We start from the raw sequence: 241,479 nt of genomic DNA, 5'->3' as shown, positions 1-241,479 counted from the left end.
TCTATATATATATATATATAAGCCTACTGACTGACAGCTGCAGCTAACAGAAGGAGAAACTGACATGTCTTAAAATTCCAGGACTCAATTTGAGCCAAGATAACAGTTAAAATTAGATACCAGTTGCCTCATGGTTAATTTATGATTTTGTAGAACAGTAAAACCTCCAGTGTTGGGGAAGCCTACATGTGATACGAAAAATCACATTTCAGCATAAAATGCCACTTAACTGAGTTTACTGCAAAACGTGCCCTCTTGTTCACAGGTCATAAACCAAATAAATAAATAAATAAAATACCCCACTGTTGATGGGAAAGTATAGGAATGAATTTCAGCTTTGGTTTTGTATAAAATGTCCATCACTCAGACACCTGCCTTCCAGAAACTACAGTCCAGACGGGAGATTGCACCAAGCAGAGTTAGCCAGGTAATTTCTAAAATAGTATGCAACAACTTCTCTTGATATTTAAATAACAATGATTGAAGAGGATTTAATTACAGTAGAGAAGAAGTCCTTTACTTAAATGGTCCCAAATTGGTTGTAGTTTCTGTGACTACCTACACAACAAAGAAGATTAAAGTAATTCAACTAATAGAATCACTATGAACGTGTGAATATAGCTGAACTACCAACAGGATGCTGCAAAATGTAGTTAATCCACTAGTTTGATTCCGTTTAAATACACGTAGTTCTCTGCTCCCTAACACTGAAACCTCCAGATTTGACCTGGCAGGGTAATCAGGGCATATGGTCGACTCTTTATTCAAGAGTCTTACATGATACAGCCTCAAACAAAACAATAAGAATGTTACCTTTTCATAAAAAAAAATGTTGTTTTTATTTCTGCCCTATGTGCTACTATTTTATAAGAATTGTCAAGGTCTATTGGGAGCAGACAGAGAAATACATCAGTCCAGACTAGAGAAGTCAGTGAGCTAACGTTAGCATCATGTAAAATGTCACTGTTGGCAGTATCTGGCAACCTTGGTGTTACTGTATGGGATGTGGGGTAAGATGGGGTAAGGCGCCACCCATCAAGAACAAAGTCAAGTTACTGTAAAATTAAATATATATATATATATATATATATATATATATATGTGTATGGATATTATTTTAGCATGTGCAGGATGATGATACATGTATCAACTCACTGTTAAGAGAAATACATTGGTAGAGTAGCACTTGAGCCCCTGAGCTCAAAACTAGCTAACTAAATAATAATAATAATAATAATAATAATAATAAATCCTAATTCTGACCCTCTAATGTATTATATTGAAGCCTTTTAGCCTTTCCTTCAGGCTAACTATTTTTCATTTCAGGATGTCTTCCTCCAGCAAGCTTGCTAAATATGTTGGCTAATTCTACCTAGCTAGTAATGCTAATGATCGTGGGCTAGCTAGCTAATGACGCTAGCAAGCTGTTGTAACTACATTACTATTACTATGTGTAATAATGAACTACAGAAAGTCACATATGACTATACACTAGCTATCTAACTAAATAATATTTGGAGGCAAGATGTCCCGGGGGGAGTTTTGCCCCACAGTGTCTGACTATAACTTTTAACTGACTTTAAATGAGGTTTTTCTTTAAAATTAATTGTATGACTCCCCCAACAAATCCGTCATCATTTCAGAAATAAATCAAATAGCCATTCAATTTATGTGTTTGGGTAGACTTACATTGATAAGGACAGGAATTAAGGAGGTGGGGGCATCTTCCCCCGTTTTACCCTACTACTACTACAAACAAGTGCCGCAGCGCTGCACTGAACTAAATGCTAACATTAGCATTTAACCATGTTAGCCGCTAAGTTTAGCGTGTATACAGCACAGGCTAATGGGCGTGTCATTGCATTCACGTGCGCTTCGGTGTGTCCATGAACTTAAGTAGTAATGTGAAAACACAGACTGTTTAAGCTCCACGTTCATAGCTTTGTTTCCAGGATTGGCGTGGCAATTCATATATCTTCATGCATTCCTTAAACCCACTTAAATATATCTTTAGTTGACTCGTTATCAGCGTCAATGCTAATAAACAGGCTAACTCTCAAGCTAATCTCCGACACTCTACTGTTGACAACAACTGACGGTTACAACTGAGCTAATTTGATACCACATTACAAATTACGCGAGTAAAAACCGACATACTATACGTTAGTTAATTAGAGGTTTCTTACCAACAACCAAACATTTACTTTTGTCTGCCATTTCGCTGACTTTCCTAGTTGTACCGACTTGACTTCCAAGTCTGGAACTAATTTTTCCGATTATTTCAACATCGCCTGAATGCGCTTCATGACCAAATGCCTGCAAAACCAAGGAAACTAGCATCTGAACCTTTTTATTTCAAGTCATCCTGAGGGGAGCATGAATGTAAGAACCAAATTACATGACAATGCATTCAGTAGCTGAGAAATGTCACTCAAAAGACACATATGTGCTCCTGCTAGTGGTGCCAGAGGAAACGATGGGGGATTACCACAGTCAGTAGAATTCAGAACATGAATGTCTGTGCAAAATTCCATGGCAGTCTATCCAGTAGCTGTTGCTGCAGGCAAGGCTAAAAAGAATGAACAGTTATAACATCAAAAAAATGAGACACTGCAATTTTATTTCCACATTAAAAGACATAAAATCATCACTGCATTAAAACTCAGGTGAAACAAAAATTGCCTCTGAATGTCAAACCATTTCTCCAGCTACAAAGGGTTGAGTGAGTCAGGCAGCAGTAACCTGGTAGCCAATCTTGATCTGACAGACTCTGTAATTGTAATACAAATGACACTCAAGTCTCAAAAGGAAAAGTTAGTTATTTAAAGCTCTGAGCAGGCTGACGGGCTTCTGTAGGTTTTGGTTACAGTGACAGCAGCAGCAGGGCTGGGACAGCCTGGAGGTGCGAGATGTTTCTGTGGGGTGCAAAATCATTAAGAGAAGCGGAGGAAAGTGGGATGATTGATGACAAAAGCTCAAGGTCTAGGGAGGTGACCAGTTGCAGGAAACAAACAGCAGATAAAAGCGAGGCTGCAGACGACGGCATGAATCTCAATGTCACCGACAACAGCCAGTCTGAGAGGAATCTCTCGTTTTTTTCATCTCACTTCTGAGGATTTGCCACACAGGCGTCCTTCACACTCTAAACTCCCTCCTCATGTCTATGCCTCCCATCCACACAAACACTCACTCACCTCCCACCATGCAGACTGGCAGACTCCAGTCATCATAAATGATGAGGGGAACCTCGACTTGTAACTTGCAAGGTCCTGTTACTGCAGTAAAACGCACTTACTGTACTTGTTTGCTGCATGCTGACATGTACAAAATGTTTGCATGTGCAGAAAGACACCAGAGACATTGTAATGTTTAAATATAAATTTGTATTTACATCGATATTAACATCAAGAAACAAGGTAAGAAAAAAAATGCAATAGTATTTTACATCCTGTAATAATGACGGTATGCTTCCCAGATGTGTTTTCTCTTTTCTCTAGTGCCAACGATGCACTGAGAGGAGTTTCTTTCCTTTAAAGCAAAACACAGACATTTTTTGTTTATATTTGTAGATTCATATTCTTCATTGAGACTGGGGTTTAAAAAAAAACAAAAAAGAAAACTCCAAGCTGAGACATAATGACATCAATCATGAAACCTCCTTTCTGGCTTAGAAAACCTCGACATTCTCTTGAAAAATAACTGTTTGCAGCACCACAATTCAACTGGCCATAAGTTCTACAGAAAGGAAGAAACAATCACAAACAAAAACTCAAACCACCTCAGCAGAACCAGACTCATCTCTACTCTATGTCATACGGATGGGGATATAATATATGCAATTAAACATATTTAGTTCAATGTATATTATAGGTTATGTGCGACGGTAAAAGCACACATGAGTACTTGCACGATCTACGTCAGGAACTGTTTCTACGCACTGCAGAATGACAAACAAAAATCTTTGGATTGAGCGTGTTTTCAAAGGTAGATTTCTCCACGACAGGAAATACAACGAAAATAAAGGCAATCTTAAATGGAGAAGAGATTGACGGGTAATCAGGGATTCATACTTCCTCATGTGTTGCTTCCATCAGGGTTTAACATCTGCGAATGAACCAAAAGGACTTAAGGACAGTTACACGGCGGGACCGGTTTCCAAAGTCTGAGGCCGAACGATCATATCTGCAAAATTCAAAGCACATAAAATCTCAGGAGTGAAACTTTAAGTCACACATGGAAGCATGAGGTTCGGTTCAGGAACCATCAGCCTCACATACTGGTAAGACATCCGGGCCTCTAGAAGCCTAACACAATCATGTGTCAACTCTTTTCATATAGGCATATTTTGTGTTTTTTTGTTGTTTTTTTAGTCAAAAGAAAAATAATTTATTTAGAAAAAAAATTACACACTAGCACCTCTTTAGCTAAGACTGTACCCAGAAAACAAAGGCTGCTCTCCGAGAGAAAGAAAGTGGCAGTATGAAAGAAAATCTACACGGACTGCTTACAAAAAAAAGGAGGCCCTTCCTCTTCCAACCGATGGTTAACGTACGGAAAATAAAAGCTGACCTATGACAGATTAAGAAAATTACACTTTTAAATATCAAGCCTTACAATCTGTGCAAAAACAGTATGTGACCTACAAAAGCATATATATATTTATATATCGTACATTTGAAGCGTATTTACAATTCATATTCACAGACAAAAGAAGGGTGGGGAAAGCTCCAAACAAGACATCATGTCTAATACTGCAGTGCCGTCGCCTTGAGTCAGTGATACTTTAGCTTTGTCCTCAGAGGAAAACCAGGAGGAAGGATTATTGCTAGAAATCTAACATACACTTTTCTCTTACAGTGGGAGCTAATATAGACATAATTTCTCAATTGGCAATTTCTCATTTCTGCACTTGTAACACTGTAAATTGGCGTGAGGTAACCAAAATATCTGGATTTAAAAATCACCTCTGGAATGATGAATGAATCTGTATAAATATAAGTGGAGTTTTGAGCATTAATAGAAGTGTGTATGCGTCAAGAGTGATTTTAAAATGACTTAAAAATTTCTCGTTGTAATAAAATCGGTACCACTGCAGATGTGTTGGATAAAATCTGTGCTTGCCGCCTTTCTACTGGTTCCCACTATAGAACAAAGACCCATTTCCAATCAACAGCCCCCGTTACCCAGAGAGGAAAAGTTGGAGAACACACATACACACAAATAAACTAAAATAAACAACTGCTGCTATGCATTAATTCTTGGGTAAAGGCCTCTATATTGCCACAATCCTTTTGATGTTGGCCTTTCCTTAAAGTGCAATCAGCCAACAAGTAATTCACTCGTACTTTAGCCCAGCGGCGTCCTGGAGGGACAAAACAATGTGCTACTGCTTTAACGACATTCATCTGAGTGTCACAATCTGATGGCTCGTCGTCTAGAACCGCGTTCACTCTACGTACGCAGAGATCCTCCAGGAGCAGCAGAGAGACGGCGGGTAAAAAAACAAATCCCACGAAGTTCAGAGACAAAAAGAGGAGTCCCATGTTTCAAATCTGAACACAGCTTCATGGTACATTCGACAGAGGAGAGGATGTCTTTAAACACGGTCGTCCAAGTGTCTGTCCACCTTCACTGTTTGGTCCAGCGAGCGGCGTGTGTTCACTGAGGCACGCACACGCCACTCATAAAGAGAGGAATATTAAACTACAGTCTACGAGAGGAACCACCGAGCTGTCTTTAGGATTTGTGTGTGTAAATGTGTCACAGTGTTTCTGATTTTTATGAACGCTGTGTGGTCTCATGTATGTGTGTGACAGTCTGTCTGTTTTCCTCCACAGTTGCCAGACTGCCGTTACTGGCCGAGAGTCCAAAGGAAGTTCACTCCCCCGTCTGGTGGGAGTGCAGCACTACACACAGACACACACACATTGCCAGGTCCTCCACACACACTCCAGTGCTGCAGCCGTGTCCTATCTCTGAATGGAGATCACAGTGAGACAAATGCTGCTGTCACGATGCTCAGCAGTATTTCTAGATTGAGAGGAGACAAAGAGAAAAAAGTGAGGAAGAGGAAGTGCACAATTAAAGTGTAATGAAATGTGTTGGCCGAAAGCTTTGCCTGTTCTCACAGTAGCTAACAGAGTCAGACAGGATATGCTCACTATCTTAAAACGATACTGACAAGTTGATATATTCATTGAGATGGTTAGGAGTTATTTTCATTGTTGCTCTTGTCCATAGAGGCCAGAAAAATATCTTCTGAAAGCAATTTAAATTCAAAGGAATACCTCACCCCCAAAATGGCCATTTGAATATAGATTTACCATGTTACATTGAATCTGTGAAGAAAACTTTGTTCATCTCGCATGCCTCCAGTGAACGCAGAATCCAAAAATGGAGAAAACTCTTGATTATATGAAGTCACACAACTCGAGCCGTGTAATTCATTCATTCATTTTCATTTTAGGGGTCGTGAGGGGCCTGGAGCCTATCCCAGCTGACATTGGGTGAGAGGCTAGGTACACCCTGGACAGGTCACCAGGCTATCGCAGGGCTGACACATAGAGACAGACAACCATTCACACTCACATTCACACCTACGGACAGTTTAGAGTCACCAATTAACCTGCATGTCTTTGGACTGTGGGAGGAAGCCGGAGTACCTGGAGAAAACCCACAATGACACGGGGAGAACATGCAAACTCTGCACAGAAGGGCTCCCCCACACTCAGGTTCGAACTAGGAACCCTCTTGCTGTGAGATGACAATGCTAACCACTGCACCACTGTGCCAACGTGCAGTATAATCCTCATTTATAAGTCTATATGTCACATGTCTCATTTATCCATTCACATGCTCTGTACTCTCTAAACAGACAGCCCTTTCTGACGAGGAACTGAATTGAAAGTGAAACATAACAATGCTCTCTTCAAAGCCAGACTCCACTGACAAAAGCAGTAATTTTACCTCACTGAGCACGCTAGGTGCTGGTCGACCACTGCCTCGATCAGTTAATTAGTTAGTGTTAATGTGTGATTTTGTTGTTTAAAAAGGGTTAGTTTAGATTCACCAAAGTCACATAATAACACACACCAACTACCATTTGAGACAGTAGTAGACCAGCAGCTCCTGTGTTCAGCTAGGTAAAATTACTGTTTTTGTCAATGGGGTCTGGCTTTGAGGAGAGCATTGATAAATTTAACTTTTAGTTCATTTCCCTGTCAGAAAGGTCTGTCTGTTTGGGAAATATTGAGCATACAAATTGGTAAATGAGACTTGGATTATACTGCATGACTCGTGTGAGAGTTTGTCAACAAATGTTTTGATATAACTATAACTTCAATTAATCTCCACTTTTGGATTCTTTGTTCACTGCAGAGGCATGTGAGAAAAACAAAGCTTTGTTCACAATTTCAATGTAACACAGGGTGAGTAAAGGATGTTAAAATGGTCATTTGGAGATGAAATATTCCTTTAAGTCACATGCTTCATTTACATCAGGATAATGTTTGTTTCCATCGCATTTTGCCACATTTTACTTTTATCGATACACCAACTTTTCCACCTCACCCAACATTGAAAAGCTACATTACAACAAGTGGATGGACACATTCAGTGTTTCCTTGCTGAGCAGCAGCAGAGGGATGGTAACAAAAAGCAGAAATTTGGTACTTAGTAGACTGTAAATTTGGTTAGAGAGAAAAAAGTGAGAAAGAGGAAGTGCACATTTTATCTAGAGATTCAGGATCAAAGATTTCTTTGTGTCCACTACAGACAGGAGAAACCCTTTCAATGTGGGCATGTCAGTATCGTTTCAAGATAACCTTGAATAAAAGTGAACCTGTCCTTTAAACATTCAGACTCTCCTCCCCTCTGCACCTACCTGATCAGGCCCCATCGGCATGCGCCCCATCACCATGGGGTTCATACCCATCTGCCCGCCCATCTGGCCCATGTGACCTCCTCCTCCACTGGCTGGCATGCCCCCGTTCATCATCATGCCCCCATATTGGCCTGGATTCCCCTGCTGCCCGAACTGCTGCTGCCCTGGAGGTCCCTGCTGCCCAAACTGCTGCTGAGGGTACGAACTGGTGAAAGACAGTGACAGGAGGGAAGACAGGTTTATGACTGTGCACATTCAAGACAAGAAGCCTACATTTATTCCTTATCTTAGTGCAGTGTTGTGGTACCTGTCGTATATGTGTTTGATTTCATACCTGTTGCGCCCCATGCCTCCCTGCGACCAGCCTTTCATCTCTGCCCCCTGGTACATGGGACCGCCCTGCGGGTGTTGTTGCATCATGGGGTTTTGAGGCCCCAGGCGGCCGGGCATCATGGCATTAGGAGGACTGCCACCTGATGGGCCGAACGAGGGGTCTCCCTGCTGGCCCATCCCTGTGGAGATAAATCACCAGCCTCAGCTCACTCCCCGCTCCACAGGAAACAGATAATTGATACATGGTGTTGAATAAAGCAAGATGATGACCTGTTGCCTGGAGTGTGTTCTCATATTTACTATCCCTTCAAATCCAATATATGTCTGATATAAAAAAAAAACATACAGACATACATGCAGTCTCTTCTGACATTTTCTTTTACATAAATCTGCCTCTTAAAAGGACAAATGCAAGAGCAGAACGCTGCAGCGCACCGACTCACCACCAGGGAGCAGCAGTATTCTGCTGGGCACCTGGCTCAGTGTACTCACCATAGTTCCCGCCATAGCCAAACTGCTGGGGGCCCGGTTGGCCCATGTTTGGCCCTCCCATAGGGTTCTCCATGCCACCAGGAGCGGTGACATTTGGAGGGGGACTGAACCCTCCCGCGGCTGCAGCTGCTGCGGCTGCCGCCTGCTGCTGCTGTTGCTGCTGCATTAGCATCATCATGCGCTGCCTCCTCATCTGCATGGTGACCATCTCCCTGCTGCGCTGAGCCATCATCTGAGCATTGAGGAAGCCAGGCTGCACAAAACAAACACAAACAGAGAGTTTGAGGAAAGTTTGGCACATGGTATAAATATCTCTGGAGCTTTAATAAAATATATACAATATAGACTATGCAGTATGTAATGTTAAAAATGGGTGGGTGATAATGTCTCTTGGACGATAATTTGTTAATGTAGACAGTCAAATAATTTCAGGAAGTTTTATTACTAAAAGGATGAATCAAATATTTCTTTAAGATAACGACAAAATAGCAATTAAGCTCAATTTTAGACCAATTACATTATATTTACACCAAGCTTCTCTCCAACAAATCACGGTCAACAGATAACACGTCGGCCATCATCATCACCTGATATGAAGGTGACTCCACACACAGACAAGAGGTCATAATAACTTGGAGCTGATCACTTTAGCTCCCGTCTGCCTCTTGACTATATACTATTCACTGAGGGCTAGAAAATGCCCCCCAAAAATAATATCTATATACATATAAGAAAAGAAAAATACAAATTTCAATGGGACTATGGTAGCCATGGCAACCTTGAGATGTCTGGGATCTATAATCTCCCAGGACCTGAAGTACGACTGCAAAATAGTCTCCTAAAAAGGCTCAGCAGGTGATGTATAGTTCCTGCAATCGCTGAGGAAGTTCAACCTGCCAAGGGATCTGATGAGAACAGTTCTCCACGGCAATCAGTCCGCTCCTGTACGTCAATCACTGTCTGGTTTAAACTGACTAGCAAACAGGACAAGAGGACAATCAGGTCTGCAGACAGGACCAGAGCCACATTCTTTGTATGTGTGGACATACTTAACAAACATGATTCTGATATTAAAGCAAAATCTGTGACATTAATCTCATACAACAAAATCAGTATTACAGTGATTAATCTAGAAGATATGCTCTAACCAAAGGAGTTTTGGTCATCTACCTGTCCGCCCATGCCGGGCTGCATGCCGGGCCTCATGCCAGGGTTTCCTCCAGGGTTCTCCATCTTCATGCCCATGCCCTGTCGCGTCTGATTCATGAACTGAGGAAGGAAAAAAAACATTCAAGATAAGACGGAGGAGAAAATGTTACTCTGACCTTGTCCAACTTGAATACCGTACACTTACGGCACTCTTTGGCAGTTAGCAAAATAAGAAATAGGTTTAAAGGAGTTGTTAACAACATTTCAGAGCATATCTATCTATGTCTGCAGAGGATTCCACATGAAGGTGGCGGAGCCGGCAGCTAACGGTGCTAACTCTATAAACAACGCCAACAGTGCTGACAAAGTGAACTGTGTTAATTGGAGGGGAACCGGATGGACTGGATGATGCTGTGGGTCGGGATGTTGTTATCAGAGGTATTGCCATATGAGCACAGTGCAGCTTTGGGCAGCTGTTGCTCAGAGGAAGAGCAGGTCATCCACTAATTGGAAGATCAGCAGTTCAATCCCTGGCTCCTCCAGTCCGCACATCAAAGTATCCTTGTGCATAGTGAACCCCAAACTGCTCCTGATGGCTGTTTCATTGGTGTGTGAGAGCTTATGAATGGTTATTGAGTAGCAGGTGGCACCATGTATGATAGACTCAGCCACCAGTGTGAGAATGTGACGTAGTGTGAAAGTACTTTGAGTGGTTGGAAGACTAGAAAGGCGCTACACAAGTGCAGTCCATTCACTATTTACCATTTGCAGAGTGGTGGCGATTAGCTAGCCAGTGGGATACACACACAGGGACTGATCAACTGTCTACCACAACAACAAACAGTGAAGCTCAGATTACACACACAGAATACACACAGAGGGAGCGTGACTTCATTCTCTGCTCAGGACGCCATTAATCCATTAAATCTTTTCGTAGCAAGTGGTTTGCTGCTGTATTAAAGCTCTGAATGTTTCATACAGCTGTTAAGTGAATAACATTTTTGTAATAATAGAATATTATGAATCTCCAGAATAATGTCATCAATTTCAAAGTTAATAAGCATCAATAGCAGGTAAAAAATGTTCTTGTTAATTTATTTTTAGTTTCTCCCAGATGTGAAATATTCCATCAATTTTGATGTGCAAAATTGCATTTATAAGTACATCTACGTTTGTAATTCTTCCACATACTAACATGGTTAGATCAGAATATGTAACATACTGGGACAACTGGGAAACAAGCTGAATGTCTGCATGTAAGCTGATGATTTAGTGAGCTTCCTGTGTCCATACCTGCTGTCCCTGCAGCCTCTGTTGCAGCTGGAGCCTCATGGGCTTGTTTGCAGTCATCATCCTGGGTCTCATCATGTTGGCGCGAGGGTGACCCATGCCGCCCATTCCACCCATCCCAGGGAAGCTGCCACCTTGGCCCATCTGAGAGAGCATGGGCCCAAACCCGCCCTGCTGGGCCTGTCCTTGCATGGGGTTCCCTCCGTAGCCAGACTGCATAGGCATGGCGGGAGGTCCGGGATAGCCCTGTCCATACAGAGGCTTCTGGTCCAGCACCATGGCTGGGTCCTGCCCAGGGAAAGGCTCCATCTGCTGCTCGCTTCCTTGGTTCTGGAGCAGACAGGACAAGAGGACAAAAAGAGAACTTTGTCAAACCTCTCCATCTAATTGATTAATTTCCAATTGGTTGGCTCTGTAATTGTCTTTTTCTAAGCAGCACAGACAGATCCCTCCGGGCTCATCTATCTCCCTTCAGTGAGAGAACAGTCTGAACACGGTGAGTCATGACTGAAATATCTAATGCAAAGATGAACGTACGGCTCACTTATGAGTCATGACATGCAGACTGATTATTTCTCCTTTCACTTTACTTCTAGAGGGATCGAGAGGAGCACAGAGATGAGAGCGATGTTTTCCTGATGGCCTACCTGGCTGACGAGGTCTGGGATGCCCAGGGCTCGATCTATCTCCTCCAGAGCGATGCCATCCGTGTTATTCAGCAGGGAGTCCAGCTGGTCCAGAAGTGCCCGTTCGTCGCTCTGACCCTCACTGGTGGTGGGAGGCACCAGCAGATCATCTAAGGTGTTGCCAAACTGGCGTCTACAAGGCAAAGACACACACACACACTCACTATGAGGGTCAGTATAAACTGCCTCCTGAACTCAATGCAGTTTATCAGGAATAAATACAGACAATAATGGATGTTGCACTGACCTGTTACCCTCCATGCCCATTATAGTGTCTGGCCAGGAGGGGGACTGGTTGGGCTGGCCCTGCTGGCTGAAGGGGCTCATACCCATGCCCATGTCAGCGGAGCCTCCTAAACCACAAATACATTCATTTAATTTCTACACATACAAAATAAGATAAATAAACTATATACAGCTTTCGCTAACAATCAGCCACAACATTAAGACAACATTAACCATCTTGCTACAATGCAATGTTCTGCTGGGAAACCTTAGGTACTGGCATCCATGTGAATGCCACCTGACACACTCCACGCACCCAAACAACATTGCAGAGCAAGTACTCCTTCTCTCATGGCAACATCACTCCCCGATGGTAGTGCCCCCCAGCAGAACAAGGAACCATGCCACACCACAAAAACTTCACAGGAGTGTTGCACAGTGTAATTAAAAAAGCATGCATTCAGATCTATACAGGTTGGTACTTAAACATTAATATTAAATACATATAATGATGGAATAAGGATAAGATACAGAGTGTCAGGGCAGCTGGAAGCTATAGGTTACACAAGTAGGTAGGTAAAAGTCAAAAACGGTGGTTGGGATAATTTGGATGAGTGTCCACAGATTTTTGGCTGGCTAACAGCCTGAATCAAAGGCTTTCAATATTGGTCTGTCAGCAAAGACTGAAACATCTCAACAACTATTAGATGGATTGCCACAAAATCTAGTTCAGACATTTGTGTTTCCCTCTGGATGAACTGTTGCAGCTTTGGCGATCCCTAAACTTTTTACTCTGCACTGTCAGGTCAGAATTTTTATTTGATTTATAACCACATACCTGTGCATCAGCTTCAACTGTACTTTATTCTTTACACTTCTCCCTGATCTTTGGTACATATCTTCCCATTAAACCATCTATGATATTTTTTCCAGCACCATCAACACCTGGCAACAGTAAGACGTACCCATATCCATGAGCTGTTGCTGCAGCATAGACCTGGTGCCCGGTACGCTGTTGGAGCGGCCGACCATCGGTCCTGACATCATGCCCTTGCTGTTGTTATACTCCATGCCTGGGCGCATCATGGAGGGGTGTCCTGCTGAGCCCACTGGGCTGCCACTGGAGCGGGACATGCCCCAGTCTGCTGACCCCCCCATGGGAGACCTCTGGGGAACCATGCCCCTGTTCATTGGTCCTGGTGATACATAAACAACAGATGTGCACATGTCAGTATCATGTTTAAGGAGAGCAGTGTGGCACCTTTATAGTCCTCAACATTTACCATCTTAAATATGTGTTTTTAAAAAGACAGTTCATCCCATAATCATCTCCCTTACCTGTCCCTTAAAAGTTTAAAGGCTATCTCATAATTGGGTACCCTAATTTGGGCACTGCATACTCTTATGATAATGAGAGGGGCACACAGAGAGGTGTGAGATAAAAATGTGCTGAACACTTTTACACTTAACACACAAACTCACCCATGTTTCCTGGGTAGCCATCCGGACTGCCCATCATGTTCTCCTGCTTGATGAGCATGGGGCGCCGACCTGCTCCTCCAGGCCCCCCAGGAGGCTTCCCCTCCATGGACATGGCCCTCTGGAAGGGTGCCCGAGGCCCTGGACCCATTCCTGGACTCCCTGTCAACAGAAAGTATAAACTCATTGGTCACATACGTAGTCCTCAGAAATAAGGAGAATTATGTCTGTGTTGTGTGAAACTGTGGGTGGGTGATATGGGGTAAAGTAATATCTTAGTATCCTCTGGCGTTCTGAAAATATTGATATCTTATGAGATTTTCAGTGTTTATAAACTTCACATATGAGTCACAACCACAAATAATAAACAATACTTTTCATAAAACACTGCATCATGTACACTCACATTCATCTCTTGATGCTGTGAGGTAGAAACACATTTTCAAATAGCCTTCCCTATCAAGCATTTGCAAACAGATCTTTTAATTTTACACATTAAATTAAATTAAAAAGTGTTATTCCAAAAAAAAAGGGTCAGAAAATAATGTGGCATGTATTTGTGAGCTGTAGGAGTTAAACAAAACTCAGCACACGATGATGCCAGATGTCGTTTCACTGGCATTTTATACTGATGTCATCGGATATGATGTCATGACGCCCACCCTGCATGTGACTGTCACTTCTCATAGGCTTTGACCCTTGAATCACTTACCCTGCAGGCTGTCGTCAAGGCAACCCTGTGGTTTGCTTCCTGTGTCGTTTGCTCCTCCACCTCCAGCCTGATCCGGGTAAAAGTCAGAGCTTGAACCCCTCAGATCTCCGAGAATAGACTCCAGGTTGTGCAACTGAACATTAAAAAAAGGCCAGATTTAGTTATTACGTAAATGTTAAGATTCAAACTCAAAGGACAGAGTGCGGTTGGTGTCAGCTAAATGTCAATAACAATATTATAGTTGCATCATATCATGACAGAGAGGAAGTCTTACGTCATCAGGTGGCTCTGACTTGATCTTGCTCTCAGGATGTTCAGGTGCAGGGCCGGGTCCAGATCCAGGTCCGCCCCGTGCAGGGCCGCCAGCAGCCCCCGGAGCTCCCTTTCCATCCAGCTCTTCGAGTTTAGGCTTGACATCCACTGGCTCTTTGGGATCATCCTTATTGAGGAGGTAGTGGAGGAGGGCGTGGGTCTTCTCCTTCTTCGGGCTGTGCTGCTCCTGCTTGGGCTCGGTGACCATCCCTGGCCCGGCCCCGGCCCCTGATCCTCCTGTTCCAGCCTCACCGCTCTCCTGGCCTCCCAGCGTCACCTTTCCTGTAGCCTCGGCTGTGATCTTAGCTACTTCATCAGGGGTGTTTCCGTTTTGAAGAAGCTTGTGGAGGATCTTGTGCTTTTCTTGCAGCGTGCCTGTGTAGTGGGCTGACGATATTGATGTTGACACGCCCCCTGGCCCTGTCACCTGGCCGGCATTGGCACCGGCTGAAGAAGAGGAGGAGACTCCAGTAGATGAAGGGCTAGTCATGCCTCCAGTGGGGTCCTTGCTGTCTGAGCCTGCAGGAGTGCCACTGTTGGTTGATGGGGGTGGCACTGGGGGGCCTGTTGGCCCACTTCCACCTATTCCCAGCTCCTCAGTCGGGGAAGTCAGCAACTGCAGCAACTTCTTATGCCCCTTACTGTCTGGCACCCTCCGAGGGGGTTCAGAGCTCGCCACCCCCGCCTCATTGCTCCCCTCTCCCGACTCTTTAGTCGCTGCAGTTGCCTGGCTGTCTGGTCTGTCTCCAGAACTCTCAGCCGGAGGATGCTGATGATGGTGGTGATGGTGCATGGGGTGGTGATGGTCGCTGGGCCCCGGCCCTAAGCCTCCCGCTGGGCTTTTGGAGCCATCTTGGCCTGGTTTGACCGGCTGACTGGGCTGAGAGGAAGCGGAGGAGGAGTGCACGCTGGGAGAGCTGTCAGGTTTGTGGGCTGGCGAGGGCGATGTTAGGGTTGAGGGGAGGGAGCTCCCTACTCCTTCACTGATCGCTTGTAGGGCGTTTAGGGAGCTGCTGGAGAAGGTGGTGGTGCTCCCTCCACTTCCGCCACCACTGACAATGCCACTCATAGGAGAGTGTATGCCTGAGAAAAAAAAAAAACTCACATCAAACAAACAAGTCAATCAATTCGTAAATAACTGATGTTGAATTAGACATCAATTGACTAACCTCCAGGTGAGAACTGGTTGGCCCCCATCTTTGGGCTCCCTCGATTACGGGGTGACATCAGGAGTCCCTGCTGGGGGCCGCCCATTCTGGGGCTTCCCGAAGGACTGTTCATGCCACTCAGCCCAAACCCTCCGCTGCTCTGAAACGGGGGCTGTTGTGGGTGCTGCTGCATGCCTTGGCCTGGGTGATTCATGGGACCCATCTGATTCATCTGATTCATGTGCCCCACCTGATTCATCTGCCCCATCTGATTCATCTGCATCATGCGGTTGCCCATGCCTCCACCTCCACTTCCCCCTCCACTGCTCCCTCCATACATGGAGCCACCTCCCATCGGACCCATGTGACCCATGTGGCCCTGCTCGTTCATGCCGAAGCCCCTGTTCATGCCGCCCATGCCCCCCATGCCCATCCCTCCACCGGTGTTCATGTTCATTTGGGCATTGGGGTTGGGGCCTCCCATGCCCTGCTGTCTCATAGTGTTTGGCATCATGTTCCCACCCTGAGCTGAGCGGTAGCCGTTTGGTTCTCTGTGTGGAAAGAGATGGAAAACAAGCGCAAGGTTTGAAAAGATGCAGGAACCTTGAACATAATGTATCACCCACAATAACCACTCTCTGACTGTAGATGCTCAGTATGAATGCAACTAAAATACTAGCTCATGTATGGTGTCTTCTCACTGTTCACACTGTGTCAGTGTATAAAAGCTACTTCAGCTGCTACTTGCTGCGCATAGATATAACTGAAGTGCTTTTTTTTGTCCCAACAATAAAATGAAAAAATCCTTTATCTGTGTCTGAATGGAGTGTTTGTATTGTCGGGTTCTGACCTCTGCAGGAGGTGAGTTGAGATGAAACCTTGTGGCTCGTTGCTCATGGGGTGACGGTACAGTTTGCTCTTGGTCTGGGCTGTGACTGGAGTGCCGTCGGACAGGGAGAAGCGGTACAAGGGTGTCTCAGCGTGACCCTGCAGGAAGGCTGCGCACACGGAATAAAGGACAAATTGACACCCTGAAACACTGATCTGTTAACAGACGTCATCAATCACTGCCGTCATGTTAAAACCAACTCTGTGATTACAGTGAGGATCAATGTTGTAGCGCTCACACATTTGTATTCATGAGATCAATATTGATACACTGACGCATGAGGTGTGTATGCATGTTTATATATCCAACCAGTAGGTCTCATTGATATTCCTTTCTGAAGTGAGGCCTGGCCAAGATAGGTAGCAACAACAAATTAAAAACAAAAAATTTAATTTAACTACAGCACTGTAAGAGAGGAGATTAAATACACAACTAAGCAAACAGTTAATTAAACACAGCAACATCCTGATGAATTTGCCTCCAGCTCTTTCATTGTGGATTTAAAGGAATACTTCAACTCTTGAACAACCATTTGCACATCAGTTACTCACCCCGTGTTACATTGAATTGTTTTGGTACTAAGAATATTTATATTCAATTTTAACAAGATTTCACAACAGGTTTCAAACTTACAGCTCCTATATGATGAGGAAAAAAGCATAAAATCCAATCACAATCCTCCCTATTCCACTGACCCCAAATAACAGCCGGAATATCGTCAATAGGACGGTCCCCCATCTCCCGAACCATACAAAAAATGACAAATGAGCTGAAAGTCAGGCTCAATATTAAAAGAGAGGGGGAGAGATGCCTGTGTAAAAGGCAGGGTCAGAATGATGGGGTACTTTATTAGAGAGCAACAAGAACGAGAAACAAACACAAAATCTTCAGTTTACATGTAAGTGTAAGCTCTGGAAGTATTCTAGAGAAAGGACCCCAAACCTTTTGGATTCTTTTCATCTGAGTTACAAATTGAGTAGTGTATCCTTCCAAGATTAAGGCAGGAAATAATGACCCTCAGTCTACATTGAATGTTTGAAGGAAGCGTTTCTCTCACATGCCCCCACAGTGAACGAAGAATCCAAAAACGGAAAAAAAAGTTAGTTTTATCAAACCATTCCTGTTACAGACTCTCACACAACTCCTGCAGTATAATCCAAGTATAATTTATCCAGTCATATGCTCAGTACATCCCAAACACACAGCCCTTTCCAATGAGGAACTGAACCAAAAGTGTATCTATTCTCTCCTCAAAGCCAAACTCCATTGACAAAAACAGTAATTTTACACTGCTGAACACAGGACCTGCTGGTCTACCACTACCACAATCTGTAGTTTGTTTGTGTTGTTGTGTGACTTTGGCGTTTTAAAGGGTGAGTTCAGATTCAACGACGTCACAAAAATAGCACAAACAAACTAACCAATTGCGGCAGAGGTAGACCAGCAACTCCCATTTAAAGCAAGGTAAAATCACTACTTTTGTCAATGGAGTCTGGCTTTGAGGAGAGAATAGGTACAGCTTTGTCTGTTTGGGAGATACTGAGCATATGATTGGATAAATGAGACTTTATACTGCACAAGCTGTGTGAGAGTGTGTAAACAGATGTTTTGATGTAGTTTTGCTGTTGGTAAATGTGGACCCCAATGACTTCAATTCATTAAAAATGTACTTGATTTTGGATTCTTTGGTCAATGTGGAGGCATGCGAGAAAAGCAATGTTTTTTTTTTCCACAAATTCAACGTAACACGGAGTGAGTAACCGGTATTCAAATGGTCATCTAAAAGCGCTTTACAAATTGAATTCTCTACGTTTAAAGTACGTCAGCAGTGTGTGACCCACCCTCATGGTAGTGGCGTTTGTGCGACCATGGCTGCCCGTCACTGTGCTGAAGGAACATCTGAATGCAACGCCTCAACAAATCCTCCCAGCCTGGACGCATCGACGCTCGCAGAGAATTCTGGTCGATTTGGATCAGTTTGCCTGCCGGGGAGGACAGAAGGAGGACGAGTGTGGAGGGAAGGAAACAGGGAGATGCATGAGGAGATGAGTCAAACCTGTTCATGTATAACAAAGTTACGTCACGGCCTGTTAGAGCCTTCTGTGTTTTTTCAGTGAGCATTTAGGGTGACGCAGCTCCTCACCTGAGAGCTCATGTCGGGTGTTGAAGCACTCTGTTCTCTCCATGGCTGTCACCCGACGGGCCACACAGATCATACATGACTGGAGGTCTGCAGGTGAAAGGAGAGAGGAGTCAGTAATGTTTCATTAAAGTACTCAAGACTCATCGTTTTGGGTTTTTAATGACTTTCACTGAAAAAATGCTTCTCTAGCTCTCTCCTGCAGATTAATTAAAATGAGAGAAGAGATTTGCACTCTTTACTGACCCCAGGACTTTCTTGAAGTAGAATCAGGTGTGTGTAGCACACTCAGCAAACATATATGTACTGGGCATATAGCTAAAAAACATAATTGTTAGTTCAAAACAACTGACTTTAACTGACTTTGGACTCTAGCAGACCAAGAGAAAAATGGATGTACCTTCAATACATGTATGGGTGAAGGAGGTGGCATCATGTGTTGTATTGGAAAGACTCAGTAACATAACAAGAGGAAGGGCAGAAGAACTTGAAAAAGTGCGGAAATCTTTTTTGAAATATCTCCAACGTCAAGGTACACAGTGCATGTGTTGTTGAGTGTTTCTAAACTTTTGCTGTTTTATTTTGTTGTTCTTTTGTTTTTCTCGTATGGCATGTCTTTTATTCTATTTTATTTTTTATTCTAATTTTTTGTTAAAAATATGAAATACATGAATTTGTATGTGTGAATGTGAAATTCAATTAAAATATAGTTGAAAAATTTAATTAATTAAATAGATGTGCAACTTTTTTTTTCCTAGTGAGCTGACATATTTTTTATTGATTTATTTAATATTAAACCAATTTAACTCCGATTTTACATCATTTTATTTTATTTTTTTTTATTTCATCTGCGTTCAAAACATCCCTTTTGTGGAGGGAAACATGGTTAACATTTGAGGCGCACATGGCTAAAAAAGCTCCAGTAATAGAAAGTGGAGAGAAAAATGGGGGCTCAAATAAGCTTCTTATTATGTAACCAAGTCCTTCTGAGTGAGACACAAATATTTTTTAACTACAATGCATCTGCCTTGTGAATTTATTTATTTATTTTTAAATGAGATTGTCAACCAAAGTTTTGTGTTTTAAATGTGATTTTTACTTTCTTTTAAAGATCCCCTCCAGACAATTTTAAAGTGGTCTGCTTGACATAATAATATATCTAAACACCCGTAGTTTCAAAAGTTCACTGAAAAGTCCAGTCTTACTGTATATGTGCACTGGAGGTTTTTAATTTCAATCTCACCCTAGTGTTGTCAGAAATATTGATTTATCGATACATACTGATTTTGAATATTTGAAATGGCTTTAATAGTCTTTTTCCGCAGTAGTGATGCACCTGTACCAGCTGTGCTTTCTCACTCTGTCTTATTGTTAGTGTTTACTAGTCAATCTGTTGTTCTCTACCCAAGAAAAGAAGTTGGCATTGTCATGTTATAGCCTTGTTATATCAATCTTTTGATACACTTTTTTACTGAGTGCCCTCAATGTCAAATTTTCCCTGTGGTATCAAAAATTATATCGAATATCGATATATCTCTAGCTGTGATGTCACAAAAAACTTTTTAGATTTGAGGTAACCGCTAAGAAACTTTCCACCAAAAGCATTTTTAAGTGGAGAGGAACTGCAGATTAACACAGATGAATCCCAACACAGTAAAATCCTTAAATACAACTCTACAAAGTGTGTAAACTTGTGACTGTCCCAGCGTACCTTCGCCCTCCTCGATCATGGCTTTGGGCTGAGTGAGAGCAAAACACTGCATGGTCTCGTAGCGTGGCCCTCCTGGCCCTTCTTCCATGGGGCCGTGGCCAAACTTGACCAGCATCCGGCAAGTGAAGGTGTGACTCTTCTGTCGGGCTGCCTCGCTTCCCCACGACACTCCATTTACTAAAAAAAGGAAACACAAACACAAAGAAATTTACATTCATGACTAAAATTGGACGGAGAAATTCCTGGGACTGAAAACTAAATGTAGCTATGAATGGATCGCCTGTAATCAGATGTCACAGCAACTCACACCCTTTTCCTGCCTCACACAAACACAGAAAAAACAAACAAACCACAATGCAACATGTATTTTTCCCTCTTAAATTGAGTAGCAGAAGACTCTCCTGCTGTCCGGATGCCTGGCTAAATGGACCATGGGATTAATGTAGCCAAGGTGTCGATTTCCAATATCTCTCCCTCTCAGTCTGCTCTGCAGCGGGCAGAGGCCAGGGACACTCAGCCATCTATCCTCATTTAGGCCCTGACTTCTCATCACAGCACGCACACACACACACACACACACACACACACACACACACACACACACACATTTGGACGGGGTCACCTTCACATGGGAGAGGGAGGAAAAGAGACAGAAAGGGGAGGCAAACTTCAGAGAGACATCTAACTGTCCTCCAAGGTCTGCGTGAAGCCTTAACAGGGGCCTTGAGTTGGCCGGAGGTTTCTGTCTGGCAGGTGCGGGGAGGATACAAGAGAAGACCCAGGAGAGCGAGACATGTCGGAGGGGGGCGGGGAAGGGCTAACTGATAGTGAGAGGTGATTTAACAAGGCCTTGGGACAGAGAACGCAGCACAGGCGCTGGGGCCGACATCTCTCCCCTCAGACACAATTAGCCGACAGCGAGGCAAGACAGAGGGGTCAAAAAAACACACTCAAACAAAAGCTCAAACATGTTTTGTGCACGAGCGTCTGTTTTTGTTAGTGTGTGTGTATTTAACTGTAGCTGGCGTGGTCAGCGGTCATCCCGCAGGAATGTGCAGCGAGAGCGTATTTCATTCATGGGCCCAAAAGATAATGAAGGGGCAGAGCAGCAGAGCGAGACACAATGAGGGGCGGGAGAGAGCAGAGAGGGAAGCAGGTTGAGAAACAGACAATATTTCGTCTTAGCAGGCAGCCGTATCAAGTATGAATGAGGCTGCAAAAGAGTGAGTCGAGAGAAGCACGAGGGACGCTCGGAGGAAAAGTAGATAAAGATGAGTCTTAAAAGATAAAGAGAGTGAATGAATAAAGGAGCGTGCAGGGGGAACGGGAGGAATAAGTGAGAGAACGTGTCAATGACATGTCGGAGCAGCCGCTGCTTAGGAACATTACTGCGGAGTTAATCGAGTAGCAGGTTCAGTCGAGCACACATATCCATAATTAATCAGCTTTATAAATAGTGCTCTGTGCACACACTCGTGGGCGCACACACACACACACACACACACACACACACACACACACACACAGGCATTGCCTTTAAAAAATGCAGTCCTATTGCTGACATAGGCATGTAAATATACACAATAATTCACATGCACATGCAAACACGAACTGAATTAAGTAGTAGGAAAGTGTGGAGGTGCATTATTCAGCAGTAAGTAGTTTCCAGATGGCTGCCATGGGATCTGAATAGAGCTCAGGCCTGTTTTACACTGTCTGGACCACTGAGTGTGACTGACAGCTGCGCTACGCTCTGCCTGCTTAGCACCGAGTGGGTGGGTGCTCCCGTGCACATGTGTGTTTTGTCAGGTGTGTGTGTGTGTGTCTTTCTGAAAAGCTCTCATGCACACCAACAGGCTTCCCAGGAGCTCCTCATTATAACAAGAGAAGGAGTTAAGAGCAGAGGAGCATGAATAAATAACCGAGCGAGTTTACGTTGACGCGTGTGTGCGCGGAGTTGTTGTAACCTCTCAAAGTTTGTTTTATACCTCGGCCCTGTGGAAGATGTCAAGCAGGGTTTGCTTCTGAGCAGATGTGCAGCTTCCCTCTGAGTGTGTGTAAGCATGTGTGTGTGTGTGTGTGTGTGTGTGTGTTTCTCACTGTTGGTCTTGGGTAGGTTCTTGTGGAACTCCTCCCTGTCGTCCTCATGGAGAATATTGTACACGCTGGTGTTGATAAGCTCCTCCTGTTTGTACTGCAGGTACTGCGTCACGTTGTCCGACACAAACACGATGCTGCCCTCCCGGTTCACCACAAACAGGAAGCCGTCCAGAGCCTGAGGGCACAGTGACAGGAAGTCACCACTGGCTCAGCTGGCTGATGAATAAATATCATCCGATTTGACTTGGGTGGAGCGCTGGACTCACCTGCAGCAGGAGCGGCCCCAGGTGGTCCTTATCGATGACCCCCTGACCTGTCGAGGACACGTCTGACTTCTGGACGTCGTCGTCGTTAGATGAAGCTTTTCCTGTGGGAGAGGAAAGAGATGAAATGCATTAGAGAAAAAAAATGAACAGCCATTTCAAGCCTAGCTGCTTACAAAGAAGCTAAAAAAAAAAAGAGCAAAGGAGAAACACAAGGAGAGCTACCTGAGAGTGGAGGAAACAGCCAGTCATTCACTACTACAGCTGCACCAGCAGGGGGCAGCGTTTCTCAATCTTCACTTTAATTTTTTTTTTTTTTTTTTTTAATTTAAAACTACAGGTGAGGAGGGAGACGGACGGAGGCAGGTTTCTCTGAGGAGCCCGTCAGGAGGAGTAGAGGGCTGGGTGCATGTGGAGCAGGTAGCAGCCGTCCTCTTGCTTTATATTCAGTGTCAGACTCTGAGGGACTGTCTGGTAGGCTGGGGCTGAGAGAGAGAGAGCGCGGGAGAGAGCTAGAGAGGCTCTGGAAGCTGTAATGGTGCAGGGGCAGGAGCTGAGGCACCTGAATTAATGGAGGGGCTGAGGCTGAGAGAGAGAAAGAAAGATGGAGAGAGGGAAAGGGAGAGACAGGAAGAACCGGAGCTGAACCAGAGGGATGTGGACGGAGACGACGCTGACAGAGAACGGCTGCTGTTTGGGTTGTTGTATTAATGCAGGGCTTGGTCTGAGAAAGAGGCGGGGGCTGCTCGGCTACAGGAATCATTCTATCTGATTAGCTCCCAAGGGGCACAGATACCCACACAAAAGAGAAAAAAAGCCACTGCTGCCTACATCCAGGCACTGTGAAGTTAAGGTGGAGAAGGACTGAAAGAAAACGAGACATAAACAGAGTGAGCGTGAGACAGAAAGAGAGAGAGAGGCTGCACTCCATCAGTTCACTCAATATCTTTAAGATGCTGGGAGCAAACCTGAAGATGCTGCAACTCATTGTGCTGCAATACAGATGAGAGGGCGGGAAAAAAAAAAAAACAGGGGAGCAGGAGAGGAGCAAGACGAAAGCAGAGTACGTTAAGTGAGATGAAAAACAGGAGTGATTGATGGAGAAAAGAGCAAAAATGAAGACTGGCAGAAAGAGCAACTGAAAGTGAGAGGAGGAGAAGAGGAACAGGTAGAGAGCGAGAGACGAGTCTAAACGCCCGTGTCATTTCTGTCTTCACTTCCTGTAACTATGGCAACCTGTCAGCAGCCAGTCAGGGCCAGCTGTAGCCTCTTCCCCTTCCTGTCGAGGTGGCAGACGCTGACTGAGCCGAGCAGAGACACGAGAACAAAATTCAACCCCTGATCTCAAGAAATTCACCTTGAATGGAAAGACTGGCGCGCTGGTCCGAATGTGAGAGTTAAAATATGTTCGTTCTGTGCCGGCTGGTGCGTCTGCGAAGCAAAAATCTCAGCCTGAAGCTTTTTAAATTGTTCTCAGTGGAAATGACCACTGCATAATGGAGATAGAAGTATGACAACGGCAGCTGTAACAGAACTAATAATTTGGCAGTTCAGCAGAATGGATGGGCATGTGATTACCTGCAAACGTCCAATTAAACAGCCCCTGGCGAGGGCAGCACACAGCTGTGCATGCCCATAACACACACACACTCACACACACAGACACACACACATGAATGACAGGTTCACAAAGCATTGCCAATGTTTCCTCCCAAACATAAACAGTTGAGGCTGTGAAATTTGTGGGAGATGAATGACTGATTCGTCCTTGCACCTGGGCTCTGAGGAGGCACATGTGTGTGAGTGTGTGCGTGTGTGTGTGTGTGTGTGTGTGCGTGTGTGTGTGCGTGTGTGTATTTGTGTGTGTCCAGCTGTCTCCTCTTCCCCTTTCTCTCTTTCTCTCCTCAACATCTTTTTCCCATGTTTCCTACACACACTTCTCAACAGTCCATCTGACTTGCGATGCACCTGTCCGGCTCCAGCTCTCAGCAGCCTTTAGTGATTTCAGACGACTGTGTCCACTCACCCTGCTCTTTGATCTGGCGGATCTGGCGCACCGTCTCTTTGAGGATGGCACATTTGTCTGGTTTGACGTTGAAGCTGTCGATGTCGCTGAGGTTGGCGGAGATCAGCTCCGCCAGCTCCTCTATGTATTTGCTCTCCTGCTCCCGTCGCTTCCTCTCACACCTGCAGGGGGCAATGTGCAAAGATTAAAGCTAAGCTAACGCTACGCCACCTCTATCAAACGTCGGTGCTGTTTATATATTTGAAAACATAAAAACTAAATTTCTAGGTGACAAGTAAGCAGTGGTTTTTATTGTAGCTGATGCACTTATATCATAACTGGAACAAGCTTGCAGTACGTCCACCTTTCTTGCCGCGACTTAAATGAGATGATCGATACCACTCTGAAATCTGTACGCTGAATATGAAGCTACAGCTCAGCATTAAGACTGGAGGCAGGGGGAAACAGCTAGTCTAGTAACAAGTTGTGTTTTTTGCAGGGTTATGTGCCAGACTGTCTCCTGGCCGGGTGCAGTGACTTGCTGGAATCTCTGTTGGTTACCTAGCAATGTTAGTGCATGTGAGTCCCTGTGTGTATCCCAATGGCTAGCTGCGGTAACCGCTGATAATGCCATTCTGACCCACAGTGGCAGAACAGCCTTGTCACTGAGGCGTAGCTCACACCCTCTGGCTCTCCACCAGGTTAACACTCTCTGAGCTCTGTCAACATTGTTGCCTTCATAGGTGCTGTTCATGCTGTTGCGTTGGCTCAGCCACCTCCATGTTAAGGACTGTGTGGAGACAACTTGAGTTGGAGTCTGAATCGTTAGCTCATTTTACACAGAGATGCTACGATAGGGCTGCAACAAAGACACTTCAGTACGATGGATTTGCTTTTTTATACAGAACCAAACAATTTAGGCATAAGGCCACCCCAATGTGTGACCTTAGATAGCATGTTGGCATTCTGGAAGCAAAAGAGGAGTGACGGGTGTCATGTGTAATGCAACCATGTCGGCCTCTATTGTAACAAATAACATACGTGTTGGCAGCACTTTATAAACAACAGCAATGGAATAACATGGCAATAACAAGCATTTACCATCCCTGTTATGTGGCGGTTGATCTTGTGCCCTGTTTGGAGCTCTGTTACGGCGCTCCCGAATATCACTGTCTCCCCAGTTTGTGGACATTTTTAAATGTTGTTCTTCTTAGAGTTAGCTGCTAACTGCTGTCAGCTGCTTTTTACATCTCCTAGCCGTGGGTCACATACATAACATGTTGTCTAAATGTCACACTTGTTCCATTCTACCAGTTTTCCCTTTTACACTCTGTTACTACCCTCACTGCTGGCTTAAAGGCAAAACAACCTTCGCCCCAATTCCACAATTGTACCTTTTTAGACAGTACGGTGGGCCGGAATAACGGCCCGACATTCCTGCCTTGAACAGGCAGTGTAAAAAGGGCTGTAAATACTCTCTGAATGTTGCAAAGAGTTCCAGTCTCCTTTCCTCTATGCAAAGCTAAGCTAATCAGCTGTAGCTCCATGATAAGTGTACAGCAGTGGTGTCTAAACTTTATTTTGAATGGCGGCGAGATTAGATCATGTAAAAATACCTGGTGGCCAGCTGCTTCTTGCTTCTGGCTGCTAAAAATCACATAAAAAGAGACAAACACCACTGTTTCATCTTCCACTGAAAAAGCAGGCCTACTCAACTGTCCACTGCTCCTGAAGGAGGCGCTGACTTTAAGCGCCTTTCTTCATTTGTTGACTTGTTTACTGAAAACACACTAGTTTTGCCCACGTAAGTCCTACTTGGTGCATATCTACAATTGTGAGGTGAACAGAAAACGCAAAGTGATCCTGCTTGATTAAGCAATTCTGAGTGGTGTCGTGTCACATATAGTAGCTTATATGTTGAAAGTAAAGCTATGGGCTGTTTAAAAGCTGTCTGCAGGCCATGATTGGCTCCCGGACCAGACGTCTTCACTTCCAACTCTTGGCATGAAAGAGAATAAGCATTTTTCTCAATATGTCTATGTCTTTTATGTTGTCTATTTACGTTTCAGTCCAACTTTTCTGACCTGACAAAGATCTGTGTGGGTTTGGAGTCGGTGAGCAAGTGCATTTTATTTATATCCCTACTTTCCTGGGGAGAGAAGATTTTAACTCAACAAGACTTTTAGGAGGTTAAATCACGTCAAAAAGGAAGTCAGTTTTTTTAACAAAGGTTTAAAAGGTGCTTTTCGTACCAAAACTACAAACAAAATCTTCTTACATTTTAGCACACATTTAGGTTCTTAGTCATTACAGCACACAAAGGAGCCACATGGCCCGGCCTCAAGAAGCCACTGACCCAGTAGCCCACTTTCTCCTCTCTTGTGCTGATCAGACACACTCACCCCAGACCAGGCGTGTCGCAAGTGGAGAGCTTGCGTTTCCGGTTTTCTGAGCTCAGAGGCTCCATGGAGTTTTCCCCCAGTCCGCTCATTGTGCACACATATCAGCACCTGAGAGGAAGGAACACACACACACATACACAGGTGTAAATAAGGCTTTAATTCAGACAGAGGAGGGATTATATAGTCCCTTTTAGCCCTTTAGCTCTTATTATATACCTAATTGTGAAGGGGAGAAGACATGGGAATCGTCCTTTTGAACTCAGCAAAAATAAACCAATACAGACGCAGCGTGTAAAGTGGATACAGTGCGAAACAGAGTAACACAGCAGAGTAAAATATGCTTATATCATGCAAATCGTATTCTCCTGGCAGAGACTGACGAACATAAACATGTCTCGTCTGCCTCCTCCTCCTCCTCAGAAAAAGAGAGTAAGCATGTGAGGTTGTGTTTGTTTGTGTGTGTGGGCCTGTGCATGTATGAGTTCATCAGCTCATATGGTGCATCCACACACACACACACACACACACACACACACACACACACACACACACACACACACACACACACACAGGATTAACAGTGTCTCTGATGATAAGCCACGCTGCACAACTAACCCCGTTAGACAGCCGTCTGTCTCCCATAATGCATCACATTTCGTCTCCAGGAAGTGAGCTGATAAAGGTTGTGGGGAAGAGAGGCAGATGGGACGAAAGGAGGCGAGGAGGAGGAGGAGGAGGAGGAGGAAGAGAAGAGAAGGGAAGGGAAGGAACGGAAGAAATAAGAGAGGGAGGGAGAAGCCGGTGCTGTGAAGTGAGCTCTGATTGGTCACTTTCTTTGCCACAGTGACAGCAGCTGACACTGGGGAAAGGTAGGAGGGAGGGAGGAAAAAAGAGGATGGAGGAAGGGAGGGAAGAGAGGAAAGTAAATGAAAGAGGGAGAGAGAGAGAGAGAGAGAGAGAGAGAGAGAGAGAGAGAGAGAGAGAGCACAAATATAGTGGAAGGATATACAGGGAAAATGCAGAGGAAGAAAAAATACAGAGGGGGGGAATCAGAGCGAAAAGAGGTGGAGGCAGGAGGAGGGAGCGAGCCGAGAGAAAGAGAGATAACGGCATGTCAAAGCAAGACAGGAGGGAAGGGGAACAGGTGAGAGGGGGAGGAATCAGAGGAGGAGATGTAACGTTCAGACTGTCTGGTGTGTGTTTTGAATGCATGTGTGGTGCACAGAGTGGGCTGAAAGCTTCCAGTACCCCTCTTAACCTTCACAGCCAGAGCAGCTTTTTCATTCCATTGATTACATGGTTATCCTCTGACCAGAGCACTGCCTCTCCTGCATAGCAAATCAGGCCAACGGCAGGGGAGAGATGCCGGGCCTGTTATTTAATCACCATGCACCATCATCTCATGCTCCTTCTTGTGGGATCAGAGCAGTTCATGAAAACGTCTGATTGCGTTCAGTTTCTTTTTTTTTTCCTGGGTAGAGACTGTTTTAAATCTTCACTCGTGTGCTCTTGGCTCGCAAAACAAGATCCGGCTGAAACAAGCCATGAACACACCTTCTTGTTGAGACAGAATCAATGTGAGGGGCTCGCTTTCATGCACGTCTTCAAGACCAGGTGAAACACAAGTGTATTCCCTTGCAAGACAACAACGGGGAATACTCGTGAATCTTCTTCTAAAAGCAAGAGAGGCTCTGAAGACGCGCCGATCCTCTTGCTCAATCCCTCCCGCTTTGGGTTTCTTTCAAATTTCTCTTTTAATCTCTCCCTTGAGTACCTCCCATCTGACTGTCTGTCTGACTGTCTCGTTGCCTTTGTCTGCTTGCCTACCTGCGTCTCTTCTTGCCTATCCTCCTCCTCCTGTCTGCCTCCTTGCTTGCCTGTCTACCTGCCTCATCGTTAGACAAAACCCCCGCTTGCTGTTGTCTGATGAAACCTACCACGAGGGAGACGAGGAGCAGGGGAGGCAAAAAGCAGAGAGGGGGAGGTACAAAGTCGGAGGGCTCAGAACTCGAAGAGCCAAAGCAAAGTGTTTGAGTGAAACTCCGTCTTTGCTCCTCCGACGATCCAGCCCGCCCGCCTGCCTGGCAGCCTATTGATGGAGTTCTCAAAGGGGGAGTTGCTCTAATTGCGGAGTGAATGAGGCGGCCCCAGAGAATGGTTGATTAGGAGGCTGCTGAATGCCCCAGGGAAATGGGTCACCTCCAGCCTGGCGCGGGCCGCCCGCTTTTCCAGTGCAGGGAGAAAGTCAATTACACGCCACAGGCAGTGTGGGGCCTGGTGGCAGAGAGGCAGCAGGGCTGCGGTGGGTACAATATAGCAGCAGGGGGCGGTGGGAATGAGACACGTAAAAGAGGGAAATGGGAGAGGGTGATGGCAATATGGAGGGCAGCAAGAGGCAGAGGAGAGATGGGCATGGAGATGGTAATTTGAGGAAGAAAGAATGAGGTGAAGTGGACGTGAGAGAGTGTAGAGCAGAAAGTAGACAGCAAGTCAGTTTCTCTGCACCTGTGTTAGTGCACATTTTGAATCAGAGCATTGAGAACGTCTGAATAGAAACTGGAAATTAAAAAGAAGCCTTGGCTGAGGTGGCAAAGTTGCAAAGAAGACATGCAAAATGAAGAGGAAAGCAGAAGAATACAACACATATTTCGACAGAGGAAGGACAGTGGTTCCTGAAAAATAATAAAATCCTTTGTTCCTTGTATTTATACATAAATAAACACAGGAAATTGACCATTAATCACATATCGATACAGTTATACAGTTAGCATTGAAAGAAAAGACTCTGGGCGAGAGGCTGGGTACACCCTGGACAAGTCGCCAGACTATCGCAGGGCTGACACATAGAGACAGACAACCATTCATGCTTACATTCACACCTATGGGGAATTTATGTCTTTGGACTGTGGGATGAAGCCAGAGTACCTGGAGAAAACCCACACATGGGAAGAACATGCAAACTACACACAGAACATTAAATATTAGTTAAGGGCAGAATGAGTAGATATATGGGCTCATACAAAAATAGTCCCTCTCAATCATCATGTATGAAGCGTGTGGTGGTGTCTCTTCCTGCAGGGACTCTGCCTATATTTTTTTATTTTGCTGTGTTCGTGATGTATTTGGGCGTCAACCTTTGGGCAGAAAGAATGAGGGGGGTGTGTAGCCCCCAGCCAAAAATTACGTGCAGGGTGTGAGAGCGTCGCGACCAGGTGCCTGATCACAGGCACACAGCCAAAAGAAGCCATTAAGCTGAAGAGGAGGAGCCGACTTTGAACATTGTGTTTACAAACCACAACCGACAAATCCTAACTCCGCCTGTATACTAATAATACCAACATCTAATAGAGAGGAGGAGGAGGAGGGTGGTGAAGAGAGCTACGACAGCAAACGTCACTGATATGAGTGTATCAGCATAGTGTCACCATACGCCTGGATGAATATGATGGTACTAACCACTTCTTTTCCAGTATAACAGGGTTCCTACACATTTGGAATTTCAAAATTCCATACTTTTCCATACCCTAATTTCCAGACTTCTCTGCGTTTTTTTTTTCTTCAGAGAACATGTGCCATCTGAGTAAATATATCAGTGTATCATATTTTACATCATATTTAATTATTCTTAATAGGAAATTGTAGCCAAGTACCATAAAGGCATGCAAATAAAAACTCAGGTAAGTTCAATGTCTGGGCTGAGGCAAAAAGGTTGGGACTCTGGGTGCAAGTGATGCAGTAACAAGACATCTGTGTTTTTTCCTTTCTCCCCCATGTTGGCAATGTCAAACGATTTCACAAAAAGCTTGCATCTAGCTCTGTGTGTGAATTGGGAATCCTTGGCCAACCAGTATTTATATACGGTATTGTCAAGCCATCCATCCAAAAACTTGCATCTACCCATTGTGAACCACGTGAAACTCGTTTTCTTGTCAAAGGTGCAGTGTTGGAGTGAAACTTGATCCCTGGGGGCTGGAGGAGGGTCATGGGGCAGTGGACTGAACATACCACTTGTCAATCAGGTAAAAGGGGCGGGATGTTTTCTGAGATGTTTGCTCTCACACAAACTGAACACTAAACACACTAAAACACGATTAAATTATTTTTGGAAATACATAATTTTCTATTTTAGAAAACAGTATTTTAGAACAGTGGTAATAGTCTGGAAACATAAATATTTTTCCATACTTTACTTTTCATTTTCCATACTTTTTAATACCTGGAAATTGATCAAATTTATTTCCATACTTTTCCATACTTTCCATACTTGTGTAGGAACTCTGATATAACCCTGGTCTTACAGCTGCTCTTCAGAATTCTCATGAACCTTTAATACGATATGTGTTGTTTTTTTCTGTTTATTTCTCCTGAAATGTCTGACCTTCACTTCAGTGACTTGTATCAGTAAAAAGTTTGTAACTAGAGCAGTGTTTTCACATTCTTCTGCTGAAGGGGCCAATGTCTGTGAATTAACCTAAAATCTTAGATTCAAAGGTACCCCCACAGGCTAGATTAGATACCTCACTAATACGAAAGCCGATTGCTATCTAACAAAGGACACAAATATTGACTGGGGAACAGACTTCTACACATCATCGGGAAAGAAAGCTTAAACTTCCAGGGTGAAGCGCACTTGTAGGGAAAGTAAAGCCAACATGGTAGAGTGTGCGGTTTCTGGATTTAAACCTGACGCTGAAGTCTCCTCCCACTATCTACCATAAACCCCACTGCAGCAGATATTACTGTATGTTACCCAAACACCAACACAGTGTCAGCCACTGCCAGCGAGCCTACAAGCTAACAAAGAAAAAGAATTGTAGAATCTGTATTTTGTCCGTTTTGGATTATGGGGATGGTATGGAGTAGCTGCTGCCTCTACACAGAAATCACTGATGTTGTCTACCACTCAGCTCTTAGGTTCATAACAAGGGATTCTTACAGGACAAATCACTGCCTCCTTTACCGAAAGGTTGCTGCTGCTCTTCCTGCCCCAGACTTTCCATGCAGGCGCATGGAAGGGCAGGGAGGTTTGCCCTCTCTGCCTTAAGCTTTCCATGTAGGCACATGGAAGGGCAGGGAGGTTTGCTCTCTCTGACTTGGGCTTTCTATGCAGGCCTATGAAAGGCAGAGAGGCCCCAGAACAGAGCCATACTGTCAAATATAATACTACAAATGGAAATGAAGTTTTCTTTTAATAAAGTGGTCCTGACTGAAAATGTTTTAATATTTTGGCAACTGAAACGTGTGTTATACATCTACAGCCTGGCGCCTTTTCCTCTAAATTTTGCTGAACCTTAATAGCAGTGACTAGTCTTTAGTTTGCCTGGCAAGGCCGGCTTTGGATTCCAAATTCACAAAAGGAAAAGTCTTGGAGGAATAACAAGAATTTTATAGTACGCTGACAGATTTGCTCACTTTCACCACAAACACTCCAAAGTTAAAATACCAAATAATCATAAATAGTCCATTGCGGAGTAGCCACATTGAGGTAAAACCTATTAATGATTGCTCATTTAGACCAACTAGTAAAGCTGACAGCCCAATTTAGACTTAACAGGCTGTTACCTCCATTTGAAGGCTCCAGACAGATTTTTTTTTGTTGGTCAAAAATGGCTCTTTCAATAGTAAAGGTCACCCCTGACCTAGCGCTAGCATAGCCAGGCTTATGTGAAAGAGCTGGAGAAAGCAAAACCTACTGCAAGCAGTGGTGGTGGGCATGACGAAAGCCAGATCCAGAATTTCTCAATAAGGGAGTAAGAGCAGAGCTGTTTCCAGCCCCTTTTCAGAGTTTAAAAAAACCCCACTTTTATACACTTTTTTACATGTTAAACAAAATATTAATCAGAACAGAGTATTTTTTACATACTTTAAAACTTGTGTGGCGGGGGAGTTTAAACTGCACCCTGCTGAGACGGAAGCACATCTAGCATGATAACAAGGAGCTAAAAAGAGAATTAAGATGGAAACATCTGAGTGTAAAATCATTTGTAATTCATGACACCACAGCTACAGTTGAGACAGAAACAAACATACTGCTCCTGATCAGCTGCATGTTCATTTAAGCCTTTAGACTAAATCATAGAGTTGAACATGACTCGAAGGCATTAATCAGGGCCAGAGGTAATAGTGGGAAGCTGTTAATCAGAGTGCTTATTAAGTGGCAGCTGCTTGTGGCTTGGCTGGAGGAACAAATAAGAACAGGACAAAGACTCATGGCTGAGTCTTCTGTTCTGCTGTCATGTACAGGTGAGTGCACCCATGCAGGTAAACAGCTCTGGAACTTTCACACTAAGTTTGACCTGGGTCTCATCCCTGATCTTGACCCGAGTGATTTCAAGGGGTCACCGCCTTCACGCTGACAGTTGACCCACATATTTTCCGGGTCATTAGACGAGTGTGAAAGGAGGATCACTCAGGTCAAGAGTGCTGTGGCATCACCTGTGGTGAAGCTAAACTCCTCGGGTCTGCTACAGGACAGCGGCCTGCCAGTGACCCCGGAGTTTGAAGCCCATTGGGAGCACAGCTCACCGGGAACCACAGGCTTTATGACAAAACCAGAGGAAACAGCTCCCCTCATAAACTAGAAAGCATGCAATCCAATCCCAGTAAAGTTCACATGCTTCAGGACAAACAAATATCCCCTTAATCAACACTTTGTTTCCACGACAAGGTGCCTCGAACACTTGAAAGCCAGGTTTCTATGACATTTACTGTAGATTTTCATAGTTCCCAGAAGATTTCTTGTCGACCCTCTGACCTTCCTGCTCGCCCCGCGGTCAGGCCAAAGTTTCCTCTCGCATACAGGAAGTATCAATGTTTATCTAAAGCCTGTTTCAGACATGGAATACATAACAATGCTGGTCTCATCTATCTGTACAACTAAAGTTGGTAACTTTTATAAAAATAACTTTTTGTTATATTTGCTGAAACTGTCACTATAACCAAACAGTAGTATATGACGTTAGTGAAATAAGACAGGGTGTCTACAGATATAACCAAGTTAAACTGAAGACTTTTTAAAGGCCTTATATTAAGAAAACTTAATTCAAGACATTTTAAGACTTATTAAAGACCTGTTGGAAACAGTCGAGCTAAAGTGAAACACTGCCCACCTGCCAGTGAATGCACTAAAACATGTTTATGAAAACATTTGACTCAAGAAATAGGCAATGCAATATCAGAATCTTGATTCATATTTAATCAGCGCTGCCTGCTTTGACTGCATTTTATTAGCTTCAATTGACAGCTGTGTTCAAGGCTTCTCGGCTCTTTTCGTGAGCCACAGCAGATTCTAGCAAATGAAGTGGTGCGTCTTCAGTTGCAACCTCGAAATGAGTTGGCATTTTTGCACTCCTGGTTCTCTCGCCTTAAAGTCAGTGGGTTTTTTGAGTAGGTTTTGGTTAGACACCTGAAATAAGGTCTGTGGTTAACACAAGCTTAAGACACAGATATATTTTTAAGCTTTGATGGGTTTCAAAAACAGAGGTTAATAACAAGTGGCTAGATGAGACTACAGAATGTCATCACGCAGAATGCGACTTTACACCCTCATTGTAATGGTAACGTTTAAGTCATGTTTTGTTTTGTTTATTAAGATCCCCGTTAGCTTTTCATTGCAGCAGCTCTTCTTCCCGGGGTCTACACAGTCACATAGTGACAATACAAAACATACACTCACATTACACAACACAATACACTAAATAACACACATGCACACACACAAATAATTAAATAAATAATAAATAAATCGGATAAATGTCATCATTTTACATACAATAGAAAAGAATGCCCATGAAACATTTACAAACCCAAGAACACTATTAATCAGTAAAGTTTCTTTTTAAGTAATTTATTAAACCACATATATTATTTTGTTGTATAATATAATTTGGAGGTGAATTCAGTTCTTGCATTGCTCAGTATCTTACTGTGCATTGGACTGATGTGGTTTTCAATTTTGGTCGTGAAACAGCCTCCAACAACGTGCCTTGTTAAATAACTGTGTGTATGTGTGCTAAAGGACAGTTTTTTGGTAAAAAATAAAAGGAGTATTTGTTGTTATGACATTCCTAATTAAAACTATCAGTGAGTACAACAATCTATTTTTCATATTCATGCATTTTAGTAACATGCAACTGCACTGTGGTTCGTTTATAACCTAATGTTAGCTTCTTACTTCTGGTGATCTCATTTATGATTCAAAAATCGTACAGGTGGTGTGAATTTGTGAAGATTATCTTGCTGAACAAAACGTGTAAGTATCATAAAAGTTTGTTTGCCACAGAGCTTATTTTCTACAATAATCCAAAAAAACAGTGGAAAAATTCCATTGGCTTTCTGACGTGGAAACCAGGGCAACACTTCGGCTCTCTATAACATCTGAAGCACAAGAAGTTGAAGGATGAACCAGATTTTTTTTCTGTCTCATGTATGTTTGTATGGATGTAGTGACAGTTTCAGCAAGAGTCATTTTAAAAAAATAAATATTACCAACAGCAGCTTTAAAGTGACGGCTTTCTGTCATTCAGATAAAAGTTTCTCTTACATAAATGTTCCTACAGACATCACAGGACGGATCTAAAACACAAAAAGCGGCATAAAGTTTAGACTACTTTTGTTAACATGTTTTATGTAAAGCATTTTAATGAGTCAGATTCATTTCCTCCAAGCTGCTGGCATGTTGTGTATAAAGGTGTGTTTGTGTGACATTTCAGCCTCTACGGTTTCTGCTTTCAGTTCAGTTTTCTTTCGGATGTATCACAAAATGTTTTATTGTAGCAAAAGAAAGTGAAGTTTGCAAAGAGATTTTATTGTTTCCAACAATAACTCTGAAAAAGTTATGAAGAGTTTGTGGATTAAACATTAATATTAACTATTCATTTCATGGATATCAATCAGATAACATTTGTTCTCTAAAATCTGAAAACTGAATGAGTTCTGTTTTTAGTTCCTGTGAGGAGGGAGAACATTTTCACAGACAGCTGTGACTTTATATATTCCTGACACCCTTTAGGAATATGACTTTGCACTGAATGGTTGTTTTTCACTCTACGTGTGTGTATTTTTCGTGTACCTTAGTGTACACAATAATAATAAGATGCAATAAGAAGAGCGGTGCTTCAATAACACTGTTACAGTCATGGACTCCAGGGGAGCAGAATAAAAATGATGAACAGCATCTAAAAACTGAAAGAAAAAAAAAAGAAAAAAGAAAAGGCAGTTTTGGAAGACAAAGTGGAGAGACGACAGACTTCCCACGACAGAGTGAGTCACAGCAGAAAAAAAAAAGAAAAAGCAAGGCAACAAACAAGAATGTGTCGGAAAGAGTTACTGAGAGCAGACGACGAGTGCACGGGAAAAACTGGCAAGAACAGACACAATCTAGATTTATCTTTAATCTGTGATGTACTTAGTCTGTACACAGGCGGGTTTATTTCTGTCTGAGCATCATCAGAAGCATCTCAGGTCCCCAGAGTGGATTCAGTCAAGCTTCATTCAGGGTCGAACTGAAACTCTTAGTGTACGTTGTGTATGTGAGAGCTTCAAGGTTACAAAGAAAGTTTTGTACATTTATTAAAAGCTAAAAAAAAAAAAAAAAATGGGAGCGTTGTCTGTGTAAAACAGTGGTTGGCTGAGTACGTTCATTCATCGCCTCTCAAACGCTGAGGTGGCAGAACTGTGGCGCTGGCTGCCATAAAACTTCCTGTGTGTTTGTTTGACGAGCGGCTCCATGCTTTCATTTTTAGCTGATAGGAAGGCAGAGGGAGGGGGTGAAAGGGGGAGGGAAGGTGACAGAGTTAGCAGGGCGGGCATGCTCAGGCTGGATGATGCAAATAACCCCGCTGTCGCCTCCCCTCCTGCCTACCTGCCTGCCAGCAGCTGTTTCATAATCTCTGTTGACAAAACAGAGGCACGCGACCCAGCTCGGGCCATGTAAACTCACACTAATGATGTCACAAGAGCTGCACAAACCACGGACTGTCTTCACGTCTTCATGAAGGATAAAGAAGAAACTGGCTCCCAGCTCGACGTCTGATCTGATTCTGCTGATTTAAGTTGCTCTAACCCAGTAGAAAAGAATTCGGGAATATTTTTCCCTTCTGTATATTCCCATTTCGCTGTTTCATTTCATGATATTATCGATGGCCCTTAAGATTTGAGATTCAGAAGAGCTTTATTGTCGCTGATTCTGAGTGACTTTGCACTTCATCGAAGAAACAACTGCAATGTCTTTGTCAAAGATATGAATTAATGTTTAATAAAATGCTGTAAACATATCAGCAAAAATTCATTGTGGTGTAAAAATATTTTGTGTATTTATATGGATGAATCTAGGTTTATGGGACCGGCATATGTGTGTATACTTGGGCCGTGTCTTACATATAGTTACCACTGACCCTATAAAATGCTTTTTTTATAATGTCAAGAGATTTTGAATGTGCATCAACCTGTGACACAGCTATGGAATATCATGCAATTACAGACTGTCACTAAACATCGTGTGACTTTATGATTGATTAATGTCTTGGGAGAGGTCCTTTTAACATAAGGTCAACACATTTTTAAACAGATCAACGCAGAAGAGATGTGTCTTTGGGAATTCACTGTTTTCTTCAATAAAAATATCAATATGAAAAGTACTAAATATACAATCTAAAATTATAGCTGCTGCGCAGCGATGGTTCAGGTCCGGGCATTTTTAGGCAATTCTGAGCAACAAGCAGAAGAATTGGAAGACATTTAAGAATTTAGCAACACAATCTGCCTTTTGCATTAGCTGAGGCTTGAACTCACAACCTCTGAGACTAAGAATCACTTTCTATCTCACTGAGCTAATTAGTCAGTGACAATTCATGTGTAGCTTCACAAACTGACTAAGCCAGACATGCAGGTTTAGCAGCTGTCCATGCATGGAAAAGCAGATTTCAAACCACTGTAAAAAATTCAGTTATCGAAACAAAACTCTGAAAATACACATATTGCATCTAGACAGCATGGAGATGTTGGTAATTTGTTTGTAACAATGATTGATTTGCTGCATAAGTGAAAAACTGATGTTTAAAATTGCCATTTTTACATTGACTCCAATTGTTCACATTAGAGCAAAATTCAAAATGCTGTCAAAAATTCAGTTTTGAGATAAAATTCTGAAATTTGCCACACATCATCTACCATGACTCTAGAATTTTGTCTTTTTTTCATGAACATTGAACATTTAAGATTTATTTAGCAAGAATTTGCATGTATATTAGAATTGGGCGATCTTGTCCATATCCTATCGTCCTATCGCCGTCTAGTGAAACCGCCGATGAACGATGTCATCGCCGGCGGGGGGGGGAGGGGAGGGGGGTTGTCATTACGCGTCGCCGCTGAAACGTTCACTTATAGCCTCTCTTTGGCGTTTGAGCAGCTTTATAAAACTCTTGAACATGTAATGGCTCCTTAATTAGCAAGCGGACTTTACATAGACGGCATATCTTTTCAATTTCTCCTGACATTGTGTTGTTTGGTTTGTTCACCACTCTGCGACATGCGCATTAAGGCCCGAACATACTCGGGCGGAACATACGCGGAACGGATTCCGCGGAGGTCCGCGCGGATTCAAAGCGGACGTCCGCAAGCCCTGTGCGCGCAAAGCTCAGACTTTACGACCGTGCGGACTCCGCTCCGCGCACCAGTGACTACTCGGCATGTATTTTTCACATCGCGGGGATTTTTCACGGATATTTTTATAGGAAACTATAACGCGGAAGTGCGATTGACTATGAAAGCCCGAATGACTGCGGACATTCCTCGCGGAGTCCACTCCGCTTATAGTACGCCCGAGTATGCTTGTGTCGAGCGGGCGGAGGCGTTGATCCCCCCCGCTCTCTCACTAAGTAGCCTCCTTCTGTCTCCTCTCACTCAGCCTCGTTCAGCCTCGATCTCGTCAGCATGCTCCACACACGCTTCTATCGCCGATGGGCGATCCCATTGGCACAACCGTAATGTATATGTTTACAGTACCATTTACAGTCAAACATTTTGATGCACTGTAGGCTCAATTTTTGATAAATCAAAAATCCGAGAAACGTAGTTTGTGTAGGACAGTCTGAAGATGCTCTGTAGCAAGTTTGGTGTCAATTGAGCAAAAATTGTGGGAGGAGATAGGTTTAAGAAGTTTTACAGTTTTTGAAAAAGAGTGATGAACTTCATAATTTTTAATAGGTTTAAGTGTACAAAAGTTTCTTCAGTATTGGGGCTACAGTTTGATGAAAGTTGTGAAGTTGTGGCACACATGGTTGATTTGTTATGAATTTTCAAAGTTTTGAACTTTAGACGCTTGCTGTAGCGCCACCATCAGGACTATTGGCTTGAGTTTACAGCTGAGGATATCTGGCATGAGACTGGACCTGTGTGCAAAGTTCGGTGAGTTTTCACCCATGGGAAGTATGATTTCCTCGGAAGAAGAAGAAGAAGAAGAAGAAGAATACCTAGGATTACAATAGCAGTATGATATATGAACTTCTAGATAAGTTAACGATACTATTTGTTTATATTATGGCGAACAGTTTGAATTAATTCAACTTCCTCTCTGAGCGACTTTGGCATTGTTGATAGTTGGGCTGCTTTATTCCATTAACTGTTTGGTCTTCAATATGTCAGATAATATCTAAACCCAGAGGCCAAGTTGACACATTATGAATAGCTTGTTTTATCTTATAAATATTCAGTTTTCTATCACAGACAACAAAGAAAACCAGCAGATATTCACATTTTAGAAACAGAAACAAAAGAATTTTAATGGCATTTTAGCTTAAAAGTGACTTAAATAATAAATGATCAAAGTTGTTACGGATTTAGTTTCTGTCAATCAGTTGCTAATGGCACTATTCTGGTTGCCATTTTTGTCTTCTAATTTTATAGTTGCAAGTATTATTGTTATAATTTTATGTATATTTTTATCCATTAGAACATTTTACTGTTTGTAATGAAACAACGCACACGTGTGATGAAACTACTTGGTCTTTAGTCTCTTAATTTGTAAATAAACTTAACTGTTCTCAATGTGTGCAGCATGGCACAGAAAGAAAGCAGTTTTGTTCCCATTATACTGAGTACTGTGTACAGAGAGACTGATTCATGCCAGTCAGAAGCACAAACCAAAGTCAAAGAAAAGTCAAAATGATTCACTGTTTCAACTGGGGACAAAACACTAGAACGCTGCACCACTGTTGCTGAGTTCATCCCAAACTGACCCCGAACCCAAAAGTAAATGTGATGTAACCTGTTGAATGTCTCATCAGGTTCCTACAAAGTGTGATCATCGGGTTCAGCTGCAACTGAACTTTTATCTCCGCTAGGTGTAAACATTTGGTCATGTTTGTGTGTGCGCACATGTGTGAGTGTGTGTATTTGTCTGTCCGCAGCTAATTTCACAAACTACTGGACCAATCAGCCTCATAATCTGTGAGCACATTTTTGACCGTATGCTCAAGGACCTCTCATGGTTGTGTTTACTGTCTTATGCCATCACTGACTGCTGACTTCTCACTGTTCTTTACCAGTGGATAGGGGCCCCAAGTCCTCAACAAAATCACGTAGCAAAGCAAAGAGCAAAAAACATTTCGGGAAATTGTCTTGGCCAAAACAACTAGCCTTTCCTAGTTTGTTACAAGCCACATTTTGGCCTTAATAATGGCTCAAAAACTGACACCCACGGAAAGTTTGATCTCATTCTGAACCAGAGCATCTGCTGATATGTTAGGCACGATACAGGATGATTAAAAAAGTCCTTGCCACCATCTTGACTGTAAGGAAGCCAGAAGGGACAACCCCATCGGGCCCACCTGTACTGTGTGCATTGTCTTGAGTGGCTGCCATCAGCTCCAGTGGCCGAGCCAGAACATGGCAGCCTGGTGGAGATCTGCACTCTACTGAGTTCTGTGACTGACTATTTCACACCAAAATGCTGAGACTCTCCACATTTGATATACACAAGGTTGTACCTTTAACTTTTAATTAACAGAAACAGACACTTTCATTGGGGCTGCACAGTATTCACTTTTCTTATTGTCATCATGATGTCAACTTGCTTGATAAACACACTGAAAGTGTGCAAAATGGCACTAAGGGATTTTTTTTTGACTTAGTTGAAAGAGAGTATCAGTAAAAAAGGCTCTTTAAAATGTGACTATCATTCTTTTATTGGTGCCTTTTGTGTTTAGCTCTATGTTCAATTTGTTCAATGAAAAAATGCTGGAAGTAATTTTCTATTTTTTATAATTCAACAAGCAATTCGCTGTATTTTAACAGTATACTGAAAGCAGCAGAAAGGCAGAGCTGACAACACTTTAATATACACTCAATGGCCGTTTTATTAGTTACACCTGTTCAACTGCTCGTTAACACAAACAGTTAATCAGCCAATCACGTGGCAGCAACACAATGCACGCAGACATGTAGACCTGGTCAAGACGACCTGCTGAAGTTCAAACCGAGCATCAGAAAAGGGGAGAAAGGTGATTTAAGTGACTTTGAACGTGGCATGGTTGTTGGTGCCACACGGGCTGGTCTGTCAGAAACTGCTCATCTACTGGGATTTTCACGCAAGGATGTGTAGCCGATGAATCTGCAGCAACTGTGTGATGCTATCATGTCAATATGGACCAAAATCTCTGAGGAATGTTTCCAGCACCTTGTTGAATCTATGCCACGAAGAATTAAAGCAGTTTTGAAGGCAAAAGGGGCCTGACCCAGTACTAGCAAGGTGTACCTAATAAAGTGGCCAGTGAGTGTATGTGTGGTGAGCATGGACTTCTTACTTTTTTACTTTAACTATTTGTGGAAAAATCCAGGGGGCAACTGCCTCCTCCTCATCTTCCTCCTCTCTAGTCATCCTCCTGTTCATGTCCACTACCTCCTCTGCCTCCTCCCCTCTCACACCTACCTCACTCTGCACACTATCACTCCTACTATCTGTGCAAGGCTTTGCAAAAGCATGTGTGACACTGCACGTGAACGAAAGAGAGAGTGCGGTTTAGTTAAGTCTGGGCACATTTATATATATGTGTGTATGTGTGTCTGTTGTTGTCACCTGCAGCCGGAGGTAAAAGATTAATGCTCTCTTTCAGCCTCTGTGGCAGGTAGAGCACAAAGAATAATTTGATTTCTCCTCCTGTCTCCCTGCTGCCTTCCCACTCTTCATTTTCTCATCTGCCTGAAAATCATCCAGCTCGACCCTCTTTGTTTCCCTCGTTACCACCATCGCTACCACTCCTTCCCCAAAAACTCTTCCACCTTCCCAAAAAAATCCGAACCTCAAACACAAAACACCTCCATAAAACATTTGCAACAGAGAACGCACACTGCTCTCCACGTTTCAGCGTTCAGGTCAGGAGGATGTTGCAAGAATGTGGCAACAACAAGAAACTGTCTCTGGCAAACCGCTCAACCTAAACCCAGTAGGCCGTTACCATGCCAACCATATGGGATGTTAGCCCACCTTGTGACGGCGCCCGAGATGATGGACGATCAGATCCCCCCTCCCCTCACTCTGGGGGGTGTGGTCCTAATGTGAGCTGGTCAATGGAGTCTGAAGGGAAAAAAAAAGACAAAAAAAAGTTTATGTTCAACAGTGCATGTTCATCATGGAGATATTAATGAATAACAAAGCAGCATTATTAATCAGCGGCCTGGAGACACATGCACAGGAAGCTGCATTAACAGCTTAATGAGCAGGAGGAACTGTGAGGGAGCCGTGCCTTTCGCTATGTGCTTTTGTCTTCATTACGGCTGTATGCGTACAGAAAAAAAACCCCACACCATTGCTCCTGCGCATTTGCATTAACACACAGACTGCTCCAACAGCCAGACCGACCAACCACACACGCACGCACGCACACACACACAAAAAGGGATGTTGAGACACAAGTTTTACAGGAAGCCAAACCGCCGAAACCTGAAAGTGACGACATGTGATCCACAATTCAGCCGCTTGCTCTAACTATAAAAGGTAAAAGAGAGCGCTTTTCCACTGAACGTGCACTCCTGATCCACGCAACTGGATTTAAAGCCTTTATTGGCAAATATCTCTCATGCTTTGTGGACTCTGAGCAAGATTACGAAAACAGACTATTAGGCTAAATCACCACTCTAATCCCAAAAGCACATAATAGGCTAATTTGTGTCCATTTAGATCCTGATAAGAAACAATGTGTGTGTACGTGTGTGTGTGTGTGTGTGTGTGTGTGTGTTTTGACCACACTGAGTTGTTGTAGTAGCTCAAGTGTTCTGTCTGAACAATCATAAGAGTGTATCCCGTGGGGGTAAAGAGTGCGTAACCATGGAGAATGCTGGGCGTTTCCATGACACCCTGTCATCAGTGAAGCACGCCGCCAGGATGTCTCATGTTCATCTGTCACTGTGCCTCAATTTGTGTGTGTGTGTGTGTGTGTGTGTGTGTGTGAGATAGAGGTAAAATTTAGGTTAGTTTCCCTTTTTATTACTGGGATGTGTGAGAGCGTCGTCGTGTCACAGCGCACGTTTACAACCAAATATCTGGACACGCCTACACGAGCATGTGTGTGTGTTCGTATGGCTGACCTCATGCCCAGAGTGCCTTAGCTGTGTATGTTTACATGTGTGTGTGTGTGTTGGTGCGCCATTCACCGTCAGCGACCTGACCGCTGGCTGCACCCATGATTGGGAGCAGATGGGGGCTGTCGGTGGGTGTGTGTGTGTTAGGAGGAGGAGGAGGAGAAGGAGGAGGAGGAGGGGGTGCTCTAGTTTAGGTGATGTATGGACTCTCACACACCAACAAAGACCCTCCTTCAACTGATGTGTTTCCTATTAATTGAAAGGGGAGAAAAATAGAGCCAGAGAACGGCTGCTTAAGAGGGAAGAATTTATAGCTCCGCTGTGACAAAGAGTAACTGACTCCATTTTTTTTTTGTGCAAAAGTTGAGAGTGAAAAAAAAAAAGTAGTTCTCCTCTCTGTGCACGAGCCGGAACAAGAGAGCCTTCAGTGCGATCATTACCGCTCTTTGTGCTCACTTTGACACAGCCGTGAAAACCGAAGTGAATAAAAATGGTAGTTAACGGCATGTGGCGTTGCTCATACTGCCGTAAAGCCTTGAATATAAAAGCAGCGTGAATGAGCTCAAGATGCACAGGTTGAGTCTATGGAGAAATGTTAAGCTCGCAGTTGCGGCGGAGGCCTTTTCACAGTCCGCTCTCCAACTCTCAACACACATCTGTTGTGCTCCTCAATTACTCGACACCAGAGAGTGAAACAACCTTTTACAGTGCATGTGCTTGATGCACTTGAGCAACACAATAAATATCTCACACCGCAGCGTCTTCCTCTTGTTAAAGCAGCACACTTTAAAGGATGCAATAAAGATGCAGCCAGAGTTCACATTTTACTGTCGATGCTCATACAGAAGCCATTAACTTCATGAACTTGAGCTGCTCAGTATATCATCAACAGTGGAGAGGAGCTGATGAAGTGGCAGAGATCCCATCGTAGTGACAATTCTGCATTTCAAAGTCGCACAGGCGTAAAAGCAGATTTCACTACATGGCCAGTTTGTTGTTGTGACTTGTGGGAGATTTCTTCCTCTTTCCATGTAACAATATTGCAGAACTCGCTGCTGATGAATCAATGTTTACTGGGCCTCAGAGGTGGGTGTGAGTCATGACAAAGTCTTAACCTTCATGCCCTTCAAGTTACTGTGGTACAAATCAAGCAAGTCAAGTCGAGTCCCTTAAGCAAGACAAAACAAGTCCGAAGTGATGAGGGTTTGAAAATCCCATGTTTGCATCACCTAATATAATCCATCTTACGTTTGTGCCATTTATTTAAAACAACACTGGGATGGATCCCTCTGATCTAGATACAAACTTTTCAAGCTAACAAAATCTGGATAACCAGTGCTCTAACTGGGACAACATATCACAATGTAGCCACAAGCTACATAAAGAACAACAGGTGGAGGAGCCAACGTGGGGTCATTTTAAGGGTTTTCATTGCAGAGACAGAAAACAGCATGGCGTATCATTGTACTGTACATACATCAATGCATCAATCCATCCATTTTCAACCCCTAATCCGAAGCTGGGTCATGGGGGCAGCAGGCAGAGTAAAGCACCCCAGACGTCCCTCTCCCCAGCAACGCTTTCCAGCTCCTCCTGGGGGACCCCAAGGTGTTCCCAGGCCAGATGAGATATATAATCCCTCCAGTGTGTTCTAGGTCTGCCCCGGGGCCTCCTACCAGTTGGACGCTCCTGGAACACCTCTAACAGGAGGCGCCTAGGAGGCATCCTGATCAGGTGCCCGAACCACCTCAACTGACCCCTTTCGACATGAAGGCGCAGCGGCTCTACTCTGAGCTCCCTCCGATTGTCTAAGCTCCTTACCCTATCTCCAAGGCTGAGCCCAGCCACCCTTCTGAGCAAACTCATTTCGGCCACTTGTAGCTGCGACCTCATTCTTTCGGTCACTACCCAGAGCTCATGACCATAGGTGAGGGTTGGGACATAGATGGACCAGTAAATCGAAAGCTTTGCCTTCCAGCTCAGCTCTCTCTTACCACAGCAATCCGGCGCAGCGCCAGTATCACTGTGAACGCCACACCAATATATAAAGTATTAAATGAAAGTTGAAATTCAGTCCAATTCCACCCTTCTGCTGTGATCAAAATAATTCTGGTTTTCCTTATCAAAGTTATCCCAATCCTGCTAAAGAGTTTTAACAACACATTCAGAGAAACCGAGACTGGATTTTTGATTTAGTCTAGTGTCAGAATCCTTTCTTTCTTCTTGAACAGCCCATTTGCAAAATGTGATCCAATCCAGGAGCTGAAATCTGACTAGAATTCTTCTAAACAGCTGGGCCCTGATGATCAGCCAATAAACCAATCAGCTGATAAGTAAGCTAAAAAAAAAAGACACATTCCTGGACCTTTCTGCAGACTTTGCACACCACTGTTCTCCTCAGACTAACTTCATCAACAACATTACCCTTGAATTCAAATTTCACTAGCCCCCTCAATGACAGCTGCCTTATATGTTGCCTCTGCTGGTCTGTCACGTCCAAATATGTTGCCAGATTTGCGTGTACTGCAAGTCCTCAATTTTACAACTAAAGTTTGATTCTAGTCGATACACGTGACTTGAGTCCCTCACCTCTGGTGGGCCTCTAAGTCACTGAGTTGCCCCTTTATAATAACTACCTTAAAATTGAGGATTTTTAGACCTCTGTTGAAGCTGATAATTCAACTTAATTTAATGTTCGGATTTCATTGTTTGGAGGGATGTAGTGTCAAAAGCCATAATAACACACGTAACAAACAGGAAAAACTGCATCACACATTGACTAAAAAGGGACTTGAGGAACTATTTGTTTAACAAACCACCAAACTATGGTGTTGTCAAGCCTGTGAACTGATTCAACAAGAATTAAAGAAAAACCTTTTGTGTTGTGAGGTGTTTCTGTCACTTAATCTGAATTCAGCAGGAACTGAATACGAAGGAAAAGACACTTTCTCAATGTGTTAGTGATGAGTGTAAAGTTGCACACAGCTGAGAAACAGCCCTGATAAGATAAAGATGGTAAAAACACACACACGTCCTCATCTGTCACCTTCGGCTGAACCAGGAAGAAAACTGAGAGCCACGTGCAACAACTGTGAGAGAGAGAGAGACAACAATGTTCTTTCTTCTGGTGACAGTCCATTTCAAACTGTTTCAGACTTATCAGTCAGCGTGTGATGTTTCTCAGGATCCATTCAAGACTTCATACCTGTGGTGACAAAATGGGATCCTAACTGGACCCTGTTAGAATGAAGCTAAGTGGCCCTGTGTTAAAAAAGTCCAGTTGGAGATATAAATCCTCGAGTACAAAGGCTTCTCAGACTTAAAAATGCTGCGTAGTGGTTTATAAAAGTATGACACGGGATCTAAAAAACTGTGGCTAAGTTATCACTGAGCAATCATTTTATCTTTCATTGCTGCGATTGTGAGGTAAATGATTGAAATACGGTGTTCGTGTTGCAAACTAATCTTACCAGAAATGTGTGCTTGGCAAACGTAGTGTCTTCCCAGGTGACGTGTTGCAGAAAAATTTGAGTATTTTCTGCTCGATTAAATAAGTGAGCAGACTGCGATATTTGGTCGGTCTGAACACAATTTACTTTGGTTGATTTTGGTTTCTAAGAAACAAGAGGCCTTGTGAAGACCTTTAGCTTGCTAGCACGAAAACAAAAACAATAACATCATTGATAATAAAAGAAAGTGAGTCCTTTTATGGCAGCAAATTGCTGCTCAACAGTGGTGAATAAAACTTTATTGTAGGATGGTAAGTAAGGCACGGCACAGGACACTGCTTCAAACAAAACCTAACATGGCTCTTTGAATCCAGTATCAAATCCTCTTATTGAACCCAAATCCTTTTAAATCTCTTATCAAATCTGATTAGGTTTAGCCTGCACCATTTGCTATTAACTTAAATTACACATAACTAAAACCCAAGGACAGACTGATATTAGCTCATTGCAGATATATCGAACCAGTGCGTATGTCCGCCACACAGAAATACCAAAACTAGATTTGAGGTTACTAAGAACGAGTTTCTCGTTTACTGTACAATGTCAATGTGCTTAGGCCATCATTTGTCTGTTAAACAATTCTATCAGTCAATAGATCTTTATCAGATTTTTTCAAACTCCCAAATATCGATATCGGTATCTGCCTCAAAACATTCACTTTAAGTTCTTTGCTCTTTGTTCATTAAAAAAAGAGAGAAAAAGTTTCAACAAGAGGTTTTGTTTGGGTCGCCAGCCCGGTGAACACTAAAATAAGTTTTATTTGCGTCTAATTATTTGTGCTAATGGAAGTACACTGGGTCTGATCCAACAGAGACTGCTGAACAATCAGTTGCAGGAATAACTCAACACTGTGAGCAATCCACTTTTTTTCCGAGAGTAAGATGAGGCGATAGAGGCCATGCTGGTATCAGTCTGGTAAATATGAATTTGGAGACTGGAGGAGTAACTTATGCTTAGGTCCCATGGATGTGTTACACTATGGAGGAAGAGCAGCAAAAACTGAAAAGTATGACCAGAGATTTCTTGGCTTGGACTGACGACGAGGTGGAACTGTTTCAGAAAGTAACACGAAGACAGTGTATCTCTCAGCTATGGCAACCATTCATATCCTATTTATCAAGAATGGCCTCAAGTGTTTGCATGTATGTATATCCTTGTTTATAATGGTTTGTACAAACAACATATGTGTACTTGACTTATACTATGTGTATATGTGCACTCACCAGCCACTTTATGAGGTACACCTTGGTAGAACCAGGTTGGACCCTGGTTAATTCTTTGTTGCACAGATTCAACAAGGTGCTGGAAACATTCCTCAGAGATTGTGGTCCATACTGACATGATAGCATCACGCAGATGTGCAGATTTGTCGGCTTACTTAGGTGTATTACAAAAAGGTACAAAAGGTAGACCTAGATATAATGTTTTGACTTGACACGTTGTGACATATAAAACTCAGTCAGGAAGAGTACATGTGTGTCTGCATCATCATTTTTAAAAATCCAAATTTAAATGCAGTCCTGGAGTTTTTAAACTAAAATGGGGTCACCAGTGTGAACAAAAGTCTCTGTGTAGAGGTTTAAAATCGACTGAACAGTGTGGACATTTCAAAACAAAAACCTATCAGTGTGGATGAAGCCTTAAACACACCCTTTAAATAAGAATTCATGTCCAGCCAAAAGAATCTGTGCCTTTAAGAAACATCTTCAGGCGACTGATAGATAGGCAAATGAAATTCAGGCACATCCACCAGTTGTGTCTTTGTGAGCTTTAATCTTTTCCCTCTTCTTCTCACTGTCTCTCTTTTTCATAACAGGATTTTTCTCTCCATGTGTCCGTCTTCTGTAATGACTATGAATAAGGGAAATTGTGTGCGCCGGCCAGCATACACAACGGCACAGTGAAGAACGCATAAAAGTACATTGTGTGTGAGTGTGTGTGTACTCTGGGTAACTCCGCTTTAGTTTTGCTCTCGCCCAGACCCCTCCAACAAATCCAGCACTCACACTGGAGCAAAATAGGAGCCAAGCCACATCTTGGCACCTCGCCTCCCCTTAAACAAATCAGACCACAGAGGCTAATAAAAAACTCCAAGTCCAAAGCTCGCCTCCTCAGACAAGGGGGTACCAAAGAGGGGAGCCATTCTCAGCTACCCCGCTCCGTCTCAAATGAACTCGTACAAGACAGAGCGCCGCTTTTCAGCTCAGACAAAAAGTGCCAGTCTCTCCACTGTCTCCATCATCCCGACCCCCTTTTCTTTGCTGTTAAATGGCGCTTTGATGTTATATTGTTCTTAACTAGCCTCGCTTAAAAAAAAAACACTCTTTGAAAACAAATTGCTTCTTAGTTCAGTGACAAAGTGAGCGTGAACTTTCCATCTTTAGACCAATTACCACTATCATAGCACACAGCCTGCTGCTTCAAACTTCACACTTCAGAGCAGAGGGATAAGAGGGGGAGGAGGATGAAGAAAAGCAGTGGGAAAGCGTCTGGCTCAGGGCAGAAATAGGCCAGGCAGGTCTAAAAACTAAAACTCATCCAGCCATCCAGGGTGTGTCTGCTGTAGGCTGCCATCAAACATGCATCTACATATTCAAAAAAGGAAACAGGCGTTTGCATGAGTCATCCTTTCCAAGAAGGTAGAGGAAACCAGACACGCAGCACAGATGCACCACGCTGCAGCGTAAAAGTACACAACAATGAATCTGCAGTCACACGAGCAGCTAACTAAACTCTCACAGAGGACGAGCCGTAAAGAGAAATGAAAGAAAAATTATTGTATTAGGGTTTTTTGTAATAATAGCTCAAGGCTACTTTAAAATGACTTTACAGTGCAACATCTGTTTTGAGTACGGGCTGACACTCAGTGTAATAAAACAGGCAATTTTCTTCTCTTAGAATTCACAGAGTATCAAATACTGTAAGACCACTTTTGAAGATCAAAAAATGAGAGGATCACTGCACACACGCACCGCTACTCCTCAACACAGCTTCATTTCTGTTTGTATTCTTACTCCTCCTGATGAACTTAGTTTGTCTGCGACTGAAGTGACAAAACTTGTGCTACCAGACTGGGGTTATCTGCACCTTTGTGAGTCTGTAAAGCTCATTTATCCCTGTTATTGGGTCCAGTGTTGAGCAAATATATGGATAGTATGGACACAGTATAAAGAGCAAAGTCACAGTAGTGGAAGTTATGCTTATTAATTACATTTACATAAACTAGTGGAGTGTAACAGAGGATAGAGCAGGCTTTTGCATCTTGGTGTGTTTGTCGGTCTCTCCGTCCACCACCACTGTACGACAATAAAATATCTCAAAAGCTATTTTATGGATAGCCATTTAATTTTGTACCAACATTCATCATCCCCAGAGGATGAATCTGACCTCTACTGCCATCATGAGGCTCACATTTGTGGTTTTGGCTGAAATATATCAGCAGCTTTTGGATGGATTGCCATTTCATGCTCCCTTAACATTGGATTTTAATCACTTAAGGGATCACTTAACTTTCCATATGACCCGATCATCAGGTAAAACAACTCAGTTAAAAGCCTTGTCCCAATTAAACGCCTAGTCTCTTTTACTAGCCTGGTGTGGCTATACATTTTGACAAATAAACGCCTGCCTCAATTAGACGCCTGGTCTGGTTGGGTGTATAAAACAGGTTGTTGGCTACCTCAAATTATGTGTTGCTTAACATGTATGAAGAGTTTTGCCTGTTGTAATGCACACCAGAAAAAATTAACATGTTTACTTTAAAAGTATTTTGTTATTAACATCATTGTCATTGATTTTTCAGTGCAGCAACAATACTCCATTACCACCTCCCTCACTGCTGAGAACTGACCTAAATATGAGCTAAACTGACTACAAACTTTTATAAATAGAATATGAGGATTAAAAAACAGCTTCTATTGCTTTCCTTTGATTAGTGATCACGGTGTCAGTCCCATGATTCTTTCTGAGGTGTCCTGAAATAGAAATTAAGGACCTGCAGGAGGAAACACCACTCCGCCTCACATCATCAACGACACCTTGTCCTTTATTGTCTTGTACTGGGGACACTCAGTACGTTTATATGACATAAAATAAACTGATTTATTGTGTAAGTCCAACTAAAACTGGACCTTTGAAATATATATTAACATGTTAGCCTGACTGAAATTGTACTAAATTAAATTTCTCAAAGCTGGACTAAGACAAGCATCTGCTTTTAATATGTTTGACATTCCCTAAGTTTTTCCTTTGTCACCTGTCAGTAACTCGATACACATAAAACACATCGCTCGTTTTTCTTTGTCAAAACTACGTTAACCTGCATCACAAGTGCAGAGTGTAACAGTGTTAACATTGACACTGTGTTTGTGTGTACAGTAAATTAGTGTTTCGACAGTTTGACGTCCTGCAACAGAAGAAAGTCTCCGTGTTACCTTCATGAACACTCTCCATTAACGTAAGCTGCACAGTATCACTGTAAACAAGGGCTGACAGAGGTCATTAAATAGCTTTACTGAACTGTAATCTCCCATTTCAGTCAAACCCTGACAAGCATAAATGTGCATGTTATCAACAACAGCTCCCGCTACGTTGTGTGAACCTGTCCACGTGCCGAACATGTAGAGAGGAGAGAAACTATATGAAGGGACGGACACTTCATGGTGTGTTAAGTGAGGACAGTGGTGTTGCTGAGCAAACAAACAGCCCTGATAAGATAAGGACAGTAAACCACACATGTCCTCATGTGTCTTTCTCAGCTGCACCATGACGAAAACAGTCACACGTGGACTCGTTTTGTGAATGTGTGTGATGCAAGGTGTGAAGAAACCTCAGGGTCAGATCGCGTACAGGGAGCGTTTCCAGTGCAACATGTATCAAAGTCACAGTCTAAACATGCCTGCATAGTCAAGCAGAGAACTGGGTTAAATAAAACGCCTCATTGGAAGCCATCAATTATGCAGGAGCTGTACATTATCATAACATAGGGGAACATTTCTGTGAGTTAATTAACAATGAACCGAGAGGCAAGGCTGTCATATCTGAGAGCGATGAATGACTGGAGCTTTGGTAAATACTTAAAACATTCTTGTCATCACAAAGAGTAAATTACCTAGTTACAGGCCTCATGGGGTAGAGAGAGAAATGCAATGAGACTGCAGGAAAACAGTTGTCACCTGCTTTGAGTTACCGCTTGTGAGATGAATTAGAAATGACTACGTTTACATTCACACTAATTTTACACCATTATACCAAACATGGCAGTACTCTGAATTTGACATGGGTCACGTTAACAGCATATTCTGTTTCAATCTTTGAAAGCAGGCCTTTTTCCAAATTTAGCACTTTCCAATTAAGACATGTGGGATATGCAGGTTTGGGGTTTTAATAGCATTCTTTGGACATGTACACAGCACATTCAGAATATACATCTCAGTTGTGGGTTTTTTCCAGAGTTTGCCACACACAGCCTCGTGTCCGTTTACGGTCAGCTCTGTGCGTCGTCATGGATGCACTGTACACAAAACAACTCACACACAGTTTGTAAGGCTGGGGTAAAGATGCATGCTCAAAGGAAAAGCCCACAGGAATGAGGAAGGAATGAAAGAGGAAGGCTGTGTTCGCACGGTCCAACATGTCCGCCACCGATAGGAAAAAAAATCCTACTTTGATGCAAAGCAGCAGCTGTTTCACTTTTCTATATTTTGACGAAATAAACGACACGTTAGAGCATGTTAATCGGAGTAAGCATGACGGTAGGCTATACTGGAATATTCATTTTCATTAGACATATAAATAGCTTAGTAGCAGTAAGGGCAAAAAGCGATTATTTTGTGCATGTTAACATAGTCAACAAGTCGGTGAAGATTCTCAGTTATCCAGGTCATGGTAATCAAAAGTGCTGTATTGTAGGCAACTGGACTTGCTGGGGTTTCTTGAAGACGTTTCGCCTCTCATCCAAGAAGCTTCCTCAGCAACTGAAGAGGTGAAACGTCTTCAAGAACTCAAGCAAGTCCAATTACCTACGATTTAGCACTAATGAGCTGTCAATAAGGCCAAGGAAGTGGGTCGTTTTCTGATCGTTTCATGCCCAGTGAAGAGATCAGTCAATAAAACATGCCTTTCAACCTGGTCAATCTGCTACCATGACAACAAACAGCACAAAAAAATTCTTTAGTCTAAACTAGGGATATCAATTGTTAACTGTTAATTGGTTAACCGCCAAGAATATTTTTGGACCAGTTATCACGTTGGGTTCATTTTGCTACTCCTCAGTTGACTGCACTGTGCACCACCTGGGTCTGATGGAAGCTAGCTAGCAGTGCCACTCATTCAACGATTTGCCGCTATTTACGCCGTCCTGACCCAACAGCATTGCTGTGGAAACATTAAGCCCACCCTCTGGTCTCCCTCTGAGTCGTCCGGTGAATAATTGCCCCTTTTTTTAACCGCACACCCCTTTTTACATTGCTGTTATCACTCTTAGCTCTGTTAGCAACATTAGCAGTGGTAGCACAGCTAGTGATGCTACCATAGCAAACAGTGCTAAAGGGGTTTTGCAGCTCAAAATAAAGTCACTTACTCACCAGGGCTGCCTGGAGGGAGACCAGAGGGTAGCTACAATGTTCCTACAGCAACACAGTCCCGCACTGGAGACTCTAAAAAAACTGCACTGCTAGCTAGCTCTCACCGACCAAGGGGGTGTGCAGTGCAGAGCAGCCAAGGCTAACGTTAGCTTACTATTGGAGACTGGAGGGTGTGCCATGGACACTATGTTTCTGAATGTTGCCACAGCTAGCCCATTGTTTATCCACAAAAAAATAGAAAATAAAATAAAGGCAAGACATATATTACTCAAACAATAAAATGTCATCACATCTAAATGGATAGCACTTTGAAAAGCAGAGCTATTGCTAAAGAGCTAAAGAGTGAGTGGAGCGCCTAACTAAAAAGAAAGGCCTCTTGTATTTCATGTCATTTTGAGTTTTCTTCTTCTAACAAATTAACCGGTTAGTTACTGGTCAGTGCGTGTCAGGCCACTGAAAGCAAAATTAACCGAAACTGACATCCCTAGTGCCATAATAACGGATAAGTGAATTACTGTAAATGCTGTTACTGTGTGAGCTTAGCATGCTAATTCAATATACATGAAACCAGCCAGCAGCATGAGACGGAGATGTTTTCCACCTCCTCACTCAAAATATAAAATTGATGGCACAATATAAAGTCCCACTCTACTCAAAAATGTATTTGTTACTTCACTTTGATGTTTGACTGCAGAATGATTCATGTAGTTTGTTTTTAAATTCATCTGCTGAAGTCTGAAGTTTCTTTGTGCTCAGAAAAGGTCTTTTTCAAAGATTCTTGGTTTTCCAACGAGACAGACTTTTATTGTATTATTTTATTTGTCTTAAAACACGTCTGGAGAGAATCTTTTTTCTTTTAAACAAAAAAAAAAAGGCTGCTTTCTTTACCACCACTTAGCAAACTGCACTATTTGCATTTGTTTATTTGTCTTGACTGTTTTTTCATATTTATGTGGAGCACTGCTTTTTATTTATGAAAGGTGCAAATACCAATAAAATCTCTTATTTAATTTCTCACACACATTTGCTCTGCAGTAAGTGATTGCTGCTGTGCAAATGTGTGTGTGTACGTGACCATCTCAGCTTGTACAAAACGTGTAAACACCACTGGGTCTTTGCTGCAATGCATTATGGGCTCCTGAGGCTGCAGTTGGTGAAGAGATAGGCATCTCTGCGACCATTAAATACTTCCTGTATGACTGAGACACAAGACAAATGGTGGGTCTCTACAAGTGTTTTGCTTTTTCATGCTGTGGCGCCGACAACATGCTGCTGAACGGTTTAATATACAAATTAGAGCTTTGCCAAATGTCTTTTTTTACATGTGACGGTTCTATTGAAGTTTTAAAATGAAGCTTCAAACATCTGTGGTCATATTTTATTACGTCATCATCCTAAAAATAAATAAATACTCGAACAAAATCCTCAATTTGAATAAAGTGCTTCATCAAATTACATGCACTGGTCTTTTTTTTTTTTTTTATTATTAAATCAACATCCTTTAATAAATAAATTAATAATAATTTGACTGCTGCTTTACCTCCTGTGTGTCTTCCTTTGTAGGAGCAAACTGTTTTTTGATTGCAATAAAAATTGTTGTTTTTTAAAGCTAAATGCCAAAAAATATTGACTGCAGAAGAACATTTTGTTAGGTAGAAATATGGTAGGAATTTTAGAAATGATTACATCCATCTTTTTATAATAAGTTTTGACTTTTGGACTTTACAGCGCTCTGGAGTTACTGGAAATGTTTGGATCACACAAGTTGGCAACAATCCTACGCTGCACCACTGGAATGTTATTCTACAAACACTAGTAAAAGAAGAGTTTGAATTTCAATGTTATGAATGAACAGTTAAAGCTTTCAAGTATTCAGTACAGCCTAAATAAACAAATATTTTTATTCTATAATACTTGCATAAACTGAGCTGGAAATATCATCTTGTATTGTTGTTTAGCTGAGAAAGTGACAGTTACAGTAACTTGACAACTCATACAGATGCAAAGCACCTTATGCAAAATAATTCAGACTATCAAATACACAGTGGTATCAACAGGTCTGCTGATGTCATGCACAGCACACAGTTATCACACAGTTATACTGATATGGACCACAGAGTCTGAAATAAAGTTACAATTATCTGTTGTATAATTCATTGAGTTAAGCAAAGATACTGAGATGCAGTGGTGCATTTAGTCATTAAATGTACTTGGGTACAAGTTGAAGTACTTGACTTGAGTATATTTTTTTTCCATTTCCATTTCCAATCCTACTTTACACTGTTACACTGAGTTGAGTTACTGTAATAAGCTAAGCTAATAAGCTAATCAAATAATACAATGTTACAGATTAAATCAACAAACTATGGCTGGGTGATAGGACGGTATAAACTGTGCGGTGGTTAACCCTCCTGCGATTGTTCAGTGGCTGCAAAAAGTCAAAAAAGTTTACATGATGGAACACATGACAGCTCAGCTACAACTTAAACTCACATTTTCATTTTTTTTTTTTTTTTTTTAAGATTCAAGCATATAAATGTGTATGTACACGTACGTATGCTTATGTGTAATATGTATGTATGCATGTGTATATGTAGGTATGGATGTGTATAATTATGTCCATGGAGGGTGCACACATGAGTAGCGGTGTGTCTTCTAATTCTGTGAGATGACTCATCCATATGCGCATTTATGTCAGGTAAAACCCAACTATCGAGGCGATTTGGTTCTGCAGTGTTAATTGCCTGTTCGTTGCTATCCATGGCAATAAAGTTTAAAAAAAAAAACTGTGCGATGGTAGAAATGTTCTCGTGTGATCTTGTGCATCCAGCTGCCTCGGAAGGTAAAATGATGTGGGCATAAAGAGAAGGAGAGTGAAGTTGTAAATGCAGAAACTTGAGAGGGTTGAAGTTATTGCTCTCAGGAAACTTATATCTTCCATTTTCAAACGATTTTCGAACGATAGTTTTACTGTTTTGATTTATGCGTTTTTAACTCAGGTTTTGTCTCATTTGAGGCAGCTGTTATTTTGTTTGTATGGAAGTTCTAAATAAAAAAAAGAGGAGAGAATTATCTAATGTGATGACGTACGGTATGATTATTATGTATATTTTTTTTTACTTAAATGCAGCCTCACAGTGTAGTCATTATGTCCACAGACACAGCCCATGCATAAATGTCTTGCAAAACAGTCAGAGCTTGGGATCTTTTCAACGTCCATTTATGATTCCCACCATCCTCAGGTGTATGGAAAACACACAATGGGTAAAAAAAAGCACACAGAAACAACAAAAAAATTATAACAGTCTAAAGGTGAACTATGAGTTAATATTAATAGTGTCTGAAAGGGAGGTCAAAGAGTCCAGCGGATCACATCATTTAAAAAGGTATGAAATAACAGGTGCCTGTTTAGTTTGAAATATATCTGTTTTTAATTGCAGTCTAGCAGTTATACTTTCCATACAGGGTGTGGTTAATTTAGGGATAAACTGTGCAGGATTTCCCTAAATGACAAAGTATACACTTATACAGTGGTAATCATCACATATGACCCACTGAAGCGTGTGGTGGTGTATTTATCTGCAGAGACTCTGACCTTTGCCTGTATTCTCTTATAGTCTTCTTATTTTCTGTGTTCAGCATGTTTAGCAAATCTTCAGTTTGCTTTTACTTTCACTTCACTGGCGAGTGTGTTTATCCTGCACAGACTACCTTTACACTGTGTCTTGTATTGTGATATAAACGTGATAGATTTAAACGATATTGCCCACTTCTTAAACCAACAGTCTATAAAGTAGTTAAAATCAGCTCCATGCCAACTAACTACAGCGGTAAAGTGGTGTTTGCAACTTATTTAATTAGTATAAATAAAACATTCACACGGGAAATTGTTCTGCAAAATGATTACTTTTACTTTTGATGCTTCAAATAGATTTTGCTTTCACTTAAGTAAGGTTTTGTTAAGGGGGTGAGGAATTCCTCCATCACTGTATGTATGAAACAAATGGTGACAACCAGGAATTAATCTGTGCCAAAGGTCAGGTGTGACTGGTCGAACATGTTCAGTATCCTATATAAAATGCAGAGTTGGTGTAGGATTGACAGGTCGATATAAATAAATTAAACGTGAAGTAAAAAAAAGAGTTTTAAAGAAGGAGGGTGGAGTCAGTGCGAAAGAACAGTATGTCAGTGTAAAGGTGTTTTTCTCCCAAAAATAATTGCATGCAGATAAAACTCCAGCTCCTCTCTGCTCGAGCTGCCAGGAGAAAGAGCACTTTTTTTTCCTGATGCATGTGTGTGATGATGACTGAGTGTGTCTGAGTGAATAAGCTGCGAGACTTTCTTTAGTGGGAATGGGACATAATTGGCTCACAATGACCCATCAGTGTGGTCTTAGCGAGAGAACACCATCTTCTCCTCCACCTCTACTTTCCTGCTCGCTTCCTTCCTCACGCTTTCGTTCTCCGTGGTGACAGTGAGGGAGCAGATTCACCACATAAACACCCCCCTCCTCCCTCTATTTATTTGCTCAGAGTCCAAAAACTGCACAGCACAGGGAAAAAATGATGGGGGGTGGAGGAAGAAGAGAGAAGAAGAGGGGAGGGAGGGAGAGAGGGAGGTAGATACACAAACACACACTGCAGATTCAGCTGCACACACGTGGATGGGACACGCACGCATGCACACACACAAACGCACACACACGCACACACTCCTGGTGGAGCATCTAAATCACATTAGCTGCCTGCCTGACATCCATCACTCCCACAGACAAAAGCACATGCCGGAGAGGAAGGGAAACTGCATGGCAACATGCATAACCACCCACAAACAAACACGGTCACAGAGCAGCCGACACACCTTGAAACCAGACGACAGTGTGCAGGAGAAAGCAATCCCCTCCTTACACACAATATTCCCCAATCAGAAATCAACTTGCATTCACTTGCACACACATCACTGTCAGCGCACATCAACCGTACATTCGGGGATCCACTCATTCGCCTCTGTGCTCTGCTGCTGCTCGGCGCGCTCGACAAACTTGCATTAACATCACAGAAAATCAACAATTCCATGATAACACAATGGGGGGAAAAACATACCATGGCTGCTTTAAATATTTAAAGCGGAAGGAGCTAAGCAGGAGCAGAGCGACATCTTGAGAAATCTTGTTTTTTTCTGTCGGTATCAATCTTCTTTCCCATTAGAGGGGGATGGGGCCCTTATCTAACTGTGTGTTTGTGTGTGTGTGTGTGTGTGTGTGTGTGTGTGTGTGTGTGTGTGTAGACCCAAATGTTTGTTGAGGGTGCCTCTTATCTTGAAGATGGTGCTGGGTGCATGTCAGTGGGGTGCTTCTTACCTAATGAGTTGCATGGTGAGTGTGTGTGTGTTTTATCTAATGGCCTGTTTTGAGTGACGTAATTGGCTGGCAAGATGTAGGGGGAGAAGAAGAAGAAGAAGGAGAGAAGAGAAGGTTTTGGGAGGCAGGACGGACTTGATGTGTGCTCTATACATTATGAGACCATATGGTGCCCACTGTGCAGCAGCGCAGCCCTCATCCACTCGTCTATTGAGCCAGTCTCTCAGCTCCCACTGTTCTCCCTCCCTCTCTGTCTTGTTAACTCAATAACATCCACAGCCTCCTCTCTTAACTCACTGCTTTTTCTTTTTACTGGCAGAGAAAGCAAAGAAGAAGAAAAAAAAATCTCAGCCTTCTTTCTCCTCCTGCTTCCTCTCATCGCAGACGACTGGCTCTGGCTCTTGTCTCCTCCACACCTTTCCTCCCCGCTAGATGCTGTGCACTCATCGAAGAGCTTAATCCAAACCAAAAAGGATTATTTCAATCGCATTAAAATCTGAAAACTGACGGCCCTCTCTTATGTGCCATCTCGTTGATGACAGGCATTGACGCCGTTTTTACACATGCACGTGTGCAGCACAAGACGAGGAAGACACTAAAATAACATACATCCTTTCTAGATTCCAGGAAGGAAGGTCCCCGTTTGAGTGTTTTTTGGCCTCGATCCTGACCTGAGTCTTTTCATATTTGGCATCTGCTGATATTGAGTCTGCTCCAATAATTTTATTTACTTAAAATGTATCAGACACACTGGAATAACTGTGTAGACCACTAAATCTGGTATACCTTATTGTTACATGCTACTGGATCCAAATACTGAGGGCCGTGGTTAGAAAATATTAAGTTGATAAGTTTATATTATTTATATGATATGAACAAGAAATTAACTGGCAGAGGACCTTTCTCTGGTGCTGGCTGAACCTGTCGTAATACTGCACTAAGGGGGAAAAAATGCTCTGGGCTGTTTGTATTTCTTGAAACCAATCACAATTGTCTTGGGTGGTGCTAAGCCCTGAATGCAACAACAACACTCGTAAATAAGGTGGGAACTATTTTTGTGGAACATTTGCTTGTGGAGAGGCGAGCCCTAGCATTTAAATGGCTAAATCCTTGCAAAAGAAAACGCCACTTATGGTGCGTTCCATTTGCACTGGCAAGTAGGAATTTCCGAGTTTCTGGTCCAAAATTTTGACTGGAACACTCCCTGAAGTCGGATTTACGATTTAGATAGTCGGAAGAGCTTCACTAACCCCGATTTTAAAATCAAATATGGCCGCATGTCAACACTTGTGAAAGCTGTATTAATACACTGTTTATTAGCACTTCTGTCTTATTTTCGTCTCATTAAAGCAGTTGTGCACACAGTCCTGTCCAACTTTTGCCTCTGGACATGCTGCAACATTGTTTGCGTGAGTAAAATATTTAAGCAATATCTCATTCAAGGTTGTGCTGTTATACTGCACCATCAGCACAGCTGTGATTCGGTCGTAGGCACGAGGCCACAGACCAAGTGCCGAAGATAATCCCAGCCATGCTGCTATTCAGCACAACGGCACAACCTTGAGTGTGATATTGCTTTAATACAACAGTTCTACAAGCACTATTATACAACAGTTAGTTCCGACCGAGTAATTTGATTGGACAAGAGGCATTCCGTGAGTGCTGATATAGAGTATAACATCACTGGGACTTGTAACAGTAAAATCACTCTGCTCACAGGTGTTATAAATATAAATACAACCGTTAATTAACCAGCTGTCACACTCCCTACATTGACGCAAACTGACACAATAGCGTTACACCAAGAAGATGGATATTTTCCCCAAAATTACATTTGAATTAAATTATGAGTGGTCGTCAGGAGAGGACGAGGAAAAGGAAAGCCAGGACTCTTCTGTGCAGACCTCCAGGTGTGTTTGTGTAACATCAGCAAACACAGTCAGGAATTATCAATGATCATCTGATGAGGTACTGATGAGGATGAGGGAGAGTGGAAGCTGAATCTGCCCATGCCAACATCCAGGTTTGCCAACGTTTCATCAGCCGAACTGGACGAAGTTACACAGCTGCAGATCAATGTAAATACAAAGTAGGCTAGCTTGTGAGTTCCTGGCGTGTGTGCTGCGTTGCCTGGCAACAGACTGGCGGAACTGTTTTTTTTTTTTTTTGTTTTTGTTTTCTCTCCGCAGAGCTACATAACATACTTAAATAATTTGGGACTGGACTTTTGCCAAGCAACACGTAAACATCCCTGCACACTAACTTGTTGCTCTGTGTAGGTTAACACTTCACCAAAGGCCAGCTACTTTGCTTACTTTCATTTATTTTTTGCAACCAGTGAAATCAGTATTGCTGACAGTCGCTTTTGTGTCGTATGTGTAACGTTGCGTCGTCTTTTGCTGTCATATAAGCATATCTGGAGATTTACCAGGTGTCCAGGCTTCTTTCCGTCTCTTCGTCCTTTTCTGGCTACCATTCATTATTTCACCCAAATGTTATTTGCGGTGCAAGGTTTGTTACCACTGCCTTAAATGTAGGCTAATTAACAGTTAACGTAATTAACGATTCAGAACACCTGTAATGTGGAGTGATACATGCAGAGTTTAAGTCCCTGTGCTGCTATACTGTATATCAGCACTTACGGAATGCCTCTTGCCCAATCAGATTGCTTGGTCGGAACAAACTGTTGTATAAAGTGTAATACATTTTTAGTAACTGACAATGGCTAACTTGGCTAGTACAGGAATTGCTAACAACATCTTGGTTGCCGGATGTCTTGTACTGGTATACAGTCAACTTAGATGTGAAGTCATTCCCAGCTTCAGCGTCTGACTGCCAAGTTAAATGGAACACAACTATAAAACAATTTTAGAGTGTATGTTGCTAGCTCGAAGCTTATTGCTAGTGTTTCATGCACAGCACTAAAATTAAGTGTGAAGACAGGTGTGGCAAAGCAAGACTAGTTTCACTTAGTGACGGGGATTCTGAACACGGTAACATGCAGGAAGTTACCGTCTGAAACAGGCAACCAATGAGAGGCTTTATAGTCACAGTCTACATCCTGTGAGCCAGAATAGCTGAGTACAGATGCCGGCTACAACGAGCATGTTAATGATGGCCTGACGTCAAGTAACTCACAGAAGTATCATTAATTTGTGACAGGTGATGAACTTCCACAGATGACACTTGTTGTTTTAACCGGACCGGCAAAGTGGCGGTCTGACGCCAAGCTTTTGCAAATGAGAAAGAGACTACAGGCTAACAGATTCGTTAGCTTTGTAGCTAATTAAATATCCATGCATTTTTGCAACCTAAGCGTCTGAACTCAGAGTCCCTCGCCTGTGAAATAAGTTTTCACATATGCACAATCTAGTTAAAATACAGTAGTTTAATAACGAAACAGTACATAACAATTACTGCATCATGATTTATAACATTACCGTTATATAAAACTGCATATATAATGTGAGAGAGGATTTTAGCCATACTGCCCACCCCTTTCGTGTAGCTGAGTTAGTTAAACAAAGCATCAGATTTTGATCACGTTAGTCGATACCACGCCATTGAGATAAGACCAGATCTGCCCCGATACCAATACTTAGGATCGGCTCGAGTCATCTCCACCAGATTGTCTACTTGTAAACAGCAGCAACAATTACAGCGCCCAGTCCTTCACCTCATTGTGTAGTTAAGAAATTGCTAATGGCTGCATGCAGCTGCGCGCCCATGTGTCTGCGTACATGCACGCGGCATCAAAGCAGCGAGCGAGAGGGCTGCTCTTTTAGTTGGCTCATGAAATCATTTAATATCAGCCCACTCCGCACACACACACACACATAAACACACTCCCCCCCCAGCCGTTTGATGTGTAATGAGAGAAACCATTAGCAGTAAAAATGGGCTCTCCCCGCCCTGCCGCTCAGCAGATCTTAGTCAGAGCCACAGTTACATGTCTATTTATACATTCACTCCTCTTTAGATTTTCTTCCTCTCTAACAGGGAGCAGTTTGTGCAGCACACAGCCAAGAAGGCTGCATTCCTCCTGCCTCCTGCCCTTCTCTCCCTGTGTCTTCTTCTTCTTCTGCTGCTCCTCTCCCTCTGTCTCTACTCCCATCCCCCCTCTCTGGCTGTCTCCTCCCTCTCCATACCCTTCCCCCAGCTCTTTCCTGCTCTGTGCCTCCCCTCCCTGCCTCCCTCCGTCTCATCAGGCTATATGCAGCAAGGCACAAATTCATCGGGGGGAAAGAGAGACAGCAAAGGAGAGCTGGAGATAGAGAGAAGGGGGGTTTGAAACGGAGAGATGGTTTGGACTGAAAGAGAGCAAAACAAGAGCGAATGACAAACTAACGGGGAAGGAAGGGAGAGGGGAAAGGAGGAAGGAGGAGGGAGGGGTTGGTGGGAGAGCGGCGAGGAGGAGGAGAAGGAGGAGGAGGAGGAGGGAGAAGCTCGCTCTCACTACAGTGATGGGCGTTCCTCTCCCTGTTCCTGCGAGGTCAAAAGTTTACCGTGGTTTTAATTTCACCTTTCCGCAGCCAATCAGAGCGCGTCTCCGGCTGCTGGGGGAACTTTGACCCACTCGGAGAATTTGACTGTAAAGATCTGAAACTCGCCTCTGCTTCTCCACCAACTCCTTTCCTCTTTCTACTTGATTTTTTTGTTTTTATTCCCACCTTTTCTAAGCAGACGTCCCCCTCTTCATGTTTATTTGTCCTTCATCACAGAGGACAAAAAAACAAAACAGAGTTGTTGATCTAAAAGGTAAAGTGAGAAGGTGGATGGAAAAAAGCTTTTTTGTGTTGTTCTTTTGCATTTCAGTACTTTTCCTCTGCTGTCCCCGAAACCTAGACGACGATGTGGGTTGAAAACCACAAGATCAACAGCCTCTCCTCGAGGATGAACAATAGACGCCATGGCACTGACACACGAGCACACAGTCCATGTTGGCGTCACTTGATCAAAACAACATACACGTAAATACTCGCAGACATGCCCCACAGTGTGCTGAACGATGAGTGTATAAGCACCCCTGTATGTGTGTTTATGTGTGTGTGCAGGCATGTGAGCGTGGAGAGAGTGTAAGTGTGTGTCTATGAAGGGGGAGGAGGCTGCAGTTAGATCATAGCATCAGAGAGGGGAGGGGCGGCTCTGCAAATAGAGCAAGCAGAGTCGGCATGGCTGGCGACGGTAAGTAGAATGGCTTCAAGCTTCTTGTAAGAAGATGAGGCTGGGTATATATGTGTGTGTGTGTGTGTGTGTGTGTGTGTTCCCATAGCCTCTTCATCACTGTCTGTGTGTGTATGTGCGTGTTTGATTAATTAACAGCTACGGTCACTGAAGAAGCTCCCTGTTGTTCTATTCTCCCCACATCAACTGCACAATTGCCCCCACCCTCCTCATCCTCCTCCTCCTCCATCCACCTGACTGCGATAATAAGGCACACACATACACGCAAGAACACACACCCTCATGAGAGCAGCAGGCTGCGAATATCACAAGAAGAAGAAGGAGTGTGGACAGACTCCGAGACATGTCGAGATGTACAGCCACCTTCCACCTGTAGCTAACTCTCTGGTCACAGACGCTGCGTTTCCGTCCTGCTCTCCACCCAGAAAATAAAATATGTCTGTTACAATCAGCTGCACTTAAAAGACAAGCCTGGTGATATTGTCTATCTTATCTTACTGTCAACAAATCCCATTAAAATACAAAAAAAAAAGCCAACAACACTAAATGTATCAGGTATTGTCTGTGTATCTGAAGCCTGAGATAATATCTTATCATCTGTGCCACAGAGTTGCATTATTATACTATTAAAAGTACACAAATGAGGCGAATTGTTGCACTGAGTGACATGTTCCTTCATTATCATAAACACGGGCACTTTAGTTTATTTTCAGTATATCCCACACACACCGTCCTGCTGCTGTAAACACACAGTAGAGCACTGAAGACGCAGCTGGAAATAGTGCCCAACAAATGCACTGGGTACTCCTGACTATTTAGCCCTTGGAAATGGAGTCACATACATGTGAACCACTTTTAAAGATTCAAGTCTTCAATAGAAACAAATAGACTGATAGATACTTGACAGAGATGGACAAGGTTTTTTTTTTCTGGGACATAACAAAGACACAAAAGATCGCTATCGTTTCCTTAAGTTTTCTAGATGTATATTACGTTTATCTATGATGAATGTGCAAGAAGTCTTTCAGGATTTGACATTATATTAATCTTGGAGACCATCAGCTCATCGGTCTGACGATGATTAGTCTCTGGGGGCAAGGGCCAGTAATTTAGGAGATCCATTCTAGCAACGGATATCGGAGCCAAGACTTCCTCTTCTGTGCACCCGTCATTTCATTTATTCACTAAAAGCAGATATCTGCATGTGCAGATCTTTGTTTTTTGTTCGTTTGTTTGTTTTTTTAAAAGTGAAATTGACATCACACAATAGACTGGCAAAGGTGTAACCCGGCCTACCTACCCTCTGACTTGCTTGTACTTGTTGCTGTATATTGGGTTGATTAGATTTAGGCGAGAGGAGTGAGGTTGGTTAGGGTCAGAATAGAGAGGCAGCGTAAATGCCGCATCTTTAACCGCCTGGAAAACGTGAGGTCAGGCGCTAAATGCTACTCTTGTGCCTGTTCTGGTCCAGCTTTCAAGAGCACAGTGGCAGGTTGCGTCTGAGGTTTCTAAGCATCCTCAACAAGCACTGTATCATAGCCTACTAACCTGAAATCCTATGTCCTAATCCTACATCCTTCTTCCAGGCGCTGTTTATAAGAACAGATGAAAAGCTCCGGCAGCCCTGCAAGAAAATCATCAGCTTCTCCATATTTGTCACAAACTGATATTTACAGAAAGATATTCGCTGGCTGTGATTGGTCGGTCCTCATCACATGACATGCGGTGCACACTGCTGCGTTCCAAAATTTGGTTTATCTCAGGGCGTAGCCGTCGCAGCCTGAAAAATAGGCACTTGGGAATGCGCGCGTGGAAAAATGCGGCATGTTTATAGCCCCTAAGGCAGAGTAGGATAGGTCATGCCTTTGCCATTCTAGGAAAAATAAACCTCGCTTCCACTGCTACTCAAACACAAGTACACAAAGTACAACAGACCACAAACAGAAACCTGAACAGTCGAAGTTAGTCGAAGAAGTTAACAATCGACAAGGACTAAGAGAATCCAACTAAATGCTGTCTATAGGCTACATTATTGGGCTACATAAAAATTATTAGATTTTTAACTAACATGCAAATAGTGAACTACAAAGTAGATCTGCAATCAGTGCTGCTGCTGCTGCTTGTGATAGTAATGGTGATAATTCACATCAGAGTTAAAGGTGATGTCTTTAAATTGCTTTTGTCGAACCAAACAAGACCAAACATGTCCAACCCTAAAGATATAAAACAGATCAGCAAATTCTCACATTTGAGAAGCTGAAAATAGACAATGTTTGGCTTCTTTTCTCATGAACGACTTCTGAATTTTGTTTAACAAATGGATTCCTATCTCTTTGTGAAGGACGGTTTTCTGAAGGAGAATTGTATTCAAGGTAAAAACAGGAAACAGGCATTTTTCTTAGAGCTCACATCATGGCTGTGACCTGTGTAAGATACTAGAGATACTAAAGATTAAATAATAAAGTAGAGAGAGGACAACAGATTACATTTTTGCTTTTTTGTTGTTGTTAAAAGACATGTCATTCATGATATTTGCAGGATGTCCAACAGAACTCAAACCTTTCAAACTATCCAGTGACGCAAACTTTGCCAAAAAAGTACTTGGATAAAAATCCAGCTACCGACAGCCAACCAACAAGTAGAGAATCACCTCTTCACTGAGACTTATCTTTTCACAACCACGAGTTATTAAAACACCTTCAGTGTCTAAACAGATCACCTTACATCTCAAGTGGTGTCTCATCCATCACTTCTCTCAACGCCTTTTCATTTTGCTTTTTGTCATTTTTGACCCATTCTCAGGTTGGACGCAGGAGCAGTCTTTTGTTTTGTGGCAGCGTCAAATTCAGGTGGGTTGATGGTGACGGTGTGAGAAGAAGACCTGTTTATTATCGGTCCAATCCACAATGTGAGCAAGTGAACAACTTTTTGACTAAAATTTGTTTCAAAACTAACAGAGTTAAAATACTGATTTGCCAAAGTTATTTGTTTTCTATTTTATTTGTTACCTTTTGAGAAAAACAGATACACTTAGGCACAGTTCACACATACGGGGGATTTTTTTTAAAAACGTATTATTAACGGATTCCTCCTTTGTTCTAAAAAAAAAAAAAAAAAGCCATCTACACAAGCATTGTATTAAAAAACCTTTCTCCAAATGAAAACACAAAACTGCAGTTGAAGCTTTGTCAACAGCATGACAAATCAACAGGCAGCAAAATAACCCAAACCCTAAAGCCATGTTGGGCAATCACGCAAAGAAGAAGATGTCCAATCACAAGCCTGAAAAAGAGTTTTTACTGGAAGGCTATCTGGAGCAGTGACCTCTGTAGCTCATTCTGAAGCCTCTGTTCCTCAGTATAGTGAAAGATAGTGAAAGTGATCTAAAAAGTCCTGTTAGCAAGGTCAGAACCAACACTGTGTTGTCCATGTTACTATGGCACACGCTCTGACGTTACAAACAAAAAGCCAACGAGTCAACAATGAAAATCTTCCCCCTGTAAGGAGTTTTACAAAAGGTCCATTTTCAGTGACCTAAAACACAGTTTGCATGTGGATTTAAGGCCAAAACAAATAGAAAAAGCTATGTTTTAAAGAATACTAGTCCAGCTTGGGGGGTATGTATTACAGTACATCTGTATTACATTTAGGAATCCACACAGTGTGATTTTCAGTACCATCAAAAATACAGAAATTCATATGAAGATGCTTTATTGAGGATGTATTGTATGTAGCGCACATCACACACCACCAGAGGTCAGTCTCTACTGATGGAACAACTAACAAAAATGGCGACGGCAAGTGGTGGGGATCACGTTATAGGATAACCATCCCACAGCAGTAGAGAGAGACGGCAGGGATAAACAGTGTATTTTCACATTTAACTTGGTGAATCGAGGGTTAATTTGAACCAACCCAGAGATGGTTTGGACAGTGGACTAACTAATTAAATGACTAAAGGCACCATAGCCTCCGTTCCTATACCGTTGCGAGCATTTCTACTTATGCAGTGGTTTGTCTGTGTCACTCTGCAGTTACACCTCCGGCGGTAGGGTTTCTGTGAAGCGCTGTAAAGTTTAGTTGATTCAAACACACATTAAACATGGATTAATAGCGACAATTTCAAACACAAGTACACAAATCAGCTTCACTATAACTTGTAGCATTCACAGACAAACACTTGTCTTTATCTGGACACATTTTCCGCACAAGTACAACATGCTAATGTTTTTAGCACAAGCCTATGGCATTTTACATTGTATAAATTAGCCTAGCAACTAGCGGAGATTTCCTCTGCTCACATGAAGCCGGGGACAACAGAAACATTTAACAAAGGTAACGTTACAAAATTTGGGTCCATTACAACTGACAACATTCATCAACAAAACAACTGTCTTATGGGGCGTCGGTGGCTTGGTGGTAGAGCAGGTGCCCCATATACAGGGTTGTTGCTGCAGAGTCCAGCCTGTGGCCCTTTGCTGCATGTCATCCCCTCTCTCTCTCCCCCTTTCACACTTGGCTGTCCTATCCATTAAAGGCAAAATGCCCAAAAACATATCTTAAAAAAAACAACTGTCTTATACTAAACACATTTTCCAAACAAATACAACATGCTAACATTATTAGCACAAGCCTATAGCATTTTCCATTGTATAAATTAGCCTAGCAAAAACCGAAGATTTCCTCTGCTTATATGAAGCCAGGAAAAATCACACAGGAGACTTAAAATGTTATTTTTGTGGAGGCTTTATTGTCTTCACAATTTATTGTTTCTTATCTGTGACATTAAAGTAAATAAAGTATTTGTTTACCCTGAGGGAAATAGTTTCAGCGTACAAAAATAAACAGGAAGTCTGCGATGCCACGGCATGTAGTTACATTTCTGGGGAGCTGCACGTCAGGCTACAGCGTAGGCATTGCGTCAATGGAGACCCTACACCGCAGAAGTATAAATCTGTCTTAACAAGACTAACTAAGATGGTTCAAATTGAGGTGGGGGGGTTGTTACGTAGTGCCACACAAATACTGTCATATAACATGTACACTGGTGTCATTTCTGAAAGGTATAAAGGAAAGAAAGAAATCCAGTGCCATCTATTTCCAGTATGAAGGCATGAAAAAGCAGATACGGCTCAAGCCTTGCATGTGTGGTTAGGCTTTAATCTGTGTAAAAGTCTTGCATTCCCACAAAAATGGGAGTTTAACAATCTGTAAAACATCCCAGAATAAGCACAAGCACTTTAACCTGACTAAGCTGCAATAGTGAAGTGGTCTGTAGCACCTTGACTGAGGGAGAGAGGTCTCAGTGTTACCCCAGGGTTTAAGGTTACACAGTAAATGGACTGTTTGAGAAACACTTGAAATTTAACAATGTCTACTGCATTGCCCATTCTTCTGCTGCTTGAAATCCCCCCAACCCCCCTGTGGCACTAAAACCAAAAACCTTTCTCTCCTCCCTGCCTTCTTCTTCCTCCCTTTTGTGCCAAAGAAGCAAACTGAAGCTTCGAGGCAGAGGAAAGCTTGTGGAAAAATCAGCATCAGCGTGTCCCTAACCCTCGGCCAGGACCTGGGTTTCTTTTGTTGGTAAATACAAACTCTAAAAGCACTCAAACAACAACAAACACGCCCTGCACAGTGTTTGTCACAGCAGCGTAATCACACAGCAACAAGTTGCCCAACCCCTCCCCTCAACTCCTCCGGCTATATTTCTGTTCTTTTGTGCAGCTGAAGTGTGACAGGACAAAGGTTAAATGCATAGCAGTCACAAATTAGTACCAACTAGTCAAGAGCTGAATATATGTTTGTGTTTCTGAGCAATGTGGTGTTAAAGGACAAGTAAAGCGACAGAACACATACAGCAGCAAAGCAAGGAATAAACTCTGTGACAACAAACAGATGTGTCAGCGTGTTAGCTGAAATGATGAAACTCAAGGAGAGACAGAGAAACAGGCAGGGTTATAAACTTTGTGCTACACGTGAGCTCCTGTGTAACGTTGTTTTTGACACAAGAAGTCTTCAGTCAAAGTCCAGTTTAGTGATACAGATTCAACTTTCTCAGGACAGTTTAAGCTTTGTCATTTCCTGTTTTACATTCTTTGCTTTGCTGTGTCATCCTAACGTCAACTCCTGTAAGCAATAATTTAAACTGATTAAAAAAAAATAATAAAAAAAGTGGTAAAAATGTTTCTTTGAGGCTTGACACAATTTGTTCTTACAAATCTTATCCATCCACCTCCCAAAAAGGGCTTCAACTGACGATCTTCATTGTCGATTAAGCTGTTGTTTATTTTCTTGATTAATTGTTCAGTGGCTTCATTGATAAAATGTCATAAAATGATGAAAAGTGTAGATCAGTGTTTCTCAAAGCATAAAATGACATCCTCAACCTATAAAAATATTCAGTTGACTTTTATAGAGTAGTAAAGAAATGAGAGAGTATTCACATTTAAGAAGCTGGAATCAGAAAAGTTTGACTTTTTTTCCTTTAAAAAATTACTCAAATCATTGAAGATGAAGAGTGGGATGAGTCTTGGATATCTTGGCATAAATGCTGAAGAAGCCAAACCTTTAAAGAATTTGGTTGGAAGTTGAGAATTAATTTTTTCAATTGTAAAATCTAGTTTAAGCCCTACTTGCGTGGGATTAATATCACCTGGGAATGTTATGTGTGTCGGAAATAACCCTCCCACGTCTGTATTTCATGCGCCACATTCGCACAGGATAAGTCTGTATTTTACTTGAATTTGCTGACATTTTCCCCTGGATATGATGCGCACACTCAAGACAGAAAAACTATACAGCACCACTTACGGAGATGTTCAGAGTTAATCTCCCTTTTTCTTTCAAACAAAGACAACTGAGTTTGCTGCACACTGTCACATTATCCATCTTATCATCTTTTGATATTTCGCTCTTCCGATTTATTTGAATTTGCTTTTTCGGTGAACAGGTCTCTGTGCTGTGTAGCAACATGAACCTCCTGCACTCACAATGCTGTCAAAGCTTTTCTTTATAATTGCAGCCTCCATAATTCTTTACTGGAAAGGATGCATTAATGAAAAGAAAAACAAAAAAAGCCTAAATACGACCCAATTAAGATGCCAATTCGCATGGGACTTGAACGAACACGACTTCGTTGTTTAGCAAAATATGGTTGTTAATTTGAAGTGGAATTTTTACTTATTACATTATGTTTTATTATTACAATTGTTAAAAATGACCAGAGGTCCACAGGTACAACTAGTCCTGTGTGAATGGGTTATACGACAGTAAATCTAATTCTCTCTGTTGGCTTAACGGGAGACTTTTTTTTTTTGGCTGGTAAATGAAGAAAATATAGCATACAATTGCGTATTTTAATAGCATTTGGCTGGTTGCTGGTGCTAATTTCCAACCCCGGTCAAAATGTCACATCTGTGCTGTCCTGCTGGCTGTCCTTTTTATACAGACATTGTTTCAGCTCACTTACTTCTTCCGCTGCCAGCTAGGAGGCAAGACAGCTCTGTCACCCCATTATATGATTGTACTTTATATACAGAAAGGCGAGGTAGCATAATGGCGCGAAATTTCTGAGGCTGTGTAAAAGGGGCTTTAGACTGACCAACTGAACCACATCAGTTAATTTAAGGCAATGTATCCCTAAGGGGGTTGGAGAAAAACAATTGATATATGCTCAGGGCTCTTGTGTTAATTGCCCACAAAATAATTACATTAAATTGGCTTAAGCCCCGCCCACTTTCCTTGGATCAATGGACCCAAAGACGCAATGCAGTTAACTGTATGGAAAATATAACCGCGAGACTGCAACTCCAGATGGACACATTTATTTAGAATAATGGTATTCTGTTATATTGTATGGGACAGTAAACATATTGTGATGGTGAAAAGTATAAATAACCTGCCGTATATCTTATTACTTTTATATATTTATTCTTATAATATTGTGATTTATGTTGGGAAAGTTGTGTGAGATTTACTGTGAAGGAACTTAGTTGGCAACTGATCGATTAATTGTTGCAGCTCTTGTCTGAAGGTAGAGTATAACCTGCCCTCACAGAGAGAAGCAACAAATCGTCTCTTCTCAGAGATGTTCATGGTGTCGCACTAATTTGTACACAGGAAAAGTGAGGGAAGTAAAAAAGGCGGCTTGAGAGAGAAGTTCAGATCCTGCGTGCTTTCACACCTCCACACACCTGGCCCCTTACTGCATGAAGTGGGTGCGCTCATACAATTGTTTCGGGAAAGCTCCAAAAACTGTGGGACGCAGCCCAAAGCAGACGCAGGAAAGGTGTGAGGGGGAGACAATGCAACAAGTACTTCATTTGAAGCACACTGAGTCCTTTAGCCCGACAGCTAATTCAACACTTCCTGCAGCTGTGTCACAGTAAAAGCCAGCAAAATGAAAAGGAAAACCAGTGAGTATTGTGCACCGGACTTCTACAGCAAAAAAGCAAACAACAAAAAAGTTCTTTGACTAAGACAAGATGATTAAAACACCTAAAGGCTTTCAATGTGGAGCCACTGCAGGAAGTGAGATCAGAAGGTGAGGAGAGGTGATCAGGAAACAGTGCAGCTCCTACCGTTCTGAGAAAACTTAAGAGTATGATAGACGTTAACAACGTTCCTTGCTTATTTTTTATAAGTAGCTATAAAATAATTATACATCCACCTCCCTTTCGTTTCCCCTTTATTTTCATATTCTTTTATACTGAATCAAAGTCTTTGAAAATAACATAAACTAAAGTGATGACTTATTTAAGACTGGCAGTTATATGAACAGGGTTCCTGAGGATCCTTCAAAAGTCCTGAAAGGGCATTAAATTCATTAACCTCAAAGTAAGGCCTTAATTGGTATTCAAATGTGTGAAATCAATCTTTTAAAAGTCTTAAAAACCCTAAGACATGGGAAGTTGGATTTTTTTCTATAGTTTTTTTCTGGTATTGTGTGGTAAAATCTGAATGTAAAACATCAGTTTTTTAAAATAATTGACCAAATGTCTCTCGTTCTACTGTCACACAGATCAGGAGAGTGTAACCAACAAAACTCATATTTTGTTTCCAGCCACAATCCAAGCAACTTTTCGCGACATGGCTGAAACCGATACAAGTCAATACATAAGATTATATAATGAATACAAGAGGCACTTTCCTTTAGTCCGGTGCTTCATTGACTCAATGAGCTTTAGCACCGCATTTCAAAGTGCTATCCATTTACAGGTGGCAAAATTTTAACATTTTGTGATGTAAATGTTTTGCCTTTTATTTCATTTTCTGTTGGCTTTGCTGACATACGGCTAGCTAGCTGCGTTAACATGTGGGAACACAGTGCCCACTGCCCAGCCTCCAGTCTCCATTGGTTACCTAGCCTTGCCCACTTTGCAGTAAGCAGGCAGGAGCTGGATAGTGGCACCACTCATTCGGCAAGTACTGCAGGTAACACCACCCTTCAGTCTCCCCCCAGGTCGCCCCAGTGAGAAAAGCCCTTTTCCACCGAACACTTTCGGTACCGTACCTTTGCTAGTTACAGTTTACGAATATATATAACGCTCCACAGCATGTAGTAACAGTGGTCACATGAGCTTCAAAACCAGCCACAACTCAGCTCTGAGCAGAGTGACCGTCCTCAATTGACCAATCAACAGACTGCAGTGTTCACAGCGCCACTTTTTAGTACCAGATCTGTGTGCTAGGTACCCCAACAGAGGGGGGACCAAAAATGGGGATGGTATGGAATGGTTCCATTGGTACCATCCACAACTTTTCACAGTGGAAAAAAGTGTACAGAAATGAATTGTACTGTACTGCTCGGTGGAAACAGGGCTTAAGCGGCTTAGTAATGCTGACCACCATGGGTCGTATTGTGTTGCCAGTGATAATCATAGCATGAGCAGCGATGCTAGCTAGCTATCAGCCAAGCCGGATGGTGCGCGGCTGGCCAACAGTGTAGCATGAATATCTTATTACCTTTGTTGTGGTACAGCAACAGTTCCAGCAGTGCTACTAAACTGAAGAGTAGCAAAATTAACCTACAGACCTACATGCGTCACCGGTCAAAAATATTCTCTACAGTAAACCACTGACATCCATAACACGAGGCTTGGTGTATTTTTAGCTTTCCACTGTGGGATTTAAGGCAGTGGAATCCCTCATGCAAAGTCAGAAACACCAAACTGCCATTAAAACCAGCCAACAAATTCCAGGTACTTCCCTGTTCTCTTCTACCCTTGTGTCCGCCACGCTTCCATCCCATCTTCCATCTATGATACCAGCAGCGGGGTCACATTCAGGTGTAGGCCCACACAGGAAGCATAGATACTGTGGTGTCTGAACACAGTGACAAAACACCAATCATACAGGTCAACTGATGAAGGAGAGGACCTATTCGGCACTACCCTGGACTCTGAAATATGGCAGTCAGTTTTGGTAACTGTAAAATTGGCCTTTTTATTCCCAGTGGCATTAAAAAGTCTTAAATCTAACTCGCCTTAACCTGTAGGAACCCTGATAAAGCTGCTTCCCTCTATGTGCCGTCCCTGATGGTGGTTTTCTACAACTTAACCCTAAAGATAAGAATACAAGAACAAAATGTTGATCTGGTTTAACTTCTGCAAAATGATGTCACACTGTGAAGGCAAACCAAATAAATGCAAGCACACATGCCAGGTAGATTACTGTTTAACATGGTAACTGTGCTGGTTACCTCCGATCTGTCACAAGGAAGGAAATTTTACAAATTATTTTTGTCAGGAAAACTTCCCAGAATTGTCAAATCCTGCTGTGCAGTGAAACACATGAATCTTTTACTTAAATCGTCCTTCCTGGATAATATTTCATCTTCTCACTTGTACCTGCATTTTTATCACAGTGCTATTTTGGGTCTGAACGCCCACTAAGCACCTGAGCACACCTGGCCGGCTGTTGTGGGCACAACACCAGTTGGATCATGTGAAAGAGTTTCCCAACACTACATAACACTTTGTTCTTTGCTGAACACCACTGACCAGAACTAAAGGTCGCACCAGAAGTGTCCTCCAGGTAAATTATTAATGACTTGTTTTCTTTTCCTCTCTGCACCTATGCCCCCCCCCGTCCGTCCGTCTCCTATCCCCTTTCTCTTGCTTTGATTGTTGTTTTCTCACTCTGCCTCCCTCTCATCCCCACCTTCTCCCTTCCCTCCACCCTCTCTGTGTTCTCCCTCCCTCCTTCTCTCTGTGCAAGTCTAGTGTGGAGATGGTGTTATTTTTAGCCCTGGTGAGATACGGAGAGAGATCGTGCTGGGCTAACACGTACTCTCCACAAGGCCTTTACTGGAGGCCTGTCACAGACGTGTGAGCAAAGACCGGCTTTCAGTTCACACGTAGAGTGTGTTTCCGCCGTGCGTGTGTGTTTACTGTAGTATCCCAAAGACCTTACTAAGCTGCTTCCATTCAAATAGACAGAAAAGTCCCTGTGAAAACACACATCCACCCTGTTAAAGGTACAATCCGTGATGCAAATGTAAACAAAAGGGCGGCACCACCACCAAAAGTCAAAACAGGATTAAATCAGTCATGTTCACATGGGAAAACAGGCTGAATTATAAAACAATGACAGGTTGACACTAGTTTGAGGCTCAAATTAAGATAGAGATGAAATGTCCAGGTGGAGATTTTGCCGGTGCGATGAGGCCTCTACAGTTTGATTGGGGTCAAAAGGTTTCATCTCCTGCTTTGATTTTCAACATCATCAGCTTCATCTTTCACACATGCAGTTTGCTCTTCTGAATTATGTACGCAGTTGCCAGAGCTTCTGATGTTATATTGGTGAGCGTACAGGTTCTTGAACCAGCTCATACAATGGAGAGAGTTGAGTTTCAGCATTACTTGAATGCAGGGCTCCAGACTGCGACCAAATGGTGGCATTTTGCGACTATTTTTGGAGTGCGAGTATTTTTTACAACTACTCGCTCATGTGCAACCCGAAAATTTGCAGGCTTTTTTTTTTTTTTTTTTTTTCATGTTGTAAAAGGAGGGAGCAAGTCCGCCACTGTAGGCTCATATGTGTGAGAGGAGGAGAGTCCGGAAGTAAGTAGCCCTTTTTAAACAGGAATTGTGCAAATTTGCAGGAAAGCCTAATCAGTCTTTTTTCAGCATTTGTGGTATAAAAACAAAATCGTAGAGTGCAGCAAAATGCCGCCTACCTACTTTTGTTTATACAGAATGCACCTTTTCGGGGCAATGGGGGCGTGAGCAAGTAACAAAACGTGTAGCTCAGCGTGCGACGTAAACAGTGACATGGGAGGGAAGCCGCAGCTGGTCAGTCCTTCAGCGGCCTGTTCTTCACCGTTCCTGTCATGTGATGGTTAATGGCCTCTTTGTTTGCGAGGGCAAGGATGGCGCGCAATTCCTTGTCTCCCCAGTTGCTCATCTTTACAGTGTCAGGTTTGCGTTTCCCTCTTGCTACTAGCTGCTCATTCCTGCTATCAGCTGTTTCCTGTTTATCCACCGCCAGTGGCTCAACAACTCCTCCCACAAGTCTTCAACAGCCCCTCCTGTTGTGGAAGGCCACCTCGGTCTGTTTAAACTAAAAGGGTTCCGCCAATATGCCTACATTACGAGGCGGAAAATTGGGCACCTCAGATCAACTCGCCCATACGGCTCTGTGTGTCTAAACGCTCGCAGCTGGCCGGCAAAACGGCCCAACATTCACAGAAAATCTGGCAGTGTAAAAGGGGCTAGAGATTAGTTAACAACTGCACGGATCACATCATCTACACTCATCAATAGGCTTCTTTGAGATGAACTGCGCCTCGCCTGGAAAGTGAACGAGAGCAGGCGGCTGCAGCAGGAGACAGTGACAACAAGCTGCGGTCAAGTCGGAGGCTGAATCCAAATGATTCGGTTGTGCGTAGTGTGATGTATTTACTGTCATTACGTGAATTCTGCGAGGGCAGAGACTGCAGGCGGCTGATAGACAGCCCTCGAGTTTTACTCTGTCACTGTTTTTATGCAAAAATTACCATTCCCACTAAAATCTCACTCCAAATCACAATATTTAAAACTATCGCTATTCTATCTTTTTTTATGCAGCCCTAAAATATATATGAAAATACAGGAGAGTACAATTCCAATGTAAAGACATCCTGAACCGCAGGTTACATGTCAGCCCTCCTCCTTTAGTTTCCTTAGCAGTGTGAATATATTGTTACGAGCAGATGCTGCTGGAGTGTTAATAGAGTTTAAAAACAGAGAGGCAGCTGCTGCCTTGGTCAGAGACACTTTGGTTGATTTGCAGTGGCATGGCATGTCATTAAACTCACCATGACGCAGCATTTTGAGACCATTTCACCTCTTTAACTTGTTGTGCTTCCTGTCAAGGAATCTAAACAGGATATTGTGGATGGGACAGAGAGGAAAAGCAATATGATCCAACGGGAGATCAGCTATGGAGACTAAAGGATAAGTTATCGTCAGAAATCTGTGTTGGTTTTACTGGATGGAATTTTTACCTGGCTACGAACACACTACACTGCTCATCAAGAAAGAGGCCTAAATGAGAGTTGACTTTTTTCATCCATGCAGATTTCACAGTAGACGGAGTCAGGTAGCCAACAGTTGGGGAGGACTCTGCAACATTTCCTCCACCACACTACACCTGAATCTACCAGCGATGTCTATTAGTCAGTCAGTCTTCCATTAGTCAAGCTTGATCAGCTCAATAAACATCACCAGCAGCTTTCTAGATCTGCAGGCAAGCCGAGGCTGTTCACCTGACGGTTACCTGAGTGGGCAGCTGAGTCCAACAGGAGATGATATTTCATCCTGGGCATTGTGTCTAACTGAGACACGGGAACATGCACGAATACACAGAGAGAGGCAGAGGAAGAGTTTTAACACAAGCGAAGCCTTCTTTTTAGATAAAGTCTGATATGCTGGACAACACCTAAAAATACACAAACAACAGCTATAAAAAGCTCCCGGAAAGAGGAACACGAGAGGAACCGGAATCTTTGTCTCACATTGCATCAAATCAATATTTAAATTCTGGCCCCTTTTTTCCTCTGAAGAGAGCATGCAGATGTCACTGCCTGTTTACTACAACTCGGATCTCACAGGACTAACAGATTCATTGTGAGGGAGGGAGGCGGTAAAAGAAAATGAGAGGGGTGGGGGTTAGAGAGGAAAAGCTGATTCAACCAAAGATGCTCCCTCCCCTCTGCCTGAGCCGAGGCTGATGCACGGAGAGCTTCTTTTCCTCTTCCCGGCTCTGCAGAAACAGACAGGTGAAGGTAGTAACTCTGCATCGTTCCCCGTCTACAGCAGAATGTGAAATTCAGCAGTTTGACTGAAGCCTGAGACTGCGTCCTCTCTGCATGGCATGCGCACGCTTTCAAAATCTCCTTAGTCATATGTTTCACTGAGCACGTCTCTTACACAACGGTTTCATGGGGTTAAAGGCGCTGATATCACCTACTGAACCAAAATGGGATCAATCAATAATGTGCTGAGGAGCTGTAGAGAGCAGAGTCACAGAGAGATGTTGAGTTTCATACAGTCACTAAACGGGTGAGAATGAACTAATTAGTAATGAACATTTCCAAAACTGAATGTGTTAGCCAGATTAGCTCTAACGGTGGAGGGTAAATAAAAATCCAGTCCTCTGTTATTTGGAATAACACTAGGGCTGTTCATTAGAACTCGTTAGAAAAATTAACCCTGATTAATCGTGTTCCTTGGTACCCTTTGACCCGGAGCGTCATTGAAGGCCACAGTGGCTTTGTCACATGATGGAGGCAGGCGAGACGACCCTGCTTGGCCCCATGAATGCAACAATTATACTTAAAAAAACGCCCAGTGGAAGTGTTGATAGGAGCACTGTTGTCTGCTACTTCTGCAGTACAGAATTTACATACCATCGGAGAACTTCAAGCCCGAGATATCACCTCAATGCAAAGCATTTCGCAGCGATCCCGGAGCCTCTGATGCTAGTGCTAACAGGCAGCCTCGATAAGCCACACTCGACCAGGCGTTCAGACACAAACTGAGTAAGTCCACCTGTGACCACACATCTGCCATAATTCATTTGAACTGAAAGTTGATGCCATTAATTTAGATTATTAATCACAGAGCATGTAATTAATTTGATTTTTTTTAATCACTTGACAGCACTAAATAACACACAGTTATTTTGTGGAAAAACTAGCGCATATTGTTTTTGTCATACCAGTGAGCACTGGTCATCTGGTTGTGTCATATCTGTAAACAAACCATATGATGAGAACTGATCACTTGACAAACCCAGGTTGTTTGCGTAAGTGGACAAGTTGCCTTTACTGTGGCTGTCGAGTTGTTCTGATACCAGTATCAATATCAGAAATGCCTTAGATGCTGCCTAATGCTGGATCTAAATGATCACAGGTTATCTGTTAATAACTTACTAAAATGTTGCATGCAATAGTCCACCTTCCACCTTCTATTCCACTCACTCACTCAGTTTGTGTCTCTGTCCACAGTCCTGACAGTTGTGCTACTGTAATGCATGAAGCTGGCGGATTGAGGGTCAGGTGGTTGATTAACTGATGTTATTGCTGGTTGGATGGTGCAGATTGGATAGGTGAAGCTGCTTGTGTTATATCATCTTGTCAGAAAGGGGACAAACTTATAGCTCTATAGCTCTATAGCTGTAGTTGACCCCTGTTGTAGGGGGTTAACTGATGCCCACATAGGACCTTATCTTTATTATTTGACTGTTATGTAAGTAAGCACTAATCTGTCGGGGAGATCCTGTAGAACCTGTCGTATGTTGAAAATCAAACTTAACTTAATCTACAAAACACTTCAGTGGAACTAAATCAAATTTTACCAGACGACTTGGTTTCTTTTATGTTGTGTGCTCTTATCAGCTACTCCAACAACAAACTGGGACTTGACAGAACGTAAAAGCTATTAAGTTTCTGCTCCTGAAATCAAGTTTCCACTTTTCCATTTTTATTGAATCCTCATGTTTCAATCATATTGTAAGCGGCTTGTTGACTTGGCGTATAGCCTGTTTAATTTATAATGTTTGATTCAAAATTAGTTTTTGGTGTTGTTTTTGAGTGAAGACGAGCAGCTATCTAATAAGATCCATATAACAGAATAAAGCAATCACTACATTGTTGTTGCTCATGCAAGGTGCTGTTGTGTACAGTATGTTGCAACTGAGCTTGACAGGAGTTACGAATAAACAAGCCTCTGTAACATCACAGCACCAACAGCGTGAACTTGGAGGGGAGGCGGACGGGTAGCCAATCACACGAAGCCCGCTTGGCCGGCCCGCTGCTCCACACCAAGGTGACAAGGTGGGGGTAGCGGACCTTGGAGTGCTCTCCCGCTATCCTGAGATGAGTGATGCTTCTGCTAGTGACACTGGAGAGAGAGAAGCGGGTGTATGGAGATGGCGGTGTGTGTGTGTGTGTGTGTGTGTGTGTGTGTGTGTGTGTGTGTGTGTGTGTGTGTGTGGTGGGGATAGAGTGATATAGGAGGTGTGGTGGCTGAGGGGACGGCAGGATGGGAGTGAATTAAGTTGAGGAGGTGGTCACGTAACAGCCGGGTTCAGGCAGAGTTGAAGCCACTTGCTCGCTGTGCTGCAGCTGGTAACATTTACCTCAACTCCTAGCCCATAAATGTTTGTGAGAGTGTGTGTGTGGGTGTGTGTGGGTGTGTGTGTGTGTGCACGGGCACCTAAAGGAGCTCTAAAACACATAAACTAGGTCTGGATTTTTACAATGGAAAATAAGTAAAAAAACAGAACTCCCCTTCTGAGACCAACACACACACCCCTGTGAGGACCCCTTTAATAAGCATCTATTACCTTACAGCGAGGAGAAACGTGAAACTAACCCCCTCCTCTCCCTAACATCCAGCGCTCCTCTGCTTGGGGCTCACAGAAAGGTGACAGATTGTCGTTATTTCAACTCTCTGTTAAACAACGATCCACGTACACACACGTCGGCCCTCAACCATCACGTCACTGACCGCACAATGCAACGACACAATTCCTCTCCCTGAAAAGTTGGTTTGTAAAAATCCTGCTGAACTCTGCGTGCACCCTGCGAAGAACAAAAAGAGAAAAACAGGAGCAGAGGAAGAAAACCCACCTCCATATTAGGTACCAGCACATGTTGCCTTTACTTGATGCTGTGGCAGATTCAGGAATATGTAGGCAAGTGCTTATCTGTAATGCTCGCTGACAGCGCTCCTCTGCTATCGCACCTTCACGTGTTTACACAGCAGCAATGTAGGTGAGGTTTCTTAAGACCACGACGCTGTGTGATCACCGATGTTACAGATGAAAGTCGACAAATTAGGTAAAATATTTGTATGTCTAGTCAAAGTAACGGCCTTAAACTGCACTGAGAGATGTTGATTTAGATCAAAATTAGAGATCTGATACTGATATTGGATTTCGGACTGATTTATTCAATTAAATTTGCTTCACAGTTTCAGCTGTTATTTTTTTATTGCAATTTAAATTCATATTTGCACTAAACATTTAAAAAGAATTTAGATACCAGTTTATTTTGAGTGTTCGGTAATATTTTTTATCTAGGTTTGTTTGCACTAGTTTGTGACTTAAATGTGGTCTGCTCTGAAAGGAATACAATTATTGCTGTTTTTTGTTGTTGTTGCAAATACACGTATTTTATTCTATTATTAGTTTATTATCACTTGTATTATTTTATGTGTTGATCTTTATCTTTCTGTGCTTTTGATTTCTTATTAACTTTGTGAAAATTTTATCAGGTGGAGGCTTCAAATAAGCCCTCTGGGGTTTTTTGCCTCTCCCTGCACTGTATTTTTATTTATTCATTATTCATTATTCTTGCCTTCCTTGTGTCTTAATTGTGCTAAAAGCAGTTCTATTCTTTATTCTGAAATTTTAGTTCCTGTTTAAGTTTTGACAAATGTGTTGCTGCATTTACAAGGTTTACTCTTAAATTGTAGTTCCTATTAATTCTAAAGATATTACAATAATAATAATAATAATAATAATAATAAATAAATACCAATGCAGTAAATTTATATTTAATTGTTACATATAGTTTCACAAAGTTCAGAAAGCAATGCTTAAGTCAAGCCTGATGTTGCCTTACATGTAAAAGAATAATCCCAGTCACTTCCACACAGTGACGCATATAGCTTCTTTATTAAACACTGGTACCCTGATCAGTGCTTGGTTATCTTTCAATATCCAAAGTGTTGGTATTGGGACTGAAAGAGCCAGATTGGTGCATCCTCACCAAAAACTCTCACACTGTCACAGCTGCTACAATGTCCTAAAAATTACTGATTGAGCCATTTTACTTTACTAAAAACTTGTTTAAAACTCCCTTTTTATCCCAGCAATGTCTCTGATTAATTACTGCTACGTGAACGTAACAATATGATCGATCAATCACTGCTGCTTCAGTTAAATTTGATCTCAAATAATATTGTCCATTAATGTGTCGATTATTTCTTGACTAATCATTTAGTTTTTTGGTTTATTAAATGACAAAAGATGATGAAAAATGTTGATCAGTGTTTCCCAGAGCCCAAGATGACCGCCTCAAATGTGTTTTTATCCACAACTGAATCAGAGATGATTAGATTCATAGATTTCTGTCACCAATGGCCAAAGCTGAATTTGTCAGACAAATAAGAAAATACACCATCATCTGTGATCAAATAATGAACCAGCTACGTGACCACTGCATGCCCTACCCAGGCACCACCCTCACCTAAACCTAACGGAGTATTTCTAGCAGGTGAGAACGCTTCTGACACAAACAATCTCCCGTTGTGTGCTACATGTGTGAAACTCAAATGTACCGGCATGTTTCTGCAGACACTGTGTGGAGTTCATATGAGAAAACAGCTTTATTTTTTCTTTTGTATATTTACCATAAAGCAAAAGTATTTCTTATCAGATAAATCAATTAATTGATGAAATAATCAGGAGGATATTTGATTAATAAAACAATCAAAAGCTGCAGCCCTGGTTATCACACAATGTATTGGGGCCTTTAAGGTACAATGTGTGATGTACTGAGTCCAGTCAGCGCCAGCAAACATGCAGCAGAGCCCCTGAGGGATGCTGCAGCCCTCTGAGGAGACGAGAGGAGAGCAGAGGAGAGGAGAGGAAGCGAGAGGAGAGGAGGAGAGGAGAGGAGGTGGAAGAAGCCCCAGGTAGCCTCACAGCAATGCACCATTAGAAAAAGGAAAACACAAAGCCAAGCTCTGCTGCTCGCTTCTTCTCCAGCCACCGTATCCCTCTCTGTCTCCCACTGACCAGCTAAATATTTTATCAGCTGGCAAAAGAACCTACAAGCCCCAAGGCCAGGGGTTCTTTTTTGTTTGTTTCTTTATTGAAGAAAGTAAGTGTGTGCATGTATGTCTGCGTGTGTGTGTGTGTGCGTGCGTGTGTGTGCTCGACGTCACAGAAGTGCTTTTGATTGGTCACTTTGAAGTAGTTTTTCTCTCTCTCTCTCTCTCTCTCTCTCTCTCTCTCTCTCTCTCTCTCTCTCTCTCTCTCTCTCTCTCTCTCTCTCTCTCCGTGTGCATCCTATGTGCAGCACGCTGCTCAGTTCAGAACTGGATGAACGACCTTGAGCAGGCGCACAGGGCTGTGTTGCCATGGCAACGAAGCCTCGCGCAACCAGTAACAGCTGGATGCAACAGCACTCCCTGAATTTTAGCGGGAGTCGCCACGTTAATAAAACGACTCTCCACGTCTCCTCCCCCTTCCTCTCCTCCTCCTCCTCCTCGCTCTCTGCCCCCCCACCCTCCTTCATCTCTCTCACACTCACACACACACATTTACCTGTGCTAACACAAAAGAAAGCCACACTCATACAAAGACAATATGTTTAATATTAACACATAAACTTGTTTAGCTTCAGTGCTACGATTCACACGTAAAATAACATAAAGTCCCAGGTGCCGGCTGACTGCACGCCACGAGACAAACACAACGAAGAAGACAAAGACTGGAGGAGGAGAAAAAGACGGAAATCAAGAGTGAACCACAAGTTAAAAAAAAACAAAACACAGAATGGGGAGAAATGCACAGAGATGGGCACTTGACATTCCTCTCACAGAAGAAAAAGCTCTCAGAAAAATAAAGCAGCAGAGGACATGAGCTGCACTGAGGCATTCTGGGGGAAAGAAAGGAAACAGAGAGCGAGGAAGCACAGTCGACAGCTGTTCTGAAGGTGCATCATCATCCCTCAAACTCTTTGATATTTAGTCATTCCACAGACAAAAGCATAAAACTACTTTTCAGCTCCATAACTCCATAAAAAATGTTTATAAACCCAAAACACATTTTTCTACTGAACTGAACAAACAAAGACCGATTGGAGTTCCTCACACGTCCAAATAGTTGAAATTACTGACGCAACTCTTAGATCAATTTCAGACCAAAGCAAGGACATGACCTGCACGTGCTGTTGGACTGAATGGGTCAAAGCCTGTTATGTGACCTAGTTTCATGACTCGCTCCAGATCAGTGTTTAACAAAGGCCTGATTGGAGCAGGACGATATCAACATTACCTCTATCACAGTAACATGTAACCATTTACACATTTTAGGACGTATTTTTAGCATCTGTAGTGTAAAAAAATGGTGAAAAAATGCTCATCATTAGGCATCAAGATTATGTCTTTAAACAGCTTGGTTTGACCAACAACAGTCTGAAACTTAAAAATATTCAATTACAATAATATAAAAATTTGAGAAGCTGAAGCCAAGCAACATTTCGAGTATTTCACTGGATACATTTCCTTAAAGCAGTTAAAGGTTGAGGGGCATCTACTGGCAGAAATTGAATATTCATGACTAAGTTTTCATTAGTTTATAATCACCTGAAACTAAGAATAATTGTGTTTTCATTACCTTTAAACGAGCTGTTTATCTCTACATACAGAGCAGGTCCTGGCCTGCGGAGTGCACCATGTTGTTCTATGGTAGCTCAGAACAAATCTAACACCAGCACTAAAAAAAGGCCATTTGCGTTTTTCACATCAGCCACCTTAAGCAGGATTTATTTCTGCGTCGAATCAATGCCTACACCATAGCCTACGCTGTAGCCTGACGTGCACCTCCCCAGAAATGTAACTGAATGTCATGGCATTGCAGACATCCTGTCTATTTTTGTGCACTGAGACCATTTCCCTCAGTGGAAACAAAGCTTTTTTTTTTTTTAACTTTTATTTCACAGATAAGAAACAATAAATTGTGAAGACAATAAAACCCCCACAAAATTGCATTTAAGTCTTGTGTGTGATTTATCCTGGCTTCATACAAGTACTGGAAATCTCTGCTGGTCACTAGGTTCATTTGTACAAAGTAAAATGCCATAGGCTTGTGCTAATGATGTTAGCATGTTGTATTTGTCTGGAAAACGTGTTTAGTATAAGACGGTTGTTTTGGTTGGTGAACCTTTAAAATTATAATGGAGATGAATTTTATAGCATTATCTTTGTTAAATGTTGCTGTTGTCCCTGGCTACATACAAGTAGAGGAAATCTCCGCTAGCCACTAGGCTAATTTATACTAGGGCTGTACCCGAATATTCAGATATTCAAATATTCGTTTCTATGGGTAAATATTCGTTCGAAAATTATTCGAAATTATTAAAAGTATTCGAAAATTTGGTATTCGATATTCGTTTTTTTATTTCCTTTTTTTTTTTTTTTTGTTTTACATATTTTTTGGTGCTAAATGTAGTCTTTTTGTTGTTGGTAAATGTAGGTTATCAATAAAAACCAAAACATTTACATTGCATTGTTAAAAATGTGAAAATATAGTATAGCCTACCAACTGAGCTTGTGTGCACGGCACGCTTGAGTGCATCCGTCTGAGGCTGTGGATCAATGCCAAGTTTTACCACTTTATCACTATTCCCTCTAACTTGTAGCTGTTTTTCGTTATCTTTTGAATTCAATATGAATTATGAAACCATTTTTGTCAACGTTTGTTTCCCCCGTTTTGTACAATAAATTATTGTTTAAAGTTTCAACAAGTTTCTTTTGGAGTGCGTGACACAAGTGTGTTTTGAAAACGGCCGCGGACTGTCACCTGCTCAACGCATCAGTACCTTTGGATGCCATGACAGTAACAGCCAATAATGTCAAAATATCATTTACAGACCGATTTAACAGACGATCACTGCTGCCGACCCGCAGGTCCATTTGTGGGTCCTGCGGGTTACAGGTCGACCCGCGCATCACTACTCAGCTCAGTCTATAAAGGCTGTACACACAACAGTAAGGCTATAGACATTATATTCTATTCAGGCCGGCAGAACCAGCAGCGCATCGGCTCTACAGTGCACGGCACTGCTGATTAACCATTTTATTGCAGCACAGAGTGTCTACCAGCAACCAATTACTTGCAGAGGCTTCCTACAACTTGTTTCAACAGTTCCGATTTAATCAGAAGACAAATTAAACAGGATGAGTAGCCAATGTGAAAATCAAAAGAAAGCATAAAATAGTGTACTGAAGGAGACTGTTGTGCCATCACATTTTTTTGTGGTTTGAGAGCAAAGATCCGGTCGCCACTGTGCAAAACTCGGCAATACAATTAGGTCCGAAAAAACCCCGGAGTACACTCCACCCAACCCCCCCTCCGCCGCTGTGAACGAACATTCGAATATTCGTTATAAATTCTGTCGAAGGTCCAAATGTTACAAAATGGTATTCGGGACAGCCCTAATTTATACAATGTAAAATGCCATAGGCTTATGCTAATAACATTAGCATGTTGAATTTGTGGGGAAAATGTGTCCAGATAAAGACAATTGCTTTGTCTGAATGCTGCGAGTTATAGTGAAGCCGATCTGTGTACTTATGTTTGAAACTGTCGCTATTAAGCCATGTTTAATGTGTGTTTTGAATCAACTTCACTTAACAGCTTTAGGTTTGAAACTGCTTGGCTTTGGAAAACAAGAGTGATCTCAGGTTTCTTTAATAAAGAATTAGTATCACCATGTGGATATTGATGATACAAATATGGACCACGTGTCTCCACTTCGTCCCACTGTACAAAAATGAAGCCAAAATATCCCGGACATGGGTGCTGCCATCTTGCACTGGTGACATCATTTGGAGCCAGAGTCTGCAATAGTGTCAGTGGGTGGAACCCGATATGGAGGTCCCGCTCATACACCTGTCTGACCCAGTAATTACGAGACAATTACAGTTGTCAATCAGGATGTCAAACCCCTTTTATAGCATCTAACAGCTACTTAAATGTGATAAGAACAATCTAAAATGACAGAAACCATCTTGTGTCAAGTGTAGTTTGGCCCACATCCGCTAACAAGGAGGGGGCGGAGTTTATGACCTTTGATTCACTTTTAGGGAGGTGGCATGTAGTCCATCTTTGTATACAGGTACCGACAATGAACCGCAATGTCCCCGATTTCAGCACAACCATTGCTGCATGTCGTTAAATCTTACATATATATGCAAACACAGTTGCGGAATGTGAGTTGGTTCAAATATTTTTTCAAGAAAATAAATTAAATGTCATACCATCTTCAATTTATACTCTCAAATGTAAACAAAAACTGACGTTTGAGATTAATTGAAGCTCCGTGTAACCCATGACATGACGTGTGATCGGACAATGGCCACCGCAAACAGTGTGGTGATGAAGGCAGTTTAATGTACCTTTAGCGTCCCACATTATACACATGGTTTGTGCGTGTCACATGTCTTACTTTCACATGTCTTTCTCTTGAGGAGTACAGACAACCCAAACTGAAGCCTCCTTAAAAGAATTTCTTCTTTAATTAAATTTCTGCTGACATTTCTCTCATGAAATGTTTCACTTAATATTTTCTACCGATTTCTTCTAATTGCATAAACCAATAAAAATGCAAATCAGAGCAGAGACCGCTTATTTACGCTTTTACTCAATGTTCTCCACTCTTAATAACTGTTTGGCTCGCCACTTAAGTGTCATCTCTCTGCTAGTACATCAGTGACAGATGAGAAATGAGTCAATCCCCCAAAGATTTTTTAAAATGTTACTTTTGTAATTATCCTTTAGGGCTCTGTTTTCCTTTCACACATTAAATCGTGACTCGGGTTTCCCTGGCTGTGAGGGATGAGTTGGTTTTGGGTGTGTTTTGTTTTCATAGTGGAGCTCTAACCCTAAACCCCGGAGGGGAAGTGGCTGTCAGAATATGAGTGTGGAAATAACAAAAACTAAATATATGTTGTTTATCCAGATACATGCAAAAAATATAAAAAGAAACTTAAAGCTTCTGTAATCAATATTTTTATAATAACAATGGTCAGATGACTTAATGTGTAATGTGAAAGGTGCCGCTCATACTGACAAGCCCATAGTTAGTATCTTTCAACTCACTGTTTAGGTTTTACGACGCATAAGTTTACTATTTTCATTCACTCTGCAACTAGCAGCAGGCAGCTGTCACTGAATGCTCTGATAAACTAACTGTACTTTACCTGGCGAACATAGTGAAGCATTTAGCAGCTAAAAAGTCTGATACTTCCCTCAGGAGCAGGGTTGGGTGCCATTCTCATTTCAACCGGTACCATTCCCAGTACCTGGAATTTAGTATTGGTACCCAACTGTACCCTTTTACTGTACTTCTCTGAAATAATGAAAATGTAATTTTTGAACAAGCTGCAGGAGGACAAAGTGGACTAAAAAGCATTTCTGCTCATCTGCTCTTTTCTGATGACACATAGAGCTAATCTTTTGTCGCTGTCTGTCTGCCTCTTTGTGCGTATGTGTGTGTCTGCACGTCTAGCACGCCAATACAAAAATATTATAGGAAAGCAATTTGCTTATTTGCTTGAATTATTGAAATCGACAGGGCCTATATTTGGGACAGGCCTTTAATTCCTTTCACACAAAACTGTTGCTCAGCAAAGATGGGAAATACTATCAAATTATTTAAACCAGTATAAATATTATTTGTATAAAAATTAGACTTAAGATAACATATCAATTATTAATCATTAATTTGATCTAGCACCAACAGACAGCACATCAAAGAGAGAGTAGGTTACGGCACTCGGCATACCGAAACAACACCACTTTATCCTAATTTTTATGAGAAACTATTTTGATTCTTTTGATCTGAGGACCCTTACAGACTAAAGGAATATGAATAACCTACAGGGTAAACGACATAACACATAATTTCAGGTAGCCAACAACCTGGTTTTATACATCCGAAGAACTTCTATAAAAACACAATGAACTGCTTGGCAATCAGACCAGGCCTCTAATTGAGACAGGTATTCACTTGTCAACATGTGTAGCCACACCAGGCTAGTAAAAGGGACTGGGCCTTTAATAGGGACAAGGCTTTTTAACTTGAGTTTTATGGTAGAGCTAACTATTGATGCAGCGATAGTTTTGGCTTGCTGGGAAGCCGACGGAGCTGGCACTGTGACCGGCTTCCTGACTTTTGGGTACTTCCGCCTCCTATTGGAATTTGAACCTGGCAGCTCTGCAGAGCCCTGTTGCCCGCCTTGGTGGCCCCAGAGCTCCTTGGCTGGCACTTCAGCCTCTTGTCTAAACCCGGCGTTCTCAACCAGATGGTGGTACTGGAACCTGGCATCAGTGCATTTAACGTGAATTGGTACTCGGTAGCACCAGTGTTATTTGGTCGGTGCCCTTTAAAGCACTGGGTTTGGTACCCAAAATAACAGTCAGGAGTTGGCCTAGAGACGAAAAAAAGAGCTAAAAGGAGAGGAATACTGGAATTCCTTTCCTCAGGTGGCCTGCAGCATGACTAAAAAACTGAATCTGAATCTGTTCTACCTATAAACAGGCTAATGTTGGCTAATACATCCACCACATCAACTTTATACGGTGATAATATGTCAGTGCTGCGGCCAAAAAAAATCAAGCTGTAGTGTTAGCAGTCATAATCATAAGTAGGCACTTAGCATAGAACTTTGTTTTTATTTATGTATTTATTTTGGGCTGCTCTGTAAAAGAAAAGATATTGCAGGTGGTGTCGACACTGAGAAATTATCCGTGGCACCAACATTTCTTTCTGTATCGTCTTGACTCGGGACAGCATACGAGCTTCTGGAGCATCGACTCCAACACACACAGAGGCAGCGTACACACCACTACTGACAGTGACATCAGCGGCACATGCTAAGGAATAAACAAAGGAAGTTGCATTTGTATGATAAGAAGTATAAATATAGATTTCAGTTTATCTCAGTGTACTTACAGGAGGGAGAGACAGAGCGGAAAGCTATCTATAACAAAAGAATGAAGTAATTAAGATCATCTTTAACACTTGAACAGATAATCCTACATCTCTAATGTTAAACAAATAAAACTCAAAGCTTTAAAAAGACACACTGTGAAGAGCTTTCATTGATAGTTAAGTGGAGAGTGTCCTTATGAGCCTTGAAAGCAGCCAGGATGTTTTTCTTAACGGGATGTGGGTAGTATTTCTGGTTTCAAACTGTTAGCTGTGCGATAAAATAGAGCTCATTTGGGTGTCAAAGCTAAAGCCAACACATAAATCCCCTGCCTATCTCCAATTCATTATCAGAAGAGCAACACCAAAAAGTGTTTCTTGATAACTTTACAGGCGGGAATGTTGGCTCTGTGGTTTCTGGCTTCAGACGAGCGCCATAAATGTTGGCAGATATTGACCTGACATATGCAAAATCATACAAGTTACAATTCTGTTTTTGTGTTTCGCCTTTGAGCATATAGAGGACTGACACAGGGATCCAAATGCTGGTCTACTGCTTTACTACCAAGGCCAAGAAGCACGTCACTAACTAACACATGAGTTAGGCTGCTACGTAGTCCCTTCTTCAAGCTTCTTGTAACGTCACAAGTGAAAGCAGTTTTAAAAATACAAACACATATGTGAGCTTGGCAGCTAAACACCATTTTCCTATCACACCTTTACGACTAACTGGCTCTGTGCTGTGATGCAAGAACAATGCTGTTTCTCTGTTTGCACATCCTCCATGCAGATCGTCAACTGGTGAGGATGCTGAGTTTTTGCCCGGGGACGTGCAGCTCTAGCCTCGGGCTTTTAGCATTATTTCATGTATGCAGATATCAAGTGCATATGTAAGACCCATTTTCAAGATTCTCATTTTACGAGTCAAGAACCCATTGTTTCACAATAAAAGGCTATTTATAGGCCTATATTATTAATTTTATATAACTTTTGAGAGGTAAACCCCCATCCACCTAACCTTCACGTGACTCTTATGATGCGCAAACTTCAGATGGAGGGCAGGAAGTGATAAATCCATATTGTAAGAGCTACGTAAGTACATATTGATATTTAGTAAGAATATCTGTGTTGATATGACATATCATATAGGTTCTGACGATATTTAAGTTCACACACAACTGTATATTTTGAACAGTGTATGGTAGTGGACTACACTGAGGTTACGTTTATATGTACTTTATTTATGTGTTAGAATGCAGGCACAAGATATTTACACCAGGTGTGGTTAGACAGTATAGTGTGCATGATAGTAGGAGATTTTGGACAACGTCAGGTGTAAAGAGGACGTGAAGTTTGTGTTATGCAGCATTGAAGTATAATAATTGGAATACGATAAGAATATATAGAAACAGGACATTGAGTCGTTCGTGGACTGTGCAAGATTGTGCAGTAATTTTGGAAAGGACTTGGCCTATCGTTCTGTTTACCTTCTTTGGATTCTCAATAACCCTTGTTGAACTTTTTCCCTGCCTCATGTGAGAACTGCAGATCTCCAGAAAAGGAACAGAAACACAAATCAAAACCGAGACAACACACAAACTGAGTGGCCTAGGAACTGTGATGTGTTGAAACGGTCACTACGCATATACAGTGTGAACTGGATACAGAGAGAAGTGACAGCATAAAAGGGTTGAAAGAACCTGCAGGCAGCAGGTATCTTCAGGACATTGATACTCATGTTGGATCTAATTCATACAAAACAAATAAAAGTGATTTTACCCCAGAACTGCCCAGTGTGGAGTGGACACAATCGTTGTTACAGTAGTAATGTTACACAGCAAGCCAATGAAAGCGTACAAGAGTCTAATGGACAATAGCTATTTTGTGTGCGTTGGATCCACAACTTAAACAACTGCTGTCTTGTCTTGGCCAGGTGGCCAGGTCAAATGTGCTTGAGTATAACTATTTTTTATGTTTCAGCACTATACATGGATTCACTGCTGTCAGGCTAACATCACTAGGAAATATCAGCAAACTTTAGCTACTGATTTCTGCTTGCTTGGTCAATTGAAACGCTGTTAAAATCTGGGTCAAGGTTAAAAACACGGAGACGTTGTCATATTCATTCCTTCATTCATTTTCCATAACTGCTTATCCTGTTAGGGGTAGCAGGGGGGCTGGATTCTATCTCAGCTGACACTGGGCGAGGGGGTACACCCTGGACAGGTCAACAGACTATCACAGGGCTGACACATAGAGACATCCATTCACGCTCACATTCGTTACCATTGCTTGGGCTGTCGAGCTTTCCTCACATGCTGAGAGGCAAAAATGCTAACCACTGCACCACCGTGCCGCCCGTTTTCAGATGTAAACAGTGCAAATTATAGGCATTCATGTAGTGTTGATGTTGTTTGCTTAAAGTTGCTTGCCCTCCATCTGAACAGTGCACCGATGTAAGAGGTCAGATGTTAAGACGCTACTGCAATCTTAATCAGGTACTGGTTTACATCATAAATTTGCCAATTTTATGCTTAATTGAACAACATTGAACATTTGGGAAGTTTCATTTGTTGAAATTTGGGAAATCATGTTTCTATTCCTCAACCCAAGGTATTGGAAAAACTACTGTCTTCTTTCAATAGTATCAGAGGACATCCAGCCCTCGTCATTGGACAGATCTTGTAAGACGGGGGCTCTCCACCACTCTGACTGGAGATGTTTAAGTGAAGGACAATAATGCGTGAGATAAAAAAAAGACCCCTCCTCCACAGAGTGAAATCAATGAGAGCTGGCGAAGATTAATTCCTATTTAACACATCCTGACACATGGGAGAGGGGCCCCAACAACAACAGGACAACAGTTCAGTTCACTTCACTGCAGTTGGGGGGAGGCAAGAGACAATGACAGAGACATACCACAGAGAGAGGAGAGAGCAAAGAATGTGGTCCGTTTAAATCAGTAAACTTCCTGATTCCACACAAGAGGTGAAAATGACAGAGCTGAGGAGGGCAGGAACAACATCAAGAAACAGACACAAAAGAAATGCCAGGTAGAATTCCAGCAAGAGGCACCACCTGAGCCCCTCCTCCTCACACACACACACACACACACACACACACACACACACACACACACACACACACACACACACATAGATATTCCCATGCTCCCAGGCTGGTGTGTGATGTCCTGTCTCTCTCCCGCTCAGCCTCGTGAGCCCTGCCCCCAGCGCCTGACCCAGTCACCAGCATCCCCTGCTAACCTCTGTCCCCTTTTTCCCCATTCAGCAAACATCATGCATCACTGTCACCCTCCTCCTCCTCCTCATCCGCGCATTCATCGCACCATCAGCTCAGCGAAGACCCCTCGCGGGTCCGAGCAGCTTGCCCACACCCCTCCCCAGTCCGCGTTCCCCTCGGTTCCCTACGAGCAGGTTGTGGGCGCGTGTCGGCCTGCACGTGCGCAGAGACTCGGCCACAGAGCTGACTGTAAATCTGTCAGCAGAGACGAGGGCTTCTTGTCACCACACCCCTTCACATGGGCGGCAGACAGACAGTTCGGACACAGAAGTGAAATGGCTGGTCGATTAGCTGATAACTCATTTAACAAAAAATGAACTGCCAACAATTTTGATGACTGATTCACTGTTTAAACCCTCAACAAGCAGCAGCTGGTTAAATCCTCACTGAGTTGACAAACTATAAATCAATTTAAATCAGGAAGAACAGTGAGGCAAGAACCTAATATAGCTGCAACAACATTTTGTATCAGGAACGCATACAAAACAGAGCAAGATAAAAGACCTCACAGTACTTTTTTTTAACCATCTTCTTACCTCTGTAGATTTTGTACAGTAACACCTTGGCTCATTCTGACTTTTTTTAAATTGTAAACCTTTCAACAGAAAATAGACGAGAAAAGGGTGAATGTGTGTCATTTTTGGGCTTGTGAACAAAGAAGAAGGTGCAAAAACTCAAACCATTCTCTGGTTGCAGCTTCTCCACAAGGATATCTGCTGCTTTTCTCTAATTTATATCATCGTGAAGTGAGTATCTTTGGGTGCTGGACTGTTGGTTGGACAAAATACAACGTTTGGACATGTCAACTTGGACTTTGGGGACCTGGGGTGAACCATGGATGTATAGAGAGAACTGGATACAGCATTAGAGGTGGGGCCCTTTTCATTCCTATGAAAGTTGCTCAGTGACACACAAAGCCAATAGTAACGCATAATTGGCCCCATAGAGCGGGCGCACTGGAGACTTCTGCTGATCAAGCTGGCTACTTCCAGTTTAGCCACCCGCTGAAATGAATGGGGATAAAATGATTTAATCATGTGGCTCTTCTAGACTTTCAGAATATTATTGGACCAAATGGATCAGTCATTTTGCAGGGCTGAGACACTCAAAAATGTATCCACTGATAAACAGACGCCTCTTTCCTGATCTGAGTCTATGGGAAAAAGTCTTGTTGGGCCAAATGGCATCCCATGACAAACAGGAAGTTGTGGTTAAATTGTTTGGCCTCTATGTCAAATCAGCCTCAGAGTCTGGTGCACTTCCTGGCAGCCTGAGATGGACATTTTTATTACATCTGCCAAGGGGGTCATGTTATTGGTTTGGTTTGTTTGTCTGTTTGTTAGCAGGATTATGGAAAAACTACTGGCTCAATTTTTATGGAACTTGGTGGAAAGGTATAGCATGGGCCAAGGAAGAAATCGTTACATTTTAAAGCAGATCCATATCACAGGGTGGATGCACTTATTATTTTTCATTTCCGTGAACACTGCGAGACAGGACATTTGGCCTTGGTGAAGGTCTGTCCTCTCACACTCATTTTCTACCAACATGGAACTGGTTCCTGCACCTAATTTTGAACTGTTAGAGCATTTTGACACAAAAAAATGGTGCAGAACCTGAAAAGCTGGTTCGCAGCTGGAACCAGAAAACAGCAGATTTTCCTTGACCTGAAGTGTGAGCCATGATGACATCAGTGGGTGTGTCATATTGTACAGGTTGGAAAGAGACGATGGAGAAGGCAACAACAGGGAAGTCAAATGAGAAATTATTAGACAAAAAAAGCATGCAGTGCTCTCATTAATAGTTGGTTTAAGCTTGTTAGTTAGTATAAAAACAAATATCTGTAATAACAGAATAAAAGTTTGCGGGTAATCAATGTGATCTGCCACTTGGGGTGCTTTCAGACCTAGAGTTGTCTTGCCTTGGTCCAAATCAGGAACTAATTTTGTTATAAAGGTGTATAATTGCCTAGAGTTGGTTCGTGTTCTCACGGCAGCATTTACAAGCAGACCAGATAAAATGCCTCATCAAGAAAGCTGCTCCTGATTGGTCAGAATTTCCATGTGGGAAAAATCCAGGAAGCAAACAAAATGTTGAAGAAGAGTACACTTGCAAGATAAATGTTACACTTTCTAATGTCACAATGGAGGGACAACTACGCAGGTTGATTTTAGCGCTGCTCATCGTGGACTATATTGCTGTCATTGTTCATTTTAGACAAACCATATAGTTTGAAAACAAGGTGCAGCTCCGAGTAGAAAACCAAACGCACCAAATGTGCATATTAAGGCAGTACAGGAGGAGGTGCACATTAATAATCCTCCAGAACTGTAACATGCTCATGTTTAACCCAAACAATGCGTAATTTGTCTACAGTTGGTTCCGATCGAGGTCACAACACGTTCTCACCACAAACAAACCGCACCAGAGTTCGTTTTGGTAATTACTCTCTAGTTCCTAAAATGTTCAGGCAGAGGGTACTTGCTGTGGCTCTGGCTGAGGGTGAGGTGTGGGCACATGAGACACCTAAAAAGAGGGTGGATCACAGCGAGTATCACCAGTTGGTCCAGGAGCTTCGCCTTCATGATGGATGTTTCAAGGCATAGTTTAAGATGATGCAGGGGCAGTTTGACAGCCTGCTGTCTATTCACGTGCCGTATAGCTCTGGGTATCCAGCAACCACTACCACCAGTTTCTCCTCCATTGTTCACAAACTGTAAACTTGTTGTTGTGACCACCACAGAAGGCCCGCCTCTCAAATCATCTGATTGGACAATGAGAAAAAAGATGCTGAAGAAAGACAGGACATGGGGCATTTTTCCGCTCGAGGCGTTCAGAGCACTCCGGCAAAAATGCTTGTTGCAACGCAAAGACCGTGAGCAAAAAGCTTCATTCTCATTTAATACAATTCTGTAAAATTGGCGCCTCCAGCTGCTAAAACACTTTCTGTGTAATCAGGGTCTTAGGGGGCAAACAAACTTGAGTTTGATTGAGCCTAACCAAACAGGGCAGGTGTGAAATCTTCCTTGGCTACTACAGTTTACCTCTGTTGTGCACTGCAACGCCCTCTGTTGATGACACATCCTTGATTTCAATGATAATGTGCAAAACTGGAACGCTGGCTGTTTTTCTAGATGGCACCAAGGGTCCAAGGATACTGGTTCAAGAACCAGAGCTAATTTGGTGGAGAGGGGACATCAGAGTGCCCTTCTAGTTTACTTTACTATTTTTCTCACGTCACAGATAAAAAATGACGCCAGACTAATTATAAGCTATATTCAGCAACAAAACAAAGCAAACAGAATCTAAATTTAAACCCTGACCTCGGTGTAATTAACTCAGCCTCACATCTCTCACCTGCTCACACTGACACACAAACACCATCCACATCTCTCCCATTCAACCACTGTTTACACACACACTAAAGAGCAGACTGCTATTAACCAGTGCGAGCAGCAGTATTGTAAGGCTCTGGTGTCACGCTCAAGGGCATGGTTGCTTTCCATGCATGCACACAAACACACAACATGGGCTGAGTGTTGGAGGGCTCAAAGCGTGGAGCTTCAGGGTTACAGGACGGTGTGTATGTAAAGGGGCCACGCTGCTGCCCCCTGCAGATATACAGTGAGACATAAGGATGAGGCGGATGACAGGAGGGGTGTAGGAAGCAGACCTTAAACACGAGCACAGCGATCGTTCACTCTTTCATGCATTTATAGGCAACGCATGCCCCGTGCAGTGCAAAGACTGGCACATTGGAGACATACAGTGGAGTCGGTGCACTTTTTTATCGCTCAGCAGTCGGGACCGGGCAGGATGGCTGTGTGTGTGTGACTGACAGTCAGCATCGTCTGCCTCTGCCCGCATCGTTTCAGCAACAAAACCATCCAGCAGCCTCTTTAAAACATGATGCACATGACACACAACTGAGCAGCTCTGCGTGCACTTGATCAACAAACATTTCCAGATCCCCTCATGTTGCGACAGCGTCATGCCCAGCTGGTGACAATAGTTCACTATCCCCCTGTTTGTGTGTGTGAAAGCGTGTGTGAAACTTCCCGATGCTCTCCCTGTGTGTATCTATCTGTTCACACTTCTGTGATCCCTCCAGCTCGTGCGTAAACTGGCCAGCTTCGCGTGATCAAGCGAAGTTTATCAAAAATATCTGCACGGTTCATTTTGCAGCACAACGCTGACAAACAAGCAGCAAACCCCGCGTGCACTCCAACGCCGTCATGAACAGGTTAGTAAATCTTTGCTGTCATGTACTAAATGACCATGCACTGTGCCCTCCGCACCGTAGCGATGCTTGCGTGTGTGCACTGACGCTGGGAACACAAGTCAGTACATTTCCGTCCTCTATCGAAATGCAAACCAAACGCAAAGTCGCGTTGAATTAGCGGAAGGTGAGCAAACACGTAGCGCGAGCTTACCTTGTGGACGTGTCTCTCTACCGGATCGATAATTTCTTCTTTACACCATTAACTCTCCGCCATCTTCGGCACTGTTTGTTTAAATGGGAAACACTCCCGAAGCCCAAGAAGCCAGTTCTGTAAGTTGAGGTGTCGCGCGGGATTCTGGGTAGCGTAGTGTGTGTGAGCGGAGCGCCGCGCTTTTATGCAGCGTCGTCCAACCCGGAAGCGGACTACAGGCAGACTCCACCACCGCAGGGGTGAGGAGGTAGAGGTGGTGGCGGAGGTGGGGAAACAGGCAGTGTCTGTCTAGCAGCCTACAGACGGATGTCAGCGACGATACAGGAGCGAGAGGAGATGACACGGTGTGTGTTTCCAGCTAAACGGAGAGCAAACACTGAATTGTTTGCTGCACGAGGCCTCGAGGTTGAAAAGCACAATTTCCAGACTTTCCACCCTCAGAGAAGGCGTTTGGCTGGAGGGGCTGACACTGAAGTGGGCAGACTAAACTTGAGAGCAAATTAGGACGCGGACGTCTAATCCTTGTCTGGTGGAGACGAGTTGGTCTGTTTGGATAAATAAAAGTCTCGTTTATGTGCCAGTGAGATTAGATCTTTAAAAACACTTTAAAGGACCACACCAGTGGTTTTACATCTCTTAACGAATTCATAACAAATCTTCCACTTTACCTTTCTAACCATTTTGTAAAACATGCTTATCTGTTTTGAAATTTAGATGTAGACTACAAGTCTACCAATCCTGACACAATTCATTTCCTTACATAACTAGTCTGAACCCAACTCGCACCAGGACAACAAAGACAGTGCATTGTCTCGTGCAACGATTCACAGTGAAATAATTAATGTAATAACAATAACTTTATTCATAGAGCACACGGTTTCCAAGAGGACAAAAATACAAAACAAAAATGATACTTAAAGAACATACGCACCAACATATACACTTAAGCACATATACCTGTAAGCATGCATACATATTAGGGATCGACCAATATGGTTTTTTCAGAGCCGATGCCGAGGCCGATTATTATGAAACAGAGATGCCGATATTTACAACCGATATATGTCTGCTGTGAAAATTGTAGTTGACACAGAATTAACAGTAATTAAGTAACTAGTCTCTATATACAGACTCTACATTCAGTGAATGTAGAGTCTGTAGGCAAACCCCGGAGATCTTGCCTCCGGAAGAAGAGCGGATATTGACCAATCACGTTTGAGCCGGCTGCAGTTGTTGCCAGGTTAAACGGTCCGTGTGGTGAACTAACGAGGCGGAACATAATTGGCGTCACTGCAAACTCTGAATCCATCACAATGGTTCAGCATATTTATTTATAGATAAACGGAAGTTGGAAACGGAAATTCGCCTCCTCCGCCCAAATCAAACCGGAATGCCAAAAAATCGGGGGTCTGCCCCCAGAGGCTGTATCGCTGTCTGCTGGAAGTCAGACACCGAATACAGCCGATGGGTTCCGAGAATGTTAAGTAACTAACAGTAACGAAGTTGAAGAATATGCCAGCTAAATAAAAACAGATTAATAAAATAAAAAAATAGATACACAATAATCATAATCACAAAATTTAAAAAATAAAATGGAAAAACAATAAAATAATAATAACAATAAAATAAAATAAAATAAAAGAGAACTCAATTAAAAGCCACGCTAAAAAGTTAGGTCTTGAGTTTGCTTTTAAGAGCCTAGAGTGGTGCGTGCAGGCAGTGAGAAGCACACCAGGGGCAAACAGTGCAGCTAAGGAAAACAAAACTGTACATCGGCATATCGGTGTATCGGCATATCCGATAAAAAAAAAATCACAGACACCGATAACCCTAAATACGTTGTTTGGAAAAAACGAAAGCACCTGAACACACATGAAGGCGGTGCCCATGTCTCACACAAGCGCGCACACGTCATCGCAGTGTAGAGTTCAGATGACGTTTTTCCAAACAACTTTTTATGTCGGGGCTTCAGGACACTTGGATCACTACAGATAAGCAGTATGGAGATATTTTATGGTTTCAATTCTGTGTTCTTGGACGTTTTAATCTGGGTCGCCATCAGCCATTAGGTGTGCAGCTGTGTTGCTACCCACTTCCCCCTCGGATCTCCATAAGTGTTGTGAGGACTCTAAAACTTCACCAGAGCCTTCCTCGGCATATGGGTGAGTAGATAATGGCTGAATGTTCATTTTTGGGTGCACTATCCCTTTAAGGAACTAAAGTGCAAAAACACTGGGCCTTTAAATTAACTCCTGTAGGGGGCGGGGTGGGTTAAATTATTTCTAAGATCATATTTAAGTGTCTTGTTTATTGCCTGATAACTTCTTGTCTGGTATTTTATCTCTGATTTATGATCTTTCAATATGGGCCAATTTTTATTGTAATCTGCAGCAGTGGTTCTCCATCTTTGTGGCTTGTGACTCTAAAATTTTAAAAAGTTAATTTGCATAAAAGGTTATGTAGCCTAATATTAGAAGCTTCAATCATGTGAAGAAAGAGTGAGTCTCAGATAGTTGTTTGATTTTACAAGGTAAAATGGTCCAATATTTCAGAAGAAAATACCAAAGAGAAGCAACGGGCAAATGTTATGCATAATAATAATAATAATTATAATACAAAAACATAATACACATTATTCTGAAACAGGCTATTTCTGAAAAATCAGTATTTTGATTTTTGGTACTTGGGGTATTATGATGGTAATACTTTTGCACTTTTACGTAAAATTGCATTACTTTTTATTTCTGCACTGTGGTTTTGCTACTTTTACTGAAGTTTTTCAGAATTCCAGAAACCTTTTTATCGTCCTCACATCATTAAAAAACACAACAAAATTAGGGGTGCTTCTCCTGTAAGATGCCGACAGTTACAACAAAATCCTTCATACATTCAGCCTCACGCTAATAAATAATAGACAATAAATAAGTGTAATAGGTGAAAATAAAGAAATTTAAAAAAAAGTTGAGTTAAAAGTTAAAAAAAAGTTTGTTTTCTCCTTAAGTATGACACTTAAGGCTTAGTTTCTCCTTAGCTGAGGGACCGACACAGTTGCACAGAATCCCTGCAGAGGTTACTTAGTTAAGGAAAAATGATAATTCATTTACTGCGGTAAAAGTTTCCATAAAAATTGTTTGTTTGCTTGGACTCACACTTGTGATGCATGTTATCATCTCACAAAGTTGTCTTATTATATTAGCCTACATTATAATGATAATAATAATAAGACACATATTTACATAGTGAAAAAATTGCAGAAGAAAACAAGACAGGAAAACAAAATGGTCAGAGGAGGAAAATATTATACTTCTTGAGGGATACAATCATAGAAAGCACAAACTACAAAGTAAATTTGATCCCCAAATACTGGAAACAACTGCAGAAAGAAATTGCAGTGAAAATTAATTCAGTCATATCTACAGTGTAAAATCAAAAGTGTATATATTGGGTTCTCCTGGACGTAGAACACTTTTCTCAGGGTGTGTTAGTTTTTTTCATTTACCACTATCAACTCGGTCATGTTGCAGTGAAGATAGACTCAGAGGTACCTTAAGTTTTTTGGGTTTTTGGGGTGGGGGGGTTACCTGCTAAGGTCTATTGTGGTACGGTCTAAGAAATCCTTAAGTATAAGACCAAGACAAGGAGAAAACCCTAAATAGTTAAGAAACATTTTAAGGAAATCTTGAGGAGAAGACTGAAGGGTGTTTTGTGCAACTGAGTATATTTTGTGGAAACCTTAACAAGGACTTTAAGGAAAATCTTAACCTAATGTGTTTTGTGCAACTGGCCCCACTACTGGTTACAAGGAATGCAGCAAGAGGATTCAGAGTGCTCTGCATGAAACATCGAAGGCATCAAGACAAGGTGCAAAAGAAACTCATTGTACAAATTAAAATCAATAAAATCTCTTAATAAATATTCATTCAAATACAGACGACCATGTCTTTAGAAGAACCTTATTCCATCTCTACAATCATCATCTACATTATCGTTATTCAAAAAACATCTGGAAAGGACTCTAGTTTGCAAAGACTCTGAACATTTTATTGATTCATTTGTACTTTGTTTTTTTGTTGTTATAAATTGTACATCTTTAACAATTTTTTATTACTCCTTAGTCTGGAACTCTCATTCAGTTTTGCAATCTTTGTTTCTATCTTTTTCTTTTTATGTATGGTTGTTGTTATTTAATAGTCAATTTTTGGCTTCTAACCTCTCTTGCACAATGTTTTAACTTTTAATTTCTTTTTCCTGTATGTGCAAATAATCTAAAATATTTGAATAGTATATAAGCAACCAATTATTTAATTTCTTGTCAAACAAGGTATTTTTATGGATTATTCAATAAGATGCACAGAGCATCAACAAACAAATGCAAAATCAGCAAGGACAGAAATCAACCCCACCAACCCAAAAACAAACCGAGAAAGCCAGACCGGCGAAAGGACATAAAAGACAAAATCAAAAAATAAATAAGTAAAAAAAAAAAATAAATAAAAAAAAATAAAAAAACTATATATACATAAATATAAAAAAGTGAAAAGAATTTTAAGAATTTAATATAATAAAATAAAAAAATAAGTAGGGGACTATTACCTGACTCATTACATAATTATTTAATTTCTAATTTATCAATATTTTCTTTTTCTCAAATACTTACGTAACTTGTATTTTGAACACCATGCAGCTGTGAGAATATTGTGATATATGAGGGTGAGTAATCATAATTTCTGTTCTGTAGTAATATGTGCAACATGTGTAATGTGGTGGTATTTTATGGAATATGTTGTAGATCATGTGGCCGCGTGAGTACTCACATTTTTGTGTCAAGGGTGAGAAATGTCATATTTTTATGTTTGTGAAACAGAAACCATCTGCTGATTCACTTTGTGACAAAAGTCCCCAAAGTCAGATATAAACATTTACATTAACTAATTAATATCATATCAATTCATATGGAAAACTCTGTAAATGAGATGACAGGAAAAAATCTTGATAATGAATCCTAGGGTTTCTTTGTCTACTAAAATGAAAATGTAGGGGACATTTTATAGTTTCATGTGTGTCAGTATCTTGTTGTTCTTATATAAACACTCTGATTTTTCTCCCTCATGAAATAGACAAACACTAAAATGTCACTTCACTTCCTGCAGGCATTTTCACAGGAGCCAGCCTTCTGTGAACTGGGTTTGTTTCACTGGAGGGACCGTGGCTCCTCCAGGCCGCCTATCTCTTATAGATGAGGCCCATATGTGGGCTCCATATGTGAGCTGGCAGGGTCGGCGTGGAGCGGTGACGTCGGAGCCGGGTGGCCTATGAACTGGGACCCATCGGCACAGTGGCCCGACTGCTGCCAAGATATAGAAACAGGGACTGAAAACACCAAAAATCCGTCACTATGGAGATGCAAGGCGGACAAGAGCATAGATAGACAGATAGACACAGACGCACACACACAAAGTGAGTGAGGCTCCTGTTGTGTCAATGACAGTGGGAATGAAAGAAGATGAGAACAGGAAGGTGGGAGAGAAGTGAAACAAGATGATGAGATAGTCGAGTTTAGTTTAAGGCAGTTTAAGGGGACGCAGAGACAAGATCACAGATAATGATAAATGGTGCCTATTGCCTGAAGAGAGGGGTAGCTGGGAAAACCTATAGGTGTTAAAGAAACATAAAGTATGAAGAGAGGAGAGAAGAAGCAAGCATGGAGTTGTCAGTGTGATGGAGGAAAGGAAGTGTTGTAGCTCGGAGGAACACAGAGGGAGTGAAAATAAGGTAGGAGTACAACAGTTTGACTCTGAAAGTGAGGGAAAGAAGGGCATACGCGACGGAGGAAAGTGTAAGAGACTACGGAGAGTACAAAGACGTTGAAATAGGGTTGTGGAGAAGGCTTAAAGCAATTAGCCTTGTGGGTCAGGCGTAATTCATCAGGCAAAACTAAAAAAGCCACCAAGGAGAAGGAAAATGTGATTAGAATATAACTCGGAGAGAGATGCAAAAATGTGAATGTTCCTGGAAAGCAACAATTACATTAGTAAGATCCCTAGAATGTAATTTCAGTGAAGTTTCTGTTTCTTAGAGAATGTGAAGCACGTTTAGACAAGCATAAGTTTTATCACAGTTTATATACAGACACAAACAGCTGCTCATTTCACAAAAAATAACCAATCAAACTAATGTTTACGCTTCATGTTGCAGTATAACCCTGTATTACACATCCACACACTCAGAGACACATGTACAGGGAGAAGTCCCAGCCAGAGGATTTAGAGACATTTTAAGCCTCCTTTAAAATAAATTCGACTTGGAGCACATTTGTGGTCCACTGGCAGGTTGTAAGGGCGGCACGGTGATGTGGTGGTTAGCACTGTCGCCAGGGTTCCTGGTTTGACCCCAGGAGGGAGCCCTTCAATGCAGAATTTGCATGTTCTCCTCGTGTCAGTGTGGGTTTTCTCCAGGTATTCCGGCTTCCTCCCACAGTCCAAAGACTTGCAGGTTAACTGCTGACTCTAAACTGCCTGTAGGTGTGAATGTGAGTGTGAATGGTTGTCTGTCTCTATGTGTCAGCCCTGTGATAGTCTGGCGCACTGTCCAGGGTGTACCCTGCCACTTGCCCAATGTCAGTTGGGATAGGCTCCAGCGCCCCACGACCCTCAAGAGGTAAAGCGGTTACGAAAATGGATGGATGGATGGCAGGTTGTAGCGACCCAATAACTGCATGTGTTTTTTTGTTGTTGTTGTTTTTTTACATAATTGTCATTAAAGAGTGAAAAGGATTGTACTTAATTATGCCTTACACCCCTTTTGGGGTATAGGCCGTCGACAAAGGACCTCCAGAGTACCCGATCGCTGGCTTTCTTTTCTATCTGTGACCAGGTGTATCCCATCTTCTTGGTGTCTGCCTGCAGATCCCTTTGCCAGGTGTTTCTTGGCCGACCTCTCTTTCTCTTCCCCTGAGGATTCCATGTCAGAGCCTGTCTGGTGATGTTTGACATTGGTTTTCGAAGAGTGTGCCCTATCCATTTCCATCTTCTTCGTCCAGTTTCGTCTTTAGCTGGTATTTGCTGTGTCTTCGTCCAAAGATCTTCGTTCGTGAACTTGTCTGGCCAATGGATTTTCAAGATTCTTCTCAGGCAAAGTTAAAATTAAAGTTGCAGGACTCATTAAAAAAATTACAGTAAAAGTCTCCCACACCGGGGACTACATTTCTAAAGCCTTAAAACAGAGCTAAAAGGAGATGTAGTAGTCCAGTGTGCTCTCAGACGACTTAACCTACAATTTGCTGTAAGGTTAGTATGGGATTTTTGGCCAGTGATGCCAAAATAAAACTGCCTACCCCAGCTTTAACATCCCCAAGAAAATCCTGTTTATCAACTTCGTTTTGGATTAGCTCCAATCAGCAGTGACGGGAAGACAACCCCTGGGCAGAAGCACTAATTTAAGCCCCTTTACTGATGAGATGCAATGATGGGCCGTCCAAAGTGCCTTCTCCTCCCAGGCAGCATTCAAATATCAATCCAAATTTAGTCAGAAGTTTGAAAGAGACACTGAATAACTAACAGATATATAAAAAGCAGTAACCACGGTAACATTTTCACAGGTCTCCATGCTGCTTCCTACTGTTTCCTAACCTGTTTTCTGGCCTGTTTGTGACATTGAATGTGACGCACCAGTAAAGAAATAAGAAAGGCATACTCTTTTACTGCACAGCCGTGTACACAGCTCTCGTCTACTGGCAATGGGAAAGGAGTCTATTACCTATTTTAACCGGGTGTTCTCGCATTTTAAAGACCCGCATACACGCGCTTATTTTGATGGAAAATATGTTATTACATGTGCAATAGAGCAGACTTCTGACCACACCCAACCTCACCTTACTGGTGGTTTTTAAGGCTTAATACCAGTGAGTCAAATGGTTAACATGACGGCCATTTGAAATCAAAATGATCTTAGATTTAAAAACAATTAAGAAATAATTTATTTTATTAATGTCTTCTAGTTGTTAGAGCACCATAGCACTGGTTATTTTTATTTTATTTATTTATTGCATATTTTAGCTACTTTAAAGCAAAAGTTTATTTTCATTCTATATGAAAATTAGAGGAAACCAATGGCTGCCTGGAGGGTAGAGAAAAAGCGTTCAGCTCTCTGCTTTGGACAATGGTTGGCAGTAATGTGAGGTTCATTCGTAATAAATGGGCTAAAGCAGGCAAAACCACTGACACGATCCTCTAACAGACACCAGTTATTCTTGGATTATTTTTAGTATTAACAAAATGAGTGCTGCATGAAGGGCAAAGCTGCAATTGTATTATTACTGGAACCCAAAGTTGTTTCAGACCTTTGCTTACAAAATCATTTCATTTGAATATATTCTTTGGAAATATTAACGGCTCCCAAGAATATCTGCTTGCATTCTTTTAAGTGGTTATGCTGTTATTGCATTTTGGAGTGAAACACTTAAAGTCATTAGTCCTTTTCCTGATAAAGTGAAACAGTGGAGAATTGTTTTTCTATAGCCAGATGGCTTCAGGTTGCAGTTCCACAATATTTAAAACCACATTATTATGGTACTTATTGTCCATCATTTGGGAAATTCCATAGAGTTGCCTGAGGCTAGAAGAAAACGGAAATGGCAGAAATGAAATGTAATGTGAAGAAACACATGCACGTACACACTCACATCCAACAGACACGCTTTAGCATCAAACTGTGTCTTCACAATTCGACTTGACCGTAATCTTCAAAGATACAATAAAGCACAATTACTGCCTAATATCAATCCGTTAGATGCTTACAGATGCAGATGGGAGATGATCAGGTTTTATTTACCAGCACGCAGTTTATTGTTGAGTGAGAATTTAGGGGACTGCGGAGAGAGTTGTGGGAAGGTGAGAGGAACAGGGAAGCTGTTTAAAATTCCAAACAGGTAGGGATGAGGCTTCAGGAGGGTAGTGGAACAGCTAGCAGCATGCACGCACGCACACACACACACACACACACACACACACACACACACACACACACACACACTCACAGATGTGAGACATGCGGTGGGAAAAGAGGCAACCCATATGCAGAAAATGCTGCATTTGTATGTAGAGCTGAAATGATAAGTCAATTAATCATTTCAGGAAATAAACCAGCAACTATTTTGTGCACATTAGTAATCGTAACAAACATTTCCTGGTTCCAGCTTTGTCTTAAAATAACTGGTAGATAAGTCAATAATTAAAACAGTTGTTAGTTGCAGCCCTAGTTGTATGTGCTGTATGTGAATTGACACACTATGTATATTGGAGCAGGTGGATAATTTGCTGTACACCTTTAAAGGTCCAGTGTGTAGGATTTAAGGGGATATATTGGCAAATTATGATATAATATAAGTATGAGTTGGGAGTGAGTTACTGCCTCAAGTGAGGGAGTTCAAGTGTCTCGGGGTCTTGTTCACGAGTGAGGGTAAAATGGAGCATGAGATGGATCGGTGGCCAGAAGGCAAAGCTTTCAATTTGATGGTCCATCTACGTCCCAACCCTCACCTATGGTCATGAGCTCTGGGTAAAGACCACAAGAAGGAGGTCACAGATACAAGTGGCCAAAATGAGTTTCCTCCGTGGGGTGGCTGGGTTCAGCCTTAGAGATAGGGTAAGGAGCTTGGACATCTGGAGGGAGCTCAGAGTAGAGTTGCTGCTCCTTCACGTCAAAAGGGTGTCAGTTGAGGTGGTTCAGGCGTCAGATCAGGATGCCTCCTGTTGGAGGTGCTCCAGGCACATCCCACTGGTAGGAGGCCCCGGGGCAGACCCAGAACACACAGGAGGGACTACATATCTCATCTGGCCTGGGAATGCCTTGGGGTCCCCCAAGAGCTGGAAAGTGTTGCTGGGGAGAGGGACATCTGGGGTGCTTTGCTTGGTCTGCTGCCCCCACGATCTGGCTTCGGATATGCAGATTGATGGATGGATAATAAGTATGTTTCTTTAGTTTATAATCATCTGAAAATTAAATCACTGTGTTCATGTAACCTTGAGAGAGCTGATTTTATCTACATAGAGTGCGGGTCCTTGTCTACAGAGATCGGCACGTTGTACTGCCATGTTTCTACAGTGCCCCAGAATGGACAAACCAAACACTGGCTCTGAATAGGGCCATTTGCGTTTTCACGTCAGCCACCATAGTTTGCAGCCCTTGCACGATGAGAGCATCGGAAAAACACAGATTTTTTTTTATAACTTGAAACTGCTTTATTCAGTGGTTTTACAGGTTTAACCTGTCCCTTTGTTTTAAAGAGTGAAAGACCTCTGCAGATAATTCGGCTCCCAGTAAAAACCTCCTTAACTTCTGGATCTTAAGTTATCAGGCACAAAAGGTGAGCACACATTAGCAGGTGCATGGCTAGGGGCCCATTTCCAACATGCCAAACATCGCCACAGAAATTTGCACTGTGAAACTGTCTTATGCAGGACAAGACCTCTGCGGATAATTTGGTTCATGGTTAAAACTGCCTTAACATCTGGATCAAAAATAAGGTGAGCACGAGGAATGCAGGATATTCAATTATTTCCAATATCCAATATGGGAATATATAACAACTTATTTGGCCGATAACCAATAACAAAACTGATATATCCACTTCTGTCCCCTCCTAATTTCAGCGATCATCAAGTCTCTTCTGTATTGGACTTAACATGAAAACCTCCTGATCAATAAACACTGAAGGAATTCTAACTGGGAGAAGTTTCAGTTGGCTGCAATCTGCATTTGTCACCACTAGATGCCACTAATTCCCCTATATCTTACACACTGCTCCTTTAAGATTTAATGTTTGCATATGATATATCATTCTTCATGCTAGTTTGCAGCATCAACCAGCATCTGACCAGTTTGGACTCTAAAACCGAGGTGAGGAAGGTTAAAAGGTGACCTCAACAATGTAGTTTGGACACACATAATGTGTCAAACTGTACTCAAGGTGAAGGGAAATTACACAGAAGAAATTAAGAAAAAATAAAGATGGGGAGATCTGGTTACCAACAAAGTAGGAAAAATAAAGGTGGAGCTGTGGGAAACAATTAGTTTGTCATACATTTATGAATCCACCATATGCTACTGTTCCATTTAGCTTGTGAAACCCACCTCAGCATCATCCAATGCAAAATCAATACAACATGATTGAACAGATAAAGCAAAAACGGAGGCAGTTGTAGAATCACTGACTGGAAGGCCTCAAGGGACGATAAAGTTGCTGTTTGGAAAAACAAAACCCTCAAAGGCGGCAGAGGAATAAGTGAGAGAGAGAGAAGATGGAGCCTGGCATTGTGTGTTTACCATCACCGTGGAAGAGTGCACAGACTGAGTGTTACCGAGAGAGTTCAGGCAACGGAGGAACAGATGAGACTGTATAAACACACGTGACCCTGCTAGTGCTGTCAGCTGTCCCAGTTACTGGCTGGGCCATGTGTGTATGTGCATGCACATGCGTGTAGGTGTGCAAAGATTCATGTTCCAGATGCACAGCTTGTTGGTGTCGGGCCGCATTCAAACACACACACACACAGAAGACATTCCATGCTGTCTAGAGGACAAGCACAAATCATATATTTCTCTACATTCTTGTTGATTTCTGTGTTGCTCAATGTGAACGCCCCGAGGTGAGAGCGACACGTTCTGACTCCATAACAGAGGTCCTCACTAGCTCACACTGCGACACGCCTCACAGTGATTTGGTTTGGTCCTGCAAACAGCCAGCATGGACTGGCCACAGCAGTACAAAAACACATAATGTTCATATGTAGGTCAGTTTATTAATTGCAAAGCTATTGAGTAAGCTCAGGAAAAGCTCCAATCAGTCTAGGTTTTAGAACACGTGGGGACAGATTTAAGCACAACATCCTGATTTTGTGTGCACTTAGTTCAACATGTGATCTCATGATTTTACCCACTAGTTTAGGCAGTCTAATTCTTTAGGAGAACATGTCTGTGCACAGGTGAAGCATCCTGTAAAATGTATCCAAATTCACCTAAAACGCCTATCCAAGGCATACACTGAGCATAGTGTTAGTTCAGGCAGGACATTATGTCAAGCTCAACTCACATCCCAGCTACATCAGCTGATCTCAAACAGCCCAATAAACTAATGGAGCAGCTGATTGATGAAGGGAGTCAGCTGATAGATCACATGATTCCTTTCTATGCAACCGATTGGCGAGTGTCATTCAGGACGCCCTATTTAAACTGCTCTGGCCTGCCTACTGTTGCTGCTTCCTCTGCAAGCTGCTTTGCAACCCGCCTCCACCCCAGCTCCTCCTTTGGATGCTGTGTCTGACTTATCAATGTCACTTCTGTTTGTCATTGATGCTGGTCTGTTCCTGGGGGCGGGTCTTTGCTGCTGCTCTTCCTGCCTTAGGCTTTCCTCGTTTGCATGTGAAAGGGCAGGGAGCTGTGCTCTCCCTGCCTAAGGCTTTCTTCGTTTGCGCATGGCAGGGCAAACAGGTGTGCTCTCTCCACCTTAGGCTTTCCACGTAGGCAAGCGGAAGGGCAGAGAGGTATGCTCTCTATGCCTTTGGCTCTCCATGTTGGCACATGGAAGGGCAGAGAGGTGGGCTCTCTATGCCTTTGGCTTTCCATGTTGGCACATGGAAGGGCAGAGAGGTGTGCTCTCTCCACCTTAGGCTTTCCACGTAGGCAAGCGGAAGGGCAGAGAGGTGTGCTCTCTATGCCTTTGGCTCTCCATGTTGGCACATGGAAGGGCAGAGAGGTGGGCTCTCTATGCCTTTGGCTTTCCATGTTGGCACATGGAAGGGCAGAGAGGTGTGCTCTCTCTGCCTTAGGCTTCACAGAGGCACGTGGAAGGGCAGAGAGGTTTGCTCTCTCCACCTTAGACTTTCCACTGAGGCACGTGGAAGGGCAGAGAGATGTGCTCTCTGTCTTAAGGCTTTCCATGTAGGTGCATGGAAGGGTGGAGAGGTGTGCTCTCTCCACTTTAGGCTTTCTGTGTTGGCCCAAGGAAGGGCAGAGAGGCCCTAGAACAGAGCCATACCGCCAAATATAAGGCCCCGTTCAGATGTAGCATCTAAAAGCATGTGGAAAACGCCAGCTGTGCCATTTCCATCCTTTTATCCAAGGCGCTTCGGAGGTTGCGCTACTGTCGCGCCTGCTGTTACTAAGCAACCAAAACCGCCTGTCACTCACAGGGGGAGTAAAAAGTGACACAGAAATAGCGTATCATCATGCTCACCAGTTATCCCAAGCTCCGAGCGGATAATTCTCCAGGCATTGTTCCTTCTGTTGGAGTAAAAGTAGTACGATGAAGACAGGTCATATAACTCTGGGTATCCCTGGACAAGAATGATCAGTCGCTCCTCCATTGCTTGCTGCCTTTCACACCACCGGATGTTGTGAAGTCCGTTGGACGTAAAGGAAGAAGCAGGTCCGTGGAGCTGATGGGTTAATTCTTATCACATGACGTACAGCGCACTTGCTGCAATCAAAAAAGTTGAGATTTTTCCATCTCTGTGCGCCGCGGACGCGCACGAAAAAACAGGCACATTGCACCGAATGCGCACCTTTACGGTGTCGCTTTGGATTGTGAGCACGCTTGACACGCATCTACATTGAAACTAATGGATTTGTGCATGCAAAAGACGCTACATCTGAACGGCCCCTAATACTGCAAATGGCAATGAAGTTTTCTTTGACTAAAGTGTTCTTGACAGAACTGAAGTAAACTGAAAGCTGTTTTTGATTCATCTTTAGTACATGTACATGCATGACCTCATTTTAAAGGTAATACTGAAGTTCTTTATCCAACAGTCAGTATCAGTGTAAGTGCTTCTGTCTTTGAGCTATATAAGTTTAAACACACTGAAATAAAAGTTGCTTTTTAATCATCACCAGAATATATTCTTGAAAAAAGAAGGAGGTATTAGCTGGAAAACACAATGGAACCATAGCATAAAGCCTCACATAGTCCACATTCAAAGTAGATAACAGTAACACAGAAAATAAACACCTTTTTTTTTTGAAGGTTTTGTTCATCAGAGTTGAAGATATAGATATAAACGGCTCATTCTAAGGTAATGAAAACACAACTATTCTTATCTTAGGTGATTATAAACTAATGAAAACATAGGTATCAATATTATATGCTATCTTTGCCCCCAAAATCTTACACACTGGACCTTTAAATGCTGGTGTGAGTGAGCCTTTACACTTTACATTCATATCAAGTCCACTGGATTTTATTTTGCTCTCGGGTTGAAATTGCTTAAAGGGACACAAACTTCCAAAACTGAGAGTGTACGACAGGATACCCTGTTGAGTCCCTGCTTCTTTAGTCCTGTGACAGCATTTGTCTGCCAGACATTTATTACACTCATTTCTGTCCCAGCTTTTTCTCACAACCTGTTCTGTGCTCACTCAGATCTTGGCTTGAAGACTGATTTCCATTTAAATTTGTGTTATGTAGTTTCAGTTGTTTTGCCATTAATGAACTTCCACACACAAGCAGCAATGTTTAACCTCACAGCCTTTTGATTTTTTGTCTCCTATTGTTAATCTTTTTTTCAACTTTCCCTCAATTGCACATCAAGCGTTTTTTGCCAGAGCTATTACCAAAAACAATTTGTTCTCAACTGACTTGAATAAAACAGTCACACAAACATTAACATGCACACACTAAGTAGTAGAAAGCTGGATACTAAGTAAGGTGGGGAAATCCATTTAAAGGTCCAGTGTGTAAGATTCAGGGGATTTAGTGGCATCTAGTGGTGACGACTGCAGATTGCAACCAAGTGAAACTTCTCCCAGTTAGAATTCCTTCAATGTTTATTGTTCAAGGAGGTTTTTACCAGGAGCCAAATCATCCCCAGTTGTCTCTTCCTTTCCAAAACAACCAGATCAGGTGATTAAAACTGATTAAAAAAAATACTGAATAAGGCAGTGTCACATTACAAATCAGTGTTTCTTCCACACTGTTTAGCATGTCGCAGATGGGCTGTTAGCTTCGCACACTGACATGTGCTCACCTTATATCTCTGATAACTTAAGATCCAGATGTTTCACCGGGAGCCGATTTGTCTGCAGACGTCTCTCCGTCTCAAAAACAAACGATCCAGGTAATTTAAACTGGTAAAAACGTTGAATAAAGTAATGTCATGCTCCAAATCAGTGTTTCTCTGATATGTTGCAGATGGCCGCTAGGCTAGAACCTGCTAATCTGTGCTCACCTATTTTTTCTGGTAACTTTATATATGCCCACCTTATTTCTGATCTGGAAGTTCAGGAGGTTTTTATCAGTACCCGTCTCCTTCTTTCCAAAACAAACATACCCGGTGATTTAAACTGGCAAAAACTCTGTATTAAGCAGTTTCACGTTACTAATCAGTGCTCTCCAACACCTTTTGGCATGTCAGAGATGGGCTGCTAGCCCATGTGTGCTCACCTTTTTTCTCTGAAAACTTATGATCCATACGTTCAGGAGGTTTTTACTGTGAGCTAAATTATCTGCAGAAGTCTCTTCCTCTACAAAGCAAATAGACAAGGTTATTAAAACACTGAATAAATAAGTTTCATGTAACAAATCAGTGTTTTTCCGACACTGCTCATCATGGAGGGGCTGCTAACCTCGGTGGCCGACAAGAAAAAGCAAATGGCCCTATCTACAGTCGGTGTTTGGTTTGTCCGTTCTGGGCTACTGTAGAAACATGGCAGTGCAACATGGCGATCTCAGATGAAGATCTGCACCCCATGTAGATATAAACGGCTCATTCTAAGGTAACAAAAACACAACTATTCTTATTTTCAGGTGATTATACACTGAAGGACTGGAAGGATTAACTGGACCTTTAATGAGGGGTAATGCTGGATGAAAATGTATCTTCTAACATCTCCTTTTTTGCCTTTTCCTATCTCTTTCTCCTCCCATCCAGTCATTTAGTCTCTTGTTTATCTCACTGCTATCCATAGCCCCCTTTCCCTCCTTTGCTCTCTTCATCTGTAGGATTTAGGAGTCTGCTCTAATTTGCATTAGCAGGCTCTGATGGACACTGATAGGGCACCACTCTCCTCCACCCAACTCACACACACTCGTCCCTCCATTATCCTGCCTGGTTCTACTGTAAATCACAGCCCTCTGCTCGACATCGCTCTCCATCTGTCTGTTCCTCTGCCTCTCCCTTCCTTCACCGTTTTGTCTTCACTCCCTCCGTCTGCTTTTCATTCCCATGCCTCTGATCCCTCCAGATGTTTCCACCCCTGCTACACTCTGCCCTTCATTGGTCTACACCTGCTCTATTGCTCACCTCGCTCACTGCACACTCCCCTCTCGTGTGCTCGCTCACAAATAGCCGTGAGGTCACGAGCGTCTCAGATCTCCAACGTGCTTCATGGGTCAATGCAAGTAAACCTGGCTGGGAGAGCAGCTGCTGCCCAATTTGCTCATTTGAGACAATCAATGAAAATAACACAGAGGGACGACAATACTTCAGAGAGATTACACGGACACACACACTCACACACACACTCATACATGCTCCAGTCCTGCTAATTGTTGGCTATTAGTCTGCAAGTCTGGGATTGCATGTCTTATTAAATACAGAATTTCAAATGAGCTTCGTTAAATAAGAAAGTACTCCCCTTTTAATGAAGCTAATTTATATGGAAATTACACATAATACTGACGATTCAGCGAGAGATTTATCCTCATTGGATGAAGGGGAGGAATTAAAGAAAAAAAAGAGGGATAGTGATTTTTTTTCTCCCCCTCCTCGCCTTAGCTGGTCCCTGCTGTTGGACTCTTTTTGCAAGTTTGCTTTTGAAGCACCCCCTCCGAGGATTCAGGTCATGTATATGTTTGGTTTGGGGATACAGCCATCAGTGTGTGTGTGTGTGTGTGTGTGTGTGATGGAGAGTGTGTGTGTGAACTCCTGTCCTTGTGCTGACCCTGCAGAGCTCCAGCCTGCCTCCCTAGTTCCCTCTGATCCATCATGCTGTCTGATTGCCCAGAGAAAACCCATTACTCTGAAACAACACATCGCATTAGCCGTGAGCTGCAGGTGTCTCTCCTCCGTATTGTGCTCGTACCTCACCATCCGTGGATTGCAGATGTCATGTTTACAGTGCCCTGCCAGTCAAATTGCACAACAGTAAAGCTCAGGCGGTCTCTTATGTGAAACACACTCCCATATCTGGATAAACACACCCATTGGTTGCTTCACATTCAAGTCTGTTTGAGAGTTTTGAGCTGCACACTGTGTGATAAGACAATGTTTCTGTCTTTCTCACTCTGACTGGTGATTTATTAATGCAGGTCTGTATGCAGCTATGCCCCTGCAGACTGCTTCTGTCCCTCAGGCAAAAAGCTCAGCGTTGCCCTCTGGTGGTAATTAGCCACAAAGTTGGATTTGTCCAATATTTCCTCATGTCTTCTGACAACACCCCCAATGGGTAGTACAGATGAAAAATGTTTAAATCCAGCAGGTTTCCAAATATATCCTTAAGTGAAATAGGTGGAAAGGTGTAATGAGCAGGAGGTGGAGGACAAAAAAACAATATCTGATGCATGACTCTGCTTTGTCAATGACATTTTAACTGCTGGTTCACCTCAGGAGTGGGTAATTATCTACAGCTCTCATAATTCACAGTGCACTTTGAAACTGCAATGTTTTCACAAGATTTTTTTTTTTTAAACAAGGAGTCTCCATGGCGACAGTCCTGCGACTCAACCTGTGGGCAGTACATTAAAAAATATGTTCAACAAGTTGCGTGTAATGAATAAAAGCTTTATTCAAACATGAAATAAAAAAATAGTGACGGAGAGAAATGATCAGAACTCACGAGAAATTTGCATAAATATATACCATCAGAGCAGTTCAGAGACAACATATTGGTAAAGGAAATATACCGCAACATCTATAAACGAGCAGCAACATAAGAACAAATCAAGAACAAATGCAGAATGAATTAATAGAATACAATAAACGTGTGTCTTTGCTGTGCAGGTCTTTTTTTATTTAAGTGTTCTTATGGTCAGATGCATTAATGATTGTTGCCACCTAGAGGTTGCTCATACAGTTAAATCATTGCAGCCTTTTTTTTTTTTAAGTTTTCAACAATTACAAAATGCACACAGTTTGAAATCGAGCAACTCTCAATTTGCAATTCACCGAGAATTGATGCAGAAAACAGCCCAAGTGAGCAGTGTTATGGTGCTCTGACATAATGCATATTATGTAAAAAGAAAAAAGTGCATTCCTGTGGGATTATACAGGCTATTGTGTCTCAAAGCGAGGGGGGCTGTGAACTGCAAGAGCGGCTCATGTTTCAGAGCCTAAAACGGCCGCTGACTGTGGCACAGGGTGACATCTGATGAGCAAGAAACGCTTACAGATGGCTTCACTCTGCAGAAATATTCGTCCTGCGATCACAAGTACTGAAAAACACCTGCAGGACTGGAACAAATAAAACACCATACTGACCATTTGCTCCTCTGATTATATATTTAAACTTGTGTGTGTGAATGAGTAGTGTCGGTATGACAGTGTACTTCACTATCATGAGACATGTAGTTGTGAAAGCTGCAGCGTACACCTGCAGCGTAGTGTTAACTGAGTACTGTTATACAATTGAGTTCACTTTGCTCTAATAAGGCCATGAAGTTAAATAAACCGTTAGACTAAATAAATGTTTACACTCATACCACAATGTATATCCACGCTAACAGTTCGGCAAGCTTCATTCTTATATAAAAAAACAATTCATATCAATATGGATGCAAAACAAATATTCACACGTGTGTACTGAACAACAGTGAATTTCAACAGTTTCCCCCTCTATAAAAATAGCTTAAAAATCTGACACATATTTTAGTACAGTGTAGGGTTAAGTCAGTTTTTTTTTCTCTTTTACATCTGAGACAGTTTAATAACAGGCTGGTACATAAGTCCTCTGCTCCTCCTTCCCTCCTATGACACTGCCATACACAGACATTGGGCTTTAAAGAACGCCAAAGTCCCAATAAGGAGCGCTAAAGGGAGCAAAAATGAATGGCATCTTCATCTCATCCCTGCTCTGGACTTAGACTCCAAACTCCATCTGTCTGCAGACAGGTAGTACAGTCTTTTTTCTGCACAGAGCGTCACATGCACAGTGCTTTAGTAGCAGAGCAGGACTCCACGTCCAGGCGAGGAACGAGTGTGGCCAACAGTACAATACGTGCACTCCATAGCAATGTCACGATCATTGAAAAGGTGAAGCAGGGAGGACGAAACATGCCACATTTGGCAAACGCAAATCACAGAATCTCTCTCACACGGGGAAAAAAAGGGGCATCTGAGGGGCGGAGACAGTGAACACATAAGCATTTAGTAACCTATAGAACACACACCAATCCACGACTCAGTGTTTCACACACACACAGAAGCGTGTTGGGGAGCTGAGACGGGGCCCAACCGAAGTGAACTAAAGGATAAGATCATGAAATCCAACAAACGGGGCAGGAGTCAATGAACAGATTGTCACATTTCATGCTCTGCACACAGGCAATAATTATTTTACGAGACAAGCAATAAACATCGTTGTCATCACCATCATCACCATCATTCACGCCCAGTTAATTCACATACACAGTAGGCAAAACAATACTGCACACGCACGAGTAAGTGCACAGGCATACAAAACACATCCCCTTACAACACACCTCCCATTGCACCATGGGATGCATCTTATAGTGTAAGTGGTGGGTAGCTTGTCCCCTGATACCCGAGAATAAAAAAAAAAAAAAGCAAACGGAGAAGGCAAACAGAACGCGAAACGAGCAGAACGAGTGATACAAACCACAGACATTATAAGGACACTTGAAGAAAGATTGTATTGTTTGGATTAACTAAACGCAGTTGCTATGTACCGCTGTGTTTGCTGGTTATAGCTCGTCAAAAGCATAGAAAATAATAACTATCTGTAGTATATGGCAAAAATAAATAACTCAAACCTCTTGCAGCAGTTGTAAAAAGGCCACTGAATGCTTGTGTGTGTGTGTGTGTGTGTGTGTGTGTGTGTGTGTTTGTGTGTGTGAGAGAGATGCAAACTCAACAGCACAGTTAGGAAACTAGCCATAACTAGCCTTAAACCATCATGCATTGACATTACCATAGAAAAGACTGAATCGCAGCCTCGAACACAGTTTCTTGCTCAAGTTTCCGATCATGCCGATATAAAGATTTAACTGTATGCATACAGTACAGCATCACAGGTTACAGTGCAGCTTCCTCTTGGTAGGTCACCAAAACCTGGACGAGCCCCAGAAACAGGGTGAAGCCGATTACCAGGCTGAGTGATAAAAGCAAACAATAATACAAAAGTGCCTCAATCCTGTTAACGTGTTGGATTTCAAAGGCAGAGGCTGTCAAATAATGGCAGTAAATGATCAAGGAGTTAAGTACAAGCTTCAGTTTTCTGGCTGCAGCTACGCCAAAGACCTAAATAGCACAAATATTCCTCTGGAGCAATTCATTTAGGATCTTTTCCTGACGACAGCAGAATATCCGAGTGCTGTCTCGCAGAGAAAAAAAGGCTTTATCTGGGGGACTTGAGCCAGTGGCCTGTTTGTAAGGTGAACTAAATAAGGCCCAAACTTAAAATGACACCCCGTAAAGTTATTCTGTACATTAACACTTTATATTAACTTGCCCTGAAGTCAAAAATTCTTCTGCTTTTGAACTCACTGTGATGTTTACTGTTTCAGATTAGTGAAGAGCGACTCAGTTTAAAAGTACCCGGTGAGTGATCGTAGTTTTACACAAAAGGACACTTTGAAATCTATCCTGTTAAAGCATCAAACTCATCCTGCCAACATCCCATCTGCCGAGAACCCAAATTAACAATAAACATGTCTAGCAGACAGTAACACTGAACTTGTTCAGAAAGGAGTTTCAACCCCCGAAGGGACAGTTGTAAGGTAAGGTTTCTTAGTGCGCTTAAAACGCTTGTTTTGGAGAGCAGTAGACAAAATTTGAAGTTGTGTAAAGACATTATGTCACACTGTCAGAACTCCCTCACTCAGTTTTTTTTCTTTTCTCCACCCAGTTCTTGCGTCTTTATGAAGCTTTGGCTTTTCTCGCCCGTGGTGATGTTTTGTCCTCGGACTTCACGACCCCGTTGACAGCACCTCCTGACGAGACAAGTGGTTAGAGACAATACTGATGAAGGTGATTTCAGGAGTGAGAAATACTGCAACAAATCTGAAATGAGACATTAACTGAAACACTACAGTAGGCGTTTTCAGACCAAACAGTTCTGGGGAATCCCTGAGAGAACTGCCCACGACTACCTTCTAGAGCTTCATCTCTGTTTTCATTCACACTAGCAATAGGAACACCAAAATGACGTACGTTCGCTGTGACAAGTCAAAATCGTGACTTCACTGTCGGTTCATTTGTTCGTGTTTTCTTACATTTCTGTCGTTACAAGCTGTTGTTTGTGTTGTCTGTTGTTTACACGGTTGACGGGTTTTTAAAATGGCAGTTGTCTGTGTTGCATTAGCTGTCTTCCAAGGATGTATAAAGAGAACTGGATACAGTGTTGGAGGTGGTACCCGTTCATTCATAGGAAAGTTGCTCAGTGGTACATGAAGCCTAAAAAGTCCAACTGCAACATATAAAATTACCTGAATGATTGGCACTGATTACATATTGTGCCACCCATGGAGCTGATTCAATCGTGTGGTTCTCGTACCAATCGTACCAAATGGGTCAAAATTCCGATAGCAAATCGAGTCATTCTGAGGGGTTGTGACTCTCAAAAAATGCATCCACTGATACATTTACACTAATACATCTCTTTTGCCAATCAAGTCTATGGGAAAAAGCCTTTTAGGGCTACAGGGCATCACGTGCTAAGTGGCTAAGGGGCATGTAGCTACTTCCATGTTTCAGATGATACGTTATGTTTGTAGTCGACCAATGAAGATGAGTTTACATATCACCTTGGGTTCGTCCTTCACCTTCTCAAAATGATCCCACACTTTGGATTTCCTACCCAACATGTTATTAACTAGCCTGTGGAATAACCGCAGGTACCAGCCCTGGAAATTAGGGGCCGTACACATGCTGCGTCTTTAACCACCTGGAAAACGTGAGGTCAGGCACTGGGCGCTACTCATGTGCCTTTATTTGCCAGCTTTCAAGAACGCTGCGGCAGGTTGCGTCTGAGCTTGTTAAGCAAATTTAACAAGCATTGTATAGCCTATTTACCTGAAATCCTGAGTGCAGAGCTGATCTTCTTCCAGGAGCTGTTTAGAGGTGTGTAAATAAGTGTGGGTTTTTTCTGTGACTAAGCAACCATTATGGTATATATAACCTTTATGGTCGACTTATGTGTGTTCTACCATAAAGGGAGTAGCCCTACTGCTGTGTTCAATCAATCAATGTACACTTACAATGTGTGGACCAATAAACATACACTTTAGTCACTCATGTTTCCTCCTGTGCTGGGAGAGCACCTACTCTGACATAGGAGCTATAAAAGTCCCCCAAAACAGCGTTCTGAGAACTATGATCGTTCCTAGTTCATGTGATGTGGACACGACAAAAAGGGAGGTTCTGAGAACTATGAAAAAGTCCCTGCAGCCCGAAAACGCCTTTTATGTCTCTTTGGTTGACTGACCAGATGCTGAGGTTGATGAACACTCACCCCTTGCAGGCTCCCTTTTGTGAGGCTTGCTCTTTGGGCTGACCGCCTTCTTCTTTGAGGCCTGGTTCTGGCTGTGCTCCCTCCACTTTTTCAACTGGAAGTTAATGAATTTCCACATCATCCAAGCCTGTGTCAGGCAAATAGCTGCCAGACAAGTCATCCTGAGGGGTTGGGAGAACACGTTTAAGGAACAATAAACATTTAAGTGATTTAACTTGTGAACAGGAAAACAAAACTTTGGCCATTTGGTTGTTTTTAGGTTTAATGCTGTCGGTAAATTAGCTCGGTTGGAGACATTAAGGGCTTTTCCTGTCAGTTGCCATCTGGACTTGCCTTATGGTGAGCACATTGAAGTTGCCTTCTGCTAGGGAAAAGCCCTGGTTTTCTGTACGGGGCAGCCCGAAGCCAAACGTCAGAACTGAGAGTGTGAGGGTGAGGAGGCGGGCGATGACAAAAAGTAGCGCCCACAGAGTAAAACTGTAAAGGAGAAACAGATTGCGTCAGGTTGTTGGGATCAGGGAGGCACAAATGCTACACGCAAACTTGTTTATGAATGAAAGCAATACCCCTTCTGCTTGTTCTCGTCGCTGAAGTAGAAGAGGCGTGAAGCGTGGAACAGAAGCTCCACCAGGTAGTGAGGGACCAGCAACACCAGGCCCAGTCGGTGGAGGCTGAACAGACGGGACACAGAGCGAGACGTCAACACAGAGTTAACTAAGGACAACTTAGCATATGAAGAAAGAGAGGAGACAACACTGAACACTATCAGATACATGTTCTCTTCTGACTGTGGACCAGGAGATAACACCTTTCAACTTAACAGCTTGTTGCTGCAGAAGTTAGACGTGTGGATGTTTTTGAGTATTATTGGAAACATGTTCAAGTTTAATGGACACTTCAGTTGGCAAGTTTGATTCAGTTCGACTTTGATTCATCAGACACAGTAACAATCAGGGCGTCAATTAAGTCATCTCAGTGCAGCACCTCAGTGGTTTATAGCATTGGCTCAGCCTCTACAGTTACCTTCGCCTCCAGCCTTGGTAATCCAAGAGCTTTTTCATCCTTAAAGAAGTATTTCACTGCTTTTCATAAAACTAGGATGTCTATGCAGCAGAAAGACTCCTTGCAAATACTTTTTAAATTGGTGTAATATGACCAGAGGAAACGGAGAAAAAGCTCTGAAGCACTTGCTTTTGCTTAAGAGATGAAAAACCTCTAACTACCAGAATGCACTGTGACGCACCGGACTGATAAACGCTCCCGCTGGTGGGTGATGTAATGGAAGCTTGGCTGTTTTGACACAAGAAACAATATGGCAGTCGGATCGTAACAAATAATCTCTGGCAGTTAAAGAGTGAGCTAAAGTATGTGTCTGAAAATATTTTAAACATAAATAGATGACGCAGTTACAGAATGTTGGTTCATATTTGATCAGTGTTGCCAAGTTTTAGCATTTGATCTCACTTTTTTCCTCTTGTTCACTAATTCCCATATTACAGCCAAACAGTGCACTAAAATATGTTTCTGACATTTTAGGGACAGAAATACACAACACAGTGACATATTTTTGGTTTGTATTTGATCAGCACTGCCTGTTTTTACAGTTTGATCTAAATTTGTTTTGAATTTGAAAGAGAGTCTTTCTCTTCTATACTCTTCGTGTCCGTGGTGGTGAGCGTAAGAAAATGTTAAAGTACAATCTGTTGTTTGAGCAACAGCCCAAGAGTCAGCTTTGTAACTTACATTTCAATAGTACTTACCATTCAAATATGTGTCGTGTTTTAAATCATTCCTATATTCACCTTGGAGTTTTAGAAGATAGCCGTTAGCTAACGTCAGTCACTCAGTGTAGCACTAACGTTAGCCTGATTTTTAGAGCTTAGCTAATGTTAGGTTGCTATAGTTTTTTGTTTTTACACCCAGTGCATGGAAATGCTGCAAAAAATATTAAATCGACTACACAGTCTTTCGAAAGCTAGCAGTAAAGCTCTGTAAGGTGACCTTCCTTCTCGTAAACTTGCAGACAGGCTAACTTTTCTATTTAAAGACTAAGGTGATTATGAAAATGATCAATAACACTACATACAAACATGAACAGTAAATACAATCAACAACACGCACAAAGCTAACTGTGAGAAGTAACATGAATTAAGGACTATAAGGAGACTACAAGACAAGGTGACCTATATAATATGAGTCATACTCTGTGATTAACTTGCATGGTAAAATATTGTTTATGATTCCCAAAAACCCCAAGACGAAACTCGAGGCAAAGCAAGGGTCTATATAGGACATGCCTTTGAACGGTGGAGACGGTTTAAAGCGGAGAAGAGTTTGAAATTGGATGTCGAAGTGGCTACTCTTCTCCTCAACAGGTAAGCTTTAACGTTAGCCAAAGTTGGCTAACTAGCATCATAGCTAGACGGGGATGGACAATTCGAATACTTTCAACTGTTATTCATTTTCGATCATACATTGTAGCCCATGAGCAGGTGGGTCATCGACCCGATTGATTTTTTTGAGAAACAAACGTTAGCAGCATGGCAAGCACCATTAGCAGTGTCCCTGCATATAGCATCAGCAGCCAGCTCCTCCTCCGCTGTATCCCAGCTGCAGCGTTAGCAGCAGAGAAGCCCAACTTGCTCAAACAGGGGGCGGACACAACTCGCGGCAGTATTTTGAATTTGAGTGCAGTAATCGTTTTGGCCACATTCTTACATACTGCGCCTTTAATAGAGCAGTCATGGCAGGCCCCACTATTACCCATATAATCATCATCATCTTTTATAGTTTCCTTGGACTGTTGAGCTGACAGGAAGTAAATGTGAAATTTGTACAACAGATATACGTCACACCACACTGCGCAAGTAACAACTACTCACACTCCATAACACAGATACTGTGCAGTAGGTTAGTGTCAGATCTGAGTTGTTTGTTGTATAATCGTGTACTGAGTTTACTTCTATGCACTTTCCTGAGATAGCTTTACCCAGTAAAGCAGGGGTGTCAAACATAAGGCCCAGGGGGCAGAACCAGCCCACCAAAGGGTCCAATCCGGCCCACTACATGACTCTGCACAAGTAAAATTGATGCACATGTGAAGGCTGAGAGGTTTTAGGGGCGATTTAAATAACAATACATACTTTCTGTGGTCACATTTAAAGATATCAAACATTGTGCAAAATATCAGCAGCTTCAGTACAAAAGAATCTGTATCTGACTTCTATCTTAAAACAATATGGGTGGAACCCTGCTGCTGAGACACTGATAAAACTTCAGATTGTAAATGGTTTGTAAGGCAGGGAATGAATAAACCTGCTTCTTCAACAGCTTCCACTTTAGTAAAAGATTATGAAAAACGTCACATGAAATGAGAGTGAGTAGTAGACTGACTGAATGTGGGAAAATTGAGACATACTGTTGAATTTGCAAATAATTTTTCTAAGGATATCGTGGATGAATGTTTTCAGAATGATTTTCTTTACACTAAAAAGGGGAAAATTTTGAAGGAGTTGTCATTTATAGGTTATTATGCAGTGATTTTACTGGTCCGGCCCACTTTTAAACAACTGAGCTGTATGTGGCTCATGAACTAAAATGAGTTTGACACTCCTGCAGTAAAGAGTTCAAACCATTTTATCAGGCACTGGTTAGCTTCGATCTCTGAGAGCGATATAACAAGAATATGCCTCTTTATCTTCAGAGGATATGCTCAGAAAAATGAATTATTTCACTCACTTTAAGACATAGGCACCAGTGATGTGGACAACGTAAAGGCAAATGTAATAGAGCTGGCGGGGGATGTCCTCCTGTGAAAATAAAACAAAGCAGGAAAGAAAGACTGTGTTAATAACAGCAGCAGCTTTAATGACCACAAACAACAGTTTGCTGGAAAGGTATCATGAAGGCTCTTTGTATTTTTAAGTCTGGACATTAAGTATTTTATGTGTCCTGTAGATTTTAGTCATTTTGTTTACTGTATAGTTTAAGATTCTTGAGGAGCAATTATTTTCCTTAAACTCAACAACCGTTAAAACGCAGCCAGCACTCATTAACCAGCTTTTAGCTTTGAAACTGTGATACATTTTCTATGCAAATTAAGTCTCGCCATCTGCTTGGCTCTAAAATAATGTATGTGCGCAAAACATATCAACAAACCAGCTACACACACATGCATTAACTCAGCAAAGCGCAAATGAAAATGCTTTTTCAATGGAGTGTAAAAAGGGGGTGATAATGTGTGGTAGCTTCTTCATGCTGATTCAACCAAGAGAAAACATGTGAGTCCTGCTTATGTGTAAGTGCAGCAACAAAGGTGTGATTGTTTAAGGTGTTTGTATGTGCTCCATACTGACAGCTGATTCCTCATGAGACACGTGAAAACGCCGGCAGGAGTTAGCAGTGGTCAGAGAGGACTTTAAGGTACAAACACTGCATTTATCATACGCAGAGGCCAAAACACAACAACCTCTTCACCACTTCATCTGTTGAGGTTACAGATGACATTTTTTTGGAGGCCAACTCTGAAGTAAGCATCCCCCTGTTTCCCTTGACAAAAAGCCAGTGGGATTTTACCAGTAGATTTTGGATTGTTGCAGAAAATAAGCTCTGTGGCAAACAAAAATTTATTTTGGACAGCAAATAATCCGAAAAAATGAACCACATTTATGATTTCTAAAGCATAAATGCAAGCGCCAGTATTAAAAGGCTAATGTTACTGACATTTAAGTCATGCAAATGTTGTGTAGTTCGTTCATAGCCTACCACAATGAGGCTGTAAAGCTGTCTTCTGTAGTCTCATTTAGTCACTTGTTAGCAACCACCTTTTTTAAGACACATAAAAGCTTCAAAATTCACAAGTGGGGTATTTCCTGATGCATTTTATGTTGTAGAACAAAATGTAAATCTCTAACAACATACCTTATTTCAGGTATCTAACCAAAAACCCACTGACTTTGAGACAAGAGAACCAGACGTGCTAACATGCTAACTCATATTTGCGTTTTAGGATTCATTCCTGCACTGCTCCACTGTACATTGTTGTAAAACCCAAATTAAAGTTTTTTTCACTTGAGCCAATGTGCCACCTCTCATCTGCAATGCAACACCACTGGTGAACATATATAAGCTGCTTTCAAGTACGACATTTAAAAAATGATCCTTACCTTCCGTACTTTTTGGAAGTACAGCTCAGGAAGTGCATGGAGCCAATAGGCAATTTGGCAAATGTAGAAGAACTTGACCTGAAAACTAGACAGAGGACAGGTTGTGCAGAGGTGAGAGCCTGGGTGATATTTCAACGTGGACAGAAGATATATAATGTTAATATACAACAGATCAGTGGTTCTCAAATGGTGTGCTGTGATGCCAATCCAGGTGTGCTGTGGGATTTTGTGATAACCACACATTATTAGCCTGATTTTGGAACTTGTAATTAAGTGTTTTGTTTCAAATTTTCTGGGATTAAAAAACCAAGGTGTAAAATATGTGCATCTGATGCACAGGAGTCTATAAACTTTACTTACACCATGTGAGTGTGTGGGTAACCCTCCCATAAGAAGGTAGGATTTGTTGCAAAGTCCTCCTGTGAGATACAGAGAGACATGGCGTAAGATAAAGCCTAATGCAGGTTAGGACAGTGTGTCTCTGTGACCCCTGACCCTCGTACCGCTGTCAGGATGCTGCAGCCCCAGATGAAGGAGAACAGGTAGAACGCCGCGAGCTGTCCCGACTCGTTGAACTTGCTGTGTTTGGTTTTCGACAGGTGCAACCTCCTGTTCATTTTCTGAAATTGAACAAAATATTACACAGAGAGAACTCAGATGTGATATTTGCAGATAAATGTTCACTACTTGATTTATGAGGTTAAAGGGACAGTTCACCTCCAAATCAAACACACATATTTTCCTTTTACGTGTAGCGCTATTTAATCAGTCTAGATTTTTTTTGGTGTGAGTTGCCAAGTTTGGGAGATATTAGCCGTAGAGATGTCTGGCTTCTCTCCAATATAAAGGAACTAGATGGCACTCAGCTTGTGGTGCTCAAAGTGACAAAAAAATACAGCTGAAAAACTCAGCAGCAATGTCTCTTTACAGAAATCATGACTCGGTTACTCAAGATAATCCGCAGACCTTGTTGTGAGCAGTTTCATGTAGGAACTATTTTCTTTTCGTTGAACTACACCTGCCAACTGTATCACCACGCAGAGGGAGGCGTGCTCTTACTAATAGATGAGACGTTTCTGCTTGTGACAGTGCGAGATGTAAACATTAAAAGTGTCCTCCTTGGCTGAGCTGTGACGTGAGCTAGATCAGTGGTGCTAGGTGAGCTAGCAGGAGATGTGTAACAGAGTTAATAAGCTGATGATCAAACTTACCATTACAAGCTGTCTTTCTCCCATTAGGGAAGATGCACTGATTTCAAATTTATTGTTAAACTGTGTCATTATTATGTTGTTTGTTGAGATGTATAAGTTACCATAGAGATACTTTTTTTGTGTATGTACTTGAACGCCACACTGATGAGCCCCTACAGACTTCACAGATGAGCCCCATCCTCTGTTACAGTCTGCTGTCTCTGGACTGTTAATGAGAGCTGGCCGTGGCTCTTGTTTTATATCCACCAGTGCCGAAATAAATGTGTGCTCAAGCCGGACAGTGACTGAGAGTGGGTCGTCGTTTTATCTACACAACGCAAGAGTACTTACAGATACAATCTTCCTTCTGTGAGGTGATACAGTTGGAGAGTGAAGTTTGGTAGAAAGAAAATAGTTTCTACATGAAACTGCTCACAACAAGGTCTGTGGATTATCTTGAGTAACCGAGTCATGATTTCTGGAATGAGACATTGCTGTTGAGTTTTTAAATTTATTGTTCTTGGAGCTTTGAGCACCACAAGCTGAGTGCCATCTAGTTTCATTATATTTGAGAGAAGGCAGACATCTGTATGGCCGATATCTCCAACACTGTGCAATACACACCAAAACAATCTGGACCGATTAACAGCACAACAGGTAATAGAAAAAATATGTGTATTTGATTGTGGGATGAACTGTCCTTTTAAGCATATAACCCTGCCTGTTACTGAGTTGTAACTGTCACGTCTTTAACATAAATTATAATCAGCATAAACAGGGCGGCTGTGCAAGTTTGTACTTTTTCCTTCTTGCACAAATGTTGCAGTTTTTAAAGGATGGTTACACATTTTTTCTAAGTCTATCTTTAGTCTGAGTGGCTCAGGGAGCAAAGCAGGTCGTTTGATAATAGCAGAGATGGTGTTTCAAACGTCCAAGTTCCCTTTGAACAAGACATTGAAGTCCAAATTCAGTACACAGAACAAGGACTGAGGAGTTAATCGCCCATCTCTTAAACTGTAAGTGCATTAGGAATGAGAAGTATGAACAGCAGGAGAATTACAGCAAGCAAACCTGTTTCAATGCTTTCAGACAGACATGATAAAGTGGGTAATATCTTTTAAGAGTGACAGATACCTTTAAAAAAATCCTGGTTGAGCGTGATCCACAAAAGCTTTTTATTTTTGGAATGAAAATATATCAAAATATTTTTTCTATTAATGATACCTCAGCGGGACATCAAAGGCAAAACATGCCAGAAGAAACATCTTTTCAGTCATTGTGATTTAGTGCACATGCAGCTGGAAGGATTGGACCCGATTATCTACAAGCAGCCATCCAAATCTTAGTCATCATGGACCAGAACAGAGCCAACACATGAGGCATTATTTGATGCTTTGGAAATCAAACACCACACAGACGCATCTGATCGCGTTCAAGCTGACACATTAAGGGTGGAGACGTTCTTCAGCACAGTTTCTGTTTGCTGCATGCCGTGTTTGTACACGTAAGTAAAGAGATGAAAATAATATACTGCTGTGTGCAAACAACTAGTAACAACGTGAGCTAATATGACAGCTGCTGAGTTTGGACATTGATGTACTCACATCGAGAATGTATTCTTGTATCAAGGCATGAAGGATGACCGCAATGAGCAGGTAGAAAAACACAGTGGCCACATCCTTAGGTCCGTACTGGTAAAGGTTCACTGGATCACTCTTCTCATCTGTAGCAGCAGAGAAACATAAATTTAAACATAAATGCCTGAACAATGGCTTACAAGGCAGAATAAGCAAACAAGCATTTATTTAGTAATTCGATGCAGGAATTGAAGTTAAGTTGAGTTATCTTTAAAGTTCAGTGTGTGGTTTAGGGGGATATATTGGCTGAAATAGAATATCATATAATAAGTATGTTTTCTTTAGTGTATAATCACCTGAAAAAAAATTGTTGTCTTTTTGTTACCTTGCGGGTAAGGAGCGGGTTATATTGCCATAGGGAGCTAAACCTCATCCAAGGAGATTGCCATGTTGCGCCACCATGTTTCTACAGTAGCCCAGAATGGACAAACCAAGCACTGGTGCACCAAAACAACCGGACCGAGACCTTCTTAAAGGTGGCCTCGGTGAGGTTACAAACTAACTCTGGTGCGGTTCGTTTGTGGGGACGTGTTCCGACCTGGGCCCGAACCAACTGCAGTCACATGACACATTGTTTGGGTTAAACATGAAAATGTTACAGTCCTGGAGGATTATTAATGTGCACCTCCTCCTGTACTGCCTTAATATGCACATTCAGCACATCCAATGCATCAGCACATTGTTTTCTAGTTGGAGCCGCGCCTTGTTTTCAAACTGTATGGTTTGACTAAAATGAACAATGACAGCAACATAGTCCACGATGAGCAGCGCTAAAATCAACCTGCATAGTTGTCCCTCCATTGTGACATTAGAAAGTGTCGCATTTATCTTACAAGTGTACTCTTCTTCAACGTTTCGTTTACTTCCTGGATTTTTCCCACATGGGAATTCTGACCAATCAAGAACAGCTTTCTGGCGCAGGGCATTTTATCTGGTCTGCTTGTAAATGGTGCCGTGAGAACTTCGACTTTGGCAATTATTTGACTTTGCAACAAAATGAGTCCCTGATTCGGACCAAAGGAGACAACTCTAGGTCTGAAAGCACCCTTAAGGATTTCTAACCATTTCTAAGCAGAAGTTTCAAGTGACTGCAATTTGCAATCCTCACCAGTAGATGCCACTATTTCCCCCTTAGTCTTGCACACTTGTTACTTTAAAGACGCTGAAAGCATTACTAAACCTATAAACTTCAGCTTACCAAGAACTTGTGTGACATTGTACTGGACTGTGATGAACATGATGGCAAACTTGGCTGTGACCTGGAACACAGAGAAAGAAGCAGGATCAATGGATTGATTCTGAGTCAGAGGAAAGAGCTGGTCACTGACAACTGGCATATTTCGTACAAAGGAAGACAAGCCTTTGAGTTAATAAACAAACACTACAATAAACGTGTATAATCCTCTTGGATTGTCCCCATGGAAGTGAACCTTACTCTCAGACATGACACCTTTTTACAACAGGTGCCAAACAGCTGTGAGAGATTCAGTCATCATTTCATGCACATGCTATTAATGAGGACTGCTGTGTCACTGCTATATCCTAATTTCAGTGAGTCCCATAACTGGGGTCTGGGGACTTCCAGGGGCTGCCTGCAGGGGCTCTCAAGGGTCTCTAGCAAAACTGAGGTATATTTTAAGTTCACTATCAGTGCTACAATGCATCTATTGTGTCCGGATGAGTGGGTATCATGGGCTTCAGCTTCCCCCTGAGTGTAGGCATTGAAGATTCAAAAAAATCTGATCAGTTATTATAATATTTTAAGTCTGATGGCTTGGTGTGGGTGGGGACAGGTCAGTAAATTGTTTTGTTCAGTCATGGCTAGTCAGCTATGAGAGGTGTAGCATGCTGCAGACATCTAGTCTGACTATCCTGCTACCAAAGGCCATATAGATGTTTTGATTCCCTATGGAGGCAGTGGATTAGCCGACTGGTAAAATGACCTGTTAGCTGTGCCAGTGGGCCTCCTCGCCATCTTCTTTGGCAATCAGTGAGACACATGAGAAGGGAAGGAGAGAGACACGCTAGCGCCCTGCCCCTGGAGTGCTGCTGTCATGTCAGCTAACGACAGCTAGCAGCAGCGGCTAACATCACTAGCTCCTGTCCAGTCACACAGTACCTCGAACATCAGGCCGAGGAGGATAATCATGGCCAAACACGACACCATGTCGGCGTGATTCTGGATCACAAACTCGTGGCTCAGCACCGGCGGGCTCTTGTTCTTCTTGCGGAACCCCATGGCTCACCGACGCGGCTCTGCCTCCTCTGGCTCCGGGGCTGCCGTGTCACTGAGTGTCTTTGGGTCGGAGCTAGCTTTCCCCCCCGCTGCACCCGCTGCACGCCTGCCGTTGGCCTGCGCGTCTCAACGGATGGATGTCGGCTGATGGCTCCGCTGCAGTCCGTACGCACCGTGAACCGCTGCCCGTGGGTTTAAAAACAGTCATGAAGATGCATCGCACCAAACCAAACACCACAGCACAACACCCACTTTTTTACTGCCTGGTAAAGTCAGATGACGGGCCCTCCCACTCCAGAACCCCATTCATGAACCGCCCAGTGTCATTGACGTAGAAGGAGAACCCAGGCCCGTGCTGCCTTCACGGACTCCACTAAAGCGCCCACGTTTCCCAAATTACTAAGTTAATTTAGAAGCTGTGGTGGAGGAAGTGTGCAGATCTTTTACTTATTAAAAATACAAATACCTCAGTGTAAAAATAGTCCTGCAGACCCGTGGTGCTTTCACGAACTCCACTTACGCACCCAAGTTTCCTAGATTACAAACAGGAGTGGATTTAGATGCTGTAGTGGAGGAAGTATTCAGATCCTTTTGGGGCAACAGGCCACTTGATAAATTTAGAATATGCTTTATCCATCGCAGATAAGGTCATTGATCCTGGGACCAGTGTATGTGACCCTCTGTAAGAATCATGCAACACTCTAGATTTCAAGATAGTGCTATATAACTTGTTGTAACATCTCCTGTCACATAAGTTACAGTATTCAGTAAGTAGATTTGGTAATACTGCCTTAACATGGCATACATTATTTCTCTTTTATTTTTCTCTCAAACCAGTTTGTTTGTAAATTTAGATTTCCTATATTTACTTGGATTAATAGTAGCAGTGAATTTAGATGCAGTGGAGGACAAAGTATTCAGATCCTTTACTAATTAAAAGTACAAATACTATAGTGTAAAAATATTTTCTGTTAATAGTCAAAGTCCTGCATTGTAAATGTTACTTTAGTACAGGTATGTAAGTACAATCAGGAAAATGTGTTTAAGTGTTAAAGTAAAAGTACTCAGTGCAGATTTAATTTAATAAATCAAAAATAATCAAAAGAAGAAGAAGCAAGTCCTCATATTTGAGAGCCCAAATACAGTGAACTGAAACAACAGTGGTCGTCAACAACAACCGTCAATATCATCATCATCATCATCATCATCATCATCACTACCATCAAAAAGAAAAGCAACAAGTCAAAAGGAAGAACAACAAGTTCTCATATTTGAAAAGCATGACTTAAACAATTATCAAAGTAGCTGCCAATGTATCTACTAATTAATCAACTAATCATTTCAGCTGCAGTGTATGTTTTGGTTTAGATGCATTAGTCTAAATATGTAAAATAACTAGTATCTAAACTTATCGGATAAAAGCAGAGGAGAAAAAATTACAATATTTCCCTCTGCGGTGTAGTGGAGTAGAAGTAGTAAGTGGCATGAGATTAAAATAATCCAGTAAAGTAAACGTACCTTGAATTTGTAATTAAGTACACGTATGTAAGTACAATCAGGAACATATGTTTAAGTACAAAACATAAAAGTACTTAATGTAGAACTACTTACATCAGTTTACTAAATCAAAAATAATTAAATGATCTAAAAGACAAGCAACAAGTCCACAAATTTGAAATAATTACGTATTTTTGTGTGAAAAACTACTTATACAGTTACAAGAATAATTGTCAATTAATTTACTAATGTATCAATGAATCCTTTCAGCTGCAATGTGTGTTTATTGTGTAGTTTTTATCCTCAGATCCGCTGAATAAAGTGTTTCATTAAAAGACCACAGACTATTTGACGCATTGATACCAGCATAGGAATTATGGGACCTAACAAACAGGCTTTTGGCCATGCAACATAGCAGGAAATAAAGTATTTATATTACTTTCTCTTTTGCTTTAATGTGTGAACACTTAAGGATTTAAAATGCTTTTGTTCCAGGGAAATCTGTTCTGTCTTGAAAGAAAAATATAGATTCTTTATTTGATTTTTTAATCACTTATAAAATTTTGTTGTAGGCCGGCATCACCAAAAGCCCCCAAAGTTAGTGTTGAAAAGACAAGGTGATCTTGAAAGTCTGTTTGGATATTTTAAAAATTAAAAGGTAATTTGTGCAATGGAATAATGTATTAAATGGTACCCACTTACCACAATTCAAACTCAGTGTGGACTCTATTCAGCAGGAGAGTGTTGATGCTGATGGAAGACTGAAGAGCCCCGTGACACAGGACAATTTTACACTGACACTTGTGTCCAGTGAAGTGGGAACCACTAAGATTGATTCTTTGAAGGGCCTAACAATGCAGGGAATGACGGTAGTCTTGGCAAAACTTAACATGGAACTGGACAACACAGTTTTGAGTTGGGAACAGCTGTAGACTGACTTTGCAGAGACGGCTGTCATCTTGTTTTCACTTGGACTAGTGTGTTGTGCTCTTACTACCACTAGACTGCACAAAAAAGTGTTCACAAACAAGGACAACAATCTAGGTTAAGCAGAATGAAGTTTAAGGTGCAGTAAATCCAAAATGTGATGTCCTCATATGAGGACACAGGGTCTCAGGAGGATATGCTAAGTGCATTTTTCTAACCGTGCTTTTGTACCAAAGTAAGATTGCAAGAATGAAGGAGCTGGGAATCGAACTTACAACCTGTATTTAGGTAAATGTACCGTCTTTCACCACTTAGACAGAAATACCGGAAACAGTGCTGCTTTCTCGTAGGTGCATTTTATTTTGAAAGAAAAGAAAGAAGACGAAGACCGGAAGTAGCCCTTTTTGTGCTTCATTCGATGCCGTTTAAAAGGCAAACCAAGTCAATTAACTGTTAATAAGCGGTGACATGTCATTATGACGGCAACTTTAACTCATTTACCCTAATTTAACAGTGGGTCACGGAAAAATTAACGGAGGAAACCAACCGTCAGGTAACTAACGTTTACAGTGTTCAAGATACACGGTCCCGTCATTGCTTTGACACGAATTATCGAACGTTAACGTTAACTAACGTTTTCACTGAAGCCACAGAAGCTAAGGTAGCTAATTGGGCTAACCGTTATTAACCGTTATTAGAAGTATTTTGGGGGGCTGTAGGGGCTGTGCTATCCGTTTAACTGTCTAAAGCTTTTACAAAATACATGAGCGAACGGCAGGAAATTTAGTTAGTTGTTGTGTAAGTGGTAGTAGTAGTGTTTTGTGGCTTTAATTTGGCCGTTTAACACGATGACAGTTTGAGAGATGTACTCGAGTGTTCGCAGTCAAACGTTAATTTGAAGACCTTCAGATGACTGTAGTTAAATAAAATATTCCCTGCTCTTTGCCGCTAGAGGTCAGTATGAGACAGAAGCGGGACGACAGGACCTGAGGTAACCCTCCCTTTTTCATACCAGTCGGTCTACAACATGACGCAACATTCATGAAATATTATCAATGATAATATGCCGACTCAGTTATAAAAAGGATAGTGATCCGGCATTGAAACACCGCCCGGCTAGCTCAGTCGGTAGAGCATGAGACTCTTAATCTCAGGGTCGTGGGTTCGAGCCCCACGTTGGGCGACTAACTTTTTTTCCTCTCTGCCACAACCTCACAAGAGCTACGTGGCTCTCATATGCATTCTCTACAACAGTATCACGATTAAGCGCCACTCAGTGACTGTGTTATCTAAGCAGGAGTGCTCAACAAAAAACACAAGCTAATTACGTTGTGTTTTATCCATGTTTTCCCTCAATATTTTGAACCCCCTGCTTAGACACTGGGAACAACTGTCAGTGACTCAGTCTCATCTGCAAACCACAAGGGCTGCAAACCATGTGTGTCAGAAAATAGTCTAAAACAGTAATTGCATGTGAAGTGTGTTACAACGTTGGGACTATAGTTTGTGTTGGAAAAAATGGAAACAGAAAAATTGAAATTGCTTTATAATGTAATGAAAACTGCATGCAAAATACAAAACCTTGCTTTTAACAGAACTGTTCGTCTGTGACACTGATGTTCAGTTTCTGTTAAGGTGCTCACAAAGCTGTTTCCTGTGTAATGTCAATGGTGAATATTGATGCGGTGATGTTTGTATAGTGTTGTATGTGGAATTTCAGATTCTACTGTATACAGTCCCATTGAGACTACAGAGTGAAAGTAACTATTTACACTTAATCTGTATTGTAAGTACAATTTGAAATATGCTCAGTTTGCTTGAGTATAACCATTTAATGCAGCTTTACACTTCACTATGCTGTAGGGGGAAGATGGGAATTGGGACACTTTTCGGTAGATTACCAAGAAAACCACCTAAAACTCTGAAAACTCCCCTAAGCGTTACTATTATATCTTGTGATGATTCTCTGCTATATTTTTATACAGAAAAAAATGATGCCAAGTAAAACAATTTAGAAACTTTGGATGTTCAAAGACACTGAGAACCCCAACCTTACTCCAATGACATGTTCAAGTAAAATGGGACAGGACAGACATGTTTGTTTGAAAAATAAAAAACTCTCACACAGATGTGCTGCGTTAGAAAAATAATCTAACGCAGTAATTGCATGTAAAGTGTGTTACAACGTTGACTTAACACTATGGCAATTTTAGAGACAGTGGTTCATGTTAGTGTTGTAATGAATTGCATTATATTACACATTTTTCCTACATGTTTGTAGGAGTAAACCCCTTTAAATACCATGGAGCCCAGTTTAACACCATGAGTTACACCCTTAAAATTTACCAAGGAGTTGAGTTAGTAAATGATTTTGTCTCAGTAATTAAAGAACATTATTAGTTTACCAAAAATTGTATTCATAGTAGGGTTGTTATATAGGACTCCATTATGCCACATTATTTTAATTTTGTGTTTTATCACCCAGTATTTCACTGCTGCTGATTTTAAAATGTCAACAAAAACAGGTGCTCTATCCAGCTGTGTTTCATTATTAATGATTACTGTAACAGCACAGGCAAACAAACAAACCCCTACGTACTTTTTCTACTAAGGTCTTCCAGTGTTTTTCAAATTTCAGTTTTGGTAGTCCTTCTCATGGAGGAGGAGATGGATACATATTTATTTTATTTTATTTGTATTTTCTACATTTTGCTGAACTTAGGCTTGGAAACATGTTTGTGTGTTTGGTTAACATTCACTGGGGCATTATACATTAAGGTTAAGTACAGTAACAACAGTAATGTGTGACATAGAAAGGCATAGCTTCCTCAAAACTCTGTCTTTTCCCCTGTCTTTTACAACACACAATGAAAGTGTTTTGACTGTATGATTTCTCATTTTATCTGCCTAATTTTCTTCCTTTGTTTGCAGACAGAATTGCCCAAATAGGTGAGGAGCTACAGCCTCTCTTTTCTCTAGAAACAGCCAAGAGGGAGGGAGGAGTTTAAACAAAGGCCCTCTCCTCATAAAAAAAAATGGAGGCTTGTGCAGAGAAGCCATGGTGTCCTGCTCCTCACAGTCTACATGCTGCTATTTCTACTTCTCAAGTCTTCAAATAAGACAACTACCGACAGTTTCTACACTTGGAGGCTTCAAAAGGTTGTCACACGGGGTTTGTATGTCAAAAATACTCATATTAATCATGTTATTTTGTGGTTTTAGGCCTAGCACTCTGCTTATTTTTCTTCCCCTGTCTCTGACACTCACAGTGCTGCCCCTGCCTGCACTGAACAAAGATAATTACTCAGGAAACATTTCGGCCAATCAGACGCGGCCTTGTATCCTGCCTGTGAGGAAAGCGACCAGTCAGGATCTGGCTAACAACACTGGGGCCTGATCGCCTTGCCTGAAGAGCGGAGCCTTCCCCGGCTGAGGGCTGAGAGTGTCCTCCATGTTTTATAAGTGTTGACATAACAGTGTGTCAGGCAGCCATGCATCCACAGAGGTAAGCTCTGTCTTTTTTATCTCAACTCTCTAATAACAACATGGCTTCCTTCTTGTCGTTGTGGTGACTGTTGGTTTCTCATGATGAATGTGCACACCTTAAAAATCAGTTTAGTGTGCAGGAGGAGGAGGAGGAGGAGCTGGGGTGGATTGGAGGCCTCGCCAGGCCTCTCTGCTCCACAGTGCTGAGGGTGGGGGGTTGGGTAACGACTCTCACCCTTGCTCTCTCTCTGTGTCTCAGGGTCACATGGGTGCCTCAGACAACCAGGCTGCCATACAGGAGGCAGAGTGGACCATGGCAAATCCTTTTCCTTTTTTATAATGCAAAGGAGAGTTAGATTTAAAAATGGCACCCTCATCTCCTTTCTGTTGTGGCAGTCCTGTGTTGTAGCCTGGCAGAGAAAGAATGGGGGATGGGCAATGGAGGAAGAGGAGGGGGGGTATTATGTACCCTTTGTAAGTGGATTGGCTCTGTGCTGTTTTCTTGTGTGTGTCATGCCAGGCCGGGGAAGAGACGTGGGGGGCAACAGATGTGCTTGTAAGGAGGACAAGGAGTGTAGGGCATAACTCAGTGCTGGTTTTCAGTTTCAATATTGTATATAAAAATATGTTCTCAGAAACTGCAAACTGCATGACGTGGTACATGTTCAAGGCAACAGTACTGGGGTTTCTGCACTCCATATTGATGAGAGGAAGAGCTCATATGAAACTAACCTTTTGTCGGAGGGTGATCCTATTCTTCCAAGTCTTCTCTTGTCAAATCTTCAAAAATAAGACACATATTACTTCTATTTAAAGCCACAGGCCATGAGTTTACAGCCCGGGGCTTCGTCCTCTCTGCAGCACTATTGTGAAACTGCTTCCTCCACTCTGATCCTCAGACACACAGTGGCCATTTTGTGTTTAGAGAGCTCTTCTCAGGAGAACTCCAGTCCTCTCTTCACAGATCAGACAGCAGGGATACAGAAACAACACAAGACCTAACAGGTTTTTACATGACGTGTGTGTTTGTACATGTTGTCTGCATGCAATGCGATATTTTCTCCTTTTTCTCTATGGTACTTCTCTGTTTTACACATAACAGGAATGTCAGTGATACATGAGATACAGATTTTTTAACAAAAGCAGTTTTTCTATCAAGATATTTTATGAGGAATCTACACAAAGACGTATGAGGAAACGCTTCACTGTTTGATGCCATTATATATCTCTCAGAGCAGCGCTGACTGTACATTGTGTTACATAATATATCTCCGTTTTAGCAGCCTCAACTGCGTGGGGGAAGCAAAGAATATTTTTTTCCTCCTGTGGCCTGACACGAGGCATGTTTCATCTACACGACAGCCAGAAAATAGTAACAGTACAATCAGTGTTTTTTCGTAGGCTAATTCCCTCTCTGTGTAAAACCAAAAACCAGGAGATAAGTTTTACCTCTGAATAGTAATGAGTTACCGCACAGTGCTTGACTGAGCCTGTAACATACATGCTACACCGCTAGTCAGAAATGTCAGCAATGTGTAACGACGTGGTGTTGGGAGAAATTGCGTGGGCCTGCTTCTGAGGCAACGTAGCTGCTAAACAGGACGGCAGAGGTTGAATAGCAGAGCCACTGAGTTATGCATCACAACCACAAATATAATCTCCCAAAAGGCTTTTTTCAAATCCCCTCTGGTTTCTGATGTCACAGTCAAGAAGGGCAAGCTAAACTCAAGGAATATAAACCGTCTTATGCAGGGGGAAATCTCTGCATTGCAGCAAAAAATGCTTTTTAAGAGGAAGAGGGGAGCCTGCACACTGTGATCCGTGTGGCATAGCACAGCCGACCAATAATGTTCCACCCTGTTGGCCCTACAGCCAATTGCAGCTGCAGTTGAGGTTAAAGATTGACAATCAGAGGGAGAGCAGCAGGGAGTGCAAGGGCCTTCTGGAAAATTCCACAGCCATCTTTGATTCACCCTTTACAGCCTTATATAAAATCCAGGTCAAATCTTTCTTTAATACAGTTTCTGTGTGTACTTGTATTGTAGCTTGGTGTTGACATGTTGTTTTAACATTGTAAAGCAGTCATGCTAAAACAGGCTTTTTAAAATCATTTTATTAAATTTAAACTGAGACATTTTAACCTTGTTTTTAATTATGTTTTTGTTGATGTCAAGAAAAGCTAATGGTATGCATTTCTGAATTTCTCTGCATGTGGTTGTTGGTCTTGTGAAAGCTAAATGTCTCTTGTCATTTTCTAAATCCTAATAATGTCTCTGGGGTTTTGTGTAGCAGAGTGAGTAGGATGTTTTGCACTCAATGGTATTAATCCCGACTGTCTTTAATGGCAGCTCCAGTGCACAGAGTACAATAATGATGTTTGCATCGAATATTTTTCCTGGGCTGCCACACAGAGAGGCCATTTATTCAGATATTTGTCTGATTGATGTGTAAAAACCACACATTCTTTTTAAGTATAGACACCAGCTCTGCCAGGATCTCAAGGTGGCTTCACAGTGATGGTCTCTCTTCAAAATGAAATCTAATTATTCTATGACAGCAGTGTTCAGGGAAGGAGGGAAGCTAAGATCGAAGACATAAAAAAAAAAGAGAGAGTTGACTGCTTCTCATTTTTGCAGGGTTTTCTCGCTTCTCCTCCTCTCTGTGTTTGCTCCTCTATCTCTGTGATCGGCCGTGGAGGTTTGTCTTGACACAGCCGTGTTTTTTAAAATGTTGGACTGTAATCTCCACAGATCTCTCTGGTCCTCCTGCATGGATGTGCCAGTGCCTGAGTCTGAGCCTCGGAGTGGGGGATGGGGGAGAGGGGGGAGGGGAGCAAGCTGTGGCCTCCATTTTCTGTGACGAGAGAACCCTGCTCGTCTCTCACAGGAGTGGAATCTAAAGGCATTGAGTCAGTGTTGTTTCCTTTTTGTCCATCAGGTACTACTTGCAGAGGGGAATGCTGTCACTGTTTTCTTGAACCCGCGTCTCTCTGGAATATATCCCAGAACCTGCTGAGGATTTATTTGCTTAACTCTTCATGTGTGATGGATCATGAGAATGTCCTTTGGATCAGCATACTTTTTTACTATTGGTCATCCTGTCTTCCTGGTAGTTGCAGCAATGTCTTGCAATTGAGTGTGTATATAAAATAGGGTTGTGGCACTTTGTTGAGCAGCTCTGCCTAGTGATGGCGTGTTCTGTCTTTTCAGGGCTGTGGTACACGTAGCAGAGCAGCTTGGCTAACATTGTCTTATTTTCATGTGGGCCTCGTTTGTTCACTCAGTCCGGAACAGGAAGGCCCCGGAGGGGTTGGGTGTGTGTATGTGTGTGCGTGTGTGTGACTGTTGGCAAGCTGAAACAAGATACCCATATGCCATAATTCTAAAGAAACTCTGCTCAGCCCATGTTTGGCATTTTCCACACAGCTCAGGTTAGGATGCATTTTTTTCTCTTCAGTTTCAGTTTGAGCTGTCTGTGATTTCCAGTCTGAGATAACAGGGAATGTATTAGGTGAACCCTTGTTGATTGTAAGTGGTTGCTTGGTCACATTATCTGGTATTTTGTCCGGTAGAAAGAAGATCATTGTTAAAACTTCGTTGTAAAGCAAACATCTAAGCTGACTGATGTTTAAATGAGTATAGGTTTAATAGCTGATGTGATCACATCTTATCTTTTTTTGTATCTGATCGCCTAAACCCTTAAGGATACGTGTTTTAACCTCCCTGTGTCTATCATGAGACGTGACATTTGATCAACTTTGGTCGGAATGTGTCTTTTAAGGGTGGAGGAGGGGACACGAAGAACATTCCTTTACTTTCACCAGAGAAAGAAAAGCTTATCCCACAAATGTGGTTGACCTTTGAGTCGTAGCCTGTAAACCCATCATCCTAGCTGGAAACCAGAGCTGTGGCCAGAGCTATGAACTGGTCAAGTGTGTGACCTGTCAGGGGTCCTTGGGAGGGTTTTCTTCTCAGGGCTTGGGAATAAAGGCTACATCCTTGGGACGAGGCCCTCTGTTGCTTTGACAAAAGAGGAACCAAATACTCCAAAGACTTTCATTTATCGCCAAATCCCTATTATTCTCAACCTTTTTTTTTTCTTCAGAGGAAATGAGATGAGAGTGGGACTGGAGACCTGGGAAATCAGGCTTTCCCCTGCTGTATACTGTAGAGATACTGTTTTTCACTTTTGGATTGATCCATAATTTATGGATTTAATAATCTATGATATTGGTCTGTTTATATCAGCTTCGTAAACAGAGCTGTAGAAAAGGCTTGATTTTAAAAACAAACAAAATGCTTATGTAATCAAACAACTATGTATGTGAATATTTCCTAAATAGAAAACATGATGGTGCCAAATTTACATTTTGGGCGATGGGTAGTGATATAAACACAAATTTGGCCAAGAAAGCTGCTTTAAATATACATGCTGTGAAGATTAGGACCAACAATATTTACACAAACCTTTGTTAAAGCTGTTTAGATAGATCTCTTTTTATTGGTCTCCAAGAATGGGCTCAAATCCTTCGGGGTCACCCTGTTGTTACTGAAGGGGCTTAAGAGGTTGCAGAAAGGTATACTGTTAATCGTCATGAGACTCTGTCCCTTTCATAGTAGAGACCAACTCCCTCTGACTATCTTCTTAATACAGGTCTGTTCAGCATGTGTTATAAAGAAAGCACAGCAATTATCACGACCTTATCAGACTACAATCTATAGCTGCAATGTCTCCTGAAGGACAGAGGTGCAGGGTACTAAAATGGCCCTATGTGTTGTTGTGAATATCAACTTGTGCTGAGCGGAGAGGAGCGTTGCCATGGTGATTGTTACCATTCTTCCTCTTGGAACATAAAGAACATATTCAGACTCGTTTGTCACTGATGATATGGAAAGGATTTGAACTTGGTTGCACGGTGTCAGAGACGTGCTGAAATTAGATGAAAACAATAACAATGGAAACCTACAGAATCCCTATTGACAGATCCTCTGGGACCCGGGTGCCTTAGGTGGTGTTCCACTTGTTTACTGTTATGCTGATGTGGTTTCTGAACACCCTTTCTGACTTCTCTTTCTGTGTTTCTGTGTGCTCTTGTTCGGTGCTCTGCAGTCTGGCTGAGGAGGAGATAAAGACAGAGTCTGATGTGGTAGAGGGGATGGATGCATCTGTACGATCCAAAGGTAAGTCTCTAAGGCCGAGCACCTCGCATTAAGAGTTTAACATCTAAGGCATCTTAGTTTGAGAAAATGTAGAGGTTATTTACTGTAAGTTTTGAGAGCAGTGTGATGCATTTTGTTGGTCTCTCAGGACTACAAAGATAATCCATCATGCCTGGCTGCCTGCCTGTGTAGCATTTGTGTCAAGTCTTAACACAGGGTCTTGTTAGTTCAGAGGGAGCCCTCGAGCTATTTGTTACTATAAAGTGGTAATTTAATATGTAGAAGTACCTTCTTCAATAATTGCTTTTTACATCAGTGGAATTGCTGTCAGGATTACACTATCATGATGACAAAATCCTACATCTGACCATCGAATGTCTCAGCTGACACTGACTTCATTTTAACTTCCTTGGTCTCCCTAAGCTCTAAGCATGTAGGAAGATGGGGATGATGTATTGTGGCTGTTTCCATCCTCTTGATTTATTCAAGGAATAGCTTAATTACTGTCATGGCACCCACATTTAATCTCCTTTAAGCTTGTGCAACGTCTTGAGTGCAGTGAAAAATATGAGTCTGTCTCCCATCGTGTGATGACCTGATTGTCTTTCTGCTTCCAGTCCCTGATCCACCGGGGTCAGCGGAACGACCAGTGAAGCGAAAGGTGTCCAGTCCCACTCATTCCTCCAATGGACACTCTCCCCCAGACACCTCACCCAGCCCTCTCAAGAAAAAGAAGAAGCCTGGGGCCGTCAACTGCAACAACAAAGACCAGGTAAGTGTAATAATTTCAAGATCGGCGTGCTCTCAAAGGCTGGTGGCGTGTGGCGTGCTCCAGGTATAATCAACGAGCTATGCCCAGTGGCCTGTTTTGCAAAATAACAGGAGGCTAGGGACAATTAATAAACAACACTGATAACATTTATCGGACAAAATGAATCAACATTAAAATGCCCATAACTCATCTTTCTTTGAAATTCTTTATCTTCATTTTAAGTGGTTTACAATTGGCTGTAGTAGCAAAATTAAGGGAAATTCATCAATCCATTTTTCATTTCGACATTTGCTGACCTCACTTGTCTTTGCCAAGAGGCAAATCCAATCGCAGCAGCCCCCCACAGGTCAGGTGCATGCAGGGATGTTTCTAGGGATTGAGGACATTCGGGAATTAGCCCAGATCTCTGTTGCGGGGTTCAGGGTTTCCTCCCCTGGCACTTTCTTTTGGATAACCAAGCGTTTCTTTGACGTTTTTTCATGCATTCCACAAAAGGAAAAGGATCCTTCTTTACAGTCAGAGGACAAAACAAAAATTCCATTGTGCATCGGTGTAATTTCATATTTAATTAGAAAATGATCAGAGGGCCATCAGGCAAAGAAGGAAAAATAATGCGACATGAGTTTGGACAGCCTCGTCTTCCACCCACGTTGCAAAGCTATTCATCACATTAAATGGGCAATAAACATTACATTTTTAAACAAAATGTTAAGGGCCGGGTTATGCTTGAAAAAGAGTAGTTAGTTTGACTTGTTGTCTGTCCTCTGCGGAAAAAAATGTGTATAGCTGTTCTGAATGGCTGCATTAAAGGTGGAGTGAAAAGCCTGTTGTCATGGAGAAGGGGGAGACATGATAGATGTTTCATACGGGGATAACTACTCATTCTCAGACGGTGTCTCCTTTTTTACACCTGTTAAGTGCCACAAATAGTTGTGCTAAAAGAGAAAAATGAGTGCTTGAGAGAGGAGCTAAACTGTGGCTTCTTTCTCATCTCCACATAACTGGCCGATCATGGCGTGAAGTGGATGTGAATGTCAGATTGTTGGTTTCAGAAAATAACAAACTGTTGATACAGCCATCCAATAAGCGTTTCTGGTGGGGCTCTACTGGCACATTTAGTCTTTTTCTAACCTAGACTGCCTGAAAGGTAGTAATACCACGTAGTGACCAGGGGTCTCCTTTATAAACATTGCATATGCACAAAACGAGGCCTGAAGAAGGCGTACGCCAATTCCCATGCAAAAGTTGTGATCTATAAAAACAGACTTGATGGGAGAAACTTTGACCCATGCTCGTGAACATTCTGGAGACGGGATATTGGCGATGCAGATGGTGAGGTGGAAGCCTGATTGTAGAAACTGTTAAAACATTGTTGAACCAGACTGAGAATATTTTGTAACAAACTGACTGGAGGCATCCACACACTGCTGAGATGAAAACTCAATGCAGGACTTCTTTCTTTGTCAAAAGAGATGCCACATTGCCTGCGAGAGCATGCCACATTTTTTTGTCTGTATTATACTGTCAGCTTAAAGATGGGCAGACATGTATGGATGTTTCCTGCTCTGTCTTGTTGTGATGTTGTGTAGGTTTAGAGCATGTTCAGCTCACAGTTACTTTATTTTTAGATGTTTTGCATATATTTATCAAACACCTCCAGTAGACCTGTCAAGATAATTACGTTAACTTTTCGCACAATATATGGACACGACCTTGATCATTATGCTGACCTTGTTACTGCCACTGTGTTGACCATTACCTGATTGGGTGCAGCATTTCTCTTTTTTTTTTTCCTCTCTCCAACCCCGCCGAATTGCGAGTCTGAAAACTTTATAGACAACACAGCATAGCTTACTGGTAGCCGGCAGCAGCACTTTTGGATTGAAAGAGACATAATCCTGTTAGTTTGCCAATACCTGGCAACGAGCCAAAAAGCCTGTAGTTTGGGGTTTTACCCTTAAACAATTTAATCTTCCACTCCGTAAATCCACCAGTAAACCACCCGTGTCCAAGACCATCCATCCCCGGTAGCCGACTGCAGCACACCTGCTAATAGCTGAGCTTGTCTACTAATTGTAAGAGGCATCACTTGGTTTTGTTTTTGAAGGCCAAATTGTAGGCTACTCATATATAAGTGCTACAATTTTATGTATTCATTTATTCACTTTCCGTAACTGTTTATCCTGTTAGGGGTCGCGGGCGTGCTGGAACCTATGCCAACTGACACTGGGCGAGAGGCAGAGTACACCCTGGACAGGTCACCAGACTATCACAGGGCTGACACATAGAGAGAGACAACCATTCACGCTCACATTCACGCCTACGGATAATTTAAGCCTAGTTCACATTACATGATTTTCACCCTGATTTTGCATTACGGAGACTATCGTAATCTTTTGAGTTTTCATACCTGGTGACGTGTGTTTCTGTCAGCGAGAGTCTCGCCAACTGCGTTACGACCTGTGTGAGCCCTCGCCGACAGAGCCCCAGAAAATATGGTTACGTCACCAAACTTGGAGACAACACATTGTAAAGGCATGGATATTCTTTATTATCCTGGGTCCAAACACAACGTGCTCCCCATGATCCTGTGGACACGGCCATTGTTGTTGTTGCTTGCCGGCCGGCTTGTCAGTGTTGCCAGATCTTGGGAGAGGGCTATGAAAACAAGCCCAAGAGAAGTGACTGCTGTCCAACATATTATCATGCGTTTAAATAACTTATTAGACAGATATATGTAGAGGAAGATGCCGTTTAGAGAGCAAGCCCAAATAAGCAGCTCCACTTTAGAAACAAGCTCAAAGTCACAGCTAATAAGTAGACCTGACAAGTGGCATCCCTGCGGCTTGTCCTCCTCACATTTCTTCCGTCCTCCTGCGTGCTGATGTGGGACGTATCCCGCCTCTCATTGGCTGATGCTCTTTGTCAGTCGTGTCAGACTTCTCTAGTTTTCTAGCATGCCAGATATCCAGTCCCAGTCACAGATGAGGGGGCGACTTGCTCGTAGGCTTGTTCACACATGAGGACTCGTCATGGCAGACTATCTGCTGACTCACCTCCGACCCAAGGTGGCTCTCAAGATCCTCTGTGACGTCAAAATTGCGGTGAAAATCTTGTAATGTGAACTAGACTCACCAATTAACCTGCATGTCTTTGGACTGTGGGAGGAAGCTGGAGTACCCAAAGAAAGTCCACGCTGACACAGACAAACTCCATACAGAAGGGCGACAATGCTAACCACGGCACCACCATGCTGTGGTTAGTGCCAATTTTATATGTACTTTCTCATATAAATTCACATCTTTATTTCTTTAGAATTCAAAGTTTGTTGCTCTTAAAAAGGGTGTACTTGCATTATTGTGTTATTATATAGTCATATCAGTGGCATAAAATGGTCTCAAAATGACAATAATATTGTTCATTACAATAATTTCTGGGACAGAATGTGGTCCAATGAAAGTAGTTATCGTGACAGGCCTAAATTCTGGTCATTTATATTCTGTTGATTGGCTGAATCCAAGTGTTATGCATTTTTTTGATGTATGACTCTGATGCATATGGTTTCAGTTTGTGCTTGCCAACTAAATGTGGTGCTGACTGATTCCCTTTTGCCCTTTTGTCCCCTGTCAAACTTGCATGACATTAAAAGATAATTCTAGCATTTTTGTGTAATATATGGACCAGTGTTATATATGCTTTGATTGGCAAATAAGCTGCAATTGAATGCTATCACAACGTGTGAATTAATACCTAACACTGATTTGGACTGTGAAACATCGCCTCGAGCCGTGAAAGCAGATGCATCAGCTTCTATTCATCCATTAAAGTGTCCATCAGCTAAGTACCAGTTGGGTACTTATCATAGAACCATATCATGCATTTTGTTTACTCTCAAGTGAAAGATGAGCTGTTTAATTATAACATTAAAAACAGCAGTTATCCTCAAGGTCACACCCTTAAACCTGTTGGTTCAGTCTGGTTAGACTCACAGTTGAAACAGTCACATGACCAGTTTGGTTTACTTGTTTGCTTTTGTGCTGTGTTGGATTTATAGACTTAACTGCCCTCTATGCTTACCCTGCTTACCCCACCTTATTGGTGTCTTGTTTCTGTTGCACTGCACCTTTTTGTGTTCCTGCGTGTTTTTTGAAACCTGCCCCCCTGTTTCTCTTGCCTGCATTTCAGTCAGAGCTAAGACATGGTCCCTTTTACTATATGAAGCAGCCAGCACTCACCACAGACCCTGTTGATGTTGTACCGCAGGACGGCAGGAATGACTTCTACTGCTGGCTGTGCCACCGCGAGGGCCAGGTGCTCTGCTGTGAGCTCTGCCCCAGGGTGTACCACGCCAAGTGCCTCAAACTACCAGCCGAGCCCGAGGGCGACTGGTTCTGTCCAGAGTGTGAGGTATCTCGCTGAAGACGTGTATGTGTGTGGCTGTAGACAAGTGATTGTGTGGCAAGGCACAATCTGGCTTGCTTAGTTGACAAAGGGGGTGTCAGACTCTGTGCCATGAGCAGTGTCAGCCAGAGAGAAAGAACTATTTGGTGAAATCACCTGCAGACCTCTTGGCTCCTGATGACACATGGTGTGACACCCCAGCAAGCAAGTTTGAGAGATGTTAAAGGATAGAGAAGAAGTTTTGATCTGTGTCTTAACATTTGGAGAAATTTTGTTTTCTTAACTGGCACAATTTTAATTGTATGTACAAGCTAAAAGTAATGTGAACTTAACAAAATCTAAGTTTATATAAGCATCAGTGTCCTGTGTGTTGTTTTCATCGCATGTTCATTAATCTCATTAATTATTATTAAACTTTTCATTGTTCTTGCAGAAAATAACAGTTGCTGAATGCATTGAAACCCAGAGCAAGGCTATGACAATGCTGACAATAGACCAACTGTCCTACTTGCTCAAATTCGCACTCCAAAAGATTAAACAGCCTGGGGTAAGACTTGCAAAGACCTTTTTGTATGTTGATTTAATAGGCATCGTATAATCTTTCCATGTCTAACAGAGTGCTTTATGTAAAGCTCCTTTAGTCACCTGAAATGGTTTCCACTTCACAGGTGTGCCTTATCAGGGTTAATTAGTTGAATTTCTTGCTTTATCAATGGGGTTGGGACCATCAGTTGTGTTGTGCAGAAGTCAGGTTAATACACAGCCGACAGCCCTATTGGACAACTGTTAAAATTCATATTATGGCAAGAACCAATCAGCTAACTAAAGAAAAACCAGTGGCCATCATTACTTTAAGAAATGAAGGTCAGTCAGTCCGAAAATTGCAAATCAGCTTTATTCATCCATGTGTCCATCAGCAAGTGGAGTCGCAAAACCATATCAAGTGCATTTTGTTTACTCTCAAGTGAAACTGGCAGCTGTTTAATTATAACATTAAAACAGCAGTTATCCTCAAGAGTCACCTCTGCTTCTGAGGATAAGTTCATCAGTCACCAGCCTCAGAAATGGCAAGTTAACAGCAGCTCAGATCAGAGACCAGATGAATGCCACACAGTGTTCTAGCTGCACCCATTTTGTGTTCCTGCGTGTTTTTGAAACCTGCCCCTGTTTCTCAGGCCTTCATTTCAGTCAGAGCTAAGACATGGTCCACTTTTACTATATGAAGCAGCCAGCACTCACCACAGACCCTGTTGATGTTGGGCCAAGGACACAGGAATGGACTTAGACCAGCTGGAAATCTGTGCCAGGTGCTCTGCTGTGAGCTCTGCCCCAGATCTTTGCGCCAAGTGCCTCAAACTACCAGCCGAGCCCGAGGTGACTGGTTCTGTCCAGAGGTGTACTGTAAGCATGGAGACGTGTGATGTGTGTGGGTGGAGCAGTGACACTGTTGTGTGGCATTTAGGCACAATCTGGCACTTAGTTGACCAGCATGGCTACCACAGCATCCTGTGCCATGAGCAGTGTCAGCCAGAGAGAAAGAACTATTGGTCGAAATCACCTGCAGACAGGCTCCTGATGACACATGGTGTGACACCCCAGCAAGCAAGTTTGAGAGATGTTAAAAGGATAGAGAAGAAGTTTTGATCTGTGTCTTAACATTTGGAGAAATTTTGTTTTCTTAACTGGCACAATTTTAATTGTATGTACAAGCTAAAAGTAATGTGAACTTAACAAAATCTAAGTTTATATAAGCATCAGTGTCCTGTGTGTTGTTTTCATCGCATGTTCATTAATCTCATTAATTATTATTAAACTTTTCATTGTTCTTGCAGAAAATAACAGTTGCTGAATGCATTGAAACCCAGAGCAAGGCTATGACAATGCTGACAATAGACCAACTGTCCTACTTGCTCAAATTCGCACTCCAAAAGATTAAACAGCCTGGGGTAAGACTTGCAAAGACCTTTTTGTATGTTGATTTAATAGGCATCGTATAATCTTTCCATGTCTAACAGAGTGCTTTATGTAAAGCTCCTTGGGGCAAATTTTTGATTTGTGATACCAGGCTATATCTATATATCTATATCTATATCTATATCTATATATATATATCTATATATATCTATATCTATAGATATATATATATATATATATATATACAGTACAGGCCAAAAGTTTGGACACACCTTCTCATTCAATGCGTTTTTTTTTATTTTCATGACTATTTACATTGTAGATTCTCACTGAAGGCATCAAAACTATGAATGAACACGTGGAGTTATGTACTTAACAAAAAATGAAAAATAACTGGTGAAATAACTGAAAACATGTTTTATAATCTAGTTTCTTCAAAATAGCCACCCTTTGCTCTGATTACTGCTTTGCACACTCTTGGCATTCTCTCCATGAGCTTCAAGAGGTAGTCACCTGAAATGGTTTCCACTTCACAGGTGTGCCTTATCAGGGTTAATTAGTGGAATTTCTTGCTTTATCAATGGGGTTGGGACCATCAGTTGTGTTGTGCAGAAGTCAGGTTAATACACAGCCGACAGCCCTATTGGACAACTGTTAAAATTCATAATATGGCAAGAACCAATCAGCTAACTAAAGGAGGTGTGTGGCCATCATTGTCCTGTTGAAGAAATGAAGGTCCAACTAAAATTGCAAAAACCGGATGGGATGGCATGTCGCTGCAGGATGCTGTGGTAGCCATGCATCAGTGTGCGCTTCAATTTTGAATACTGGCACACATGTGTCACCAGCAAAACACCACACCAGTCACCTCCTCCTCCATGCTTCACAGATAAGTTCATCCAAGTCACCAGCCTCAGAAATGAAGTTAACAGCAGCTCAGATCAGAGACCAGATGAATGCCACACAGAGTTCTAGCAGCAGACCCATCTCAGAACACAGATTTAAGAGGAGACTGCGCGAATCAGGCCTTCATGGTCCCAAACAAATCTCTTCTGCTTGTTGCCACTGCTAAGGAGAGGCCAAGCAGAAGAGATTTGTTTGGGCCAAGAAACACAAGGAATGGACATTAGACCAGTGGAAATCTGTCTTAACAGTTGGTTCTAGAGATGGGTCCAAATTTGAGATCTGTGTGGTTCCATTCATCTGTCTTTGATCTGAGCTGCTGTTAAGGTGAACGGATGGATTCTGAGGCCTGGTTCCCGGACTGAACTTAACCTCATGGAGGAGAGGTGTGATGGTGTGGGAGTGTTTTCCTGGTGACACTGTTGGGATTTATTCAAAATTGAAGGCACACTGAACCAGCATGGCTACCACAGCATCCTGCAGCGACATGCCATCCCATCCGGTTTGCGTTGCAATGTTGGACTGACTGATCATTTATTTTTAACAGTAATGACCCCAAACACACCTCCTTTAGGCTGTGTAAGGGCTATTTGACCAAGAAGGAGAGTGATGGAGTGCTGCGGCAGATGACCTGGCCTCCACAGTCACTGACCTGAACCCAATCGAGATGGTTTGGGGTGAGCTGGAACCCCATTGAGTGAAGGCAAAGCAAGAAATTACTAAACACCTCTGATAAGGAACACCTTCAAGACTGTTGGAAACCATTTCAGGTGACTACCTCTTGAAGCTCATGGAGAGAATGCCAAGAGTGTGCAAAGCAGTAATCAGAGCAAAGGGTGGCTATTTTGAAGAAACTAGAATATAAAACATGTTTTCAGTTATTTCACCTTTTTTTGTTAAGTACATAACTTCACATGTGTTCATTCATAGTTTTGATGCCTTCAGTGAGAATCTACAATGTAAATAGTCGTGAAATTAAAGAAAACGCATTGAATGAGAAGGTGTGTCCAAACTTTTGGCCTGTACTGTATATATATATATATATATATATATATATATATATATATATATATATATATATATATATATATATATATAAATATATATAAATTTACTTAACTCCAATTTTATAGTCAAACAGTACATCCAGGAAATATGTATACAACAAAAGACATCCACATTTTGGCTAATGCATCTGTTTCTTTTTTCTCATATTTGTCTAAACTGAGCAGACTGAGCCCTTTCAGAAGCCTGTGTCTCTGGAACAGCACCCGGATTATGCAGAGTACATTTTCCACCCCATGGACCTGTGTACTTTAGAGAAGGTAACACTGTTTATTTGCTTTGATTTGCACATAAGAATAATTAAAACAGAATGCACAAAGTCAAATAAAAGAAATAAAGTCTTTAAGATGCTAAATGTAGACAAAAACATTTTGGAACAGGCAGGAGAAGACAACAAACACCTACAATGTCTTATTTAATGGCCCTCTGAGTGTCAGATTAGCAACTTTAAGGACACATTAAGTATGGGATTTGCTGAAAAAATGAACAGATCTAAACACTAGTGAGGCTGCAGGAAACTAATATGGGTAATACCATATATATTCAGAATAGATACAACTTTATTGTCAACAGATTTCTCTAAATTATCTTTGATTTTGTTGTTTTCACTTTCTCACAGAATATCAAAAAGAAAATGTACGGCTGCACTGAAGCCTTTCTTGCTGACATGAAATGGATCTTACACAACTGCATCATCTACAATGGAGGTAGGCCACGTTCACATACAATACTATCAATAATCGCTGTACTCTAAAAGAAATCTAAAGAAGCTTGTGGCTTTATTCCAGGTAATCACAAATTAACAGCAACTGCGAAAGTCATCGTCAAGATCTGTGAACATGAGGTAAAGGTGCTCTGCTAACTTAAAAATGGCAAATATCCTGTGTCTGATTTCTAAATTAATAACATCTTTGTCATGTATTTGTAGATGAATGAGATTGAGGTGTGTCCAGAGTGTTACCTGTCGTCATGTCAAAAAAGGGACAACTGGTTTTGTGAGCCATGTGTAGGTCCTTACATGATCTTAAATACTGAATTTATGCATTTTGGTTTAGATTTAAATTCGTGAGGCACTGAATTGATTTGCTTTGTCCCTGATAGAGTCAACCCCACCCCCTGGTCTGGGCTAAGCTCAAGGGTTTTCCCTTCTGGCCAGCAAAAGCACTTCGGGAAAAGGATGGGCAGGTAGACGCACGCTTCTTTGGGCAACATGACAGGTGAGAAAAGCTTGTGAGCATTGTAGACGTTGTTTACCAAAACTAAACCAAGATTAATCTCCTAATCTATCTAGCCTATTCTAATTTGGTGAATGTTTCATTGTGATTTTATGTAGGGCTTGGGTCCCCATCAACAACTGCTACCTCATGTCCAAAGAGATCCCTTTCTCTGTGAAGAAGACAAAGAGCATTTTCAACAGTGCCATGCAAGAGATGGAAGTCTACGTGGAAAACATTCGCAAGAAATTCGGGGTCTTTAACTATGCACCCTTCCGCACTCCCTACACACCCAACAACCAGCTACAGATGCTAGTGGACCCCTCCAACCCCAGCGCTGGGACAGTGAAAACAGAAAAACCAGATAAACTTCGCTTCAATTTCGATATAACTGCGTCTCCTAAGATGGTCCTCAGCAAGAGTTCCACGCCCAGCGGCATGAGTCGGAGGGTCTCGATGACAGACATGCCTCGGTCTCCCATGAGCACCAACTCCTCAGTTCACACGGGGTCTGATGGGGAGCAGGATGTGGAGAAGGCCAGCAGGAATCCTGCCTTCCACTACAGCACTGGAGAGGAATCTATGGACTGTACCGGTAAATAAACGATATAATCAATATTTTTATAAAAGCAGTCTATCAAATGATGTTGAAACCCTATGAAAGGGTGTCGCTTATACAGATGAACCTACACCTGAATCTACACCTGAATCTACAACTGTCTGTCTTTATGGAGCTTTACAGTGAGTTTCAGCCCTTGTTTAGCTGTCCAGCTTGTTCAGAAGTTGGTGGAGACTTTAGAGCTAAAAGAAGGGTGAAAATTGGACTTACATTCATCAGATGGGCAAAAACACAACTTTAAAAGAATGATAATGTTGCTTATAATGGCTGAATGTATAAATAGGCAACTGTGCACTAACAATTTTACCATATATTAACAATGAAAAAATGTTATAGCACCTTCCGTACAATAAATACAGCACTAAGTGCTTGACAATAAGGGAATCATATGTGCTGTACATGAAAATAGACAGAATGGTCATAAAACAGGCCAACAAGGCAATTAAAAAGGCATTTAAATACAATTTAAAAACAAAAAATAAGATGAAAATAGAGTAAATGGACAGCATCATAGTTAATATCAGCAAAACTATAAATCATGAAATCATAAAATCATTAAATGGAACAACTGTTAAATCATACAATCAAGAAAGATAGAAGTAAAAGTCTATCAACTTAAAAGGTGACTATAAATCAATGTTGTGTTCACAGCTTGTTTCTGCTGCCCCAAAGCGACCAAACGAATCACTTATTGCAGGTTTAAACTTAGCAGTACTCAGGCAATGTAGCCATGAGTGGAGTGATGCCATCTTTAAAACTGTTTTATCTTTGTTTTATCATGTAAAACAAAACATAACAAGGCTTAAATCCCTAAACTTTTTGTTGGTATTGTGATTACAGCTTCTCCTGTCTCAGGGAAGATGGGTCCTGCAGGCAGCGTGGCAGGCAGCATGGCAGGCAGCCCAAAGCCCTTTAGCCCTGGACTAGTGCCCAAGCAGGAGAGGACCGCAGCCACAGGTGGCATCCTTAACCTCAACCTTGGTCAGTGCCAACAGCACAGATATACTGTAAAGATGTTGTCATGATGTCTAATAACAGAAGACAAGAAGAGAGCGTGCACTGCTGCTAAAAAGATGTTGCCGGTCAATGGGCTACCACCACACGCTCTCTCTATTCATCAGCTGCATTACTCATTAATAGTTTTTTGTTTTTATTTTGTTTCCTTTTTTTACTTTGCAACACACTGTTGGTTAGTGGAATTCAGAGACAGTTCGAGGATGGTCAAAGTTGCAGGTTAAAAGTCTTTTACTTTTCTGTATCTTTTACTGTCTTGGTCATAATGGTATGGCAGGATGTTATGTTACTAAAAGAAGTTATACGCCTGCAAACTTAGTGAAACAAAAAAAATTCCACACCATCATTATCATTATAATGTTGACTTATACTTGACACATTTACATGTTCCTTTCAGATCGGGTGAAAGCTGAGATGGATCTGAAAGAGCTGAGTGAGACCGTGCAACAACAGCAGCAGCAACAACAGCAACAACAGGGAGCATCCGCTTCAGTCCCCACCCCAAAGAGACCCATCAGGAGCCTGGACAAGACTATTGAAAGCTGCAAGGCACAGCTCGGTATGTACACAATCACCCTGGGCTATTTGACTTGTCATAGATCTTTATTCATGAACTGTACAAAAAAATTTTTTTTTGCCATTTCAAGAATGTTTTACTTTTTGCGTAGCCAGTTTGCAAGAATATTACATGTTATATTTTGATATAGTAAATTATCATGTTTTTTTATTCAGCTCTGTCTGACAAAAAGCATTTAAACTCTTAAAAAAACATGTAATCAAGGATTTATATTTCTCCACACAGGGATAGATGAGATCTCTGAAGACGTGTATAAAGGTGTGGATCACAGCGACTCTGAGGACTCTGAGAAATCAGACTCAAGTGACAGCGAGTATCTCAGCGACGAGGAACACAAGCCAAAGAGCTCCGCCCAGGATGACAAGGACAAAGCAGAGAGAAAAAGGCCCAAAGCGAGCACAGAGGGAGAGAATAAGGAGGGAGTTGCGGGGACAGCGGATAAAGCCACCTCTGAACCCCCGCTCAAAGACAAGCAGACCACCAATGGACCAGATAGAGACCTGCAGGACAAGCCCAGAACGCCCCAGTCTCAGCCCGCCACTGACAAACCTAAAGCTGCAGAGGAGGGCAGAACAGCTGCTGCCACATCAGCAACTGAGCAAGACTCTGATTCTGAGAGGGAGCTGGTGATCGACCTGGGAGACGAACATGGAGGCCGTGACTCAAAGAGGGCGAGAAGAGAGCTGGGGGCTTCTGCCGCCAAAACTCTCAAAGAGCCTAATGCTGCCAAGTTGGAAGGTGAGGCCTTTGATTTACTGTATCCATTTTCTCCTGTGATTGTCTCCTGTAATGACTTGTGTCTCAGAAGGAAAACTGGAAGGAAATAATATCCTTATGATGTTAGAACACACACACAGCAAACTACAGGCCAGTGTGAGCTTCAGTCAGAAATAGAACACATCACTCTTCTCCAGTATTTGTTATCAATGTCATTTCAGTCATGTGTGAGATATATTACCATAAACGCACACAAACATTATCTTCACCCTTTCCTTAAAAGTACTACTTAAAAAATAATATTACAAAAGTTATTATTGGAAATGTATAGTGGCATGGTGTTACAGTGGTTAGTATTGTGGCCCCACAGCAAGAGGGTTCCTGGTTCAAACCCAGGGTGGGGGAGCCTCTCCGTGTGGAGTTTGCATGTTCTCCTCATGTCAGCGTGGGCTTTCTCCGGGTACTCCAGTTTCCTCCCACAGTCCAAAGACATGCAGGTTAATTGGTGACTCTTAATTGTCCATAGGTGTGAATGTGAGTGTGAATGGTTGTCTGTCTTTATGTGTCAGCCCTGTGATAGTCTAGTGACCTGTCCAGGGTGTACCCTGCCTCTTGCCCAATGACAGCTGGGATAGACTCCAGCTCCCCCATGACCCTTAACAGGATAAGAAGTTACGGAAAATAAATAAATGAATGAATGATTAGTACCATAGATACAAACCTTACATAAAACTTAAAAAGAAAATTACAACTGCTTTTTAAAGAAGTTATATACAAGTTTTCATCTTAACCCATCAAATGTCAACTTTTCAGTACAATGTGACACATTTTATTCAAATTTTTATTTGAAAACATTTCTCAAACATGGTAAACTAGTTTGAGGAAAGGTATTTGCACATCCAGTAGTCTCAGATGCAGGTGTGTTGGAAAATATCACTTGAGTCTCTGAACAGAAAAAGTGTGCAGAGTGCTGGATTTTCTGTTCATAAACATAATATACTGAAATCCCTTAAGTGTCTAAACATTAATGGATAACTCGTATTAATTTCAGTGTCTGCACCTGACCACGTCACTCCCTTAAGAATTATGGTGGACAGTTTTGCTGTTCAGTATCTTTATTGAACTTTCTGATGCACAGACATGTACAAAAGAGGCCAACAGACCATACTGTATCAAAGAGGAAGGCTATGTCACACAGTAAAGAAACTTAGTGGGTGGATCACATTCCTATCAAGAGAGTGTCACAGTTTTGTAGCTCCCTATATGCAGTACAGTACCAGAAACAGACACGATCAAATAACCAGCAAATCAACCAGTAATAGAAAGGGAGATGTAAGACAGCATCATAGTTGCACTCTCCTATATATACAGTACAGCATCAGAAACAAACATAAATCAGTTCAAACATATAAAAAGATAAACCCACAAATCAACCAGTAACAAAAAGGCAGATTTGAGACGGAATCCAAGTCTTGTAATCTGTTGTAAACCCATAGCAAATCAGTTATACATTAGTACATTGTGTGGTTTCCTGTGATCCACCATACCTTTCAGCACAGGTACTACCAGGCTACTACCAATAAACTCCAATAACAGGGGCCAAATCTTATACAATATCTTAATCATACATTTAGACCTGTGTGTCAGACATTTTGTAGGTATCTTATCAAAAATAACCCTATGCCACCCAGCTATTGTTGGAGGTTTGCAGTCCATCTATTTCAGCAATGTATTTTTTCTTGTACAGAAAGTAAGGATACATAGAGGCCTACTGGAATGCATACGTCTTTTCTGTACGATAGACAATTTTTAAAAAAGTATTGAAGTTGCTGCAGCAGACCCAGAGATATTGTCTAACTTCCTGCATTTTTCTTCCTTGTCAAAACTTGGTGCAGACATTTTCACATATTCACATATTCAGTGAACAGACTTTGGAAATTTAGGTGAATTTCACCAATCATGTTTGAGCAGCAGGTAAACAGTCTTGAGTGGAGAGGCAGAACGCATTGGCTCAAATGCATTCTTGGAGCCCATGGGCTACTGTCTGACAACAATTTAGCTCTTTGTTAGCTTTTTAAAAATGTATCTGCATTCATATGGAGATATCTGTTCCTAGAGATTAGCCGAAATGACCGGAGCATGGAAGAGGAAGTCTTGGCCCAGATATCTGCTTGCTGCACTGGATCACAGAAATATTGGCTTATTGTTGTCACACAGATAGTTGTTGGTTTTTGAAATTGATTTCTCATTTAACCTTCTTGGGCTTTAAGTGCCCAGTGTAGATTTTCACAATGCCTCACACTTATGGAGCCATATTCTTTCCGCTCAGGGAAACTGCCTTCATCTGCTGCAGCAGCCCCACCATCAAAAGAAGCTGCCTCCAACCTGAAAGACTCTTTGCAACCCACCATCACAGCAGCCCTCAACCTTGTGTCCACTGCAGCCTCTGGTCAGTCCAGTGCCACCACAGCGACCAGCGCATCCACCAGTGCCCCCTCTCCTGCCTCCACCTCGGTCTCCACAACATCTCCAGCACCTGCAGCTGTGAAGAAACAGCGCCCTCTACTGCCTAAAGAGACAGCTCAGGCCGTGCAGCAGGCGGTGGTGTGGAATCCAACCAAATTCCAGACGTCCTCTCAGAAGTGGCACCTGCAGAAGGTGCAGAGGCAGCAGCAGCATGGAGAGCAGTCAGCAGCGCAGACACCAGCCCAGAGTCAGGGGCAGACACGCAGCCCACAGCAGTCACAACAGCAGAACTCCTCCTCAAGCACCCGCTATCAGACCAGACAAGCAGCCAAGGGTATATATAAACCTATAACTATTCATCTGCACATTAAACTTAACAAAATGAGACCGAATGTGTGTTAAGATTGTTCCAATTTTATCCCCTGCAGTGCAAAAAGACGTGCCTCAGAGTACTTCCTCATCGACAGCTGCCCAGGTCACATCTGGCAGCTCTTCTTCTTACATGTCTGGAGACTTGCAGATCCCTACAGGCTCAGCAGACGTGGCTGCAGATATAGCCAAGTACACAAACAAAGTAATTTGGCCAATTTTACTTCATGTTATTGGAGTGACTGCTGTGCTCCCTTCATTTTTTCAGGATTAAAGTCGTTAAAACTGTGAACTCAAACATGTTTTTGCTAAAACTCTGCAGATCATGGACACGATAAAAGGGACGATGACTGAAATCTACAATGATCTTTCCAAAAGCACATCAGGAAACACAATTGCAGAGGTAAATTCTGGCACATAGACGGGTGCTTATCTAATTTGTCATAATAATACTTGGTAAATTTAATCCTCTGTTTGTTGCCACAGATTCGACGGTTAAGGATAGAAATTGAGAAGCTCCAGTGGCTGCATCAACAAGAGTTATCAGAGATGAAGCACAATCTTGGTAAGTGTCCTACATACAGGACTCTGTCACCTCTATCGTGCTCTATCTTTCCTACACATGGCATGAGTTTCAGGTTGTGTTGATTTTGTCTCATTTAAACGCAGAACTGACGATGGCAGAGATGAGGCAAAGTCTGGAGCAGGAAAGAGAACGGTTGGTGGCCGAGGTGAAGAAGCAGATGGAGTTGGAGAAGCAGCAGGCAGTGGACGAGACCAAAAAGAAACAGTGGTGCGCTAACTGCAGGAAGGAGGCCATCTTCTACTGCTGCTGGAATACCAGTTACTGTGATTACCCCTGCCAGCAAGCCCACTGGCCAGAGCACATGAAGTCCTGCACACAGTCAGGTAACGTAAACGCACTCATGGCACAATAGTGTGTCCAAGCCATAGATTACACCAGGACAGCAACTGCTGTCACAAAATGGGTACTAAAGGTCCAGTGTAAAAGATTTAGGGGCATCTTTGGCAGAAATTGTAAGTAGTATTCATAACTATGTTTATCAGACATGGTGGTTCTCCTACATGGCACATTGGAGAAGTTTAGCTCTGTATCCTTGCCGCTGGATGCCACAAAATCCTGCACACTGGACTTTAAAATTTAAGAAATAAATTGGCAAATAAAAATACCAACAGCTACTGTTTATTAGCGATTCAGATAATGTAGATTTAGTGTAGTTTACCAGAGATACTGAAAACAAACATATTTTAAGCATTTATTTGCTCAAGTTCATTTATAGGCAGGAATGAAGGGAGCCCGAAGGCACTTGCTTTCATCTCAGAGCCGTCCTCCGGCTGTGTTTTCTCAATGTAAATTTTTCTCCTGTTCACTGTCTTGTGCTGTTTCCTGAGACAGATAAAGCCCCCAGCATTTGCTCCTTAAGTATTGTGATCCAAAATTAAATTACTTATGACTTGTAGTTTTTGTGTACTATTGATTACATGTAACTCTCTGCCATCAGGATGAGTGCTTCTCCTGACATTTACCTGACTATATACATATACAGTACAGGCCAAAAGTTTGGACACACCTTCTCATTCAATGCGTTTTCTTTATTTTCATGACTATTTACATTGTAGATTCTCACTGAAGGCATCAAAACTATGAATGAACACATGTGGAGTTATGTACTTAACAAAAAAAGGTGAAATAACTGAAAACATGTTTTATATTCTAGTTTCTTCAAAATAGCCACCCTTTGCTCTGATTACTGCTTTGCACACTCTTGGCATTCTTTGGATGAGCTTCAAGAGGTAGTCACCTGAAATGGTTTTCCAACAGTCTTGAAGGAGTTCCCAGAGGTGTTTAGCACTTGTTGGCCCCTTTGCCTTCACTCTGCGGTCCAGCTCACCCCAAACCATCTCAACTGGGTTCAGGTCCGGTGACTGTGGAGGCCAGGTCATCTGCCGCAGCACTCCATCACTCTCCTTCTTGGTCAAATAGCCCTTACACAGCCTGGAGGTGTGTTTGGGGTCATTGTCCTGTTGAAAAATAAATGATGGTCCAACTAAACGCAAACCGGATGGGATGGCATGTCGCTGCAGGATGCTGTGGTAGCCATGCTGGTTCAGTGTGCCTTCAATTTTGAATAAATCCCCAACAGTGTCACCAGCAAAACACCCCCACACCATCACACCTCCTCCTCCATGCTTCACAGTGGGAACCAGGCATGTGGAATCCATCCGTTCACCTTTTCTGTGTCTCACAAAGACACGGCGGTTGGAACCAAAGATCTCAAATTTGGACTCATCAGACCAAAGCACAGATTTCCACTGGTCTAATGTCCATTCCTTGTGTTTCTTGGCCCAAACAAATCTCTTCTGCTTGTTGCCTCTCCTTAGCAGTGGTTTCCTAGCAGCTATTTGACCATGAAGGCCTGATTCGCAGTCTCCTCTTAACAGTTGTTCTAGAGATGGGTCTGCTGCTAGAACTCTGTGTGGCATTCATCTGGTCTCTGATCTGAGCTGCTGTTAACTTGCGATTTCTGAGGCTGGTGACTCGGATGAACTTATCCTCAGAAGCAGAGGTGACTCTTGGTCTTCCTTTCCTGGGTCGCTCCTCATGTGTGCCAGTTTCGTTGTAGCGCTTGATGGTTTTTGCCACTCCACTTGGGGACACATTTAAAGTTTTTGCAATTTTCCGGACTGACTGACCTTCATTTCTTAAAGTAATGATGGCCACTGGTTTTTCTTTAGTTAGCTGATTAGTTCTTGCCATAATATGAATTTTAACAGTTGTCCAATAGGGCTGTCGGCTGTGTATTAACCTGACTTCTGCACAACACAACTGATGGTCCCAACCCCATTGATAAAGCAAGAAATTCCACTAATTAACCCTGATAAGGCACACCTGTGAAGTGGAAACCATTTCAGGTGACTACCTCTTGAAGCTCATGGAGAGAATGCCAAGAGTGTGCAAAGCAGTAATCAGAGCAAAGGGTGGCTATTTTGAAGAAACTAGAATATAAAACATGTTTTCAGTTATTTCACCTTTTTTTGTTAAGTACATAACTCCACATGTGTTCATTCATAGTTTTGATGCCTTCAGTGAGAATCTACAATGTAAATAGTCATGAAAATAAAGAAAACGCATTGAATGAGAAGGTGTGTCCAAACTTTTGGCCTGTACTGTATGTATATATTTTTTTCTCATGGATGATATAAAACACATAATTCTAATTTCTAATTTCCTTGTTACTTTTGTAAAGTAGTGAATAGTGGAAGAAGCACATAGTTTTCAAAGATAATCTCTACCTCACTCACATCTTACTTCAATGTGAAACTCATTCTTTTCAGGTGGGTTTTTGTTATTTATCTATTGAAAAATGACAAAAGGTTTCTCACTCTACTGCAGGTTTTACATTCAAATTGAAATTCTAAGGCTGCTCCTTCTTTACTCCTAATGTATTTATGCCACAGTATCCTGCAGTCAATGTCAAACGCTTAAACGGTGCAGCTGTAGTTGTAGGTTTTCTACCTCGTGAGTCAAAGAAGCACCACAGCCCTTTCCTCTGTTTTTTCTCACCATGCAGCACCAGTTTCTAAAGTATTTTTAGTGCGTAGACAGTCTAGTTTCATGAAAAGACCCATCTTTCTAGCAGTGCAAAGTACAGTGTAACTTTGCAATAATAAATAAAGATAGCAAACCTCATTATTGTGTGTTATAAACACAACTTGTCTCTTGCCTGTGGGATAAGCAGTGTTGGGAAGGTTACTTATGAATGCAATAGGTACAGATTACTAGATACCTTGTTAAAAATGTAAGCTATGTAACAAATTGAATTCTTCGTAGAAGTAATACATCATAATACATTTGATTACTTCTCTAACACGTTTTAAACTGGGAAATAGACCTGAAAAGGCTCCATATATGCAACCCAGTGGCACGGCACAGAATATTTGGCATTCTCCATGAGCGGAGGAACGCTGGGAACAATAAAGCTTGCTACTGGGAGAAAGCAGAGGCAAAGGTTACAAAGTGCAAGAGTCCAGCGAGGAGCAGAGTAGGGAAAAGGGTACAAGGGAGAGTGCACATTCTAATCACCCGATATCACATGGTGTGTTCCTGATTAAAGCAAGGCGATGTAAATTCAAACAAGAGAATCAAGCAAAAACAACGCTTAATATTTGAGTGCATACCACCAAATGAATGCAGACTGTCTGAACATAGAGACAGCTGTGTGTCCAAACAGCTCAAGATCCAGAGCACCAGAGTAAATGTTATATTCTTCCTATAAACCTTTTACCAAAAAGAATATATATATTTATCCCCAACACTAGGGGTAAGTAGCTAAATTCTGCGGAACAACATGCACAGATATATGGTGTGCATGTTTTCATTTTCTATTTTGCTTTTCCTTCCAGCCACAGCTTCGCAGCAGGAGCCAGAAGCAGAGTCCAACTCAGACCCGTCAGTGAAATCATCAGGCCTCTCTCCTGCCACACAGACCCTGCCCTCAGGAGCAGGATCCATATCAGACAAAAGCAACTCTCCCACTTACATGGACAAGAGCAAGGACAGTGCTGGTGTTACTGTGACCTAACTGCTTACACTACAGATACTCTCGCACGGCTGCTGTGGGGCTTGTCGTGTCAGACACGTTGCGTCCAACTTGGTGCTCGAAGGCCTGCACCTCTGTGACAAATCACTTTGCTTTTTCCATTCCCATGTGTGCATCCGCTTGGTGGACTTTTGTTTGGGTTCGTCTCTGATTGCAGTTTCCACAAGTCTGTGTTCAGGTGGATTCACCATGTGAAAGTAGTCTGTCTTGAGAAATAAAATGTGAGGTTGTATGTTTTCATTCTGTAGTTTTATTATAGATCTGTTACCACTTCCTTTCAAGTCTCAGCAAGATTGTATCAACCCACAGAATATTTACAATACTTCAATGCTGCTCTTAAGTACTTACAGGCTGTCTTATTGTGTTGATCGCTCTTCATATTATAAGATAAAAACAGCCATCAACAGGTGATATTCATTTATCATGGTGCCATCAGAGGTATTTTGGGTTATGCTAGTTTCATCTTCATGTTTTAAACCATGTCTGCTCCATGTCAACTGAGATATTTTGAGAAATGCAAGTTTAAACATTATGTTCTCAACTATGTCCTCTTCATGTCAACAGGGGCATTTTTGGCTCATACCAATTTTGTATTGTAGTTCCACATTGTATAGACCTACATAAAAAAATATCTGTGATTTATTAAAAAAAAAGAACTAAAAAATTTGTACAAAGTTTTTGTAAGAAAATACCTGAACAATATTTATAGTGTCATATGTTTTTTATAGTATGTTTAATGAAATCACATTTCTATGTGTCTAAACAAAAGTTATTTGAAAATAAATTACTTCATATGAATGTCAGCTCTGAGTGAAGCCTCTGTTTAACTGGTTGATCCAAAGCTGATGTAAATCCTGATCAGACTGTGTCTATGAGAACTGGGTAGGCATAAATAGAAACTGCATTTTGGCTGGATATTATTTCCTGTGAGCATGTCTGTTTTGAGCTCGTGTCTCGTTCGTGTTTACATATTGTACATACAATAAATGGACTCGTGAAGAAAAATAAAAAAGCTCTGATCAACTTAGCACGGCTTGATTGATTTAGACCTCTCTCTGTGGGAATGATCATAAATGAATCAAACGATCACTGATTAACTGAACAGGAAGCCACAGTGCTTTCCATCCGAGTTCTCGCGAGATTACGATACAGCAGGCAGAGAGACATCCATGGAGAAAATGGAAGGCTGTACTAGCTAGCTAGCTAGCTGGGCGAATCCGCTAATAACTGGAAAATTAATCATGTATATATCAAGGTATGCTTTCAGTGTTCCTCACGGTGTTTATATACAAGTGTGAGACATTTAATTTTTGTGTCGCCATTGTTTAAGACAATTTGCTTCGCAGCGTCTTGCATTTGTTAGCAGGTAGCGTAGCAGCTAGTGGCTAGCTTAACCAGGTCCAGAGAACAATGTCGGAATAAGTGTTGAGTGTTTGCGTCGCTGCAGAACAGGGACGTTTCGTTTCTGCACTCTCACAGACGACTGAGTTCAGTATTGACATTAGTTTAGGGTGTTGTTTCGTTTCTGTTTAGCTAAGGAGCGTCTGTTAGAGAACAGAGACATGGTGGACTGCCCACATAATTATCACTCCAGTCGACCAGGCTTTGCATAAATGCAACGTCTGCTCAGGGCTCAATTTGCTATGTGGGCAACAGACATTGAGATAGGTTGCAGGTCACATCTTTAGACCTTAACACAGCAGCTAACAAACGTTTCATAATGTCAACACTGGTTGATTTTATAGATAAGGCAGTGGGATAAGAGAAAAATATGAAATTGGGTTAATGTTAAGTAGACACAACACTGGACACAGCACATTTCACCATGTGTTCGTTCATAAAGTGTAGCACAGTGCACGCTTTTACTAAGCAACGTGTTTAACCCACACATTTACACTTATGTAAACATGTGGACAGCTAGTCTAACATGCCTTTACTCTCTGAAAAGGTATGAAACATATGTCTGCAGATGCAAGGAGTGAAACTCAATTTTCTGTTCTCACACTGTGCCAGTACTATCAGCTTGATCAAACCCAAATGTTTCACCTTTCTCATCTTCGTCACAAAGGGGTTAGAATAAATCTCCAAGTTGACTTTATAGAGTCAAAGCCTATGGATGTAAACATGCACTCAGCTGCTCAGTATCTAAAGAAAATGCAGTGTAGTACAACATGTGCAACCTTAACGTCTGCCATCATGAATGTTATAATGTAGCTGATCGTGGTGCTTTTGAAGTATAATAACATCTCTGTGTAGTTAAATTCAACAGTAGTTTGATCAACACCACTCTAGAACAGTTCAGTAAAATCTTAACAACACATCTCCCTAAGATGTAATGCAGAGCCATTGTATTAGCCGGTATTAGTTTTAGGTCAGTGACCCTAATGAGCTGGCCATTGAGTGGATTTGTACATGTATTAGAGCAGTGGTTCTCAACGTGTTTCGTGTCAAGGATCTCTAAATTGATACACGTTAGGTCAGGGACCCAGTTAGATATGATTAAGACCTGAATTCTATAGTTGTCAGCTACAGCTGAAGAGATGGAGGGAATGAAACCTTTGATCAAAAAAGTCATTCTTAAGAGTCTCAGGGTGCTTTTCATTATGCTAATGTGTCCCTTTGCTTCCTTGCATCTCTTCCTCACATCTCCGCTTCTCCCAGCGAGGATGTAAGAGAGAGCTTCAAGGAAGAGGCATGCAGGATACACCTGTGTTTTCTCGCTCTAAGGCCCTGTTTAGACGACAACAGTTTCCCCAAAAAACAGAAAAGTCTGTCTTTTGCGTTTTCAAAAACTTCTGCGTTTATATGACAAGGTTATTGAAACGATCCCCGTTCACACGGAGCTGCAAAATCTACTGGAAATGCTGTAGTATGCACGCCAGGCCAATGGGTGGCAGTGTAAATTTGCAAAGCAACACCACAGCATGATGCCATGCGCCTGCGCTGAAGTGCCTTCCTCTACAACACGGTGATTACAAACCAAAACAAAGAAGACACAATAGATAACTTTGTCTGGATGGACGACGAGGTGGAGTTGCTACAGAAACAGATCTACACTTCACTTCAAATCAGCAGGGTGAGCAGCACAAACAGAGCTTGGCATTGTTGTTGTGATGGTCGGAATGCCTGGTGACTGGAACCGTAATGCGCATGTGCGAAAAGTCTCCGTTTTCAGAGGAACTGCATATTGCAAGTTTACATGACAACGGAGATGCTAACGTTTCCAAAAAGTTGCACTCTGGAACCGTTTTCAAAACATTGAGTTTTCAGGCACCCAAAACGCCGCTGTCGTGTGAACGATCGGCCAAAACGCAACTAAAGTTTACTGTTTTCAGTTGAAATCGTTGTCCTATAAATGGGACCTAAGCTCTTCCAGAAGCCTCCTCTCTCCTCTCCCAATGCTCCTTGAGGTGCGTTAAAGAGATCCTCGATGCTGAGGGGGAATAAGTTCTGAGTCACTGGCATAACGAAAAGCACCCTTCCTCATATTGGGTTCACTTCTATAGTGAATTAAATCGCGAAATGATATATCCCCTATTTTTCTGGGAACCTTGAGAACCACTGTATTAGCAGTATAAGCTTTCCTTTGAACCTCTTCATAAGGAATGGATGGTCATGTTTGCCTTCTCACACAGCAGCAACTATTGGTTAACAAGACAAACTGTTAATGTGGACGTTTTAGGCTAATTATTGAGTCATAATCTAATGTATCATGTTTGGGTGTATTTTCTCTCCCTGCTTTACCCAGGTGCAAAGAGACACCAGTGGAATGACACTTTGAGTGTGTTGAAAATTAGGTTTTGGCAGCCATCAGCTCATTGGTTACAGAGGTACCTGTTATTCTGCATTTATCCCTCATCCTGCTAGCTACCATTCCTTTACACCTGTGCACTAACCAATTATATCGTCTGTGTTTTGACAGCCTTGTTACCTGTGGACGTCAGTATGGATCCAGTCGAAAATAACAGTGTCACCAGTGATAATGCCTCAGGTAGAAGTGTTTCTGTTGTGAATGAGTTGCTTAAATGGGCAGACTTTTGCTGTAGATGAACATGAAAAAGATCTGGTTCCCTTTTTGTTAACCCTGTTTGTTCCTGTCTTTCCATAGAGGGACAGCAGAGCCAGTCAGAAGGAGCAGGTGTTGGGTCGACCGTGTCTCAGGTTAAAAAGTCCTGGGGCTTCAGGCGGACAACCATTGCTAGAAGAGAGTTCATGGATGAAGTTGGGGACTTAACCCATAGTCCTCCACCTGTACGCAGAGGCAGAAATCGTCGAACCAATCAGACACCCCAGCCTGCTCCAGAACCCCAGGCCCCTGAGAGAACTACTCAAGCAACTAGGAGTGTTCTAGATGAGCTTGAGTGGTCAGCCCCATCATCACCGGTAGCAGACGAGAGCAAGCCAAGCTCAGAGGCTTCAGCAGGAGGGAGCCTTGACCCCAGCTTATGGCAAGATTTTGGGTCTGCCTTCCACACTGCGTTCTCACTGCTTGGTGGGGGCGAGGGCTTGTCATTGTCAGATGCACTGACAGTCCCTGACATTTTGGAAGCGACTGATGCCACAGAGGCTCCTCCTCCAGAGGTTATAGAAGAAACTGATAATATTGAATCCGCTGATGAAATGGAGATCTCACAACCTGTTACTCCTGAAAATGTGGCAGGAGGGGAAGTCGATGATGTGGTGTTGATTTCTAGTCAAGACGAGGACAGTGATGATATGACTCTGATACAGATTAAGGAGCAGCTGGCATCTCAAGTCAAGCATGGAGACACGAGAGCTAGAGGAGGGAAAGGTGGGAAAGGAAAGGCCAGAGGAAAGGGGAGAGGCAGAGGAAGAGGTAGGGGGAGAGGTAGAGGAAGGGGCAGAGGGAGGGGCAGGGCAGTGGTGCTTCAGCCAAGCATTGCAGACCATGAGGACAACGATGACGATGTGGTTCTTGTCAATCCATCTGAACAGCAGCTGCGACAGTTGCAAGAGGAGGAAAAAGAAAACGATTCACCCAGCCCTGCTGACGTAGAGTTATCATCTGCTAACTCTGACAGTACTCCGAGTCCTGCTCAGCAGTCAAACTCAGACTGCATAATAATAGACACTGATTTAGACCAGATTACTGCTGTTACTCCTGGCCAGTATGATGATGCACCAGAGGAGGAGGAGGAAGTGGAAGAGGAGAAGAAAGACGATAAGACTGTAGAAGATAGTTTAGGCATTTCAGACACAGAGGGCTCTGACGCCAATGCTCTGTACTGCATCTGTCGACAAAAACAAGATAAAAGGTATACGCTAGTTTCTGGTAACAAGATCCCTTGGGCTTTGGAGGTTTGCATACCTCAGCCATCTGTTAATTTCACTTTCTGATCGCTGTGGTTTGTTTCTAGGTTCATGATCTGCTGTGACAGTTGCCAGGAGTGGTTCCATGGCGACTGTGTTGGTATCAGTCAGACGCAGGGCCGGAAGATGGAGAGGAAAGGGGAGGAGTACATCTGCCCCCCGTGCATGTCGAAGAGGCAAAGCCAACACCAACCGGAGCCTCCCCCTCAGCCAGAGCCAGAGCCAGAGCTTAGCTTTCCTGAATGCTTGACACTGAGTCCTCCTGGTGAAGAAGAGAGGCATGAGGAGCAGCAAGACGTCAAGGTTAGAATTTACTTTGATTGTCAGTGGTCTACAAATGGCTGCAGCGGTTAGCTCTAATTCCTGTGTGACAGCAAATACTGATATGTCATAAGTATTATATTTGCATCATTAATCATGACTCGATTAGCATGACAGAAGTTTGGGGTTTGGGTCTAAGCTGAGACACTGAGCTAGTTGGTATTAACGTGTCTTGGGTAGTCCGATCATAAGTCTGTCTGTTCTCACCTTCTATTCGAATGCGTCTTTACATGCGTCTCGAGTGACCACTTGTGAACGGATCCCACTTCCCTGCTCTTTCTGCAAATAAACATGTACATCATTTCCGTTTGCAAAGACCAAATGCGTCGGTGTTCTTAACCGGCAGGAGGTTTGTCATGCTATATACACACTTACAGCTGTTATTTCTTAAATTGGGTAAAATCTTAATTCATTGTAGAGCTGCACGTAGCGCGTTGATTTGCAGCCCTTCCTTGCCCCTCGCTCTCCCTCTTTGTTTATCACGAGACAATCACAAGACAATCGCGCCACACGGTATCGCCACCTCCCCGGTGCTAGGAGACTATTGCAGCGGGAGTCTAAGCTCCCCACCGGGGACAGTTGGTGTGCAGTAGCTCAGTCCATAGGGACTTGGGTTGGGAACCGGAGGGTCGCCTGTTCGAGTCCCTGTCTGGACCAAAATATGGAGCGTGGACTGGTGGCTGGAGAGGTGCCAGTTCACCTCTTGGGCACTGCCGAGGTGCCCTTGAGCAAGGCACCGAACCCCCCCAACCGCTCGGGGCGCCTCACCAAGGGCAGCCCCCTCACTCTGACATCTCTCCAATTTGTGCATGTATAGGTCCTGTTTGTGCATGTGTGTGTCTTTCAGACCTGTGTGTAATTGACAAGCAAGAGTGAAAACATTGAATTTCTCCTCGGGGATTAATAAAGGAAATAAACTTAAACTTAAACTTAAACACATACAGGGCTAACTGTTAGCATCAGATGGCTAAAGTGACCTACTGTTTATCAACATTTTGAGCTGTTTGGGTGTCAGTTTGATTTTGTTGGGACCATTCAACAGCTGCTGCTGTGTTAGCTTGTGCTAACCAGGCCGACATTGAACTGAACGTTCGCAGATGCTGTGTCTAACCTGTGTAATGGCAGCAACAGACAGTTTGAGTTGAATTAGCAGGGATGTAAGCTAAGTCGGCGGCCCTTCAGTGTGGTCCAGGACACGTTAGCATAGAGAGTGCTGAAAGAATATGGCCACACGCAGCCCAGACCACCTCCGATTGGATCTCAAGATGCATTGAGGATGCACACCTGTTCTGGCTGTTTCTATTCCAATCACCCAGGAGACATGCTTACACCAGGTGTAAACAAGATCCTTTGTTTCAGGAGACTGTATTGGTGATGGAGGAGAAGGAGGAGGAGGAGGAGGCAGCTCCTGTGGCTCCTGTGGTGAAGTTCGAGTCAGAGCCTGAAGCTGAGATGGAGACCGACAGCTCTTTTCCTCTGTGTATTGGACCCGGGTGCGCCAAACAAGCCTTACAGGACTCTGTTTACTGTGGCACTGACTGCATCCTTCAGCATGCTGCTTTCACTATGAAGACTCTGTCTGGTCCTAAGGTGCCCAAGCCCAGAGGACGGCCTTCAAAAAAAGCTGCCACTGCCAGACCCACTGTAAAGGTAAGTGATTTCAGCATGGCGATGGAGAAACTAAAATATACCCTTAAATAGGTTGAGGCAAAGTATTTTCTTGAGTCTTTTCTACATGTTGTGTCTGATGTGAAACCGCAGTGTGACAGTCTATTCTATACTAGTATCTATAGCAGTATCTTCTTTTTTTGACCTGTGCCTCTGTTTTCATCACAGGGTCAGAGGTCTGGTAGGATGTCTAAGAGATTAGCAGAAAAGGCTGAGGAGGAAGGGGAAGAAGAGGAGGTCAAGGAAGAAGATGGAGGGCAGGAGGAGGCTGCGTCTCCCTTAGCCTGCGACCCCAGTCTCACAGAAGTTCAGGCCACTACCATACCATCATCTAAGTTTAACACACCGTGTATGTACCATTCGCTACTCACACACATTCAGATCACACAGCAGTTTACACACCAGGCACAAAGTGCCTCTTTTGGCATTACAGATTTTCCTCCCTCTTTAAATCGTGGCACAATCACACACATACACGCACACGCCTGGACGCAAACATACGCTCTCTCTGGGATGACTGATAAGTAGCAGGGGTCAGCAGTGGGTAAGTATGTTCACTTTTATAGTTTCTTTGTTGGTTCGAAATGCCCAAAATGTGCCCGAACAGTCTTGAGTAGTCAAGATTGCAATATTCAACTAAATTTAAACCAGTCTCATAGCTGGTTTGACTGGTAACTGCAACACAGAGCATCTGTGTGTGTGTGTGTGTGTGTAGGTTAGTCCTGGGTAGGCAGGGTGCTTTACCACGTTTTGGTATCAGTGTATCGAAACACTGCTCCAATGTTCAGTTTGTCTTTGCAAAGATGTCCTGCAAACTCAAAAGGTTCTCACTGAAGAATATGTGTTTCAGAACATGACGATCAGTCACTGACTGACAAACACTGAGTTGGAAGAAGCTTTAGTTGGCAACAAGGAAGGCTTAACACTCTGATGCTTTTGGCAAAAGTTTCTTACTCTGGAAACATGCCTCGTACTGTGAAATGGTGATGCTGGCCTTTGATGGTCCGAAGACTGTACAGTCAGTGTCAGTATGTTCCTCACCTGCAGTGCACATGAAGCACACATGTTTTCACATGCTCACCTCTGATCCTACAGGAGGATGCTCACATATACACATTTATCATCAATTGAATACTGAACCACATCTTCCTCTTCTTTGTTGTTCATTATATCCTCTAAGAATCAATTTTACAACTTTATACAATCAGATAGAAGTTTGACCTCCTTAACTCCCACTGCAGATGTGTAGACATTTAAAGATAAGATGGTTTTTGTCTTTGTTAGTTTACTTTATTTGCACGTATACAGACACATAAAAAAAGTGTGTAGGGGAGGTTATATATATTTATATTTATATTTATATTTAGATATATATTTAGTCTATTCAATAACAACAGTCATACCTCAGAGAAAACAGATAAAAACAAGTTTTGCATAGTATATCAAAGTATCAAGACTAAGCAGCAATAAAAAAAAATGATTTAAATGTACAAATAACAAAGAAGTTTATATTTACAAGTTGAGATCCATCACGAAGAAATCAATGAAGTGTTTTTAAGCTTTGCAAATAGTGATGAAAGTCAGTGATTCCAAATGGTCCTCTTTATTTCAATAAATACTGAATAAGGGAATTTTTTAAAAACTTTAAAATTGCTGATGGACATTTACCGCTTTACCACAAAGAATTCGGCAGTTGTTTGCAGACCTGCATAATGAACTTAGTGGACATTTGTAAGAACAGCTGCAGCAGTCAGCGTGTCTTGCTCACACCCACCTCCCACAAACCCTTCACAGCTCTTCAGTGCCAGTCAGTACATTTACATACATGCAGTAATCAAGCTAAGCTCATAGCTCGGCTAATCAGTCAAGTCTGACTTCTTGTCTTGTCTGAGTGTGTATGCAGAAGAGAAAATCGAATTTCTGACAAAGTACGTCTGACTCTGCCTCAATAGGCGGCGCTGTGTCCTTTTTAACATAGTACGTATTGAAATAGTTCCGGTTCTTGTTCAGAAACCTTTTTAAATAATTCTGCGTTTCGCGTTTTCCTACCATCCATAAACTTGAAAATGTTCAGCTCTTTTAGCTGTCAGGACATAAATGTAGTTTCCTTGTCCGTCCAGAAGTGCGTCTTCTGCTTCTCTGTCTCCATGGTGTTTGTTTGTTTGTTTATTTTTCTGGGTGTTACTGCACTGCTGCTACGTCATCTCCTTTTTCTCCTGGGTGAAAGCCTGCGAAAGAAAAAGTCGTGCATGCGCAGAATGCTGATCCGACTCCAGTCGGACTAAGTGGATACATGCGGCAATAGTTTGATTTTCAATCGAATTATCTAGGGGTGTTAATCGAGTTACAGATAGTCCAATTTCAGATGGTCTAAACTGTTGACATGCATTTAAAAGTCTGGTTTCAGTCGGACTAAGCTAATAATTTGATTTTCTCAAGCTGCATGTAAACGTACTGACTGACGACATTGGTTTTGTAAACCCTGCATAGTGATGTTGTGGTGCTATAATGTCAGCAGGACACATCACCTCTTCAAACCCTTCAACACCTTTTCAAACACAGACCCTGATGTTAAAGCACCAGCAGTTTCTTCCTACAGACAGGGTGCTCTTTAGCAGTCCTTTGCCTCTATCAGGCAACATCTCTTTTTTTTTTCTTCTTGCAGTTTCGTAAAACATTCAAGTAAAGTGAAGTCATCGCTGCACTTAATCCATGAAATGCACTTCTTAACTCACACAGCACAACATTGTACAACTTTCCGTGTCCCTCTGTCATGCTCAAACGACAATGCATCAGCGGAAACATTTACATCATGCTGCAACTTACAGTGCCTTATCCATCAACACACTCACACACACACACACACACACACACACACACACACGAACAGACACACACTCTTGAACCAATTGTTGTACAGACACACCAACATCAGCCGTGATAGGATTCTGTATAGGGACAGAGCAGTTGGTATGGAGGAGGAGGAGCTGACTTCATGCTGCTGCAGAGACACAAGGAGGACTGGAGGATTCATCAGTGCACACGGTGGCATGAGATTCCACCTGGAGTCCACCGAACAGTCAGTGGGAGATTCGTCGTCACATTTCCATGAAGACAATTTGGAAGTTTCAGCTGACCACCATCAGAGAAATGCTGCAGTCCTCCGAGCCTTTCAGAAAAGACTTTGCCCTTCAGCTAATGAAGAAGGCTCTGAGTTCAACACACATCCAGAGACGAAGGATAGGCATCTGTTTAGAAACACGGTTAAATAACCCCACATTTAGTTCTGTTACCAATGGTGCAAACAACCATGTTTTAGCTGACACACTCTCATTTACATCCACATTTCTCTATATATTCATGCAAACACACAAACTACAGCAAACATCTCTGTTGCCTGAAACGAAACATTTCTGTGGTTTCATTTTGAGCGCTGACCTGGGGTCAGCTCCTACACCCTTTTTCCCCCGACCTTTACAACAAGTGTGGAATTTAAAACTTGAGCAGTATGTTTACAAGTACGCTTTACAAACTGACATGAACAATATAAAGGTATGTGCAGTAGGTCTACTGTTCGTACAGTTTGTTGATTGTTAGAAACATCCCAGATTGTAACGGGATAATACTACCATACAAATGGTCAGTATGTCAGCATGATACAACACACAGTTCCCTTCATTACTAAAACATTTAGGGTTAAGGCACTGACAGCAGTAGCCACGTTTGATGATTGCCCTTCTCTCCACTCTTGTCTCTCAGCTTTCACATTAGTAATGTTGCTCCATACCCGAGTACACTTGCATCACCATTTGCGTGACATTCTTGTTGTGCTACAGTGTAGAAAAAGGCACCGAAGGCATACACTGTTGCCCCGGGACTGTCATCCATGGAGCAGCGAGGTGAAACTCTGCTCCTGGCCAGTGGAAGATCTGCTGCTGCCCGGTGCGGGGCTCTCTACCTCAGGTGGGAGCTCCGATTGCAGGTTGAAGGCGACAGCAAAGTTTGATCTTGATCTGTCTGTGGCAAGCTGCACCGCTGTCTGATTTTGAGGCATCAGAATTTAATTGAGACTGGTGAATAACTGGTTAAAAACTCCTGGGGCCGCATTCACAAACATTCTGAGATCACTCTCAGAGAGCTCCTAACTTAGCCTAAAAACTTTTAGTAAGGAGTCCTAGCTTAGGAGCAATTTAGGAACATTCAAAGTGCGACTCCCTTTTGTGAGCCTGAAAGGTGTAGACACCCAGAGGAAATGAAATGAACTGCATCATTTTGTTAGGTGGGAAATATGTGTGTATCCCTAATGACATCAACCACACATATTATCCCTGCACAATCTCATCTGTAGCATTTCATTTAATAACTGTCATTTTGTGTTTAGAGACCATTTCTCTGACCTCTTTGTGCTCCCACCATTTTATCCTCTGATTAAGAAACTCTTAAGCCTCTCAAAAGTCCTCCTTCCTGCTCCTAACAGTTTTCCACCTTAGCTCATTTAAGGTAAGCTGAGATGTTTTGTGATTAACTTTTAACTTTACAAGGACCTAGTCTTAACTTTAAGGGGAAATTCTAAGAAAACGTCACAATTCTAAGAATGTTTTTTTAGAATTTCGTCATTAGGAGCAGCTCTTAGCACTAGGAAGCTTTGTGAATACGGCCCCAGGTTGTCGCGTTGAAAAGCACACAGTTGGTGTTCACACCTTTTATGTATACTGTACAGGAGTACACATGAACCGTACGAGATCACCTTTTCAAATGAAGCATTCACACTAATCAAACTGGACATTCGGGTTGAGTGTTCTCGGATCTAGGCCTGCATTTCTGATGTGAAAGCCCACATACTCTCTCATCTTAGTCTGGAAGCTTAAAACTTATAAAAAAAAAACTTAAAAAACATCTTTGTTTGCAAATAAAAGTAAAAAAAAATAAAAGTCAAGCTTCACTGCTAGCTGATGCATTTTAAAGGACACCTGCCCTGCCCCACAAAGACACACAAAGGCCCACACACACAAAATACAATATGTCCTGTGTAAAGTGATTGCAGTATAACGAGACCTGTAAATGTTAGGAACCTGTCAAGGAGGAGGCAGCATTTACTCGGCACTTATCTGGCTAACTTTACAGTCGTGTTTTGAGAAGCCAGTCCCTTAATCATGACAATTAAACCAAACTTTCATTCTTGTGACTCAACAGAAGGCTTACATTGAAAAGCACGAATAAACTAATAATTATTAATTCCCTCAAACATTACTTAAAAAGTTCACAGTGCAATCGCAACAATGTATTGACAATGTCCTGGTTACTTTGCATAATCCACATGCCTCATTGTAAATAAATCTCTTTGAAACTTCTTTATAACAAATTGGTAGTTCCAGTGAAAACTGACAGATTGTTTTCAGTGATATGGTGAAATTCACCATTTTCATATAGTGACAGAAGTTCCAGGGATGCAGAGGCACATATAAATACGTATGGCTCGACATCAGTGAGGCTGTGTGAGAAAATATTCATTTGTCATTTGGTTAAACTGACCCTTTAATCTTACAGACTTTTGAAACTCTAATTTCTTTGGCTACATTGCCTGAATTTTGAAAAATCAAAGTAGGTCCAAGAGTGACAGTGAAGGTGTGTCCATTTCAGTTGGACTGCAATTTTGTTGAGTAGAATATCAGAATGTTAGGAACTTTAATAAGCCTTGATGACCACAAAAATAAACCACATAACACTACAATAAAAAACATACAAAAACAATAACAGGAAAACTACTCCGACATCTCCATTCACGGTAGTTTTCCAGAGGTCCATTTTGGTTCACCTGTTGGATCCACCTCTGTTTGACCTTTATGGAGCCTCTGAATGTGCAGCTGTGAGGTGCTGCCTCATTTCTGGAGAAGGTCCGGACTGAGCTGCTCTTGGTTAGGCAGAGGTCAAGTCTGGAGCGTTTGTGTTGCAGGGCGTCTCACAGGTTCACAGAGCGGTTGAGGTCAGGAGATGATGCAGGCTGAGACGGCATCTGGCGACCAGGTGTGGCCTGGTGAACAGAGGTGTTGTCGCCACACGTGATGATATGCTGCACAGTTTCATCTCTGCATCACACAACATCGTGGAACTCAGGAAAACTCAGAGTGGTCTTTTGTCAAATGAACTTTAGATTAAGGCTTTTTGAAGATAACTAGTGGATATTGCTCTCAGTGTGGATGTCGCGTTGCCTCACTGTTTTGCTGGTTGAAGCTTCAGTCACGTTGTTTCTATCTAGCAGTAGATTTAGTGTAAAACATCTCCACATCACCCTAAAGAAAGGCAAGGCAGGTTTAGTTATGAAGCACCTTATACACAGTTGTCATTCAAAGGGCTTAGAAAAATAAAGATAAAAAAAGAGGAATAAAAGTTCAGATCATTTTAATGAAAATATAAGTTTAAAGTTTGAAGCCAAGTTAATAAAACAAAAGCACCATGAAAATGTATTAATTAAAAGCTGTGGAAAAGAGAACAGTTTTTACCTTGGTTCTAACAATGGCTATGGTTGGGGTCTGTCTTCGTTCCAAGGGGAGATGATTCCAGCTGTGGGCAGCGTGATGGCTAAAACCTTTTCTCCACATTTTGAGTCTGACTCTAGCAGCAGCATTTTGGATGAATTGCCCCTGTCTAATGGTTTTATTGGGGAAGGCAGTAAGGAGTGCATGATGGGAGGCCACACTACAAGAAATCAAAGTGTGAATGATGTTTTCAAAATTCTCCTTTATCTGTTTTTTAAGATGCCGGACTCCTGATTTTATGACAGCTTTAATGAGGCCCCTGTAATTTAAGTTCTTCATCAGTGATTCAGGCACTTACGAAAGCAGCTCAGCCTTGCTTCTAAGTTTTTCCAGTGGCCACTTGTGGTATTGCAGCAAAAAAAAAAAAATCCCCAGCAGCCCAACAAGAATTTCCTCTTAGACCACCATTTTTAAAGAGATGTTTGGAAAACTGTTTACAGGACAGTTCCAGCTTCAAACAGTGTCATTTATGACTCTTTCTATGATAATTCTTTTTATCCATGGACGTATTATATTTGTAAAACTTTCCGCGAGCCAAGAAAAGTGATTTTAAAAATGTGTGACATCATCATAACAATGGTAAAGTCTAAGTCTAAAGTGGTAAGTTGTGGGCGGGACCAGTAAGAGAGACACTACTAGGCTTTATAAGTGGGCTGCATGTTGTGGAAGGAAACCTGGAAGTAGAAACTTTTTTTGCCGTGTGTGTCAGGCAAGCAATTCCACTGAACTGAACAGGCTATTATAATTGCCTATATAATTTATTATTATAAAAGATCTATGCAATGATTTCACCATGGTACCATAACCCCTCCAATAACAAACTCCCTTAATTTTTAGACGTTTAGAGGTCTAGTGTGTACGATTTAGTGGCATCTAGCAATGAGGTTGCAGATGGCAGCCAACTGAAACCTCTCCCATGTGCGAAGAGTGTACGAGATCTACGGTGGCTGAAGCAAAAAAGCAAACCGCCTTCACGTGAGCCTGTGTTTGGTTTGTCCCGTCTGGGCTACTGTAGAAATAACATGGCGGATTCTGTGGAAGAGGACCTGCTCCATATGTAGATATAAATGGCTTGTATAGTGTTAAGTGGATATACACTAATGTAAACTTCGTCATCAATATTATACTCCGTTCTGCCAGTATCCCTAAATACTACAGATCGGACCTTTAATGTTGCTGCTGGAAATTTAAACCCTCATAAATTATTACACAGAACACTGCCAAACACATTCATTTTTAATGGTTAAAGTGACGTTTGCACCCTGCCAAACACAACCTGAAATAATCCAACCAACAAAAGAAAGATGAACTTTACCTCAGATTATAAACACTTACAGTTTGGTTAAAGAAAAATGATCTATATGTGAAATGATTAGAGGAACAGATGGGATTTGATCAGCACTGTGACAAATGTGTTGTTTTAATGGCTCAAACATCTTTAAAATTACGACCACATTAACTTTACTTTTTACTCACACACTTCACACACTAATAAGCAAAGTGTTTGCTTTGTAACACCCACAGTCTGTGGGGGTGAAGTTGTCTTCATTGATGACCAATCGTCAGTTTCTCACCTGTTTCTTGACTTTGACTGTTGGTGTGGGAAGTGCATGACTGACTACCGATCACTGAACATCATGGAGATAATTCAGCATTCAACAAATACTGTGGATAAGCAAGGGACTGTAGTCTAAGTGCTGTTTTCATTTTGTCAACAGGATTATAATGTTCAGTTAATCATCCACACTGAGAGTGGACGGATTACAAAACAGACAGTAGTGATTTTCCTTTTTATCATGTTATAAGAGAGGCATACCTCGTGTACTTTCAGGTGTTCCTGTTTGTAAAATCTGTCAGGTGATCAGAACATGTTATTAGTAATACAACCTTTATCATAAACTTCACAAACTTCAGCTTGTAGTCTGAGGCAAAGGCTACACGATATTCAAAGAAAAAAAAACCCATAAGATTATTTTGACAGATAATGTGTTTGCAATATATAATATTTAATTTTCACTGATGATGTGAATTTGCTACATGAACATGAGAAATTTCATTTTTGTAAAACATTTTCTTTTTTTTGCATGTACATCATGACACTTGGCTCTATAAACATATGGAAATAGGAAAAGATGAAATCTAACAATCATCACACCCCACCGGTAGATAAAATGTTATATTAAATTTATATGAACCTTAAAGGGCATGTTTTTGTGTCTAAGTGACTAATGGGAAAATAGTTTTGAAATTGGTCCAGTATTGAGCAAGACTGCTGCAGACAGCAACCGCGAAACAGGCTGCAGTGTGGTCACTTGAGGTACTTGTGCACCATCAGTTTGCATCCACTGAAAGTGCGTGTTATGGTCACTAACAGGCTCACAAATATTGTGCTAATTGTCTGACAACATTATGGAAAGGATCACTACAGGAATAGACCTTTTTGTTAAAGATTAAGATCCTCTTTGTTTAACTAGAAACAGCCTTGAAATCACTATTGCCAAACCCACCAGACTCCATTTAAAAAAACCCTGTGATTTTATCATTGTAAAATATGCTTCATTCAAAGTCGACAGCAGCAGCATAAAACTCACAAAGCCTCTTGGTGTGTCTTTTCCACTGTTTGAAAATCACCAACTGTGATTGAAGTTGAAATAAATCCTTGATTCACCCAGTTAGATGTGAAAATATGGTGGTCAGTTTTGTTTGTACGCCAGGTGTTGATACTGTAGCTTGTTGTGTGGCTGTCAGCTGCAGCAGTCTCAGTCCATACTGGACACAAAAAATTGTCTCTCATTGGTCACTTAGACACGAAAATGTGGGAAAAATATTATCCAGATTAAAAAACACCAAAGTTACCCTGTAAGCCGTAAAGAAAGTTAAAGTGCATTTTTATCATGATGTTTTCTGCACCACACAGAAGCCATGTATACGACATGGGAGTGGCAATGATGAGGCATATTTGTGTTTGGAGTATCATACATGCATCTTCAACATGTTAAATTGCAGTCATTTAATTGCTTTTACAATCATTGACTGAAAGCGACTCCTGACACAAAAGTTAAGGTCCAGTTCCAGGAACAGACAGGATCTGTGACACAGACTGCTCTGATATGTAGTAATCTTTCATCAGCCTTGACTCGAATTTTGTTTGTATTTGTTTGGACATTTTTGTGCCTTTATTACAGATAGTAGAAGAATGAGAGAAAGTGAGGGAGAGAGATGCAACAAAGGTCCCTTTCTGGACCTGAACCTCAGATGTTGTGGTTCATGGGTCCCAGGAGCATCTCTGTTTCCTAACTGCTGTGATCAAGTGCACACTGATAGACACATGAGACAGAGTGGGAGATGCCCGCAGTGCAAGTTTTTCACTTTCACAACTTGTCCATTCAGAACAGGTCATTTTCATTTACAACACACTGTCTTTCTCTCCGTGTTAATATCTCCACAGGGAGAGAAGCAGCACAACATATTTACATTAATAATTACAAGAATAATACTTAGGTAGTGTTATGTTTCTTTTTTTAGCGTGTTCTTCCATATTTGTTGTATATCTGCTTAAAATATTTGTACAGATGACTAAGAAAAATCCACAGATGACTGTCATTCATCCGTTGAAGGTTGAATGTTACTAATTTATTAGTTTCAACTTTAGTAGGTTCTTCTCTGCTCACTTCTTCCTGCTTCATTGTCTTTCCCCTCTGCCTTTAGCTTAAATCTCATCGGTTGGCAGGAAACTTGTCTTGTGTGTCATTAAGAAAAAAGCACACAGTGAAACTCAACACTTTCAGAGTCACCACAAGGGATGTAGTCTTCAGTCCTCCCATCATGGAATAGTTCAATCCAACCAGCAGGCCCACTGAGTTTGTATATTCCTAAATAACAAATTCCCTGATTATAGAAGGCCACAAAAATGGTACTCAACAGAAACCCAAAAGGGATTCTTTGGCTTGTAATTATAGGGGAACCTGTTTTGGTACTAAATGGCACCCATCTCTAAAAGGTGCTACACAGCACCTTTGTCACCTTTGTACTATATAAAACCATTTAAAGTACAGCATTGTATTTCAATTTTTTAACCTGGGGGACCTTAAATAATGCCAGCTTTTACCATGGAGGAGTCAGTCTACTTCTAAATGACACTTACTTAAAATGTAAATAATTATTGATCATTTCTTACATATGTTGCCTCAATGTATTAAAAATCCTGTAATGAATGCCTACTGAGCAACACAATATGCTACTTTTTCAAACCTAGACTGTTTCTGTGTGCATGCAGAAAGGTTTTAGCCATTGCTTTTATGGATTAACCTCCACAAGTACACCGTGTGCAGTCTATTAAAATGTGTTTTTATTCTTTCCCTTATAAACTACACTACACAAACAATACATGGTAGGTTTGGAAATGAACTTTATTGTCAACCTGCCACTGTTGCTGGTGGATTCATAAATCTACCAGCCAGTCAATAGTTTACCATTGTTTTATTGGATGGTGAGTGAAGAAAATCTGGTAGCCACATACATGTTTTACCAACATTTGGCTGGTGCTAATTTCCAACCCAGCTTAAAATGTTCTTTGTGAACCAGTCATGTTACATTCCAGAAGTCATGCCACAGAACCACTGAGGCACTGGCATTTTTTTTTTCCGTGCGAAGGAGGTGCTACTTTCAAATAATCATGACTTTTAACGTGTGTGACATCACATTGAGGTGATGGACTGTATCACGACTATTAGACAAAGTCTGAGCAAAGCTCTCACAGAGGGCTGTTTAATTTCTCCAAATGTTTCACTCCACCCTCCTGCAGACACATCACCAGCTCAGCACAATGCTGGGTTTTTGTGTGTTCATACAACCTCAGAATTACTAATCTGCTCATATGATGCTTTAATGATTAAAGTTCTGGCAGGGTCCACTAGGATAACACCCAGTGGGGATAATCCACACACACTCAAACATCTGTAACTACGATACATTAAATGGGATGACAGTGTTACCAAAACCTTAAATATTACACTTTTATGTTAGGCCCCTTTTCTTGGTAGGGACATAAAATGCATCATTGTATTTATTCTTTATTATATTATGTATTTCTTACAGTAAATTGCAGTCCTTACAAGGGTGCGCAGTTAGACTGCAGCAAAGTTCAACTTGAGTGCAGTGTGACCACATGATGTGGTGTCACTGCCATGGGAAAGGCATGTGATTTCTGTTGATTGGTGTCTGTGTTTACAGCAGTAACAAGTCACTCTGGGTTAGAAATGTATTTTTCCACCATGGGTCGGCGTACGCACACTAGCATGTGCGATATTTAGTGTTTAGAAGTGAGCTGAGTTTAATTTTCAGTGTCAGGTTTTAGTTAAAATCTATTCTTCTATTTTCTCTTGGCTGTTGTAGCTTTTTGTCGCCTCTTTTCAATGTCAGTGCTCCCGTTGCATCTCCACCACATGCTCTCAAAGCTGTCATGAGATCTGCATGTTTCTGATGGTCTAATAATTTCAGTCCCTCAACATTTAATTGTGAAACACGAGCACCCTCTACTGGACAAATGAGTGATGTGCAACCAAAGAGAAAACACTGCTGACATTCTCAGTACTTCACAGTTAGTGAGAGGTTATGCCCCCTCCAGTGGTGTAGTGGAGAGCATACACAGGTATATGGGACATATCTACCTCTTTTTCTGGCCAGTGACAGTATACCCACCTATGGAATATACGGGAGGGTATACCCACCCCCACCTCAGTAACCTGCCCATCTCCCTGACAGTACACCCACTTCATCATCTACCACTACTCCTCTGCCTCCTCTGTATTTCTGATGTTTGTCCCCTGTTCAACTAAGATAGAAACCTCAGATATGTTTTAGAAAATATTATTTGAGTTTTCTTCAGCATTTCCAAAAGAAGTCTAGTCAATACAGTCATATGGTAAAAAAGCCACAACCACAGTGTTTCACTATATTTTAAGTGGCTTTTTTAAGTCATGTGCTGCTGGAGTATAAACCCACTCAGTGTGTTGCCCTCTGGTGATATAAGCCATGAAAACAAACATACATATTCTCCCTCTCAACCTCATGTGACTTTGTCTCAAAACACCAACCAAGTATGAGCCAACAACTCACATACACAAACTCTCCAACTTGGGCCTTAAACAGTGAGATCATGTTGTTTCAATTTATCCTTACAGTCAATCGTTTCTGAAGTAAAATCCCCTGTAAACTACAGAGGCAGAGCAAAGTATATTTTTGGACTCATAATGTCATGAAAGGACTAATGATAGCTTCCCCTTTACGAGTTAATATGAGACTGACCCCATTGTGTAGCCTTGATGTGTGCCCTTCATTGTGCCCTCTAGTGGCTGAATCCAAATGTGCAGACTTCAACACACTTGTGGACTTTGGTTGCACTTTCCAGGGAAGTCTGCGAGCGCTGAGGGCTGTTTCAGTCCACAGTTCATCCAGTCCACAAGGGGCTTCCAGCAGACTTTCTGCACACTTCGAGAGAGTTTGCTTGGGGTGCAGGCATAACCAGACTTAAATAATTTAATTACCCACTGTTCATCTCAATACGGACGTGACGTTGTAGTTTTTTTTCAAGTGCTGACTAAAAACATAAAACAAACATATTATTATGAATGTGTTGAACCAGTATTGTATTTGAGCGCAGAAATAATATTCAACCACATCATGATACATAGACATGTAGTAATTAGTAATAATATAATGTGTGTGTGTGTGTGTGTGTGTGTGTGTGAAGGTTACTGCAGGCTAGTATCACCAGTGAAAGTGAAAGCCAATCCAGGATTCACTCTCTGTTTAGAACAAGCTTTATCTGCTTGGAGTTTTGCCACATTGCATTTGCATTTTTTTCCTGCACTGTGTCCGCGATTTTTGTAGCTTCCTTTTATATGCATGTTGCTTACAGTCTGTCAGCTGATCGCTACCTTTTTATACAGTCCCGATTTCACCTGCACACTGTCCCCAGAAATGTCCTGAACACAGTAAAACGAAGAAATTAAGGAAATGCAGGCAGAGGGTAGAGTCTCTGCAGATAAATACGCTGCCACCCACATGGACAACCATTCACGTTCAGATTTACACCTACGGACAATTTAGAGTCACCAATTAACCTGCATGTCTTTGGACTGTGGGAGGAAGCTGGAGTACCCGGAGAAAACCCACCCTGACATGGGGAGAACATGTAAGCTCTGCACAGAGGGGCTCCCCACCCGGGGTTCAAATCAGGAATCCTCTTACTGTGAGGCGACAGTGCTAACCACTGCACCACCGTGTATTTTGCATCAGTCTATACTGTTTTTTTTTTGTTTGTTTGTTTTTTGAGAAAATTCTGCATGCTACACCCGTAAAGCTAGATCCGATACAACAGTGCCCGATGCTACAGAGCAATGCCGGTGACACATGATTTTCAAATTATAGAAATGAGCTTTGGTTCTCACCTTGGAACAAGGATGTTGCATTTCATAAATACTGAACTATCGAGGATAAAGTTAAAGATGTACTTTGTGGATCATTTTGTCTGGAGTGTATTTTCAGCTGCGTTGTCTGAGCAGCTCTATGGATGGCAGTGTCACTCTGTTGGTCAGCAACTTCACTATTTTGGTCCTGACTGAAATATCTCAACAACTGTCAGATGGATTATCACACATGTTTGCACATCAGCGGTTCTTAGATGAAACCCACTGACTCTGATGATCCTCTGACCTTTCCTCTGGTTCAGCCATGAGATTGTCATTTTTTATTTTTAATGAAATGTCTTGATAACTGTTGGGTGGATTGCCATGAAACTTGGTTCACACATTCATGTTCCTCTCAGGATGAGGTATGACTCTTGAACCTTTTATCTAGTGCCATCATCAGGTTGACCTAAGTTGGGAGAGTGGTGGTTTAATTTAGTTTAGTTTGGTCATTTACTTACATTACTTAGATACACACAAGAAAAGTGACTAACCAAAGTAAGTTTATGCTGACGAAGAAGGTGAAGGATGAACCCTGTACCCAGGGCGTAAAATTAACCCCCGCCAAGCGCCATTGTCGGGTAAAAAATGAGTTTGGCGTGTAAAACAAAAACACACATCCACCAGTGGCCGATGGAAAATTTTGAATTGCATGTGGGTTTCTTATGTGCTTTGACCATTTCTGCCAGCTGTGTCAGACTATTTTGACCCTCGCAGCTTATTGTACGTGTGCCAGGAAGGCATGACATGAGCTACGGGAACTCTGGGCATTCTATGGTAACTTCTGAGCAACATGTGGCGACACATTTCTGCCGTGAAGCCACCACCAGAAAAGAGGATAGACAAAGATGAACATGTTGGACTTGGACAAGAAGAACAGACAGTTAAACGGAGTACAAATGTCGCACGGCATTTTGTTGAAAAACAGAAACTAGACGAGGCTGGCCAGCCGTGGTCATGGCTGACCTACAACCCGCACACCAACACGATGAGCTGCAGCCTTTGCTGCAAGCACGCCAAAGAAACACAGAGGACAGGGTTGGATTTTACTAAAGTTGGATTTTCATACTAAAAACGTAAGGTAATTATTTTTTGTCAAACAAGGCATGATTTTTTTATTTGGCTGGTGAAAAATATGTTTGGCCGGTAAATTAGAGGTCACTAGCCAATGGCAGATGAGGTAAAAAGTTAATTTTACACCCTGCCTGTACCTATTGCACCTACCTTTTTAACATTAATACGAATTTCTGAGAACTTCCTGATCTGTTGAAGAACTGAGTTGACCCAGATCTACTTCACAAAATACTTTCAGGTTCAGACAATTTTGAATTTTTCTGATAAAAATAAGAAGACATTCTCAGCATGTCACCTGTTCATAAATTGTGGTCAGTGCTGGTACAAGGAAGTATGTTCACACGTGCAAACACCTGCGCAAATGCAGACCAAAAGCAGGAGAAGTGACGACCCTGTGGTCCATGTGTTGAAACGTTGATGCAGAGCACTTTTCTCCATTTGCCCATGTATTCATACTCCACAAATCTGCTCATCTTTAAGTGCAAATGAAATATATTAACATCTCATCTGAGATTTCAGTTATGTAACCAGAGCCGTTATTAACTCCACAAACCTGTTCACAATATCAGTAGATTTTCCAAAAGCCAAAGATATCATTTAATAATTGGGAAATTAATTACAGACAGTAAGTTATAATAACACCACACACAGAAGTGCATAATACTGTTTGTAAATTGTTTCTTATGTTTTCAAAGTGATAAATTCAGTCAATATAATCTTGTTTATTCAGAGACAACAAATGTTCTTTCTCTCATGGTCTGATGAATGAACTAGCAGTGTGGTGTGTCTGTTGCTGTAATATATCACATACAGTGGGGCTGTGCTCATATTTTCTCTCCAGCTGTGTTTTCATTACTGCAACATGTTCCTGCATTTGGGACTAAGCCTTCAATTAGAAACAGGATGCTGAATGAGCCTCGTGGGGGGAAGTGTATTCTCATAGGTCATATTCGTTTGCCTGACAGCTGAGGTTATGACACCAGTGGTCATTGTTTACTGGTGTCTCTTCAGTGATTATGAATTGTGTGCATACAGTGTGTTGAACGGTACAAGAATAACCACGTCTATCGATAATAGGTTTTGTCTCATATGGAGGGATCAGTTGGACGTGTATAAAATTATTTATTGAGGTTAGCAACACAGAAAGGTTTTTGGGTTTAGACCCCATTAGTGTGAAACGTCTTCATTAGGCCTATATGAAGATTCGAGTTAGAACGGGATCCAGTCGAGATGCTGGTAATCGTGGAGTCAAGCCAGCAGGTGGTTGATGAAAACTCTCAGGTGAATCACCTGGAGGTAGCGGTGGAGATGGTGGGGTACACAGTAGTAGGTCTGACAGACAGAACGACAGACTTGTTGTGATATTTAAAGAACAGCATCCAAGGAATGATTGGACCCGAGAGAGGTCACTGGCTAGACATGGTGACGTCAGTGAAGATTACAGTGAGAGGAAACAGCAGAAACAACCCACAGAGGGATAAAGATAAAATGTGTAAGAAACAAGTATTTGCCTGAGTGCTTTGAACTCCTCAAGTTAAAAAAAAAACCCCATCAATTCAGAGCGGAAAAGCACCTCATGGCATCTTTTTCTTGTCATCTTTTTCCCCATTGTTCAATCGGATGATTTGAGAGGCGGGCCTTCTGTGGTGGTCATGACAACAAGTTTACAGTTGGTAAACAATGGAGGAGAAACCAGTGGTAGCAGTTGCTGGATACCCAGAGCTGTACGGCCCGACAGTAGACAGCAGGTTGTCAAACTGCCCCAGAGGCATCCTGAAATATGCCTGGAAACGGTCATCATGGAGGCGAAGCTCCTGGACCAACTGGTGGTACTCCCCGTGATCCAGGGTCTCATGTACCCAAACAGATCTCTGTTTCCCTGTGCCCAGCAAACTATTTACTGACAGCCTCTCACCCTCAACCAGAGCTACAGCAAGTACCCTCTGCCTCAACATTTTAGTAAATAGCTACTAATTACTGTGAAATAAACTTAATAAATAGCTGGATTACACAGAAGGGTTAGGGTAGGGAGGTGATGGCGTGGTCGCCTAGCAACAATAAAAAGACACACCAAGCATTTTTTATTAGTGGCATTTTTCTTAAAAAAGGCAGTGAGGTGCACCTTGCATTTTGGAAACTGCAAAATGCTTTCTCTGTGGTCGGGGCCTTAGGGTGCATCTGAAATTAGCAGAGGTGCACTGGTGGCTACAATGTGGGCTGGAAACAGCTATGGAAATAGTGGAGAATATAAAGTATAAATAATTTATTTCACTCAAACACTTTAACCAAAATCTGCACTGAAAATAGTAAATCAGTCTGCATTGATCTTTGAATTAATGTGGATGATTCTCACAGTATCTTTATACTGTATAAAAAGCTTCTCCAGTTCATGAAATCTGCAGCATCTGAAAGCAGCAGGATTGATATGTTGAATTTGCAGCCTCTGAGTGCAGTGCTGTCACGCACGGCTGTTCACTGTGCTTAATCGCCTGAAAACAACACAAGGCTACAATATAACCATACAGAACTCTCACTTATCAGACTGGTCGGTTCTAACTCTTTTCTTTGAAGGAGACATCCTGTTCATCACAGTCTCTTTCCTAACTTTCTTTCAAACTTGGCGTTTCATCTTTTATCCGTGAAACACATTGCAGTGGGTATATGTTTGGTGGCACAGCTGTTTCAGGGCTGTAAGACCAGTGATGTGACAGGCTGAGAGAGTATTTAATAATCACCACACCCACTGATTGATATTCACCTTCATCCAGCACGTTCTGCACATACATGAACCAACATAGAAGGTGCACATGGAAATGCCCACACAGTTTGTGTGCCTATTATACAGATTTAAACTGAGGATGTAAAATAGTAAATAGTATATTAGTAATATAAAATAGTAGTTTATGGTGCAGTGCATTAGTTTACATCCCCACAGAACCCGGCCTGGGAAAAAAGATCCTCCTTATAGAAGCTTCATCATAAATACATTAAATAAAGAAATTGCATGTCATCCTTTGAGGACTGCGTGAATATAAATTGTTTTTATGACTTGTTGGATTGATCCATATAGTAATTAAAAGGGGATTTTCTTGATTGTACGGTTATCTACCATAGTTTCATAGGTATGTGTGTTCTGAACGATCTTCTTCATTGACCGATGAAGGAAAATGAAAAAGAGAGCATCATACCTTGAACCACACAAATGCTTGTTTCATACACACACACACACACACACGCGCACTTATTATTTTAAAACACGACCACATTTTCTATCCAACAGGATCATATAGTTAGTCATAGCACAACTTTCCAAGCGCCAACATTTGACAACATTACAAAAACTGCGTCACTGTTCATGTTTTCAGTTCAGTTCAGTAGACAGTATGAAATCCATTGCTTTTTTAAATTCAGTTTTCTTTAATTACTTTTACTTTTACTCTTTTACAGTGTTGAATGTTTGCATTTTTGGCAACATACTACATGAAAGTGACTTCGTCATCTTTAATTTATAGATGCACAATGTAACAAAATAGTAAGTCACATATTTGCTGCAGTAAAAGCTTCATCAGCAACACGAAATTGCTATTAGTGATCAAGAACAACATCATCCAATAAACATGACCTTTGGACATAGATTAAACAAATACAGTAAAAAGCACAGAAGGGAAAAACACAAAAATGCACAGCCCTGTTCTAATCTAAGTGACCTCATCTGTGTTGTTCTGTATCCATTTTTAACAAAATCCAAAAAGTCCCCTGTTTTGATTTAGAAGTGTCCATGTGATTCAAAGAACTTCAACACCTGGCCATGTCTCAGACTGAGATTGGAATCAGCTGTGGTCGGTCTATTTAACACAAGTTATACCAGCTATTTGTCAGTGATTTTTCAATCAAACATGATTATCAGCTGTTTCAGTATAGCTTTTGAGCTGCTGTTGAACATTAGGTTTTGATTTCTGGCATGCTGCGTGCAAGCATTTGTAAATAAGACAAGAAAGATCCATAATTTTGGTATCAGGTAAGCTTGCATGTAAAAAAAAAAAAAAAAAAGGAAAAAAAAGGAAAAAAAAAACATTTTAGAAATGTGTTGATTATATGCATATTCTGTGAAAACAACATAAATTGTGTAAATGGCATTGTCCATACTGTCCCAATGTTGTGCTAATTGACCTTTCACTATGCCCCGTCCCTTTGTTATGATCTGACAAGCTGTCACAGTAACCATGGATCCCACACTGTAACTAACTGCACTCCCTGAAGAAATATTATCATATTGTTGGAAAAATGAAAGAGTGATTTCAGAGAGAAGCAGACAGAGGGGTCTACAGTCTGTGTTTGAAGGATATATCCAGGATGTCAAACTGACTCAGCAGCAACAACAGGTTAAAAAGACAAAGATAGTTAGAAGCTAAAGCCGAACTATAGCCTGCAGATCACAGTGTCAAAGTGAACCACCACATCACTGCTGATCGCCACAGAACACAATGAATATAAAGGGAAACTTTGCTGATATTGAACCAGCTGTGTGGCATCACAGTCTGTGCAGATGAACGGTGTTTGGCTTCGCCCCCGTGCTGCTGCCAGCACCCAGACCTCCACTGCTGGACTGTCAGGAAGCTCCAAGGGAAGGAAAACATAGTTCATCTGTGCACAGTGCGATGACACACAGCTGGTTGAATATCAGCAAAGTTTCCCTGCTTCCCTTCACTGGTTCCTGTACAGCAGGGTCGGTCTTTGTTTCACTGTTATAATCATTACAAAGCAAAAGCAGCATGTGCATACATTCAGTAGGCTATATCTTCAGTAGCTAGCTAGCTAACCCTACACTTTTCAGGGTTTGATTTTGGTTCTGGAACAGGGAAGAAACATATCTTTTTCCAACCTCTTCAGGTTACGAGTATCATTAATACACGACGTGCCCCAGGCACAACATTTAGCTCCAAATCCACAAAACCAGCCTGAAAATGAAGGAAATCTGAAACGAATGCATTAGAGTCAATGAGACACAGCTGTGTTGTTGTCTGACCCTGGTTTGAGCTGGCCAGATGCTGCGTTATGACTGACCAGTCTTCGTCCGAGTGGGACAAAGCGAAGGGTCAGGATTAACTGGTTTCTTTGCTTTGATTTTTCGCCTTACACCAGTTCTGATCATCCCTGAAACAGACAGCAGATCACATCTATCAGTATTTTTTTTTTTCATATTCTTGCAGTCTTCCTCGTTCAAATACAAATGATCAACTGCTGCCATATTTATCAGAAATTTGAAAGCTACACAAACTGTTTGCCTGTGTGGATCGAATTACAGTCAGTAATAGATGAGAAATGTGCATTCACAGGACTTTAATTATCATAACTCAACATACTGGCTCTGTCTCAGTAATCCCCTATTAGATGCTCATCATTCATTTTATATCCTCCAAAATGGCACTGAGGAAAAAAGTCTTACAGAACACCAGCAGAGTGTAGAAGGGCATAACTGAGCAGGTGAATGTTGTCACATCCTCCCAGAGAGCTGTGCAGGAAGATTAACTTTAGTGGTATTTCAAAACTGAAGGTCACAGGAGGAGACCAGGGATAACTGCCAGTGTGCTTTCGCAAACCAAACATTTGTGCCTTCACTGTGGATGTGTTCCTCTCTGAGATTGTTTCTTATGATGATAATGATTTCACATGCTACCCCGGAAACTCTTCACTGAGTGGTAGTCTGTCAGATCTCACCTGTAGCTTCCCTCTAAAGATTTTTGGGAAGTTTAAAGCATTTAAGTCATGCTCGTCATGATGATTGAAAAAGCACCTATAGCAAATTATATTCTTTATAATATTAGGCAGGCTAATTTTATCAATGGAAATGATTTTAAAAGATGTTTGAAAGGTCATAACAATTGATTTAAGAAATGAAGGGAGTTTTCACACTTGGTCCTTTTCAGCCCTCTAAGTGGACTTAAAGCAGTTACTCAGTAGTTTTTCTGAAGTTCGCTTCAAGTCCACTGTGCAGTTCGCTTAACCTGTGCACTGTGAGCACAAAGTACTTCAGGTTCGCTTTGCTCTTTGCCAGTTTATTCAGCCCTCTAGATCACATGCTGTTGCAATGGGACGGTTGTAAAAACAGACCAAACCACGTCGGCGTGTAACGCCAGCAAGGACCCAGGACGATGAGTAGTTTGGTCCACAGAAGATGCTGCACGTCTCCAGAAGTGGAATGTAGAATACATCAAATGGCAGCAGTTTACAGCAGTGGTTCCCAACTGGTCCAGCCACAGGGTCCAGATTTCTCCTTAGTCATTAGTTCAAGGTCCACACAGTCTAATACAGTCAGCGTCATACTTGCATTTGGCCGTGTCATGGAGCTAGTTTGCTGTGTCTGTCAAGTAGCTGTCTGTTAGTCACTCTACAGCAGAAAACAGCACTTCATAATAAATCATCTGTGCTGGAAATTTCCTCTACTTACCAATAAAGTGTTGTTTTTTTTGTTTTGTTTTTTACAAACTTGACACATTTGCGAGTCCCTTGCAGTCCATTCAGAATGGCTACTCTGATGAACCTTGACACCCTGATGAAGACTCTAGTTGAAACATGTTGGTTATCTATGTATTACTAAAGGATTTCTAACTACAGTCAGAGTGCCTTGGAGCATTTCTGGACTGCCTGCCTGTACTATGGACTTATACACTGAGTGAGCTGGCCAGTCTTTGTTTTTATCTTTTAAGTCACTCTTTACCCCATCCTTAAGAGCACCTGATCTTTTTTTTTTTTTTTTTCCAACTAACTACACAGAGCCTTCACCCAGTGCAGCACTCCCTATTTTTTCCTCTTTATTCACATATGTTTGTAGATGGAAAATATAAAATTTCTCAACTGATCATAATTCCAAACACAGAGCAACTTTACTCATCATATTTGAAATAAACATTTAACAGCAACAGAAAACATTAACTTGTATTGTCATGTAGTGTTATGTGTTAGTCCTGAGGGGTGTACCATGAAGTGAGTTTGACACAGACAGGTTTCCTTTGCCTTACAAACTGCCTGTAACTGTGGTTATAGATAACTGGTACCATGAAGCTGGTTATCAACTTGCTTCGTTAACCCAGGCTTTCACACACAGAGAAACAGAGCCCCATTAACATTAACTCATTTACTGTGTTGAAGGAGATTTTACAGTGGTACAAGTTACCATCAGTCATCAGTCAGAGGTACCTTAAGTTTTACCTTGCTTTGGTTACTAAGGTCTTTTGTGCAATGGTCTAGGGATTCCTTAAGTATAAGACCAAGACAAGGAGAAAACCATAAATACTCAAGTGAACATTTTCATTTTAGAGTATAGATTGACGCTGTTTCCAAAGTAGTTTATTAGTGGAAGGCGCTTAAAAGCTGATTTCATGCTGCCACTCAGAACAAAACTAGTCCCAACCAGGTTAGATGTGCAGCACAAGTTACTATGGTGATCTAGCCAGGTTAAAAGAGAGCCACCCTCGTGACACAGAAAACTCTGGCTTTAGACTCAACATACCCCACTATCCCACTAATCTTGCTACTTATACACCTCTCTGGTTCATTTTAGGGGTGTTTTCATTTATAGACAGCAGATTTGATAAGTTTTATTTAACTTTCAGCTGAGTTTCATATCTTGTGAAATGTTGATTTATGTTATAGTTAATAGATATTTCTTCATGTTCCTAAAATGCCCTGCTCTCTTTTTTTCTAACAGCTATCGAGGACAGTAAACAGGAGGAGGCTGAAACTGAGTCTGTTGCTCCTTCATCACAACCTCCAGAGGACACCTCGACAGATGCTGCTCCCTCTTCCCTGCCTATCACTGAGCCAGCCCCACCACAGAGCCACTCTCAAGAAAAAGCAAAGGAGCCAATCAGCAGTGGAGTGTCTAAGCAGCAGTCTGCAGAATCAAATTCCTCTGTTCCACCCAACCCACCAAAATCTAGTTTTTCTCCCACTGCACAATCCCCATCCACCTCAGCTCCCAGACATCATGAAACAGGAGCCCTTATGGTCACTAAAACCACATACGTCATCCCAAAGAAGCAGCCTGGACCCCAGCCTCCGTCCAGCCATGTGTCTGCCTCAGCATCAGGCCAGAAGTCTTCCTCAGCCCCCACACTGCTGAATGAAACCAGAAATCTGCTGGTGCCGCCTGCACCCAGTGCTCCCTCCTCCAGACCCTCTCAGCCCAATAACCAGGTCAGACAGAGCATCCAGCGCTCCCTCACCAGCATCCTATTCAAAAGGTGAGTTTTACAGACTTGCATGAAAATTATATATGTACTATACTCTAAATAACTTCAAAATGGGCCCCATGAAAGGTTAAAGTCATGGGGAAAGGAGCCAAAACAATAAATGCCAGTGGTTTTAAACATTTATAAGAAGAACATGGACATGACTTTTGATAAACATGCAGTAACATACAACCTACATCATACAGGGGAAGATACACCATAAATTCACCAACATTTATTTCATTTTCAGGTTTTAATTTTTACAGTGTGTCATGACTGGATTCCCTAAAAACTAAAGAGACTCCCTTTTTCACCGGGGGCCGTACCTTATGTCCTGCTTCATACACGATAGACTCCAGGCACACATTTGGGGCTTTTGCACTTTTACCACAATTAAAATGTAAAAATGGCTTAGTATATTACAGCAGTGATGCACAGCAAGTTTGTCTACTAACTAACTGCCTTTTCATTTGTCAAGGGTGTGTGATTGTGAAGATTTGGATTTGTCTGAGAGTGAAGTTGCAAAGCTTGTCGCGAACATTGAGATGGAGATGTTCGACATATTTCGCAACACAGACAGCAAATACATGAACAAGTACAGAACTATCATGTTCAACCTGAAAGACCCAAGAAACAAGGTTTGTCTAAAGCTAAAACCCATTTCTGTTTTGTGAACTTTTTTTAACCACACATTTGAATACTATTAGCAATATTGCAGAAATTTGTGAAGTGTTTCAGTTAAACTCATAGTTAATGACATTTTAAGTGAACTGACAGTTCAGTTATGGGTTCTCTGTAGGGCTTGTTGTATCAGGTTGTACGAGGAGAGATCAAACCCTTCAGACTGGCCAGGATGAGCCAGAAGGATATGCAGGCTATCAAAGCATCAGAGCCAAGTCCAAAAGAAACAACAGAGGTACGTGTAAGATATATTAAGCACAAAAACCGAGACAAATTCAGATATTATGCCTGACCTTGAAGGGTCATGCAGTGTTTGTGTCAGAAGTAATTATCTTCTTCCATTGCTTGTGTGTATCTAGGGTAAAGATGCAGCTCCTAAAATGACAAGTTTGCTGCAGAAGCCGGAAGCAGTGAAGGTCGATTTGCCCAGTTTGATTCCCCAAAGACCCAGTCGAAGCACGGTGTGTACTCGCCTCATTTGCTTTCAATTGGTGGAATTTAAATTTTGTTTCTGGGTAAAGGCTGATTGTGTGTTTGTGTCTGCACAGGTTGCTCCCCAGGAACAGAAGAAAAGTCTTCCTGCTCCTGCTCTTAAGACCAGAACAAGCCAGCCAAGCCAGCCAAGCCAGGACAACGCTCTGCCAGATATTCTTGCCTGCATGCTGAAGGACACAACATCAGAGCACAAAGCTCATCTCTTTGACCTGAAATGCAAGATATGCACAGGTGAATTAAAAAGATGTTTGACAATTGCTGTGTAATACCTTGTAGACATTCTTATCCAATGACCACCTATTGTAATTTTTAGTTTTTTTAAAAATACATTATTTCTTCCCAAAGGCCAAATACTACCTGGAGAAGAGGAGGAACCCATGAAGAAAAAACCCAGAGTTTGTGAAACAAAAGAAAAACATGAACCCTTTTGGAAAAAGTCTGCAGGAGATGACTCCCCACTGCGGGCGCCACCTGACTCACCTGATATGGATTCTCCAACATCATCCCTAATGGATCCTACATCCCGCCTTATCATTGATGCTCCACCTTTGACTATAGTTGAATCCCCTGCTTCCCCCGTAATGGACTCCCCAGCCTCTCCTATGTTAGAGTCTCCAGCTTCCCCTGTCATGGAGTCCCCTGCGTCCCCAACTCAGGACAATTCTAAAAGTACTACACGAAAAAGAGCATACACACCAGTTGTGATTCCTGCTGTCTCAACAGTAACCATCACAAGGCGTGATCCCCGCACTGCAGCAAGCCGGTTCTCTGCTCCGTCTAGTGGCACCTCGGTTCCCAGCAACACAACTCCTAACCAATTAGTCCCTTATGCTCCTCTTAAAGACACTATTTCTGCACTGCCCTCACCACCAGCCCCTTCACGACCACCAACAAAACCATTACCTAAATCTATCTTAATGAAGCCATCTTCCTCTGCAGATCCCAGACTCTTTGGCACATCCTCAAGGTATTCAAAGAACTGTAGACTGGAATAACTGTTTCATTCTGTTTAGTTGCTATATCAGCATAATGTGTGGATGTGATTGTCATCGTGCTGTTGTGTTTTGTGTTTCAGGACTGTGATCTCTGAATCCCCAGCTGATGGTGAGACTTCTCAGTTCTTGGCGAAGCAAGACATACTGTGGAAAGGCTTCCTTAACATGCTCACTGTGGCCAAGTTTGTCAGCAAGGGATATCTGGTTTCAGGATCTGCTGAAAATCTCAAAGCGGTATGATACTACCCAATAATAATAATGTTTATTGTATCAAAAGATCTACCATTGTCATCAGTTGAGCTGACAAAGATATTACATTTTTTTTTTCTTGCGTCTGTGTCTTGTGTAGGACCTACCTGATACCATACAGATTGGAGGACGAATCCTGCCTGAAACAGTGTGGGACTATGTTGCCAAACTTAAGACCTCTGTTACGAAGGCAAGCAGCAGATATAGCTTTTTTTCCATCTTGTACATTTATATTGGAAATTAGCAATATTTTATATTTTCTCTTTTTCTTTTATTTTTTGGGCTTTATTAGGAGTTATGTGTGATCCGGTTTCACCCTGCAACAGAGGAGGAAGAGGTGGCCTATGTCTCCCTGTTTTCCTATTTTAGCAGCAGAGGTCGTTTTGGTGTGGTTGCAAATGGCAGCCGTTCCATCAAGGATGTATACCTTGTCCCGCTCAGTGCAAAGGAATCCATCCCATCCATACTGCAACCTCTTGAAGGACCAGGTATGATAATTGTTTGACTACCGCTTATAGTCTTTTATGATAAATGTACGCAGTATTGGACTTTGGCAAGCGCCTATGTCAGCACCCCCAAGGCCCAGGAATAACAACTTATATTCAGGCAGCCATATCTTGCCAAGTGAATCCTTCTCCTGTTAAGGAGGTTTATGTGGTCAGAATGTGGGAGAAAGACATCTACTGAAAAAAATCTCAGTAAATTATCATTGCTCACTTCCATCTTTTTCTGATAAATTAACCCATTTTCTTCAATAAAATGTCAAAATTTGGTTATTGTGCCAATGTTATTAGCATTTTACAAAAAGACAACAAAAATATGAAGGAAAGCGTCATGTGATAACATTTATTTACAAACAGCTGTATAATATGGGCATATTATATTCCGTTTTTACTCCATGAAACTATTTTTAGCTGACAATACACTTTACCAGAAAACTGGTAAACTGTATTGTCAGGGTGGGCTATTGTCAGTAATTTAGACTTGTACTCATGATTTATTTTCTTTAATTCACAGGGCTTGAAAAAAACAGGCCCAATCTCCTACTGGGTCTGGCAGTCATCCAGAAGGCAAAACGTCCAGGAAGCTTGCCACAAGAAATTGAAGAGAAAAGACCCAAAGTTCATTTGTCCAAAGACCCTATGTGGATCCCGAAGCCTCCAGTTCTCTATGGCTCTGACAAACTGGAGATATTCCAACCGTACGACCCAGAGACTCCTGCTAGCACCACCCCTCCTGGCTCACCACCTTGCCCTGGGTCACCATCAGACTCTTCCTCTTCAGGTTCAATTACCATACCGTCTTGTTTGACTTCCATTAGAACAAACCCTCCTGTTTCTACCTCAGCTGCTGTTGCTGCCACTAAGCCCACCTCTGATAGGATCTCTGACAAAAATCCCAAAACAGCATCTAGTAATAACACACCACTGCAGACTATCTTGAAGAGTTTGTTTGGCAACAAGCAAACTGACTCTGTGGTCTCTTCTGATGGAAGTTCTACAACAGCAGTTAGTGATAAGAAGGTCCCAGTGTTTTCTCAGGTGTCAGGATCAATGGTGGATCCCATTGTACAACAGTATGGACAGAAATCAAAAGTGAAAAACATAGAACAAGAAGACGAAGAAAATGACTTTGACCGACCATATGACCCAGAAGAAGAGTATGATCCAGCAATAGGATATGGAGTGGTTGCTCCTCAGAGCGCAAAACAAATTAAGGCAGATGGCCCTGCAGCATCAGGCTCTGTAGACGATGATGTGGCCTATGATCCAGAGGACGACACTATCTTTGCAGATATTCAAAGTGATATTGTTGTGACAAAGCCCCCTGTTCCAACTCAAACAGCAGACTCTCCATCATGCCCAATCCCAGTTTCCACCCAGACTGCAATGCCAGCTCCCACCAAGACTGTAACGCCAGCTCCCACCCCAACTCCAGCGCAAACCTCTACTCCAGCTGAAGCAACGCAGAACATTCCTGCAGGCACTGTGGTTGTCTCAGCTGCAACGCTAACTGAACAACAGCGGTTGCTTGAGGAGCTCAATAAGCAGATCGAGGAGCAAAAACGCCAGTTGAAGGAGCAGGAGGAGGCACTACGTCAACAGAGAGAGGCTGTGGGTATGTTTATGGCTCACTTTTCTGTTTCTGATTCACTGATGTCTCCCCCACAAAAATCTTTGCCTCCCAGTCAACTGTCAGAATCAACGGACAAGACCAGCAACCTTACAGAGAATGTAGACAATTCAAATGTAGATTCACAGACTGTTAAGCTAGAAGATAAAGCTGCCATCCCTAGATTAGAGAACGATATCGATTCTGTTGCAGAGCAAGATGAAACACAGGACAATCTTAAGGAAAGTGACAAGTATTCCTCTGCTGGAGAGATTGCAGATTCTGATGTAGCTTATGATCCTGAGGACGAATCACTTTTTAATGAAATTCAAGATGATGTATTTCAAGGAGGCAGTAAGTCTCGTGATTCATCTTTGTCTAGAACAGGGCATAGTGCCAGCCGCAAGGGCACTCAGAATTCACACCATAGCAGAAAGCGAAGGCTATCACCAAAGAAGCGGACGCATCGTGAAAGGGACAGCCATAGAAGTCCTTCAAGAAGATCCCAGCAGCGTTCTCCTTCACATTCCCGGAGACGTAGAGAAAGGGATAGACACAGAAGAAGTGAAAGGGACAGGTCAAGGCATAGAGCTAGAGATCAGTCTGAGCGCCAAGGTCGCCACCGTAAAGAGCATTCCACACGCCGTCATTCTCATGGCCGTAGAAGATCCCCATCAGCTCCTAGAAAAAAAGATTCTGGGTCCCTTTCACCGAAACAGCACAGAGGACTTTCCCCTCAAGTGCTTGAGAAATCAAAACCTTTAAATGTTTTGTGTAATGTTCCAGACTCTTCAGACTCTGTTGTTGGACAAATTGTAGACAGTAACACATCATTTACGTCGATTACTATTAAAAATGACCCGGATGGACTTCAGCTTAAAAGTAATCTTGTTGAGAGTGTTGATAAAGGCTGTTCTCCCTGTTCACATGAACTTCCTCACAATATGAAGCTTGAGACTTCAGAACCACTAAAATCCCAGGAGCCTGAGAAAACTGTAGTCAGCCATGACAACGCTGGCAGTGCTTCTTCTACTCAGGTGGATAAACCCTCTCAACAGGAAACTCTGTTTACAAGCAAATTTGAAAATACAATTCCTCTAAGAGAACTTGATCCGCCAATTCGAGATTCTCCTCAGAGCCCTGATCCAGAGCCACAGTTTGTGAAACCTAGCAGCGTAGAAAAGATTGACTCTGTTAAGACTGAGGAAATCAGAGATCCTGAGACACATACCAGTGTCTCAATGCCACTAATAAAAGTTGAAAATAATTTTCTGCCTATTGGTGGTCAAGCAACAGTGTCCACTACACTGTGGCCTATTGCTGGAGGTCCAGTATCAAACCTTAGAAATATGGATTTTAGATCTCTAAATCTGCAGGTCCCACTTGTCAAAGATAAAGGTATGACAGAGGCAGACAAGCAGATAGAAGGAGGAGGTCCAGGTTTGAAGCATCCAGTAATACAAGGTCAAGGAGGGGAGCATTCCAAGCCAGCTGCAAGTTTTCAAGGCTCAGGCCCTGAAATAAACCCAGTGACAAATTGTCCAGAGCCTGGTACAAGTGGTCTAGGGATTAGGGATGCAGGATCAGATATGAAAGAACTTGGACAAAGGGGACCACAGATAGATCTTAGGGAAACTGGAATAAGATTCCCAGGGTCTGACATGAGAGTCCCAGGCATGCAAGGCATAAGTCCCAACATTTGGGGTCTTGGATCACACACACAAGACCTATCTAGTATACAAGGGATGATCACAAATGTCAAAGGTCCAGGCCCTGATATGAGACATAGTGAATCACAAATAAGAGGACACGTACCTGTACCAACAGTTACAGATTTAGATATGGGAGGATCAGGCCTACAGAATGAGAGGAGAGATCCAGTCATGAAGAGACCTTCCCCATATAGATCTGGGCCTGAAATAAGGGGCATAAGGGAGCCTTTATCAGCTATGTATCATCCAATTCCAGAAAACCCAGATAGCAGGCCAGATGTAATGGCAGTAGGGAGAGATCAGTCTTTTGGGGGTCTACAGATAGAGGGTAGGGCTCAAGATGTAGAAAGAGGTAGAGGCGATAAAGATAGAGGTGAAAGTCCACATGCTGGAGCTGTAAGATCTGCTATGATAGGTAGAGGTGTTAGAGATCAAAGTCCAGGTTTAAGGAGACCAGGTCCATCTTTTAGGGGCTCAGGAATAGTTCAGAGGCAATTAAGGCATGATGGCAGTCCAATTTTAGAGGAAAGGGGCCTTTTGAAAATGGGTTTTCAGGCACATGGAAGAGATGCAGACTTGAGCAGGGTGGGTGGTGGTAGAGAAAGGAGTTTAGATCCAAATGCAGCTACAGGTTCAGAGGGTAGACTTTTAAGAGCAGATATACCATCCCCAGCAATGACAGATGAGAGGTGGGGCTTACAAAGAGGGCAAGATGTACCCATGAGAGGACCAGGGCCAAACATTAATTATGAAGGTGGCGGGTCTAACATGTCCTGCATCGGACAAGACGGTAGTGGGCCTAAAGAACAGTTCAATGAGTTACAGCCCAATATTAGGGCTGAAAGGGGGGTGCATGGCCCTGAGGTGAGACAATCAGAATTAAGAAGACCAGATATGGCAGAGAGTGGTTATATAGGGCCTGGTCAGGATGTAGGTAGTACAAGTGGCTCAGATAAAAGGGGTATTGGCATGCCAAACATTACAAATCCAGATTGGAGAGGCCCAGGACTAGGTGTTGCTGGTCCTGATATGAGGGGTCAAAATAAAAGCATCGGCCCACATATGAGGGGTCAAAATTGGAGTGACCCAGGATTAGACATAAGAGATGATTGGAGAGGGCCAGATAGGAGAAGATCAGATCAAGTCAGAGGACAGCCATTTATACAAGATGAATGGGGAGTCCATCGGCCTGATAGGAGAAGTCCAAACATGGAGAGCCAGGGGCCTGGCAGAAGGGGTGCTGAAGATGTAGACAGACCAGGGTCTGAAATGAGTGGTTTAAACATGAAAGACCTTAGGCATGACAGGAGAGGACCGGGAGGTCCAGACTTCATGGGACCAGAGCCTGAAAGGACTGGTCCAACTATTCACAATCTAGGACCTGGCATGCAAGGACCAGGGGTTCCAGACTTTTTAGAACCAGGACTTGAAGGGAGGGGTCTAGCTATGGACAGTCTGGGTCCTAACAGGAGAGGGCCTGGGGGTCCATATTTCAGAGGACCAGGACCTGAGAGGAAAGGTCCAGCTATGGAGGGTCATGGACCTGGCATAAGAGGACCAGGTCCAGATTTCAAGAGAGGTCCTGATGTAGTTGGTTTGGGGTCTGACAGAAGAGGACTAGGAGATAAAGATGTCTGGGGAACAGGGCCTGAAAGGAGAGGTCCAGCAATGGAGGGTCCTATGACTGACAGGAGAGGACCTGGAGGTCCAAATTTCAGTGAACCAGGGCCTGAAAGCAGAGGTTTATCTATGGAGGGTCCAGGGCTTGCTGGGAGAGGACCTGTAGGTCCAGATTTCAGAGGCCCAGGACCTGAAAGGAGAGGTCCAGCCATGGAGCATTGTGGGCCTGGTGGGAGAGGACCTGGAGGTTCAGATTTCAGGGGACTTAAACCTGAGAGAAGAGGTCCAACTATGGAGGTTCCTGGGCCAGACAGAAGAGAACACGAAGGTCCAGATTTCAGGGAACCAGGACCTGAAAGAAGAGGTCCAGCCATGGAGCACTGTGGGCCTGGTGGGAGAGGACCTGGAGGTCCTGATTTCAGAGGACTTAAACCTGAGAGGAGAGGTCCAACTATGGAGGTTCCTGGGCCAGACAGTAGAGAACACGAAGGTCCAGATTTCAGGGAACCAGGGCATGAAAGGAGAGGTACAGTAATGGATGGCCCTGGGCCTGACAGGAGAGGACCTGGAGGTCCAGATTTCAGGGGACCAGGGCCTGAAAGGATGCATTCATCTATGGAGCATCCTGAAAGAGGAGGTCTGGCTATGGATGCTCCAGGACCTGACAGGAGAGGACCTGGAGGCCCAGATTTCAGGGGAACGCGGCCTGAGAGGAGAAGTGTATCTATGGAGCATCCTGAAAGGCGAGGTCCAGCTATGGAGGGTCCTGGGCCTGATAGGAGAGGACATGGAGGTCCGGATTTCAGGGGACCAGGACCTGAGAGGAGAAGTTTATCTATGGAGCGTCCTGAAAGGAGACGTCCAGCTATGGAGGGTCCTGTGCCTGAAAGGAGAGGACCTGGTGATTTAGATTTCAGGGGACCAGGGCCTGAAAGGAGAGGCCCAGCTATGGAGGACCCTGGTCCTGAAAGGAGAGGTCCAGTTATGGAGGGTCCTGGGCCTGATAGGAGAGGATCTGGAGGTCCAGATATCAGGGGACCTGGGCCTGAAAGCCAAGGCTTATTTATGGAGGGTCCTTGGCCTGACAATAGAGGACCTGGAGGTCCAGATTTTAGAGGACCAGGGCCTGAGAGGAGAAATGTATCTATGGGGCGTCCTGAAAGGAGAGGTCCAGCTATGGAGGCTCCAGGATCTGACAGAAGAGGATCAGGAGGTCCGGACTTCAGTGGGGCAGGTCCTGATATGGACAGTCAAGAGCCTGATAGAAGAGGACCGAGAGGTCTAGAATTTCAGAGACCGGGGCCTGAAAGTAGAGGTCTAGCTATGGATGGTAGAGGGCATTATAGAAGAGGACCAGGAGGTCCAGATTTAAGTGGGCCTGGGTGTGAAAGGAGAGGTCCCTTTATGGAGGGTCAAGGTCCTGACAGAAGAGGACCAGAAAATCAAAACACTGGACCCGGTTCTGACAGGATAGGACCATATATGAGGGGTCCTGGGCCTGACTTCACAGGACTGGGGCCTGAAAGAAATGGTCCAGAAGGTCTAGGCCCTCACAATAGAGGACAGGAGGGACCACACTTTAGGGGTCCTGGGCCAGAAAGTGAACATCCAAATATTGAGGGCCCAGGGCCTGACAGGAGAGTTCCAGACATCTGGGGACCAAGGCCAGAAATACCAGGTCCGAATATGGAGAGTTCAGGACCCAACAGGAGAGTGCCAGGAGGTCCAGATATGAGAAGGCCAAATTTGGGCCCAAACAGAGAAGGCCCAGGGCCTGATAGGAGAGGTCTAGAAGGTCCAAATTTCAGAGGACCTATGTCAGAAAGAATACCTCCAGATGTGGCAGGCCCAGAGTTTGATAGGAGAGGTCCACACTTCAAAGGAGTGAGGCCTGAAAGAACTGATATGGAGGGTCCAGGGCCTGATAGGAAACGTCCAAGAGGTCCAGATTTTAGAGGACCAGGTTGTGAAAGTAGAGATCCAGACATTAAGGGCCCAGGGCCTGATAGACAAGAACCAGGAGGCTCAGGCTTCAGGGAGCCCGGGCCTGAAAGGATAGGTCCAGATATGGAGGGCCCAGAACAAGATTGGAGAAGATCAGGTGGCCCAGACTTTAGAGGCCCAGGCTTTAGGCAGACATGTCCAAATACAGAAGGTTCAAGACATAGAAGAGATGGCTGGGGAGATGCTGACTTTAGTGGGTCAGAACCTATCCAAATGAACCCAGATCCAGAGGGCCAAGGACCTGATAGAATAGGTAGAAATTTGAGGGGTTCAAGGCGTATGAGGGGAAACAGAGGCCCAGGGCCAGATAGGCGCAGTCTAAATCGGGGAGACAGATGGAAAGGGCCAGACTTCAGGGGCTCTGGACCTGATAGAAGAGGCACAGACACAGAGGAGCAGTGGTCAGATGGAAGAGGTCCTGATATTGAGTCTGTAGGAAATGGAAGAGAATGTTCAGATGGTGACTGGAAAAGACATGGCAGCAGGGGTCCAGGGCCCATCCAAGAAGATCCAGGTGACCAGGTTCAAGAACACAGTAGACATGGTCCTCATAGGGAATGGAGAGGCACTGAAAGTAGGGGACCAAGGGCCATACAGGAAAGATCAGATATGCAATTTCCAGGGCATTTGAGAGGTCCAGGAGATGAGTGGAGTGGACCTGGTTTCAGGGGTCGGGGGCCTGTCCAGGATGACCCAGATATGGTATGCCCTGTCCCCATAAGGGAAAGACCTGGAAATGAATGGAGAGATTCTGATAGACCATTTTTCAGTGGGGAAAATGATCCAGGCAACAGGAGACACGGCCATGATAGAAGAGGTCCAGGAATGAGAGAACCAGGGTCAGATATGAGAAGGGGTCCAGATATGGGGAATGACCGGAGGCAGGCTGATTTTAGAGGTAATATAAGAGGGCCAAACATGGAAGGACCAGGGGCTCATAGAGAAGCTCCAGACTTGATGAATTCATATACAAACAGGAGAGGATTTGAGATAGAAGGTCCTGATAGAAGAGGCCCAAGAGGTCCAGATTTAAGACGATCAGGGCCTGAACACAGAAATAATGAGGGCCCTGGGTTTGATAGAAGAGGTCCAGGCATGATTGGTTCAGGGTTAGACTCAAGGGGGTCTGAGCCAGCCTTGAATGATGACATGCAAGGGTTAGATGTGAGGAGCCCAAGGTGTGATAGCAGAGGGTCAGACATGACAGCATCATCCCATTTGAATAGCCCTCATGAAGTTACCAGATTCCAGGGCCCGCGTGATCCACATTCTGCACCACACAATAGACCCCCAGGTCCAGCTCGTAACAGCAGAGAAAACTCATGCCCTCGTTTTGACAATAAACAAAATCAGCAAGCTGTAAAGCCCCAGAGACACAGAGCTGGCTTACTTCCCACTCCAACAGAAGGTCTCATACGCTTCCCAAATCGTATAATGAACAATCCTGACATCTTCAGTCCGAAACGAAAACAAATAGGTCATCCAACAGACAGGGAGTGGAGTAGAGATAGACCAGTGAGTCGGGAAAGAGAACTGGTCAAAGAGCAAAGACAGGAGCAGGAAAAAAGTCCTGCTAGTAAAATTAGCAACCCTGTAGATACAAGCACAAAGGCTGGAAAAGGAAAAAAGGAAGTGGACAATAAAACTGATAAACGGGGTGCATGTGTAGAAACTAAAACCACTCAAAGCACGGAACAGTGATGGAAATAAAAGCGATGTCAAGCGAAGTTTGACACAGGATAAAAAACATGACGCGTGCACCCTTCAGAACAGTAAGGCTGTTGGATTATAAAGGCTTAGTATCACAGAGATACTATAGCATAACACACATTGAATGTATTTTTCTTAAGGAGAGTGGTTGTCCATGTCTTACTGAGATTTCAACAAGACCTACAGGCAAAGCCAGTGTGAAAGATCAGACATTGTAGCTTGATATGGAAATGCTCAGAGGTATATTACATTCTAGTTTGTCTTGTATTCAAAGTAGATACATTTATTTTTGTTATATGCCTAAATGCCTCTTAAATCTAATCCATCATTTGTAAATTTAACTCGATGTGCAATTTTAGTTGGAAATAGTCAGAAATGTTTTGTACAGAAAAGGTTCAGTTTTTTGTTTCTTTGTTTTTTAACATAGCCATAGTGTAAGTACAATAGCCTTGATCTGGCTGTTATGTTCTTCTGCTGATAAAAAAGGCTTGTTTCATTGACCTTTTAGAATCCAAGAAGTCAATAAAATGACATACACTTTTTTTTTTTTACATTTGTATTCAGTCTGATTTTGTCATCATTATTTGGAATTGATTGAATGCTTTGTGAGTGGTGCACAAATCTGTTTCTTTAAAAAATGAATTCCCTGTTACAGCACAGAGCCAGGGCTGTTCTGTTGGTGGTAATATATCATGGCTTATCTTTTTAAAGATACAATTAAAAAGTCGTCATCTGTAGAGGTTGATGACATTTTCCATTTTGCCAGAGAGACTGGTCTCTTCAGAAGCAACATCTAATAAAGGTTTAACAGTACAACTTGATTGTATCACTGTTTGGTGCAAGGAGAGAACCTCCAGTTGGAGATGAATATAGACATTTCTTATTATTTTTAAGTTATACATGTGATTAATATGCCCAGTGATTGAAGATTATTGCAGATCTTCAAAGTAGAATTATCACCATGTACGGATACTGTATTAATAAGTCAATTAAAAACATTACTAAAGTAAAAGTACAGTAAGGAAAATCCTTACAAGCACAATGAACTTAAAGTCTCAAAAGTCAACATGCAGAGAAAAAGTCCATGCCAGTGTTACTGTTGGATTGTTAACACTAAAGTATTCATGTGCACATATAATTTTATTGTTATGGTTGGTCAAGTTGGAGCTAATTTTTACTATATTTGGTAGGTTTGTATTTGGTAGGTAATTTATCAAAATTCCTAATGTTTTATACAATTATATTTTGTATGTAAAATGTTATTCTGCATTTTAACTATAGCAGCTGTAGTTGTAAAAAATACAACTATAGTAGCTATAGTTGTAAAAATACCAATTAGTAAATATGTAGAAATATGTATACTCTAGAACAACAGTATTTGAGTAAATGTACTTGTTACATTCAGTCACTGAATATTTTAATTTGAATGGTCATTGTAAGACACAAAAAAGAAAATGTATTGTTATAAGAGATTTATACCATTACTGCTTTTGAGAAATGATGAGTCTTGAGTTTAACCGAAACGTGGTAATTCACACATAACAAACACTGCCTTTTAAAGTTTTCAGGTTTTTTAAGGGCTCTTGTTGTGACAAGCAAGTGGGGATGGACATTTTTAGCAAGAGGGAGGGAAGGAAGAAAAAGTACTTGGAAAAACATCTATGCTAATAAAGGATTTTGAATCTGTAGCAATATTATATCACCCTGCACAACCACCTGCAAAGCTCATGTTTTACCAGAGGGGGGCGACAGCACTCATGAATTTTCAGTCCTTCAGGCGTCACAGCATCCACCAGTGAGTTGACATTTATCTAGTTTTGGCAGGTGATGGAGTGTAACAAGTACATTGACTTAATACTTGTAATTTTAAGATACTCTATAATATTATATGACTTAAAATTTCTACTCCATATAAGAGTAGAATATACTTTGGATTCCACTACATTAATCTGACAGCTGTAGTTACTGGTAACTTTAAGACACTACGAAATACAAAATGTACAAAATTAATCAATTTTTTTTTTCACATTGTGTCTTGAGTAGGATCAACATTATGTTAGTACAAAGTATTTTGTTGAGGAGCACTTTTTGCAGATTATTTGTGCTCCTGTAAATAGTAGTCCAGTAGGCCTACTATTCAGAAGGTTCTGCAGGTTGTTGGGATATTTTCAAAGATAATTTTATGCATGATATCTCAGCTTCCCCAACACTGATGATGAATAAATATATTCTGAGGCATTAACTGTGATGGTCACAGAGTGTAACGACATCCAGAAGTTGGACATCAACATCAGTTACCACTGGCGGCCATTCATCCATCAAGAGTTGGCATTCAAGTAAGTTGACTACTCAAGATGACTCATAGAGAGAGCTAAATAACTGCAGCTTACAGAGTTCAACTCAAATTGGATGACTTATGAACTGATAATTGAAAATGTTTATTATTATCTAAAGTTTTTAAGAGGCAAGGTATTACCTAACGTTAGCAGATGACAATTTATTTTCAGCTGTATTAAATTATTTGTGGTGGAGGAAGGGTCATATATTTTCCCTTGTGGGATACTTTGAGTCTAATATTTAGGGTGTCGTTCTTCCCACTATACATTCAGACAACACCACAAAATGGCAAACTTATTATATAGTGGGTAGTGAGTGAATCAGGACACAGCCTCAAGGAAAAGTATGCGTAGCTTTCAAGGCAAAAAATCTGTAGCTTTTCGAAGAGGGTTAAGATAACCTCCTGAGACCCTGTGTCCTCATATGAGGACATCACATTTTGGGTTTACTTTACCTTACATTTCATTCTACTTAACTTAGACCTATTGTCCTCATTTGTGAACACTTTTTTGTGCAATCTAGTAATAGTAGAAGCACGACACACAAATCCATATAAAAACAAGATGGCAGCCATCTCTGCAAAGTCAGTCTGCAGCTGGCCCAGACGCAAAAGTGGACAAGGTCCAAAATCTGATCAGTTTTTATGGTTGAAACGTGTTTATTTTACTGTTGACCTGTTTGGCGACATTAGAGCTTTATTATCATCTGAGGACACTGTGACTTAATTAGGCCTACTAAAGACAATGTTTAGTTTTTTATAGCCTACTTATTGGGTCCCACTGATTCCAATTTGCTAGGTATAATTAAAAATGCATACCAAACAATGGATCTCAGCAGGATAAGAAATAAAAGTAAAAAAAAAGGTCCTACCCCAGCCACCCCCCTCCTCTGACAAGTAGAGTACAGTCCCTTATGTTTGACCTGTTAACAAGTGGCCACTTTGCAATAAACTCAGTTGAGTGCCTTTTTTTAATTTTCTGCTGGCATTATAATTTTGTATCACATTTATATCATCAAAGAAGTTTCCTCAACACTGGTAATAAATTAAAATACTCCGAGGTTTCAGCTGTGATGGTCACAGAGTGTAACGACGTCCAGCAGTTTGACACTATCGTCAGTTCCCACCGGCGGCCATTCATCGATCAACCGTTGGCATTGAAGTAAGTTGAATTATTAAAAATACGACCCATAGAGGAAGCTGAATAATTAATCCACTTAGTAAGAACCAAGCCCTTATATAATGGATGAGTTATGAACTGATAATTTTATATTAGCTACCATTTTAAAGGGTCGAGGTTTTAATTAGATGTTAACTTTAGCATCTGCTAACGTCTTAAAATGTATCCTAAAGCTCCTCGTTAGCTAACGTAAAGTAACGAGCTAACTTTTGTAATTAGCTACTGGTGACTTTGTCCACGACTGACAGCTGCCCTGGAGTTGTGGATAAGTTTTTTATGTTAGTATTTTCAGTGTTCATTTGTTTAGGCTAACCTGAAGGACTATTTCGTCCATTTTAATAACCTTAATACGAGTGGACGAATTAGCTTACAGCAGCAAGGTGTCTATAAAGAAGGTAAAGCCTTTGGGCAGCACAGCACCCTGTCCAGGAGAGGCTGCTGAGCAGAGCCATGATCTGTTTGGAGATCAATAACAAGGAAAATAAACGTATTTACCTCAAAAAATGTAAGTACACATCATGTAATTTGAGTGTTTTTTTTAATCTGGTGAAGGGATTTTTCAGTCAAAGTTGAAACAACAAAGATATGATGGGTTAAAGTGTGGTTTGAAGTGACACCAAAGTCATGACCCTTCTTTCTTTTTAGTTTCCTTGACCTACCAGACACACCAGTTAGTTGTAGTCAGTTAACATGGACTAGCTACACTATTAGGTACACCTGATCAACTGCTTGTTAACGCAAATAGCTAATCAGCCAATCATGTGGCAGCAACTCAATGTATTCAGGCATGTAGACATGGCCAAGACAACCTGCTGAAGTTCAGACTGAGCATCAGAATGGGGAAGAAAGGTGATTTAAGTGAATTTGAACATGGTTATTGGTGCCAGATGGGCTGGTCTGAGTATTTCAGAAACTGCTGATCTACTGGGATTTTCACACACAACCATCTCTAGGGTTTACAGAGGATGGTCCAAAAAAGATAAAATATCCAGTGAGCATCTGATGCCAGAGGTCAGAGGAGAATGATCAGACTGGTCCAAGATGATAGAAAGGCAACAGTAACTCAAATAACCACTTGATACAACCAAAGTCTGCAGAAAACCATCTCTGAACCAACAACACGTAGAACCTTGAAGCAGATGGGCTACAGCAGCTGAAGACCACACCGGGTGCCACTCCTGTCAGCTAACAACAGGAAACCGAGGCTACAATTTGCACAAGCTCGCCAAAATTTGATAATAGAAGATTGGAAAATTGTTGCCTGGTCTGATGAGTCTCGATTTCTGCTGCAAAATTCAGATGGTGGGGTCAGAATTTGACACTATATCTCAATCCAATAGACCACCTTTAGGATGAGGTGGAACAGGAGATTTGTGTCATGTCAATATGGACCCAAGTCTGTGAGGAATGTTTCCAGCACCTTGTTGTATCTATGACACAGAGAAAAAAGTTCTGAAGGCAAAAGGGGGTCCAACCCAGTACTAGTAAGGTGTAACTAATAAAGTGGCCACTGAGTGTATATAGGACGGCACGGTGGTGTGATGGTTAGCACTCTCGCCTCACGTGTCAGCATGGGTTCTCTCCGGGCACTCTGGCTTCCTCCCACAGTCCAAAGACATGCAGATTGGGGACTAGGTTAATTGATAACTCTAAATTGTCCGTAGGTGTGAATGTGAGCGTGAATGGTTGTTTGTCTCCCTGTGTGTCACACAGGCATGACATGTGTCAGCCCTGCGATAGTCTGGCGACCTGTCCAGGGTATACCCTGCCTCTCGCCCGATGTCAGCTGGGATAGGCTCCAGCCCCCCCGCGACCCTCAAGAGGATGAAGCGGTTAGAAGATGAATGAATGAATGAATGAGTGTATATAGCCTGTTCTGGTGTAAATGTAAGTCATATTTTTTTTCCTGATCTCCATCCTATCTAGAGTGAAGATGTCATCCTCTCCCCCAGCTTGTAAAACCCTCCATGTATCACCTCTGTCCAGAGAACACACCTTTGACCCTGTTGGGGTAATTCTGAGCCAAGGTGGATGTTTCACACACGAACATGGGCAGATGTTGGGACCAGAGGTCAGTCTGATGGAGATGTCAGAAACTGATTATACACACCTTCAGCACCTTATGCAGGCACACATGGAGGCATACATTGCCCCTCCAGATTTGCCAGATTCCAGATCTCAGCCGGCTACAGTGATGGTTAAAGACGCCACAGTGATTTCCCCCTGCATGTCCACTCAAGCTATTGACCTATCAGCTTCAACTGAGGATCACTGTCTGGTGACGCCAGGAGAAAAGACTCCAGCTTCTTATGGAGAGGTCCCAGGTTTTGTGCTGGCCAGAGTCAAAGATGTAGACAGCCCGACTGAAGCACATGCCCACAGCAAGACATCTTCAGAGAAGCGATCCATATCGGCTGCTAGAGTTTGCTTGGAGAAAAGGTTTAACACCATGTGTGCTGACACACCAAGACAGCAAGATACTCATTCTGCAGTTCTCAGGAAGTAAGTGTCACTTTTATAGTGTATTTCTATTTGTTAGTAAATATGGCCCCTGATTCTCATTTTATAGAATATGCAAAATCTTTCTGTTGCTGTGTTTCAGCTTTTTGACAATACTTCAGCAGTCTGCAGAGACTCAAGAGGCAGTCATACACCCTCAGCTGCAGACATGGATGAGAACTGAGAGAGCCAATGTTGAGGTTTCCAGCCCATTTATAGGGAGTGTATTTAACCCAGTCACCAACATGTGTGAACAAGTACGGTGAAACATAAATCAAAATGCATTTTCTTACAGCTTTATAGGAGCCACAGGCAGAATTATTCCCTTTTCTTCCTGTTCTGACCTCAGGTTATTGGCCATATTCCTCACATGATTGAACCTAACAAGCATCAGGGTTTAATCATCCCCAAGAGTATCTCATTTAATCTCCATCCAGAGAGGGTTGTTGTAAAAGCTCACTACACAAGTGACAGCAGTTCATCAGAGGAGCAGCATCTGGTGAACATAGAAAGTAATAATCAGTCATTTAAACCAAATGCTATTTCAGACGTTGTAGTTTTTGTGTTGCTGTTTGTGTCTTAACTTAGTCTTATACACTCTCATGGTTTTCATAGATGATGTGGTGACCCCCACGACCCCCAGGAAGCATGATAGCACCCACAGCTTTCAGCATATCGAGGCTGCTTCAGCTGCCCCAGATTCTGCTGGAGAATCAGGGAACAACACCAGGAAAAGAGCTCGACCTCATATGACGTTTATCCAACGGAGGGAGAGACACAACACTAAGGAGAGGGAACGCAGGTGAGCAGCCGGTTGAAGGCGTCTCTGCAACCTCTACAATTTGTGGCATGGTCTTATGGAATACTCTATTAATGTACTTAAACACGATTTGATGATTTCAGCCTGGGCCATAGTCACTTGGGATGTCATGTATAAAAACAAAAATTTTACGTTTAATTATTTATTTATTTTCCTGTTAAAGGTTTTTTTTTTGGGAGGTTTTCCTTATCCGCTGTGAGGGTCCAAAGGACAGAGGGATGTCATATGCTGTAAAGCCCTCTGAGGAAAATTGTGATTTGTGATATTGGGCTTTATAAATGAAATTGAATTGAATTGAAAAATGAAACAAGTAAAGATCTACCAGGATTTTCATTAGATAAATGTTGCTGCTGATTGGGTAACACCTCTGACACACTCATCCAACGAGAGAAAACCAAGGTTGTGTTCTGAATTGCACGCTTTTTCTTTTTTCTTATAGTAGTTACTGTTATTTAGTTTGGTCAAAGAAAATTAGTGCAGCTGAAGTAATTTCTCAAACACAAATATCAAACATTTGCTGGTTCCAGGTTCTGAACTGAGAGAATTTCCAACTTTTCTTGGTCTCATATTATGATATATTGAATATTTTAGGGTTTTGCAGGTATTTGACAATGTCACCTTTGCTCTAGGATACTATGATGTGCAGTTTTCTGATGTTTCATAGACCAGACGAATAAATGATTTATCGAGAAATGAACGTGCAGTTAAATGATAATGAAAATAATCATTTATTGAAGCCCTAGATTGATATGATAATGTCTTCTATAAGCCACTTGGGAACAGAGTTCAAGATCCACCGCCAGACCCAAAACTGCAAATCTTATAATAAACATGCACTGATCAAATAATTTGGTTAGGCAGCACACTTGAAGTGGACATTTTGGGACATTTCATACATATGAAACTAAGATATGTGTTAAAATTAAGGTATTTGGAAATGCTGGGGCATGACACTTTAGAAACTAAAGAACAGAGCTGCAGGCTAATACATTTTGAAAGACACTGATTATAAACGTTTGTATTGTCTTTGCACAGGAAGAGGATTCGTTCTTACTGTGATGAGCTGAACGTGCTGGTGCCATTCTGTGAGTCGAATACAGACAAAGTCACCACCCTGCAGTGGACCACCGCCTTTCTCAGATACATCAATAAAAAGTATGGAGATGACCTCAAAGAGGTAAGTTTACACTGAGTTAATACATTGATTGATGTAAAGTAGTTTGGCTGGATAATCCTGCAACTATGAATTATTTGAGACTTGAATCATCTGAGACTTTAAACCTGGGGCTCGAAGATAAGAGTTAATTATGTTGCCTCCTGCTGCCTGAGTAATAAGTAGTGCAGCTGACTTTATATGACTTTTGTTATTCAGAGAGTTCATATCCAATTCATCTTACTTTTACAATATAAAATCATTTAAACTTTATTATTTTACTTTGATGGATTATCTAGTGTTGCAAAGAAATACATGGCAGCAAATGAAATAGTCCACCACATTATGCTGACTGTGCAACACCACCACCTCCTGGAGTCAAACAGAATAGTCTGAAGGACAGACTGAAAATAACACAGCACTGCTCCTATCTGTCATTCACCACAATAATTTGCTATTCTCCCTGCAGGAGTTTCAGCAGGCATTCACTGATGGGAAAGGACACTTTCTTAAATCCAGCTCTTCTTCAGGCCACAACCCAATCCACGGGGAGATGGACGAGACACTGATCATTCCTCTCGCGGTAGAGCAATAACCCTCTCACTACTTACTCTGATCAGCCAGCCAGATATGTGAGTACATTTCTATTTAACATTTAACCTTGGGTTGTCCCAGGAGGTCTGGCTGTGGGATAGGTCGATGTGTTGTAACATTTTAATTGACAAAAAGTGTCCTTTCGAGAGGAGCTTTGCTTCCATCTGACTACATTACAATGAATTATAAAGTTTCCAGCCTCAGACCACGTGATGCTCAAACATGGCTGTGTTTTATCAACTGCAGAGTCATACACAGGTGGTGCTGTTTCCCTTTGAAAACAGCTGGTATGGTGCTCCATGCTATCATACAATTAGCATATTTTAATTACATGTGCTCCTTTTATATGATTCAAATTTAATTTTCATTGAATGTTAAAAATTCTCTACTTTTTTTAAGCAGTGTTCAGTTTTTGTGTACACATGAGTGTTTTGCATGAAAATAAGTGTTGCTACTTTTTGGATTATTGGGATTACTTCACTCCCATGGTGTTACGCATGTATTAGAAGTACAGACCTGTTGGTTTGATATGTAGAGAGGAGTAATGTTTTACTGAAAAGTGGCTTTATTTGTTCTTTCTTACAACATGTCGCTGTAGCATCTTACTGTACATACAACAGTCACCCACAAATAATAAATAGTATTTAAGGTCATGTATATTTAATAGTTACAGCACCGGTAGTACATAGTGGATGTAGTCATTGTAGATTAAAAAAGAAAAAAAATTTACTTCGCTCCCAAGATTCTTAGATTTATTTTACAATGTCTGTTTTATGCATCCACAAGTTTTATTTTCTTTTATTCTCAAATCTAGAGAATCAACTTCACATGTAATAAAAAACAAAAACAAAGAAGCTGTAAAAAAAAAAAAAAAAAAAAACTATCAAAAGTTTTAAATTTTTTGCATTAATCTACACAATTTCTGGGCACCTGGGTATTTTGTTTTTTATTCCTTTTACAACACATACACAGCTCCTCTGTCGTCTATCTCCATATTTTACACTGTAAGCTTGTATGTTGAGGTAACACCTGTGATTTACATCAGTGGGCCACGATACATGCACTTCAGACACACTCACTGTTGATTCAAGAGCGTCGTCTGCCAGAAGGATGTTAACCAGGGAAATGGGGGCATAGAAACAACATGTACAAAGTTTTTTATACACAGAAGATTCATCATTCATTTTCCAGTTGTTTGTAAGTCAAGTCTTGTTATCTGATACTGTAGTATTTTTGGAACAATGCGGTTGTTCTCTCGGACACTTCGGTGCCTCTGTCCACTTTTATTTCTGGATGTTATCTTGAAGTTTCAGTCTCTCAGTTGCTCTGGTATTGTCACTCCTCGGGTGTTCCTCTCAAAATATCACACCTGTTTGATGTTACGCTTCCCATCTGGTGATACATGTATTTAAATAAAGAGGACATTTTGTGATCACTCTTCTCTCATTCCTTCCTTCCCTCACTTATCACCCTTCCTCCTCGGGGTGGATGGTGTCAGCTTGCGGGAAGTCATGTTTAATAGTTTTTGGGGTTGGTGGACTTTCCAGCGGCCGCTGCTCCCTGGCAGGCTGATGTGTCACAGATTCCAGGAGGTCCCTGGTGCCCAGTCCTACCTACCCTGCCTGACTCTCCAGGCTCACCTGGATCTCCTGGAGATCCATCGCGCCCATCTTTGACAATTCCAGGAACTCCAGGAAGACCTGTGGACAGCATACAGAGAATGAGCCAGAGACCAAGTACTGTTGTTCTTATAACACAATTTCATGTGAACAGTAGAAAATATTTCCTACAGTGAAGCTGCACAATGAATCTATCAGTTTTGTATCAAATATAACTTGCTGTGGGACAGTCAGATGATGTTATGGTAATTTGATGTTAATGCTGATAGTACATATGATACCACAATAGACTTTTCTCATGCTCATATCGTCACATTTTGACTTGCCATAGCTGGAAAAGCACATTTGTAACTACAGTGAAAACTACACACAGTGATCACATTACATTATTTGCTTATAGTAATCTAAATGGTCAACTTTATATTCATGTCATTATTATACAAATATCATTTAGGTAGTGATCTGCATGAGAAACGGGGAAAAAGAAAAAAAATGGTTTCAACAATCAGCTGCTTACAGTATAAAGATAAATTTGACCCGGACAGTCGTGATCGCTGTAAACAGTTTCCACTGCACTTACATTAATGATGGCTCCATTCCAAATTTGCCAGTAAACCATTCAAGTATGTGTGCACTGGCATACCTGAATGGAATCCAGCTAATATTAATCTTATCAAAATGTCTGCCATGAGTGAAGTCTATTTGTACAATATAGTAATTTTAAAACTGGTAGTAAACAACTCTCTAGTTTCTATCCTCTAACTTGGGTGTTCTGCATAAGGCCGCATACCTTGGTATCCTTGGTCTCCAATGGGCCCATCAATAGCTTTGCCAAGGGATCCCTTGTCACCTTGTTCACCAACATCACCTGTTGTAAAGATAGAACATTTAAATCAATGGTGGAAAGGAATTAAGTCCACTTACTCAGGTATTTAAGTTCACTTGAGTATGATTTCCTTTCTAAACGTATCAGATCACCAAAAAAAAAAAGCAAAGATGAAAGAAAACTCCAAAAATGAATGTAAATTTGTACAGCCCAAATTTTCCTTTCCGGTAATCATCTCATGACTACCCGAACACTAGGTTGAGAACCACTGGACAGAACTAACTGTGTTTATGTTAGATACTTTAAACTAGCAGTGTACTGCTTACATTGCTAGTTTAAAATGTCGGTCACAGGGGCCAGTTTTGGTTGGTGGTTCGGTCTGACTACCATCTCAGGGTTATCGGTATTTCTGGACTTTGGAATGAGACTCAACAATCAACTAAGTAATGGAGTACTACTTCCAGCACAGGTTTTGATAATTACATGATGTCATTGTACAACTGACAAGGCACTGATCAACATATTTTTGTGCTCCTGTTGATAGCTCAAAACAGACTGATTGTAATTTTCATACCTCTGGGACCAGGGTCTCCAAGTTCTCCTGGCAGGCCTCTGTACCCTGGTGGTCCGCGGGGACCTGGATGCCCAATAGAGCCAGCAACTCCTGGCTTTCCTGAAGGCCCAGGAGGGCCAGGGCGGCCCACCATTCCAGGGGCCAGGGGTCTTCGTAGGTTAGCAGCCAGCTGTGCGATCTGATCTGCGTGATAGAAAACATCAGGAGGTCAGTTATCCAGCTTACCCTTTATTCAACGCTGAAGGGAATTACAGACGAAGATTAAGATTTCTCACCATCGATCATCGAGCCACACAGCTCTCTGATGTGCTGCTCACTCGCCAGTTTACCCTAAAACACAAGTGAAGAAGACATTTTTTAAGTGTGAGCTCGTTCAGGCAGTTTATTGAAAATTGAATATGCTTTTTACAGATTTAAAATAACACTCACAGGTACACCTGTCTTTCCTGCAATTCCAGGCAGACCCTGCTCCCCTTGGAAGCCCATTAGTCCTGGTTTCCCTGGAGGCCCTCTTGCCCCAAGCTCTCCTTGTGGACCCGTCACGCCCTTTGGTCCCAGTTCACCTCGCTTTCCAGACTACACTCAACAAGAGATATTCATTACGTAAGTCATTATATTTTGCTAAAATGAAGAAATCAATTTCTTCCAAACTGGAGCTAAAAGCATCCATAAGCCTCTGATTTGAGCGTTGACTAAACACCAACCAAGGAGCAAACTGGGTCTGTGGAGACGGTGCGGGGGCGGATTCATCTGGCGTCTTGTTGCTTGATAATTACTCCAACGAGCACGGCAAACAGTAAATGAGACTACGGGAGCAAGGCTCATCAGTACTGTCTCTAATTACATAAATTGTGCTGCGGCTTAATGCGACTCGTCTCTCCCTTGTGGCGGTAGCAGTAAACAGGCCAATAAGGCTAAAGCAGCAATACCTACCTCTAATTAATCCTATTAAACCTGGAATGTGAAGCAGAATCATGTGCAATGACTCTGACAAGTGGGCAACAGCTCAGAGCTAGGCTCCATTTTTAATGTTTACTGAGGGAGCAGAGACAGAGGGAGTCTGGAACCAACGTGTGCTGCTAATTACACCCACACACAACATCTGATCTGGCTATATTTTGTGTTAATAGAAGGACATCTACCGTGTCTAGAAAACTGGTTCAAAGGGAGTGAGTCCATTTAGAGATGTGAAACGTGTACATGCACTAAATATTCTGGTTTTTCCTCTTAAAAAAAAGACAAAATTCATGTTTTGTGATGATGTCAAAGCTATTTCTGTGAACATGCAGCCGTGCATACTTCTATTAACATCATTTCTCACATCAAAACAGGTTTTCTTGTTCTACCATGGGAACACGGCGTCCCTCTTTTATTCCTTCAACCACCTTATTGAGAAGGTCGCCACTGCAATATTTGCACCTGCTGATATCCACGTCTTTCGTAATGTTTAAAGGAGGTTTCTTCTTCCAGCCAGAAATGTGGGCTTTTCTTTTGGCGATGCATCTCTACTCCACAGCCTTGCAAACTGTTTGTGAGTTGGTTTGAGTACAATGCACAGAGCTGACCGTAAACAGGCAAGAGGTCATGTGTCATAAACTGCAGTAAAACCTAATTTTAAACGCATATTCTGAATGTGCTGAATACATGTCCGAAGAATGCTCTTAAAACACGACAAATACCGGCATATCCCACGTGACTTTATCACAAAATACTAAAATTGGAATAAGGGTTTATTAGGAATCATATTCTGAATAATGGCAGGATATTAGTGTGCATGTAAACATCGTCACTGCAAAAGTATCAGAGGGCACACAAGTGACAAAATATGAACGAAAACATTGACAAAGCTCACCTCTCCTTTTTGTCCAACTGGGCCAAAAGGACCCTGAAACCAAGGGCACATGTTTAGTTAAAAGTGATTTGACATTACAGAATATTACACACTTAATCACTCTAAATGTATTTGTAAAGAACCTTTCATAAAGGTTTTCCTCAATCTGAAGATTTAAAGATAAAAGACATATATAAAGCCAATAAAGGAGACGAGACATTATAACATAGACACAATGACTAGTTTAAAGAATGGCAATAAAACAGCCAAATCAAAAGCCACAATATCAACATGTTCAGGCGCTCTCAGATTCTTAGGCAGCAGAAAAATTGAAAGCAACTTAAAAAACTTGTGCCAGTGAACCTGAAGAGGCAGATAGATAGGCTAATGCTTTATAGACAAGTGCTGTTATTTTAGATGGACAACCAGTGTAAAGACTTTAAAACAAGGTGTAGTGTGTTCACTTCTTTTCGTCCGTGTCAGCAGAGTTCTGGAACAATGGTAGAGTTAATTACTGCTGCCAAAATAATGAGTCTCTGGGTTACTAATATTGAGTGTGTTTGGATCCTGGTCCAACAGTGACAATTAAGAAAATACTCACAGGTTCTCCGTTCTCTCCTGGCAGACCGTCACTTCCTGCCACACCCTACAGAGACGACAGGAGAGCTCCATTATTTGATTAAATGTCATAGTCTTTCTGTATGTTTTTAACAATGATACTCAACTAAGAAAAGTCCACAATCTCTCAGGCTGATAAAACAATTTCGGAATCATACATGAGAGAAAAAACTGAAAGCACTAAACATATTTAATTCTCTATTACAGCCTTCAAAAAGCTTGATGACGACTATCACAGGGCATTCAGTGGAGATCTGTATTCAGGCTTCCACTGTGACTTAAAGAAATATTTACCATGTCTCCTTTAGCTCCAGAAGCTCCAACTGGACCCTATAGGGTTGAAAAGAGAGACAGAATAAATGAGGGCCATGTAGAGATATTTGTGGAAGGCCAGCTGTGGCAGAAAGAAGGGGGATGAGGGGAAGTGAGGTGGGCTGGTCGAAGGGAACCAGGAGCGATATAAAGACCGGCTTTGTTCTGTGCTCACATTCTGAACAGGAGGCCTTTTTGTGTCTGAGCTCTCTCCTGGCTGCAGTTTGAGTTTATACCACCAAGACTAAGGTGGGATGACCTGCACATTGACATACAGTACCTACATAGTTACATATCTCTTAGGGTGTGTGCAGGTCCTTAAAAATATTGAAATGTCTTTTTTTCTTTTATAAATATTAAGCATTAAAAGTCATGAAATAGTATTAAATTTGAATTTGTGAGGTCCTTAATTGCCACAAACATTTTATCTAATTTCATTTATCCAACTTTTAACTTCCTTTTGTCAAAATGAGTCAAGCTCTTTCTGAGCCTAATACTGTCTTTTTATTTTATACCTATTGACAAAATGTAGATTAACCTAACTCACTCTAATAACCATACTTCTACATAAAACCTATCTATGCACAGGACTACATATTACGTTTAGACTTGAATGTATGCTCGAATAAGAAAAAATCCAAAGATCAGTCTTAAATTTGGTTAAATATATATATATCATGAAAAGGTCTTAAAACGCATTAAATTTAAGTGTCTGAAACCTGTAGATGCCTCTCTGTCTGGGTTTGTGCAGTGATGTGTGTGAAAGTTTCATGTTTGAATCTAAAGGAGTAGCACTTAATTAAGATGTCTGGAGTTTTGGGGGGCTTTTACCTGCTTTTGCTGTTCTTAAATACTGAATTAGAGAGCTAGAACGAATTGATTAGTCAAATGACATATAATTAATCTGCAACAATTTCAATAATTGATTAAATTTTTGAAAGGGAAAAAAATGTCCAAATTTTCTTCTTCCAGCCTCTAAAATCTGAATATTTTCTTGTCTTCCATGACAGATTAAAGACTTTGCTATTTGCTGACATTTTGTAGGCTAAATGAGTAATAGATAAATCAAGAAAATAATTATTAGATTATTCAATAATAACAGAGAGAGTATATAATTTTATTGTAATAAACTTGCAGCGCTGTGCATCATACTGTCAATGTAAATATAGACACAGCCTGTATCATGGATCACAGTGGATGACTTTGAGCCCGGTGACACATTTCATATCATCACACACGTCAAACTCACCCTTTCACCAAACTCCCCACGGATTCCTGTTGGACCTGGAAGACCTGGATCCCCCAAGGCTCCTTTTACCCCCTGCAGTACATGACACACACACACACACACACACACACACACACACACACACACACACACACAGTCAGTGAGTTCATTGCTAATTAAGGAAAAAAAAAAGATAATGACAAGAGATGCTATGCAACTGACCTGAAAGCCTTTCACTCCCTGAGGCCCAGAGTTGCCCACTGGTCCAATGCCTCCCTGTTGGAAACAGACACAGTCATGTAACCCTACTAGAAAGAGCATACACCAGTACAACAAACTGGATATTAATGAGGCTCTCCTTTTTTGCACAGTTCAGAGAAGCAGAACTAAAACAAAAGTAGGCCTGATGGTTGTGTGAAGTATGATTCATTATGCAGTGCATTGTGCAAGAGAAGTGAGTTAATTCCTTTGCTGTTTTATCTCTTTTTCCTTTCCACAGGGTCTGGTGTGAAAAACAAAAACCTCTCTGTTTATGAATTCCTCCTTTATGAATACCTGCCCTCATCACTGGCCCTTCATTACTACTCCACCTCAGCAAGCCACTGAATCAGCCGCAGTAGAAATGTGATTAACTGCAAAGGGCAGCAGTGTAGTATCCTGCTATTCCAGTTTTATTTCATGCTGTATGCTACGATGCATTGTGGTCTCTTAAGATTTGCCTTTCAATCATGATGCATTCAAATACCTACACTGGTTATCAGAACAGTGCACTTTAAAGCGTTGGACACTGAGTCTTAATCTGGTAAATTTAACAGACTGTGCAGCAGAGTCTGATTATTTGGTTTCAAAATGGGGCAAAGATTATTTGTGAAGGAGCTGTATACCACATTCAGAGTCTGAGCCAGGGTTGCCTACACACAGCTCTCACCTCTGACAGCCATGGAGGTGACGGTGCTGAACCATGCATGGAGCACTAACCATGCTAATGGTGCTAACAGTGCTAACAATGGCAACAGTGCTGACAGAGCTAACTGTGTTAACCTGGGGGAGAAACAGATGGTGGGTGTTGCGCTTCCACGACAACGGTAACAGCTGAATGAGCTCAGTGCAGAGTGGCGGAGATTAACTAGCCAGCGAGACATGGCAACCAAACAAAGAACAGAGGATCTTGGATTACAACACACACAGAGGGAGTTTGACTTAAGGATTTTCCCTAAGTTTTTATTGGGCTGGACGGCATACACTCATTTGCAAGTTGTTGGTATCGTCGCACATTTGCAGAAAGCATAGTTGTTTTGTCAGGGGAGAGATATCCTTCAGCCATATTACAGGTAGACAGAGAAATCTGTGGTGAAATGATGACAAACTCACTATAGGAACATTGCATAATATTTGAAGTAAAAAAGTAAAAAATAAAATCGAGAGAGAGAGGAAGACGTGACCCTGTGCGTTTGGCAGAAGACAACGCGCCAATGCCTGTTCTGTGCTTCAAGCGGAAACCTCCAGGGCTGAAAAACGAAGCCAACGTGGAAGTGCCAAAAATTGCAGTTCCTTCAATGGCCTCTTGAGGCTGGCTCCAGAAGCGAGTCAACTCCCACAGACCCCTACTTAAAAATGTCCAACTTAACAGCAGAAATAAACCTGTTCACAGCCTGGTACAATGAAACTGTTTTGGTCTCTTTAAAGTTCTGCATGATTTAGGGCGTGGCCGCTTTGAGTGACAGGCTGTGTGAGGTATCACCACAGTCTGTGAGTCAGATCCAGCCCTTGCACCTACACAACGCCACCCTCACGTCCAAATTTGGTAATATCTCGCCCCAAAAAAACAAGATGGCGACAGCCAAATTGCCAAACTTGAGGCTTCAAAATGGGAGCCCAGAAGCCAATTGGATACGTCGTGGTAGCTACAGTACATCTATTATATTATACAGTCTATGGTCTGCTTGTCCAGATGTTTGATTGTTCTTAAATTCATACAGCTTAGGTGCGCTGCCTACACATCGGCTGCTTAGGACTTTAGTACTTCACTTTGTCTTTACATAGCAAATAGTTATTTGCTGCCATATTATGTTCAAAGTCTTTTATATAGAACCTTTAAATGAACTGTAATAGATGCCTTTGAAGCTTTTCTAATTGGAGAACATGTTCATGTTGCCTTCATTTACAGTTTAAGTACAAACTTACAGCCACTCCTCTGGGTCCTGCTATCCCCCTCTCTCCTGGGACGCCAATCTCACCCTGAGGGAGGAGACAAAAGTTGGTGTGGACAAGTCAGGAAATTTTCAAGTCCAGATGCAACTTTGTGGGGTTAAGTGACATGTCAGAGAGGCTGTGACCCAGTAATACCCTCCCCCAAAAAGCCCATCAGATACATACAGGAATACCTGGCTCTCCAGAGGGTCCCGTCTCCCCGGTCTTTCCCGGCTCACCCTAATGGAAAAGAAGGGAGAGGATAAAAGTTATCCACCTAGACCTGACGATCTGAAGTCAACGTCAGTTTTTATTTTCTTGTAAAACTCACAACTTCTCCTTTAGACCCCTTCCCACCGGCTTTTCCTTGTAGACCCTGGAACAGAAAATTTAAAACGTTACAATCAGACCACTATTTAGATTGGAGAATCAAAGTAATGAAGTATTTAAATAACGTCATTTATTATCAAATATACAGGAGGCCGATTTTGAAATACTCACAGGAAGTCCGTTCGGTCCTTTCTCTCCAACTGCTCCGTGGCGTCCAGCATCACCCTATCAATACAGACAACACTGTGACATCAGCTCTTCTCAAGCTGTGGACTCGCAGCTAATCTGAGCCCAGAGTGTGCAGAAAAGAAAAGGGTTATCTTACCTTCTCACCATCTAATCCTGGTGTACCATCTTTGCCATCTCTGCCAGGAATACCCTGTAGAAGACATCACATATGATCCCTGTGGCTCTAAGAGGTGATGCATATTTAAAATTTACAATCAGATGTGCACTTACAGGCTCCCCTTTGGGTCCAGCTCCTCCAGGACCTCCTTTGGGACCGATTTTTCCCTGTTTAAAGACACATTAGGGTGTAATTTATACATACCTGTGAAACTAATTGTCACAAATCAAAGTCTTTTACTTACAATTTCTCCCTTGGGTCCTCTGAATCCCTGTGGTCCCTTTTCTCCTGGATCACCCTGGAGACATCAGATGAAAAACACACAGCTATTCATTGATGGGACCAGCCGTCTGTTCAAGCAGTGAACGACTACTAAACGCTGGTTTTATATCAAGTATGTTACAAACAAGGAGAGACTCACTGTCTTTCCAATGATGCCAGCGATGCCAGGTTTGCCTCTGAAACCGGGCAGGCCCTAGAGACAATGGAAGGTCAAAGGAAACCAACTGTGAGTACACAATTTAAAATGTCTGCATCGTGAGAGATAATAAGCTGAACAATGAATGAGTGGTCTTGTTCTTAAAGTTGCTTACTCTGTCTCCTACAGATCCCATTGGGCCTTGCAAACCTCTGAGACCACGTGGGCCCTGAAACACAACAGCAGAGTGTTGGGAAGGCACTTAAACATTCAGGATTTTGCCTGGGTAAGCTTTAATAAATATGTTAACAGACAAAAGTTATTTAAGTATGCATGTAACTCACCTGCAGACCCACAGTGCCAGGGATACCGGGTGGGCCAGGTGGACCAGCGTCACCCTAGAGAGAGAACAGGACACCTAAAACTACAGGTGTAGATTTCGGGAGGGTTGCAGGACATATGTCCCCCTTGATAATTAGCACGTGTGCATTTGTCCCTCCAAATAAAAGCATGAAAGTAGCAAAGGACTTTTTTTCGATGACCATAAAACACCATAAATTGGTGCATAAAAAATCACCAGAGTCCAGGAAATTGTTTGCTGCTTAAAGTTTTCTGGTGGAGGACCCTCAAATTCCATGGTTCATGAGTGTACCCCCCAATGTTTAAACGAAATCTACGCCCCTAAGATGGTAACAAAAAACTAAATTACAGAAAGACAAGCAGCTGTCTCAATAAAACTAATATTTTGTACATACTAAGTTCTGAGAGAGCAAACAAAATCTGTATGCCACATAATAAACTCACCTTCTCTCCATTTTTTCCAGGCTCTCCCTTGTCTCCTTTATGCCCGGTGTGACCCTACATGAGCCAGAAAATACACAGAATTGAATACAGACATGGTGAGTGTGCATGAGGAGATGTATTGTGAGGGTGCAGGGTGACATGAGTTGTGTATTTTCCCATAAAATTTATCTTTACCTTGAATCCTGGCATCCCAGTAGCACCAGAGGGACCAGGGGGGCAGATGGCAGGACACTGCAGAGGACACAGACAACACACTGAGGACTCTGCACCCACTGTACGCAGGGGGCACATCAGTTTACTGTCATTACGCTGCTCTCACAGGTGCATGATTGAAAACTTACCAGAAGGTCACCAGAAAGATCATGAAGAGTACCAGGAAGACCCTGACAGAAGGAGAAAAGACGACACAGGATGTTGTATGAAGGCATTTAATGAGAGATCCACTGGGTGGCAGTGGGAATGTACAGTATGTGACGGTAATGTACCAGCAGCACCAGTCATCACATGGATAATGATAGCAGCACTTACTGGTGGTCCATCAGGGCCAGGAGGTCCGGGAAGTCCTGGAAGACCCTCAGCACCCTGAAAATAAAGCACCAAGGTTAGTCGCATCCTCACCATTGATTTAAGTGATGAGTTTTTATTGAGTGTTTCAAAATTCAATTCAATCTGTAACATCTCAACTGAGTGAAGTCATCTTAGCACAGTTATTACAATCAGTTGTGATTGTAGAGTGACATTTTAAGCGGCCTTCCACTCAAAGAAATGTGATGGCTTTACAAAGTTTCTTTGAGCTCACCATAAATCTGAGTTTGATATTGCAGTCATATGGAATCAGGGAGACAGAAGATGGCAAACTGGACATCATTTTAGTGGACGAGAGCAGAGCAGTAAAATAAAATTAGGCTGTCAGAGAATAGTAGAGGCATTGCCTTTAAAAATTAGAATATTTTCTATTTTGTTGTCCTCCATGACAGAATTTACCACCGAATGCTACTTGGCTCCTTCACCCGAGGCAAAAAAACACAGCCGTCTGGGTAATAACTGGACGTTACAAGAAAAACTACATAAAATAATTAACACAAATTTATTTTATTTGATATGTTTTATTACATTCTTTGTAAACAGTACGGCATCACCATTGCAGCATATCATCATGCACATTTCCTTTTACCGTCCTGCAATCATGTTGTTTTTCCTGTGCTGTCCAGAAGGTATTGTCTGCCTGCCATCTCCCTGATTCCACGTGAACACAGCATAACACCTAAACACATGGTTTAGTGACACTGCAACTAGTTTGGAGGCAAGCCGTGGTCCAGTGTGCAACAATGCACTCACACTGCATTGTTAGCTTTTCTTCTACTCCCTGCATCTTGTTAGCATATTAATAGATTCAGGGAGTAGAAGAAAAGCTAACAGTAATTGAACTTTTTGTAGAAAAACCACATCAGACACAAATTATTATTCCATGCAAGAGTATTTTTTATGTCTTAAAAAACAACTAGAGGGGATCTTTAACTACTTAAATTTAGGGATGTGCATGAATAATTAACTAGTCAGAAAAAACATTGCTACCCTCACTTGTTGGCACCAGAAATATTAATAATTTGATATTATTATTCAAATTATTATTATTTTATGCCATTGCAATCATCCAATATAATAATTAGGCACATTTTCTTATGATTTAATTTTCTAAGGAATAGTGTTTTAAATAAATGTTACATGTCAACTTTTACTCTTACTCTAACTTTTCCTCAAAGTACCTAACATTTCAGCAACATTTAAAATACAGTTTGATTATTGCAAATGTGATTAATATTTTTTAAATACCTCTATAATATACACAATATTTCCTTGAACAGTGTTTAAGTTTATGGATAAAATTGGGCTCAATTTTGCCTGTTTTCTAAATTGTTCTCTTCAAATCAGACTGATTTTAGGGAAATTAGTCTTTAGTAACATCCCTACTCAAATTATAACTCAATTAAAGGTCTTAAGAGTAGATGTTCATTTGACTCCTTGCTGCATCTCTGTAGATGACGGTAACCCTGACAACAATCCTAACACTGACCCAAACTTTATTTTTAATGCAAACTAGACCTCAACCTTAAGATGATTTCTATCCCAGACAACAAAATAACTTCACACTGCTGCTACCAATAGTGTAGTTTCCTCTGCAACCGAGTGAGCTTTTAATGACACATAAACTGTGTATGAGTGTTAGATCATCCAAATAAAGTGTGACCCAGTAGAAACACTAGGCCAGTTCACAGACTGAAGTGTCCTTCCTCTCCAGTGGTTATTCTTATCCTCCTGCTCCTGCTATGTTATATAGAAATTTAGGCCAATTTTGGGCTGTTCGAGTCCAGCAGAACTGTGAGTTAAAAATAAAAATAAAAAAAAAAAAAACAGCTGGATCTCAGTCAGTATCAGTTTTAACATTTCTGCTGCAGAGGCTTGTGTATGATGTTTGCTGCCATTCCCTATTCACCTAATAAATTAAAGGAATACTTAGTAGTATATTAATTACTCACTCTGTGTTACGTTGAATTTGTAAAAGTAACTCTGTTTTAATCACATGCCCCCTATGACTTCAGTTCATCAAGCATTATCTCTGTTTCTGTTTCAAAAATTCAACGTGACACAGGATGAGTAATTGATATGCAAATGGTTATTCGGGAGTGAAGTATTCCTTTAAGTGTCTGTGGCTCATTGGGTATTGAATCAAAGCTAGAACAGATAAAGTATAATTTGATTATCTCATTCTGAATCAGAGGACGTGACTCCTCCATGAGGACGACATGACAACAAGTCTAATAGAACAGATCAGACAGATACTCACCGCTGGACCCTGGGGTCCGACTCCACCTGGCAACCCGTTAGTTCCAGGTAGTCCCTGGAAACGAAAGACAACAGGTGTGTACAAGACATCAGAGTACGTGTGTAGATGTTTCACACAATCAGGGCTACAATATGATGCAACACGTGCAAGAGTATTTTAGAAAATGATACAAATACATCACAGTCTTTGTCTTTCTGCAGATAAGAGAGATATAGAGAGACAGTTGTGTGTACTCACTGCAGCTCCTGGTCTCCCTCTGCCCTACGGAAGACACAGGAAGGCAAATTAAGTCACAAACACCAAGGGGGTGATTAGATTTCCTCACAATATCAATATCCACTGCATTCAGTCTGCTCTGAAAGTTTGTCCCAGGTTGTTGCTGTGAGGTGGAAGTGCACTTTTGTAGTCCAGTTATATCAAAGCGAACTATAATCTGAGTGTCTCTGTGACAATATGCGACACTCTCCGAGGTGTCCTCATTATGTTAGCTGAAGGCTACCTGAGTCCAATTTGAGCTGAGTTATAGCCTCGACTTTACAGGAGCAGAATCATAGACTTTGGTTCTCTTAGCATGAAATTGTCCAGAGCAGTCTGAAAAGGACAAACTGCCTTTAGTTCAGCGGTCAGAGTGAAATGGTTATGACTACTGTGTTACACAGTAGGTGGGGGTACTTACAGGAGGTCCAGGTGGTCCCGGAGGTCCAGCGTCACCCTGTGGAGAGCAAGACAAAATGCCAGTCAGTCTTTGGGCAATGATAACATCAGTTCCTCAGTTTGCCCAAGTCCATTGTTGCTTTGTGAAACAAGGTCTCATAACTACATTACACGTACAATTATTGCTATGCCACTCGGAGGAGTGGAGGCATCTTCTGCACCCAGTGTCATTTGCTGTACCTCAGCGTCCCAGTTTTAAGTTTGCTAGACACAACAGTTTTAGATCAGGCCCAGTTAAACCAGCAGATAGCGGGACATTTACGAGTCTTGGATTGTTGTCGATGAGGAGTAGAAGGAAAACTTCTGCATGTCCTTATAAAGAAGTGGAATCAATGTTGATGTGATCTCCAGTAGGTATTTTAAAAAGGTAACATTAGGCTGTATACTTTACCACCTTTGCAGCAAAGGGAGGCTGTAGAAGACAACGCTGGTGAGCATCTGGAATCGTTTTTATGTTCTAGTGTGGATGGAGATATTTTGAAAAATTAAGTTTGTGTGGACAGAATTTTGGGGTTCTGCAGACAGAACCTGAATGTGGTGGAGGGTGTGGCTCGGGCTCAGCTGCAGAGGAGAGATTGGTAGGAGTGGTTTGTGGGAGCAGTGCCGGGGATCTAATTAACACAAGTGTTACCTGTTGGCTAATTACACTCCCTCTTCTTATGCAGTACCATGCTGGACTGAAGGACCACACACTGGAGCCAGAGCAGAACAGCTGTCCACATCTCTGGGATAATTGTACTTTGAGTTTAATTTAAGAAACTGGACAACATGTCCTCCAGGAGTCACCGGGCAGCGGAGGAGCAAAGAGTAAGAAGAATGTTTATATTGTCAAAACGTCTGTGTGAGCAATTAAAAAGGTGACAGAACAGTGTGAGACTGCGCTGAGTAGGACCCAGAGCAATACTGACCCCTACTACACTGAAATTTGAGCTGCATGCATAGATGAAAAATTTATTTTGCACAAACTACAGGGTGCCAGTATTTACTGTGTGCAATTCAAACCATATTAATATTTAAATTTGTTTGAGAACATTTTTTTTCCTTATTCTCCTTGTTTTTAGCTAAAAGGCTGCCCATTCAACAGGTCCTTTTAGTCTTTGTAAAGGTGGTTATAATAAGGCAGTAATACTCAATTTAAAGTCCGTGATAGGGTGCCAGATGGCCTGTTGACCATTTTGTTATTCGCAAGTGATTCACACTAGGAATTGTTTTTTTTTTTTTTTTTTTTTTTTTTTTTTTTTTTTAAATAAGTGAATAAAAAAGCATAAAATTAGAGCTGGTCTATAAAACAGACAGAAGTCCAGGAGGCTAATTATTTATATATTAATTATTAATGTTTATGTATTAATTGGCCTCTGACCTCCTGTCAATTTGCAGAAGTGGCCCCTGGGCAAAGCACGTTGAGTATCCCTGTTCAAAGGCTTTGTGTATTTGTGTGTGTGGTGCCTGACACAATTTCTAGTCACAGTCCAGCGAGACACAGTAAGGAAAAAGGAGTGTCACTGCTATATATGATTTTCTTTTACACTCTATAAAGGCCGTCAAAAAGGTTAAAAGTTGTCTCAGTGTAAGGCAATCAGTGCTGGAGATAGATGTTGGTATCAAGTATATTCTTTGGCAAATCACACTTTGTTCAGCAAAGCTTAGTGGTGTCGGTGTTTCCTCTCTATCTCTATTGTTGGTGATTAATGAAGGCAAATATGCCACGAAAAGCAAGTAACTGTGGAAACTTTGTGGAAAAGTTTCTCAGCTCTAAGGAAAGCAAAAAGCGACAGCAGGGCCAAACATAATACCATATTACAATGCATTAAAAACAGAAAACTTGTTTGTTTGTTTTTTAACGTAAAGTTACTGAGAGGAGAAAATGTCTGGACCTTGGCAATTATTGTGATCAATTAAAACAATCATGGTTTGTTTTTGTTTTTTTTAAATCGTAAGCAATTACACTGAATGCATGTGTAATTTGATTATCTGCACAATCCCAAAACAAGTTATAAATTTGGTTTTGTCAGTGGAGGAAACAATAATAATTTGTTCTGAGATACTTGTTCCATGCATGGCTTCCTTTTTCCTTCATTAACTTCAGTTTCATTTTCATGTTCAACACACTCTCACTACCAACTCATCAAACAACACTTGTTCAGTGGTCCTAATCCTCAAACTATGGCGCTCTAGTTAACCCTCCAAGGTTCAGGCAAAGCATGTCAATTTACGCTGTGTACATGCATTGTGTCTTTTCAAAAGAAACTTTTCACAGGAGATGTACAGTTTCCGCTTACAGTCTCTTTTCAAAATAGATGTCAAACAGTGGCTTAAAAAAAAAAAGTTTTTATTTAGGTTTAGGAAATTAAAGTAAGTGAAAAAAGATCACGGTTTGGCTTAAAATAAGTGCTTGTTACTTAGTGTAATGTAACGTCAAGTGACACACATCACGAGCATAACATGCTACACATACTAGCACACTATGTTGTTACTAAAATAACTCAACTGACTTTTGGTTTCACACAGGACATGAACAGCAGTCTCCCGGGTGAAAGTCTTAAGTTTGTTTGACTTTCTCGCTTTATATACTATGGCAGTTGCTTGGAATGACAACAAATGTTGCCGGCCGGTGTGTCTGATATCACCACTAAAGTCAGTGTTTGACGAGTTGGGAGTGAGACCAGGTGACATGTTCCATCCATCATTTATGTCAGTAAAAAAACATCACTACTACAAACTAGTTTCACAAATAAACAATCAAATTGTGGTTTCCTGTAGAGCAGTTTCTTCTTTCCCTACTAACCCCCCATGATCATTTCTCCTCCTCTCTAACTCTGTGTTTACCTCCTTCACAGCTGTATTTGTGTTGTCTGAGGGGTCAGAGGGTAAAAAAAACAATCCTAACACTGTGATGTTACTTATTCACTGCATTCCTCAGTGTGCAAACTAGACAACAAAGTGTACTGCTACACAAATAATAAACAAACACAAAAATACCTGTAAATATTGAAATGAGCAGACATGCCTGAAACTGGAGTGAAGTCACTTGTGTTGTGAAAATGAACAGTCAGTGAGCCAGTAGCTTCTGCTCTGTCACCAGTTTGATCCTGTTTGTCTTTGCACAACTCTTCAGCACTATGAAGCAGCCATGACAGTGTAGTAATCTTAGTAATTAGGGACACCGGTTGATGCAACCTTCCTCATTAGGTTGGCTAATTAGTAGACTTGCCGGGGGGAGTCTGTCTGTCTCGACAGTGAGTTTGCAGCCCTACAGCAGAGGTCCCTCGTTCTATAATCTTTCATATCTTATATTCAGTGTGAGAATAAAAGTGTTTAATCATCAGCTGCAGAGGTGCAGATGTTTATGCTGTAAATCTGTCTTCTCCTGTGTCTCTCAGGATAATACCTGCTTCCCTCAGGATCGGGGCAACAGACCATCATCCCCTACAGTCTCACAGGTTGGTGGGAAACAGCGTGCATTCCGGGCCGGATTAGAGAAGCAGCAAGAAATAAATCCGATTCTGATCCCTCATTAAAAATATTCCCACCAAGTGGGTGAGCCGCCTAGACGAATCCATACTGACAGAGGAAACACGGGCCTTGTCCCTGTTAGACCCTCCTAGAGATCTTCATATAACAGCACCCAATCAACATGCAGCATTTCTGTGTACATGCATGTGTCTCAGTAGCAGCTGACTTTGAGTGGTTGATTAATGAGGGGCAGTTTGAAGTAGACAAGCTCGTAAAACTGGACGCATCTTAGCGTATCCTCGGCATCCCAGAAAGATCAAAAGACACACTTACTGTTTCCCCTGCGGGTCCGTCCTTCCCAGCAGGACCATCAGGACCTGTCAAACCCTGAAGAGGAAGCACATAACTCTGTCATACACCATCGCTTCATGCTGTGCTGTTATTTTAAACATCGATCGATAATCACTTCAGTTTCATGGCAGACACCACGCTCTGTTGAGGCTCCTGAAATTACTTGACAAAGACAAAGGAGTTGTTGGTATAAGAATCGTCTGTGTGTGTTTGTTGGACACTTACGTCCACCCCTGGAAGTCCTGGCAGGCCTGGTTTCCCTGCTACCCCTGGTATTCCTGCTTTTCCTTTGGGACCCTACACAGACAGATTCATGAGATGCACAAGAAATCAGTTTTACAGCCAGCTGATTTCTACTTCTTTTATATGAACATTATGAAATGCAGTGTGTGTGTGTGTGTGTGTGTGTGTGTATATATATATATATATATATAATATAAAAACAAAAAACACTTGTTGCAAGTTTTTCCCTATCTGACGGAGGGTTTAGGATAGAGGCTGTTTTGTGCCATACAGACTGTGAAACCCTTTGATGCAAAGTTGTGATTTGGGGTCATATTATGGACTGTACAAAATTAATAGGCTGGGAGAGGGGGGTCAGAAAAGACAGGGGGTATTGTAATATTACTTCTGACTGAAGACAGGGTAATCTGACATCTTTGGAGAGAGGGCAGGCGATGGTTTGGGTTTTTTTGTCTTAAATTTACATTTTATTTCAGATGTCCTTTGGAATACAGTCAATTTTCACTGCCGAAGACAATAGTTATGTCTCAGGATTTTATTCATGTGTACAATGGTGGTGCAGGGATGATGTTTCTTTGGCAGCCAACATAGAAGTTAGCGCTGCCCTGATTCCCTTGTTGAAAAGACTGAGATTTTTCCATTGGATTTTTGGATTACTGCAGAAAAGCTCTAAGGCAAACAAACGTCTATGAAACTTACACGTTTTTTTTTGTTTTTTGTTTTTTTTTTCTTTCTCCCAGCAAGATAATCACAAATGAATGCCACTTTTTAAATTTTTGAAGCGTAACGGCAATTGTCAGAGGTAAAAAGCCAACATTAGGCTGTAAATGAACCACACCATAGTTGTATGACTTAAACGCTGCCACCACAACAAGGCTGAAAAGCCCCATTTGGTGTGATGATGTTCTGTAGCCTCATTTAGCCACATGTTAGCAACCGCCTTTTTTAAGACGCATAAAAGCTTCAAAATACGCAAGTGGGGTATTTACTGACGTATTTTTTGTCGTACAAAATGTGAAAGTATCTTCAGCTTGTGTTAACCACGGACCCATTCAAAAAACCCACTGACTTTAAGACAAGGGAACTGAGAGTGCTAAAATGCTAACTCATTTTCAGGTTTTAGGACTCATTCCTAGAGAAGTTTGATCAAGATTTTAAGGTTTAAATTGGCACTGTTATATTATGTTGAAATGCTGCGTCTAAATCAAGAGGAGGGTTCAAAGAAGAACATGAGAAAAAAAAAGATGTTCATCACCACCCCAATAATTTTCATACAGTCCCTAAATAAACTGATATGAGTTGTTGGAAAGATAACGCAAGATAATCTTTAATTAGCCCCACAGAGGGGAAATTTGCAGTGTCACAGCAGCAAAGGGGATAGTGCAAAAACAAGAAGCATCGGTGAAAAATAAAAGGCAAGATACAATAAATAAATACACAGTAAAAAAAAAAAAAAAAAAAAAAAAGAGCTAAATAAACTTACTGGTTTCCCTGGCAGCCCAGCAGGTCCAGTTTTGCCCTGTTAATGAGAACAAAAAAAATAATATAGCCACACAAAAATGTGCATTTAATTCATTTGTTGTACGTGGCCACACAAATACTTCCAGTGACTACACAGTTGAGTTCTTGATTCACATTCTCCAGTAACCTGGTGTAATACCAGCAACAGAAGTACTGAAATGACTGTTACAGTGAGTCCACAGTTTAGTGTATAGAATATGCTGTTTAGCTCCTGCAGTGAGCTGGGGGAAGAACAAACACTCCTAAACCGGCCCGATGCCGAGTGACTGACTGACTGGTCACATGATGAAAGCTTCAGTTTAGTTTGTACAGGGGGGGCTGAAGGTGCAGGGAGGAGGTGTGAGGTGAAACTCTAGATGGTCTCACAGGGTTGGGGAATGTATGAATGGGCCCTCTGTGTGCCTAAACTTTACTGGAGTCCCAAAAATAATCACAACTAAAGATTTCTTGACATGGCTGTGCAACATTAACAATGTTTTTTTGTATATAACCAAAAAGTTTGACAAAAATCAGAGACATAAAGAGAAGGATATAAAAGGGGTTTACTGTTAACAAAGTTTTTCTTTGTACTTGGCTCCTCTATAATCCAATTTCCTCTTAGAACTTGTGAAAATAAAGTCTCATCACATCATTTTCCTCTAATTTTTTTAACCATAACATCATATCCTACATGCCAACAAATCCCTTTAAACAGTGAGGAGTCTGGTGGCTTAAATTTCAGTGGATTGTTGTTGGAATTGTTCACATGTACTGACAAGATACAAGGATGCAAATCCACACATATCAGGCTGACTGACATTAAACTGTATGAGTTAATATGATTGAATAAAGATGACGACTTTAGGAGTAAAGAATAATTAATCAGACAGTTTTTCTGATCATTTTGAGGCCACAGAACTTCATTTAGTCGACAGAAACTTAAACCCTGCCTCCCTGACATCCATGATCATCACTTCATACTTGTAGGAGGAGCTTTGGGAGGAGTCACTGCGATAAAAACTGACATCTAGAAACATTTCAGCCGCATAAGCACAAAGAAAACACTTTCTACCAACGATACTTGAGTGGAAATTCAATTTTGGACCACATGAAAAAATGTGAAGCCATCCACCAAACAATAAATACAAACACCATGGGGTCAGATTAAAAATAGTATTCTAATTTTGGTGCTAGTGATCTGTAACTTATCACCAAATTTATCTTAAAAGATAAGGATAATAAATTACTTACAGAAAATAAACCCCCATTCAAATGAGGTGCTAACATATTTTTTTAGAGTTGGTTAAATCTAAAACGGGCAAAAGTCAGAAGGCATGTTGGTTTAAGTAAAAAGAAGCTGTTGGGTGTTTGGTTAACTCACATCAGTGCCATCCCTCCCCGGTGGCCCTGGGGGTCCTTGAGGCCCAGGAGAGCCTCTGGGGCCCGGCCTCTGCAATGTAACATAAAATCAGAATCAGGAATTTTTCTATGAGACACATTATCCATCCTTTGCTCTCTCAACACCACAAATACTGTACACACAAGCAGGCTGTGGTTTGACGTGAACTAAATAAAACAAAGTGATGACAAATGTTTGATATATTTTGGCATCAATAGAAAATTATTTTTGAAAATACTCTGCACAAATTTAATCAAAACAAATAATTCTAAAGGTGTAATTCAAAGACATAAATTAAATTCAGCTGCATCTCCATGAAATGGTGCAAAAAGGCGTGCGTAAAGACGATTTAAATCTCCCATTACGCACAAGAGGACGGCTGAACTAGATTCATATGAAAACAAAAATAAATAAGAAGTTCATTTAAACAAAATAAACTTATTTCACTAAGGATTTCCAAACGAGCTCCAGCTCCAGGGAGCCTGAATGAACAGAGGTGGCATTGTGCGCTGTGGCACTGATCTCCAATCCGCGCATTCCACAGGTTCAGGGGAAAGCATAACCCCAACTTCACCAAACAGTGCGAAAGGCGCAGCCACCTGCACACAATTAGGCTGATATGAGAGAGTAAAAATAGGACTACAGGGCCAGAGAGACAAAACACAACCTGCGCTCAGTTATAAATAATTTTAGGAGGAGAATTTAAGAGCACTTTGGTTTAAAATATCAGAAAAAGCGTCAGGTTTTTGGCAGGACAGCAGGTCAGGGATAAAGCAGCTGTAACAGAGAGCGACTGTCATCATCATCATCATCATCATCACCGTTAACACAAAGCACTGCCTTTACCATCACTAGGTGCATTAACTTTCTGCAATAGCGCATGAAACGCTAAAACCCAGTAAACCCCACATCACCATTACATGCTGCAGCCGGCTCCGAGACAGGAGGGATGCGGCGCTCGGTAACTCTTACCTGGGCTGAGGATGATGTCAAAAGCTGGCACAGTAAGAGCACCCAAAGCGCAGAGAACACCGTCATGGCTCCTCCGCTCGCCCTCACAAACCCGACTTTATGCGGAAAAGGTCAAATCCCCGGTTCCCGGTCCTCTCTCAGTCCCCCCCAGCGTCCGACACGGAGCCTTCCTTGACGACACGGCACACAGCTCCTGAATGGCTTTCTCTTTGGTCCCAGATAAACCCGAGCCTCCAGCCGAAGGGGCTGAGCTCAGTGTGGCGCTCTGCACACAGGGTGAGGGGGGTGAGGAGGAGGGAGGGAGGGAGGGAGGCAGCCAGCTGAGGGGAGATGATTTGGGATACCAAGTAAGTGGGCAGAGCTAAAAACGTTAAAATTATGCGGGGGTGCTGCTTTGACCAATTAGAGACTGACCTACAACACAGATCCTCCATATGTGCAAGGCAGAAAAACTGTAGAGGTCTTCAAAGGTTCTGAAGGGTGAAGTTTGGAGAGAGACTCTCAAGACACATTCAAAAAAGGATGGCCAAAATTTAAGCATGGAGGCCAAGACATGCTGAGCTGTGTGGGTCAAGCTCCAAAAATACTTTATCCTACATTTCCCACAATGCAATGCAACAGCAAGTCTTCATTGGCCATCCTTGCCATCCTTGCATGCTGCACAGGTACAATGTGACTTAGCAAAGTAGGACCTTATTTTTACAGTCTATGAGTAGGACATGTTCCTGGGTCAACATCCCAGCATTCCTGGACCAATGTTGCAATTAACCAATCACAGCCCTCTGACATCATCAGTGTGCTGCACCAGTTCCTTTTGTGCTTCTTCTGAGTTAAGCTAGTTTTCCAAATTGATGGTAATATGTTTTAACAAATATATCAGGGTCCGCGAGTTAGCTTGCTAACTAGGTAGGCTATGCTAACGAGTAGCCTGTGCTTGCCTATAGACTAGAACACTAGCGACTTAGCTTACATTAGGTAGGTTATATTATATTTGGTAGGCTATGCTAAGAAGTAAACTTGCCAATAGAATATTGTTCACTAACATTTAGTGTACCGTATTTTCCGCAGTATAAGGCGCATCGGATTATAAGGCGCACCTTCAATGAATGGCCTATTTTAAAACTGTTTTCATATATAGGGCACACCGCATTATAAGGCGCATAGAATAGAAACTACTGTAGTGGCTGGGGTTGCGTTATGCATCCACTAGATGGAGCTGCGCTAAAGGGAATGTCAACAAAACAGATAAGTCAGTCAGTCAAACTTTATTAATAGAATACAAACCAACGTTCTGACAACTCCGTTCACTCCCAAAACAAGTTAGTGCATTCACAATACGGTACTGTACGTGCCGGTAGTGGTGTGGGACTGGAATTCCCCTTTACCGTTTTTACCGCTGTTACTTCGGCGACGCCCCCTGACTACGGTAGCCATAATTAACCAATATTGATCCATATATAAGGCGCATCGGATTATAAGGCGCACTGTCGGTTTTTGAGAAAATTAAAGGCTTTTAGGTGCGCCTTATAGTGCGGAAAATATGGTAAGGGTAATATCATTTTGCAGCTGCAGTGGACACATTTCCCTCCCTTTTTCATAGCCCATTAAAAAAAATGTTTTGCAAGATTACAGTGCTCGTATTGATCCAGGACCATCACTGCAATGTTGACCCTGAATAATTTGTCTATGTTGATCTTTGACTGTTATTACGATGTTGATCCGAAATAGAACCGCTAATGTTGATCGAGGAACCATCACTGCTATGTTGACGTCGACATAAACAAATTATCCAGGGTCAACATGACAGTGTGTTTCCAGATCAACACGAGCACGGCAATCGTGGAAAAAGAAGAGGAGGGAAAAAAAAACTTTTTTAATAGGCGATTAAAAAGAAGAGAAAATGTGTTGATCGCAGGCATTTGCAACTGAAAAATTATATTATCGTTAATATTTATATGTAAACAATAATCTAGCCTATTGCCAAGCTTACTTGTTTGCATAGCCAACCTAGTTAGCAAACCAACTCACCGACCCTGCAGTAGCTCATAAGGATTTCGTTTAGTGTTTCTGAGGATTTTGTTCAATTGTACCAACTTCAATTTGGAAAAGTGGTCTAGCTCAGAAGGAGAAAAGAAGGACAGAAGAATAGGCCTATTTCACAACATGGCAACTGTGACTGGAAGTAGGGAATCCCTAGTAATGCTCACTGCTTTCATATGTGCCGCAATGATCTTTTGCTGTTAGAACTGTTACTATGGAGCCCGGGCAGTGCATTTTTGATTGGTGCATTTGCTGTGATTGGTTGATTCCAGGGTTATATCCTACTTGGCAAAATCATGTAGTGCTGTAAATGCTTACCACAGATTGCTGCCTCTGTTATGAACAGTTTGGTCTGTAAAATATCACAAAAGATACTGAGAAATCACAATTTCCCAAGTGTAAGTAGCAACACCACAGTGTAGAAATACTTTGTTAAAAGTAACAGTCCTGCATTCAAATTGTTACTTTAAAGTCCAAAAGTGTTAGTGTCTAAATGTGCTTTAGTACAAACAATAAAAGTTATTATATAGAGTGGCCCATTTCAGAGTAATAGATATGATTGGTTTGTAATTATTGATTAATGTAAATATCACTTCAAAGTTGCAGCTGGTAAAAGTGGAACTCATTTTGATTACTTAATATATAACTACACATCAAGTTTTAATTGTTGGTAATATTGTATTAATAATCTGAATGTGTAAAGTAACTTGTAACTTAAGTTATTAAATACTGTAAGTATAATAAAAATGCCTCTAAAATGTGGTGGAGTAGAAGTTTAAAGTAATATAAAATGGCATTACTCAAGTAAAGTACAAGTCCCTCAAACCTGTACTGAAGCACTGTACTTGAGTGCATTCAGTTTAGCTGTTTGGATAAGTGAATGTTTGGCATTTGTGCTTGAAAAAATTCATTGTCAAAATAGTTGCAGTTTTCTGTCGACTATCAACAGTACCCTGAGCACCACCTCCAGCATCCACCTTCTCTGTCATAAAGGACACATAATCTGAGCACCACTCTTAAAGGGACAGTTCACCCCAAGATCACTGAATCAGTCTTGCCTGTAGTGCTTTTAATCGGTCTAGACTGTTTTGGTGTGAGCTGCCGAGTGTTGGAGATGTCGGCCTTAGAGATGTCTGCCTTGGAACAATTAAAATTTATTTATAAAGCTCTATATCACAAATCACAATTTCCCTCAGAGGGCTTTACAGCACACGACACCCCTTTGTCTTTGGACCCTCACACCAGATAAGGAAAAACTCCCCCAAAAAACCCTTTAACAGAGAAAAAAATGGCAGAAACCTCAGGAAAAGCAACTGAGGAGGATCCCTCTTCCAGGTCAGGCAGATGTGCAATGGATGTTGTGTGTACAGAACAGATCAACTAGAGCTCACTAGATGGCACTCAGCTTGCGGTGCTCAAAGTGCCTAAAAAATTCATCAGAAAATCTCAACAGCAATGTCTCTTTACAAAAATCATGACATGGTTACTCAAGACCTTGTGAGCAGTTTCATGTAGGAACTGTTTAGTTTCTACCAAAACACATACACCCACCAACTTACTCACCGCAGAGAAAGAAGTGTGCATCTACTCATGGACAAGAGACTCATGTCTGTGACAATGCGAGAAAATTAATGGTGTCCTACTCGGCTGAGCTGGAACATTAGCTAGTTCTGAGGTGCTAGGTGAGCTAGCAGCAGATGCACGATTCCTTCTGCACATTGATTCAGCTGTTGGGTGTAGTTTATAGAAATAGTTCTTCCTAATAGAAACATTGCTGTTGAGTTATTGAAATTTTTTGTGTGTGTGCTTTGAGCACCACAAGCTGAGTGCCATCTAATTCCATTATATTGAAGAGAAGGCAGACATCTCTATAGCGGATATCTCCAACATTGTGCAACTCACACCAAAACAACCTAGACTGATAAATAGCACGACAGGTAAGAGGAGAAATATGTATTTTTAATTTGGGGGTAAACTGCCCCTGTGATCTTACCTTAAAACAAGTGGATCTAGATAGCTGGTTGGCATGAACAATAGAGCAAACAGCCAGCTCAAACTCTATCTGTATATATATTTATACTGTCCTTCCTCACACGCTCAACTCCACACTGATCCTGAGGCCTGAACAACTTGTGCTGCATCAATATCTCCAAGTTTAATATCTTTTTTCTTCCCTCTGTTATGAGTCATGCAACCTCTCTGAGGCTCGGTCTGTTTGCCGGAAGAAAAACCCTGATATTTCTGACTATATGCAGCTGCACTGGGAAATCTAAATCTCAGGCATATGAGCATAAGACGACATTGATCACTGTGATATTCTGAGAATTGCAATTTTATGAACAAGCCTCCGACATTTGTCTGAACAGATTAATTCCATAAAGGCTTCAAAAAATAGTATAGCTTTATTCTGCTTTGTTGACAGCCAGGTATTGAGTCGGGGGAAAAAAAGTCATATACAAAGAATTCAGTACTTTTGTAAAGTTATTACCATTTCATTATGCAAATACCATAACTTCAATAATTACTAGTGAAAATTAAGTGCAAATATAAAAAGATGCATCAATATACTCACCCTGGCTTGTAAATGTTCATGGACTTCACTCATGTCAAATTAACATACAGTGGACTTTAAATTATAGCCAAAGCTTCATCAGTTCTGCTGAGAAGACATACATTTTGTACAATCAACCAGTCTCATCACATTTTTTTTTGGCAAGGCTCTCAGTTGTTCGTCAAGTCTACTTCCCAAATCTGCATGAAAACACACAGACTGTGCATCGAAATGTAACTTAAGTGACATTCAGTCTTAATTCTATTTGAATAGCAGGGTCCAGCAGAAACACAAACCAGTACAGATTTTTACTCACACACAAACAGCCCGAAGAGAGAAACAAAAGCTCTTCCAATTATTTTTCAGTGCAAAAAAAATGTTCAATTGTGAAAGTATTAAGGTGTTAAAAAAATGCTGAAACCATCATTTCATTAACATACATTAATAATAGTGCTTTATGTATTCTGTAGACATATTAAATATCAGCCTTAGTCATTAGTATCTAAAGAGGATGAGTCT

General features: G+C 41.9%; 7 protein-coding genes, 1 long non-coding RNA gene and 1 other non-coding gene across 20 annotated transcripts in view; 5 read left to right on the top strand and 4 right to left on the bottom strand.

The window, feature by feature from the left end:
• Positions 1–3,360: 3,360 nt before the first annotated feature.
• On the bottom strand, positions 3,361–98,526 carry LOC125891705 (nuclear receptor coactivator 3-like). The gene is made up of 23 exons (XM_049581152.1): positions 98,378–98,526; positions 42,700–42,789; positions 27,219–27,326; positions 24,838–24,998; positions 22,815–22,915; positions 22,549–22,723; positions 20,449–20,625; positions 18,741–18,827; positions 18,439–18,579; positions 16,559–16,706; positions 15,730–16,259; positions 14,523–15,643; positions 14,249–14,381; positions 13,540–13,698; positions 13,023–13,253; positions 12,080–12,185; positions 11,794–11,965; positions 11,150–11,476; positions 9,878–9,976; positions 8,708–8,960; positions 8,217–8,394; positions 7,883–8,087; positions 3,361–6,030 (listed from the first exon to the last, which is right to left on the bottom strand). Exons 3-23 carry the CDS (start codon positions 27,305–27,307, stop codon positions 6,019–6,021), a joined length of 4,605 nt encoding a protein of 1,534 aa, XP_049437109.1. The 5' UTR covers positions 27,308–27,326; positions 42,700–42,789; positions 98,378–98,526; the 3' UTR covers positions 3,361–6,018.
• A 17,880-nt stretch (positions 98,527–116,406) lies between these two features.
• zgc:113278 (Translocating chain-associated membrane protein 1-like 1-like) lies at positions 116,407–131,605 on the bottom strand. The gene is made up of 11 exons (XM_049581162.1): positions 131,169–131,605; positions 130,248–130,308; positions 129,017–129,135; positions 126,726–126,842; positions 126,583–126,641; positions 126,223–126,307; positions 124,796–124,866; positions 121,624–121,728; positions 121,391–121,534; positions 121,058–121,218; positions 116,407–119,537 (listed from the first exon to the last, which is right to left on the bottom strand). Exons 1-11 carry the CDS (start codon positions 131,286–131,288, stop codon positions 119,464–119,466), a joined length of 1,116 nt encoding a protein of 371 aa, XP_049437119.1. The 5' UTR covers positions 131,289–131,605; the 3' UTR covers positions 116,407–119,463.
• Positions 131,606–134,108: 2,503 nt separating this feature from the next.
• On the top strand, positions 134,109–164,034 carry LOC125891706 (protein kinase C-binding protein 1-like). 9 transcript variants are annotated; one of them, XM_049581155.1, is made up of 23 exons: positions 134,109–134,262; positions 136,641–136,868; positions 136,979–137,214; positions 137,455–137,669; positions 142,305–142,375; positions 142,972–143,126; positions 147,312–147,533; positions 147,961–148,074; positions 151,577–151,669; positions 152,029–152,116; positions 152,198–152,253; positions 152,338–152,415; positions 152,511–152,626; positions 152,743–153,218; positions 154,083–154,223; positions 154,654–154,815; positions 155,059–155,571; positions 157,880–158,350; positions 158,445–158,590; positions 158,708–158,788; positions 158,872–158,950; positions 159,055–159,294; positions 162,811–164,034. In XM_049581155.1, the coding sequence occupies exons 4-23, from the start codon at positions 137,620–137,622 to the stop codon at positions 162,987–162,989; spliced, it is 3,531 nt and encodes a 1,176-aa protein (XP_049437112.1). In that variant the 5' UTR covers positions 134,109–134,262; positions 136,641–136,868; positions 136,979–137,214; positions 137,455–137,619; the 3' UTR covers positions 162,990–164,034. The 9 variants fall into 9 exon arrangements, with proteins under 9 accessions (XP_049437112.1, XP_049437113.1, XP_049437115.1 ...); XM_049581156.1 differs by having other exon boundaries at positions 136,641–136,881; XM_049581158.1 differs by having other exon boundaries at positions 136,641–136,885; positions 147,390–147,533.
• trnak-cuu (transfer RNA lysine (anticodon CUU)) lies at positions 134,820–134,892 on the top strand. The gene has a single exon. It is a non-coding gene; the product is annotated as a tRNA-Lys (tRNA).
• Positions 164,035–164,167: 133 nt separating the features above from the next.
• LOC125892299 (uncharacterized) lies at positions 164,168–206,032 on the top strand. The gene is made up of 17 exons (XM_049582235.1): positions 164,168–164,262; positions 166,756–166,837; positions 166,930–166,998; positions 167,116–168,283; positions 168,386–168,641; positions 170,019–170,309; positions 170,496–170,676; positions 193,115–193,649; positions 194,116–194,275; positions 194,437–194,553; positions 194,678–194,779; positions 194,867–195,044; positions 195,159–195,780; positions 195,889–196,042; positions 196,158–196,247; positions 196,350–196,545; positions 197,075–206,032. The coding sequence occupies exons 3-17, from the start codon at positions 166,953–166,955 to the stop codon at positions 205,204–205,206; spliced, it is 12,228 nt and encodes a 4,075-aa protein (XP_049438192.1). The 5' UTR covers positions 164,168–164,262; positions 166,756–166,837; positions 166,930–166,952; the 3' UTR covers positions 205,207–206,032.
• Positions 206,033–208,465: 2,433 nt separating this feature from the next.
• LOC125892304 (transcription factor-like 5 protein) lies at positions 208,466–213,813 on the top strand. Of its 3 annotated transcripts, none has more exons than XM_049582242.1 (7): positions 208,466–208,712; positions 210,657–211,232; positions 211,333–211,429; positions 211,579–211,741; positions 211,845–212,031; positions 213,085–213,226; positions 213,672–213,813. In XM_049582242.1, exons 1-7 carry the CDS (start codon positions 208,624–208,626, stop codon positions 213,795–213,797), a joined length of 1,380 nt encoding a protein of 459 aa, XP_049438199.1. In that variant the 5' UTR covers positions 208,466–208,623; the 3' UTR covers positions 213,798–213,813. The 3 variants fall into 3 exon arrangements, with proteins under 3 accessions (XP_049438199.1, XP_049438198.1, XP_049438200.1); XM_049582241.1 differs by having other exon boundaries at positions 211,333–211,486; XM_049582243.1 differs by lacking the exon at positions 208,466–208,712 and adding an exon at positions 209,119–209,235 and having other exon boundaries at positions 211,333–211,486.
• Positions 213,814–214,949: 1,136 nt separating this feature from the next.
• On the bottom strand, positions 214,950–236,626 carry col9a3 (collagen, type IX, alpha 3). 2 transcript variants are annotated; one of them, XM_049582237.1, is made up of 32 exons: positions 236,370–236,626; positions 235,380–235,448; positions 233,982–234,017; positions 232,481–232,552; positions 232,238–232,291; positions 228,414–228,449; positions 227,975–227,998; positions 227,738–227,791; positions 225,421–225,474; positions 225,234–225,275; positions 225,067–225,123; positions 224,893–224,946; positions 224,433–224,486; positions 224,264–224,317; positions 224,092–224,145; positions 223,915–223,968; positions 223,784–223,837; positions 223,650–223,703; positions 223,496–223,549; positions 223,326–223,370; positions 223,181–223,234; positions 222,989–223,042; positions 221,027–221,080; positions 220,826–220,897; positions 219,559–219,594; positions 219,248–219,292; positions 218,668–218,700; positions 217,245–217,391; positions 217,091–217,145; positions 216,816–216,998; positions 216,206–216,283; positions 214,950–215,496 (listed from the first exon to the last, which is right to left on the bottom strand). In XM_049582237.1, the coding sequence occupies exons 1-32, from the start codon at positions 236,433–236,435 to the stop codon at positions 215,312–215,314; spliced, it is 2,037 nt and encodes a 678-aa protein (XP_049438194.1). In that variant the 5' UTR covers positions 236,436–236,626; the 3' UTR covers positions 214,950–215,311. The 2 variants fall into 2 exon arrangements, with proteins under 2 accessions (XP_049438194.1, XP_049438195.1); XM_049582238.1 differs by lacking the exons at positions 235,380–235,448; positions 236,370–236,626 and having other exon boundaries at positions 227,975–227,993.
• Positions 224,268–232,530, top strand: LOC125892306 (uncharacterized). The gene is made up of 6 exons (XR_007449729.1): positions 224,268–224,374; positions 224,913–224,987; positions 225,214–225,493; positions 227,670–227,811; positions 229,117–229,258; positions 231,832–232,530. It is a non-coding gene; the product is annotated as an uncharacterized LOC125892306 (long non-coding RNA).
• A 4,225-nt stretch (positions 236,627–240,851) lies between the features above and the next one.
• Positions 240,852–241,479, bottom strand: part of ogfr (opioid growth factor receptor) — a 10,526-nt gene continuing 9,898 nt past the window's right edge. Inside the window, exon 7 of the mRNA XM_049582239.1 lies at positions 240,852–241,479. This exon is cut by the window's right edge and continues 3,306 nt beyond it. The gene's annotated coding sequence lies outside the window, so the exon portion shown is untranslated.

Source organism: Epinephelus fuscoguttatus, linkage group LG7 (assembly GCF_011397635.1).
Source record: "Epinephelus fuscoguttatus linkage group LG7, E.fuscoguttatus.final_Chr_v1".
Lineage (NCBI taxonomy): Eukaryota > Metazoa > Chordata > Actinopteri > Perciformes > Serranidae > Epinephelus > Epinephelus fuscoguttatus.
Note: the sequence above shows the minus strand (reverse complement) of the source record. Positions and strands in the feature narration are given on the sequence as shown.

Coding starts and splice junctions, on each gene's coding strand:
- LOC125891705 (XM_049581152.1), bottom strand. CDS start 27,307: ATGAGCGGACTGGGGGAAAACTCCATGGAGCCTCTGAGCTCAGAAAAC. Junction 20,626..22,548: donor GAACCTACCCAAGACCAACA/GTGAGAAACACA, acceptor TCCTTTTTTTAG/TAAATGGAGTGTCGTGGGGA. Junction 8,395..8,707: donor TGGCTATGGCGGGAACTATG/GTGAGTACACTG, acceptor TTATCTCCACAG/GGATGGGCCAGCAGGGAGAC.
- zgc:113278 (XM_049581162.1), bottom strand. CDS start 131,288: ATGGGGTTCCGCAAGAAGAACAAGAGCCCGCCGGTGCTGAGCCACGAG. Junction 126,642..126,725: donor GCTGCAGCATCCTGACAGCG/GTACGAGGGTCA, acceptor TGTATCTCACAG/GAGGACTTTGCAACAAATCC. Junction 119,538..121,057: donor CAAAAGGGAGCCTGCAAGGG/GTGAGTGTTCAT, acceptor TTGTCTCGTCAG/GAGGTGCTGTCAACGGGGTC.
- LOC125891706 (XM_049581155.1), top strand. CDS start 137,620: ATGGGGGATGGGCAATGGAGGAAGAGGAGGGGGGGTATTATGTACCCT. Junction 143,127..147,311: donor ACTGCAACAACAAAGACCAG/GTAAGTGTAATA, acceptor CCTGCATTTCAG/TCAGAGCTAAGACATGGTCC. Junction 158,789..158,871: donor CAGGAAACACAATTGCAGAG/GTAAATTCTGGC, acceptor TTGTTGCCACAG/ATTCGACGGTTAAGGATAGA.
- LOC125892299 (XM_049582235.1), top strand. CDS start 166,953: ATGGATCCAGTCGAAAATAACAGTGTCACCAGTGATAATGCCTCAG. Junction 170,677..193,114: donor ATCTAAGTTTAACACACCGT/GTATGTACCATT, acceptor TTTTTCTAACAG/CTATCGAGGACAGTAAACAG. Junction 195,045..195,158: donor GAAATGCAAGATATGCACAG/GTGAATTAAAAA, acceptor TTCTTCCCAAAG/GCCAAATACTACCTGGAGAA.
- LOC125892304 (XM_049582241.1), top strand. CDS start 208,624: ATGGTCACAGAGTGTAACGACGTCCAGCAGTTTGACACTATCGTCAGT. Junction 208,713..210,656: donor GATCAACCGTTGGCATTGAA/GTAAGTTGAATT, acceptor CATCCTATCTAG/AGTGAAGATGTCATCCTCTC. Junction 211,742..211,844: donor GCATCTGGTGAACATAGAAA/GTAATAATCAGT, acceptor TGGTTTTCATAG/ATGATGTGGTGACCCCCACG.
- col9a3 (XM_049582237.1), bottom strand. CDS start 236,435: ATGACGGTGTTCTCTGCGCTTTGGGTGCTCTTACTGTGCCAGCTTTTG. Junction 225,475..227,737: donor TCGGACCCCAGGGTCCAGCG/GTGAGTATCTGT, acceptor CTTTATTTTCAG/GGTGCTGAGGGTCTTCCAGG. Junction 225,124..225,233: donor ATCTTTCTGGTGACCTTCTG/GTAAGTTTTCAA, acceptor TGTCCTCTGCAG/TGTCCTGCCATCTGCCCCCC.